General features: G+C 46.8%; 1 protein-coding gene across 1 annotated transcript; it reads left to right on the forward strand.

Annotated features, from left to right (window-relative positions):
* The first annotated feature begins 49100 nt into the window (after positions 1-49100).
* On the forward strand, positions 49101-237553 carry PLB1 (phospholipase B1). Its single transcript, XM_089658470.1, has 58 exons — positions 49101-49358; positions 51336-51507; positions 59884-59933; positions 72703-72763; positions 77487-77545; positions 82269-82306; positions 82460-82503; positions 85163-85217; positions 85308-85359; positions 85536-85613; positions 101623-101685; positions 103450-103532; positions 111139-111205; positions 116738-116821; positions 120304-120369; positions 121570-121653; positions 123327-123393; positions 123477-123535; positions 126958-127031; positions 129032-129075; positions 131249-131357; positions 134386-134446; positions 135915-135995; positions 138509-138574; positions 143532-143632; positions 147029-147110; positions 150059-150163; positions 155547-155642; positions 158176-158247; positions 163469-163534; positions 164102-164162; positions 165662-165720; positions 168120-168193; positions 169350-169393; positions 172924-173032; positions 177455-177506; positions 180122-180202; positions 184990-185052; positions 187289-187389; positions 189662-189743; positions 193968-194072; positions 198650-198745; positions 200735-200806; positions 203946-204020; positions 205015-205078; positions 206773-206831; positions 209093-209160; positions 212533-212576; positions 215353-215452; positions 217575-217626; positions 220809-220889; positions 223147-223212; positions 225174-225268; positions 227508-227589; positions 229700-229798; positions 231001-231096; positions 231633-231707; positions 234308-237553. The coding sequence occupies exons 1-58, from the start codon at positions 49101-49103 to the stop codon at positions 234530-234532; spliced, it is 4677 nt and encodes a 1558-aa protein (XP_089514596.1). The 3' UTR covers positions 234533-237553.
* The last annotated feature ends 50805 nt before the right edge of the window (positions 237554-288358 follow it).

The raw sequence follows: 288358 nt of genomic DNA on the forward strand, positions 1-288358 counted from the left end.
TCCTGGGGGATTTCCTCCCAGATCTGGACCAGGGCATCACTGAGCTCCTGGACAGTCTGAGGTGCAACCTGGCGGCGTCGGATGGACCGAAACATGACATCCCAGAGGGGTTCTATTGGATTTAGGTCAGGTGAGTGTGGGGGCCATTCAATGGGATCAATTCCTTCATCCTCCAGGAACTGCCTGCATACTCCCCCCACATGAGGCCGGGCATTGTCTGCACCAGGAGGAACCCAGGACCCACCGCACCAGGAGGAACCCTGGACCCACCACACCAGGAGGAACCCAGGACCCACTGCACCAGGAGGAACCCAGGACCCACTGCACCAGGAGGAACCCAGGACCCACCGCACCAGGATGAATCCACCGCACCAGGAGGAACCCAGGACCCACTGCACCAGGAGGAACCCAGGACCACTGCACCAGGAGGAACCCAGGACCCACCGCACCAGGAGGAACCCAGGACCCACCGCACCAGGAGGAACCCAGTACCCACTGCACCAGGAGGAACCCAGTACCCACCGCACCAGGAGGAACCCAGGACTCACTGCACCAGGAGAAACCCAGGACCCACTGCACCAGGAGAAACCCAGGACCCACTGCACCAGGAGGAACACAGGACCACTGCACCAGGAGGAACACAGGACCACTGCACCAGCGTAGGGTCTGACAATGGGTCCAAGGATTTCATCCCGATACCTTATGGCAGTCAGGGTGCCATTGTCTAGCCTGTAGAGGTCTGTGTGTCCCTCCATGGAGATGCCCCCCCAGACAATCACTGACCCACCACCAGAACAGTCATGCTGAGCCATGTTACAGGCAGCAGAACGTTCTCCACGGCTTCTCCAGACCCTTTCACGTCTGTCACATGTGCTCAGGGGGAACCTGCTCTCATCTGTGAAAAGCACAGGGTGCCAGTGGTGGACCTGCCAATTCTGGGGTTCAATGGCAAATGCCAATCCAGCTCTATGGTGCCGGGCAGTGAGCACAGGGCCCACTAGAGGACGTCGGGCCCTCAGGCCACCCTCATGAAGTCTGTTTCTGATTGTTTGGTCAGAGACATTCACACCAGTGGCCTGCTGGAGGTCATTTTGTAGGGCTCTGGCAGGGCTCATCCTGTTCCTCCTTCCACAAAGGAGCAGATACCGGTCCTGCTGATGGGTTAAGGACCTTCTACGGCCCTGTCCAGCCCTCCTAGAGGAACTTCCTGTCTCCTGGAATCTCCTCCATGTTCTTGTCTCCTGGAATCTCCTCCATGCTCTTGAGACTGTGCTGGGAGACACAGCAAAGCTTCTGGCAATGGCACGTATTGATGTGCCATCCTGGAGGGGTTGGACTGCCTGTGCCACCTCTGTAGGGTCCAGGTATGGCCTCATGGGACCAGTAGTGACACTGACCCGAGCCAAATGCAAAACGAGTGAAAAACAGTCAGAAAAGATGAGGGAAAAAAATGTTAGTGTCCTCCACCTGTAAAACCATTCCTGTTTTGGGGGTTGTCTCATTGTTGCCCATCTAGTGCTCCTGTTGTTCATTTCATGAACACCAAAGCAGCTGAAACTGATGAACAACCCCCTCTGTGACTTCCCTGACCAGATCCATATCCCAGGAGTGTCATTGACTCGATGCTAGACTCAGAGATTACAAAGTGTTTCACTGTGCCCCCCTGTACTGAGCCCTCCTGACTCCCCTTGTACTGTGCCCCCCTGACTCCCCCCCCCTACTGTGCCCTTCGGCCACCCCTGTACTGTGCCCCCCTGTACTGAGCCCTCCTGACTCCCCCTGTACTGTGCCCCCCTGACTCCCCCCCCTACTGTGCCCTCCTGCCACCCCTGTACTGTGCCCCCTGTACTGAGCCCTCCTGCCTCCCCCTGTACTGTGCCCTCCTGACTCCCCCTGTACTGTGCCCTCCTGCCTCCCCCTGTACTGTGCCCCCCTGACTCCCCCTGTACTGTGCCCTCCTGCCTCCCCCTGTACTGTGTCCTCCTGACTCCCCCCCCCCCTACTGTGCCCTTTGTGTTGATCAGTCTCTGATTTATGGCATAGTTGGTTAAAATCAATTTTATCGCAAGTACTAATAAATTTGTTTAATTCTATCAACTATTTATACTTTAATTCTTGGGAGTAGGTGTGTAAATTGGGGCGGGCTGGTAGGGGCCCCAGTGCATTACTTTGCCCAGGGGCCCATGATGCTATTAAGACGGCCCTGAGTGCAGGTCCTGATTCCACTCATATAAACCTGAACACAAAATCTGATATCATTCAACTAAAATCTGATTTTTTCCATTTTTTTTCTTGGTGACAGAATTTTGGAATACGTACGTGTGGAGCCAACAACGCCGTCCTGCGTGTCGCTGATGAAAGCGGCTGCACGCCAAACCAAGAGAGGGGCAATTACCCCAAACCACAGCGCATTCAGAGCAATAGGGGCTGTTCCGTGTGTGTACACTGCCCCCTGCTGTCCATTTTTGGAAATGACGTGGTTGTCGGCCAACCATTACTTTTATACTACAAGAAGCAAAAGATAAAAGAAAAAATATTTAATTTCAGTCATTTTCATCTTCTTGGTGCTTCTCCAAAGCAGCATCCAACCAACCAACCAACCAACCAACCAACCAACCAGTGTGCTTTCACTGCCCATTAATGCGTATCTTTACAACACAGGCCCTTTAACCACTTCCAGTCCGGACACTTCTCCCCCTTCCAGTCCGGACACTTTTCCCCCTTCCAGTCCGGACACTTTCCCCCCCTTCCAGTCCGGACACTTTCCCCCCCTTCCAGTCCGGACACTTTCCCCCCCCTTCCAGTCCGGACACTTTCCCCCCCCTTCCAGTCCGGACACTTTCCCCCCCCTTCCAGTCCGGACACTTTCCCCCCCCTTCCAGTCCGGACACTTTCCCCCCCCTTCCAGTCCGGACACTTTCCCCCCCTTCCAGTCCGGACACTTTCCCCCCCTTCCAGTCCGGACACTTTCCCCCCCTTCCAGTCCGGACACTTTCCCCCCTTCCAGTCCGGACACTTTCCCCCCCTTCCAGTCCGGACACTTTCCCCCCCTTCCAGTCCGGACACTTTCTCCCCCTTCCAGTCCGGACACTTTCCCCCCCTTCCAGTCCGGACACTTTCCCCCCCTTCCAGTCCGGACACTTTCTCCCCCTTCCTGTCCAGGCCAATTTTCAGCTTTCAGCGCGATCACACTTTGAATGACAATTGCGCGGTCATGCAACACTGTACCCATATGAATTTTTTAGCATTTTTTTTTAGCAAATTTATTCCGTTATATTTTTAGTAAAAAAAAAAAATAACCTAAATTAGTTTATAACCAAAAATTATAATTTTTAAACATTTTTTTTACATTTTTTATATTATTTTTTATTTACTATTTTTTTTTTTACATACTGTCACCCTATCAGTACAGGGTCACCATGGTGACACTGTACTACTTGTGGGGGGTGATGAAGATTTTTTTTTTTTTTACACTGGTTGCTTTTAAACCCATAAAGGATGTAAAAGCAATCATTTCTCCTTTTCTCTGGCCGCATTCTTGCAGCCATTGAGAACTACTGTGTGAGCAGTGATTGGTCACAGCTTGTCACATGGTACAAGGATGTTGTGCATGGCCCTGTACCATGTGATCTCTGTGATCATTCACAGATTTCACATGTAGTAAGCAATGATGTCAGAAGTGACACCTTGCTTACTACTCTGCATCAGTGTTCACATGATCGGGACCTCACACAGAGGTCACGTCCGACGATCGGTGTTCCACTGTGTCCGATGACACAGCAGGCACCGGATCGTGGTGCTGTGCACTCCCAGGGAGCGCGCACAAGCAGGGTGCGGAGAGGCCATTTATAAACAACGGCCGATGGGAGGTGGTTAATGCATGCTGGTGCATCATAAAACTGATGTTATATCTGACCTCCAGCCTTTCCTTCAGTCTTACATGGGTGTACCGGCTCCTCCCCTTCAGTCTTGCACAGGTGTACTGGCTCCTCCCCTTCAGTCTTGCACAGGTGTACTGGCTCCTCCCCTTCAGTCTTGCACAGGTGTACCGTCTCCTCCCCTTCAGTCTTGCACAGGTGTACTGGCTCCTCCCCTTCAGTCTTGCACAGGTGTACCTGCTCCTCCTCTCCAGTCTTGCACAGGGGTACTGGCTCCTCCCCTTAAGTTTTGCACAGGTGTATCGGCTCCTCCCCTTGAGTCTTGCACAGGTGTACCTGCTCCTCCCCTTCAGTTTTGCACAGGTGTATCGGCTCCTCCCCTTGAGTCTTGCACAGGTGTACCGGCTCCTCCCCTTCAGTCTTGCACGGGTGTACCGGCTCCTCCCCTTCAGTCTTGCACAGGTGTACCGGCTCCTCCCCTTCAGTCTTGCACGGGTGTACCGTCTCTTCCCCTTCAGTCTTGCACAGGTGTACCGGCTCCTCCCCTTCAGTCTTGCACGGGTGTACCGTCTCCTCCCCTTCAGTCTTGCACAGGTGTACTGGCTCCTCCCCTTCAGTCTTGCACAGGTGTACCCACTGTGAAGCATGGTGGTGGCTCACTGATGCGTTTGAACCGTGTGAGCTCTAAAGCTATGGGGAATCTTGTGAAAATTGATGGCAAGATGAATGCAGCGTGTTATCTGAAAAATACTGGCAGACAATTTGCATTCTTCTGGATGAAAGCTCCACATGGGACTATCATGGCCTTTCCAGCTCAACAATGACCTGAAGCACAAGACCAAGCTGACCCTCCAGTGGTTACAGCAGATAAAGGTGAAGGTTCTAAAGTGGCCATCACAGTCTCCTGACCTTCATATCATCGAGTCTCTCTGGGGAGATCTCCAACATGTCATTCATGCAAGACGACCAAAGACTTTGCCTGGCCTGGAGGCATTTTGCCAAGACGAATGGGCGGCTCTACCACCGGCAGGAATCCGGGGGCCTCACAGACAATTATTACAGAAGACGGCGCGCTGTCATTGATGCTAAAGGGGGCGCTACACAGGATTAGGAACTAAGGGGAGGCAGACTATTGAACAGGGGGGGCATTTCATTGGTTGACTTGTCGCCATGTTCTGTTTTATGATTGGTCCATTCTGGTATCACCTCCAGTTACAGAATATGAATCCCATAAGAAATACAAGGTGCACAGGTGTACCGGCCAAAAAAGTATGGGTTTTGTTGGCTCACTCGTGTTTCCTACAAATGGTCCATCCTGTATATTACCGATTCTCCAAGGGGGGGGGGGGGGCTGACCTTTGAGCATAACAGTATAATCAATAGAATAGGCCAATAGGGTAGTAGACATTGGTAGTCTCCATCATTGTAGGAGGAGCTATGAATATAAAACAGCTAATATATTTGTTTTAGGATCATGTTTGGTCATCCTGCTCCAGTATGGACTTGAATGATTTATATAATAAAGTGTGTCGGATCGAATCTAATTGTGGGATGCAGCTGAAGAAGTCAGGGGGTGTAATATCAGCACTGTGTGTGAGTCCCTGACAGGGTGTCACATATGTGTCATGACTCAGGAAACACTATTATGTATTAGGCTGTCATTAGATTAGCATGATTACGGAACCTGCGCCCCCTTATTATTATTATTATACAGTATTTATAAAGCGCCAATAGTTGGCTCAGTGCTGTACATTACAGAGGGGGACAGAACATGTGACAGAACAATACCAATACAATGTAAAACATGAGGGGATCGAGGGCCCTGCTCCTTGGAGCTTACAATCTAGGAGGGAGGGGATGGTGGCACAGGAGGAGATAGCTGTGGGGGATGGAGTGGTAGGAAGAGTGGAGGAGATCGGCAATTAGCAGGGGGTGGGGTAGGCTTCCCTGAAAAGATGGGTTTTCAGGGTGCGCCTAAAGGAGAGGAGAGTAGGTGATAATCTGATGGGTTGGGGCAGGGAGTTCCAGAGGATGGGTGACACCCTGGAGAAGTCCTGGAGGCGGGCATGGGAGGAGGAGACCAGGGAACTAGAGAGAAGAAAGTCTTGTGAGGAGCGGAGTGTGTGTGTTGGGCGGTACTTGGATATTAGGTCGGTGATGTAGTTCGGGGCAGTATGGTGGACAGCTTTGTACGTCAGTGTTAGGATTTTGAATTTGATCCGTTGCGCAATCGGAAGCCAGTGGAGGGATTGGCAGAGGGGGGTGGAGGACACTGAGTGGAGGCCAGTGGGGTGGCGGAAACTGAGTGGAGGCCAGTGGAGGGATTGGCAGAGGGGAGTGGAGGACACTGAGTGGAGGCCAGTGGAGGGATTGGCAGAGGGGGGTGGAGGACACTGAGTGGAGGCCAGTGGAGGGATTGGCAGAGAGGGGTGGAGGACACTGAGTGGAGGCCAGTGGAGGGATTGGCAGAGGGGGGTGGCGGACACTGAGTGGAGGCCAGTGGGGTGGCGGACACTGAGTGGAGGCCAGTGGAGGGATTGGCAGAGGGGGGTGGAGGACACTGAGTGGAGGCCAGTGGAGGGATTGGCAGAGGGGAGTGGAGGACACTGAGTGGAGGCCAGTGGAGGGATTGGCAGAGGGGGGTGGAGGACACTGAGTGGAGGCCAGTGGAGGGATTGGCAGAGGGGGGTGGCGGACACTGAGTGGAGGCCAGTGGAGGGATTGGCAGAGGGGGGTGGAGGACACTGAGTGGAGGCCAGTGGAGGGATTGGCAGAGAGGGGTGGAGGACACTGAGTGGAGGCCAGTGGAGGGATTGGCAGAGGGGGGTGGCGGACACTGAGTGGAGGCCAGTGGAGGGATTGGCAGAGGGGGGTGGAGGACACTGAGTGGAGGCCAGTGGAGGGATTGGCAGAGAGGGGTGGAGGACACTGAGTGGAGGCCAGTGGAGGGATTGGCAGAGGGGGGTGGAGGACACTGAGTGGAGGCCAGTGGAGGGATTGGCAGAGGGGGGTGGCGGAGCGGTTGGAAAGGTGGATGAGTCTGGCAGCCGTATTCAGGATGGACTGAAGCGGGGATAGCCAGTGGCGAGGCAGGCCAGTGAGGAGGGAGTTGCAGTAGTCGAGTCGTGATATGATGAGGGAGTGGATGAGCTGTTTAGTGGTTTCTGGGGTTAGGAACGTGCGGATTTTGGCGATGTTACGGAGGTGGAGTCTGCATGTTGCAGGGGTGGAGTCTGCATGAGTTTGTTAGCGATCAGGGGCGGACTGACAACTCATGGGGCCCCCGGGCAATAAGGGATCATGGGGCCCCTGTGTCCTTGCTCAAACTCAAAAAAGCCTATGAAAAAGGTACCAGGGGCATCTCATGGGGCCCCCTACTGACCCCGGGCCCTCGGGCAGTGCCCGAGTTTCCAAATGGTCAGTCCGCCCCTGTTAGTGATTGGACTTGGGGCTGAAAGGATAGGTTGGAGTCCAGAATGACACCAAGTACTCTGGCCTGCGGGGCGGGTTTGATGGTGGCGTTGTTGGATGTGATGGAGAAGTCAATGGGGGGGGGGTCCGGGCTGGGGGGGGAAGACGAGGAGCTCAGTTTTGGAGAGGTTTAGTTTAAGGAAGTGGAGTGACATCCAGTCTGATATGTCACTCAGTAGGTGTGTGATTCGGGCAGAGACCGAGGGGGTGAGGTGGGGGGTGGAGAGATAGATTTGTGTGTCGTCGGCATAGAGGTGGTAGTTGAAGCCGTGAGAGTGTATGAGTTGGCCAAGGGAGGAGGTATAGATGGAGAAGAGAAGGGGCCCGAGGACAGAGCCTTGAGGGACCCCAACAGAGAGGGGGAGTGAGGGGGAGGTGATAGCATTATAGGTAACGCTGAGCGTTGTGATAGGTAGGATGAGAGCCAGGAGAGAGCGGAATCTCTGAGGCCGAGGGAGTATAGCTTTTTGAGGAGGAGGGGGTGGTTGACTGTGTCGAAGGACACGGAGAGGTCGAGGAGTAGGAGCAGTGAATGGTGGCCATTAGCTTTGGTGGTCAGCAGGTCGTTGGAGAGTTTGAGTAAGGCAGTTTCGGTGGAGTGTAGGGGACGGAAGCCGGACTTATATCAGATGTCCCCTTTTACATTGGGTTCTCATCAGAGTTCACCCCAACAGAGTGCCCTTTTATATATGGTCAGTTATCCCCATCAGAGTGCCCCCTTATATCAATAGACCCCAATAGAGTGCCCCCTTACATCAATTGTCCCCAACAGAGTGCCCAATACATGTGATCAGTTATCTCCATCAGAGTGCCCCCTTATATCAGGTGTCCCCATCAGAGTTCCCTCTTACATCAATAGTCCCCAATAGAGTGCCCCCTTACATCAGGTGTCTCCATCAGAGTGCCCCCTTACATCAGGTGTCCCCATCAGAGTGCCTCCTTACATCAGGTGTCCCCATCAGAGTTGCCCCTTACATCAGGTGTCCCCATCAGAGTGCCCCATTACATCAGATGTCCCCATCAGAGTGCCCCCTTACATCAGGTATCCCCATCAGAGTGCCCCCTTACATCAGGTGTCCCTATCAGAGTGCTCCCTTACATCAGGTATCCCCATCAGAGTGCTCCCTTACATCAAGTGTCCCCATCAGAGTGCTTCCTTACATCAAGTGTCCCCATAAGAGTGCTTCCTTAAATCAAGTGTCCCCATGAGAGTGCTTCCTTACATCAGGTATCCCCATCAGAGTGCCCCCTAACATCAATTGTCCCCAACAGAGTGTCCTCTTATATCAGTGTCCCCATCAGAGTCCCATTTACATCAAGTGTCCCCATCAGAGTGCCCCCTTACATCAATAGTCCCCATCAGAGTGCCCCCTTACATCAAGTGTCCCCTTCAAAGTGCCCCCTTACATCAAGTGTCCCCATCAGGGTGGCAATTTACATAAAGTATCCCCATCAGAGTGCCCTCTTATATCAGTGTCCCCATCAGAGTCCCATTTACATCAATAGTCCCCATCAGAGTGCCCCCTTACATCAAGTGTCCCCATCAGGGTGGCACTTTACATAAAGTATCCACATCAGAGTGCCCCATTACATCAGTGTCCCCATAAGAGTGCCCCCTTACATCAGTGTCACCATCAGAGTGCCCCCTTACATCAGGTATCCCCATCAGAGTGCCCCCTTACATCAGGTATCCCCATCAGAGTGCCCCCTTACATCAGGTATCCCCATCAGAGTGCCCCCTTACATCAATAGTCTCCAACAGAGTGCTCCCTTACATATGATCAGTTATCTCCATCAGAGTGCTCCATGCAGACATGGTGTCCCAGGGGGAATCCAGGACCCCAATCCCATATCATTATCGGGTTTTCTGTTGGACAATAGTTGAATCGCACTTCCTGAATGCAGCCTGTAGATGGTGCTGTGTGCCTAGGAAGCTCTGGACGCAATGTGGAACGCGTTGGGGATGATTGGGGGATAATATTTAATTTCTTCATGTTGGCCACAAGATGGCGACTCTGCGACTGCGATTCTGCTCTGTAAATTCTGAATTCTCTCATTATTGATTTTTTTTTAACCGTTGATTATCGATTGTTTAACCCCGTAAATAAGCAGCGGGTTTGGCAATGTTTAAATTGCTTTACAGCAGCCCCATGTCCTGGAAAGAGCAATGATAGAAATGAGGGCAGAGGATCAGTCGGTGATAGAGCCACGTGATCAAATATATCAGAAAAGATTTGGCCGAAGTTGGAAGTCGAAGACCGACTACAATGAGATTGTATTTATTTTAATGATAGTTTCTGAAGGAGAACTTTTAAATCGGATACAAAGTAAAATCACAGCAGACACAGGTTGGATGACTCCATGGCATGCTGTGGTCTTATGTCGGAATCGGAGGGAAAGGTAAGTAATAGTCGTCTTCTTACTCCGGCCTCCCCTTCAGTCTTGCACAGGTGTACTGGCTCCTCCCCTTCAGTCTTGCACAGGTGTGCCGGCTCCTCCCCTTCAGTCTTGCACAGGTGTGCCGGCTCCTCCCCTTCAGTCTTGCACAGGTGTACCGGCTCCTCCCCTTCAGTCTTTCACAGGTGTACCGGCTCCTCCCCTTCAGTCTTGCACAGGTGTACCGGGTCCTCTCCATCAGTCTTGCACAGGTGTACTGGCTCCTCCCCTTCAGTCTTGCACAGGTGTACTGGCTCCTCCCCTTCAGTCTTGCACAAGTGTGCCGGCTCCTCCCCTTCAGTCTTGCACAGGTGTACCGGCTCCTCCCCTTCAGTCTTGCCCAGGTGTCCCGTCTCCTCCCCTTCAGTCTTTCACAGGTGTCCCGGCTCCTCCCCTTCAGTCTTGCACAGGTGTACCGGCTCCTCCCCTTCAGTCTTGCCCAGATGTCCCGTCTCCTCCCCTTCAGTCTTTCACAGGTGTCCCGGCTCCTCCCCTTCAGTCTTGCACAGGTGTAGCGGCTCCTCCCCTTCAGTCTTGCACAGGTGTAGCGGCTCCTCCCCTTCAGTCTTGCACAGGTGTAGCGGCTCCTCCCCTTCAGTCTTGCGCAGGTGTAGCGGCTCCTCCCCTTCAGTCTTGCACAGGTGTAGCGGCTCCTCTTCTGTACTGAAATTACCTCCTCTGATCTCACTGCACACTGGGAGCTTCTCACAATGTGCATTAGAAGCTGCAGAGATACTTTCACTGCCAGTGACCACCAAGTAGGGGTTAATGCACTCACTGACACCAATGTTGGGGATTATTATTACATTAATTGACACCATTGCTGGATGTTATTATTGCATTCACTGACACCAATGTTGGGGGTTATTATTGCATTCGCTGACACCAATGTTGAGGGTTATTATTGCATTCGCTGACACCAATGTTGGGGGTTATTATTGCATTCGCTGACACCAATGTTGAGGGTTATTATTGCATTCGCTGACACCAATGTTGGGGGTTATTATTGCATTCACTGACACCAATGTTGGGGGTTATTATTGCATTCGCTGACACCAATGTTGGGGGTTATTATTGCATTCGCTGACACCAATGTTGGGGGTTATTATTGCATTCACTGACACAAATGTTGGGGATTATTATTGTGTTCAGTGACACAAATACTGGAGGGTATTTCTGCATCCACTGACACCAATGTTGGGGATTATTTTTGTGTTCATTGACCCCAATGTTGGGGGTTATAATTGCACCTACTTACACCAATGCTGGGGGTTATGGTACTCTAACTTCCTCAGTGTGTTTTGTGATATGCTGAATCTCTCTATGATTTTCACGTTGACCCTCTCTGCTCTTTTGGAATAAGCTATGATATATGCTGCATTTACCAGGCAGCCTTGCCCATATGGAAGAAAAATATATTTGAAATGCTAAAATTTTGTCCATATTCAATATATTTCAATATATATATATATATATATATACTGCATGTTTATAAAAATATATATATATTTAAATATAGTCTTCAGATTTTTTTTAACATATAAAAAAGTCATTTTTACATATATTTTTACATATATTTGTAAATGCATTCCAAAAATGTAGATTTGTATTTTTAAAGACATACAGTATATTTGAAATGCATTTTTAAAAATATTTTTCATGTATTTTGTAATAAAAATGCCTTTCAACATGCTGTATACAGTCAGGTCCATAAATATTGGGACATGGACACAATTCCATTCTTCCCAGTAATAGGAGAAGTCCATTCTTCCCAATAATAGGAGAAGTCCATTCTTCCCAATAATAGGAGAAGTCCATTCTTCCCAGTAACAGTAGAAGTCCATTCTTCCCATTAACAATAGAAGTCCATTCTTCCCAATGTTAGTTGAGGTCCATTCTTTCCATTAATAATAGAAGTCCATTTTTCACATTAATAATAGAATTCCATATGTCCCATTAAATGTAGAAGTCCATTTGTCCTTTTAAGAGAAGTCCATTCTTCCCAGTAATAGTATAAGTAGATTCTTCCCATTAACTGTGGAAGTCCATTCGTCCCATTATTTGTAGAAATCCATTCTTCCCAATACTACAGTAGTCAAGGTCCATTCTCCCATTAATGGTAGAAGACCATTCTTCCCAGTAATATTAGAAGTCCATTCTTCTCAGTAACAGTAGAAGTCCATTCTTCCCATTAACAGTAGAAGTCCATTCTTCCCAGTAACAGTAGAAGTCCATTCTTCCCAGTAACAGTAGAAGTCCATTCTTCCCAGTAACAGTAGAAGTCCATTCTTCCCATTAACAGTAGAAGTCCATTCTTCCCAATAATCGTTGAAGTCCATTATTTCTTTTAATAGTAGAAGTCCATCCTTTCCAATAATAATAAAAGTCCATTGGTCCCATTAATGGCAGAAGTCCATTCTTCCCAATAATAGTAGAGGTCCATTCTCCTATTAATAGGGCCCAATCCCAGAACTCTCTCAGAACAATGTTCCCCAGTTACTTGGCCTCCTCCGTCGTATCTTATCTCTGACACAATTTTCCATATTGATAGTAAACCTTCTTTTGTGAGTCCTGAACTGAGGGAAGATGGGACTCGCGGTCTGTATTAAACATGGCAACGTCACCCGAATACATCGAGGTGTATTTCCGATGTGGCCGTAGTGCTTTATCTATCGCCTTCTCAAAAGTAGCCGGGGCAGAATGTAATCCAAACAGCATTCTTTTATATTGGAAGTGACCCTCTGGAGTGGAAGGTGGCTTTTTCTCTGGCTTCCTTAGTAATTCAAATGGAAGAAAAATATATTTGAAATGTATTTTAAAAATGTTCTTCCCAAATATATTGACATACATTTGTAATGCTACAATTTTGGCCGTATTCAATATATTTCAAAATATATTTCAATAAATAAATATATATATACAGTCAGGTCCATAAATATTGGGACATGGACACAATTCTAACATTTTTGGCTCTATACTCCACCACAATGGATTTGAAATGAAACGAACAAGATGTGCTTTAACTGCAGACTGTCAGCTTTAATTTGAGGGTATTTACATCCAAATCAGGTGAACGGTATAGGAATTACAACAGTTTGCATATGTGCCTCCCACTTGTTAAGGGACCAAAAGTAATGGGACAGAATAATAATCAGAAATCAAACTTTCACTTTTTAATACTTGGTTGCAACTCCTTTGCAGTCAATGACAGCCTGAAGTGTGGAACGCATAGACATCAGCAGACGCTGGGTGTCATCCCTGGTGATGCTCTGCCAGGCCTTTACTACAACTGTCTTCAGTTCCTGCTTGTTCTTGGGGCATTTTCCCTTCAGTTTTGTCTTCAGCAAGTGAAATGCTCAATCGGATTCAGGTCAGGTGATTGACTTGGCCATTGCAGAACATTCCACTTCTTTGGTTGCTTTTGCAGTCTGCTTTGGGTCATTGTCCATCTGCACTGTGAAGCGTCCAATGAGTTGTGAAGCATTTGGCTGAATATGAGCCGATAATATTCCCGAAACACTTCACAATTCATCCGGCTGCTTCTGTCAGCAGTCACATCATCAATAAATACAAGAGAAGCAGTTCCATTGGCAGCCATACATGCCCACGCCATGACACTACCACCACCATGCTTCACTGATGAGGTGGTATGCGACGGATCATGAGCAGTTCCTTCTCCATACTCTTCTCTTCCCATCACTCTGGTACAAGTTGATGTCGGTCTCATCTGTCCATAGGATGTTGTTCCAGAACTGTGAAGGCTTTTTTACATGTCGTTTGGCAAACTCTAATCTGGCCTTCCTGTGTTTGAGGCTCACCAATGGTTTCCATCTTGTGGTGAACCCTCTGTATTCACTCTGGTGAAGTCTTCTCTTGATTGGTGACTTTGACACACATACACCTACCTCCTGGAGAGTGTTCTTGATCTGGCCAACTGTTGTGAAGGGTGTTTTCTTCACCAGGGAAAGAATTCTTCGCTCATCCACCACAGTTGTTTTCCGTGGTCTTCCGGGTCTTTTGGTGTTGCTGAGCTCACCGGTGCGTTCCTTCTTTTTAAGAATGTTCCAAACAGTTGTTTTGGCCACGCCTAATGTTTTTGCTATCTCTCTGATGGGTTTGTTTTGTTTTTTCAGCCTAATGATGGCTTCACTGATAGTGACAGCACTTTGGATCTCATCTTGAGATTTGACAGCAACAGATTCCAAATGCATATAGCACACTTGAAATGAACTCTGGACCTTTTATCTGCTCATTGTAATTGGGATAATGAGGGAATAACACACACCTGGCCATGGAACAGCTGAGAAGCCAATTGTCCCATTACTTTTGGTTCCTTAACAAGTGGGAGGCACATATGCAAACTGTTGTAATTCCTACACCGTTCACCTGATTTGGATGTAAATACCCTCAAATTAAAGCTGACAGTCTGCAGTTAAAGCACATATTGTTAGTTTCATTTCAAATCCATTGTGGTGGAGTATAGAGCCAAAAATGTTAGAATTGTGTCCATGTCCCAATATTTATGGACCTGACTGTATATATATATTTATTTATTGAAATATATTTTGAAATATATTGAATACGGCCAAAATTGTAGCATTTCAAATGTATGTCAATATATTTGGGAAGAACATTTTTAAAATACATTTCAAATATATTTTTCTTCCATTTGAATTACTAAGGAAGCCAGAGAAAAAGCCACCTTCCACTCCAGAGGGTCACTTCCAATATAAAAGAATGCTGTTTGGATTACATTCTGCCCCGGCTACTTTTGAGAAGGCGATAGATAAAGCACTACGGCCACATCGGAAATACACCTCGATGTATTCGGGTGACGTTGCCATGTTTAATACAGACCGCGAGTCCCATCTTCCCTCAGTTCAGGACTCACAAAAGAAGGTTTACTATCAATATGGAAAATTGTGTCAGAGATAAGATACGACGGAGGAGGCCAAGTAACTGGGGAACATTGTTCTGAGAGAGTCCCGGGATTGGGCCCTATTAATAGGAGAATGGACCTCTACTATTATTGGGAAGAATGGACTTCTGCCATTAATGGGACCAATGGACTTTTATTATTATTGGAAAGGATGGACTTCTACTATTAAAAGAAATAATGGACTTCAACGATTATTGGGAAGAATAGTCTTCTATTAATGGGAAGAATGGACTTCTACTGTTACTGGGAAGAATGGACTTCTATTATTGGGACAAATGTACTTCTACATTTAATGGGACATAGGAACTTCTATTATTAATGGGAAGAATGGACTTCTACTATTAATGGGAAGAATGGACCTCAACTAATTCAGTATTGGGAAGCATGGATTTCTACAAATAATGGGACGAATGGACTTCCACAGTTAATGGGAAGAATCTACTTATACTATTACTGGGAAGAATGGACTATTGCTATTAATGGGAGGAATGGACTTCTACATTTAATGGGACATATGGAATTCTATTATTAATGGGAAGAATGGACTTCTACAATTAATGGAAAGAATGGACCTCAACTAACATTGGGAAGAATGGACTTCTACTGTTAATGCGAAGAATGGACTTCTCCTATTATTGGGAAGAATGGACTTCTACTGTTAATGGGAAGAATGGACTTCTACTGTTACTGGGAAGAATGGACTTCTCCTATTATTGGGAAGAATGGACTTCTCCTATTATTGGGAAGAATGGACTTCTACTGTTACTAAGAAGAATGGACTTCTCCTATTATTGGGAAGAATGGACTTCTCCTATTACTGGGAAGAATGGACTTCTCCTATTACTGGGAAGAATGGACTTCTCCTATTATTGGGAAGAATGGACTTCTCCTATTATTGGGAAGAATGGACTTCTACTGTTACTGGGAAGAATGGACTTCTCCTGTTATTAGGAAGAATGGACTTCTACTGTTACTGGGAAGAATGGACTTCTCCTATTATTGGGAAGAATGGACTTCTACTGTTACTGGGAAGAATGGACTTCTACTGTTACTGGGAGGAATGGACTTCTACTGTTACTGGGAAGAATGGACTTCTACTGTTACTGGGAAGAATGGACTTCTACTGTTACTGGGAAGAATGGACTTCTTCTGTTATTGGGAAGAATGGACTTCTCCTATTATTGGGAAGAATGGACTTCTACTGTTACTGGGAAAAATGGACTTCTCCTGTTATTGGGAAGAATTGACTTCTACTGTTACTGGGAAGAATGCACTTCTCCTATTACTGGGGAAAATGGACTTCTCCTATTATTGGGAAGAATGGACTTCTACTGTTACTGGGAAGAATGGACTTCTACTGTTACTGGGAAGAATGGACTTCTCCTGTTATTGGGAAGAATGGACTTCTACTGTTACTGGGAAGAATGGACTTCTCCTATTATTGGGAAGAATGGACTTCTCCTGTTACTGGGAAGAATGGACTTCTCCTATTACTGGGAAGAATGGACTTCTCCTATTATTGGGAAGAATGGACTTCTCCTATTATTGGGAAGAATGGACTTCTCCTGTTACTGGGAAGAATGGACTTCTACTGTTACTGGGAAGAATGGACTTCTCCTATTATTGGGAAGAATGGACTTCTCCTATTACTGGGAAGAATGGACTTCTCCTATTACTGGGAAGAATGGACTTCTCCTATTATTGGGAAGAATGGACTTCTACTGTTACTGGGAAGAATGGACTTCTCCTATTACTGGGAAAAATGGACTTCTCCTATTATTGGGAAGAATGGACTTCTCCTGTTACTGGGAAGAATGGACTTCTACTGTTACTGGGAAGAATGGACTTCTCCTATTACTGGGAAGAATGGACTTCTACTGTTATTGGGAAGAATGGACTTCTCCTATTATTGGGAAAAATGGACTTCTACTGTTTATGGGAAGAATGGACTTCTACTATTAATGGGAAGAATGGACTTCTCCTGTTACTGGGAAGAATGGACTTCTACTATTAATGGGAAGAATGGACTTCTACTGTTACTGGGAAGAATGGACTTCTCCTGTTATTAGGAAGAATGGACTTCTACTGGTACTGGGAAGAATGGACTTCTCCTATTATTGGGAAGAATGGACTTCTACTGTTACTGGGAAGAATGGACTTCTACTGTTACTGGGAGGAATGGACTTCTACTGTTACTGGGAAGAATGGACTTCTACTGTTACTGAGAAGAATGGACTTCTACTGTTACTGGGAAGAATGGACTTCTTCTGTTATTGGGAAGAATGGACTTCTCCTATTATTGGGAAGAATGGACTTCTCCTGTTATTGGGAAGAATTGACTTCTACTGTTACTGGGAAGAATGGACTTCTCCTATTATTGGGAAGAATGGACTTCTCCTGTTACTGGGAAGAATGGACTTCTCCTATTACTGGGAAGAATGGACTTCTACTATTAATGGGAAGAATGGACTTCTACTGTTACTGGGAAGAATGGACTTCTCCTATTACTGGGAAGAATGGACTTCTCCTATTACTGGGAAGAATGGACTTCTCCTATTATTGAGAAGAATGGACTTCTCCTGTTACTGGGAAGAATGGACTTCTCCTGTTACTGGGAAGAATGGACTTCTCCTATTATTGGGAAGAATGGACTTCTCCTATTATTGAGAAGAATGGACTTCTCCTGTTACTGGGAAGAATGGACTTCTCCTGTTACTGGGAAGAATGGACTTCTCCTGTTACTGGGAAGAATGGACTTCTCCTATTATTGGGAAGAAAGGACTTCTATCATTGGGAAGAATGGCCTTCTACTGTTACTGGGAAGAATAAACTTCTCCTGTTACTGGGAAGAATGGACTTCTATTGTTGTTGGAAAGAATGGACTTCTACTGTTTATGGGAAGAATGGACTTCTACTATTAATGGGAAGAATGGACTTCTACTGTTACTGGGAAGAATGGACTTCTACTATTAATGGGAAGAATGGACTTCTACTGTTACTGGGAAGAATGGACTTCTACTGTTACTGGGAAGAATGGACTTCTCCTATTATTGGGAAGAATGGACTTCTCCTGTTACTGGGAAGAATGGACTTCTACTATTAATGGGAAGAATGGACTTCTACTGTTACTGGGAAGAATGGACTTCTACTGTTACTGGGAAGAATGGACTTCTCCTATTATTGGGAAGAATGGACTTCTCCTATTACTGGGAAGAATGGACTTCTCCTGTTACTGGGAAGAATGGACTTCTACTGTTACTGGGAAGAATGGACTTCTCCTATTACTGGGAAGAATGGACTTCTCCTGTTACTGGGAAGAATGGACTTCTCCTGTTACTGGGAAGAATGGACTTCTCCTATTATTGGGAAGATCAGACTTCTACTGTTACTGGGAAGAATGGACTTCTCCTGTTACTGGGAAGAATGGACTTCTCCTGTTACTGGGAAGAATGGACTTCTCCTATTACTGGGTATAATTCTGCACAGAGTAGTATGACCTACATAGTAATATACGGCACACATTTATTCGGGGCGAGGTCTCTCATTATCTTGTTTACACCCTGGTGGGGGTTAATGTTTAAAGATGTTATCATTGGATTTATCCCGATATAAACCTCAATGTCTCTCCAACATCGATATCAGTGATTGGAAAGTGATAAGGCATTGATAAGGAGGTCATGTTACTGGATCATCTCTTGCAGCATCGCTCAGCAATATCTTTAACGTGAATCACAGGACGAGGAGTTAAAGTAAAACTCCGACTGAGTGGATCTCTCAGTAGCCTGAATCAATGGGCGGTAGATGGGGACCGTGGATGGCGCTGAACAAAGACGACTTCATCCTTATGGGGAAGAAAAGCAGCTTAAGCCATTTTTTTTGTGATTCTGATTATTTGTAAGGTGCTTTCATCCTCACTTGGTGCGTCAAAACAACTCATTGCCACTGTCAGTGCAGAATGTTCATCAGTTGTAATGCAGTAGAAGAGGAGGGAAGTGGGGGCACATGGCACGGCAGGTTGGTGTGGACCCCGTAAGTCCCCCACTAGTGATAGGAATGGGTTCCTTAGAGATGTGGAAGGGAGGAGTGCCACTTAATTGGTAGAATCTTGCTCTGTAGTCCCTCCAAGTGGGTTTGCCCCACCGAGGACAGCTAGAAAACGAATGAACATTAATATGCTAAATTGTGGGGCAAGAGGGTAATCTGCAAACTGTCAGAGTTCAGGCAGGTGGTGCACAGGCAGGGCGGATCAAGGTCTAAGCATGCAACAAATCGAGGAACAATGGCAGTCGGGGCAGAGGCTGAAGTTATCACTTAGCAAACGGGGTCCCCAGGACAAGTAATGAAGCCCGTAAGGACAAGCAAAAAAACAGTAAGTAGAATTGGTGCTCACAGCCCAGTACCTACATCTTCCGCACTGTCATTCTATTCAGGAGTAGGAATTGTACCATATCGTTGGTGTCATTGGGAGAAATATTTCCCCATCCTTTGTGTCAGTGGGAGCAATAGTGCCCCAATGTTGGTGTCAGTGGGAGCAATAGTGCCCCAATGTTGGTGTCAGTGGGAGCAATAGTGCCCCAATGTTGGTGTCAGTGGGAGGAATAGAGTCCCAATGTTGGTGTCAGTGAGAGGAATAGTGCCCCAATGTTGGTGTCAGTGAGAGGAATAGTGCCCCAATGTTGGTGTCAGTGGGAGGAATAGAGCCCCAATGTTGGTGTCAGTGGGAGCAATAGTGCCCCAATGTTGGTGTCAGTGGGAGGAATAGAGCCCCAATGTTGGTGTCAGTGGGAGGAATAGTGCCCCAATGTTGGTGTCAGTGGGAGGAATAGAGCCCCAATGTTGGTGTCAGTGGGAGCAATAGTGCCCCAATGTTGGTGTCAGTGGGAGCAATAGTGCCCCAATGTTGGTGTCAGTGGGAGGAATAGAGCCCCAATGTTGGTGTCAGTGGAGGAATAGAGCACCAATGTTGGTGTCAGTGGGAGGAATAGTGCCCCAATGTTGGTGTCAGTGGGAGGAATAGAGCCCCAATGTTGGTGTTAGTGGGAGGAATAGTGCCCCAATGTTGGTGTCAGTGGGAGGAATAGTGCCCCATCATTGGTGTCAGTGGGAGGAATAGTGCCCCATCATTGGTGTCAGTGGGAGGAATAGTGCCCCATCATTGGTGTCAGTGGGAGGAATAGTGCCCCATCATTGGTGTCAGTGGGAGGAATAGTGCCCCATCATTGGTGTCAGTGGGAGGAATAGAGCCCCAATGTTGGTGTCAGTGGGAGGAATAGTGCCCCATCATTGGTGTCAGTGGGAGGAATAGAGCCCCAATGTTGGTGTCAGTGGGAGGAATAGTGCCCCAATGTTGGTGTCAGTGGGAGGAATAGTGCCCCATCTTTGGTGTCAGTGCCCCAAGGCAAGACAAAAGCAAGTAAAGGGTCACATCTGGCCCCCAGACCGCAGTTTGGAGGCCACTGCAATATCAGAACTATCCCCATATTCTAAGGGGCCAACGGCTGGTTATGGGATGGCGGTGGGGTGAGCGATGGAAGCAGTCTTATCCTCATATGTAGTGTACCATGTTTCACGGTGGGGATGGTGTGTTCAGGGGGATGGGCAGTGTTAGTTTTCCTCCACACATAGCGTTTTACTTTTAGGCCGTACATTTCATCTTTGGTCTCCTCTGACCAGAGCCCCTTCTTCCACATGTTTGCTGTGTCCCCCACATGGCTTCTCACAAACTGCAAACAGGACTTCTTATGGCTTTCCTCCAACAATGGCTTCCTTCTTCCCACTCTTCCATAAAGGCCAGATTTGTGGAGTGATGACTAATAGTTGTCCTGAGGACAGATTCTCCCCCCTGAGCTGTGGATCTCTGCAGCTCCTCCAGAGTTCCCATGGGCCTCTTGGCTGCTTCTCTGATGAATGCTCTCCTTGCCCGGCCTGTCAGTTTAGGTGGACGGCCATGTCTTGGTAGGTTGGCAGTTGTGCTATACTCTTCCCATTTTCAGATGATGGATTGAACAGCGCTCCATGAGATGTTCAAAGTTTGGGATATTTTGTTGAAACCTATCCCTGCTTTACACTTTTCCACAACTTTATCCCTGACCTATCTGGAGTGTTCCTCGGCCTTCATGATGCTGTTTGTTCACTAATGTTCTCTAACAAACCTCTGAGGGCTTCACAGGACAGCTGGATTTATATTGAGATTAAATTGCACACAGGTAGACTCCATCTACTAATTAGGTAACTTCTGAAGGCAATTGGTTCCATTAGATTTTAGTTAGGGGTATCAGAGTAAAGGGGGCTGAATACAAATGCATGACACACTTTTCAGATATTTGTAAAAAAAAATTTTGAAAACCATTTCTCATTTTCCTTCCACGTCTCAATTATGTGCCACTTTGTGCTGGTCTGTCACATCCAATCCCAATAAAATGCATTTACGATTTTTGTTGTAACATGAAAAAATGTGGGAAATTTCACGAGTATGAATACTTTTTCAACGCACTGTATCTGTAATGTAATTTCATTTTTAAAAAAATGAAATGGTCCATATGGCTTCTCCATGTCCGGGCTAAACTGGTCTGAATCTGAAATGAAGCAAACAGTTTAATTTCTTCACAAATCAATCAAGAAGATACAATGGTGATGACATGGACACAGGTCACCTCCCACTGAGGTCAACTTATTTGTGCGCACCTGACCATCACACATATATGAGCTTGATGGACATTCCATTCCAAAACCATGACCAATAATATGCAGTTCTCCCCCTCTTCAGGACCATTAATATGGAGTTGCTCCCTTCCCCCATTGCCAATAATATGGAGTTGCCCCCCATGGCATTAATATTGGAGTTGCCCCCCTCCCCTTGGCCATGAATATGGATTTACGGCACCCCTTCCATGATCATTAAAGTAAAGTTATCTTCCATGACCATACAGTATATATGGAGTTGCCCCCCTCCCCCGGTTCCATTAGTATGGAGTTGCACCCCATGGTCATTTTTATGGAGATGCCCCCCTCCACTCACATGGCTATTAACTATTTGCGTACTCAAATAGGTGTCCTGGGCCTTGCTGCTGAGGGGCCACATATTTGTGTACTCAATGTAAACTAAAGGTGCCAATAGCGTGCACCTTGCGCGCTCCCGGGGCCTCACAGAAAGGTCCTGATCGCTAATTGCGGTCAGGAGCTTTCTGATCATGTGACTGCCGTGACAGCCAATCACGGCGGTCACATGACCCTAAACCCCGCCCTGCGGTCAATATGGAGTTGTCCCCCTTTGTGTCTATAACATCCTCCACACATCTGGAAATCTTTCCACTAGATTTTGGCGGGTGAATGTGAGATTTTTTGCCCATTTGTGAGGCCAGGTGCTGATGTCGGATGAGAAGATCTGGTTTTTCAATCCTCCTTCCAATTCACTCCAAAAGGGTGTGCAGTAGGATTGAGATGCAGGATGTTTGAGTTCCTGTCTTGTTCCATGTCTTTATTGGCTCCACTCTTCTAGGAAAGCTTACCACAAGATTTTGGATGGTGTCTGTGGGAATTAGTGCCCATTTGTGAGGTCAGGTACTGATGTTGGATGAGAAGACCTGGCTCACAATCAGCATTCCAATTAAGCCCAAAGGCATTCAGTAGGGTTAAGGGCAGGGCTCTGTGTAGGACACTCAAGTTCCTCCACACCAAACTGGTCAAACCATGTCTTTATGGAGCTGGCTTTGTGCACAGAGGACAGTCATGGGGGAAAAGGGTCTTCACCAAACTGTCACCACATGGTTGGAAGAGCACAATTGTCTACAATGTCTTTGTATGATGCAGTATTAACAGGACCCTTCAATGGAGACACCTGAACTCCATCATTTGGAGGACTGTCAACATCCTTTGGGCCACATAGTGTATCTCTCTGGACTGGGATGACCCTATTACCATTATTGAAAGAGTTCTTTATTCATGAACCTCCAATGACAGGACTGATGTTGGATGAGAAGACCTGGCTCGCCATTGGCGCTCCAACTGACCCCAAAGGTTTTCAGTAGGGTTGAGGTCAGGGCTCTGTACAGGACACTTGAGTTCCTCCACACCAAAATGGTCGCACCATGTCTCTAAGGAACTGGCTTTGCATACAGGGACACAGGGTCTTCTCCAAATTGTCACTACGAAGTTGGAAGAGCACAATTCTCTCCAATGTCTTTCTATGGTGTAGTATTACCAGTATCCTTTCACTGGAGGCACCTGAACTCCATCACTGAAGGAAGGTTCACATACCTTTGGCCATATAGCAGACATAGGTATTATGAGTTCAATTAGTTATTGTAATACAGATATAATAACCCTTTATTGTGTTTAGAGGTTTTGCAAACACAACAGCCTTGAGATCAGTCATTCTTATTGATAAGGAGAATTTCAGTTATATAATAACCGAATGTACAGATAAAAGTCACAGATTCCTCTTTTACGCTCCCAGTGATTTATGGCGAAGCAGCTGCATCTCGTTCATATGCTGATTCATGAGTCTCTCGATTGGGTGAAAGTTATATTTACAGGTACGGAAATGAGTATTTGAGCCACTGCTGATTTTGAATGTTTGCCCCTCACAAAGAAATGATCGGTCTAAAAATCGAATGTTCGGTGTATTGTAACACTGAGAGACAGAATACAACAACAAATTCAGCAGAAATGCATGTCTAACAAATGATGACGGATCTGCATGTTCATGAGGGAAAGAAGGATTTGATCCCCTATCATTCAGCAGGATTTCTGGCTCCCAGGTGTCTTTCATACAGGTAACAAGCTGAGATTAGAAGCAGTCTCTTAAAGGGAGTGCTGCTAATCTCATTTTGTTACCTGTATAAAAGACACCTGTCCACAGGAGCAATCAAACCATCAGATTCCAAACTCTCCACCATGGCAAAGACCAAAGAGCTGTCCAAGGATGTCAGGGACAAGATTGTAGACCTACACAAGGCTGGACTGGGCTACCAAACTATGGCCAAGCAGCTTGGTGAGAAGGTGACAACAGTTGGTGCAATCATTCACAAATGGAAGAAACACAAAACAAGTGTCAGTCTCCCTAGGTCTGGTGCACCGTGCAAGATCTCACCTCGTGGAGTGTCAATGATCATGAGAACAGTGAGGAATCATCCCAGAACTACACGTGAGGATCTTGTCAATGATCTCCAGGCAGCTGGGACCACAGTCACCAAGAAAACAATTGGTAACACACTACGCCGACAAGGACTGAAATCCTGCAGTGCCGCAAGGTCCCTCTGCTCAAGAAAGCACATGTCCAGGCCTGTCTGAAGTCTGCCACTGAACATCTGAATGATGCAGAGGAGGACTGGTGGAAGTGTTGTGGTCAGATGAGACCAAAATCCAGCTCTTTGGCATCAACTCAACTCGCCGTGTTTGGAGGAGGAGGAATGCTGCCTATGACACTAAGAACACCATCCCAACTGTGAAACATGGTGGTGGAAACATTCTGCTTTGGGGGGGGGTTTCTGCTAAGGGGACAGGACAACTGCACCGCATCAAAGGGACGATGGACGGGGCAATGTACCCTCAAATCTTGGGTGAGAATCTTCTTCCCTCAGCCAGGGCATTGAAAATGGGTGGTGGATGGGTGTTCCAGCATGACAATGACCCAAAACACACGGCCAAGGCAACAAAGGAGCGGCTCAAGAAGAAGCACATTAAGGTCCTGGAGTGGCCTAGCCAGTCTCCACACCTTCATCCGATGGAAAATCTGTGGAGGGAGCTGAAAGTTCGAGTTGCCAAACGTCAGCCACCAAACCTTAATGACTTGGAGAGGATCTGCCAAGAGGAGTGGGCCAAAATCCCTCCTGAGATGTGTGCGAACCTGGGGGCCAACTCCAGGAAACGTCTGACCTCTGTGATTGCCAACAAGGGATTTGCCACCAAGTACTAAGTCATGTTTTGTGAAGGGGATCCAATCCTTCTTTCCCTCATGAACATGCAGATCAGTCATCATTTGTTAGACGCATTTCTGCTGAATTTGTTGTTGTATTCTGTCTCTGGGTTACAATACCAAAGAATATAAAAGTGAGCGCATATACAGTATATGAGAAGCAAATATTCCAGGTAGCTCCTAGCACTATAGGGCATAGGCAACAATCCCAATAAACATTTTCAAAATATATAAAAGTGCAGCTCTGTGATATATATACAGTTGCAAGAAAAAGTATGTGAACCCCTTGGGATTACGTGGAGTTTTGCATGAATTGGGCATAAAATGTGCTCTGAACGTCATCTAAGTCACAACAATAGAAGAACACAGTCTGCTGAACATAATACTACACAAACATTAGATGTTGCCATGGTTTAATTGCACATAACATGTAAACATTCACAGTGCAGGGAGGAAAAAGTATGTGAACCTTTGGACTCAATAACTGGTTGACCCTCCTTTGGCAGCAATAACCTCAACCAAACGTTTCCTGTAGTTGCAGATCAGACCTGCACAACGATCTGGAGTCATTTTGGACCACTCCTCTTCACAAAACTGTTTCAGTGTAGCAATATTCTTGGGATGTCTGGTGTGAATCGCTCTGTTAAGATCATGCCACAGCATTTCAATCGGGTTGAGGTCAGGACTCTGACTGGGCCACTCCAGAAGGTGTATTCTGTGCTGTTGCAGCCATTGTTTTGTTGAATTACTTGTATGCTTTGGGTCATTGTCCTGTTGCATCACCCATCCTCTGCGGAGATCAGTTGGCGGACAGATGGTCGTACGTTTTCCTGCAAAATGTCTTCATAAACTCTGGAATTCATTTTCCCATCAATGACAACAATCCGTCCAGCCCTGAGGCAGCAAAGCAGCCCCAAACCATGATGCTCCCTCCGCCATGTTTTACAGTGGGGATGAGGTTTTGATGTTGGTGTGCTGTGCCTTTTTTTCTCCACACATAATGTTGTGTGTTCTTCCCAAACAACTCAATCTTGGTTTCATCTGTCCACAATATATTTTGCCAGTAGTGCTGTGGAACATCCAGGTGCTCTTTTGCAAACTTCAAACGTGCTGCAATATTCTTTTTGGACAGCAATGGCTTCCTCTGTGGTGTCCTCCCATGTACTCCATTCTTGTTTAATGTTTTCCTTATTGTAGATGTGTCAACAAAAATGTTAGCATGTGCCAGAGATTTCTGTAGGTCTTTAGCTGACACTCTGGGATTCTTCTTTACCTCATGCAGCATTCTGCGCTGTGCTCTTGCAGTCATTTTTACAGGACGACCACGCCTAGGGAGAGTAGCAACAGTGCTAAACTTTCTCCATTTGTAGACAGTCTGTCTTACCGTGGACACATGAACATCAAGGCTTTTGGAGATACTTTTGTAACCCTTTCCAGCTTCATGCAAGTCAACAATTCTTGATCGTAGGTCTTCTGAGAGCTCTTTTCTGCGAGGCATGGTTCACATCAGACAGTGCTTCTTGAAACCAGTAAACCCAAAACAGGTGTCAGCAACACATCCAATATCATCACACTGATTGGAGTCAAGGTTGGCTCACTCCTGGCTCCAATTAGCTCTGGGAGAAGTCATTAAGCTAGGGCCTCACATACTTTTTCCTCCCTGCACTGTGAATGTTTACATGTTATGTGCAGTTAAACCATGGCAACATCTAATGTTTGTGTAGTATTATGTTCAGCAGACTGTGTTCTTCTATTGTTGTGACTTAGATGACGTTCAGAGCACATTTTATGCCCAATTCATTCAAAACTCCACGTAATCCCAAGGGGTTCACATACTTTTTCTTGCAACTGTATATATGAATAAATAAAATATATTCAAATCATAAAGTAATTAGTGCACAATATATAAAGTGCAATATGAGCATTAAGTGAATAAATCAATAAATGTCCATAATAATCATTCCGATTTCAGTTATAAAGGTAAAAAGGATAATTCAGCAGAAGCAGTTCTTCAATTAAGACACAATGGGGTTTATTTACTAAAGCTGGAGAGTGCAAAATCAGACTCCCTTCTGCATAGAAACCAATCAGCTTCTAACCTCAGCTTGTTCAATGAAGCTTTGGCAATGAAACCTGGAAGCTGATTGGTTTCTATGCAGAAGGGAGTCTGATTTTGCACTCTCCAGCTTTAGTAAATAAACCCCAATATAGCCTTGTGACCAAAGTACAGTAGTGCATATATCTTTAACCACCCCCTGTTGTATATAAACGGCCGGACTGGAAGGGGGGTGAAAGTGTCCAGACTGGAAGGGGGTGAAAGTGTCCGGACTGGAAGGGGGGGGAGTGTCCGGACTGGAAGGGGGGGAAAGTGTCCGGACTGGAAGGGGGGTGAAAGTGTCCAGACTGGAAGGGGGTGAAAGTGTCCGGACTGGAAGGGGGGGAGTGTCCGGACTGGAAGGGGGGGAAAGTGTCCGGACTGGAAGGGGGGGTGAAAGTGTCCAGACTGGAAGGGGGTGAAAGTGTCCGGACTGGAAGGGGGGGAAGTGTCCGGACTGGAAGGGGGGGAAAGTGTCCGGACTGGAAGGGGGGGGGAGTGTCCGGACTGGAAGGGGGGGAAAGTGTCCGGACTGGAAGGGGGGTGAAAGTGTCCGGACTGGAAGGGGGGGAAAGTGTCCGGACTGGAAGGGGGGGAAAGTGTCCGGACTGGAAGGGGGGGGAGTGTCCGGACTGGAAGGGGGGGAAAGTGTCCGGACTGGAAGGGGGGTGAAAGTGTCCAGACTGGAAGGGGGTGAAAGTGTCCGGACTGGAAGGGGGGGAAAGTGTCCGGACTGGAAGGGGGGGAAAGTGTCCGGACTGGAAGGGGGGGGGAGTGTCCGGACTGGAAGGGGGGGAAAGTGTCCGGACTGGAAGGGGGGTGAAAGTGTCCAGACTGGAAGGGGGTGAAAGTGTCCGGACTGGAAGGGGGGGAAAGTGTCCGGACTGGAAGGGGGGGGAAAGTGTCCGGACTGGAAGGGGGGGGAAAGTGTCCGGACTGGAGGGGGGTGAAAGTGTCCGGACTGGAAGGGGAGGAAAGTGTCCGGACTGGAAGGGGTGAAAGTGTCCGGACTGGAAGGGGGTGAATGTGTCCGGACTGGAAGGGGAAGGAAAGTGTCCGGACTGGAAGGGGTGAAAGTGTCCGGACCGGAAGCGGGTGAAAGTGTCCGGACTGGAAGGGGAGGAAAATGTCCGGACTGGAAGGGAAGAAAGTGTCCGGACTGGAAGGGGGGGAAAGTGTCCGGACTGGAAGGGGGGGGAAAGTGTCCGGACTGGCAGGGTGTGAAAGTGTCCGGACTGGAAGGGGGGGAAAGTGTCCGGACTGGAAGGGGGGGAAGTGTCCGGACTGGAAGGGGGTGAAAGTGTCCGGACTGGAAGGGGGGGAAAGTCTCCGGACTGGAAGGGGGGTGAAAGTGTCCGGACTGAATGGGGGGTGAAAGTGTCCGGACTGGAAGGGGGTGAAAGTGTCCAGACTGGAAGGGGGTGAAAGTGTCCGGACTGGAAGGAGGGGAAAGTCTCCGGACTGGAAGGGGGGTGAAAGTGTCCGGACTGGAAGGGGGGTGAAAGTGTCCGGACTGGAAGAGGGTGAAAGTGTCCGGACTGGAAGGGGATGAAAGTGTCTGGACTAGAGGGGGGGGAAGTGTCCGGACTGGAAGGGGTGTGAAAGTGTCCGGACTGGAAGGGGGGTGAAAGTGTCCGGATTGGAAGGGGGGTGAAAGTGTCTGGACAAGAAGGGGGTGAAAGTGTCCGGACTGGAAGGGGGTGAAAGTGTTCGGACAGGAAGGGGGTGAAAGTGTCCGGACTGGAAGGGGGGGAAAGTGTCCGGACTGGAAGGGGGGGAAAGTGTCCGGACAGGAAGGGGGGGAAAGTGTCCGGACTGGAAGGGGGTGAAAGTGTCCAGACTGGAAGGGGGGGAAAGTGTCCGGACTGGAAGGGGGGGAAAGTGTCCGGACTGGAAGGGGGAGAAGTGTCCGGACTGGAAGGGGTGAAAGTGTCCGGACTGGAAGGGAGAGAAAGTGTCCGGACTGGAAGGGGGTGAAAGTGTTTGGACTGGAAGGGGGGGAAAGTGTCCGGACTGGAAGGGGGGGAAGTGTCCGGACTGGAAGGGAGAGAAAGTGTCCGGACTGGAAGGGGGTGAAAGTGTTTGGACTGGAAGGGGGGGAAAGTGTCCGGACTGGAAGGGGGGGGGGAGTGTCCGGACTGGAAGGGGGTGAAAGTGTCCGGACTGGAAGGGGGGGAAAGTGTCCGGACTTGAAATGGTTAAAGGTAATCCACCACTTCTGATGGGTGCGCACTCACCAGAACTCTGATGTATACAAGCATTGGTTACAACCTGTCACATCATTACTATAATTCTTATACCCGAGGATGTGTTATTACACGAAACGCGTTGGGTGGAGCCCTATTGCTGACGTCTAGCCGCCGCTGCAGAGGAGCAGCAGCCATCTTGGTACTCTATTTTATTGATTTTTGTTACTCCACGTGGATATTTTATGTTACTTGCTATCATTACTATAATAAAATACTGCACTGTAAGCACCTTTCTGGCTTCTGTGGCTAAGCTGATTCCTCCCCAGGACCACCAGGCACCCACCCTGACGGATGGATGGATGACCCTGTAGCTGCCAGCATACCGCTGCACCCCCAGATGTGCGATGTAGTATAATCCATGGGCATTATTATTTATGGTCTGGTGAGTGTACATCCGTCCCAAGGCTGGATTTCCTTTCACAACTTCTTGCACCATTGTTCTTCACGGAGAACTTCACGTACCAACCATAGGCACTGCCAGCCGATATCTTTGCACAAAAGACATTTTAATATTCACGAATACGTCTACAAACTCCTTTTATTGCTTTTTACATCATTTTGAGTTATTTATATTGATATTTCACTTTTTGCACTTTATTCACCTATACGCTCAATTCACATGCTTTTATGAAATTGTGACCTATCATGGCTACTACTGAGCAGACGTGCAATTCGTTTTGTTACAAATCGAAATTTGGACAAAATTTTTGTTATTTGGAGGTATCTGAATTTCTAAATGGCAATAGTGATGATTTTAAACAAATCCGAAATAACGAAACAAAATTTCGGCCAAAATAATTTTGAATTTTAAATGAATTAGAAACAAATTAAAAAATAAAATTAAATGCTGATTTTCTTCAAAGACTGTGTGTATTAGACTATAAATATCCTCCAACATTTGAATTTCAAAAAGAATAGAATAGAATAAAACAGAATAGAATAAAATAGAAAATAAAGGAAAAGAATAGAAAATAACAGAATAGAAACAAAAAGAATAGAATAGAAAAGAATAGAATAAAATAGAATAGAAAAAATAGAGTAAGAACAAAATAGAAAGAATATAACTGTCTTCCAAAATTTGAATTAAAAAATAGAATAGAATAGAATAAAAAATTAAAGGATAGAATAGAAAATAAAATAAAAGAATAGATGAGAAAAGAATAGAAAAGAAAATAAATAGAACAGAAAAAGAATATAGTCATCTTCCAAATTTTGAATAGAATTCAACCAGCTGTTCTTTACAATGATTTCAGATCAATTCAACATTTTCATTTCAATTACTTTGAATCCATTGGAAAAATTAGACTCCGGTCAAAAATGAATGATTGTGAAACAAAAAAAAAAACTAAACGAATTTAGTTACAAATGAAACTAAACAAAATTAGTAACTTAAGGAATCGATCTGAAACAAAACAATTGTGTCCGGACTGGAAGGGGGTGAAAGTTTTTTGTTCTGTACATGTCTACTACTTAGTGTATTTAGATTAATTTCATTGTTTTTTCTTGGATACATTGTAATAGATGGATTCTGATTTTTTTTTCACTTCAGCTGTATATTTTTTGCTATTAGCATGAGCCAACACCACCACAACATGTGGGTCAGATCGCCTGGGTCTCGACGGCATCTAGCACAGAGGCGGATCTCTAAACTTTATGTAACCACTTAGGTGTCCTATATGTTCTATGTAATATACTTTATATTGCCCAAAGTATTGTCCCCGCCCTCCCAATCATGTGATTCAGGTGCTCCAATCCCCTCCATATCATGTGATTCAGGTCTTCCAATCCCCTCCCAATCATGTGATTCAGGTGTTCCAATCCCCTCCAGATCATGTGATTCAGGTGTTCCAATCCCCTCCATATCATGTGATTCAGGTGTCCCAATCCCCTCCCAATCATGTGATTCAGGTGTTCCAATCCCCTCCATATCATGTGATTCAGGTGTTCCAATCCCCTCCATGGACACAGGTGTATACAATCAAGCCCCTAGGCATGCAGACTGCTTCTACAAACATTAGTGAAAGAATGGGTCGCTCTCAGGAGCTCAGTGACTCCAAGCGTGGTCCCGTGATAGGTGGTCACCTGGGCAATAAGTCCATCCGGGACATTTCCTGGCTACTAAATATTCCACGCTCAACTATTAGTGGGATTATAACAAAGTGGAAGCAACTGGGAACAACAGCAACTCAGCAGAAGCGTGATTGGTCCCTCCAGAGAACACATCTCCACTACTCTAGAGTCCAGTGGCGGCGTGCTTTACACCACGGCATCCGACGCTTCGCATTGCACTTGGTGATGGAAGGCTTGGATGCAGCTGCTCGGCCATGGAAACCCATTCCATGAAGCTCTCTACGCACTGTTGTTGGGCTCATCTGAAGGCCACACCAAGTTTGGAGATCTTAAGCTATTGACTCTGCAGACAGTTGGCGACTTCTGGTAGGCCACGTCACATGACAGGGCGGGGTCAGCACATGCTGAAGCGCACAGTGTGCAGAAGTCGCCGACTGTCTGCAGAGTCAATAGCTTAAGATCTCCAAACTTGGTGTGGCCTTCAGATGAGCCCAACAACAGTGTGTAGAGAGCTTCATGGAATGGGTTTCCATGGCCGAGCAGCTGCATCCAAACCTTACATCACCAAGTGCAATGCGAAGCGTCGGATGCCGTGGTGTAAAGCATGCCACCACTGGACTCTAGAGCAGTGGAGATGTGTTCTCTGGAGTGACCAATCACGCTTCTCTGTCTGGATATCCGATGGACATGTCTGGGTTTGGCGGTGGCCAGGAGAACGGTACTTGCCTGACTGCATTGTGCCAAGTGTAAAGTTTGGTGGAGGGGGGATTATGGTGTGGGGGTGTTTTTCAGGGGTTGGGCTTGGCCCCCTAGTTCCAGTGAAGAGAACTCTTAAGGTGACATTTTGGACAATTTCAAGTTCCCAACTTTGTGGGAAGAGTTTGGGGATGGCCCCTTCCTGTTCCAACATGACTGCCCACCAGTGCACAAAGCAAGGTCCATAAAGACATGGAGGAGCCAGTTTGGGGTGGAGGAACTTGACTGTCCTGCACAGAGTCCTGACCTCAACCCCATAGAACACCTTTGGGATGAATTAGAGCGGAGACTGCGAGCCAGGCCCCCTCCCCCGACATCAGTGCCTGACCTGACAAATGTGCTTCTGGAAGAATGGTCCAACCTTCCCATAGACACCCTCCTAAACCTTGTGGACGGCCTTCCCAGAAGAGTTGAAGCTGTTATAGCCGCAAAGGGCGGGGCCAACTCAATATTGAACCCTACGGGCTAAGACTTGGGGGCCATTAATGGTCATGTGCGTGGGAAGGGCGGGGCCAACCCAATATTGAACCCTACGGACTAAGACTGGGGGGCCATTAATGGTCATGTGCGTGGGAAGGGCGGTGCCAACTCAATATTGAACCTTACGGACTAAGACTTGGGGGCCATTAAAGGTCATATGCGTGGAGAGGCCGGCCCACCAATACTTGGGTAAGGGGGTCTCCAAACTATGGCCCTCCAGGTGTTGAGGAACTACAAGTCCCATGAGGCCTTGCAAGACTTTGACAGTCACAGGCAAGCCTCCAAGAGGCATGATGGGACTTGTAGTACGTCAACAGCTGGAGGGCCAACTCAATATTAAACCCTACGGACTAAGACTGGGAGGCCATTGCAGTTCACATGCGTGGAAAGGCCGGCGGCCCAATACTTGGGGCAATATATTGTATTTTTATATAAGAAAAGAAAATTTTCAACAAAAATTAATAAAAAAAGAAACAAAATAAACTCTCCTGGTCTTTACATTCTGGCGATGCAGCGATACCCCATATGTGTGCGTTATTTGTTGGTTTTTTTTATACTGTTTACATTCTTCTGTTCTAGTGAGGAGAATAAAGACACTATTTGTTAGCAAATGTACAGGGGTTGGACAAAATTATGGAAACACCAGGTAAAAGAAGGCAGTCATTGCCTAAGTTGGCAGTTGGAGCGCCTTTGGAATTCAAGACGACCCGAATTCTCCCGGGAATTGACAAATGGAAGTCTTGGATGGTGGATAATGGAATCCGATGGCACTCTTCATGCAAAAATCATCCTAGTTCTTGTTAGTAGGAGACAAGGAGCTGTCAGTGACAGATTCATATCAATGCTAATAATACAGCATGGTGTCGGTGTCACAGAAGGAGGCCCAACTTTGTGACGATGCGTGTATTCCTTCCTGATCCCCCGAGAGGCAATCGGATATTCCCTGGATCAATGTTCCCTATAAATGTTATATCCAGTTATATTCTGTGTATCCAAGAAAGGATCCAGGACTTTCCTACAGCAATCCACTGAGCTGGCCACACCCAACTCTTGAGGGAGTCTAACCCCACCCACATGGAAGAAAAATATATTTTAACAATATTCTTCCAAAATATATTGACATATATACAGTCAGGTCCATAAATATTGGGACATGGACACAATTCTAACATTTTTGGCTCTATACACCACCACAATGAATTTGAAATGAAACGAACAAGATGTGCTTTAACTGCAGACTGTCAGCTTTAATTTGAGGGTATTTACATCCAAATCAGGTGAACGGTGTAGGAATTACAACAGTTTGCATATGTGCCTCCCACTTGGTAAGGGACCAAAAGTAATGGGACAATTGGCTTCTCAGCTGTTCCATGGCCAGGTGTGTGTTATTCCCTCATTATCCCAATTACAATGAGCAGATAAAAGGTCCAGAGTTCATTTCAAGTGTGCTATTTGCATTTGGAATCTGTTGCTGTCAACTCTCAAGATGAGATCCAAAGAGCTGTCACTATCAGTGAAGCAAGCCATCATTAGGCTGAAAAAACAAAACAAACCCATCAGAGAGATAGCAAAAACATTATGCGTGGCCAAAACAACTGTTTGGAACATTCTTAAAAAGAAGGAACGCACCGATGAGCTCAGCAACATCAAAAGACCCGGAAGACCACGGAAAACAACTGTGGTGAATGACCGAAGAATTCTTTCCCTGGTAAAGAAAACACCCTTTACAACAGTTGGCCAGATCAAGAACACTCTCCAGGAGGTAGGTGTATGTGTGTCAAAGTCACCAATCAAGAGAAGACTTCACCAGAGTGAATACAGAGGGTTCACCACAAGATGTAAACCATTGGTGAGCCTCAAACACAGGAAGGCCAGATTAGAGTTTGCCAAACGACATGTAAAAAAGCCTTCACAGTTCTGGAACAACATCCTATGGACAGATGAGACCGACATCAACTTGTACCAGAGTGATGGGAAGAGAAGAGTATGGAGAAGGAACTGCTCATGGTCCTCAGCATACCACCTCATCAGTGATCATGGTGGTGGTAGTGTCATGGCATGGGCATGTATGGCTGCCAATGGAACTGCTTCTCTTGTATTTATTGATGATGTGACTGCTGACAGAAGCAGCCGGATGAATTCTGAAGTGTTTCGGGCAATATTATCGGCTCATATTCAGCCAAATGCTTCACAACTCATTGGACGCTTCACAGTGCAGATGGACAATGACCCAAAGCAGACTGCAAAAGCCACCAAAGAAGTGGAATGTTCTGCAATGGCCGAGTCCATCACCTGACCTGAATCCGATGGAGCATTTCACTTGCTGAAGACAAAACTGAAGGGAAAATGCCCCGAGAACAAGCAGGAACTGAAGACAGTTGCAGTAGAGGCCTGGCAGAGCATCACCAGGGATGACACCCAGCGTCTGGTGATGTCTATGCGTTCCACACTTCAGGCTGTAATTGACTGCAAAGGATTTGTAACCAAGTATTAAAAAGTGAAAGTTTGATTTATGATTATTATTCTGTCCCATTACTTTTGGTACCTTAACAAGTGGGAGGCACATATGCAAACTGTTGTAATTCCTACACCGTTCACCTGATTTGGATGTAAATACCCTCAAATTAAAGCAGACAATCTGCAGTTAAAGCACATCTTGTTTGTTTCATTTCAAATCCATTGTGGTGTATAGAGCCAAAAATGTTAGAATTGTGTCGATGTCCCAATATTTATGGACCTGACTGTATATAAATATACACTCATTTCTTTTTAGTTTATATTTCCTGCAGATTCTCCCATTATTGATTCAAAATTTGTTTGTTTTTCCAATTTTCAACATGCCCGATCACTCAAATTCAATGGTCCCATGAAAATCAGCCATTTCTGTGACCCACTAATGATGCGAAATTCGAATGTCAGGGATCCGGGTATGACCAGAGATGTGTGAACCGACACAGGGAAACGCAGACTTCAGGTATAGTATAAAACAATACAATTTATTAAAGGCTAAACAATACATAAACGCAGTGCAAACAAAACCAAACCTCCAACAGATAACAATATGTACAACACCAAACGTAGTCGGGCAGGCCGGGTCGGTAGCTAATGGGCAGACAAGGTACAAGGAGCAGGCAGGAGAGTGGTCAGGAGTAGCCGAGGTCGGTACAGGCAGAGTTCATGCGGAGTCAGGATCAAAGCCGAGAGTCAGGCAGGCAGGCAGGATACAGGATCAGGATCAGGATCCAGGGCACAAGGGAACAACACACCAAGGCACTGACTGCAGGCCTGGTCCTGCTTTAATACACCTCCTGCAATCAGCCTCAGGTGATGGCCTGATTGCAGGAGTGAGACACTGGCTGCTGAGAGCACCCGCTGGCCAACACTGGTACTGCAGCCCACAATGCAGGTAAGCCCCAGCACTACCAGAGATAAGACCATTCCTGGCATCGAACGAAAATTCTTAAAAAGATTTCCAAAAGAAAATTATTTTGTTATTCGGCTTTATGCAGGCCATACACGGGTCGATTTCCGAACAAATTTTCTTTAGAAAATCGGAAATTTCGTGCATTTTGTAATCCGATGGCGCCACCATTGACTTCGAAATTCAACCAACCAATCCTTCAATTTCTCCTCAAGTTGCTACAGAAAAGGATTTTCGTGGTCAAGAATTTTCTTTTTTTTCCAGGTCACAGCTTTATAATTCTCCCATCATTGACTCGAAATTTATTCGGTTTTCCAAAAATTTTCAACATGCACGATCGCTCTGATTCGATGGGGACATGAAAATCGGCCGTTTCTGTGACCCACTAATGATGCGAAAATTCTTAGAAAAGATTTAATGCAGCATGGTGTCGGTGCCACAGAAGGAGGCCCACCTTTGTGACGGTGCTTGTGCAATCGTTTTGCTGTAATGCAGTCAATGTATCGCTTTTATGACTCTGAAATGTTTACTTGTTTTATGACTTCATATTATATCGATAAATCTTCCCTCTCAAAGGTGGCCGATAAGGCAGGTTATAGTTCTGTGGGGTTTTTTTCTTTCTAGAAGATAAACAGAAGCTTCTCCCAGATTTTTTTAAAAACAAAAAACGAACTTTCTGTCTCTGAATACGTCCAACTACGCGAATATTTAACCCCCTGCCTACCGGACACTTCTACCCCCTTCTTCCCCCCGGGCACTTCTACCCCCTTCCTGCCTACCGGGCACTTCTACTCCCTTCCTGCCTACAGGACACTTCTACCCCCTTCCTGCCTACAGGGCACTTCTACCCCCTTCCTGCCTACCGGACACTTCTACCCCCTTCCTGCCTACCGGGCACTTCTACCCCCTTCCTCCCCCCGGGCACTTCTACCCCCTTCCTGCCCCCCGGGCACTTCTACTCCCTTCCTGCCTACAGGACACTTCTACCCCCTTCCTGCCTACAGGGCACTTTTACCCCCTTCCTGCCTACAGGGCACTTCTACCCTCTTCCTGCCTGCCGGGCACTTCTACCCCCTTCCTGCCTACCGGACACTTCTACCCCCTTCCTGCTCACCGGGCACTTCTACCCCCTTCCTGCCTACAGGACACTTCTACCCCCTTCCTGCCTACAGGACACTTCTACCCCCTTCCTGCCTACCGGGCACTTCTACCCCCTTCCTGCCTACAGGACACTTCTACCCCCTTCCTGCCTACCGGGCACTTCTACTCCCTCCCTGCCTACCGGGCACTTCTACTCCCTTCCTGCCTACAGGACACTTCTACCCCCTTCCTGCCTACAGGGCACTTCTACCCCTTCCTGCCTACCGGACACTTCTACCCCCTTCCTGCCTACCGGGCACTTCTACCCCCTTCCTCCCCCCGGGCACTTCTACCCCCTTCCTGCCCCCCGGGCACTTCTACTCCCTTCCTGCCTACAGGACACTTCTACCCCCTTCCTGCCTACAGGGCACTTTTACCCCTTCCTGCCTACAGGGCACTTCTACCCTCTTCCTGCCTGCCGGGCACTTCTACCCCCTTCCTGCCTACCGGACACTTCTACCCCCTTCCTGCTCACCGGGCACTTCTACCCCCTTCCTGCCTACAGGACACTTCTACCCCCTTCCTGCCTACAGGACACTTCTACCCCCTTCCTGCCTACCGGGCACTTCTACCCCCTTCCTGCCTACAGGACACTTCTACCCCTTCCTGCCTACCGGGCACTTCTACTCCCTCCCTGCCTACCGGGCACTTCTACCCCCTTCCTGCCCCCCGGGCACTTCTACCCCCTTCCTGCCCCCCGGACACTTCTACCACCTTCCTGCCTACAGGGCACTTTTACTCCCTTCCTGCCTACAGGACACTTCTACCCCCTTCCTGCCTACAGGGCACTTCTACCCCCTTCCTGCCCCCCGGGAACTTCTACCCCCTTTCTGCCTACCGGGCACCTCTACCCCCTTCCTGCCCCCCGGGCACTTCTACCCAATGATTGGGCACTATTCCTTCCACTGACACCAATGGTGGGGTGCTATTCCTCAAACTGACACCATCCCTCTATGACTCCAGTGTCCCCATCTTCTGATGGCTCCTTCCAGCAGGATAATGCTCCATGTCACAAAGCTCAAATCATCTCCAACTGGTTTCTTGACAATGAGGTCACTGGACTCCAATGGCCTCCACAGTCACCAGATCTCCATCCAATAGAGCACCTTTGGGATGTGGTGGAACGGGAGATTCCCATCATGGATGTGCAGCCGACAAATCTGCAGCAACTGCGTGATGCCATCATGTCAATATGGAGCAATATCTCTGAGGAACGTTTCCAGGACCTTGTGGAGTCTATGCCATGAAGAATGAAGGCCGTTCTGAAGGCAAAGGGGGTCCAACCCGGGACTAGCGAGGTGGGCCTCATAAAGTGGCCGGTGAGTGTAGTTAGCTCCTGATAATCTAGTTATCCTGGGATTAGATTGCTAGTTTTAGTTTAGGGCTCGATAACCGGCATAGACTAGTCCAGGTTTGGCTTCCAGTGGCCATGTTGGAATCATTGACTTTCTGGTCCGTTGAATGTCAGATTAGAGCAGGGGTGTCAAACTCCATTCCATTGCGGGTCCTATCAGCATTATGGTGGCCCTGTAAGACTAGATGTCCAGAGAACCCCCCCACATTAGACGTCATGGGCCCCCCACCAGGGCCAGGACAAGGGGTGGGCAGGAGAGACAGCTGCCCTGGTCACTGTGATATCAAGTGAAATGGGGGGGGGGCACCACAAGGAGATTGGGGGAGAAGTTTCTGTTGGGAGGGGAAATTTGGGGGGTGGGAGGGGGTAAGAATTGTTCTAGGAGGGGAAACCTGGAGAGTTGTGCTAGAAGTGGTGATTTGGGGGGATTTGCGTAAGGAGGGGGGATTTGTGGGGGGGGGTGTTGTGACAAAAGATGACATGGTGTAGGGGGAGTGGATTTGTGCTAGGAGCGGATTTTTTTTGGGGGGGGATTGTATTAGTAGGGATGATTGGGGGGGCATTTGTGCTAGGAGATTGGCGGGGAGGGGGAAGGGGAAGAATCTGCTAGGATGGGGGATTGAGAAGGGGATTTATGCTGGGTAAGGGGGGGGGGGATGGGGGGTGAGGATTTGTGCTTGGAGGGAAAATTTGAAGGCTAGAGGATTTGTGCTAAAAGGGGCAAATTTTTTTTTGGGAAGGAGGATTTATGCTGAGGGCATATGTGAAGAGAAAGGATTTGAGCTGGGGGGGGCAAATATTTGTGCTGGGAGGGGGGATATCAGCAGGGGGGCAGATTTGTACTAGTAGGAGGGGGAAATTATGCTTAGGGGGTAGCGTGCGTGGTTTTTTGGAAGGGAGGAAAGGGGATTTTTGCTATCACATAACTCTCAAACATCTTGGGGGGGCGTAATTTGGCTTGTTCACCCTGGGCTCTAGATGACCTTGTCCCAGCACTGCCCCCCCCCCCCCCCCCACCATCAGAAGTCAAGAAATCCCCACCCTTCCTTACATCACAGTGCACACCCCTCACCTTGGCCGAGAAGAAGCTGGGGGCGGAGCTGGGAAGGAGAAAATGCAGAGTCTGAAGGAGGACCAGAGGAGGGCTGGAGCCAGCTGCCAGAGTCCACTGTATGCTGAGACCAGGGAGGCGGAGATGAGGGGGTGCTGTGGCTGCATAGGCAGGATGAGCTCTGTCCTCCTCTCTGATGCTGACTGCAGAGATGGGGGGTGGTCAGAGACAAGACTCTCTGCGGCTGCACAGAGAAGCGCAGGATCTGGCGGAAGAGTTCTGTCCTCCTCTCTGCTACTGACTGCAGAGGCAAGGTGGGGGTGGAGATGAGGTGGGTGCCGCAGCTACAGGAGAGGTGTGAGGGCCATATGAAATGGCCTGGCAGGCCGGCTTTGGCCCATGGACCTTGTATTTGACACATGTGCTTTAGAAACTATTGAGGAGGAACTAAAGTGCAAATACAGATCCTGCAACATCATCAGGGGCCCCTGCACTTTGCTGCAACATTTATCTGGAGGTGTCTCTATCTTCGGGGTAACGTGCACAATTCTACCTGGACTCTTGTTGGGCCCTTTTGCTGATAATGCCTCTCTGTACATTGGATGTATGTACTGTTATTATATGTTCATGTTGTATGCTGGTTGTAGTAGTTCACTGGGAACCCGGAGCACAGGCGTAATGGGAACACAGAGCACAGCCAGCAATGGGAACACAGAGCACAGCCAGCAATGGGAACACAGAGCACAGGCAGAAATGGGAACCCGGTGAACAGGCAGCAGTGGGAACCCGGTGCAAAGCCAACCAGTGTGAACCCGGTGCACAGGCAGCAGTGGAACCCGGTGCACAGGCAGCGATGGGAACCCGGGGCACAGGAAGCTATGGGAACCTGGAGCACAGGCAGCGATGGGAACCCGGGGCACAGGAAGCGATGGGAACCCGGTGCACAGGCAGCAATGGGAACCTGGAGCACAGGCAGCAGATGGGAACCGGGGCACAGAAGCGATGGGAACCCGGTGCACAAGCCAGCAATGGGAACCCGGAGCAAAGCCAACAGTGTGAACCCGGAGAACAGCGCAGTGGGAACCGGAGCACAGGCAGCAGTGGGAACCCGGAGCACAGGCAGCAGTGGGAACCCGGAGCACAGGCAGCGATGGGAAGCCGGTGCACAGCGGTAATGGGAACCCCGGAGCACAGGGGGTAATGGGAACCCGGTGCACAGGCGGTAATGGGAACCCGGTGCACAGGCGGGTATAGGGAACCCGTGCACAGGCAAGCTCACAATTTCTGTTTTCTGAGGCACAATCAGAGAGACAGTCATACACTGTATACAGACAGACAGCACCTTCTGTACTGTGTGGTGTGAACATGAGAATGACGATCACATAAGCACAGTGAGATGCTTCCTGTTAGTTCTTACTTGTGTTTGGGGGACATTAAAAATGTGTGGCTGAGGCCCACTTTTACTGTCCTCCAACCACTCCCCAATATGGCAATAGTGGTGGGGTGTGTAAAATCCCCCCCCACTACCGTACTACAGTGCAGTGCCTTTGCAGCATAATGGGCAGTGGTTGAGGGACGGTATAAATGTGGCTCAGTTGAACATTTTTAATGTCCCTCAAACATAAGTGGGACATTAGCCTGTGCAGCCTTCAGATCGCTTCCATAACCCCCATGTGCCCTGCCATTCTTCCCAGCCTCTGCGCTCCCATCAGCGGGCCTGGGACCTGCATGGTGGGTGCCACTGGAAGAAGAGAAGGAGATCAACAAACACCTGTTCACTGATCTCCCCTTCCCGTCAATGACCCCGGAAGCAACAAGTAAAATGTCACTTCTGGGTCCTGGTGTCACTGTCCCCAGAGAGGATTGGATGATGTTAGGTGGAGACAAAGCCGTCTCCTGAAAATTTCAGCCAATCCGTGAAGAAGTGGTATCCAGCCAATGAGGTGCCGCACAATCCATGCTGCACACAACATCACTTCCTCCCGGTTCCCCAGTCAGTCTCCACATGGAGCTAACTTTGGCAAGGAGGTGAGAAAGCATCACGCTAAAAAGTTTTAGGTTTTTTTTGCGGTGGGGGGTGCAAGTAGTTGGTCATGCCTAGGGCGCAGTCTAGCACCGGCCCTGCATACGTTGTACACACATTGCAGACCATGTGGTTCCCCAAGAACATAGAGAACTATCAGGCTAGTAGGGAAGGGCAGGCTAGTACAGAATGGCAGGCTACTACGGAAGGGCAGGCTAGTACAGAAGGGCAGGCTACTACGGAAGGGCAGGCTAGTTGGGAAGGGCAGGTTAGTATGGAAGGGCAGGCTAGTTGGGATGGGCAGGCTAGTATGAAAAGGGCAGGCTAGTTGGGGAGGGCAGGCTAGTACAGAAGGGCAGGCTAGTTGGGATGGGCAGGCTAGTTGGGATGGGCAGGCTAGTTGGGGAGGGCAGGCTAATACAGAAGGGCAGGCTAGTTGGGATGGGTAGGCTAGTTGAGATGGGCAGGCTAGTATGAAAGGGCAGGCTAGTACAGAAGGGCAGGCTAGTACGGAAGGGCAGGCTAGTATGGAAGGGCAGGCTAGTTGGGATGGGCAGGCTAGTAGGGAAGGGCAGGCTAGTTGGGAAGGGGCAGGCTAGTAGAAGGGCAGGCTAGTAGGGAAGGGCAGGCTAGTTGGAAGGGCAGGCTAGTTGGGAAGGGCTGGCTAGTAGAGATGGGCAGGCTAGTTGGGATGGGCAGGCTAGTAGGGAAAGGCAGGGTAGTATGGAAGGGCAGGGTAGTATTAAAGGGCAGACTAGTATGGAAGGGCAGGCTAGTAGGGAAGAGCAGGCTAGTAGGGAGAGCAGACTAGTACGGAAGGGCAGGCTAGTAGGAAGGACAGGCTTGTAGGGAAGGACAGCTTGTAGGGAAGGACAGGCTTGTAGGGAAGGACAGGCTAGTTGGGATGGGAAGGCTAGTATGGAAGGGCAGGTTATTACAGAAGGGTAGGCTAGTAGGGAAGGGCAGGCTAGTAGGGAAGGGCAGGCTAGTTGGGATGGGAAGGCTAGTATGGATGGCAGGCTAGTAGGGAAGGGCAGGCTAGTAGGGAAGGGCAGGCTAGTTGGGAAGGGCAGGCTAGTTGGGAAGGGCAGGCTAGTAGAGATGGGCAGGCTAGTTGGGATGGGCAGGCTAGTAGGGAAAGGCAGGGTAGTATGGAAGGGCAGGGTAGTATTAAAGGGCAGACTAGTATGGAAGGGCAGACTAGTACGGAAGGGCAGGCTAGTAGGGAAGGACAGGCTAGTAGGGAAGGACAGGCTAGTTGGGATGGGGAAGGCTAGTATGGAAGGGCAGGTTATTACAGAAGGGCAGGCTAGTAGGGAAGGGCAGGCTATTACGGAAGGGCAGGCTAGTTGGGATGGGCAGGCTAGTATGGAAGGGCAGCCTAGTAGGGAAGGGCAGGCTAGTTGGGATGGGCAGGCTAATATGGAAGGGCAGGCTAGTAGGGAAGGGCAGGCTAGTATGAAAGGGCAGGCTAGTTGGGATGGGCAGGCTAGTTGGGATGGGCAGGCTAGTTGGGATGGGCAGACTAGTTGGGAAGGGCAGGCTAGTATGGAAAGGGCAGGCTAGTTGGGAAGGGCAGGCTAGTACCTGGAGCGCATATTAGGCCACCTCCAACCAATGGTACATCATTGACACCCAGAATTCCACTGGAATGTGTTTTAGCTATAGTCTTGCAGTCCCTGCCTGTATTTGCTTGCCCAGGGCAGGGACAGACTTACAAAAAAGGTCACCTAGAGCCTAGGGTGAGCATGCCAAATTGCGCCCCCCCCCCCCCCCCAGGATGTATGGGCATTATGTGTAAGCAATAATCCCCCCCCCTCCAAAAAAAATATCAAGCTCTAATCTGCATGCTTACCCCTTAAGCATACTGTAAATCCCCCCTCCCCCCAGTACAAATCTGCCCCCCTGTTGAATACCCCCCTCCCAGCATAAATCTTTGCCCCCAATCCCAGCAGACATAGCAGCATTGCCTGGGAGGGCAGCATGCCTCCTCCAGGCCGGACCAATCCTCTCCAGGAAAAGACCCAAAGCTCAGTGTGCTCACCGAATATATATACAGTCTCCCAGCATGCTGGGATAGGCCAGGGCTGTATCAATATTCATGATGCCATCTGCACAGCTCCACACCTACCATCCAGAAGCTTCTCAAGCTCTTGGATGCAGAGGGAGCTCTCAGGCTGGCAGAAGCTGAGCACACAGAGCAGACCTGACTAGCAGAATGCAGCTTCACTGGGTACAGTGAGCAAACTATGCTTTTACCTACCTGACTACAGTGTGACAACTAAATTTACCTATCAAAATACATACTAAATCTATCTAAACCTAACACCTATCTAGGAGGGTGCTAGAAATATAAAAAACAAATAGTGATGGCGGCTGGGAAAAGGTTCGTGTGGGACTGCCCAGACCATGGACTTGGAAGGAGGCTTTTTTCTTCAGCTGGTATGGACGCAGCTGTAGTTCCAAACCAGTGTAGAGGCACTGGGTGGGGTGATGGTGATGGTGGTGGTGGTGGTGATGGTGAGGTGGTGGTGATGGTGTTGATGATGGTGGTGGTGGTGATGGTGATGGTGTTGATGATGGTGGTGGTGATGGTGCTGGTGGTGATGGTGGTGGTGGTGGTGGTGATGGTGCTGGTGGTGATGGTGGTGGTGGTGGTGGTGATGGTGTTGATGATGGTGGTGGTGGTGATGGTGTTGATGATGGTGGTGATGGTGGTGGTGATGGTGTTGATGATGGTGGTGGTGGTGATGGTGGTGGTGATGGTGTTGATGATGGTGGTGGTGATGGTGATGGTGGTGATGGTGGTGGTGGTGATGGTGGTGGTGATGATGGTGAGGTTCTTTCACTCCAATGTAGCACTACCCTATTAGGAGTCACTGAAGTTTGGGTCCCCCTATAGTCCTGCACAGCCAGGCAACACGCATTTCCTTCACACAGACTTGCATCCAGGAGACAGTAGCCAGTCCTTGAGCTTGTTTTTTGGATTCTATGAAGGGATTTTAACTTGGATGGGGTAAGGGGTGTATGGGATGCCCAAGCATAATGGCAACAGAGGACAAACTCCTTAGCAACTATGTACAAGTCTTCACAGCAAAAATTCTTCTGCAGAGCTAGCCAGCATTTCCTGTTGTACCACCCCAGACCAGGGTCCTCTTAATAGCATAATGGACCCCTGGGCAAAGTAATGCACTGTGGCCCCTAGCAGCCCGCCCCAATTTATGCACCTACTCTCAAGAATTAAAGTATAAATAGTTGATAGAATTATAAATATATTTTTTAGTACTTTCAATAAGGGCACAATACAGGGGGAGTCAGGAGGGCACAATACAGGGGGGGTCAGGAGGGCACAATACAGGGGGGGAGTCAGGAGGGCACAGTACAGGGGGAGTCAGGAGGGTACAGTACAGGGGGAGTCAGGAGGGCACAGTACAGGGGGAGTCAGGAGGGCACAGTACAGGGGGGGTCAGGAGAGCACAGTACAGAGGGAGTCAGGAAGACAGAGTACAGGGGGAGTCAGGAGGGTACAGTACAGGGGGAGTCAGGAGGGCGCAGTACAGGGGGAGTCAGGAGGGCACAGTACAGGGGGAGTCAGGAGGGCGCAGTACAGGGGGAGTCAGGAGGGCGCAGTACAGGGGGAGTCAGGAGGGCGCAGTACAGGGGGAGTCAGGAGGGCACAGTACAGGGGGAGTCAGGAGGGCACAGTACAGGGGGAGGCAGGAGGACAGAGTACAGGGGGAGGCAGGAGGGCACAGTACAGGGAGAGGCAGGAGGGCACAGTACAGGGGCAGTCAGGAGGGCACAATCCTGGGATCAGGAGGGTACAGTACAGGTTCTGGGACCCTGCCCGGGCCATCCTGAGACAGCTGGTGGTCCTCACTCTGGGGGCCAGAAAAGTCCCAAGCTTTCCTCCTGCCAAGGTCCTCTGCTTGTAAGTGAGCCCCTGTCCATCTGGGCCCCCTCCCAGGATCCTGCTCTTCAGTCCCACTTCCTTCCCAATCATCCACCTGGACTTTCCTGCTGCTGAGCAGGCTCTGTCACTTTTAAGAGCTGTTCTGGCCCCATGCCAAGCCTCCTATTTGGGATTGGCCAGGATCCCTCAAAAGTGCAGATCAGCCACTTCCTCACCTCCACCCGCTGCTTCTAGATCTTTCTTCAAAGTTCCAGAGCAGGAAGGAGTCCCAGAGAGCTGGTCTTCAGAGCTTGTCAACTCTGACCTGAATTTGACCCTCTATTTCTCCCAGGCTGCTACTCAGCCTCTGACTAACAAATTAGAGCTCTAGCACCCCCTAGGAGGGTGGTACACCAGCGAAAAAAAAAAAAAACCTGGGAAGGCTGTTACTGGAGAAGGTGGTGTGGGTGTTGGCAAGTACTACTTTGAGTTTCAAGTCTTCAGTTTTGTGGCCATAGGCCCAGGGGCGGACTGACCATTTGGAAACTCGGGAACTGCCCAAGGGCCCGGGGTCAGTAGGGGGCCCCATGAGATGCCCCTGGTACCTTTTTCATAGGCTTTTTTGAGTTTGGGCAAGGATACAGGGGCCCCATGATCTCCTATTGCCCGGGGGCCCCATGAGTTGTCAGTCCACCCCTGCATTTGCCACAGGCATCAAAACGGCGGCCCTCCAGCTGTTTCCAAACTACAAGTCTCATGAGGCATTGCAAGATTGACAGCTACAAGCATGACTCCCAAAGACAGAGGCATGATGGGACTTGTAGTTTTGCAACAGCTGGAGGGCCGCCAGTTTGACACCCTGCTATAGGCCATAGGTTTATCTTCCCCCCTTGCATTCGGATTATCTTTCCTGAAGAAAGACACATAGGAAATGCCAAGGAGGACCAAGGGGGGTTGAAATAAGTCTCCCACCACACTGGGTGGCCTCACAAAATCCAGTTGGGTCCCCCTTCCCAACTCAGCCCAGCTGGAGAGCTGCCAGTTTGACACCCCTGCCATAGGCCATAGGCCATAGGTTTATCTTCCCCCCTTGTGTGAGATGGGGAAACAGCTCTCATTGTTTGAACACTGTTTGCGTGCAGTAAATTATTGTGTGGAGTAAATTAATGTTTTGACTGACATTCTGCGGTTTAGCCACAGGATGTCACTGTTTTTCTAACACAGACTCAGACTTCATAGATATTTGTATATTCATGAAGAGGTGGGGTTTTCACACACAGTTGGGGTTTTAGTGAATAGGAAGAGGAGACTGCAGCCATGTTTTGGACGATGCTGAATGCAGGGACCGTGTGACCTGAGAATCCGATGACATCCAGGTGTGAAAGCGTCCCTTTCTAACCAGAGATTGCTGCCAGGAAGGCTGATGAGAGCAGAGGAACTAAGCAACATTTTTTCTGTTCAGAGTCACCAGCGGATGCAAAGCAGACCCGGGTCGGTAAGATCGTGCATGTACCTAATTTCAGTGTTGGCGCCCAGAGACTAAATCCAGGCCGATAGTTAGTTAGTTAGGATCTCTGTGTCAGGCCGCAAGTGTTGTTACTGATTATTGGAAGGACGCCACCACTTAAAGTGACATTTCACATTGGAGAGCTGATAAAATCCTACAAACTCAAGCCAGACTGGCGTTTTGCTCAGAAGGAATACTCAGACATGTGCTACAGGACCAGTTATGGGAGGGGGAATACTGTAGATTTGTGTAAGATTGTAAGCTGTTGTGCTGCACCGCAGGCTAGCCCATACCGTACCCCCATACACTGATTCCTGCTCTGTAGGGTAATGCGAGGTACTTCTCAACTCTTGACCTGGCCAGTGGGTATTGGCAGGTACCGGTGGCCAAGAAGGACAAAGCGAAGACGGCCTTCATCCTACCTATGGGTCTCTACGAGTTCAACCGGCTGCCATTCGGCCTGTCCAATGCCCCGGGAACATTCCAGCGGTTGATGGAGCACTGTCTGGGAGATCTCAACTTCGAGTTGGTATTGATATACCTGGACGACGTAGTAGTGTTTGGGGTCTCTTTTGAGGATCACCTCCAGAAACTGCGACAGGTCTTAGGACAGCTGCGAGACCATGGGCTCAAAATCAAGCCCAAGAAGTGCCAACTGTTTCGACAGCAGATAGAGTATTTGGGACATTTGGTCACCCAGGAGGGGGTAAAGCCAACCCCTGACAAGGTGGAGGCCGTCCAGAAGTGGCCCCAGCCGAGTACACTACGAGAGTTGCGGGCGTTCATTGGACTGACCGGCTACTACAGGAGGTTTATACCCAGGTTTGCTCATTTGGTGGGCCCGTTAAACGAGTTATTAAGGGGCACTGCAGGGGGCCCAAAGAATCGTCCCATCGAGTAGGGACCCCGGCAACAAGGGGCCTTTGAAGCAGTGAAGGGGGCGCTGATCAGTGCCCCGATTTTGGCTTATGCGCAGTTCGTCACCCCATTCCTGTTGTACACTGACTGAAGTCTACATGGTCTGGGGGCTGTGTTATCCCAAGTCCAGGATGGATGTGAGAGAGTCATTGCCTATGGCAGCCAGGCTCTGAGGGATTCAGAGCGCAACCCTGACAACTACAGCTCCTTTAAATTGGAACTACTGGCACTGGTGTGGGCCATGACTGAAAGGTTTGCTGAGTACCTGACCGGTGCAGAGGTGACCGTGATGACGGACAACAACCCATTAACACATCTGGAAAATGCCAGACTCAGTGCACTTGAGCAGAGGTGGTTGGCTCGCCTTTCTAAGTACCAATACCGCATCAAGTTCAGGTCAGGTAGGGTGAACGGCAACGCCGACGCACTCTCCCGAGTCCCTGTAGGGTTGTCGGCTCAGAGTGCCGATGAGGAGCTAGAGGACACTGAAACTTTTGACCTTGGTCGATTACGCATGTTCCAGGACGTGGCACATTCAAGTGGGGTGGCGTCCGGGATGCCAATGGTGCTGGGAAAGACGTTGGCTGATTGGGAGAGGGCCCAGGATAGCTGCGGAAAGTGAAAGAATGGGTCCGGACCAAGATCTGGCCTCGGTCAGAAGAGCGGGCTCGTCTGACTCCCGGGGGCCAAAAGTTGTTGAGGCAATGGGATAAGCTAACTGTTACCCAGGGCCTCCTGTGTCAGACCATATACTTGCAGACAGAGTTGCTGTACCGGTGACAGATTGTCATCCCCATGTCATTGGGACCGGAGGCTGCCCGGGAAGCCCATGAGAGGGGTGCCCATTTTGGGAGCGATAAAACATTCAAGTGGCTCCAACGGCTCGTGTACTGTCCCGATTTGGCAGACATGGTGGCCGAGGCATGCCTTAAGTGTCGGCCCCGCGGTGCTGAGTAAGAGTACTGAACAGCGGGCTCCTGTCCAGGCCATCCGGACATCAGCACCCCTAGAGCTCCTTATGATCGATTATGTACAGATTGGGTACTCTACCTCGGGACACTCGTACCGTCTAGTCATGACAGATCATTTCACAAAGTATGCGGTGGCTGTACCCACCAGAGACCAGACGGCAGAGTCGGCCGCTGAAGCGGTCTGCAAACACTTTATACAGGTGTTCGGGTGCCCACAGAGAATACATTTGGACCAGAGGGCATGTTTTCAGGGTACTCTAATGAATGAGTTGTACCAACTGTATGGGATCGAACGTTCCCGCACCACCCTGTATCACCCCCAGGTAAACGGGGCGTGCGAGCCGTTCAACCGCAGCTTGCTCCAGATGCTGCGGACTCTGGAGGACCGCCAAAAAGCTCGGTGGCCCAAATACCTACCTGAAGTGATGTGGGCCTATAATAACAGGGTACACAGTACCACCAGATACTCCCCACATATGCTCATGTTTGGGAGAGCCGGACGGGAGATTGAAGATCTCCACATGCCCGATCCGATGGAGCTACCACCAAGAAATACTTCCGCATGGGAGCAAGAACACCGCCGCCGCCTGATAGCGATCCACGAGGTTGTGGGGGAGCGCCTTAAACAAGTGGTATACCCCAATCCAAGACCAGTGCAGAAGGAGGGGTATGCCCCGGGTGATCGAGTGATAGTCAAAGCCAAGCGGCCATCTGGAAAGTTGGACGGGCGGTGGGAGGCGGTCCAATACACGGTGAAGAGGAGGGTAGACCCTGCCACCCCGGTCTATGAGGTAGATCCAATAGGGACTGGGGGGCCCTCACGAAACTTGCAGCATAACATGTTGAGACGTTGCAATTTTGATGAACCAGTGTGCGTGGAGGGGATGGCTCCTCCTGCTCAGAGTATTGAGGAAATCCCCTTAGAGGAGGGGGAGGAATGGTGGGTTGTCCCTGCCCCGGTACCCACAGAGGCTCCAACCTTAGCAAGTTTGCCACCAAGGGAAAGTGTTGAGCGGTCCGCAGCTCCTCTCCTATTAAATGTGCCTGACGTCCCCAGTGCTTCTGAGCCTGTCACTCTACGAAGGTCAACAAGGCCCAATGCTGGTGTGCCCCCACAGCGTTATGCCCAGAATGAGTTTGTATGGGGAGGGTTGCCGAGGACGACAACCTCTAGTGGGGAGGCATGTGAGATGGGGAAACAGCTCTCATTGTTTGAACACTGTGTGCAGTAAATTATTGTGTGGAGTAAATTAATGTTTTGACTGACATTCTGCGGTTTAGCCACAAGATGTCACTGTTTTTCTAACACAGGCTCAGACTGCATAGATATTTGTATATTCATGAAGAGGTGGGGTTTTCACACACAGTTGGGGTTTTAGTGAACAGGAAGAGGAGACTGCAGCCATGTTTTGGACAATGATGAATGCAGGGGCCCTGTGAGCTGAGAATCCGATGACATCCAGGTGTGAAAACGTCCCTCACTAACCAGAGATTGCTGCCAGGAAGGCTGAAGAGAGCAGAGGAATTAAGCAACATTTGTTCTGTTCAGAGTCACCAGCGGATGAAAAGCAGACCCGGGTCGGTAAGATCGTGCACGCACCTCATTTCAGTGTTGGCGTCCAGAGACTGAATCCAGGCCGATAGTTAGTTAGGGTCTCTGTTTGTGTCGACCGCAAGTGTCGTTACTGATTATTGGAAGGACGCCACCACTTAAAGTGACATTTCACATTGGAGAGCTGATAAAATCCTACAAACTCAAGCCAGACTGGCGTTTTGCTCAGAAGGAATACTCAGGCACGTGCTACAGGACCAGTTATGGGGGGGGGAATACTATAGATTTGTGTAAGATTGTAAGCTGTTGTGCTGCACCGCAGGCTAGCCCATCCCGTACCCCCATACACTGAGTCCTGCTCTGTAGTGTAATAACAGGTAAGGTGTGGCAGCTTAGTTGTGCCCCCCAGTAGGTATATTACTTCACTTTCTACCTCCATCCATCAGGAGGCGCCGTGCTGTGCAGCACAAGGATCTCAGCCTCTGGGTGGGTGTATGAAAATTTATTGTATGTTTCCAGCATTTGTGGTTGGGTTTATTTGCCACATCTAAGTAAAATTCTGTTGTGGCAAAAGCTGGTGTTGGGGCTGCTTTCCTCGTTCGTGACTTCACTGTATCCTGGGGAGCCCCCCCCCCCGGTACACGGCTTACACTTGCATTCAGATTATCTTTTCTGAAGAAAGACACATAGGAAATGCCAAGGAGGACCAAGCGGGGTTGAAATAAGTCTCCCACCACACTGGGTAGCCTACAAAATCCAGTTGGTCCCCCTTCCCAACTCAGGAATATTTTTTTCTGAGGACACAAATGTCAGAGCATTTTAAAGGTAAAGTATCTTGAATTGTATTGTGAGGTTGGCTGGAAACCATTGGAAGGGTTCATACCATGGACGGTGTGTCTTTATATCAGTAGAAGAGTACAAATGCAACGCTGATGTAATTATTCCTGACGTTCGTTGTTGAATTACGTTGATTGCAAACCACATGGTTCCCCCAGAATGTAGAGAACTGGCCCCGTAGCGGATGGGGCCCCCTCGTTGCGCATCGTCCTAAGACACAGTGACAGTCCTCCCAGAGGGAGCCATCACGTCAGATAAGGTTTTACGAGGGTGACATTGAAATGTTTGCGCTCTCTATGAGGCTGATTGTACATCAAGCCCGGGATGGAGCTCTCAAAGGTGAAAATGATAACGCGCTTTATGGTTGCCGGGTTATCAGACACGAGCTGCGAATATAAAAGCCAAGCGGGGAGATACAACACTGCTTCTCCAGCAGAGCGATACACAGGGAATCCTTTCTGGACGAGCCTTCCAGGAGACACCAGCTATGGGGGGACACCATGGACAGACCCTCTGCCTGCTGACCCTGCTTCTCCTACATCTGGCCAACGGTAAGTGATAGACAAGTGAGCAGCAGGAACTTTTTCACGGATGACTTTAAGATTCCCAATCAGACCTTCCCACATGGAAGAAAAATATTCTTCCCAAATATGTTGACATATATTTGAATTGCTACATTTTGGCCATATTCAATATATTTATATATATATTTATATACACTGCATGTTGAAATGCATTTTTTTATATATTACAAAATATATGAAAAATATTTTAAAAAATATATATATTTTTAAATATATATTTTAAATGCACTCCTCCTGGATGTGGGTCCCCTTCTACTGCTGGTGGGAAGGGGGGTTCCTGTATTCCTGGATGGAGGTCCCCTTCTACTGGAGGTAGGAGGGGGGGGGTACCTGTTTTCCTGGATGGAGGTCCCCTTCTACTGGAGGTGGGAGGGGGGGTTCCTGTATTCCTGGATGGGGGTTCCCTTTTATTGGAGGTGGGGAGGTTCTGTTTTCCTGGATGGGGGTCCCCTCTATTCACCACCTGCACTCCTCCTGGATACAGGTCATCTGCTGTTGGAAGGGGGGAGATGGGTTCCTGTACTCCTGGATGGGGGTCCTATCGAATAACCCCTTGCATTCATCCTGGATGTGGGTCCCCTTCTACTGCTGGTGGGAGGGGGGGTTCCTGTATTCCTGGATGGGGGTCCCCTTCTACTGGAGGTGGGGAGGTTCTGTATTCCTGGATAGGGGTCCCCTCTAATCACTACCTGCACTCCTCCTGGATGGGGGTCATCTTCTATTGAAGGTGAGGTTCCTGTTTTCCTGGATATTGGTCCTGTTGGATATTCCCCTGTCTCCTCCTGGGTATGGGTCCCCTTTTACTGCAGGTGGGAGAGGGGGGGGGGGTACCTGTATTCCTGGATGCAGGTCCCTATCTACTGGAGGTGGGAAGGGAGGTTCCTTCCTGTATTCCCAGATGTGAGTCCCCTTCTACTGCTGGTTGGAGGGGGGTATCTGTATTCCTGGATGTGGGTCCCCTTCTAGTGGAGGTGGGAGGGGGTACTTGTATTCCCGAATGGAGGTCCCCTTCTACTGGAGGTGGGAGGGGGGGTGCCTGTATTCCTGGATGGGGGTTCCCTTTTATTGGAGGTGGGGAGGTCCTGTTTTCCTGGATGGGGGTCCCCTCTATTCAGCACCTGCACTCCTCCTGGATACGGGTCATCTGCTGTTGGAGGTGGTTAGATGGGTTCCTGTATTCCTGGATGGAGGTCCTATCGAATAACCCCCTGCATTCATCCTGGATGTGGGTCCCCTTCTACTGCAGGTGGGAGGGGGGGGGTACCTGTATTCCCAGATGGAGGTCCCCATCTACTGGAGGTGGGGAGGGAGGTTCCTGTATTCCCAGATGTGGGTCCCCTTCTACTGCTGGTGGGAGGGAGGTACCTGTATTTCTGGATGTGAGTCCCCTTCTACTGGAGGAAGGAGGGGGGGTTCCTGTATTCCTGGATGGGGGTTCCCTTTTATTGGAGGTGGGGAGGTTCTGCTTTCCTGGATGGGGGTCCCCTCTATTCACCACCTGCACTCCTCCTGGATACGGGTCATCTGCTGTTGGGGGTGGGGAGGGGGGTTCCTGTATTCCTGGATGGGGGTCCTATCGAATAACCCCCTGCATTCATCCTGGATGTGGGTCCCCTTCTACTGGAGGTGGGAGGTAGGGAGGTTCTTTATTCCTGGATAGGGGTCCCCTCTATTCACCACCTGCACTCCTCTTGGATGGGGATCATCATCTATTGGAGGTGGGGAGGGGGGTTCCTGTATTCCTGGATGGGGGTCACCTTCTATTGGATGTGGAGTTCCTGTATTCCTGAATGGGGGTTCTATTGGATATTCCCCTGCACTCCTCCTGGGTGCGGGTCCCCTTTTACTGCTGGTGGGAGGGGGGGGTAACTGGATTCCTGGATGTGGGTATCACTTCTTCTGCTGGTGGAAGGGGGGGTTCCTGTATTCCTGGATGGGGGTCCCCTTCTACTGGAGGTGGGGAGGTTCTGTATTCCTGGATGGGGGTCCCCTCTAATCACTACCTGCACTACTTCTGGATGGGGGTCCCCTTCTACTACTGGTGGGAGGGGGGGTACCTGGATGGAGGTCCCCTTCTCCTGGAGGGGGGGGGGTATCTGTATTCCTGGATGTGAGTCCCTTTCTACTGCAGGTGGGGGGGGGGGGGATCCTGTATTCCCGGATGGAGGTCCTCTTCTCCTGGAGGTGGGAGGGGGGATACCTGTATTCCTGGATGGAGGTCCCCTTCTCCTGGAGGTGGGAGGGGGGTTCCTGTATTCCCGGATGGAGGTCCCCTTCTTCTGGAGGTGGGAGGGGGATTCCTGTATTCCCGGATGGAGGTCCCCTTGTCCTGGAGGTGGGGGGGGTTCCTGTATTCCTGGATGGAGGTCCCCTTCTCCTGGAGGTGGGGGGGGGTCCTATATTCCTGGATGGAGGTCCCCTTCTCCTGGAGGTGGGAGGGGGAGTTCCTGTATTCCTGGATGGAGGTCCCCTTGTCCTGGAGGTGGGAGGGGGGGTTCCTGTATTCCTGGATGGAGGTCCCCTTCTCCTGGAGGTGGGAGGGGGGGTTCCTGTATTCCTGGATGGAGGTCCCCTTGTCCTGGAGGTGGGGTTCCTATATTCCCAGATGGGAATCTCCCTGTACACAGTTTGAGTCTTTGCTCTGGGCACCTGATGACCTTGTCCCACCTCTAGTTATGGGGATCACAAGGGGTGCCGAAGGTTTCCTCATCATCATGTGATCACCGCTGTGCAACCTCCTTCCTTTGTGTGTACATGGGGCTTCTGTGATGTCAGAAAGGGGGTGGAGTTGGGAACACACTGGCCGGCCCCTTCATGGTCATTCAGTAGGTAGGCTGAATCCACCAACACCCTAGTGATCTAAAATGTCCATGTTGGACGGGGTACTGAAACATCTTCTATATAAAACAACCGCCAATGTATGATTAGAAAGAGAACCTGTCACCAGTCACTTAGGCTGCCACTGCTGGCCTCCCCTTCAGAAAATGGGATTTGTTTGGCCATTAATCCCCCTCGGGTCCTAATACTTTGTGAGTCACTGCGGATCAATGCGACCTCCCTGGCTGCAGGCTATGAGCATTTATCAGAAGAGGGACAGCGATGGGGGTCATGAAATATGACACGTGACAGGTGCCCTTTAACTGCTCCGCAAGGCCCATACACTGAACCAGGCCTGAACCCGGGGCGGCTCTCGCGGAGTCTGCGCAAAATCCTGAAGTTATCTATTATTTCTGAAATGTATTCATTGTTTCATGCGAAGTTCCAGCACAGGGCCCTGAAGACACGGAGCGTGTATGTACTAACATGCCCCTTAGCGTGTACTCAGCGTGCTAACCCTTCATTAGCGATAAACATCACAGAATTTATCTGGGCGCGCGTTTTATGTGGCCACGGGGAGAGCGCTAACAGAGATCATTAATGTGACGTTTGCCGTAATTAACCTCAGCAACTCCTGACTGAAATCTAAAAATATCTCTGCCGGGGCCGAAAACATCAATCTCAGGCTGTTTGAGAAAAAAAAGGAGTTAAAATCCTAAAAAAAAAAATTATATATATATATATATTATTATTATTATACAGTATTTATATAGTGCCAAAGGGTTCGCTCAGCGCTGTACAGTAGCGAGGGGGACATTACAGGAGACAACAGTAACAATACAATACACGAGGGGTTCGAGGGCCCTGATCCTTGGAGCTTACAATCTAGGAATATATATATATTTATTTATATATATACATATATATATTTATTTAGCCACCTACCCTCCAGTGGATTCCCCCCCCCCCCCTTCCTGAGCCATTTTTTGTGTTACGGCGCTGCATTACTTTAACTGGCAATTGCGCGGTCATGCAACGCCGCACCCAAATGAAATATACGTCTTTTTTTCCCACAAATTGAGCTTTCTTTTGGTGGTATTTGTTCGCCTCTGCGGTTTTTATTTTTTGTGCCATAAGCAAAAAAAGACCGACAATTTTGAGAAAAAAAACAGTATTTTGCACTTTTCGCTATTAAAAAATAAAAAAAATGTAAAAAATCAAATTTAGTAATAAATTTAGGCCAAAATGTCTCCCGCTCCGTGTTTTTGCTACAAAAAAAATCCCGATACGTGTAAATTAATTGGTTTACGTGAAAGTTATAGCGTTTACAAATGGCGGGAAAGATACCGGGATTTTTTTTTTCTACTAGTAATGGCGGCAAATCCGCAACATTTAGCGGGACTGTGGCGGACATTCTGACACTGAGGGGGGAACTGACTTGGTGTCACTGACATCCCCCATGACACCAATACAGTGATCAGTGCTAGAAAAAAAGCACTGACACTACTGGACAGGAAGGGGTTAAAATGAGGGGCGATCAAAGGGTTAACTGTGTGCTGGGAGTGTTTTACTAGGGGGCGGGGTCTGTTACTAGGGGGGGGCGGGGTCTGTGTGCTTCACTGTAATCACACTGCTCTGGATGGCTGAGCTGTGCAGTGCATCGCAGCCGTAAACAAAACAGTCTTCATCCCCGTCGGAGATGATCGGTAATCACCGAGCGCCGATGAGTAATTACCAGCCGGGACCCGGTGATTGACATCCGCAGCCGCCAATGGCAGTGCGGCCCTACCCGGAAATGCAGAATGACGTATATACAGGATCGGACTGACAACTCATGGGGCCCCGGGGCAATAGGGGATCATGGGGCCCCTGTGTCCTTGCCCAAACTCCAAAAAGCCTATGAAAAAGGTACCAGGGGCATCTCATGGGGCCCCCTACTGACCCTGGGCCCTCGGGCAGTGCCCGAGTTTCCAAATGGTCAGTCCGCCCCTGCGTGTATATACACTATTCTGCGCACACATATGATCGATCGCTGGGTTTTGCAGGGATGAGAAACAAAGAGATCTCTTAGTAAAAGCCGCACACATCACACATTGTTAGGCACACAGTTAACCCTTTGATCGCCCCTAGAAGTTAACCCCTTCCTGCCCATATTAGCAATAATCACCGTATTAGTGTTAGATATGTGAGCTTCGTTTCATTCCAAATTGCATTTCGGACAAATTTTTCCATTATTCGGAGATTCAGATGTACCCGAACAACGAATTAAAAAAAAAATAACAAATTTAAATGAATCCAAAATAACTAAACTAAATTCAGCCGAAATTCGATTAAAAAACAAATTTTAAATAAAAAACAAAGGCGAAAAACAAAATCGAACAAACATTCGAAAACAAATTTAAAGCGGAGCTCCACCCAAAAGGGGAAGTTCCACTTTAAGGACTGGTACACCCCCCCCCCCCACTCCCCTTTATTTAAAAAAAACAAATTTCAAATTCAGTTGAAATCTTTTCGATTCCGAACGACTTTTAATAATTTTGTTGAATCAATTTCGAGTTCGGTTCAGTTTTGAATACGAATCACTTTTTCTAATTTGGTCAAAATATTTTTTTAATTCAATTCGAATACGAATGACCAAAACGAATCCTGAAAACGAATTGAACGAATTTGCCAAGTCCAACGTCACGAAATCTGTTAGATTTCAAAACAAAACTAAATGAAACAAAAAAATTTTTGGGTTTTGCACATTATTATTATTATACAGTATTTATAAAGCGCCAATAGTTGGCTCAGCGCTGTACATTACAGAGGGGGACAGAACATGTGACAGAACAATACCAATACAATGTGATACATGAGGGGATTGAGGGCCCTGATCCTTGGAGCTTACAATCTAGGAGGGGGGGGATGGTGGCACAGGAGGAGATAGCTGTGGGGGATGGGGTGGTAGGAAGAGTGGAGGAGGGCGGCATGTCTAATTAGTGTCGCTGGTGATATCAGTGGCAGTTAGTCAGTTCCCCTCCAGTCAGTTAGTGCCAGATTGCCCGCTGCACTATCACAGTCCCATTATAAGTCTCTGATCGCTGCCATTGCTAGTATTAAAAAAAAAAAATGTAAAAAAAAATTCCAGTATATATCCCATAGTCTGTGGGCGCTATAACTTTCAGGCAAGCCGATCAATATACATGTATTGGGATTTTTTTTTTTTAATCAAAGACATGTAGCAAACTTATACATTTTGGCCAAATTTCTGAAGAAATTAGATTTTTGTTAAAATTGATATTGGATATGTTTTATAGCAGAAAGTAAAAAATGTTTTTTTCTCAAAATTTTCGGGTTTTTGTGGTTTATATTGCAAAAAAAAAAAATAAAAGACAAATGCCACCAAAGAAAGCTCTATTTCTGTGAAAAAAATTCTATAAATTGAATTTGGGTACAGCGTTGCATGACTCTGCAATTACCAGTTAAAGTAGCGCAGTTGCTGATCGCCGCCATTGCTAGTATTAAAAAAAAAAATGTAAAAATAAATTCCAGTATATATCTCATAGTCTGTGGGCGATAAAACCTTCAGGCAAGCCGATCAATATACATGTATTGGGATTTTTTTTAAATCAAAGACATGTAGCTGAATACATTTTGGCCAAATTTCTGAAGAAATGTGATTTCTGGTAAAAAATTTAGATTGGATACATTTTATAGCAGAAAATAAAAAAAAATCTTTTTTCTCAAAATGTTTGAGGTTTTTTTTTATTTTTTTTGCAATATAAACCACAAAAACCCAAACATTTTGAGAAAAAGGATTTTTTTTTATTTTCTGCTATAAAACGTATCCAATATAAATTTTAACAGAAATCACATTTTTTTTTCAGAAATTTTTGCCAAAATGTATTCTGCTACATGTCTTTGGTTAAAAAAAAAATCCCAATACATGTACATTGATCGGCTTGCCTGAAAGTTAGAGCCTACAAACTATGAGATATATACTGGAATTTTTTTTTTTAATACTAGCAATGGCAGCGATCAGCAACTGCGCTACTTTAACCGGTAATTGTGCAGTCATGCAACGCTGTACCCAAATTCAATTTATAGAATTTTTATTCACACAAATAGAGCTTTCTTTTGGTGGCGTTTGAGGGTTTTTTTTATTTTTTTTGCAATATAAACCACAAAAACCCAAACATTTTGAGAAAAAGGATTTTTTTTTATTTTCTGCTATAAAACGTATCCAATATAAATTTTAACAGAAATCACATTTTTTTTTAGAAATTTTTGCCAAAATGTATTCTGCTACATGTCTTTGGTTAAAAAAAAAATCCCAATACATGTACATTGATCGGCTTGCCTGAAAGTTAGAGCCTACAAACTATGAGATATATACTGGAATTTTTTTTTTTAATACTAGCAATGGCAGCGATCAGCAACTGCGCTACTTTAACCGGTAATTGTGCAGTCATGCAACGCTGTACCCAAATTCAATTTATAGAATTTTTATTCACACAAATAGAGCTTTCTTTTGGTGGCGTTTGAGGTTTTTTTTTATTTTTTTTGCAATATAAACCACAAAAACCCAAACACCACCAAAAGAAAGCTCTATTTGTGTGAATAAAAATTCTATAAATTGAATTTGGGTACAGCGTTGCATGACTGCACAATTACCGGTTAAAGTAGCGCAGTTGCTGATCGCTGCCATTGCTAGTATTAAAAAAAAAAATTCCAGTATATATCTCATAGTTTGTAGGCTCTAACTTTCAGGCAAGCCGATCAATATACAGGTATTGGGATTTTTTTTTTAACCAAAGACATGTAGCAGAATACATTTTGGCAAAAATTTCTGAAAAAAATGTGATTTCTGTTAAAATTTATATTGGATACGTTTTATAGCAGAAAATAAAAAAAAATCCTTTTTCTCAAAATTTTCAGGTTTTTGCGGTTTATATTGCAAAAAACCCCAAATTAACCCAAATACCACCAAAATAAAGCTGTATTTGTGTGAAAACATTTCTATAAATTGAATTTGGGTACAGCGTTGCATGACTGCGCAGTTAAAGTAGCACAGTTGCTGATCGCCGCCATTGCTAGTATTAAAAAAAAAAAATTGTATTGGGATTTTTTTTAATCAAAGACACGTAGCAGAATACATTTTGGCCAAAATTTCTGAAGAAATTTGATTTTTGTAAAAATTTATATTGGATACGTTTTATAGCAGAAAGTAAAAAAAAAAATTTTCCCAAAATGTTCGGTCTTTTTTGGTTTATACTGCAAAATGTGTTTTCAAAAACCCCAAAATACCACCAAAAAAAAGCTCTATTCGTGTGAAAAAAAAATTCTATAAATTTATTTTGGGTACAGCGTTTCATGACTGCGCAATTACCAGTTAAAGTAGTGCAGTGCTGAAGAGCAAAAAATGTCCCGGTCATGAAGAGTGTAAAATCTTTCAGAACTGAAGCAGTTAAAGGGAAAGTTCATTTGGGCTGTAACGATGATCATGTATGCGCCGCTCATCTCCGTTTTTTCTTCTCGTTGTAGGGATCCCGGTTGGAACGGACAACAATGGAGAAGAGCTGAGCAGTGACCCGGTAATGATGAATATATATTATTGTAGATTCCTATATGGCAGATTCCCTCTTTATGTCTGTTATCTAACATGGGGGGGCGCTCTTTACATCTGGAGGAAAAGAAATGTCATCTCCAAACACGGAAAGGTTTCTTCACAGTAAGAGCTGTGAGAATGTGGAATAGACTCCCTCCAGAGTTGGTTGTGGCCAGCTCAGTGGATTGCTGTAGGAAAGTCCTGGATTCTTTCTTGGATACACAGAATAGAACTGGATATAACATTTATAGGGAACGTTGATCCCGGTAATATCCGATTGCCTCTCGGGGGATCAGGAAGGAATGTTTCCCCTGCAGGAGCAAATTGGTTCGTGCTTTGCTGGGTTTTTTTGCCTTCCTCTGGATCCACTGTGGGTGTAGGATTGTAACTTTTTTTTCTTTTTCTTTTTCTTTTTTTTTTTTAATGGTTAAAATGGATGGACTTTTGTCTTTTTTCAGCCAGACTAGCCACATGGAAGAAAAATATATTTAAAATATATTTTAAAAATATTCTTTCCAAATATATTGACATATATTTGAAATGATACCATTTTGGCTGTATTCAATATATTTCTACATATATATATATATATATATATATATGTATATATATATATATATATATACATATATATATATTAGATAGATATATAGATATATATTTTGTAATATATAAAGAATGCATTTCAACATACAGTATATATATATATATATATAATTGTATACAGTATATATATAATAATAAAATTATATATATATATATATATATATATATATATATACTACAGTATAGCTATATACAGTAATACCTCAGTTTAAGAACGCCTCGGTTAAAGTAATTTTCGGTTTACAAATATTGTATGAATTTTTTTTCGCAATACGAAGTGTATGTCAGTGCTGATTTTTAAATGCAATTGCTGGCTCTTTTTTTTTTTCTTCACTAAAGCTCACAGAATTAGCTATAACTTTCCCCAAAGTTAACGGAAATGTTGTTTCTTTTAAGAATCTAAAAAGAAACATTGTTTGCCCCCCCCCTTTCCTGACCTACCAGGCTGCATGCTCTGAAAAGGGTCTGGTAAGGATTTTGGGGAGGACCCCCACACCATTTTGTTTTAAATTTTGGCATGGGAGTTCCCCTCAAAATCCATACCAGACATGAAGGGCTTGGTATGGATGGGAAGGGGGATCCAACGCAGTTTTTTAAATTATTTTTTTAATTGCCGGCAATTCTTTTACATTCAGCTGTCAGTGGGGAACCCCGCTGACAGCTGAAATATTAACACATGTTTGTCACTACTAAAATGCTGCATGACTTGATAAAATAACTCCTGCAGTATTTATTAGTGTTTACTTTTTTCTGATCTCCGGAACAGATTAATTGGTTTTCAATGCATTCCTATGGGAAATGGCGTTTCTGTTTAAGAATTGTTTGCTATAAGAAAAGTCCTGCAGAACGAAATAAATTCTTAAACCGGGGTATTACTGTATATTATATATATGCTATAGTGTGTGTATATATATATATATATATATATATATATATATATATATATATATATACACACTACATATATATTTCTATAAAAGTGACTGTACTTCCTCTGACCTATTAGAAGTGACATTACAGCAGAGCCTGCACACCTCCTGAGCTTCCTCCAAGAAGTCCCAGGCTTGAGGTCTTCTGAAATAAATTGAAAAAAAAAATGACTTCCGCTGGGTATCCTGTGGGAGCCAATATTTCCTTAGCCCTTGGCGTGTCCTACAGTGCCTAATGGACCACCAATGATGGACAGCCTCTCTGATCAGTCAGGGGTGAGAAGAGCCAGGCCAAGCACAGACTTTGTAATGGAAGTCAGTATTTGCATGCTCTAGAGCAGCCTTTCTCAACCAGGGGTCCTCAAGAGTTGCTGGAGCAATTTCCACTTCTCAGAAAAGCTGCCACTGACACCAATTATCATTTTACATATCTCTAAGGGGTATATTTCCCACTGACCCCCAATGTAAGGGACATTCTTCCCACTGACCCCCAATGTAAGGGACATTCTTCCCACTGACCCCCAATGTAAGGGACATTCTTCCCACTGACCCCCCAATGTAAGGGACATTCTTCCCACTGACCCCCCAATGTAAGGGACATTCTTCCCACTGACCCCCCAATGTAAGGGACATTCTTCCCACTGACCCCCAATGTAAGGGACATTCTTCCCACTGATCACCAATGTAAGGGACATTCTTCCCACTGACCCCCCAATGTAAGGGACATTCTTCCCACTGACCCCCCAATGTAAGGGACATTCTTCCCACTGATCACCAATGTGAGGGACATTCTTCCCACTGATCACCAATGTAAGGGACATTCTTCCCACTGACCTCCAATGTAAGGGACATTCTTCCCACTGACCTCCAATGTAAGGGACATTCTTCCCACTGACCCCCAATGTAAGGGACATTCTTCCCACTGATCACCAATGTAAGGGACATTCTTCCCACTGACCCCCAATGTAAGGGACATTCTTCCTACTGACCCCCCAATGTAAGGGACATTCTTCCCACTGACCACCAATGTGAGGGACATTCTTCCCACTGATCACCAATGTGAGGGACATTCTTCCCACTGACCCCCAATGTAAGGGACATTCTTCCCACTGATCACCAATGTAAGGGACATTCTTCCCACTGACCCCCAATGTAAGGGACATTCTTCCTACTGACCCCCCAATGTAAGGGACATTCTTCCCACTGACCCCCAATGTAAGGGACATTCTTCCCACTGATCACCAATGTAAGGGACATTCTTCCCACTGACCCCCCAATGTAAGGGACATTCTTCACACTGACCCCCCATGTAAGGGACATTCTTCCCACTGATCACCAATGTAAGGGACATTCTTCCCACTGACCCCCAATGTAAGGGACATTCTTCCCACTGACCCCCAATGTAAGGGACATTCTTCCCACTGATCCCCAATGTAAGGGACATTCTTCCCACTGATCCCCAATGTAAGTGACATTCTTCCCACTGATCACCAATGTAAGGGACATTCTTCACACTGACCCCCCAATGTAAGGGGCATTCTTCCCACTGACCCCCAATGTAAGGGACATTCTTCCCACTGACCACCAATGTAAGTGACATTCTTCCCACTGACCCCCAATGTAAGGGACATTCTTCCCACTGACCCCCAATGTAAGGGACATTCTTCCCACTGACCCCCAATGTAAGGGACATTCTTCCCACTGACCACCAATGTAAGGGACATTCTTCCCACTGACCACCAATGTAAGGGACATTCTTCCCACTGACCACCAATGTAAGGGACATTCTTCCCACTGACCCCCAATGTAAGGGACATTCTTCCCACTGACCACCAATGTAAGGGACATTCTTCCCACTGATCACCAATGTAAGGGACATTCTTCCCACTGACCTCCAATGTAAGGGACATTCTTCCCACTGACCTCCAATGTAAGGGACATTCTTCCCACTGACCCCCAATGTAAGGGACATTCTTCCCACTGATCACCAATGTAAGGGACATTCTTCCCACTGACCCCCAATGTAAGGGACATTCTTCCTACTGACCCCCCAATGTAAGGGACATTCTTCCCACTGACCACCAATGTGAGGGACATTCTTCCCACTGATCACCAATGTGAGGGACATTCTTCCCACTGACCCCCAATGTAAGGGACATTCTTCCCACTGATCACCAATGTAAGGGACATTCTTCCCACTGACCCCCAATGTAAGGGACATTCTTCCTACTGACCCCCCAATGTAAGGGACATTCTTCCCACTGACCCCCAATGTAAGGGACATTCTTCCCACTGATCACCAATGTAAGGGACATTCTTCCCACTGACCCCCCAATGTAAGGGACATTCTTCACACTGACCCCCCATGTAAGGGACATTCTTCCCACTGATCACCAATGTAAGGGACATTCTTCCCACTGACCCCCAATGTAAGGGACATTCTTCCCACTGACCCCCAATGTAAGGGACATTCTTCCCACTGATCCCCAATGTAAGGGACATTCTTCCCACTGATCCCCAATGTAAGTGACATTCTTCCCACTGATCACCAATGTAAGGGACATTCTTCACACTGACCCCCCAATGTAAGGGGCATTCTTCCCACTGACCCCCAATGTAAGGGACATTCTTCCCACTGACCACCAATGTAAGTGACATTCTTCCCAATTTTTCTTTATTAAAAGTCTCGCAATCAATAAACATAAAATATTATACAGAATATAAAAAAATTATATATATTTACAGCAAAACGAAAATAAACATAGCAAAATCTGCTGTCAGACAAAAGCAAACGTCTCAGAAATGAACATGACATAATTGGGGAAATAAATCGTACTACCACTCACATCACTACACCAGACATCAAACCTGTGAGGTCAAGAAACCACCCCGCCCCCCTTATGCATGCAGCCCTTCTTCAAAAAAGATCTTAACAAAAACTACGGGAGTGAAAAGAACAGTATAAGGAAAGACCCCCTCACCCAGAGATGGACAGTTCACCAAAGGCAGGTCTGATATTCCTCCACGCCCTTATCCAGACCGCCCGAGGCTCTCTGACCCTCTCAAGACCCCGAATCTTCCCAACCTCACCCAGAATATCGTGCACCACCACCTCTACAGGGAGGACTTTCTTCCGGATGGTAATCTGACACCGTGCGTTCCATGTGAAGTAACGGACAACTATACTAACTAGAAAAAGTGTATCCAAATCAAAGTCCCAGTGAGCTGGGAATGCCCCGTACACCCACTCTGCATAACTCATGCGATAGAGAAAGGGGATGCCCAGAACCCTCCCCACCCTTTTATACACCTCTATGTTAAAGGGACACAGGAGCAGAAAGTGGTCCATAGACTCCAACTTACCAACACACTCTGCTCTAGGACAATCCCGATCATCCACAGGGCGGTGCTTCAGGTTCCCTCTCACATAGAGCCTTCCATGAAAAGCGAGCCAGGCTTGATCCCTAAACTTCAAAGGGATTCTCTCCAAGTTAATTAAACGCAATCCCTCCCTCATTACGGAGCCTGGGCAATCCTTTAAGGCCAGTGACACACTGAAAGCAGAAGCCAAAATCCTCTCCCCCAGAAGCTTCCTGGGAAGGGACCTGATATCCTCCACTGTCACCTGCCACTGCCGAAGTATTTTCAGACACGGGGCAACATAAGCCGGGAGCTTGCCATGTCGGACTCTCAGACTTTTCACTGGGCCGCCATCTTCCCAGCAATGCAGAAAAGGCCTAAACCAAGACTGAAAAATACCCACCCATCCCGGCGGGGTCTCTGCTAACATATTACCAAGATTGTACTTTAAAAATAGCAAAGAAAAGAAAACTATCGGGTTGACCATTCCTAGGCCACCCTCCCGCCTGGACAGGTAAGTTACATTGCGTTTGATCAGGTTCAGCCTATTTCCCCATAACAGTTGGAAAAAACAGCTGTAGACCCTTGCATAGAGAGATACTGGCAAGATACAGACGAAGCTGACATATAAAAAGATCGGGATCAGGTAAGTTTTGATCAAGTCAACCCTCTCTCTCAAGGAAAGCCTCCATCTCTTCCAGCTTGCTACTTTGGCATTGGCAACTACCAACCTGCTTTCCCAATTTCGATGACCATAGTCACCAGGACCAAATTTGATGCCCAAAATTTTAATTTCCTGCTGGGGCTCTGGGAAGGCATCCGGAAGTTCGAAGCTTTCACCCTCCTCACCCATCCAGAAAACTTCACTCTTTTCATGGTTGACTTTAGAGCCAGAAGCCTCCGTGTACTGCTCTATCACAGAGACCACCTCCTGCGCCTCCTCAGTCCCAGAGATAATAACAGACACATCATCAGCATAGGCAACGACCTTCAAAGGCGGCACACCAGCAATGCCCAGAGGCACCCCGCACAACGATGCGCCCTCTAGCCTTCTTACAAAGGGGTCGATTGCGAAAGCATATAGCAGGGGGCTCAAAGGACATCCCTGGCGCACACCAGAGCCGACCTCAAAAGGCTGCCCAACCCAACCATTAACAAGTGGGAAGCTCTCAGCCCCGTTATATAATGTCTTCAGCCAATCTATAAACCTCCCCTGCAGGCCGTATCTACCAAGCAGCAACCACAGATATTCATGATTCACTCGATCAAAAGCTTTTGCCTGATCCAATGCCAGCAAGTACTTTCTCCATCCAGCAGCCCTGCATCGTTCCAAAGCCTCCCGGATAGCCAAAACTGCTGAAAAGGTACTTCTACCTTGGACCGAACAGTGCTGATGGCTGGACAACAAATCGCCTGCTACTGACGACAAGCGCCAAAATAGAATCTTTGCCAAGATCTTTCTATCAACATTGAGAAGACTGATGGGGCGCCAGTTCTCAATCATTGAGGGGTCTTTACCTTTTGACAGAAGAATCACAGCGGATTGCCTCATGGAGGGAGGGAGCGAACCCTCTTCTAGACAGCTGTTAAAAACCTCTGCTAAAAAGGGAGCCAGAATGGACTTAAAACACTTGTAAAATTCAGCTGTCAATCCATCTGGCCCAGGCGATTTTTTGGTAGCCAGCTTGTCTATAGCCTGAACTACCTCATCCGCTGAAATTGGTTCTGTCAAATTCATCAAAAGCAATGCACCATTTCCCAATCCTGGAGTAGAATCCAGAAAGCTTTCCATCCTGTCCCGGCTAAGGTCCTTTCTTCCCAGGAGGTCTGCATAATACGACCCAAAGATCTCCAAGATCCCTGATCTGGACTTTATCAGGGAACCCGTACTGTCTTTCAGGCCAATGACCGTCTTAACTGCTATGCCTTGCTTACAGTTCTGGTAAGGATCAGGTGAGTGATATTTCCCATAATCCCTCTCCAAAACCAAGGAGGCATGCCGGTCGTATTGACACTTCCTAAGAAGAAGCTTCACTTCAGAGATCTCCCCCGGATCTCCTCCATACGAGACAAGACGATCAAGCTTCCTCCGCAAATGCTGGTAGGCAATATACATACCAAGCTGCTTCTTCTTACTTATGGCCTTGAAAAGTCCAATCGCCCTTTGTTTCACAAGCTCCCACCACTCTGACTTACTGCTGCAAAAGTCCAGAATAGAAACCTGTGCCTGAAAAAAATCCTCAAAGGATTGTCTTACCTCTACATCTTCCAGGAGAGCCGAATTCAGTTTCCAGACACCCCTTCCCCTGGGTGGAGTGTCCGAGGCATTCAGAGTCACAGACAGCATACAGTGATCAGAGAACTCCACGGCCTTCAACTCAGGAGCTGAGAAAGCAGAGTTCTCCTTTAAAAAAAACCTGTCTATCCTGCTCTGACTATTCCCTCTCTGAAATGTGAACCCCGTGCTGCCAGGGCAGTGCTTAATGTGCACATCTACCAGGCCTGCCTGTCTAACCAAATCTCTGAGAAAAACGCTATCATAACCCAGCCTGTCTATGGAGCCTCTCCTGTCTTCAGGCCTAATTATGGTGTTAAAGTCACCTCCAAAGACAACCTGCTGGGACGTAAAAAGGAAGGGCTTGATCTTTGTGAGGAGGCATTTCCTGCCCCATTTTGACTGCGGTCCATAGATATTGATCAGGCGCAGGTCCTGCCCCCTAACAGAGACGTCTAAGACCATGCATCTCCCCATTTCTACCTCAATTACCCGCCGGCACGTTACCATATCGGTTTTAAAAAGGACCGCAACTCCGCTGCAAGGTTCAGCCGCAAGAGACCAAAAGGAGGGACCACATCTCCACTCCCTTTTTGCTAGATAGACATCGGCCAATGTATTGAGCCAGGTCTCTTGCAAAAATAAAATCTCAGCATCAAACTCGCTGAGCAAAAATAAGGCCGTATCACGAGCTCTTGCAGATTTAATGCTGGCGACATTAATGGTCGCCACCTTTAACAGAGTGGGAACTGCCATCAGGATGATTGGGGTAGTCGTTTCTTAACCTCTGCCACACTCTCATCACCCGAAGCAGCTCTCTTCAGAGTACGTGACTCCCCCTCATCCATAGATGATAGAGAAATGGATATATCCGATACCATCTCATCACCTGACAAAACTGAAAAAGTATTGCCAAGAGGGACCCCTCCTGGATCTGATTCTGAGGAAGAGAGGACAGCTCTTCTCATCCTCCTCTTCTTCTTCTTCCTCTTCTCCTTCACCCTCTCCCACCCCTCATCAGCTGAATCCCCCCCAGCAGGAGGCGAGACATGGGACATGGATACCCCTCCCTGAGCCCCATCGGCTCCACCCCCATCCAGCACCCCCACAACCTCCTGACCACGTTTGCGCTGACGGGGGACAGGTACCGGAGGTGGAGTAGGCCGAGAGGGAAGATCAGCTAAACCAGCCCCCCCAGCAGCTTCCGCCAGTCTGGAGGATCTACGTACCATAGGAACAGGAGGGACAGACTCAGGGGTGACATTACTGGGGGAAACACAATCTGACACAACAGAGGGAACAGACACAGGAGGGGCAACTACAGTTTCCTCCCTAGCATCAGCTGCCTCATCCTCTTTATCCAGCCTCTGCAGCTCAGCCTCCAGTCCTGGCAGGTTGTGTAGTGCCTCTGGGCACAGACTGTATGGATGACCCAGCTGCTGGCACAAATTACACCGAATCTCGGTGCATTCTTTGGCCAAATGGCCAAACTCCTGGCACATTGAGCACTTCTTGATGGTGCAGGACGATGCAAAATGGCCTTTCTCTCCGCATTTGTTACAAACTTTAGGCTGACCTTGATAGAAAATGGTCAGCCTATCCCTCCCCAGAAAGGCTGAGCAGGGAAGATGCTGAACCACATTGCCCAGCACCCTCAATTGCACTGACACCGTCCAGGCCCCTGTCCATATCCTATGCTCATCCAGGACCTTCCGCAGTGGGGTGAGGACCTCACCATGTCGGCGTAGCCAAACTACCAAATCAGCCTCTGGTATGGATTCATTCCGGACCAGGATTGTCACCGATTTTATCAAAGGCTGTCTGGAAACCACCTTTGCCACCAAACCTTTCCACTGCTGAAGGCTCCTGCACCTCCAATATCTCTCCCAAAACAGGTCCAGGCCTTCAGGTTTTACAAATGACAAATCATATTCATAGCTGCCGACTGGGCAGATCAATGCAAACACATCACAGGCTTTAAACCCCATCTCTAGAATCAACTCCGCCACCCTCCCCCTTACTGGTGGGTTCCCTTCCCCCTCCCACTTCAACTGTACCACATTCCTTCTCCTGACCCCACCAACCATCCCACCACCAAACCTCCCCAAATTGTGACCATTAGTATTCCCAACACTACCCCCACCCCCCTTGGTGTGACTCCCCAAAACAGAGGCATAGCTCCCCCCAATCCTCCCAGCAGCAGAAACATTTGTGTGTCTGGGAGCATCTGGTGCAACTCTAGCAGATACCGATTGCACAGATCCGGGATTGGATGGTGTATCCTCTCTCTGCTCAGCAGGGGGAGAAATGTCATTTTTACCTCTGTCAGCAATGTTAACCCCTTCACCTCCACCCACCACCAACACATCCATTGCTTTAGCAGTCTCAACAGTCATAGACTTCACAGCAATGTCCGCACTCACTGCTGCAACCATAGAAGCTCCAGCAATCATCTCTTCCTCCAAGAAAGAAGACTCAGCCCAGGACTGGATTGGATTCTCAGACACAGCAACAAGTGAGACATCCATGTTTGCTGTTTGCTCTCCACATGGTGCAGTGTGCTGCTCCCCTCCCCCACCAGCATCAATCAGGTCTGGAGCACCTGGGAGCTCAGGTGAAACAGTCTCTCTGCAGGGGGCAGCCATCTTGCCTGTAGAGGGACTACTGGTCTCAGCAGGAACAGCAGCAGCAATTTCCATCCGTGGGGTGCTTGGTGCAGGTTCACCCACATTCCCCTGATGGTCTGGAGACCTCTCTGCCAGGGATTTTTCCTCCAGGTTGGCTGAGGATTCCTCCACAGCAGGTTGCTTGCAGAGCTCCTCATCCACAGTACTCACCGCAGCAGGTGGGGCAGACATGCTGGGAGCAGCCATCTTGGTATACTGGGATCTCTCCACCAGTCTTGGCTTTGCTGCTCTGTACCTCCTCTGTCCATCCTCAGGGACTTCTGCAGGGTCATCAGAGAAGGCAAACTTGTCTGCTCTCAGGGGTGACTCCATGTGTTGAATGAACCTCAAGGTTCCATATTCACCCTCAACCCCCTGGCTGGTTGCCACTGGTGATTCCACAGCCTGACATGGGGGGAGAGACGCTGATGTAGATGGAGCCGGGTCATCCATCACCTGGGGCTGCTGATCCACAGAGCTCACTGATGTCTGGCTGGCAAATCTCTTCTCATTATCAAACTTTTCTTTAAATGCTCCACTTCTGGCTTTCAACTTTTCTAATAATAAAGATTGTCTCTTTACTTTGTCCTCCATGTGCTGGAGCGCTGGCTTCATGCCCAATCTGTTCTTGCTCCAGGCCTGGCAGTATTTGGCTCTGAAGGTTTTGTGTTCAGATTTCAAAACATTAAGTTTCTCCTCAGCTCTTCCAATAGTCACCAATCTATCAGTAATCTTCTGCCTGAAGACATTGACATCCTCACCAGGGCTGGGACCCACAGTCAGGTCCTCCACCTCCTCCTCTTCACTAGGCCCGGTCTCATCAGGGGAATCCCTCCCAGGGCCTCCCCCTGGATCAGGCATGGTTCCTGGGCCAAGCTAGCAGGCAAGGCCCAGGCTTGAAAACGCTGGTTCTCAGGGAGAGCTCCTTCAGTGTGTCCTCCTCCTTCTCCCACTGACCACCAATGTAAGGAACATTCTTCCCACTGACCCCCAATGTAAGGGACATTCTTCCCACTGACCCCCAATGTAAGGGACATTCTTCCCACTGACCACCAATGTAAGGGACATTCTTCCCACTGACCACCAATGTAAGGGACATTCTTCCCACTGACCACCAATGTAAGGGACATTCTTCCCACTGACCCCCAATGTAAGGGACATTCTTCCCACTGACCACCAATGTAAGGGACATTCTTCCCACTGACCACCAATGTAAGGGACATTCTTCCCACTGACCCCCAATGTAAGGGACATTCTTCCCACTGACCCCCAATGTAAGGGACATTCTTCCCACTGACCCCCAATGTAAGGGACATTCTTCCCACTGACCCCCAATGTAAGGGACATTCTTCCCACTGACCTCCAATGTAAGGGACATTCTTCCCACTGACCCCCCAATGTAAGGGACATTCTTCCCACTGACCCCCCAATGTAAGGGACATTCTTCCCACTGACCCCCAATGTAAGGGACATTCTTCCCACTGATCACCAATGTAAGGGACATTCTTCCCACTGACCCCCAATGTAAGGGACATCCTTCCCACTGACCCCCAATGTAAGGGACATTCTTCCCACTGATCACCAATGTAAGGGACATTCTTCCCACTGACCCCCAATGTAAGGGACATTCTTCCCACTGATCCCCAATGTAAGGGACATTCTTCCCACTGATCACCAATGTAAGGGACATTCTTCACACTGACCACCAATGTAAGTGACATTCTTCCCACTGATCACCAATGTAAGGGACATTCTTCCCACTGACCCCCAATGTAAGGGACATTCTTCCCACTGACCCCCAATGTAAGGGACATTCTTCCCACTGACCCCCAATGTAAGGGACATTCTTCCCACTGACCCCCAATGTAAGGGACATTCTTCCCACTGACCTCCAATGTAAGGGACATTCTTCCCACTGACCCCCCAATGTAAGGGACATTCTTCCCACTGACCCCCAATGTAAGGGACATTCTTCCCACTGATCACCAATGTAAGGGACATTCTTCCCACTGACCCCCAATGTAAGGGACATTCTTCCCACTGACCCCCAATGTAAGGGACATCCTTCCCACTGACCCCCAATGTAAGGGACATTCTTCCCCCTGACCACCAATGTAAGGGACATTCTTCCCACTGACTCCCAATGTAAGGGACATTCTTCCCACTGACTCCCAATGTAAGGGACATTCTTCCCACTGACCCCCAATGTAAGGGACATTCTTCCCACTGACCCCCAATGTAAGGGACATTCTTCCCACTGACCTCCAATGTAAGGGACATTCTTCCCACTGACCCCCCAATGTAAGGGACATTCTTCCCACTGACCCCCAATGTAAGGGACATTCTTCCCACTGATCACCAATGTAAGGGACATTCTTCCCACTGACCCCCAATGTAAGGGACATTCTTCCCACTGACCCCCAATGTAAGGGACATCCTTCCCACTGACCCCCAATGTAAGGGACATTCTTCCCCCTGACCACCAATGTAAGGGACATTCTTCCCACTGACTCCCAATGTAAGGGACATTCTTCCCACTGACTCCCAATGTAAGGGACATTCTTCCCACTGACCCCCAATGTAAGGGACATTCTTCCCATTGACCCCCAATGTGAGGAACATTCGTTCCATTGACCACCACCCTAAAATACTTAGAGCTGTACATTGAGCAGAGGACCCCTAAGACCTGAAAGGTATGTTGAGGAGGTTGGGAAAGGCTCTTCTAGAAGATCTGATACAGATTCCTAAAATAATTTTCTGATGGCACTTTTATGATGGATCTATCGAGTACAGATACACTTTCAGTCAATGAAGGAGAATATCGATCGATTCAATGCGGAGCAGTAGATGAGTGTGGGGATGGTAACAAAGGTTCACGCGTTCCTTTGTCGTTTAATAAACTCTCGTTATCTTCCGCAGAGATATCTCTTCCCGTGTAATACTAATGCAAACATTCGATCTGGAGCGGAGCCAACGTCAGGTGAGTGACTGCTATCACCTCCACAACACTCCTTTCTCCTCCATTCACACACATTGTATCCAGACACAGAACTTTCTTCAAAGGATTCTTCTTTTTTTTTTCTTTTATGAAACTTTAATGTGTTTAATGTATGAGAGTCCCGAGGACTGAGAATCCCCGGCACCGCAGCACAGTGACCTGAACCTGAGGATGGAAATAGAAAAAGTCCAAAAACCTTTCTTTGTATGAATGCAAATATTGAGAGCCGAACAAATCCCGAAACCCGGAGAGGCAACTGCCAGCTTTTACTCAGAGAGGAGAAATATTTCTTCTTCAGCTCTACCAACGTCAGGGAAAGTCAGGACCCACCGAAACTAGATCAGAGGGGTGCACAGGGGAGGCTTCTGAAAGGAAGAACGGCCTTACTGGAAGAAGATCGGCTTCACTTCCAATCCCCAACATTTATCGGAAAGCAGAAATAGTCAGAGCTGCAGTATATACAACACCCCGCAACTGCACGGGGCAAATTATGGGGGGGGGGGGTAATTGAAGATAGACGTGACCAGTGCTCTTAGCCACTTCAACTCCGGACACTTCCCCCCCCCCCTTCCAGTCCGGACACTTCCCCCCCCCTTCCAGTCCGGACACTTCCCCCCCCTTCCAGTCCGGACACTTCCCCCCCCTTCCAGTCCGGACACTTTCCCCCCCTTCCAGTCCGGACACTTTCCCCCCCTTCCAGTCCGGACACTTTCCCCCCCTTCCAGTCCGGACACTTTCCCCCCCTTCCAGTCCGAAAAACTTTCCCCCCCCTTCCAGTCCAGACACTTTCACCCCCCTTCCAGTCTGGACACTTTCACCCCCTTCCAGTCCGGACACTTTCCCCCCCTTCCAATGACACCAATGATGGGGCACTATTCCTCCCACTGACAACAATGATGGGACACTATTCCCCCCACTGACACCAATGATGGGGCACTATTCCTCCCACTGACACCAATGATGGGGCACTATTCCTCCCACTGACACCAATGATGGGGTACTATTCCTCCCACTGACACCAATGATGGGGCACTATTCCCCCCACTGACACCAATGATGGGGCACTATTCCTCCCACTGACACCAATGATGGGGTACTATTCCTCCCACTGACACCAATGATGGGGCACTATTCCTCCCACTGACACCAATGATGGGGTACTATTCCTCCCACTGACTCCAATGATGGGGCACTAATTCCTCTCACTGACACCAATGATGGGGCACTATTCCTCCCACTGACTCCAATGATGGGGCACTAATTCCTCTCACTGACACCAATGATGGGACACTATTCCTCCCACTGACACCAATGATGGGGCACTATTCCTCCCACTGACACCAATGATGGGGCACTATTCCTCCCACTGACACCAATGATGGGGCACTAATTCCTCCCACTGACACCAATGATGGGGCACTAATTCCTCCCACTGACACCAATGATGAGGCACTATTCCTCCCACTGATACGAATGATGGGACACTATTCCTCCCACTGACACCAATGATGGGGCACTATTCCTCCCACTGATACCAATGATGGGGCACTATTCCTCCCATTGACACCAATGATGGGGCACTACTCCCCCCACTGACACCAATGATGGGGCACTATTCCTCCCACTGACACCAATGATGGGGAATTATTCCTCTCACTGACACCAATTATTGGGCACTATTCTTCCCACTGACACCCATGATGGGGCACTACTCCCCCCACTGACACCAATGATGGGGCACTATTCCTCCCACTGACACCAATGATGGGGAATTATTCCTCCCACTGACACCAATGATGGGGCACTATTCTTCCCACTGACACCAATGATGGGGCACTATTCCTCCCACTGATACCAATGATGGGGCACTATTCCTCCCACTGACACCAATGATGGGGCACTATTCCTCCCACTGATACCAATGATGGGGCACCATTCCTCCCACTGACACCAATGATGAGGCACTAATCCTCCCACTGACACCAATGATGGGGCACTATTCCTCCCACTGACACCAATGATGGGGCACTATTCCTCCCACTGACACCAATGATGGGGCACTATTCCACCCACTGACACCAATGATGGGACACTATTCCTCCCACTGACCCCAATGATGGAGCACTATTCCTCCCACTGACACCAATGATGAGGCACTATTCCTCCCACTGACACCAATGATGGAGCACTATTCCTCCCACTGACACCAATGATGGGGCACCATTCCTCCCACTGAAACCAATGATGAGGCACTATTCCTCCCACTGACACCAATGATGGGGCACTATTCCTCCCACTGACACCAATGATGCAGCACTATTCCTCCCACTGACACCAATGATGGGGCACTATTCCTCCCACTGACACCAGTGATGGGGCACTATTCCCCCCACTGACACCAATAATGGGGCACTATTCCTCCCACTGACACCAATGATGGGGCACCATTCCTCCCACTGACACCAATGATGAGGCACTATTCCTCCCACTGACACCAATGATGGAGCACTATTCCTCCCACTGACAAAAATGATGGAGCACTATTCCTCCCACGGATACCAATGATGAGGCACTATTCCTCCCACTGACACCAGTGATGGGGCACTATTCCCCCAACTGACACCAATGATGGGGCACTATTCCTCCCACTGACAACAATGATGGGGCACTATTCCTCCCCCTGACACCAATGATGGGGCACTATTCCTCCCACTGACACCAATGATGGGGCACTATTCCTCCCACTGACACCAATGATGGGGCACTATTCCTCCCACTGATACCAATGATGGGGCACTATTCCTCCCACTGACACCAATGATGGGAGCTATTACTCCCACTGACACCAATGATGGGGCACTATTCCTCCTACTGATACCAATGATGGAGCATTATTCCTCCCACTGACACCAATGATGGGGCACTATTCCTCCCACTGACACCAATGATGGGGCACTATTCCTCCCACTGACACCAATGATGGGGCACTATTCCTCCCACTGACACCAATGATGGGGCACTATTCTTCCCACTGACACCAATGATAGGGCACTATTCTTCCCACTGACACCAATGATGGGGCACTATTCCTCCCACTGACACCAATGATGGGGCACTATTCTTCCCACTGACACCAATGATGGGGCACTATTCCTCCCACTGACACCAATGATGGGGCACTATTCCTCCCACTGACACCAATGATGGGGCACTATTCCTCCCACTGACACCAATGATGGGGTACTATTCGTCCCACTGATACCAATGACGGGGCACTATTCCTCCCACTGACACCAATGATGGGAGCTATTACTCCCACTGACACCAATGATGGGGCACTATTCCTCCCACTGACACCAATGATGGGGCACTATTCCTCCCACTGACACCAATGATGGGGCACTATTCCTCCCACTGACACCAATGATGGGGCACTATTCCTCCCACTGATACCAATGATGGAGCATTATTCCTCCCACTGACACCAATGATGGGGCACTATTCCTCCCACTGACACCAATGATGGGGCACTATTCTTCCCACTGACACCAATGATGGGGCACTATTCCTCCCACTGACACCAATGATGGGGCACTATTCTTCCCACTGACACCAATGATGGGGCACTATTCTTCCCACTGACACCAATGATGGGGCACTATTCCTCCCACTGACACCAATGATGGGGTACTATTCGTCCCACTGATACCAATGACGGGGCACTATTCCTCCCACTGACACCAATGATGGGAGCTATTACTCCCACTGACACCAATGATGGGGCACTATTCCTCCCACTGACACCAATGATGGGGCACTATTCCTCCCACTGACACCAATGATAGGGGCACTATTCCTCCCACTGACACCAATGATGGGGCACTATTCTTCCCACTGACACCAATGATGGGGCACTATTCCTCCCACTGACACCAATGATGGGGCACTATTCTTCCCACTGACACCAATGATGGGGCACTATTCTTCCCACTGACACCAATGATGGGGCACTATTCCTCCCACTGATACCAATGATGGGGCACTATTCTTCCCACTGGCACCAATGATGGGGCACTATTCCTCCCACTGACACCAATGATGGGGCACTATTCCTCCCACTGACACCAATGATGGGACACTATTCCTCCCACTGACACCAATGATGGGGTACTATTCCTCCCACTGACACCAATGATGGGTCACTATTCCTCCCACTGATACCAATGACGGGGTACTATTCCTCCCACTGACACCAATGATGGGGTACTATTCCTCCCACTGACACCAATGATGGGGCACTATTCCTCCCACTGATACCAATGACGGGGTACTATTCCTCCCACTGACACCAATGATGGGACACTATTCCTCCCACTGACACCAATGATGGGGTACTATTCCTCCCACTGACACCAATGATGGGTCACTATTCCTCCCACTGATACCAATGACGGGGTACTATTCCTCCCACTGACACCAATGATGGGGTACTATTCCTCCCACTGACACCAATGATGGGGTACTATTCCTCCCACTGACACCAATGATGGGGTACTATTCCTCCCACTGATACCAATGATGGGCACTATTCCTCCCACTGACACCAATGATGGGGTACTATTCCTCCCACTGATACCACCTTTGGAGACCCCTGGCTTAGGATGTCACCTAATGCAATGATAACATGGATTTTGTTTTCTTCCAGTCCATTCTCTGAGTCCTTCGGATATTAAAGTCATCTCTTCCCTTCGAAGCTTAAAAATTGTAAGTATCCAGAGAGGCTTCCTAAGACAAGACGACTTATTTATTATTCCAAAGGTTCTAATTCTGTGGGTTGTCCTTGCTAAGAGGACCAACAAAGGGACACAAGACCAGAGGGAGATATTTTCCATAACTTCTACTGTATCAGAAATACTACTCACTGGTAAAACATGCTAAACTGGGGAACTCAGCACAGGGATGGTGGGAACCCCTCATAATGGGCACAGCGGGTGTACAGACCCAGGAACTCAGCACAGGGATGGTGGGAACCCCTCATAATGGGCACAGCGGGTGTACACACCCAGGAACTCAGCACAGGGATGGTGGGAACCCCTCATAATAGGCACAGCGGGTGTACAGACCCAGGAACTCAGCACAGGGATGGCGGGAACCCCTCACAATGGGCACAGCGGGTGTTCAGACCCAGGAACTCAGCACGTGGATGGCGGGAACCCCTCATATTGGGCACAGCGGGTGTACAGACCCGGGAACCCAGCACAGGGATGGCGAGAGCCCCTCATAATGGGCACAGCGGGTGTACAGACCCAGGAACTCAGCACAGGGATGGTGGGAGCCCCTCATAATGGGCACAGCGGGTGTACAGACCCGGGAACTCAGCACGTGGATGATGGGAACCCTCATAATGGACACAGCGGGTGTACAGACACTGGAACTCACCACAGGGATGGCAGGAACCCCTCATAATGGGCACAGCGGGTGTACAGACCCAGGAACTCAACATGGGGATGGTGGGAGCCCCTCATAATGGACAAACCAGGTGTACAGACCCGGGAACTCGGCACAGGGATGGTGGGAACCCCTCATAATGGATACAGCGGGTGTACAGACCGGGGAACCCAGCACAGGGATGGTGGGAGCCCCTCATAATGGGCACAGCGGGTGTACAGACCTGAGAACTCAGCACAGGGATGGTGGGAACCCCTCATAATGGGCACAGCGGGTGTACAGACCCGGGAACCCAGCACAGGGATTGTGGGAGCCCCTCATAATGGGCACAGCGGGTGTACAGACCTGAGAACTCAGCACTGGGATCTCAGTGCAAGGAGTCCCGGAGATATAAATGAACCTGTTGGCTCTTTGGCATCCACTGAAAGATCAGTCTAGAATGGAAGAATGCTTTAAAGGAAAGCTGGTGCCAGAAGAATCACCTCCTGCCTCCATGTTTGTTCCCCGTTCTTCTAGAGGGCCTGAGAGTCCTGAAGGATTAGAACACCTAACTAAGCGCACAAGGCCACCAGCATTCCAAAGCTTTACTGAGGAGGCATTATGTCAGAAGATCCATGTCCACATTTACTGACCTTGCAGTAGTCACCGGTAGTGATGACTATCTTTTCTTGAAAATGGGACCCTGCAAGGCCTTGAATCATTTGCATAGATCTTGTGACATAATTTCTTCACAATAAAATGGCGAGAAGAACATGTTGGAGTGCTGATGATGTTCTACAGATTCTCAACCATTACATCTATTGTGTAATTTCCAGCACCTCCCAACTATTTACAGGTTTAGTCTGAGAAGATGTCCTCAGGGGTGTCTGAGGAGATGTCCTCAGGGGTGTATGAGGAGATGTCCTCAGGGGTGTCTGAGGAGATGTTCTCAGGGGTGTCTAAGGAGTTGTCCTCAGGGGTGTCTGAGGAGATGTTCTCAGGGGTGTCTAAGGAGATGTCCTCAGGGGTGTATGAGGAGATGTCCTCAGGGGTGTCTGAGGAGATGTTCTCAGGGGTATCTGAGGAGATGTCCTCAGGGGTGTCTGAGGAGATGTCCTAAGGGGTGTCTGAGGAGATGTTCTCAGGGGTGTATGAGGAGATGTCCTCAGGGGTGTCTGAGGAGATGTTCTCAGGGGTGTCTGAGAAGATGTCCTCCGGGGTGTCTGAGAAGATGTTCTCAGGGGTGTCTGAGGAGATGTCCTCAAGGGTGTCTGAGGAAATGTCCTCAGGGGTGTCTGGAAGTGAGGAGGTGACCCCTGTACCCTTCATTTCTATCCTGATGTCACAGACAGGGCTGGCACAAGGGGTGGGCGGGAGGGACGTCTGCCCTGGCACAATGGTTTATTGTAGGGATGGGGGTGTCTTTCTTCTGTTACAAAGCTGACAGTAGTAGTGACCACAGCAGTGATTTTGACAAGTGACTGCTGAGTGTAGAATCACCCTAAGCTTCGCATCATGAACAAGGGGGGGAGGAGGCGCAGTTTGGTCATCTTTGCCCTAGGCACTGGAGGACCTTGTTCCAGCACTGATCACAGGGCTGTCACAGGGGTCATCTCTCACTGAAAGCAATAGAAGCATAATGAATGGTCAGCTAGCGGTTACTCCCAGTCAACTGGACTTGTTCCGTAATGCTGAAGATGTTGTGTAGCTTCTCCAAGTTACTAATTCTAATGAGTGTCAAGAAGATCCTCCAACATATACTGTATAGTATATCTACACAGATAGCACAGACACCGTCATCCAATTACCATGGAATGTGTGGGAGGAGGGAGGTGTGATGTGTGTGGAACCAGCTTGTACTAGTTACACAATCCTATCCTTGGTGTCAAGAAGTCTGCATAGGTGTTAATTATTCCACTCACTTGGCTGGAGGCGTTAATTATTGTCAAATCTTCAAGGCAATGATGTTGGAAGGGCATTCTATGTGGAGGACAGAGGATGTAGAAGGCCCCCACCCCTGTTCAGTGATGGTTGTTCCAGTTTGATGCAAATTATTACTTTCACATCTATTGTGAACCAGTTGTCCTCTTGGTCCAAAATGCGACCTCACTGTCCTCCAAAGGTGTGAGAAGGCTACTGAATCTTGTCCTTTAGAATTTGCCCTCCTATGTTGGGCCATTTGTTTGTTGAGAGTTTATTTCATCATCCCAGTTTACAGGTTTTTGCATTCTTCACTACAATGCAGGGCATAAAACTAGAACAGGGGGGCTCCACAACTTTCACACCTCCCATCCTGTTCTTGGACAATTAATATCTACACTTTCCATGATGACTGGATGAAGGTGTATGTGCTGTCTGTGTGGATATACATGTTGGGGTATCCTCAAGACACTTATTCCAACTGGAGAAGTGGCTTAGGAGAGATAAAAAATGTCTTCAACATTACAGTACAAGTCCAGTTGTATGTGACTAACTACTACTAGTTACTCAATCACTAGGATACATGAGGCCACTTACTACTAGATGTACCATGACTGTAATATAGGAGGCCACCTACTACAACATATACCATGACCAGGATACATAGAACCACCTACGACTAGATCTACCATGACTGGAATACATGAGACCCCTACTACTAGATCTACCTGACCAAGATACATGAGACCACTTACTACTAGTTCTACCAGAACCGGGATACATGGGACCACCTACTACTAGATCTACCATGACCGAGATACATGAGATCACCTACTACTAGATCTACCATGACTGGGATACATGAGACCACCTACTACTAGATCTACCATGACCAGGATACATGAGACCACCTACTACTAGTTTTACCACGACCTGGATATATGGGATCACCTACTACTAGATATACCATGACTGGGATACATGGGACAACCTACTACTAGATCTACCATGACCAGGATACATGAGACCACCTACTACTAGTTTTACCACGACCTGGATATATGGGATCACCTACTACTAGATATACCATGACTGGGATACATGGGACAACCTACTACTAAATCTACCATGACGGAGATACATGAGACTGCCTACTACTAGATCTACCAATGACGAGGATACACAAGATCAACTACTTCCAGCTCTACCATGACCTGGATACATGAGACAACCTACTACTAGATCTACCTGACCACGATACATGAGACCACCTACTACTAGCTCTACCATGACCTGGATACATGAGACAACCTACTACTAGATCTACCTGACCACGATACATGGGACCACCTACTACTAGATCTACCATGATGGGGATATATTAGAACACCTACTACTAGATCTACCATGACCAGAATACATGAGATCACTTACTATTAGATCTGCCTTGACCAGGATACATGAGACCACCTACTACTAGATTTACCATGACTGGGATACATGAGACCACCTACTACTAGATTTACCATGACCGGAATACATGAGACCACCAACTACTAGCTCTACCATGTCCGGGATACATGAAACCAGCTACTATTTGATGTATTATGACCAAGCTCAATGAGAACGTTCATTGACATAATAGAGAGTCTAGCCTTTCCTTACTCTATTCAAAGTTAAAATAGATCAGTCTGGAGTAAGGTGCATTCATTCCCAGTGAATTGGAAGGTTCCCCCCATCCCCCCCATCTTTTTCCTTTGAAGACAAAAGCGAACAATATGGCTCCCTCCGTTGAGTAGGATATCTTGAGTGGGACATCTTGATTGGGACATCTTGAGTGGGACATCTTGAGTGGGACATCTTGAGTGGGACATCTTGAGTGGGACATCTTGAGTGGGACAACTTGAGTGGGACATCTTGAGTGGGACATCTTGAGTAGGACATCTTGAGTGGGACATCTTGAGTAGGACATCTTGAGTGGGACATCTTGAGTAGGACATCTTGAGTGGGACAACTTGAGTAGGACAACTTGAGTAGGACATCTTGAGTGGGACATCTTGAGTGGGACATTTTGAGTAGGGCATCTTGAGTGGGACATATTGCTCTTGTATTAACAATCATGTATCCTTGTGTTTCCCAGAAGTCGGATGACAGTCCCAACAAGAGCGCCTTTGCAAGGTGAGCTGGGAATTCTTTATTTTGGGGCGGAGTCCTATGTAGCAGGAGATTGACATGTGACAATATCATGTGACTAGCATCAGATTTGGAATGATAGGAATGCAGCTGATTGAATTGGTTCCTTATTAGTTTTGTCTCTGTTATGATCACCAGGCTGGAAGAGACTCTCCTACGAGCCAGCCAGTTCACCGAGTCATGTAAGTAGAGTCTTCCTGTGTTACCCCATTGAATCTCATGCACAGGCTGGTAGAGGAACCCCCCCCCCCCAGCTACGTCAGACCTGTAACCTGTAAATATATATATTTATATTTATATATAAAAAATCTGAATAATACATTTTACATTTTTAAAGAATATATATTTAAAAATAGATTTTTTTAAAATATATTCTTCAGATTTATTTTAACCTATAAAAAAGTCATTATAACATATATTTTTTACATATATGTGTAAATGCGTTCCAAAAATGTAGATTTGTATTTTTAAAGACATGCAGTATATTTGAAATGTATTTTTAAAAATATTTTTCATACATTTTGTAATAAACACATTTCTACATGAATAGAAAAGAAAGGAATAGAATAGAAAAGAATACAATAGGAAAGAAACCTGTAAGTAAAAGTGGGTGTGAGAAGGAAATGGACATAGATAATGATAAATAAATATAAGAGGAATAAAAAGTTAGCTAAGTAGACCTGGACAGGCAGGCAGTGGAAGGAAGGGTGGCAGACAAGAAGTTGTAAAAGAGATTTATGTGATTGTACTGGCAGGGGCGGACTGAAAACTCATGGGGCCCCCCGGGCAATAGGGAATCATGGGGCCCCTGTTGTCCTTGCCCAAACTCAAAAAAGCCTATGAAAAAGGTACCAGGGGCATCTCATGGGGCCCCCTACTGATCCCGGGCCCTCGGGCAGTGCCCGAGTTTCCAAATGGGCAGTCAGCCCCTGTGTACTGGCGATTGTGAATTATATTGGGTTGTTATATTTTTGTACTGGAAAATTTAATAAAGAAAAAGAACAAAAAAGACTAAAATAGAATAGAAAATAAGGGAGTAGAATAGAGTAAAACAGAATAGAATAGTATAACATAGAATAGAACAGAAAAGAACAGAAAAGAAAGGAATAGAATAGAAAAGAATAGAAAATGAAATGATGGAATAGAATAGAGTAAAACACAACAGAATAGAAAATAAAATAATAAAATAGAATAGAAAATAAGGGAGTAAACTAGAATAGAGTAAAACAGCATAGAATAGAAAAGAATAGAACAAAATAGAATAGAAAAGAAAACAAAGGAATGGAATAGAAAAGAATAGAACAAAATAGAATAGAAAGGAATGGAATAGAAAAGAATAGAAAGGAATGGAATAGAAAGGAATACAATAGAAAATAAAATAATAGAACAGAATAGAAAAAACAACAGAACAGATTAGAAAGAATATAACCGTCTTTTCAAATAGAATAAATTCGAATTCAGATGCCGTTTCAATACTTTTTAATTCGGTCAAATCTGAATTCGAAAACGAATAAATGAAACAAAACTAAACAAATTTCGAAAACAAATTAAACTAATATAACAAAACTAAATTATTTAAATATCGAATTCAAACAAAACTAAACAAATGTTTTCACCTTGCATGCATCTAAGGCAAATCAAAGGTGCGTGGGGGGGGGGGGGTTATATACATTTCCAGCAGCCAGCATCAGATGGAGTGGAATTACTGGGATCTGCTGGCAGCTGGGAGACACCTAAAGGTGGCCACTGGAACTTCGTCCTTTAGCTCTGGGAACCGCAGTGCCACCAGCATGTCATCCACATCCTGACGCTTCACCTAGAAAACAGTCCATAAACCATGCTGACCTTAGTGAAGTATCCATCTGCTTCTTCCTTTTTATCGACTACAAAACGACTCGATGTATCAGTAAATACACCCATCCCCTTAATGCCGGCCATAGACGGGTCGAAAATCGGCCGATTTTTGCACCATTAGTGGGATAATTGGTCGGCCATTTTTCGGGGTTCTGTCACTTTTTTTTATCAGTAAAGCTGGAAAATTTGCGGCTGATTTTGACGATTGGACGATTTTCCCGACCGATCGTTTTACCGATAAAAAATCTGCGCATGAGCCGTGACCTGGAAGAAGAAGAAAAGAAGAAGAAGGAAAAGAAGAAAAAGAAGAAGAAGAAAAAGAAGAAAAGAAAAAGAAGAAAAAGTAGAAAAGAAAAGAAGAAGAAAAAAGAAGAAGAAGAAAAGAAAAAGAAGAAGACGAAAAAGAAGAAGAAAAAGAAGAGGAAAAAAGAAAAAGACGAAGAAGAAGAAGAAAAGAAGAAAAGAAAAAGAGGAAGAAGAAAAAGAAGAAGAAGAAGAAAAGAAGAAGAAGAAGAAGAAGAAGAAGAAAATAAGAAAAAAGAAGAAAAGAAAAAGAAGAGAAGAAGAAAAAGAAGAAAAGAAGAAAGGAAAAAGAAGACTTCCAGTCCACTATTATATTTTATAGGAAAAGTCTTTCGGTTGCAACAATGTATCCATTTGTATCCGAATAAAACCATCTGTATCTGAAATGGATACAAATGGATACAAATAGATACATTGTTGCAACCGCAAGACTTTTTCATGTAAAATATAATAGCGGAGCTCTCTGCAGGCACAGAAGTAAAAATGTCGGGCCGAAAATCGGATGATTTTTTTACCGTTGGTGGTAACGTTGGCCGATTGAACGACCGATTTTTTTTTTTTTTTTTTTTTTTTTTAAAACAGCCGATTTTTGACCCGTCTATGGCCTGCATGACAACATGTAAGCATTTAGTTAATGGCTTTACATTTAATGCAGAAAATGTTTTTCGTGTTCCTCTTTGGCAGACGTTGGACAAAAACTGTACTACTCGGTCTCCAACGTATCTCCGGTGCCCCAGAAGTGAGTATTCAGACAGGGAGCGTACATTTAGAACATTGCTCTGCCGTATCTTGTGAACCTTCTCAAATCTTCTCTGTATGTACATTGCAGTAGCCTGGTGGACGAGGCCAAGGACTTGGTGCAAACTCTCAAGCAAAATTTGGTAAGTTCGATGGACCGTACCATTTGTATCAGCTCATCTCACCGATTTACATTGAAAGAGTTCAGAATTGCTGCGTGTGTGACACTGTAGGCCTTAAAGTGGATGTGGACCCCGTCTACTGAAGAGGTCCATGGAGAAATACCATTGGTGCATATAACTGGGTCTCCTGTTTCTAGGTCGTGTCTTTTGCCGATGATTGGAAGATGGTCCTAATCTTTGTAACAGCGGAAGATCCTTGTAACTTCTGTGTCCAGGTAAGGATATAATGCGACTTTGATAAATGTAAGTAGGTGGACCGCAAGTGAGATGTAAGCCTGCAGTACTCTTCATGACCACCAGGAAGGAGCTAGCTCCGAACGACCACAAAGAACATGGCGGCTTGGTAAGCTGTTCGGTTCACGTGCGAATTGTAACGAACAACCCGTGTGCCATAATTTGGTGTCATTGGTATGTCTGTTTAGGGAAGTGGTGACTCGCGGTCTTCCTGTGCCCCTCATGACGTCATTTATGATAAAACGTACATAGGACGGGACCGAAGATCGTGACGTCACCACGCATGCGGGATTACAGGAATGAAGTTTTTTTGTTCTCCTAGCAGAATGTGAGGGTTTTTAACCATTTTGAATAAACTTTTTATACGGTTTCACTTTACGAGAGCTTTGTTGCTCTCTTTCTTTATATCCTTCTGAGCACTTACTGATTGTTTGGGAAGCTGCCTGAGGAGAGCTGAGGGTCCATCCATGAGATGCTCTGGAACATATCATCTTCATATAGAGCGTGTTTTGGCTTCTCTAAGGTTGAGAGTCACATGCACTGCGGGAAGTGCACATATGTGCCATGGTGGAAGGAGCACTTGGGTGTTTTACGTGTTTTTTGGAAAGGAGTGCACAGCAGTGGACATACGTTTGCATGGACTTTACGTTTACGTTGGACTTTCATTTATATCGATCGGTTCATTAGCACGGCATATGTTTTAGGCTCCATGCCCACGAGCAGCTCTTAAACTCGAGTTTAGAAACTTTTGGCATTTTTTTGCCAAAGCTCCAAAACTCAACTCCATAAAAGTCCATCTAGGCTTTTAGCAGAGTTTAGGAGCTGCCGGGTCTTGGTGAGGTTAAACCTCCCTCTCCTGAACGTGGAAGAATCATGTTCAGGATAGGAACGTTTGACCGCCGACCACGGGAAAATGCAAAACGCGGTACTGACTAAAATAGAATAGAAAATAAGGGAGTACAATCGAGTAAAACAGAATAGAATAGTATAACATAGAATAGAACAGAAAAGAATAGAAAAGAAAGGAATAGAAAAGAATAGAAAATGAAATGATGGAAAAGAATAGAGTAAAACAGAACAGGATAGAAAATAAAATAAAATAATAAAATAGAATAGAAAATAAGGGAGTAAACTAGAATAGAGTAAAACAGCATAGAATAGAAAAGAATAGAAAGGAATGGAATAGAAAAGAATAGAAAGGAATGGAATAGAAAAGAATAGAAAGGAATGGAATAGAAAAGAATACAATAGAAAATAAAATAATAGAACAGAATAGAAAAAACAACAGAACAGATTAGAAAGAATATAACCGTCTTTTCAAATAGAATAAATTCGAATTCAGATGCCGTTTCAATACTTTTCAATTCGGTCAAATATGAATTCGAAAACGAATAAATGAAACAAAACTAAATGAATTTCGAAAACAAATTAAACTAATATAACAAAACTAAATTATTTAAATATTGAATTTAAACGAAAGGAAACAAATGTTTTCACCTTGCATGCGTCTAAGGCAAATCAGAGGTGGGGGGGGGCGGGGGTTATATACATTTCCAGCAGCCAGCATCAGATGGAGTGGAATTACTGGGATCTGCTGGCAGCTGGGAGACACCTAAAGGTGGCCACTGGAACTTCGTCCTTTAACTCTGGGAACCACAGTGCCACCAGGAACGTTTGACCGCCGACCACGGGAAAATGCAAAACGCGGTACTACCACGATTTGCGTTTTCCCACGCCTGGCGGTGAGGGTAGGCTCGTGTACATGAGGCCTTAGAATGTTTACCACAAAGAACGAGGCTTACTGCAGGCAAAGACACTCAGTTCGTATTGTAGGAGAAGTACAGGGGGTTGGAAAAAAAGATGGAAACACCAGGTAAAAGAAAAACGTATTACCTAATATGGAGTTGGAGCGCCTTTGGCATCCAAGATGGCCGGAATTCTCCTGGGAATTGAGATGATTGTAGCCGTATTAGTGCATTTGTGACAGAAACAATTGAGTACTGTCTGTGATACTTTTTTTATTTGCACTAACATACAATTTTGAGGACAAGTTTTCGGGGAGTGTCCCCTTCTTCAGGGTCCAAGTAGTACTATTAGTCCCCAATCCTCACCAGGTCTTTCGGGTCTGGTATGGAATATAAGGGGAACCCCACGCCAAAATGTAACAAGGGAGACTCCAAATCCTGCCCTCCCCATGTGAATGGGTATGGGCAGGGGTGGACTGACAACTCATGGGGCCCCCGAGCAATAGGGGATCATGGGGCCCCTGTGTCATCTCCCACACCCAAAAAAGCCTATGAAAAAGACAATGAAAGGTACCAGGGGCATCTCATAGGGCCCCCTACTGACCCCAGGCCCTCGGGCAGTGCCCGAGTGCTCAAATGGTCAGTCCGCCCCTGGGTATGGGATACATAGTACTCATTCACCAAAAAGTGTCAAAAGAAAGTAAAAACATAATGACAGGTTTTGACAAATCCTTTGATAAAATACCAAAAAAAAAAGTAGATCCGACGTTAATCACGATGAACGCCGCCGTCGCCGTTAACCTGAAGGAAAAAAAAAATAGCTCCGCACCTGACAAAGGCTTCCGTCTGACAGCTCCTAAATAAGCTCAGAGGTGAAGCGACTCGGTGATGTGACTGGGTGACCCCGCTCCCTTCGTGACATTATCGACCGGGCATGCTGGGTTGATGACGTCACGATGGGGGCAAGGTCACCCAGTGACATCACCGGTTGGTTCCACCCCTTTGCTTATTTAGGAGCTGTCAGACCGCAGAGCTATCAGATGGCGGGAGCCTTTGTCGAGTGCGGAGATGTTTTTTTTTTTGTTGTTCGGGTCGAATCATCTTGATTAACATTGGAACTTCTTTTTTTTTATTATTTTTTTCATTAAAGGACTTGCCAAAACCTGTTGTGTTTTCTCTCTTTTGACACTTTTTTTTGTGAATGAGTAGGGGTGCTATGTACCCCATACTCATTCACATAAGGGAGATGCTGGGACCTGGGGGCTCCCTTGTTGTAAGTCACCCTGTACTGTGGTTGTGGGGGAGAGGCCCTTGTCCCCATCCACATGGGAATAATGTGCTTTGGAGGGCCTCCATGTTGGGGGCATGTGACCTAGTATCAGGGGCGGACTGACCATTTGGAAACTCGGGCACTGCCTGAGGGCCCGGGGTCAGTAGGGGGCCCTATGAGATGCCCCTGGTACCTTTTTCTTAGGCTTTTTTGAGTTTGGGCAAGTACACAGGGGCCCCATGATCCCCTATTGCCCGGGGCCCCGTGAGTTGTCACTCTGCCCCTGCCTAGTATGGTTTTGGAGGGGGGAGCGGCGCTCGCTCATCCCCCCTCTTTCCTGACCTACAGTGCTGCATGCTCAGATAAGGGTCTGGTATAGATTTTGGGAGGGACCCCACACTGTTTTTTTTTGCATGGGGTCCCCCTTAAATCCATACCAGACCCGAAAGGCCTTGTAAGGATTAGGGAGACCCCACACTATTGTTTTCCTAAATTTTTTAATTGCTAGCAATTTTTTTTATATACAGCTGTCAGTGGGGAACCCAGCTGACAGCTGATGACTTATTGGTTGTTAAGGATGTGGCGGCCACCAGCTCCTCAACAACCATTTTGTTTACTGGTTGTTTGGGACACTGGCGTCTGCCCGCTCCTTAACAACCATGTTGTTTACTGGTTGTTAAGGACATTGGCATCCAGCTGTCAGTGGGGAACCCCACTGACAGCTGATGACTGATTGGTTGTTAAGGATCTGGCGGTCGCCTGCTCCTTAACGACCATTTTGTTTACTGGTTGTTAGGGACACTGGCGTCTTCCCACTTTTTAACAACTATGTTGTTTACTGGTAGTTCGGGACACTGGCGTCCGCCCGCTACTTAATGGCCATGTTGTTTACTGGTTGTTAGGGACACTGGCATCTGCCCTCTCCTTAATGACGGTGTTTACTGGTTGTTAGGGACAATGACGTCTGCCTGCTCCTTAATGACCATGGTGTTTACTGGTTGTTAGAGACACTGGCATCTGCCCTCTCCTTAATGACCATGTTTACTGGTTGTTAGGGACAATGACATCCCTGCTCCTTAATGTCCATGTTGTTTACTGGTTGTTAGGGACACTGGCATCTGCCCTCTCCTTAATGACCATGTTGTTTACTGGTTGTTAGGGACAATGGCGTCTTCCCACTTTTTAACAACTATGTTGTTTACTGGTAGTTCGGGACACTGGCGTCTGCCCTTTCCTTAATGACCATGTTGTTTACTGGTTGTTAGGGAGGCTGGCATCTGCCCGCTCCTTTATGACCATGTTGTTTACTGGTTGTTAGGGACACTGGCGTCTGCCCGCTCCTTAATGACCATGTTGTTTACTGGTTGTTAGGGAGGCTGGCATCTGCCCGCTCCTTTATGACCATGTTGTTTACTGGTTGTTAGGGACACTGGCGTCTGCCCTCTCCTTAATGACCTTGTTGTTTACTGGTTGTTAGGGACACTGGCGTCTGCCCGCTACTTAATGGCCAGGTTATTTAATGGTTGTTAGGGACACTGGCGTCTGCCCTCTCCTTAATGACCATGTTGTTTACTGGTTGTTAGGGACACTGGTGTCTGCCTGCTCCTTAATGACCATGTTGTTTACTGGTTGTTAGGGACACTGGCGTCTGCCCGCTCCTTAATGGCCAGGTTATTTACTGGTTGTTAGGGACACTGGCATCTGCCCTCTCCTTAATGACCATGTTGTTTACTGGTTGTTAGGGACACTGGTGTCTGCCTGCTCTTTAATGACCATGTTGTTTACTGGTTGTTAGGGACACTGGTGTCTGTCCGCTCCTTAATGACTATGTTGTTTACTGGTTGTTAAGGATGCTGGCAGCCGCCTGCTACTTAACAACCAGCTAAAGTCACACAGAGCACAAATCGCAAAATGCATAAAAAATGCAAAAACGGGTGTCAAAAAAACTCACAATGCTCCCGGAAAATGCATCAACCACAATCTGCATAGATGTGAACTCAGCCTAAGTGGCCACTTATTTAGATGCACCGCTCTAGTCCTGGATACGTCTACTGCTTCCTTCAGTACAACCTGAAATCTTCATGTGGATTCAAAGATGGAACTTTCATTTGGCATTTTGATCCAAGCTGACTCAATAGCATCACAATGTTTCTGCATTCGGTCAACCACACATCCACTCTGCCCGTTCTACACCGTTACACGGGATCTGTGCTGTGCACATCAAAATCTGATCCTGTTGCAGCAGTCTAGGTAGCATCTCCCCAAGCTTCAGTGGTCCAGTTTTGGAGATGCCTGTTGCATCTGTTTCCTGTCCTTAGCTTACCTGGCATGGTCCTCCTTAGCCAGTGCTCTTCACGGTTGGGTGTCCAGTCATGTATTGCAGTTGTAGGAGTAGTCGCTGACTTTCTACCAACCTTCTCCTGTGACCTCTCTCATTAGGAAGTTGTTTTTCCCCATTCTTTGCAAATTCCCAGGAGATCAGCATTTGCATAGATGATTGCTCCATGCTCAAAGTGACTTCTATCAGACATCTTTCTCATTCTATTGTTTGGATGAGCTCTTACCAGAGAAACATTTCCGCCACCTTAAGCACAGCTCCAGGCTAAACATGGACCTCTTTATTGTAGTGGGCAGCTTTGGCTGCAATACTCACCTTCAATCCAGAGCTGCCCCCATAGTACCTCTTCTTCACCACAGGATGTCCTCAAGCTCCTCAAGAAGACTGAGGGCAAACTATGACTGCAGGGTGTTGTAACCCCACCCCCATGCGGCGCCTTAATGGATGCAGAGAGCAACCATGATGTCATTATGTCCACCTCGCTCTCTGCATCAACCAGGATCACCAACCACCGGGAGAGGACCAAAAAGGAAGAAGACCCAATGAGCCATATAACCAACCAGAAGACATCAGATAAAGGTAAGTAAAGAATCAAACCACAGTGTGTGGGGGGGGGGGGCTCTTGGGAAAGGGGAGCACTTGGACCTGGAGTTGGGCTTTCAGAAGTTTTATGTCCTTGTGTCCCGGGATTCAATAGGAAGATGTGTGTTTTGTAGGAAATAAATACATACCAGTTACCTTGAAGCGCGGTTCCATGCTAAAGCAAAACAGATGGCATGTTCACGTGATTTCCTTCCCTCCCGCCATTAACTTACATTGTGTCAATGAGCCAGAAAATTCGACCATCAGGTTAGAAACAAACTTTGTTACACATGTCAGTTACTACGTCACGCAGAATACTAGGCGACCATTTCTAGACTGGAACCAGGGTGGACGTATGGAAATCCTTCATTTACAGTACAGTGACCCATTCCAGAACTACAGACTAATATGTGGAGACATTGATACAGCTTGTGTCCACCTCCTCAAGGATCCAACCAAGAACTAAAGTATTTCTAAAGTGCCTCAGCAGTAAAAAAAAAAACATTACAGAGCACCTGTTGTCAGTAGAAGAAGAAATAGGGCCCCATCATTGGTGTCAGTGGGAGGAATAGTGCCCCATCATTGGTGTCAGTGGGAGGAATAGTGCCCTATCATTGGGGTCAGTGGTAGGAACAGTGGCCCATCATTGGTGTCAGTGGGAGGTATAGTGTAACATCATTGGTATCAGTTGGAGGAATAGTGCCCCATCATTGGTGTCAGTGGGAGGAATAGTGCCCCATCATTGGTGTCAGTGGGAGGAATAGTGCCCCATCATTGGTGTCAGTGGGAGGAATAGTGCCCCATCATTGGTATCAGTGGGAGGAATAGTGCCCCATCATTGGTGTCAGTGGGAGGAATAGTGCCCCATCATTGGTGTCAGTGGGAGGAATAGTGCCCCATCATTGGTGTCAGTGGGAGGAATAGTGCCCCATCATTGGTGTCAGTGGGAGGAATAGTGCCCCATCATTGGTGTCAGTGGGGGAATAGTGCCCCATCATTGGTGTCAGTGGGAGGAATAGTGCCCCACCATTGGTGTCAGTGGGAGGAATAGTGCCCCATCATTGGTGTCAGTGGGAGGAATAGTGCCCCATCATTGGTGTCAGTGGGAGAAATAGTGCCCCATCATTGGTGTCAGTGGGAGGAATAGTGCCCCATCATTGGTGTCAGTGGGAGGAATAGTGCCCCATCATTGGTGTCAGTGGGAGGAATAGTGCCCCATCATTGGTGTCAGTGGGAGGAATAGTGCCCCATCATTGGTGTCAGTGGGAGGAATAGTGCCCCATCATTGGTGTCAGTGGGAGGAATAGTGCCCCATCATTGGTGTCAGTATGAGGAAAAGTTCTCTACCATTGAGGTCCCTAAGCATGCAGACAGCTTCTACAAACATTGGTGAAAGAATGGGTCGCTCACAGGAGCTCAGTGACTCCAAGCGTGGTCCCGTGATAGGTGGTCACCTGTGCAATAAGTCCATCCGTGACGGTCTTCCCAGAAGAGTTGAAGCTGTTATAGCTGCAAAGGGCGGGGCCAACTCAATATTGAACCCTACGGACTAAGACTGGGGGGCCATTGAAGGTCATGTTCGTGGAAAGGCCGGCGGCCCAATACTTGGTGCAATATAGTATATATATACAGTCATGGCCGAAATTGTTGGCACCCTTGATATTTTTCCTGAAAATCAAGTATTTCACACAAAAAAGGTATTGCATTAACACATGTTTTGCTATACACATGTTTATTCCCTTTGTATGTATTGGAACAAATATAAAACAGAGGCAGAAAAGCAAATATGACATAATGTCACACAAAACCCCAAAAATGGGCTGGACAAAAGTATTGGCACCCTTAACTTAATATTTGGTTGCACACCCTTTGGAAAACATAACTGAAATCAGTCGCTTCCTATAACCATCAATAAGCTTCTGACACCTCTCACCCGGAATTTTGGACCACTCTTCCTTTGCAAACAGCTCCAGGTCTCTCTTATTGGAAGGACACCTTTTCCCAACAGCAATTTTAAGATCTCTCCACAGGTGTTCAATGGGATTTAGATCTGGGCTCATTGCTGGCCACTTCAGAACTCTCCAGCGCTTCTTTGCCATCCATTTCTGAGTGCTTTTTGACGTATGTTTGGGGTCATTGTCCTGCTGGAAGACCCAGGATCTTGGACGCAAACCCAGCTTTCTGACACTGGGCCCTACAGTGCGACCCAAAATCCTTTGGTAATCCTCAGATTTCATGATGCCTTGCACACAGTCAAGGCACCCAGTGCCAGAGGCAGCAAAACAACCCCAAAACATCATTGAACCTCCACCATATTTTACCGTAGGTACTGTGTTTTGTTCTTTGTAGGCCTCATTCCGTTTTCGGTAAACAGTAGAATGATGTGCTTTACCGAAAAGCTCTATCTTGGTCTCATCTGTCCACAAGACGTTTTCCCAGAAGGCTTTTGGCTTACTCAAGTACATTTTGGCAAACTGTAGTCTTGCTTTTTTATGTCTCTGTGTCAGCAGTGGGGTCCTCCTGGGTCTCCTGCCATAGCGTTTCATTTCATTTAAATGTCGACGGATAGTTCGCGCTGACACTGATGCTCCCTGAGCCTGCAGGACAGCTTGAATGTCTTTGGAACATGTTTGGGGCTGCTTATCCACCATCCGGACTATTCTGCGTTGCAATCTTTCATCAATTTTCCTCATCCGTCCACGACCAGGGAGATTAGCTACAGTGCCATGGGTTGCAAACTTCTTGATAATGTTGCGCACTGTGGACAAAGGCAAATCTAGTTCTCTGGAGATGGACTTGTAACCTTGAGATTGTTGATATTTTGCCACAATTTTGGTTCTCAGGTCCTCAGACAGTTCTCGTCTCCTCTTTCTGTTGTCCATGCTTAGTGTGGCACAGACAGACACACAATGCAAAGGTTAAGTGAACGTCTCTCCTTTTTATCTGCTTTCAGGTGTGATTTCTATATTGCCCACACCTGTTACTTGCCCCAGGTGAGTTTACAGGAGCATCACATGCTTGTAACATTCTTATTTATCCGCAGTTGTGAAAGGGTGCCAATACTTTTGTCCAGCCCATTTTTGGAGGTTTGTGTGACATTATGTCGAATTTGCTTTCTTTCCTCCCTTTTTTTGTTTTGTCCCAATACACACAAAGGGAATAAACATGTGTATAGCAAAACATGTGTTAATGCAATACGTTTCGTGAGAAATACATGATTTCCTGGAGAAATATCAAGGGTGCCAACAATTTCGGCCATGACTGTATAATGTTAAAAAATGCGGGTTCTAAGTAATTTTCTAGCAAAAAAAAAACTGATTATCAAATGTAAACAAAGTGCCAGAACAGGCCGAGTATTTGAGGTTCCATTCACACTTGTATAATTCCAGAGTAGCATGACTTTGGGGCACAACTTTGATGCAACTTTGGATGGCTGCAATTTGAAAGTGACTTGTTGTCCTTCTGCAAAGTCATTCTGACGCAACGTTTGAGGGTTTACATTGAAGTCTATGGCTTTCAAGTTGCATGAAAGTGGGACCAAAGTAGTGCAGGAACTACTCTGAAGTTGCTGAGACTGTAAGTTGCACAAATATGAATGGTTACCATTGGGACACATGGGGGTAAGACTTGTCGTGCGACTTGGACATCCAAAGATGCATGACAAGTCGCACAAGTAGGAATGGGGTCAGAAGCGTCCCTAGGGTTGGTGTCACCCGGTGCGGTAACATGTGGTGTCACCCCTCCAGAGAGGAAGGCGCGGTGCCGGTGTAGCGGTAAAATGAGTATCCCTTGAGGATATGTACCCCCTGAAGTTATGTATCCCCTGAAGTTATGTACCCCCTGAAGTTATGTATCCCCTGAAGTTATGTACCCCCTGAAGTTATGTACCCCCTGAAGATATGTATCCCTTGAAGATATGTATCCCTTGAAGATATGTATCCCCTGAAGTGACTGCACACGTGCCGGTTTCAGGCCGAAGAAGCCGTTCTCTGACTTTAGCACAGAGCCGGCGATCGGCTTCTTCGGCCTGAAACCGGCACATGCGCAGTCACTTCAGGGGGTACATATCTTCAGGGGGTACATATCTACAGGGGGTACATACCTTCAGGGGATACATACCTTCAGGGGATACATAACTTCAGGGGATACATAACTTCAGGGGATACATACTTTCAGGGGGTACATATCTTCAGGGGGTACATACCTTCAGGGGATACATACTTTCAGGGGATACATACCTTCAGGGGGTACATACCTTCAGGGGGTACATATCTTCAGGGGATACATATCTTCAGGGGATACATACTTTCAGGGGATACATACCTTCAGGGGGTACATACCTTCAGGGGGTACATATCTTCAGGGGATACATACTTTCAGGGGATACATATCTTCAGGGGGTACATATCTTTAGGGGATACATATCTTCAGGGGGGAAATATCTTCAGGGGGTACATATCTTCAGGGGATACATATCTTCAGGGGGTACATATCTTCAGGGGGTACATACTTTCAGGGGATACATACCTTCAGGGGATACATACTTTCAGGGGATACATACCTTCAGGGGGTACATATCTTCAGGGGGTACATATCTTCAGGGGGTACATATCTTCAGGGGGTACATATCTTGAGGGGATACTCATTTTACTGCTACACCGGGGTGGGGGCAGCTGTCACTGTGCCGGCTTCCTGCTCTTGCACCCCCTGTGATGGTTTCACCCGGTGCGGCCCGCACCCCCCTAGGGATGCCACTGAATGGGGTGCAAGTGGATCATTTGAATGTTACAAGAAGTACATTTCCACTTTAAGATTTTTTTATAAAAGCGCCGGCCGTTATATTTTATATGTTTTTATAATATTTGCCATTATAAAGAAATAAATGGAAAATGAAAATACTTTGATTTGGCGAGAGTGGTGGTTGGGTGATTCAGCGCCGGGAGTCCTGCCAGCAGATCGGGGTCTGTTCCAATGAAAGCGGTAATTGTCAGGAGATAACGGGCCGGAGACAGAGATCAGCAGATACCGATTGATCGATTGATATGTGGGCGTCCAGAGGACAGGCAGATACCATCGCGGTGCAATCCCCGTGCCTGGCGGCCATTATCTCGGCGGTGATAAAACGTGTGGAAATAACGAGAAGAGATGGAAAGATTTCCTGTGAAATATTGTCGCTTGTTTCCTGGAAAGTTACCTAATTCCTACACCAGTTATTGCTTCTACTATGGGTCAGACGTGGCGCTCAGCGTGTGGAAGTCCTGGAGAGTCCTCCTGCACACGGGACGTTTTTAGTCCTCCTGCACACGGGACGTTTTTAGTCCTCCTGCACACCGGACATTTTTAGTCCTCCTGCACACGGGACGTTTTTAGTCCTCCTGCACACGGGACGTTTTTAGTCCTCCTGCACACAGGACGTTTTTAGTCCTCCTGCACACGGGACGTTTTTAGTCCTCCTGCACACAGGACGTTTTTAGTCCTCCTGCTCACGGGACGTTTTTAGTCCTCCTGCTTACGGGACATTTTTAGTCCTCCTGCTTACGGGACATTTTTAGTCCTCCTGCACACGGGACGTTTTTAGTCCTCCTGCTTACGGGACTATTTTAATCCTCCTGCACACGGGACGTTTTTAGTCCTCCTGCTTACGGGACTATTTTAATCCTCCTTGCACACGGGACTTTTTTAGTCCTCCTGCACACAATACAGTTTTGGTCCTCCTGCTCACGGGACGTTTTAGTCCTCCTGCTCACTGGACGTTTTAGTCCTCCTGCACATGGGATGCTTTTAGTCCTCCTGCACACGGGACGTTTTTAGTCCTCCTGCTCACAATACTGTTTTTAGTCCTCCTGCTCACGGGGTGTTTTTAGTCCTCCAGCACCCGGGACGTTTGTACAGCGGCTGTTTTTGGCTTTTGACGTTTTTTTCTACAGCCAGTAAACTCCCCAGCATGTTATCCTCGGTGTCCATGCCAGGGCTGCTGTTAGAAACCACAGGGCCCCATACAGCCAACCTGACAGGGCCCCCACAACCATGGGGCCCCATACAGCCAACCTGACAGGGCCCCCACAACCATGGGGCCCCATATAGCCAACCTGACAACCCCCCCGCCCCTCTCCCATTCCCACAAAAAACACCGTTTATTATGCTTCAATTATGAATGAACACAGTGATTGATTGGTACCGATCACTCATTGTGTTCATTCAGGAAAGGAAGGGCTAGTAAATGTGACATATTTACCAGACCCTTCACCCACTCTCCATCCTGAAGGATCCTATTGTATGCAGCCAATGGGAATGAGGGGAGGGAAGAAGGAAACATTGCAGGGGTGGGGACAGTATGGGGAAATGTCTGGTGTACAGGGAGGGTGATGGGTGCACCAGGGTGGAGCAATTCCTGGAACCGGTCCCCTCTACGGTTCTCTCTCTGCAGCAGCTGAAAGCCGACTTCTTCTCCTCTCCCTTCCACTGGCTTTTAGCTGCTGCAGAGAGAGCCATACAGGGGACCGGTTCCAGGAATTGCCTCCCGCTGTGCTGATAACTCTCCCTGCCCACATCCGATTCACCCAGCTGCCTGGGCCCCTCTGCTGGCCTGGGCCCCATACAGGAGGATTGGTGGTACCCCCATATCCACGGCCTTGATCCATGCACACACAGACTGTAATCAGCATTTTTTGGCTGGAAAAAAACCCAGGACTTCTAGAGGGTTTCTAGAGGAAAAAAACGCAAACACGGAAAAACGTGAAAAAATGCGGCAAAACGCATTAGCGGTGGTGGTGTCATGGTGTGGTGGATCCATCCTGCCTTGTATCAACGGTTCAGGCTGGTGGTGGTGTCATGGTGTGGTGGATCCATCCTGCCTTGTATCAATGGTTCAGGCTGGTGGTGGTGTCATGGTGTGGTGGATCCATTCTGCCTTGTATCAGCAGTTTAGGTTGGTGGTGGTGGTGTCATGGATCCATCCTGCCTTGTATCAGCAGTTTAGGTTGGTGGTGGTGGTGTCATGGATCTATCCTGTCTTGTATCCATGGTTCAGGCTGGTGGTGGTGGTGTCATGGATCTATCCTGTCTTGTATCCATGGTTCAGGCTGGTGGTGGTGTCATGGTGTGGTGGATCCATCCTTCCTTGTATCAATGGTTCAGGCTGGTGGTGGGGGATGTCATGGTATGGTAGATCCATCCTGCTTGTATCAGCGGTTCAGGCTGGTGGTGGTGGTGTCATGGTGTGGTGGATCCATCCTGCCTTGTATCAATGGTTCAGGCTGGTGGTGGTGGTGTCATGGTGTGATGGATCCATCCTGCCTTGTATCAACGGTTCTGGCTGGTGGTGTCATGGTGTGGTGAATCCATCCTGCCTTGTATCAGCGGTTCAAGCTGCTGGTGGTGTCATGGTGGGGGGGATCCATCCTGCCTTGTATCAATGGTTCAGGCTGGTGGTGTCATGGTGTGGGGGATCCATCCTGCCTTGTATCAATGGTTCAGGCTGGTGGTGGTGGTGTCATGGTGTGGTGGATCCATCCTGCCTTGTATCAACGGTACATGCTGTTGATGTTCAATGGTTGCTAGGGACATGGCAGGTGGCAGCACCCGCTGGTTCCTTAGCAACCACTGACAGCGGGAAGCTCTCATATATAGTGATAGAACTACCGCTTTAATATACAGTGTTAGTCTCCCAACGCACAGCAGGGCAAAGTGCAAAAGGAAGCTGAAACAACCAATCAGAATCTCTCTTTCCCTACTCTGGCTTGAATAAAATAAAAATCAGGTTGGTCAGGGAGGCTCCTCGAGGTCTTTGAACTTCACACGCGGAATAGAATAGATGGAGAATTCATATTACGGGGAATTTCCCAGAAGTCGGTTGCAGCTCTAATCAATATTGGCACACAGTTAGGTTTTCCTGTTCAAGGTTTTATTACAAAAGCTCCTCTTGGCAATCGTCTCTGTAGATGATAATAATTTCATAGTCGTTGTGATTGTTGTTACGTAACATGATTTCAGTCTAACCCAAACCTGGACTGTTATCTTGTAAGGGACTAAAGCATTCAGGCCGGCTAAAATGGAATATATGTGTGGATTATTATTATTATTATATAATTTCCCTTGGGATTAATACAGTATTCTGAATCTGAATTGTTATTATTATTAATAAAAAATATTATTATTATTACTATTATTATTATTATTATTACTATTATTATTAATAATAAATCATTTCCCTTGGGATTAATACAGTATTCTGAATCTGAAGTGTTATTATTATTACTATTATTTACAAATGCATTCAGGCTGGCTAAAAAGTAATACGTGTAATGTGTTATTATTATTAGATTGTAAGCTCTCAGGATCAGGGCCCTCTGTTTCCTCTTGTACCAGAATGTATTGTAACTGTAATGTCTGCCTTCATTTTGTAAAGTGCCGTGCTAACTGCTGGCTCCATATAAATCCTGTATAATAATAATTATTATTATATCATTTCCAGTGGGATTAATTAAGTATTCTGAATCTTAATTGTTATTATTATTATTATTATTATTATTATTAATAATAATAATAATAATAATAATAATAATAATTTTATTATTATTAATAATTAATCATTTCCCTTGGGAATAATAATGTATTCTGAATCTGAAGTGTTATTATCATTACTATTATTTACAAATGCACTCAGGCTGGCTAAAAAGTAACATGTGTAGTGTATTATTATTATTAGATTGTAAGCTCCCAGGATCAGGGCCCTCTGTTTCCTCTTGTACCAGAATGTATTGTAACTGTAATGTCTGCCTTCATTTTAGCACTATATAAATCTTGTATAATAATAATTATTATTATAATATAATTTCCAGTGGGATTAATAAAGTAATCTGAATTGTTATTATTATTATTAATAAAATATTATTATTATTACTATTATTATTATTATTATTATTATTATGAATATATATTTTCCCTTGGGATTAATACAGTATTCTGAATCTGAATTGGTATTATTATTAATAAAATATTATTATTATTATTATTACTATTATTAATATTATTATTATTATGAATATATATTTTCCCTTGGGATTAATACAGTATTCTGAATCTGAATTGGTATTATTATTAATAAAATATTATTATTATTATTACTATTATTAATATTATTATTATTATTATAAATATATATTTTCCCTTGGGATTAATACAGTATTCTGAATCTGAATTGATATTATTATTACTATTATTTACTAATGCATTCAGGCTGGTTAAAAAGTAACATGTATAGTGTATTGTTATTATTGTTATCAATATTATTATTATTATAACAATTCAGAATTCTTTATTAATCCCACTGGAAATTATATAATAATAATAATAATAGTAATAATAATAATATTTTTTATTAATAATAATAACAATTCAGATTCAGAATACTGTATTAATCCCAAGGGAAATTATATATTCATAATAATAATAATAATAATAGTAATAATAATAATATTTTTTATTAATAATAATAACAATTCAGATTAAGAATACTTTATTAATCCCACTGGAAATTACATAATAATAATTATTATTATTATACAGGATTTATATAGCGCCAACAGTTTGCGCAGTGCTTTACAAAATGAAGGCAGACATGACAGTTACAATACATTCTGGTACAAGAGGAAACGGGGCCCTGATCCTGGGAGCTTACAATCTAATAATAATAACACACAACACATGTTACTTTTTAGCCAGTCTGAAGGCATTTGTAAATAATAGTAATAATAATAACACTTCAGATTCAGAATACTTTATTAATCCCAAGAGAAATTATATTATAATAATAACAGACCTGCAGATACTTTTGCTTTGCTGTTACTACCTCTTGTATATTTTCTGTACTATAGTCCATTGTTTATACCGCCTGTTACTTTGTGTGTCAGTCGGACCTCCAGCGTGCTGCCGGCACAGGACACCTCGACTATTAATATATAATAATAATGGCGGCACGTTGGGTTTGTTACTTTTAGCCAGCTGGGATGTAATTTGCAGTTTTCTATCATCTGGTGTATTATGTGTTTGTACAGGAGGACCACACAGAACACACCATGCGGGAACTCCGCCAGGTTCTGGACTACCTACAGCAGGAGGTAAGTCGGGGCCACACACGGCCCCCCGCTGTACATACGGGTACACCGATTATACTGAATACGTTTCCTCCAGTGATCACTCAATGAAAATAAAGAAATGCATTTTACATAGAGAGATCCTAAATACCGGAATCTGTCCAATGAGTCGCCTGTAATCCACTGCACTGCACCACTGGTAGAGGGAGGGGCAGCAATATCAACCAATAAGAACAGCACTGGTAGAGGGAGGGGCAGCGATTTCCACCAGTCAGAGCAGCACTGGTACAGGGAGGGGTAGGAATTTCAACCAATCAGAGCAGCACTGGTAGAGGGAGGGGCAGCAATTTCAACCAATCAGAGCAGCACTGGTACAGGGAGGGGTAGGAATTTCAACCAATCAGAGCAGCTCTGGTAGAGGGGGGGCAACAATTTCAACCAATCAGAGCAGCACTGGTAGAGGGAGGGGCAACAATTTTTACCAATCAGAGCAGCACTGGTAGAGGGAGGGGCAACAATTTCAACCAATCAGAACAGCAATTGTAGAGGGTGGGGTAGGAATTTCAACCAATCAGAGCAGCACTGGTAGAGGGAGGGGCAGCAATTTCAACCAATCAGAGCAGCACTGGTAGAGGGAGGGGCAGCAGTCTCAACCAATCAGAACAGCACTGGTAGAGGGAGGGGCAGTGATTTCATCCAATCGGAGCTTTATTGCTTTTCACAGCGCTGTCAGTCAAGTGCATGACTATAATTGAAGAAGGCCACCTCTACTGGCTGAAAGTTGCCTCAGGGTTGGCTGCGTCTTTTGGACCAAGTCAGCAGGGGTACGAGTTGTACGAGGGGTATGAGGGGTGGGATACGAGGGGTACAAGGTACGAGGGGTATGAGGGGTGGGATACGAGGGGTATGAGGGTACGAGGGTAATGAATTGTACGAGGGGTATGAGGGGTGGGATACGAGGGGTACGAAGGGATACGAGGAGTGGGATACGAGGGGTACGAGTGGTACGAGGGGTACAGGGGGTATGAGGGGTACGAGAGGTACGAGCGATACGAGTGGTACGAGGGGTACGAGAGGTACGAGGGGTATGAGGGATATGAGGGGTGCGAGAGGTGCGAGGGGTACGAGGGATATTAGGGGTGCTAAAGGTACGAGGGGTACGAATGGTACGAGGGATATGAGTGGTACAAGTGGTACGAGGGATATGAGGGGTGCGAGAGGTACGAGAGGTACAAGGGGTGCAAGAATATGAGGGATATGAGGGGTACGAGAGGTACGAGGGGTGCGAGGGGTATGAGGAATATGAGTGGTGCGAGGGGAACGAGGGGTGCGAGGGGTATGAGGGGTACGAGGGGTATGAGGGGTACAAGGGGTGCTAGGGGTATGAGGGGTACGAGGGGTACGAGAGGTATGAGGGGTACGAGGGGTGCGAGGGGTATGAGTGGTACGAGGGGTATGAGGGGTACGAGAGGTACGAGTGGTATGAGGGGTACGAGGGGTACGAGTGGTATGAGGGGTATGAGAGGTACGAGTGGTACGAGGGGTACGAGGGGTATGAGGGGTACGAGGGGTACGAGGTGTGAGAGGGGTATGAGGGGTACGAGGGGTACGAGGTGGGAGAGGGGTATGAGGGGTACGAGGTGTGCGAGGGGTATGAGGGGTATGAGGTTGAACTTGGAGGACATTTATTTTGTTTTTCCGCGTGTTTTTTAATTCTTACTATTCTTTCCAGAAATATAACATCCATTCATATAAAGCCATGGGGGGGGGGGATTTTTTTTTTTATAGATGCCAAAAACTTTGGTGAGTTTGGTGGACTTGACCTTGCTCAGCGGGCTCTACCTGTCCCACCCCAGTACCTCCGACATCAGGTGAGCGGGATTTCATCACTGAAGAATTTGTTGCGATATGTTATTCTTATGAAGAGTTACTAATCCAATATTAATGCACAATTCTATCAATTGGAGATTTCAGGCAACAAATACTGCGCCTCTGATAAAGGAATAGAATAGAATGGAATAGAGGAAAAAAAGAACAATAGAAAAAAAAAGAATACATTTTCAAATGTACCGTATGTCTTTAAAAATACATTTAACCTACATTTTTGGAATGCGTTTACAAATATATGTAGAAATAACTTTTTTATATGTTAAAAAAAAAATCTAAAGAATATATTTTAAAAATAGTTTTCATATTTTTTGTAATATATAAAAAACGCATTTCAACATGCAGCGTATATATATATATATTTATTTATTTATTGAAATATATTTAATACAGCCCAAATTGTAGCATTTCACACATATATATATATATATATATATATACAGTATATATATATATACAGTTGCAAGAAAAAGTATGTGAACCCCTTGGGATTACGTGGAGTTTTGCATGAATTGGGCATAAAATGTGCTCTGAACGTCATCTAAGTCACAACAATAGAAGAACACAGTCTGCTGAACATAATACTACACAAACATTAGATGTTGCCATGGTTTAATTGCACATAACATGTAAACATTCACAGTGCAGGGAGGAAAAAGTATGTGAGGCCCTAGCTTAATGACTTCTCCCAGAGCTAATTGGAGCCAGGAGTGAGCCAACCTTGACTCCAATCAGTGTGATGATATTGGATGTGTTGCTGACAGCTGTCCTGCCCTTAAAAAACACACACCTGTTTTGGGTTTACTGGTTTCAAGAAGCACTGTCTGATGTGAACCATGCCTCGCAGAAAAGAGCTATCAGAAGACCTACGATCAAGAATTGTTGACTTGCATGAAGCTGGAAAGGGTTACAAAAGTATCTCCTTGAGCCTTGATGTTGATGTGTCCACGGTAAGACAGACTGTCTACAAATGGAGAAAGTTTAGCACTGTTGCTACTCTCCCTAGGCGTGGTCGTCCTGTAAAAATGACTGCAAGAGCACAGCGCAGAATGCTGCATGAGGTAAAGAAGAATCCCAGAGTGTCAGCTAAAGACCTACAGAAATCTCTGGCACATGCTAACATTTTTGTTGACACATCTACAATATATATGGAAAACATGAAACAAGAATGGAGTACATGGGAGGACACCACGGAGGAAGCCATTGCTGTCCAAAAAGAATATTGCAGCACGTTTGAAGTTTGCAAAAGAGCACCTGGATGTTCCACAGAACTACTGGCAAAATATACTGTGGACAGATGAAACCAAGATTGAGTTGTTTGGGAAGAACACACAACACTATGTGTGGAGAAAAAAAGGCCCAGCACACCAACATCAAAACCTCATCCCCACTGTGAAACATGGCGGAGGGTGCATCATGGTTTGGGGCTGCTTTGCTGCCTCAGGGCTGGACGGATTGTTGTCATTGATGGAAAAATGAATTCCAGAGTTTATCAAGACATTTTGCAGGAAAACGTACGACCATCTGTCCGCCAACTGAAGCTCCGCAGAGGATGGGTGATGCAACAGGACAATGATGACCCAAAGCATACAAGTCATTCAACAAAACAATGGCTGCAACAGCACAGAATACGCCTTCTGGAGTGGCCCAGTCAGAGTCCTGACCTCAACCCGATTGAAATGCTGTGGCATGACCTTAAGAGAGCGATTCACACCAGACATCCCAAGAATATTGCTACACTGAAACAGTTTTGTGAAGAGGAGTGGTCCAAAATGACTCCAGATCGTTGTGCAGGTCTGATCTGCAACTACAGGAAACGTTTGGTTGAGGTTATTGCTGCCAAAGGAGGGTCAACCAGTTATTAAGTCCAAAGGTTCACATACTTTTTCCTCCCTGCACTGTGAATGTTTACATGTTATGTGCAATTAAACCATGGCAACATCTAATGTTTGTGTAGTATTATGTTCAGCAGACTGTGTTCTTCTATTGTTGTGACTTAGATGACGTTCAGAGCACATTTTATGCCCAATTCATGCAAAACTCCACCTAATCCCAAGGGGTTCACATACTTTTTCTTGCAACTGTATATATATAATATATTTGGGAAGAATATTTTTTAAATATATGTAAAATATATTTTTCTTCCATGTGGGTCTGTAGCCACGTCCTCAGTGCCCCGACGTCCCTTTTTCAGCTTTGGATCTGAACTGGGCGACTTTGAGGCCACAAGCACACCGCGTGGCGAGGAACGTTCGGCGCGTCGCATTGGTTGCTGTGCATTATGTAGGCTGATAAGGGAGACGCGGAGGTTGTGCGCTAATCACGTGCTTTATGGTCCTCTGTTACTATTGATTAAGCCGGCTGAAGATTATAGAACCTCTCCATATTTCTGGAAACCAATCGCCTGTTACGTAAAAATCAATGCGGGCAAAGTGTCCGGGGGGGAGGGGGGGTTCAGGCACTCCGTCATTTCATTGATTAATTGCGCAATCTGTGAAGAGACGCTATTAGGGGTTTGCAGGCGTCAGCAGATCGGCAGCGAAGGTGCGTGTGCGGGACGGGAAATATTCATTTTATATTGTTACTTTTTTAGAAATGATCGTCCTGATTATAATACAGGAATTATATTACGCCAAGAGTTTGTGCAGACGGTACAATTACAATACAAATCACTGCAGAGGGCCCGGCTCCACAGAGCTCACAATCTAAGAGGGGGGGGGATATACAGTGGATAGAAAAAGTCTTCACCCCCCCCCCCCAGGTAAAATTGTCAGGGTTCTGGGATGTCAAAAAATGAGACAAAGAGAAACCATTTCAGAACTTTTTCCACCATGCTGGGGGGGGGGGGGGTTACTGGCTACATAGTCACATAGTTACATAGTTCCATAGTCATATAGTTACATAGTTCCAACTAATGCTGGTTTTGTGGCTTTTTGCTGCGTTTTGCCGCGTTTTCAGTATTAGAGAGTTTTTACAGCTAAAAAACATTGATTCCAGTCTCTGTGTGTATGGACACCGAGGATAACATTCTGGGGGGGTTACTGGATGGAGAAAAAAAACGAGAAAAGCCAAAAGCAGCCGCTGTAAAAACGTCCCATGTGCAGGAGGACTAAAAACATCCCGTGTGCAGGAGGACTAAAAACATCCCGTGTGCTGGAGGACTAAAAACATCCCGTGTGCTGGAGGACTTAGTGTGCACGTCTTCTTATAACTGGGGATGTCACTGTGTTCAGAATGAAGCAATCACATTCCCAATCATGTTACATAGGAGTCAGTACACACCCGCCATCATTTAAATTGCCTCTGATGAACCCCAAAGTTCAGCTGTTCTAGTCGGTCTTTCCTGACATTTTCTTTGTCGCATCCTACAGCAAAAGCCATGGTCCTCAGAGAGTTTCCAAAGCATCATAGGGATCTCATTGTTACAAGGTATCAGTCAGGAGAAGAGGACAAAGGAATTTCCAAGGCATTAGATATCCCATGGAACACAGTGAAGATAGTCATCCCCTAGTGGAGGAAATATGGCGCATCAGTGACCTCGCCAACAGTGACAACACCAACAGTGACATCGCCAACAGTGACAACACCAACAGTGACATCACCAACAGTGACATCGTCAACAGTGACCTCACCAACAGTGACATTACCAACAGTGACATCGCCAACAGTGACAACACCAACAGTGACATCGCCAACAGTGACCTCGCCAACAGTGACAACACCAACAGTGACATCGCCAAGTGACCTCGCCAAGTGACCTCGCCAACAGTGACATCGCCAACAGTGACCTCGCCAACAGTGACATCGCCAACAGTGACATCGCCAACAGTGACAACACCTACAGTGACATCACCAACAGTGACATCGCCAACAGTGACCTCGCCAACAGTGACATCGCCAACAGTGACCTCACCAACAGTGACATCACCAACAGTGACATCGCCAACAGTGACAACACCTACAGTGACCTCGCCAACAGTGACCTCGCCAACAGTGACCTCGCCAACAGTGACCTCCCCAACAGTGACATCGCCAACAGTGACCTCACCAACAGTGACATCGCCAACAGTGACCTCGCCAACAGTGACCTCGCCAACAGTGACCTCCCCAACAGTGACCTCGCCAACAGTGACCTCGCCAACAGTGACCTCCCCAACAGTGACCTCGCCAACAGTGACAACACCAACAGTGATCTGAAGTCTCCCGGAAGCATGCGGGGAAATATGTTCTGGTCTGATGGAACCAAGGTGCAAGTTTGTGGCCATAATTCCAAAAGATATGCCCATCACCAAAAGAACTCCATACCCACTGTGAAGCATGTTGGTGGCAGCTTTGGGGCTGTCTTTCTTCAGCTGGAACTGGGGCCTTAGTCCTGGTAGAGGGAATGATGAACAGGTCCAAATACGGGTCAATATCGGCACAAAACCTTCAGGCTTCATGAAGAGGAACTTCATCTTCCAGCATGACAACCACCCAAAGCATCCATCCAAATCCACAGAGGAATGGCTTCACCAGAAGATGAGGAAAGTTCTGGAATGGCCCACCCGGAGCCCCGACCTGAACCCGATGGAAGATCTGTGGGGGGATCTGAAGAGGGCTGTGCGCAGGAGATGACACGCAATCTGACGGATTAGGAAGAGCGGGCAAATATTGCCAAGTCAGGATGTGCCGTGCTGATAGACTCCTCCCCAAAAAGACTGAGTGCCGGAACCACATCAAAAGGGGCTTCAACAAACCATCAGTGTAAGGGTGTGAACACTTACGCAACCTTATTTTAGTTTTTTATTTTTACTTTCCCCCCCCTAAAATATTTCAGTTTGATGTTCAGCTGAGTTGTACAGTTTATAGGTCACATTAAAGGTGGAAAAAGTCCTGAAATGATTTATCTTTGTCGTGTTTTTCGACATCACAGAAACCTGACATTTTCCCCGGGGGTGTGAAGACTTTTTATATCCGCTGTAGAACTAACAGAGGTCAGCCTTGTGTTGTCAATGTTGTTTTATAGACCTTGTCCTGTGTATATAGTTCATGATGATATACGCACACCTATGACATCATCGAGGTCCGCCCCCTGCGTTGGGGCGCGGCACAGTGGTTGTGCTTTACAGTGCGATCTAATGAGATGCCTTTATTAAAAAAAAAAAAATTGCAGAGTTTGTCCTGAAAATCAGTATCTGCATTCGTTCTGTTCAAAAGCCAGCAAAATGGAATGTTATTTGACTATTTTCTCCGCCGCTTGAACGTACTTTATTCAGAAGAATAGTGTGAATCAGGAAAATACCATATTACGGCCACTAGATGGAGCTGAGGATCGAAGAAAATAAATACTTGTTGACTATCCTTGTTATCTTCAGGGGTCTCCACACTGCAGCCCTTTGCCTGCCGTTTTTATAGCCCTGTTACATCCAATGACACCAACAATAGGGCGTTTTTCCTCCCACTGACACCAACAATGGGGCACAATTCTTTCCATTGACTACAACGCTGGGCCACTATTTCTCCCAATGACACCACAAATGGGGCACAAATCTGCCAAATGATGCCAACAATGGGACACTATTCCTCACACTGACACCAAGGACGGAGAATTATTCCTCCCACTGACACCAATGATGGAGCACTATTCCTCCCACTGACACCAATGATGGGACACTATTCCTCCCACTGACACCAATGATGGGGCACTATTCCTCCCACTGACACCAATGATGGGGCACTATTCCTCCCACTGACACCAATGATGGGGCACTATTCCTCCCACTGATACCAATGATGGGGCACTATTCCTCCCACTGACACCAATGATGGGGCACTATTCCTCCCACTGACACCAATGATGGGGCACTATTCCCCCCACTGATACCAATGATGGGTCACTATTCCTCCCACTGATACCAATGATGGGGCACTATTCCCCCCACTGACACCAATGATGGGGTACTATTCCTCCCACTGACACCATTGATGGAGCATTATTCCTCCCACTGACACCAATGATGGAGCACTATTACTCCCACTGACACCAATGATGGGGCACTATTCCTCCCACTGACACCAATGATGGAGCACTATTCCTCCCACTGACACCAATGATGGAGCATTATTCCTCCCACTGACACCAATGATGGAGCATTATTCCTCCCACTGACATGAATGATGGACATTCTTTCCACTGAAACCAACAAAGGGGCACTATTCCTCCCAGTGACTCAGATGATGGGGAACTATTCACCCGAATTACACCAGTGATGGAACACTATTACTCCCAATGACACCAACAATAGGGAACAATTCCTCCCAATGGCACCAAGGATGGGGCACTATTCCTCCCAAAGATGCTAATGACGGGGCACTGTTCCTCCCACTGACACCAATGATGGGGCACTATTCCTCACAATGACACCAACAATGAGGCACTATTCCTCCCACTGACACCAATGATGGGGCACTATTCCTCCCAATGACACCAATGATGGGGCACTATTCCTCCCAATGACACCAATGATAGGTCACTTGTCCTCCCAATGACACCAATGATGGGGCACTATTCCTCCCACTGACACCAATGATAGGGGCACTATTCCTCCCACTGACACCAATGATAGGGGCATTATTCCTCCCACCGACACCAAGGATGGGGCACTATTCCTCCCACTGACACCAATGATCGGGAACTATTCCTCCCACTGACACCAATGATGGGGCACTATTCCTCCCACTGACATCAATGATCGGGAACTATTCCTCCCACTGACACCAATGATGGGGCACTATTCCTCCCACTGACACCAATGATGGGGCACTATTCCTCCCACTGATACCAATGATGGGGCACTATTCCTCCCACTGATACCAATGATGGGACACTATTCCTCCCACTGACACCAATGATGGGACACTATTCCGTCCACCGACACCAAGGATGGGGCACTATTCCTCCCACTGACACCAATGATGGGACACTATTCCTCCCACTGACACCAATGATGGGACACTATTCCGTCCACCGACACCAAGGATGGGGCACTATTCCTCCCACTGACACCAATGATGGGACACTATTCCTCCCACTGACACCAATGATGGGACACTATTCCGTCCACCGACACCAAGGATGGGGCACTATTCCTCCCAATGACTGTAATGATGGTAAACAATTTCTCTCAATGACACCAACAATGGGGAATAATTCCTCCCAATGTCCTGGCCTCGCCCACCCACTGTTTGTCCCTGCTGCCTGCCCCCTTCCCGGGATTCCACGTCATCTATCCCAGGAGGCTGCTGGAGTTGGGAATAATGGCGGCTGGTGGGTGGGAGGAGCTGTGGTCGTCATCGGAGGTCAGCTGGCCGAACTTGGGGAGTACCAAGATGGCGGCTTGGGACTCGGGCTGCTGCGACTGATCAGCAGATTGCCTCAGGATCCATTGGGCAGGTGAGTATCTGGGTCCAGGACAACACTGCATGACAAGTAAGTGGAACTAAGGAAAAAAAATCGTATAAGCGACTTTTTTGGAGGATGAACGATCGTAATGTAGGCTCAGACCGCGTCCCAATGAGTGACACCAATCTTCTGTGTTTATTTCCTGGCAGGGAATCCTGTGCGTGTTTCAAGAAGCCATCTGACTACTACAAAGCCATGCTGCGCTTCTCCTTCCAGGTGAGCCGCTCACATGACCGCCACGGGTACCATACACAGGGGCGGGACTTACCGCTGCGATTTGCAAATCTAACAAATGTGAACTTCGATGTCTTAACCTGTGTGATTGGCTGCGGCGCAAAGTCTAAAGTCGTTCTTGGGGGACTTTTTACTGCAGTTTATTGAGATTTCACCTCCATAGAATAGAATGCAAATCGCAGGAAATAGTTGAAAATCTTCACAAGTCGCAATAAAGTCCTCTGAAATCACACGAAACTGCGCACAAATCGCATGATTTTAAATCACCGCGGTGTGACTGGTGACCAGGGGCAGTTTTTTGCTCACATTATTTCTTTGTCTTCTTTGTCCATTGTGTAGTAAGGGTGGCCATATATACAGTTGCAAGAAAAAGTATGTGAACCCCTTGGGATTACGTGGAATTTTGCATGAATTGGGCATAAAATGTGCTCTGAACGTCATCTAAGTCACAACAATAGAAGAACACAGTCTGCTGAACATAATACTACACAAACATTAGATGTTGCCATGGTTTAATTGCACATAACATGTAAACATTCACAGTGCAGGGAGGAAAAAGTATGTGAGGCCCTAGCTTAATGACTTCTCCCAGAGCTAATTGGAGCCAGGAGTGAGCCAACCTTGACTCCAATCAGTGTGATGATATTGGATGTGTTGCTGACACCTGTTTGGGGTTTACTGTTTTCAAGAAGCACTGTCTGATGTGAACCATGCCTCACAGAAAAGAGCTCTCAGAAGACCTACGATCAAGAATTGTTGACTTGCATGAAGCTGGAAAGGGTTACAAAAGTATCTCCTTGAGCCTTGATGTTCATGTGTCCACGGTAAGACAGACTGTCTACAAATGGAGAAAGTTTAGCACTGTTGCTACTCTCCCTAGGCGTGGTCGTCCTGTAAAAATGACTGCAAGAGCCCAGCGCAGAATGCTGCATGAGGTAAAGAAGAATCCCAGAGTGTCAGCTAAAGACCTACAGAAATCTCTGGCACATGCTAACATTTTTGTTGACACATCTACAATAAGGAAAACATGAAACAAAAATGGAGTACATGGGAGGACACCACGGAGGAAGCCATTGCTGTCCAAAAAGAAGATTGCAGCACATTTGAAGTTTGCAAAAGAGCACCTGGATGTTCCACAGCACTACTGGCAGAATATACTGTGGACAGATGAAACCAAGATTGAGTTGTTTGGGAAGAACACACAACACTATGTGTGGAGAAAAAAAGGCCCAGCACACCAACATCAAAACCTCATCCCCACTGTGAAACATGGCGGAGGGAGCATCATGGTTTGGGGCTGCTTTGCTGCCTCAGGGCCTGGACGGATTGTTGTCATTGATGGGAAAATGAATTCCAGAGTTTATCAAGACATTTTGCAGGAAAACGTACGACCATCTGTCCGCCAACTGAAGCTCCGCAGAGGATGGGTGATGCAACAGGACAATGACCCAAAGCATACAAGTAATTCAACAAAACAATGGCTGCAACAGCACAGAATACGCCTTCTGGAGTGGCCCAGTCAGAGTCCTGACCTCAACCCGATTGAAATGCTGTGGCATGACCTTAAGAGAGCGATTCACACCAGACATCCCAAGAATATTGCTACACTGAAACAGTTTTGTGAAGAGGAGTGGTCCAAAATGACTCCAGATCGTTGTGCAGGTCTGATCTGCAACTACAGGAAACGTTTGGTTGAGGTTATTGCTGCCAAAGGAGGGTCAACCAGTTATTAAGTCCAAAGGTTAACATACTTTTTCCTCCCTGCACTGTGAATGTTTACATGTTATGTGCAATTAAACCATGGCAACATCTAATGTTTGTGTAGTATTATGTTCAGCAGACTGTGTTCTTCTATTGATGTAACTTAGATGACGTTCAGAGCACATTTTATGCCCAATTCATGCAAAACTCCACGTAATTCCAAGGGGTTCACATACTTTTTCTTGCAACTGTATATATCTATACCATATACAGTACATATACACGGCTCCACCAATGAAAGGAAGACTCTGAAAACCCATCAGACCCCAATGGGGAGGAATCTCCTGCTGGATCTCTATACTGACATGGACGGGGGATGGGTGAGGAGCATAAGGACGCCCCATCGTTGGATGAAAATGATGGACCTACAGAGGACTGAATTCACAGACACCCCGAAAATCAAAGTGAAGAAATGATGCAGCAGGCGAGTCCATTGTGCTGAAATGTCATTGCAGCAACTCAGAATGGTCCTCAGTAGTCTGTGTGGCCCCCACGTGCTTGTATGCATGCCTGACAACGTCGGGGGAGGATTCTAATGAGACCACGGATGGTGTCCTGGGGGATTTCCTCCCAGATCTGGACCAGGGCATCACTGAGCTCCTGAACAGTCTGAGGTGCAACCTGGTGGCGTCGGATGGACCGCAACATGACATCCCAGAGGGGTTCTATTGGATTTAGGTCAGGTGAGCATGGGGGCCATTCAATGGTATCAATTCCTTCATCCTCCTGGAACTGCCTGAATACTCTCCCCACATGAGGCCGGGCATTGTCGTGCACCAGGAGGAACCCAGGACCCACTGCATCAGGAGGAACCCAGGACCCACTGCACCAGGAGGAGCCCAGGACCCACTGCACCAGGAGGAACCCAGGACCCACTGCACCAGGAGGAACCCAGGACCCACTGCACCAAAAGGAACCCAGGACCCACCGCACCAGGAGGAACCCAGGACCCACTGCACCAGGACAAATCCAGGACCCACTGCACCAGGACGAACCCAGGACCCACTGCACCAGGAGGAACCCAAGACCCACTGCACCAGTGTAGGGTCTGACAATGGGTCCAAGGATTTCATTCCGATACCTAATGGCAGTCAGGGTGCCATTGTCTAGCCTGTAGAGGTCTGTGTGTCCCTCCTTGGATATGCCCCCCCAGACCATCATTGACCCACCACCAAGGCGGTCATGCTGAACCATGTTACAGGCAGCAGAACGTTCTCCATGGCTTCTCCAGACCCTTTCATGTCTGTCACATGTGCTCAGGGGGAACCTGCTCTCATCTGTGAAAAGCACAGGGTGCCAGTGGTGGACCTGCCAATTCTGGGGTTCAATGGCCAATGCCAATCCAGCTCTATGGTGCCGGGCAGTGAGCACAGGGCCCACTAGAGGACGTCGGGCCCTCAGGCCACCCTCATGAAGTCTGTTTCTGATTGTTTGGTCAGAGACATTCACACCAGTGGCCTGCTGGAGGTCATTTTGTAGGGCTCTGGCAGGGCTCATCCTGTTCCTCCTCCACAAAGGAGCAGATACCGTTCCTGCTGATGGGTTAAAGACCTTCTATGGCCCTGTCCAGCTCTCCTCCATGCTCTTGTCTCCTGGAATCTCCTCCATGCTCTTGTCTCCTGGAATCTCCTCCGTGCTCTTGTCTCCTGGAATCTCCTCCATGCTCTTGTCTCCTGGAATCTCCTCCATGCTCTCATCTCCTGGAATCTCCTCCGTGCTCTCGTCTCCTGGAATCTCCTCCATGCTCTTGTCTCCTGGAATCTCCTCCATGCTCTCGTCTCCTGGAATCTCCTCCGTGCTCTCGTCTCCTGGAATCTCCTCCATGCTCTCGTCTCCTGGAATCTCCTCCATGCTCTTGTCTCCTGGAATCTCCTCCATGCTCTTGAGACTGCTGGGAGACACAGCAAACCTTCTGGCAATGGCAGGTATTGATGTGCCATCCTGGAGGAGTTGGACTGCCTGTGCAACCTCTGTAGGGTCCAGGTATGGCCTCATACTACCAGTAGTGACACTGACCCAAGCCAAATGCAGAACGAGAGAAAAACAGTCAGAAAAGATGAGGAGGGAAAAAAATGTCACCTGTAAAACCATTCCTGTTTTGGGGGTCGTCTCATTGTTGCCTATCTAGTGCACCTGTTGTTAATTTCATGAACACCAAAGCAGCTGAAAGTGAAGAACAACCCCCTCTGCGACTTACCTGACCAGATCCATATCCCAGGAGTGTCATTGACTTGATGCGACTCGAATTATAAAGTCTTCCTTTCATTTTTTTGAGCCGTGTACTTTGTGTGGAACATTGAAAATGGTGTCAGTCATGCTCCGCCAGTCTTTGTACGTCACCCTATGACCGATCCCAAGGTCTGACACTTCACATACTGACCAGAAATGATAATCAGCCAACATATTGTGTCTGACCTCCAACTCGGCAGATAACGCCATTATCAGGGGGATCGGGGAAAGGAGTCCAGGGAGCTCCGCAGATAATGATTTATGTTTTTTATCTGGAAATCTCAAATCAAAGTTCAGTGTCATCTTCTGATGGAGCCTAGTGTGGTCAGGTGTCACCTAGTAAATAGAAGATACAAAGTCATATTTTTATCTTCAATTCGTTACGTTGGGTTGAAGTTGGTTGTTTGTGACGGATGTTTCTATAAATTCGTCTAAACCTTCTCTGCTTTATGATATAATTTGGAGGTGTCGAGAATCCTATGGGGGACATGACATTCCCACAAGAGCCAGTTCCCCCGAATCGAGGAAAAGACCCCGCTGTAGACCACATGGTACTAGAGAGTCAGGTTCAGTGATTGGGGTTCCGGATGATCTGATGATGGCGCTGTCAGCTATGAGAAGAAGATTGTGTATTACCAGAACACCAAAATGTATCCAAACTAATGATTGTAAAGTGACCAATCAAAACAATGTTCATCCATTCAGGTCCACAGAGGGTCCAATGACACCCTGAATTTTGGGGAACCAGAACAATGACATCCTGGCACTTGGGAACCAGAACAATGACACCCTGACACTTGGGGAACCAGAACAATGACACCCTGACACTTGGGGAACCAGAACAATGACACCCTGACATTGGGGGTCCAGAACAATGACACCCTGACACTTGGAGGTCCAGAACAATGACACATTGACACCTGAGGTCCCAGAACAATGACACCCTGACACTTGGGGATCCCAGAATAATGACCCCCTGACACTTGGGGATCCCAGAACAACGACCCCCTGACACTTGGGGATCCCAGAACAATGATCCCCTGACACTTGGGGATCCCAGAACAATGACCCCCTGACACGTGAGGTCCCAGAACAATGACACCCTGATACTTGGGGGTCCAGAACAATGACACCCTGACACTTGGGGATCCAAGAACAGTGACACCCTGACACATGGGCTTCCAGAACAGTTGTAGAGGTAGTCTTCCTCTACTAGGGTCTGTAGGCGCACAACCTCTGGCTCCTCCGGCTACAATCTGCTCTGGTAATTGGCCCATTCACGTTCTTCTCTGGTCTAGGATATTGTGACTTTGGATGAAGACGCTTCTTTAGGATTTTTGTCTGACTTCCTCCAATGGGAACAATATTTGCACCCAACAACTCTACAGAGAGAAGCCGTGTTTTGTCCTGCAGGCTCGGGTTGGCTGTTCTAGATGGAGACCCCAATCCTACTTGGGATGAAGAACGCATGGACAATGCAGATCTGCTGACCTAAACTCATTTTTCTCTCTCTTTTCTTCCCAGTCTGCACTGGAGAGGATAATAATCTCTGGAAGGTACGACACTAGAGAAGACTTCACGGTGGTCCTGCATCCCGTCCTACGCATGGTAAGTATCACGCACATACAGACCTACCGCGGGAACCACCTACGCTATGGCTTCTTCTCCAACGGTGCAACTTGCACCCCCCCGTGTAATGATGTCATATACTGGCCTCCATTATAGACTCATGTGATATAGGTTATCGCTGCGTTTCCAGAGCATGAAGCAGGCGTGTTCAATGAAAGTCCTGAGCTGTTATTACAGAACACCTCAGACCCCCGGAGACTTCATCGCGCCCCCCCCCCCCAACCAGGCCATTCTATGGAGGACACAGAGGTTTCGGCTCTGCTTTCACACTGCTTTGTATGAAAAACACATCAACACACAGCATGTGCGTTTTTAATGCATTTTTGCTGCATTTTTCCTGCCTTGCGTTCAATTTAACGCGATGTGTGATGCGTTTTTGCCACGTTTGAGTGGCATTTTCCCCATATCCTTTCCCACTATTCTAATGCCATCTTCATGCGATTTGATGCGATTTTGATGATACTTCATGCGACTTTAGAAATCCTCAAGCCTGAGTTCACAGAATCGCATGACTAAGGAAATCGCATTATATTCCGACTTCAGTGCGATTTCAGCCCCATAGACTTCTATGTTATCTCACAGAAATCGCATCACCATAGATCAGATATATTCCTAGAGGGCTTTGATGGATCCATGATTTTATTGTTAACCCTCACCTCTCCTCCCTCATCCTTGCTGCCTGAAACCCAGGCGCACACTGTTTTGATCCTTCTTTCAATCAATCCTTCCTTTGATCGATCTATCCTTCCTTCAATCAATCAATCCTTCCATCAATCAATCAATTAATCCTTCCTTTCATTAATCTGTCCTTCTTTCGATCTATCAATCAAGCAATCCTTCCTTTGATCAATCAATCTTTCTTTCGATCAATGTATCCTTCCTTTGATCAATCAATCAATCCTTCCTTCAATCGATTTATCGTTCCTTCAATCGATCAATCCTACCTTCAATCGATTTATTCTTCCTTCGATCGTTTGATCAATCAATCCTTCCTTCATTTGATCAATCAATCCTTCCTTCCTTTGATTGATCAATCAATCCTTCCTTTGATCAATCTATCCTTCTTTCAATCGATCGATAATTCCTTCAATCAAACGAGAGGAGGGAGCACCAACAATGGCTGAGAATGGGAAGCCTATGGGTGACAACACCGCTCAAGGCATTACCAGCCATTGTTGAGCGCTGCCTCTTCTCCCCTGCAGTCTCCGCTGGCTGACACTAGGGATCATGCTACTGGACCGGAGATAAGAGGGAGCTCCTACAATGGCTGGGACATGGGAGTCTATGAGTGACATCACCACCCCAGGTATTACCAGCCATTGTTGAGTGCTGCCTCTTCTCCCCTGCAGTCACTGCTGGCTGACAGGGGGGAACAGGTGACCGGACCAGAGAGAAGAGGGAGCTCCTACAATGGCTGGGACATGGGAGTCTATGGGTGACACCACCGCTCAAGACATTTCTAGCCATTGTTGAGTGCTGCCTCCTCTCCCCTGCATTCACTGCTGGCTGACACAGGCTATCCTTAGATTGTACACTCCTTGAGGGTTAGGGACTGATGGGAATGTACAATATATATGTAAAGCGCTGCGTAAATATATATAAGTACCTGAAATAAATAAATGTGACTGGACCAGAGAGAAGAGGGAGCTCCTACAATGGCTGGGACATGGGAGCCTATGGGTAACGTCACCACTCCAGGCATCACCAGCCGTTGTGAAGCGCTCCCTCTTCTCCACTGCAGTTACCGCTGGCTGACACAGGGGAACAGGTGATTGGATCAGAGAGAAGAGGGAGCACCGACAATGGCTGGGACTTGGGAGCCTATGGGTGGCGTCATCACTCCAGGCATTACCAGCCGTTGTGAAGCGCTCCCTCTTCTCCACTGCAGTCCCCACTAGCTGACACTGGGGATCATGTGACTGGACCAGAGAGAAGAGGGAGCTCTGACAATGGCTGGGACATGGGAGCCTACAAGAGACATCACTGCTCCAGGCATTACCAGCCGTTGTGAAGCGCTCCCTCTTCTCCACTGCAGTTACCGCTGGCTGACACAGGGGAACAGGTGATTGGATCAGAGAGAAGAGGGAGCACCGACAATGGCTGGGACTTGGGAGCCTATGGGTGGCGTCACCACTCCAGGCATTACCAGCCGTTGTGAAGCGCTCCCTCTTCTCCACTGCAGTCCCCACTAGCTGACACTGGGGATCATGTGACTGGACCAGAGAGAAGAGGGAGCTCTGACAATGGCTGGGACATGGGAGCCTACAAGAGACATCACTGCTCCAGGCATTACCAGCCGTTGTGAAGCGCACCCTCTTCTCCCCTGTAGTCACCGCTGGTTGACACAGGGAACCAGGTGATCGGACCAGAGAGAAGAGAGAGTACAATGGCTGGGACATGGGAGCCTATAGGTGACCTCACTGCTCCAGGCATTACCAGCCATTGTTAAGAGTTCCCTCCTCTCCCCTGCAGTCACCACTGGCTGGCACAGGGGATCATGTGACCAGACCAGAGAGAAGAGGGAACGCCAACAATGACTGGGACATAGGAGCCTATGGGTGGCACCACCACTTCAGGCATTAGCAGCCATTGTTGAGCGCTCCCCTGTGTCAGTCAGTGGTGGCTGCAGGGGAGAGGAAGGAGTGACATCAATGCCTAGGACATGGGAGCCTATGGGTGACATCACTGCTCCAGGCATTTCTAGCCATTGTTGAGCGCTCCCTCTTCTCCCCTGCAGTCACCACTAGCTGATATAGGTGATGTGACTGGTCCAGAGAGAAGAGGGAGCTCCAACAATGGCCATGACATGGGAGCCCATGGGTGGCACCACCACTCCAGGCATTACCAGCCATTGTTGAGCTCTCGCCTGTGTCAGTCAATGGTGGCTGCAGGGGAGAGGAGGGAACTCCGACAATGGCTGGGACATAGGAGCCTATGAGTGATGTCACCACTCCAGGCATTACCAGCCATTGTTGAGCTCTCCCCTGTGTGAATCAATGGTGGCTGCAGGGGAGAGGAGGAAGCCCCAACAATGACTGGGACATGGGAGCCTATGGGTGACATCACCACTCCAGGTATTACCAGCCATTGTTGAGTGCTTCTTCTTCTCCCCGAAAGTGACCGCATCAGAGGATCAGTGGACAGGATCGGAAAGAAGAGGAAGCACCAACAATGGCTGGGACATGGGAGCCTATAGGTGGCCTGGTCTCACCACTCCAGGCATTACCAGCCATTGATCAGCACTCCCTCTTCTCCCCTGCAGCTGGTGGTGCCTGACACAAGGGATCATGTGACCTGAGCTGTCTGAAAATAGGCCCCTTTATTCAATGTTCTTTTACAGGTTAGTCAGCCTAGGTGTTAGGAGGGGGAGGGGCAGACTAGTTGGGTTGAGGCTGGAATTCCAAAATTCATAATTTATTTATTTATAATTTATCACAAATCACGTCTCTGTCATTTTCAAGGTGGATTCTGAGAAAAAAAACATTAACAACTATGGAGAGGTGTACGAAGTCCAGTGCTCCGAGCAGGTAGGTTCCTGGAAACTATCTCATTTAAAATGTCAATAACTTTGGGGTCGATTTATCAAAAGAAAAGAAAAAATCGCTGCGCACAGCTGTTAATATTAATCCCGGTATGGTGTCTAATCTGTGTATTTCCTATGCTCCAGTTTTTTTCCCCGATTCAAGTATTTCAGGAAAATACCACATCATGGTCACTAGATGGAGCTGACAATCATAGGAAATGCACAACTTGACACACTGCAGGAATTTTTTGCAATGACTGAATGCTGAGACATTCACACAGCAAATTCGTTAGAAACACACCCCTTATTTTCCAAATTCCTTTTAAAAATGGAACTTATATTGACTTTATGATCTTTTTTTTTTTTATTTTTACAAATGTTCTTTCATTTTGTATTATGTTCAGGGTTAACAACTACCTGCCAATTTTTTTCTTTTTACATATATATATATATATATATATATATGTACTGTATACTGTACTAAATAAAAACACACACATATATATATATATATATATATATAGATATGTAAAAAAAAAAATTGGCAGGTAGTTGTTATATACATATACATATACTGTAAAATATATTTTATATATAAAATAGACAATTCCTATATCGCATGGCTGACACCAATTATTTTATTTTTTTACTTTAATTAAAAAAAAAAAAATTAAAAATTAGCAGAAGCAGGTAAAGAACTGTGTGTATATATATATATATATAATAATTGTCTATTTTACATATAAAATATATTTTACAGTAGATAGATCGATAAATGGACAGACAGATAGATCTCAATATCTATATATTTAAAATATTATATATATATATATATATATATATTTTTATTTTTTTATTTTTTTATTTTTTTAAATAAATTTTATATATATATATTTGTCTATTTTACATAGAAAATATATTTTACAGTAGATAGATATAAATATCTATATATTTAAAATATTAGATATATATAATATTTTATATATATTTAAAATATTATATATATATATATTTAAAAATAAATACATTATATATATATATATATATATATATATATATATATATATATATATATATACTGTAAAATATATTGTATATATAAAATAGACAATTCCTATATTGCATGGCTGACACCATCTTTGTCAGTGTAGTATACCGTACTTCCGATAAAGTTTTTGATGAATACGGTTGGCTCCCCCTACAGGACACGTCATTCCTGAACACGCACAAGAACAGTCCCTACGCGTTCCTTAGGGACATGATGAGAGTGGAGGGGAGTGGACTGCAGGTAAGAATTAAAGAGACCCTGTCACCGGGCCATTCATTTCGGCAAAAATCTCAAAAGATAATAAAGTGCATTTAATGTGTTTTATTCGTGTGATTTCCCTGTGAAATCCTCCCTTGTACGGACATTCAAAAGCCTTGAGACTGCTGCTGGGTGCCGCCATCTTTGATGTGACGTCAGTGGACCCAACAGACTCTGAGCTGTCAATTAAGTGACCCTTTATATCAGGGTCTCCAAACTGTGGCCCAGGGGCCAGGCCACCCTTTCCTTGCCCTTATCCGGCACTATTCCTCCCACTGACACCAATGATGGGGCACTATTCCTCCCACTGACACCAATGATGGGACACTATTCCTCCCACTGACACCGATGATGGGGCACTATTCCTCCCACTGACACCAATGATGGGGCACTATTCCTCCCACTGACACCAATGATGGGGCACTATTCCTCCCACTGACACCAATGATGGGGCACTATTCCTCCCACTGACACCAATGATGGGGCACTATTCCTCCCACTGACACCAATGATGGGGCACTATTCCTCCCACTGATACCAATGATGGGGCACTATTCCTCCAACTGATACCAATGATGGGGTACTATTCCTCCCACTGATACCAATGATGGGGCACTATTCCTCCCACTGACACCAATGATGGGGCACTATTTCTCCAACTGACACCAATGATGGGGCACTATTCCTCCCACTGACACCAATGATGGGGCACTATTCCTCCCACTGACACCAATGATGGGGAACTATTCCCTCCACTGACACCAATAATGGGGGACTATTCCTCCCACTGACACCAATGACGGGGCACTATTCCTTCCACTGACACCAATGACGGGACAGTATTCCTCCCACTGACACCAATGATGGGACACTATTCCTCCCACTGACACCAATGATGGGGGACTATTCCTCCCACTGACACCAATGATGGGACACTATTCCTCCTACTGACATCAATGATGGGGCACAATTCCTCCCACTGACACCAATGGTGGGGCACTATTCCTTCCACTAACACCAATGATGAGGCACTATTCCTCCCACTGACACCAATGATGGGGCACTATTCCTCCCACTGACACCAATGATGAGGCACTATTCTTCCCACTGACACCAAGGGTGGAGCGCTATTCTTCCCAATGAGTATAGTGATGGGGCACTATTCCTCCCACTGACACCAGCGATAAGGCACTATTAGTCCCACAGAAAACAATGATGAGATATTTTCTACCTCATTGGTCACAGTCTTCCCCCTCCCCCCCCCCAGTCTAAAGGACATCAAACTGGCTCTTCGGTTAGAAAGTTTATAGTCTCTTGCGCTACAGTATTCCCCTGCACTTCTCCCCCGGCAGCTCCATTAAAGGTTATGTAGGGTGGTGAAAGGAGGGACAGTGGAGCTGGGCCAGCACAGGCAGTCCCAAAAGAGGAGAGAGCTATGACATGCAAGGAGGGAGGGGGAGGTGCTAAGGAATTGACTAGTAAAAAATGTGAGCTCAGATATTGCTGCCGCCTACAAAATGTTCTTGGGGTGACCGGTCCTCCTATGTTGGTCTCTGTTGGTCTCTCCAGGCAAGTTGTCTCTTGAAACTACTGCATCCTGGTCCTGATTCTGCATTTGGGGTGAATTAATCTAAAGTAACTTCTTCTGCTTTCAGGAGGGGAGAATTGGCGCCAACTTCACCTGCACTGACCTGAGCCCATCGGACACCGTCCCAACGTCTGGTATGTAGAGGCCGTCAGAGGACGACTTTGTTTTAAGTTCAGCCCATCAGGGAGACGATGAACAAACTTTTATTTCTATTTAGTTCACAATCTGAAGCCGGGCGACTTCAAGGTCATAGGAGCCCTGGGAGACTCGCTGACTGTAAGTACCGCCCACTGCGAAGAGTGCGAAGAGTGTCCTGCATGAACATTGTAGCAAGTTCAGAATTTATTTATCATTTCATTATTACAGGGAGGGTTAGTGTTGGGGTTACAGGGAGGGTTGGTGTTGGGGTTACAGGGAGGGTTAGTGTTGGGGTTACAGGGACGGTTAGTGTTGGGGTTACAGGGAGGGTCGGTGTTGGGGTTACAGGGAGGGTTGGTGTTGGGGTTACAGGGAGGGTTAGTGTTGGGGTTACAGGGAGGGTTGGTGTTGGGGTTACAGGGAGGGTTAGTGTTGGGGTTACAGGGACGGTTAGTGTTGGGGTTACAGGAAGGGTTAGTGTTGGGGTTACAGGGAGGGTTGGTGTTGGCGTTACAGGGATGGTTGGTGTTGGGGTTACAGGAAGGGTTGGTGTTGGGGTTACAGGGAGGGTTAGTGTTGGGGTTACAGGGATGGTTGGTGTTGGGGTTACAGGAAGGGTTAGTGTTGGGGTTATAGGGACGGTTAGTGTTGGGGTTACAGGGAGGGTTGGTGTTGGGGTTACAGGGAGGGTTAGTGTTGGGGTTACAGGGATGGTTGGTGTTGGGGTTACAGGAAGGGTTAGTGTTGGGGTTACAGGGAAAGTCAGTGTTGGGGTTACAGGGAAGGTTATTGTTGGGGTTACAGGGAGGGTTAGTGTTGGGGTTACAGGGAGTGTTAGTGTTGGGGTTACAGGGAGGGTCAGTGTTGGGGTTGCAGGAAGGGTTAGTGTTGGGGTTACAGGGAGGGTTAGTGTTGGGGTTACAGGGAGGGTTAGTGTTGGGGTTACAGGGAGTGTTAGTGTTGGGGTTACAGGGAAGGTTATTGTTGGGGTTACAGGGAGGGTTAGTGTTGGGGTTACAGGGAGTGTTAGTGTTGGGGTTACAGGGAGGGTTAGTGTTGGGGTTACAGGGAGGGTTGGTGTTGGGGTTACAGGGAGGGTTAGTGTTGGGGTTACAGGAAGGTTAGTGCTGGGGTTAAAGGGAGGGTTATTGTTGGGGTTACAGGGAGGGTTAGTGTTGGGGTTACAGGGAGGGTTAGTGTTGGGGTTACAGGGAGGGTTAGTGTTGGGGTTACAGGAAGGTTAGTGCTGGGGTTAAAGGGAGGGTTAGTGTTGGGGTTACAGGGAGGGTTAGTGTTGGGGTTACAGGGAGGGTTGGTGTTGGGGTTACAGGGAGGGTTAGTGTTGGGGTTACAGGGAGGGTTGGTGTTGGGGTTACAGGAAGGGTCGGTGTTGGGGTTACAGGGAGGGTCAGTGTTGGGGTTACAGGGAGGGTCAGTGTTGGGGTTACAGGGAGGGTCAGTGTTGGGGTTACAGGGAGGGTTTTAAATGTAATTTTTTTTTCTTCTCTATAGCTCAGAGAATCAGCTGTCACTTTCCCCCCCCAGCTAAAATAAACAATGTTTCCTTTTAGTTTCTCTCCCCAAGTTAAATAATGTTTCCTTTTAGTTTCTTTCTCCAATTTAAAAGTAACAAAGTTCCTTTTAGTTTCTTTTCCCGAATTAAAAGAAAGAATGTTTCCTTTTAGTTTATTTCCCCCAGCTAAAAGAAAGAATGTTTCCTTTTAGTTTCTTTCCCCGAGTTAAAAGAAACAATGTTTCCTTTTAGTTTCTTTCCCCAAGTTAAATAAATAATGTCTCCTTTTAGTTTCTTTCCCCGAGTTAAATAAATAATTTCTCCTTTTAGTTTCTTTCCCCGAGTTAAAAGAAACTATGTTTCCTTTTAGTTTCTTTCCCCGAGATAAAAGTAACAAAGTTTCTTTTTAGTTTCTTTCCCCAAGTTAAAGGAAACAATGTTTCCTTTTAGTTTCTTTCCTTCAAGTTACATAAATGATGTTTCCTTTTAGTTTCTTTCCCCGAGTTACATAAATAATGTTTCCTTTTAGTTTCTTTCCCCCAGCTAAAAGAGAGAAAATTTCCTTTTAGTTTCTTTCCTCGGGTTAAAAGTAACAAAATTTCCTTTTAGTTTCTTTCCTCGGGTTAAAAGTAACAAAGTTTCCTTTTAGTTTTTTTCCCCGCGTTAAAAGAAACAATGTTTCCTTTTAGTTTCTTTCCCTGAGTTAAATAAATAATATTTCCTTTTAGTTTTTTTCCCTGAGTTAAAGGAAACAATGTTTCCTTTTAGTTTCTTTCCCCGAGTTAAATAAACAATGTTTCCTTTTAGTTTCTTAAAAGAAACAAAGTTTCCCTTAGCTCGGGGGAAAGTGACAGCTAATTTTGGGAGAAAAAAGCTGGCAATTGCATTTAAAAATTGGCGCCGACTTACACTTCGTATTGTGAAAAAAATTGGTAAACCGAGGTGTTCTTTTCAATGGATTTTCATTCGTAATTACGTGAACCGAGGCGTTTGTACACCGAGGTCCGCCTGTACATCGATTGGTTTGCGTGAAAGCTTTAGCACCTACAAACCATGAGATATGTGTATATATATATACTGGATTTTCTATTTATTTTTGTACTACTAATTATGGCGATCAGCGACTTATAATGAGACTGTGAAAGTGCGGTGGGCAATCTGACACTAACTGACACGGTTCCTGTGTGAATCACATGGGATTCACCGCACAGATGTGAACACAGGCTAAAAGATCTCTTTGTTTTTCTTCCCTGTTTTGCAGGAATAAGAAGCAGAGAGATTGTTCCCTCTGTACAGAGCCCTGTGTTGAATGTCAGCACAGAGCTCTGGGCTGTGATTGGACACCGCCGATCAGCAGGTCCCAGCTGCAAATCATTGGTCGGGACTTGTTGACAGGCTCCTGCTGTGTACAATCACAGCGGGTGCCAGCCAGGGGTGGGGCATGCCAGGCAGCGACGCAAGGGTGCACAGCCAATCTGCAGTACATTGCAGGCAAGAGGTCCACAAGCTCCCAGCTCTCTCTTTTCTACCCAGTCTGGGTGGAGTTCAAGCCCCGCCCAAAAAGAGTCAAAATTACCAGGTTAAAAATAGCCCACTAAAAAATAAATAACAAAACCAGATTTGCTACAATATTCAAAAATTTGACCCTACCCCCAGTCCTTTTTTCTGCCGATAGATGTCCTCAGTCTGATGGCCAGCATCATTCAACTCACTGCCTCTGAGCCCAGGCCATCCCGGACCAGCCCCCAAGCCTGTGACTGGACAGTGAAAGGAGAAGCAGCGCAGTGATGAGCTCATCTCACATGCTTCTTGTCGGCACATCCGCTGGTGGCTCCTTGCGCTGCTTCTTCCTCTCGCACTCCAGCACTGCGGTACAGGGACTGCACACGTCTGACGTCGGGTCACCTTCAGGGACTTACACTGCTAATATTTAAAAAAAAAAAATGTAATTGTAAATGAATGAAGACAGAACTGCAACGAATTTTGTGTTTTATATCGACCTGGAGGTCAGCTGTCAGTCTAACCCAGATGGTCCTTGGTGTTACAGGCAGGAAATGGTGCCGGAGCTTTCGTCCTGGACGTCTTAGATGTGGTCACCGAATATCGGGGAATGTCCTGGAGGTCAGTGTGAAGATTGGGTCAGAGGCTGCAGGGTTGAACGCAGAGGAATGCAGTTGGCTGCATTTTGAAGGGGCTCGGCAAATGAACAGCATGAATATGGATGCAACCCTGGCCAATTGCAGCGGAAGGCAGTGCCATTGCATGCTGGGAGTGGTACCCACATGGAAGAAAAATATATTTGAAATGCAACAATTTTGCCATATTCAATATGTGTATATATATATATATATATATATATATATATATATATATATACTGCATATTGAAATGCTTTTTTATTACAAAATATATGAAAAATATTAAAAAAAATATTTTTCATATTTTTTTTTTTTTGTATATTTTAAAAATATTCTTTCCAAATATATTGCCATACAAAATATATAAATAAATATTTTTTAAAAAAAATACATTTCAAAAATACTTTATGTCTTTAAAATTAGAAATCTACATTTCTGGAACGGTTTTACAAATATATGTAAAAATGTATATGTTAAAAAAAAATCTGAAGAATATATTTAAAAAATATATATATTTTTTAAATATATTAAATTTTTATAACAGATAACAAAATAATTTTAACATATATTTTTACATATATTTGTAAATGCATTCCAAAAATGTAGATTTGTATTTTTAAAGACACACAGCATATTTGAAATGTATTTTTAAAAATATCTTTCATATATTTTGTAATAAAAATGCATTTCAGCATGAAGTGTGTGTGTATATATATACATATATATATTTAAATATATTTAATATGGCCAATATTGTAGCATTTCAAATATATGGCAATATAATTGGGAAGAATATTTTTAAAAATTATTTAAAAAAACATATATGAAAAATATTTATAAAAATATTTTTCATATATTATGTAATAAAAAATACATTTCAACATCCATTATATGTATGTATGTATATATATATATATATATATATATATATATATATATAAATTTTAAATATATTTAATATGCCCAAAATTGTAGCATTCCAAATATACAGCAATATATTTGGGAAGAATATTTTTAAAATATATGTAAAAAAGAATATATGAAAAATATTTTTCATATATTGTGTAATAAAAATGCATTCAATATGCAGTGTATATGTATATATATAGATTATTGCAGCATTTCAAATATATGGCAACTTATTTGGGAAGAATATTTTAAAAATATATTAAAAAAGAATATGAAAAATATTTTTAAAACTATTTTTCATATATTATGTGATAAAAACGCATTTTAACATGCATTATGTGTATATATATATATATATATATATATAAATATATTTTGAAATATATTTAATATGGCCAAAATTGTAGCATTCCAAATATACGGCAATATATTTGGGAAGAATATTTTAAAATATATTTAAAAAATATATATGAAAAATATTTTTCATATATTTTGTAATAAAAACCCATTTCAATATGCATTATGTGTATATATATATATATATATATATATTTATTATTGTAGCATTTCAAATATATGGCAATATATTTGGGAAGAATATTTTAAAGATTTATTTCAAATATATATTTCTTCCATGTGGGTATTTATAGTCTGTGAGCACATGGGTTCAGTGTCTTTTCTGGGAGTGGATTGCACCAGCCAGGCTGGAGGTAGGTTGCCTCTCCTGGCACTGGCTGCCATGCGGCCTCAGGAGGGTCGACCGGAGGGCCTGAAGTTAGAGAGAGTGACCCCGGGTTCTTCGGTAAGCTGACTAAGGGGAGTTGCCCCCAAAGCTCTCTCTGGTATCACTGGAGGGTTCCGTCTGGAAGATTGTAAGGAGGTAGCCATGCTGCCCTCGGGCCTTGTGAGTGCTGACATTGAGGAATCTGGGGACTCTGTGTGCTTTGTTACCACCCCCGGGGTTTGATAGTCAGTGTGGGTCTGGAGAAAGGGAACACTGCCTAGTGTTCTGAGACAGACAGAAGGATGGTAATGTATCTGTTTAATGAATATTTCTCGTCTTCTTCCTCGCAGTATCGGTGGAGATGAAGACCTCAGTAACATCACCACATTGGCAAGTATGTTCCATATCTTTGTGCCAAGTCAGTTGTAATGACAGGTCCACTTTAAAGCTGGAGTCCACCCAAAGTTGATATTTGGGTAGCAGTGGAATATGTTTTAAAGCCTAACTCCACGTTTCATGTCCCTGAAAACAGTCTGTGTGGGCCAAGTTGGCCAAAAAAATGTAAACATTTATTTAATTTTTTTAAGGGTTAGAGGGTTATTTATTTATTGTTACATATTATTAATTTATTGTATTTATTGATTATTTATGATTATTAATATTTATTTTATATTTATTTATTCATTAATTATTATTATTTAAAGGGACATGAAATGTGGAGTTGGGCTTTAGGCTGGATTCAGATTTGAGCGATTTGTAGCCTGAATCTCAAAAACACGAGAGGAGAAAAAAAATCAATTATTCTCAATGGAGAGGGTTCGCGTCTCCACTCCAAGTCAACTGCTGGAGCTTTATTTGTTGCTCAGTTCAAAAAGATTTTTAATTTCATATAAACTATTGGAAACGCATGATTTGTACATTTGTGCGAGCGTTTGTGCGTGAGTTTCTGATGAAATGAAAAAATGTTTAAAAAAACAATAGTAATAATATATGCATAAATAAATGTAAAATAAATTAAAATCATCATAAATAAATAATACATAAATAAAATAAATTCAAATTATGTAATAATAAATAAATAGTAATTAACCCCTAAACTTAATCCCCTAACCCTAAAAAAAAGGAATAAATTATTATTAACAATAAATATCATAATTTATTTATTATTATTATTTATTATTATTAATAATATATATTATTATTAACATTATTGTTGTTATGATTAATAAATAGTACATTATGATTAATAATACGTATTCATTATTATTAATAATAATAAATATATTATTTATCACATTATTATTAACATTATTAATAATAATAATATGATAAAACATCTTAACCCTTACACATAATAAATACATACATTCTTCTTCTTCTTATTATTATTATTATTAATAATAATAATAATAATAATAATAATGAGAAGAAGAATTTATGTATTTATTTTGTGTAAGGGTTAAGATGTTTTATCATTTTATTATTATCATTATTATTATCATCATAATTAATTAGAATAATAATTAGTTTATTTTTTTAAGGGTTAGGGGGTTATTTAATATTTCTTTATTATTACACATTATTAATTTATTGTATTTATTGATTATTTATGATTATTATTTATTTTACATTTATTTATTCATTTATTATTATTTATTAATATATTATTAAATAATAATAATGTTAATAATAATAATAAAAAATATATTATTATTAAAATTATTGTTAACATTATCATTATTGTTATTATATATATATATATATATATATATATATATATATATATATTTATTATTATAAATATATTATTGTTAAAATGATTATTAACATGATAATTATTATTATTATTATTATTATTAAATAATAATACATTATATAATAATAATAGTAAAAAATATATTATTTTTAACATTATTATTATTAATAATAATAATAATAATAATGATAATATGATAAAACATCTTAACCCTTACACAAAATAAATACATACATTCTTCTTCTTCTTCTTCTTCTTCATAATTAAAATTAATAATAATAAGAATTTATTTAATATTTATTTACTATTACATATTCATTTATTGTATTTATTGATTATTTATTTATGATTATTATTATTTAATTTACATTTTTTTATTCATTAATTATTATTATTAGTGTTATTATTAACACCCTAATCCTAACAAAAAAAATTAATAATAAGAAGACACTAAATAAAATATTAACCGCACTATGCCATACTCTAACCAAAAAAAAACAAAATAAAAATAAATGAATAATAAAAAATAAATAAAAGCTGATGGAAGAGCTAAAGAAGCTGAAAGACATAGCAACAAATGATGCAATAGATGATATTTTTCTCTATTGGCTAATGAAAAAAATGCCAAAGCTCAAAAACGCCTAAAAGACGCTGTGTAAAAAGACGCTCAAAAGTTGCACGCGAAACCGTGCGAAAAACGCTCCAGTGTGAATCCAGCCTGATATCCGCAGTACAAGCTCCGCCTTTGGACGCGTTTTCTGGTGTAATAATACTTCTGTGTCCACGTGACCGCGCTGCTTTCCATCTGCAGACATTTTCCGGATGTTCAATCCCGACATACAAGGCTTCTCCACGGGGAAAGGATTCCATGTCCTGAATCGATCGCAGCTGAACCGCGCCGTTCCGGGAGCCAAAGCAGAGTAAGACGATTCAAATGAGAAATGATCACATGCCCCGCCCCCTCCAATCACCGCCATTTTTGCTGGTACAGACAGGACCCATTTCAGAAACCGTGAGCCAAGGTGACAACCAGGGCTGCTGTTAGAAACCGCGTGGCTCCATACAACCCCCCCCCCCCCCAAAAAAAACACAGTTTACTATGCTTCAGTTACAGTATGAATGAACACAGTGAGTGATCGGTACTGATCACTCATTGTGTTCATTCAGGAAAGAAAGGGGCTGGTAAATGTGACATATTCAGCGGACCCCTCCCCCACTCTCCATCCTGAGGGATCTCATTGTGCTGGTGGGAAGGAGAGTAGGGGAGCCGGCAGCCCTGCGGGGGGGGGGGGGAGAGGGGGGGTCCCACATGGAAGAAAAATATATTTTAAATATATTTTTTAAAATATTCTTCCTGAATATAATCGACATATATCTGAAATGCTACAATTTTGGCCGTATTCAATATATTTCAATATATATAGTTTCTTTCTTTTGGTGGGATTTTATTTTTTGCGCTATAAACAAAAGAGCAAACAAATTTGAAAAAAAAAAACATTTTTCTTTGTTTCTATTATAAAATTTTGCAAACAGGTAATTTTCTCCTTCACTGAGGTGTGTTGATGAGGCAGCACTGATGGGCACTGATAGGCAGCACTGATGGGCACTGATAGGCAGCACTGATGGGCACTGATAGGCGGCACTGATGGGTACTGATAGGCGGCACTAATGGGCACTGATAGACGGCATTGATGGGCACTGATGGGCACTTATAGATGGCACTGATGGGCACTGATAGGCAGCACTGATGGGCACTGATAGGTGGCACTGGTGGGTACTGATAGGTGGCACTGATGGGCACTGATAGACGGCATTGATGGGCACTGATAGGTGGCACTGATGGGCACTGATAGACGGCACTGATGGGCACTGATAGACGGCATTGATGGGCACTGATAGGCGGCACTGATAGGCGGCACTGATGGGCACTGATAGACGGCACTGGGTACTGATAGGCGGCACTGATGGGTACTGATAGGTAGCACTGATGGGCACTGATAGACGGCACTGATGGGCACTGATAGACGGCACTGATGGGTACTAATAGACGGCACTGATGGGCACTGCTAGACGGCACTGATGGGCACTGATAGGCAGCACTGATAGGCGGCACTGATGGGTACTGATAGGCAGCACTGATGGGCACTGATAGGTGGCACTGATGGGTACTGATAGGCAACACTGATAGGCGGCACTGATGGGCACTGATAAACGGCACTGATGGGTACTGATAGGCAGCACTGATGGGCGCTGATAGGCAGCACTGATAGGCGGCACTGATGGGCACTGATAGGCGGCACTGATGGGTACTGATAGGCGGCACTGATGGGCACTGATAGGTTGAACTGATAGACAGCACTGATGGGCACTGATAGATGGCACTGATGGGCACTGATAGGCAGCACTGATGGGCAGCACTAATGGGCGCTGATGGGCACTGATGGGGGCACTGATGGGCACTGATAGGGGGCACTGATGGGTACTGATAGGCAGCACTGATGGGCACTGATAGGCAGCACTGATGGGTACTGATAAGGTGGCACAGATAAGCAGCACTGATGGGCATGGATAGGCGGCACTGATGGGCACTGATAGGCGGCACTGATGGGCATGGATAGGCAGCACTGATGGGCACTGATAGGCAGCACTGATGGGCATGGATAGGTGGCACAGATAGGCAGCACTGATGGGAATGGATAGACGGCATTGATGAGCTGGCACTGATGATGCTGCACTGATAGGCGGCACTGATGGGCATTGATAGGCAGTACTGATGGGTGGCACTGCTGGGTATAGGTGGGTGGCGCTGCTAGGGACAGGTGAGCGGCACTGATGGGCCCTGATGATCAGTGTTGATGTGTTCGCTGACAATTGCTGGTTATCGGCAGTACTTTCCTGACACTGTGACAGTGCGAGAAAAGTGCAGCCGATAACCTCCAACTGCATTTACCGGTGATCTGCTCTGTCATTGGACACGGTTGATCACGTGGTAAAAGGCCGCTATGATTGGCCTGTTACCACATCATGTGATCAGCTGTGTCCGTAGGAGATCGCCGGGTACGTGCTCCTGGAGGCACGTGGGAGGACGTCATGACGCCCTCCCAGGACTGGACATCCATGCTGTAGCCGTCATTCCTCTCTATGGCACGGATGGCAAGTGGTTAAGGGCCGGTTCACAGTATAGAAACGCAGTCCAGATGCATTTCAACATGCGTGTTTTTTGCATTTTTGGCGCGTTCTGGTTAATTTTTTATACATTTTTGATGCTTTCTGGTTCATTTTTCCCCTCTATTTTCCTTTAATTCAAATAGGGACATGTGCGTTCCGGTGCCTTTTTAATGCATCTTCCTGCGTTCCAGTGCAGTTCTGTGCAGCCTGTTCTGTTTTTTTTTTCTGCCTCCGGAACGCACCGGAACTACAATCGCTGATGTGAATGATGACACCGACAATCAGATCACCGACTTTCTGTGCGTTTTGGAGGCAGAAAAGAAGCAGCTGAAACGCATGGAGTGAACGCTGAAACACATGGAGTGTGAACTGGCCTGAAACGTTTGAGAAAAACCAAACCGTGAGAAATGATTTATGTAGACGAGTCGCATTAACTGGCAGTTGGGTGACATCCAGGGGCGGACTGACAACTCATGGGGCCCCCGGGCAATAGGGGATCATGGGGCCCCTGTGTCCTTGCCCAAACTCAAAAAAGCCTATGAAAAAGGTACCAGGGGCATCTCATGGGGGCCCCCACTGACCCCGGGCCCTTGGGCAGTGCCCGAGTTTCCAAATGGTCAGTCCGCCCCTGGTGACGTCAGGTCTGGGCAGCTTCTAATGCACTTCAATGTCCTCTGGTCACGACGGGGTTAATGAAAGCCAATGGAGCGTCTGTAGTTCAGCCTGGCCTGTGATTGGTGGGATCTGTCGATGGTTCTGACCCGGTTGTGTTCCTTGCAGTGATATGCTGGAGCAGTCCGAGTACTTGGTGACGGCCATGAAGAGGATGAATTCAACAGGGGTAAGAAAACATACATTTCCATCAACGAATATAAACAGAACGACTTCTCAGCTGTGATGTAGTACAGGTTATACTTTATCTTTCCTGGCTCCTCCCTCTCCCCCCTCCCCCCCCCTTTCATCAACATGATAATGACACCTTCCATTCCCCCTTTCATTATATACTTCATTTTATTCCCAGTGATGTCATCACTGGGCCTCTGTGCTTCTCTATGCAATGCAGGCAGATCATGGCTGATTATAGGGTGCTGTACATAGCCTTCCGCCTCGGTACTCTTCTCAAGGGCCCTCAGTCCTGATGCAAGCAGTGGGATGGCTCTGGAGGGGAGTTGTGTAAATATTAAAATGCCTCAATGGGCAGGTGTCAGTCTGGAGGAGTGGGCATTCCCGGAGAAAGGCTGTATTTGCATAGGTAACGCCCACATATGATGCTGAGCCTCCGGGATTGAATAAATAGTCAGTGAAGGAAAGGGGCGGGGCCAGGAATAGTCAGACTGGGGAGGAAATGGCTAGATGATGCTGGACGTCCTTCTAATGCACATTGTGAGAAGCTCCCAGTGTGCAGTGACATCAGAGGAAGCCAGGACAGGGGAGGAGCCGATACACCTGTGCGAGACTGGAGGGGAGGAGCCGATACACCTGTGCAAGACTGGAGGGGAGGAGCCGGTACACCTGTGCAAGACTGGAGGGGAGGAGCCGATACACCTGTGCAAGACTGGAGGGGAGGAGCCGGTACACCTGTGCAAGACTGGAGGGGAGGAGCCGGTACACCTGTGCAAGACTGGAGGGGAGGAGCCGGTACACCTGTGCAAGACTGGAAGGGAGGAGCCGGTACACCTGTGCAAGACTGGAGGGGAGGAGCCGGCACACCTGTGCAAGACTGGAGGGGAGGAGCCGGTACACCTGTGCAGGACTGGAGGGGAGGAGCCGCTACACCTGTGCAAGACTGGAGGGGAGGAGCCAGTACACCTGTGCAAGACTGGAGGGGAGGAGCCGGGACACTTGTGCAAGATTGAAGGGGAGGAGTCGGTACACCTGTGCAAGGCTGGAGGGGAGGAGCTGGTAGAGCTGTGCAAGACTGAAGGGGAGGAGCTGGTACACCTGTATAAGACTGGAGGGGAGGAGCCAGCACACCTGTGCGAGACTAAAGGGGAGGAGCCGGTACACCAGTATAGGACTGGAGGGGAGGCCGGAGGGAGTATCACAAATCCTTGTAGGTTCATATTTTTCTGTGTCAGGTCGGGGAGATTTTTCTTCATTTCCTGTCCTAGTGATGTTTTTATTGATCAGATATCATTCCACTGATTACTTCCTGTCATTATTGGGGTTGTTAGCAGGACGAACACCTGAGATAAAACATCCGAATTTTCAGGATTCCAGTTTAAATGCCTAAAGTGCTTCTATGTCATTTTCTGCATCATTTCTGCATTTTTATATATTTATTTATTTTTTCTGTTTGTTTTGATCAGAGAATTAATTACGCGGAAGACTGGAAACTGCTGACTATCTTCATTGGAGGAAACGATCTGTGTGGAATCTGCAAGAACCCAGTAAGTGATGGTGATACAAAAAATAATATATCTAAAGCCAGGGACACGGTGACCACATGGGCTTTCCTGCCAGGGACACGATGACCACATGGGCTTTCCTGCCAGGGACATGGTGACCACATGGGCTTTCCTGCCAGAGAGACGGTGACCACATAAGCTTTCCTGCCAGGGACATGGTGACCACATGGGCTTTCCTGCCAGGGACAGGGTGACCACATGGGCTTTCCTGCCAGGGACACGATGACCACATGGGCTTTCCTGCCAGGGACATGGTGACCACATGGGCTTTCCTGCCAGAGAGACGGTGACCACATAAGCTTTCCTGCCAGGGACATGGTGACCACATGGGCTTTCCTGCCAGGGACAGGGTGACCACATGGGCTTTCCGGCCAGGGACAGGGTGACCACATGGGCTTTCCGGCCAGGGACACGGTGACCACATGGGCTTTCCTGCCAGGGACAGGGTGACCACATGGGCTTTCCTGCCAGGGACACGATGACCACATGGGCTTTCCTGCCAGGGACATGGTGACCACATGGGCTTTCCTGCCAGAGAGACGGTGACCACATAAGCTTTCCTGCCAGGGACATGGTGACCACATGGGCTTTCCTGCCAGGGACAGGGTGACCACATGGGCTTTCCGGCCAGGGACACGGTGACCACATGGGCTTTCCTGCCAGGAACATGCTGACCACATGGGCTTTCCTGCTAGGAACATGGTGACCACATGGGCTTTCCTGCCAGTAACATGCTGACCACATGGGCTTTCCTGCCAGGAACATGGTGACCACATGGGCTTTCCTGCCAGGAACATGGTGACCACATGGGCCTTCCTGCTAGGAACATGGTGACCATATGGGCCTTCCTGCAAGGAACATGGTGACCACATGGGTTTTCCTGCCAGGAACATGGTGACCACATGGGCTTTCCTGCCAGGAACATGGTGACCACATGGGCCTTCCTGCCAGGAACATGGTGACCACATGGGCCTTCCTGCTAGGAACATGGTGACCACATGGGCCTTCCTGCTAGGAACATGGTGACCACATGGGCCTTCCTGCTAAACATAGTGACCACATGGGCCTTCCTGCTAAACATAGTGACCACATGGGCCTTCCTGCTAAACATGGTGACCACATGGGCCTTCCCGCCAGGAACAAGGTGACCACATGGGCCTTCCCGCCAGGAACAAGGTGACCATTTGGGCCTTCCTGCTAGGAACATGGTGACCACATGGGCCTTCCCGCCAGGAACAAGGTGACCATATGGGCCTTCCCGCCAGGAACAAGGTGACCATATGAGCCTTTCTTGCTAGGAATATGTTGACCACATGGGCTTTCCTGCCAGGGACATGGTGACCACATTGGCCTTCGCACCAAGAACAAGATGACCATGTGGGCCTTCCTGCTAGGAACATGGTGACCACATGGGCTTTCCTGCCAGGAGCATAGTGACCACATGGGCCTTCCTGCCAGGAGCATAGTGACCACATGGGCCTTCCTGCCAGGAACATTGTGACCACATGGGCCTTCCTGCCAGGGACGTTGTGACCACATGGGCCTTCCTGCCAGGAACAAGGTGACCATATGGGCCTTCCCGCCACATGCTGCTGAGTCCAGCCTATTTTGTGTCCCGTTTTGGGCCTGCCTGTAACCAGTCAAAAGTGATTTGGTCATACTTCTCTCTAATTTATTTTTAATCTTCATAGCAAACTCCCCCCTCCATCCATATCTCCATGCTGTATTGTGCTGAGAAATCACTTTGACCCCCCTATACTTTCTAGCCGCAACCATCTTGAGTAAGGGCAGATGAGTCATTTATTGCTTCAAAAAAGTCCTGGATTGTTTTTTGGATACACAGAATATAACATCTATAGGGAAAGTTAATCCAGGGAACAGGGGCGGGCTGACCATTTGGAAACTTGGGCACTGCCCGAGGGCCCAGGGTCAGTAGGGGGCCCCACGAGATGCCCCTGGTACCTTTTTCATAGGCTTTTTTGAGTTTGGGCAAGGACACAGGGGCCCCATGATCCCCTATTGCCCGGGGGCCCCATGAGTTGTCAGTCCGCCCCTGCCGGGGAATATCCGATTGCCTCTCGGGGGATCAGGAAGGAATGTTTCCCCTGTAGGAGCAAATTGGATTGTGCTTTGCTGGAGGTTTTTTTTGCCTTCCTCTGGATCAACTGTGGGAGTAGGATTATCACTTTTTTTTTTTTCTATGGTTGAACTGGATGGAATTTTGTCTTTTTTCAGACTAACTATGTAACTCCTGGGATGTATGACATCATTTTGGCCTAGGCCAGACACCAGGAAGCCACTGAAGAAATGTAAAAAAAAAAAAAAAAAGTTGAAACAATAATTGTTGACCGAGAGAGTTCAGTTTCACATTAATCTCAAGTGTTATCTGCAGATGAGCGCGATATATTCATCCTTCTCTTTGGGAAAAAAAAAATATTTCTGAAAAAAAAAATAGTTGATGCATTAAATTTGTTTCTTTTTTTGGTCTTCATCAGGTCTATCATTCTCCTGAACAATTTGTATACAGAATCAAACAGGCCCTGGACTACCTGCAGGCGGAGGTGAGGATCACCGATCTATAGATGACGTATTGTTCATATCGCGATGTCAGCGACGTTTCAGCGTCAGTTCCTTGCATGTCGCAGTATACGGCAACAATATCATTTTCAAGAAAGTTCCGCCTTTTTATCATCAACCCCTTGCCCTCCTTCCTTCCATTTTTTGCATTACAGCACTGTGTTACTTTAACTGACAATTGCGCGGTCATGCAACAGAGAAAGAGAGAGAATCATATGTATATATATATATATATATATATATACAGTATATATATACACACACAGACTCATTGAACTCTCTCACTTTCTCATTGGGGGGGCACCCAATTTTCGTGTTGCCTAGGGCAGCACAAAACCTAAATACACCACTGCCGGTAAGAATAATTGTTGCCTATACAGCCGTGGCCAAACGTTTTGAGAATGACACAAATATTCATTTTCACAAAGTCTGCTGCCTCAGTTTTATGATGGAAATTTGCATTTGCTCCAGAAAGTTATGAAGCATGATCAGATGAATTACAATTGATTGAAAATTCCCTCTTTGCCATGGAAAGAAACTTAATCTAAAAAAAAAACAAAAAAAAAACAAAACAAAAAAACATTTCCACTGCATTTCAGTCCTGCCACAAAATGACCAGCTGACGTCATGTCAGTGAGTCTCTCGTTAACACAGATGGCAGTGTTGACGAGGACTAGGCTGGAGATCACTTTGTCACGATGACTGAGTTAGAATAACAAACTGGATGCTTTAAAAGGAGGGCGGTGCTTGAAATCATTGTTCTTCCTCTGTTAACCATGGTTACCTGCAAGGAAACAAGTGTAGTCATCATCGCATTGCACAAAAAGGGATTCCCAGGCGAGGATATTGCTGCTACTAAGATTGCCCTTAAAGCAACCCTCAAGAACTTTAAGGAGAATGGTTCAATTGTGTTGAAGAAGGCTTCAGGGTGCCCAAGAAAGTCCAACAAGCGAAAGGACCATCAACTAAAGTTGATTCAGCTGCGGGATCGGGAAACCACCAGCGCAGGAATGGCAGCAGGCAGGTGTGAGAGCATCGGCACGTGCAGTGAGGCGAAGACTTTTGGAAGATGGCCTGGTGTCAAGAAGGGTAGCAAAGAAGCCACTTCTCTCCTTGAAAAACAGGGACAGACTGATATTGTAGAAAAGGTCCAGGGATTGGACTGCTGAGTTCTGGGGGAAAATCATTTTCTCTGATGAATCCCCTTTCCGATTGTTTGGGGCATCTGGAAGAAACCTTGTCTGGAGAAGGAAAGGTGAGCGCTACCATCAGTCCTGTGTCATGCAGTAAAGCATCCTGAGGCCATTCAGGTGTGGGGTCGCTTCTCAGCCAAGGGAGTGGAGCTCATTCATAATTCTGCCTATGAACACAGCCATGAATGAAGAATGGTCCAAAAACATCCTCCGAGAGTAACTTCTCCCAACCATCCAAGAACAGTTTGGTGAGGAACAATGTCTTCTCCAACATGATGGAGCACCTTGCCAAAAGGCAAAAGTCATAACTAATTTTGTTTGGAGAACAAAACGTTGAAATTTTAGGTCCACGGCCAGGAAACTCCCCATTGAGAACTTGTGGTGAATCCTCAAGAGGCAGGTAAACAGAAAAAACCCCACAAATTCTGACAAACTCCAAACATTAATTATGCAAGAATGGGCCGCCACCAGTCAGGAGGTGGTCCAGAAGTTGACTGACATGCTGTCGTCAGGGAGAAGTGCAAAGGTCTTGAAAAAGAAGGGCCACCACTGCCAATATTGACTCTTTGCATGAACTTCATATAAAAGCCTTTGACATTGATGAGATGCTTGTAATTCTACTTCCGTGTACCATGGTGACATCTGACAAAAAGATCTAAAAACACTGAAGCAGCAGACTTTGTGAAAATTCATATTTGTGTCATTCTCAAAACCTATGGCCAGGGCTGTACAAGAATGCGATCCAAAAATAATTTCCCCAAAAATCTTTTTTTAAACCTAAAATAAATGAAAATAAAACACGGTCCACATTACATAAAGTCCAAGTGAAGAAACTTGAAAGCAACCAATCCGCCATCAAATGTGATCCTTCTCCATAGAAAGAAATTCAGAGGTCCACCTGCACCTCCCTGTGAATTTGAACCTCGCGGAACTGATGGCTGCCATTGCAACGGCATAAATGTCATATCAAAAATCCAGCGTGTAGACGTCGTTGCCCAATAGCTGCATCCACAGGTACTGGACCTCTCGGTACAACTGGGCTGTGACAAAACAAGGCTCACCGGGAGCAGATAAACCTCCAATATTATTATTATTATTATACAGGATTTATATTATTATTATACAGGATTTATATTATTATACAGGATTTATGGCGCCAACAGTTTGCTCAGCGCTGTACAATATAAAGAGAGACAATACAGCAACAATACAGATCAATACAAGAGGGATAGGAGGACCTGATCCTGGGAGCTTACAATCTAAGAGGGAGGGCCTGATCCTGGGAGCTTACAATCTAAGAGGGAGGGCCCTGATCCTGGGAGCTTACAGTCTAGGAGATATTTTAGTATTTAACCACTTGCCGTCCAGCCGCTGTATATAAATGGCCGGACGGTGGCAGTCCAGGGGCGGGTTGCCATTCATAAACAGCGCCAGGGGCGGACTGACCACTCGAGAACTCGGGCACAGCCCGAGGGGCGGGGGTCAGTAGGGGGCCCCATGAAATGCCCCTGGTACCTTTTTCATAGGCTTTTTTGAGTTTGGGCGAGGACACAGGGGCCCCATGATCCCCTATTGCCCGGGGGCCCCATGAGTTGTCAGTCTGCCCCTGAACAGCGCCCACCATTTTGAACTGTGGGTGCTCTCTGGGAGCGTGCAGCACCATGATCCGATGCCCGCTGTGTCCTCCGGACACAGTGGAACATCGATGGTTGTATAGGACCTCTGTGTGAGGTCCCGATCATGTGATCACTGATTGGCCAATCAGTGATCACATGCACAGTAATAAGCAAGATGTCACTTCTGACATCATTGCTTACTACATGTGAAATCTGTGAATGATCACAGAGATCACATGGTACAGGGCCATTCACAACAGCCTTGTACCATGTGACAAGCTGTGACCAATCACAGCTCACACAGTATTTCTCAATGACTGCAAGAAAGCAGCCAGAGAGAAGGGGAAATGATTGCTTTTACAGCCTTTATGGGTGTAAAAGCAATCAGTGTAAAAAAAAAAAAAAAAAAAAATCTTCATCACCCCCCACAAGTAGTACAGTGTCACCATGGTGACACTACTGCTAGGGTGACAGTGTGTAAAAAAAAACAAAAAAAAAAACCCATAAATAATAATATACAAAATAAAATAAAATTTAGAAAAAAAAATTTAAAATGATAATTTTTGGTTATAAACTAATTTGGGTTATTTTTTTCCACTAAAAAGATAACTGCATACATTTTGGACGAGATTTATGATGAAATATTATTTATTTGCAAATTTTATAAGAAAAACACTTTTTTTTCAAAATGTTTGGACTTTTTCATTTATATAGCAATAAAAATCCCAGCGGTGAATAAATACCACCAAAATAAAGCTTTATCTGTCTAAAAAAAAATGCTAAAAAATTCATATGGGTACAGTGTTGCATGACCGCGCAATTGTCATTCCAAGTGTGATAGCGCTGAAAGCTGAAAATTGGCCTGGACAGGAAGGGGGAGAAAGTGTCCGGAATGGAAGGCGGGAAAGTGTCCGGACTGGAAGGGGGGGAAAGTGTCCGGACTGGAAGGGGGTGAAAGTGTCCGGACTGGAAGGGGGGGAAAGTGTCTGGACTGGAAGGGGGGGAAAGTGTCTGGACTGGAAGGGGGGGAAAGCGTCCGGACTGGAAGGAGGTGAAAGTGTCCGGACTGGAAGGGGGGGAAAGTGTCTGGACTGGAAGGGGGGGAAAGTGTCTGGACTGGAAGGGGGGGAAAGTGTCCGGACTGGAAGGGGGGGAAAGTGTCCGGACTGGAAGGGGGTGAAAGTGTCCGGACTGGAAGGGGGGGAAAGTGTCCGGACTGGAAGGGGGGGAAAGTGTCTGGACTGGAAGGGGGGGGAAAGTGTCCAGACTGGAAGGGGGGGAAAGTGTCCGGACTGGAAGGGGGGGAAAGTGTCCGGACTGGAAGGGAGTGAAAGTGTCTGGACTGGAAGGGGGGGGAAAGTGTCCAGACTGGAAGGGGGGGAAAGTGTCCGGACTGGAAGGGGGGGAAAGTGTCCTGACTGGAAGGGGGGGAAAGTGTCCTGACTGGAAGGGGGGGAAAGTGTCTGGACTGGAAGGGGGGGAAAGTGTCTGGACTGGAAGGGGGGGAAAGTGTCCGGACTGGAAGGGGGTGAAAGTGTCCGGACTGGAAGGGGGTGAAAGTGTCCGGACTGGAAGGGGGGGAAAGTGTCTGGACTGGAAGGGGGGGAAAGTGTCCGGACAGGAAGGGGGGGGAAGTGTCCGAACTGGAAGGGGGTGAAAGTGTCCGGACTGGAAGGGGGGGAAAGTGTCCTGACTGGAAGGGGGGGGAAGTGTCCGGACTGGAAGGGGGGGAAAGTGTCCGGACTGGAAGGGGGGGGGAGTGTCCGGACTGGAAGGGGGGGAAAGTGTCTGGACTGGAAGGGGTGAAAGTGTCCGGACTGGAAGAGTGAAAGTGTCCGGACCGGAAGGGGGGGAAAGTGTCTGGACCGGAAGGGGGTGAAAGTGTCCGGACCGGAAGGGGGTGAAAGTGTCCGGACTGGAAGGGGGTGAAAGTGTCCGGACTGGAAGGGGGGAAAGTGTCTGGACTGGAAGGGGTGAAAGTGTCCGGACTGGAAGGGGGGGAAAGTGTCCGGACTGGAAGGGGTTAATAAAACGCATGAATAAAAACACACCAAATACAGCAATACCGTCCTGGGATCGTGCAGCGGTGTGACGTCTTCAGTGCTGTCATTAATGTACTTTTCTCTTTTCAGGTTCCAAGAATGTTTGTGAATTTGGTGACTATTCTGGACATTGTACCATTGAAGGGTCTGTATGATGATGAGAAGACTAACTGTCCGCGGAGACTCATGAGGTCAGGATAATAAATAATCAGTATGGCTCCTCATATTCCGTATAGTCTGCGGTCCCACTACCTGGGTGGGACTTTCACAAGATGTATCATAGAGACACTTAACAATGGATGATCGACTCTAAAATCGCTGCTACAAAATGGCCCTAGTAGGGTTCCAACAATGACACACTGACACTTGGGGGTACAGAACAATGACACCTTGAAACTTTGGGGTCCCAGAACAATGACACACTGACACTTGGGGGTCCCAGAACAATGACATACTGACACTTGGGGGTCCAGAACAATGACACACTGACACTTGGGGGTCCAGAACAATGACACACTGACACTTAGGGGTCCAGAACAATGACACACTGACACTTGGGGTCCCAGAACAATGACACCCTGATACTTGGGGGTAATAGAACAATGACACCCTGGGTCCCAGAATAACGACACACTGACATTTTGGGGTCCCCAGAACAATTGCACACTGATACTTGGGGGTAACAGAATAATGACACCCTGATACTTGGGGGTCCCAGAATAATTACACACTGATTCTTGAGGGTCCAGAACAATGACACACTGACACTTGGTGGGGGTCCCAAAACAATGACACTCTGACATTTGCGGGGTCCCAGAAAATGACACACTGATACTTGGGGGTCCCAGAAAAATGACACCCTGACACTTGGGGGTCCAACAATGACACACTGACACTTGGGGGTACAGAACAATGACACCTTGAAACTTTGGGGTCCCAGAACAATGACACACTGACACTTGGGGGTCCCAGAACAATGACATACTGACACTTGGGGGTCCCAGAACAATGACACCCTGACACTTGGGGGTCCCAGAACAATGACATCTTGACACTTGGGGGTCACAGAATAATGACATACTGTCACTTGGGGGTCCCAGAACAATGACACCCTGACACTTTGGGGTCCCAGAACAATGACACCCTGTCACTTGGGGGTCACAGAACAATGACACCCTGACACTTGGGCGTCCCACTCCCACGTCCTGTCCCATTGGGTGATGAGCCCTTTCTCTCACCTATAGCACAGATGGGTGGCCCGCGCCCTTTCCTCTGTATTACATAACACTGTCCTGGTGCACATCAATCACTTCATCTGGGATCAAAGAGTAAGACTGAAATAGAAGGAGATAGGAGGAAGCGAGGAGATGACACAGACGTGATTTCTCTGACATCTCACAGTTTATGGTGTATTATCAATATGTGAGCAGATTGCTGGCCTTATCCTCCATTCGGTGTTATCTAGAGGCAGCCTTGACCTGATCCAGAGACCGGGAGGTCAGAGGGCATCTAGAGGCTCTTTCTGATCTGTCATTGTTATGTATACAATGATTGCAAACTCTCCGAACTACAATCCGCGGCCCAAGTCCAGCCCACTGCAGCTTCAGCTGGGACCAGAGGTTTCTCACACAGGTCTGCAGTCTGCGGTCTTTGTTCATCCCCAACATCCCCTGCCCCCCCCAGCCATCCCAGTATCCAGCGCTGTCATTGTACCATCTTTGGTTACTAGGACCACCAGTGTCCCAGAAACCCATCATTTAAATGCCCCTCAAATCAGGGTTAGCCCCCTTACTTGAGAGCAGGGGCGGACTGACCATTTGGAAACTCGGGCACTGCCCGAGGGCCCGGGGTCAGTAGGGGGCCCCATGAGATGCCCCTGGTACCTTCTTCATAGGCTTTTTTGAGTTTGGGCAAGGACACAGGGGCCCCATGCTCCCCTATTGCCCGGGGGCCCCATGAGTTGCCAGTCCGCCCCTGCTTGAGAGTCCCCAAAAGAGTCTCCCCCACATCAGGGTCCAGATCAGAGCCCCCCCCCCCCACCCCTTTACATCAGAGCACCTATCAAAGTCCCACCTTACATCAGGGTCCAGATCAGAGCCCCCCACCCCTTTACATCAGAGCACCTATCAAAGTCCCACCTTACATCAGGGTCCAGATCAGAGGCCCCCCCACCCCTTTACATCAGAGCACCTATCAAAGTCCCACCTTTCATCAGGGTCCAGATCAGAGGCTCCCCCTTTATATCAGAGCACCTATCGAGGTCCCACCTTAAATCAGGGTCCGGATCAGAGCCCCCCCCTTAGAGCTCCCATCAAAGTCCCACCCTACATCAGGGTCTGGATTAGAAGCCCCCCCTCTTCATATTCGAACACATATCAAAGTCCCACCTTACCTCATGGTCCAGATCAGAGTTCCCCCCTCCTTTACGTCAGAGCACCTATCAAAGACCTACCTTACATCAAGGTCCAGATCAAAGTCCCACCCGACATCAGGGTCCAGATCAGAGCCCCCTTACAAGAGTTTCCATCAAAGTCCCCCTATCATCATTAGGGCCCTGTCAGAGTCCCCCTTTATATAGTAGAGGAGTTCTCATCAGAATGCCTCCTTGCATCAGGGTCCAGATCAGAATCCCCTCCCACATGAGAGTCCCTTCAGAATCCCCTTTACATCAGGGTCCAAATGGGAGTCTCCACTTACAGGAGAGGTCCATCAGAGTCCCCCCTTAGATGAGAGTTCGCATCAGATTCCCTTCCTACATCAGGGTTCAGATCATAATCCCCCCTCCTCACATGAGAGTGCGTATGAGAATCTTCCATACACTGGGGTCCATATCAGAATCCCCCTTTACATCAGGGTACACATCAGAGCCTCCCCAAAATGAAAGTTCCTGTCAGAGTCACTCCTACATCAGGGTCCATATCAGAGGTCCCCCATACATTAGGGTCCAGATCGGAGACCCCCTTTTAAAACGAGAGTTCCCATCACAGTCACCCTTACATAAAGGTCCCCATCGGTGTCCCCATTTACATAAAAGTCCTCATCAGAATCCCAGCTTACATCAGGGTCCAAATCAGGATCCCAACCCACTTCCAGAGGACCCCTACCTTCCAACACACCACAGTGCACAGCAACCTACATTACAACAAATGTACCTGAACCCAAAATGTTCAAGCTTCAAGATGCATTGCAGCCAGGGGCGGACTGACCATCTGGAAACTCGGGCACTGCCTGAAGGCCTGGGGTCAGTAGGGGGCCCCATGAGATGCCCCTGGTACCTTTTTCATAGGCTTTTTTGAGTTTGGGCAAGGACACGGGCCCCATGATCCCCTATTGCCCGGGGACCCCATGAGTTGTCAGTCCGCCCCCTGATTGCAGCCCATTTATTTGGAAAAGGTTGCCTAATGCAAAGTTCCAGGTCTGGATTTTAAGGCCTTTTCGAAGGATATCAGCTGAGTCAGCGGTGGAAACATCGAATGTTCGATCAAATAACGAATGATTTTTCTATGATTGTTCAAAGCAAAATCTAATGGTGTGTGGCCATCTTTAGAGAAGTGTGGGTGCTGAAGTAAAATTGTGTCTCTCGGCAGTGCGCTGTGCGGATGTGTGGTAGACTACCCCGAGGGCTCAACAGAAATTGGAGTTCTTAAGACTTTCAATAAGCAGTACCAGGTAAGTGATATATCACAGTATTTGCCATACAAATGGAAACCCCGATGTCTTCTCACTGAGACTGAGATGGGATCTTCTTATTATACTTATTACTTACTGCTGGACCTTTCTGCTGCCTTTGACACAGTTGACCATCCAGTGCTCCTCAAAATATTCCACCCCTTTGATCTCTAAGACTCTGCTTCTTCTGGTTCTCCTCCTAACTACCTAAGCAATTCCCTCAGTGTCACCTACAACTCTATCTCCTTCTCTCCTCTTCCTCTTTCTGTAGAGGTCCCCAAAGCTCAGACCTTGGACCCCTTCTCTTCTCTATCTATTGCTCCTTCCCGGGCCACTTGATAACCCAGCATGGCTTCGAATACCACCTCTATGTTGACAACACCCAAACCTATCTCTGCTTCTCACCTCACACCTTCAGTCTTCTCGTGCATCACTAATTTATTACCTGATATCTCAGTATGGATGTCACACCACTTCCTCAACCTTAATTTTTAAAAATCGGAACTCCTGATAATTCCTACCCTTCCCGTGTCTCCTTCCCAGATTTCTCTATTGAGATCAATGGCACAACTATTAGTCCCTCCCCTCATACCAGGGTGCAAAGTGTAATCCTGGACTCTGACCTCTCTTTCAGCCCCTCATTTAATCACTGTCCACATCTTGGTGCCTTTACCTATATAACATTTTCAAATGATACCCCCTCTTAACCAATGACACCACCAAGCTACTAATCCACTTCACTTGTTATCTTTTGCTTCAACCTCTGCAACTCCCTCCTCAATGGTTGACCACTACACAGACTCTCCTCCTTTCAGTCCATCATGAATTCTGCTGCCAGACTCAATCTCCTTACCAACTACTCAGTGCCCACCACCCCCCTCTGCCAATCCCTCCACTGGCTTCCTTTCAGTGTCCTCCATCACATTTATAGGAATCCTTTCACTGGCTTCTGTTCAGTGTCCTCTCACTCTCTCTGCCAAACTCTCCACTGGCTTCCATTAAGTGCCCTCCATCCCTCTCCACCAATCCCTCCACTGGCTTCCATTCAATGTCCTGCCCCCTCCCCTCTCTTCCAATCTATCCACTGGCTTCCATTCAGTGTCCTCCATCCCTCTCCACCAATCCCTCTACTGGCTTCCATTCAGTGTCCTCCATCCCTCTCCACCAATCTCTCCACTGGCTTCCATTCAGTGTCCTCCACCCCTCCCCACCAATCTCTCCACTGGCTTCCATTCAGTGTCCTCCATCCCTCTCCACCAATATCTCCACTGACGTCCATTCAGTGTCCTCCATCCCTCCACACCAATCGCTCCACTGGCTTCCATTCAGTGTCTTCCATCCCTCGTCACCAATCCCTCCACTGGCTTCCATTCAGTGTCCTCCATCCCTCTTCACCAATATCTCCACTGGCTTCCATTCAGTGTCCTCCATCCCTCTTCACTAATCCCTCCACTGCCTTTCATTCAGTGTCCTCCACCCCTCTCCACCATTCTCTCCACTACCTTCCATTCAGTGTTCTCCACCCCTCTCCACCATTCTCTCCACCGGCTTCCATTCAGTGTCCTCCATCCCTCTCCACCAATCCCTCCACTGGCTTCTATTCAGTGCTCCCCCCCTACCAATCCATCCACTATCTTCCATTCAGTGTCCTCCACCCCTCTCTACCACCAATCCCTCCACTGGCTTTCATTCAGTGTTCTCCATCCATCTCCACCAATCTCTCCACCAGCTTCCATTCAGTGTCCTCCATCCTCTTCCACCAATCCATGCGCTGGCTTCCATTCAGTGTCCTCCTTCCTCTTCCACCAATCCATGCGCTGGCTTCCATTCAGTGTCCTCCATCCTCTTCCACCAATCCATGCGCTGGCTTCCATTCAGTGTCCTCCATCCTCTTCCACCAATCCATGTGCTGGCTTCCATTCAGTGTCCTCCACCCTCTTCCATCAATCCATGCGCTGGCTTCCATTCAGTGTCCTCCATCCTCTTCCACCAATCCATGCGCTGGCTTCCATTCAGTGTCCTCCATCCCTCTCCACCAATCGCTCCAATGGATTCCATTCAGTGTCATCCACCACTCTATAACAATCCCTCCACTGGTTTCCGCTCACCCAACAAATAAAGTTCAAAATACTAACAACAACCTACTAAGCCATCCTCAGCTTCCAAGCTTCATCACCAACCCCATCTCAAAATATCACCCAAACTGTTCCATTCTATCCTTGCAAGACCTCCTGCTCTCTAGCTCCTTTGTCACCTCTTTCTATGCTCGCCTTCAGGACTTCTCCATAGACTCTCTTATTACATGCAACTTTGTACTCTAATTTGTCCATTACCTCTCCCTTCCTCTGGAACTCCCTACCCCAGTCTGTCTAGAAACTCTCTCTCCCTCTAGAACTTCCCACCCCAATCTGTCTAGATTCTCTCTCAACCTCTGGAACACCCTACCCCAATCTGCCCAAAGCCTTTCCCATCCTCTGGAACTCCCTACCCCAATCTGTTTATAGACTCTTTCTTCCTCTAGAACTCTCTGCCCCAATGTGTCTAGATTCTCTCCAATCCTCTGGAATTCCTTACCCCAATCTGGCCAGAGCCTCTCCCATTCTCTGGAACTCCCTACTCTATCGCATCATACTGCTGAATGGCACATGGAGTAGGGGAAAAGCGAGCTCACTGCTCCCTTGTTATGGGGATACTGGCCTACACGCCAGACGTGCCAGACGCTGGTTTTTGTATTTGTAGCGATGTACACATTAATGTGTTTAATATATAAGGGTACAAATTGCTTGAAAGTTTGTAAAGTCAAACTCTTAGATATAATCTGTTGTCTGTCATTGGGGTGCCGGGCAGATTCCCCGCAGTGAGGACTTCTTCAGGTTTGGAGTGTCTCTATTTTCCACTTTTGCTCCAAATACTAAGGGAGAAGGTTGAATGGTACAATTTCCTTTCAGGAAAAAACTCGCCAGCTGGTGGAGACCGGATTGTACGACACCACAGATGATTTCACCGTCGTCATTCAGCCGTTTTTGGAACAACTGGAGATTCCTCTAACTCCGGTAATACCGACATGATGCACTAAGAGGTTTCATCTATCAGAGAGTTTGATGCGTTTCTTTGTTGTATCTGTTATTGAAGATCTTTCAGCATCTTGCCTCTATTTCTTCTGATGTCATAGTAGAACACTTTTTTTTTTAATATTTATACACTATATTGCCCCAAGTATTGGGCCGCCGGCCTTTCCACGCACATGAACTTTAATGGCCCCCCAGTCTTAGTCCGTAGGGTTCAATATTGAGTTGGCCCCACCCTTTCCACGCACATGAACTTTAATGGCCCCCCAGTCTTAGTCCGTAGGGTTCAATATTGAGTTGGCCCCGCCCTTTCCACACACATGACCTTTAATGGCCCCCCAGTCTTAGTCCGTAGGGTTCAATATTGAGTTGGCCCCGCCCTTTGCAGCTATAACAGCTTCAGCTCTTCTGGGAAGGCCCCCCACAAGGTTTAGGAGGGTGTCTATGGGAAGGTTGGACCATTCTTCCAGAAGCACATTTGTCAGGTCAGGCACTGATGTCGGGGGAGGAGGCCTGGCTCGCAGTCTCCGCTCTAATTCATCCCAAAGGTGTTCTATGGGGTTGAGGTCAGGACTCTGTGCAGGACAGTCAAGTTCCTCCACCCCAAACTGGCTCCTCCATGTCTTTATGGACCTTGCTTTGTGCACTGGTGGGCAGTCATGTTGGAACAGGAAGGGGCCATCCCCAAACTCTTCCAACAAAGTTGGGAGCATGAAATTGTCCAAAATGTCACCTTAAGAGTTCCCTTCACTGGAAGTGAGGGGGCCAAGCCCAACCCCTGAAAAATAACCCCCCACAATAATCCCCCCTCCACCAAACTTTACACTTGGCACAATGCAGTCAGGCAAGTACCATTCTCCTGGCAACCGCCAAACCCAGACACATCCATTGGATTGCCAGACAGAGAAGTGTGATTGGTCACTCCAGAGAACATGTTTCCACTGCTCTAGAGTCCAGTGGCAGCATGCTTTACACCGCGGCATCCGACGCTTTGCATTGCACTTGGTGATGGAAGGCTTGGATGCAGCTGCTCGGCCATGGAAACCCATTCCATGAAGCTCTCTACGCACTGTTGTTGGGCTCATCTGAAGGCCACACCAAGTTTGGAGGTCTTTAGCTATTGACTCTGCAGACAGTTGGCGACTTCTGCGCACTGTGCGCTTCAGCATGCGCTGACCCCGCCCTGTCATGTGACGTGGCCTACCACTTGGTGGCTGAGTGGCTGTTGTTCCCAGTGGCTTCCACTTTGTTATAATCCCACTAACAGTTGAGCGTGGAATATTTAGTAGCCAGGAAATGTCACGGATGGACTTATTGCCCAGGTGGCCACCTATCACGGGACCACGCTTGGAGTCACTGAGCTCCTGAGAGCGACCCATTCTTTCACCAATGTTTGTAGAAGCCGTCTGCATGCCTAGGGGATGGATTGTATACACCTGTGTCCATGGAGGGGATTGGAACACCTGAATCACATGATTGGGAGGGGATTGGAACACCTGAATCACATGATATGGAGGAGATTGGAACACCTGAATCACATGATATGGAGGGCGGGCCCAATACTTTTGGCAATATAGTGTATATATTTACATGTGTGTGTGTGTTAGTTGGAATGTGAGTGTGACAATGTAGCATATCAGTGAAACCACATTAAAATGACTCTCGGGTAAAATTGATAATAATAACATAAAATTACCAAAAATCCAGGGAAGAGCGATCGATGTCCTTCAGCCGGTCAGGGTGGGATGATATGGATGGAACACGAGATGGTTGTATATCTGCATAATGCAGCTTATTAGCCGTTTTATCTCGCGCTGTAAATGTAACTCTTATCTATGGTACATATTATTAGGGAAGGACAGAGATAAATCCGAGGATGATACAAAGTACACAAACGTAAGGATACAAGATCCTGAAGACATCTCTAGGCATGGGGGCGATCACTGCAGATCTGGGCAATTAAAATTGGAAGGAAATAATTGTATGCGGCTTGTTTATAACGACGGGTGAACTGATCTCTGGGGGCTGCAAGCCGGCTGGTGCACCTGAAGTCACTTTATAAATTTAGGTCTGCGAAAAGGAGCAAAGTTGTTCTTTTTTGTAAGAAATCATGTCGAAATCAGTAAAAGTTGCCGACCTTTTAAAATCATCGACCCTCCTAAAATCTCCTTTTATTAAGTCAAAGTAAAACAATTCCCGTACAATTCTTTGGGTGGTTCACAAACATCACATTTCTATAACAATCAGCCTAAAACCTTCGCCATCTGCTGGTTGTTTCTCGGCGGTGCAGATCAGGTTTTCTGGAGTGCACACCTGCCCTCATTAGTGGACTTTAAAGCGAGTCGAGGATTTGTCCTTTAGTACACGCAAAGCCGGATTCTGTCCCTTTTGTAACTGTAATGGAAGTTTCTGCTTCCCAAGTTCAGCTTTGAGTTTCAGGTATTTATTGCAGCATCGGCATCAAAACACTTGTCTCAGACGCCTGTGGTGATGCTGATTCAGCGAACTTTCTCGATAGGATGCAATCACTCCATCGTTCATTTCTGTTGGCTGACTGCTGGATCCTCAGGTGTAGTTGCAGTAATTTACCATTTTTATAGGCTCCTCCCTTCTAATCCAATGGTGTCACAAAATGCGCTGGCCTAAAGTTAAAGTGGAACTTCACTCCCTCCGTCAACATTGACTATTTTGAATCCTTATGCTCAGGGGCGGACTGACAACTCATGGGGCCCCTGGGCAATAGGGGATCATGGGGCCCCTGTGTCCTTGGCCAAATGCAAAAAAGCCTATGAAAAAGGTACCAGGAGCCTCTCATGGGGGGCCCCCTACTGACCCCGGGCCCTCGGGCAGTGCCCAAGTTTCCAAATGGTCAGTCCGCCCCTGCTGCTAGCCTTAGTAAATAGATAGGAAAGTATATCATATTTACTTGTTTTAACCCCTTCCCATCCGGCCCATGTACAGAAATGGCTGGACGGGATCAGTGCAGGGGCGAGTGGACGTTTATAAATGGCCTCCCCGCCCCCTGCTCTCCCTGGGAGCGCTCAGCACCGTGTTCCGGTGCCGTTGTGTCATCCAGACACAGTGGAACACCGATCGTCATACGGGACCTCTGTGCAAGGTCCCGATCATGTGATCACTGATTGGCCAATCAGTGATCACATGCAGAGTAGTAGGCAAGATGTCATTTCTGACATCATTGCTTACTATTAGTGAAATCTGTGAATGATCACAGACATCACATGGTACAGGGCCATTCACAACAGTACCATGTGACAAGCTGTGACCAATCACAGCTCACACAGTATTTCTCAATGGCTGCAAGAATGCAGACAGAAAGAAGGAGAAATGATTCCTCTCACAGCCTTTATGGGTGTAAAAGCAATCCATGTAAAAAACAAAAATCTTCGGCACCCCCCACAAGTAGTACAGTGTCACCATGGTGACACCACACTGCTAGGGTGACAGTATGTAAAAAGCAAAAAAAAAGACATAAATAATAATATAAAAATGTAAAAAACATAATTTTTGGTTATAACCTAATTTGGGTTATTTTTTTTTTTTACTAAAAAGATAACGGAATCAATTTTGGCCAAGATGTATGAAGAAAGATTTATTTACAACATTTTATAAGAAAAACACTTTTTTTCAAAATTTTTGGACTTTTTCATTTATAGCAAAAAAAATAAAAAATCCCAGCGGTGAATAAATACCGCCAAAATAAAGTTTTATCTGTCTCAAAAAAATGCTAATGAGCAGATATAATGAACGCGGGGTCCAGGGAGAGCGGATATGGTGAATGCGGGGTCCAGGGAGAGCGGATATAGTGAATGCGGGGTCCAGGGAGAGCGGATATAGTGAATGCGGGGTCCAGGGAGAGCGGATATAGTGAATGCGGGGTCCGGGGAGAGCGGATATAGTGAATGCGGGGTCCGGGGAGAGCGGATATAGTGAATGCGGGGTCCGGGGAGAGCGGATATAGTGAATGCGGGGTCCGGGGAGAGCGGATATAGTGAATGCGGGGTCCGGTGAGAGCGGATATAGTGAATGTGGGGTCCAGGGAGAGCGGATATAGTGAATGCGGGGTCCGGGGAGAGCGGATATAGTGAATGTGGGGTCTGGGGAGACCAGATATAGTGAATGCGGGGTCCGGTGAGAGCGGATATAGTGAATGCGGGGTCCGGGGAGAGCGGATATAGTGAATGTGGGGTCCGGGGAGAGCGGATATAGTGAATGTGGGGTCTAGGGAGACCAGATATAGTGAATGCAGGGTCCCGGGAGAGCGGATATAGTGAATGCGGGGTCCGGGGAGAGCGGATATAGTGAATGCGGGGTCCAGGGAGAGCGGATATAGTGAATGCGGGGTCCGGGGAGAGCGGATATAGTCAATGTGAGGTCCAAGGAGAGCAGATATAGTGAATGCGGGGTCCGGGGAGAGCGGATGCAGTGAATGCGGGGTCCGGGGAGAGGGGATATAGTGAATGCGGGGTCCGGGGAGAGCGGATATAGTGAATGCGGGGTCCGGGGAGAGAGGCTATAGTGAATGCGGGGTCCGGGGAGAGCGGATATAGTGAATGCGGGGTCCGGGGAGAGCGGATATAGTGAACGCGGGGACCGGGGAGAGCGGATATAGTGAATGCGGGGTCCGGGGAGAGCGGATATAGTGAATGCGGGGTCCGGGGAGAGCGGATATAGTGAATGCGGGGTCCGGGGAGAGCGGATATAGTGAATGCGGGGTCCGGGGAGAGCGGATATAGTGAATGCGGGGTCCGGGGAGAGCGGATATAGTGAATGCGGGGTCCGGGGAGAGTGGATATAGTGAATGCGGGGTCCGGGGAGAGCGGATATAGTGAATGCGGGGTCCGGGGAGAGCGGATATAGTGAATGCGGGGTCCGGGATTTTGTTCCACTTTAAGCAGCCCATAGATTATGTAATTTCCTTTCCTTCCACCACGGGGGGAAGGAAAGATAATCGCTGGATTCTCCAGTCAACAGTGTTGATGGGGGAATCCCTCCTGCAGCACTATTGTGTTCTGCCGATGGGACGAACACAATGATCACTGCTGGCAACTATAGCTGCCGGCAGTGATCACATGAATATAATACAACAGGTTGGTTATACTGAAGTTAATCGATGGGTCGAACTTCAGTACAACCAGCCTGCCCGTAGATGCATCGAATCTCAGACGGTCGCTGCTAAACTGGCCAAGGTTGGATCCATCTATGGATAGCTTAGACCTTTGATGATCGGTCTCTATTGAACGGAATATACAAGTTATTGATTAAGTAATTCATTTTGTATTTTTTGCTTTTAGAAATACTGTTTGGAGTATTTATTGACACTTCTTTCCTGTTGATATCTGATGTACAGGAAGGAGTTCCCGATCGATCATATATGTCACCAGACTGCTTCCATTTTGGCAAGAAGGCTCACGCTCAGGGCGCCCTCGGGTTATGGAAAAACATGGTTAGTTATCCAACATTCTGTCATGTTCCTCTGTTCTGTGTCCTTCTCTTCCTGGAAATAAATAGTCATTGTCTGTTCTATGTAGGCGGTACTTCAGTGTGTCATGGATATTAGGAGGTCCCCAAAATAAAATGCATGAGGTCCCCCTAAAAATCCATACCAGACCCTTCCACACCAGACCCTTTAGTACTAGACCCTTCCGTACCAGACCCTTCCATACTAGAACTTCCATACCAGACCCTTCCATACCAGACCCCTTAGTACCAGACCCTTCCGTACCAGACCCTTCCGTACCAGACCCTTCCATACCAGACCCTTCCGTACCAGACCCTACCGTACTAGACCTTCCATACCAGACCCTTCCATACTAGACCTTCCGTACCAGACCCTTCCATACCAGACCCTTCCGTACCAGACCCTTCCATACCAGACCCTTCCATACTAGACCCTTCCACACCAGACCCTTCCATACCAGACCCTTCCATACCAGACCCTTCCATACCAGACCCTTCCATACCAGACCTTTCCATACTAGACCTTCCGTACCAGACCCTTCCGTACCAGACCCTTCCGTACCAGACCCTTCCATACCAGACCCTTCCATACCAGACCCTTCCCTACTAGACCTTCCATACCAGACCCTTCCATACCAGACCCTTCCATACCAGACCTTTCCATACTAGACCTTCCATACCAGACCCTTCCGTACCAGACCCTTCCGTACCAGACCCTTCCATACCAGACCCTTCCGTACCAGACCCTTCCGTACCAGACCCTTCCGTACCAGACCCTTCCATACCAGACCCTTCCGTACCAGACCCTTCCGTACCAGACCCTTCCATACCAGACCCTTCCATACCAGACCCTTCCCTACTAGACCTTCCATACCAGACCCTTCCATACTAGACCTTCCATACCAGACCCTTCCGTACCAGACCCTTCCATACCAGACCCTTCCGTACCAGACCCTTCCGTACCAGACCCTTCCGTACCAGACCCTTCCGTACCAGACCCTTCCGTACCAGACCCTTCCGTACCAGACCCTTCCGTACCAGACCCTTCCATACTAGACCTTCCATACCAGACCCTTCCGTACCAGACCCTTCCATACTAGACCTTCCATACCAGACCCTTCCATACCAGACCCTTCCATACTAGACCCTTCCGTACCAGACCCTTCCGTACCAGACCCTTCCGTACCAGACCCTTCCGTACCAGACCCTTCCATTCCATCGTTTTTTTTCTAGTTTTGTTTAATTTTTTTGTCTCTTTTTATACCACAGTACAGTAGGAAAGACATCAGCTGAAGATTCTCCCATTAGTTTTGGGAGGAGATTTTTTGCAGTTAAAGCAGTAAAATGCTGGAATGTCTCTGTGTGGGATACTCGAGGTGAAAACAGTAAGAATAAACTAGATCAGGGGTCTCCAAACTGCAGTCCATGGAGCACTATTCCATTCATTGACATTAATAGTTGGGCATGTGTCCTCCCACTGACACCAATGATGGGGCACTATTCCTCCATCTGACACCAATGACGGGGCACTATTCCCCCACTGACACCAATGATGGGGCACTATTCCTCCCACTGACACCAATGATGGGGCACTATCTCGCCCACTGACACCAATGATGGGGCACTATTCCGCCCACTGACACCAATGATGGGGCACTATTCCTCCCACTGACACCAATGATGGGGCACTATTCCTCCCACTGACACCAATGATGGGGCACTATTCCTTCCACTGACACCAATGATGGGGCACTATTCCTCCTACTGACACCAATGATGGGGCACTATTCCTCCCACTGACACCAATGATGGGGCACTATTCCTCCCACTGACACCAATGATGGGGCACTATTCCTCCAACTGATACCAATGATGGGGGCACTATTCCTTCCACTGATACCAATGATGGGGCACTATTCCTCCCACTGACACCAATGATGGGGCACTATTCCTCCCACTGACACCAATGATGGGGCCCTACTCCTCCCACTGACACCAATGATGAGGCACTATTCCTCCCACTGACACCAATGATGGGGCACAATTCCTTCCGCTGATACCAATGACGGGGCACTATTCCTCCCACTGACACCAATGATGGGGCACAATTCCTCCCACTGACACCAATGATGGGGCACAATTCCTCCCACTGATACCAATGATGGGGCACTATTCCTCCCACTGACACCAATGATGGGGCACTATTCCTCCCACTGACACCAGCAATGAGGCATTGCTTACTCCCACTGACCTCAGTGCCCCTCCCCCCCCCCCGTCTGAAGGACAGCATACTGGCCCTTTGTTTATAAATCTTGAAGACCCCTGAACTAGATTATGGACAGGATTTTGGCTCCCGGAGCTGGAAGTGACTTGTGTGTCAAATCAGCAACAGGTGCCGCCCCCTTGTGTCTTCTATTTGCCCGTAGTCATGAGAAGTCGAACTAAACGAACGTCCATCTTCCCTGTTAGAGACGAACGTTGGGTGGTCTTCATGTACTAATATATCTCTTTTCTTCTAGTTGGAGCCAGTCGGCCAGAAGACCAATAAGCAGGAACTTGATGAAAACCTTGGTGTAATGTGCCCCCCACAGGTGGGAAACAGAATTGCAGGCGTTTGCAAAACAAATATATGTGTAATTATCATCAGACCCCGCCCCCGAGGAGCGCGCAATCTAAAGTCCCTAACTCACATCCATACATACACATACCAGGGCCAATCTAGACCGGAGACAACTCACCTCCCAGCGTGTCTCTGGAGTGTGGAATGCAACAAAATGAAATGAGCAACTTAACGAATCGATCCGAAACCAAACCGATTTTTGTGTTCTGCACGTCTGCTGAGAGCGGGTTCTGCACACGTCTGCTGAGAGCGGGTTCTGCACACGTCTGCTGAGAGCGGGTTCTGCACACGTCTGCTGAGAGCGGGTTCTGCACGTCTGCTGAGAGCGGGTTCTGCACACGTCTGCTGAGAGTGGGTTCTGCACATGTCTGCTGAGAGCGGGTTCTGCACATGTCTGCTGAGAGCGGGTTCTGCACGTCTGCTGAGAGCGGGTTCTGCACGTCTGCTGAGAGCGGGTTCTGCACATGTCTGCTGAGAGCGGGTTCTGCACACGTCTGCTGAGAGCGGGTTCTGCACATGTCTGCTGAGAGCGGGTTCTGCACATGTCTGCTGAGAGCGGGTTCTGCACACGTCTGCTGAGAGCGGGTTCTGCACACGTCTGCTGAGAGCCTGTTCTGCACACATCTGCTGAGAGCGTGTTCTGCACACGTCGGCTGAGAGCGGGTTCTGCACACGTCTGCTGAGAGCGGGTTCTGCTCATGTCTGCTGAGAGCGGGTTCTGCTCATGTCTGCTGAGAGCGGGTTCTGCACATGTCTGCTGAGAGCGTGTTCTGCACATGTCTGCTGAGAGCGTGTTCTGCACATGTCTGCTGAGAGCGTGTTCTGCACATGTCTGCTGAGAGCGTGTTCTGCACACGTCTGCACACGTCTGCTGAGAGCGGGTTCTGCGCGTCTGCTGAGAGCGTGTTCTGCACACGTCTGCACACGTCTGCTGAGAGCGGGTTCTGCTCATGTCTGCTGAGAGCGGGTTCTGCTCATGTCTGCTGAGAGCGGGTTCTGCTCATGTCTGCTGAGAGCGGGTTCTGCACATGTCTGCTGAGAGCGTGTTCTGCACATGTCTGCTGAGAGCGTGTTCTGCACATGTCTGCTGAGAGCGTGTTCTGCACATGTCTGCTGAGAGCGTGTTCTGCACACGTCTGCACACGTCTGCTGAGAGCGGGTTCTGCGCGTCTGCTGAGAGCGGGTTCCGCACACGTCTGCTGAGAGCGGGTTCTGCACGTCTGCTGAGAGCGTGTTCTGCACACGTCTGCTGAGAGCGTGTTCTGCACACGTCTGCTGAGAGCGTGTTCTGCACACGTCTGCTGAGAGCGGGTTCTGCACGTCTGCTGAGAGCGGGTTCTGCACATGTCTGCTGAGAGCGTGTTCTGCACGTCTGCTGAGAGCGGGTTCTGCACACGTCTGCTGAGAGCGGGTTCTGCACACGTCTGCTGAGAGCGGGTTCTGCACACGTCTGCTGAGTGCGGGTTCTGCGCGTCTGCTGAGAGCGGGTTCTGCACACGTCTGCTGAGAGCGGGTTCTGCACGTCTGCTGAGAGCGGGTTCTGCACATGTCTGCTGAGAGCGGGTTCTGCACACGTCTGCTGAGAGCGGGTTCTGCACACGTCTGCTGAGAGCGGGTTCTGCACACGTCTGCTGAGAGCGGGTTCTGCACACGTCTGCTGAGAGCGGGTTCTGCACGTCTGCTGAGAGCGGGTTCTGCACGTCTGCTGAGAGCGGGCGACTGCTTTCCTTTTCTCTTTTGTTTGTTTTACACAAATAGAAGTCCAATGGCTTCAACACTTCCAGGGAGACCGGCTTGGGAGCGGAACGCAGCGCGGGAGTCCTGATTCCAACCTTCTGTTCTGCAGAGTTTTAGGGCCGGTCAGGGGCAGACTGACCATTTGGAAACTCGGGCACTGCCCGAGGGCCCGGGGTCAGTAGGGGGCCCCATGAGATGCCCCTGGTACCTTTCATAGGCTTTTTTGAGTTTGGGCAAGAACACAGGGGCCCCATGATCCCCTATTGCCCGGGGGCCCCATTAATTGTCAGTCCGCCCCTGGGGCCGGTTCACACTACATGCGTTCAGTTGCTTTTTTTCTGCATCCGAAACGCACAGAAAGTCGGTGATAGGGTGGTCGGTGTCATCGTTCACATCAGCGCTTGCAGTTCCGGTGTGTTCTGGGTGCAGAAAAAAAAATAGAACCGGCTGCATTATTCCTGCACAGAACTGGACTGGAACGCGGTAAAACACATCGCAAACGCACCAAAATGCACCCAAAACACACATGTCCCTGTTTAAATTGAAGACAAAGAGGGGAAAAAATGAACTGTAATGCATAAAAAAACACACCGGAACACGTCAAAAACGCAACAAAAACGCACATGCGGAAAAACGCATCTGGACTGCGTTTGCATAGTGTGAACCAACCCTTAAGGCCAGCAGTGCAGCATGACAGCGCAACTCACATTTTAAGTAGGAGATCAGTGATGAGATTTTGGGTTTATAATTTATGGCGCCTTTCACACTTTTCATCAGTTCATTCACATTTTTTCCCCCCAAAAAACAGATCAGTTCACGTCAGTTATTCATCCGTTTACATCCGTTTTTCATCCGTTTTTGTCCGTTTACATAATTTTTGCTTCCGTGTTCTTCCGTTTTCACCTGTTTTTTGTCCATTTACATCTGTTTTCCTTCTTTTACATGTTTTCATCATTTTACATCCATTTTTGTCCGTTTTTCATCCATTTTCGTCCTTTTACATCCTTTTCATCCGTTTTTCGTCTGTTTACATCAGTTTTTCATCAGTTTTTTTGTCTGTTTACATTAGTTTTTCATCCATTTTTGGCTGTTTTCATCAGTTTTTATCCATTTTCGTCCTTTTACATCAGTTTTTCATCCGTTTTCATCTGTTTTTTTGTCCATTTACTTTAGTTTTTTTTCTGTTTACATCAGTTTTTGTCCATTTACATCCATTTTTCATCCGTTTTTGTCCGTTTACATCCATTTTTGTCCTTTTACATCATCTTTCATGTTTTTTGTCAGTTTACATGTTTTCATCCATTTTTGTCAGTTTACATCAGTTTTTCATCCTTTTTTTGTCCATTTACATTAGTTTTACATCCATTTTTCTCCGTTCTGGGGTTTTTAACGGAAGAAAGGTAGGGTTTTCTTCCGTTCAAAAAAAATGTATGTTAACGGATGCAGACATTAACGGATGTAAACAGATGATCGTCCGTTTACATCCGCTAGTCCATAGAAATACACGGGGGGGCTGTTTTTCCCCCATAAACGGACAGATGAGAACATACGTGTGAAAGGGGCCTATCTTTCAGCACAAAGCACTCTGCACGACATTTCGGGTGAATCCTGCCCTCTGGTTACCGTGCTCCATATTTCACACGTCATTTCCTTGTATGATGCAGTCAGTGTCATACATATCATTTCCTTGTATGATGCGGTCCATGTCATCCATAGTTCATACATGTCATTTCCTTGTATGATGCGGTCAGTGTCATACATATCATTTCCTTGTATGATGCGGTCCATGTCATCCATAGTTCATACATGTCATTTCCTTGTATGATGCGGTCAGTGTCATACATATAATTTCCTTGTATGATGCGATCCGTGTCATCCATATGTCATACATATCATTTCCTTGTATGATGCGGTCTGTGTCATCGATAGTTCATACATGTAATTTCCTTGTATGATGCGGTCCGTGTCATCCATAGTTCATACATGTCATTTCCTTGTATGATGCAGTCAGTGTCATCCATAGTTCATACATGTCATTTCCTTGTATGATGCGGTCCATGTCATCCATAGTTCATACATGTCATTTCCTTGTATGATGCGGTACATGTCATCCATATGTCATACATGTCATTTCCTTGTATGATGCGGTCCGTGTCATCCATATGTCATACATGTCATTTCCTTGTATGATGCGGTCCGTGTCATCCATAGTTCATACATGTCATTTCCTTGTATGATGCGGTCCGTGTCATCCATATGTCATACATGTCATTCCCTTGTATGATGCGGTCCATGTCATCCATATGTCACACATGTCATTTCCTTGTATGTTGCGGTCCATGTCATCCATAGTTCATACATGTCATTTCCTTGTATGATGTGGTCCGTGTCATCCATATGTCATACATGTCATTTCCTTGTATGATGCGGTCCGTGTCATCCATAGTTCATACATGTCATTTCCTTGTATGATGCAGTCCGTGTCATCCATAGGTCATACATGTCATTTCCTTGTATGATGCGGTCCGTGTCATCCATATGTCATACATGTCATTTCCTTGTATGATGCGGTCCGTGTCATCCATAGTTCATACATGTCATTTCCTTGTATGATGCGGTCTGTGTCATCCATAGTTCATACATGTAATTTCCTTGTATGATGCGGTCTGTGTCATCCATATGTCATACATGTCATTTCCTTGTATGATGCGATCTGTGTCATCCATATGTCATACATGTCATTTCCTTGTATGATTCGGTCCGTGTCATCCATATGTCATACATGTCATTTCCTTGTATGATGCGGTCCGTGTCATCCATATGTCATACATGTCATTTCCTTGTATGATGCGGTCCGTGTCATCCATATGTCATACATGTCATTTCCTTGTATGATGCGGCCTGTGTCATCCATAGTTCATACATGTCATTTCCTTGTATGATGCGGTCCGTGTCATACATATCATTTCCTTGTATGATGCAGTCTGTGTCATCCATAGTTCATACATGTAATTTCCTTGTATGATGCGGTCCGTGTCATCCATATGTCATACATGTCATTTCCTTGTATGATGCGATCCGTGTCATCCATATGTCATACATGTCATTTCCTTGTATGATGCGGTCCGTGTCATCCATAGTTCATACATGTAATTTCCTTGTATGATGCGGTCCGTGTCATCCATAGTTCATACATGTCATTTCCTTGTATGATGCGGTTCGTGTCATCCATAGTTCATACATGTCATTTCCTTGTATGATGCGGTCCGTGTCATCCATAGTTCATACATGTAATTTCCTTGTATGATGCGGTCCGTGTCATCCATAGTTCATACATGTCATTTCCTTGTATGATGCGGTTCGTGTCATCCATAGTTCATACATGTCATTTCCTTGTATGATGCGGTCCGTGTCACCACCATTCCTGGCTCATACCATTGTGTCTTGTCCTCCAGAACGACCCGTATGTGAAGACCGCAAAGAACAGCAACTACATGTACCCGACCATCACTCCAGATCCGGTGAGTACCCATGTGGTCAGCGGGAAGCCCTTCCACACCCTCTACTGGAGGAATATGGAATCACCTTTCGCCTGTTTTTCCTTGAAGCCCAATGAGCCGAGTGCTTTCCTGGAGCATCAAAACAAATCATTTAGTTTGCAGCCCCGACGTGCTCTGGAGAAAGGATCCAACAAACCAGAGATATATACAAGGCTATATACCAGTGTGCAGAGGGTCCTCAGAATTTCTAGGGAAAGGCCCCTCGCTCTATGGTGGAAGCAGCGGCTTCTCCGCAGAGGTCTGACCTGCCCTTTCTGAGTCAGAGCTCCCCAACCAGCAGGGGGCATGAGCTTTGCAGAGCTATGGGTCTGACTGAGTGGACCTCTGCAGAGAGACTGCTGCTTCCGCACAGAGGAGGAGGGTCCTTCTCCACAGCATGCTGGCAGGGGCAGGCTTTTCTTCTCAGGCTGTGGCTGCTTTCTATTCCAGATCACCTAGAAGACTTCTCACGCCTTCTGTGACGGACACGGAATGTGTTACGCGGATTGAAACTGAACTGTAAACTGAGAAATGGTTTCTTGTTTGTAGGTTTACGGGAGCAAACTGCAGTGTGAAGATCGATCGAAATCCCCAGCAGTCCCCACCTCCGGTAATACCTCATCGTCACAACTACTATAGAGACCTGACAATGATCTCCCAGCAGAGGATCAGTCAGGGGCGTATTTACTAAGCGTTTGCCTTGGCGGCATTTTTCTGGGGGGGGGGGTGGATGCCGACCCTCGGAGGAAGGGACACGGGGGATGGCAGCTGGCAGGAGAATGAGGATCGATCCGCTGCCACTGGGTGTGGATGAGGCTCTGCTGGTTCTGCACCACACAGGACTTGAATTGAGCAGAATTTGAATAGTAAATGATTTGTGCTACAAGGGGAGATTTTTTTTTTATGGTGGGGGTGCTAGTAGGGATGATTGGGGGTATATGTGCTAGGAGAAGAAATTTGGGGGGAGGATTTGTGCTAGGAAATGCTAGCAGAAGGAGGTGGAATTTGTGCTGGGGGGAAGACTTGTGCTGGGAGGGGGGGGATTTGGGTTGAGATGGGGGGATTTGTGCTGGGAGGGGGGATTTGGGTTGAGATGGGGGGATTTGTGCTGGGAGGGGGGGATTTGGGTTGAGATGGGGGGATTTGTGCTGGGAGGGGGGGATTTGGGTTGAGATGGGGGGATTTGTGCTGGGAGGGGGGGATTTGGGTTGAGATGGGGGGATTTGTGCTGGGAGGGGGGGGATTTGGGTTGAGATGGGGGGATTTGTGCTGGGAGGAGAGGATGTGTACTTGGAGGTAAAATTTGAGAAGTAATAGATTTGTGTCAGAAGGTGAGATTTAATTTTTTTTTTTGGGGGGGGGGGTTGTGCTGGGATGGGGGGATTTGGGGAGGGGGGAGAGGATGTGCACATTAGAGAGGAAATTTGAGCAGTAAATGATTTGTGCCAGAAGGAGAGATTATTTTTTTTGGGGGGGGGGTTATGCTAGTAGGGATGATTGGAAGGTATATGTGCTAGGTGGGGAAATTTGATGGGAGGATTTGTGCTAGGAGAGGGGATGGGGAGGAATTTGTACTGGGGGGTATTTGGAGTGTGTGTGTGGGGGGGGGAGAGGTGTACTTGGAGGGAAAATGTTAGCAGTAGAGGATTTGTGCTATAAGAGATTTTTTTTGGGGGGGGTGGATTTGTGCCAGGGGGATTTGGGGAAAGAGAGGATTAGAGGATTTGAGCTTGGAAGGGATGATAGGGGGGCAAAGATTTGGCTGGGAAGGGGGATTTCAGTGGGGGGGGCAGATGTGTCCTGGGAGGAGGGAGAATTTGTGCTTAGGGGGTAAGCGTGCAGATTAGTGACACATGAAGCTCATACATCTTGGGCGGGGGCACGTTCTTGTCCCGGCATGTTGCCTGGAGAGCTCAGTCTCTCCCCCCGCTGGACAGGTATGTATTCGGTGTCATGCACTTTAGGCGGAGATCACATGACCCAATGCCTAGGGTGGGGCGGGGCTGGGCGGGGCTTACTTGACAACAGGTCCTCTTTACTAACATAAACTGTCAAAGGAAATAAACGGATTCTGTATGAGAAATCATCTCCCCGAATATCTCGTTTCAGTCCATGAACTGCGGCCGGCAGACATCACCGTAGTTGCAGCACTCGGGGACTCACTGACGGTAAGATTGGACGGGGAGCTGGGCTGATTGGGATTGGCTGATTTCCCCTTTATACCTTTTTTGTTCCTGCCAGAAAGATCAGTGCTTAGAGGCGTAACAAGTATGCGCCAAAGAGCCTAGAAGCGCCATCTACATGCACATGCGCATAAACGCACCTAAACACGCGCGTATATTTTTTCCAAAGGGCAGAAAAAATTCAAGTGTTTGTAAACCCTTCTATGTACCCAGGAAAGTGACCGGCCTCAGGTGATGCAAAGAGATGAAACAAATCCTCCCACATGAGTTGTACCGGATTATCTGCAGTCTTCTCTTCTCTACATCTATTCAAAGTGGATCTGGCGGCTCTGAAAAGCAGGGGGCGGAGACCTGGGGTTACACTGAGGAGAGCTCTGAAAGCTGATTGGAGGGAAGGGACACACAGAGCCCAGGACAAGGTCATCCAGAGCCCAGGGCGAACATGCCAAACTGCCCCCCCCCCCAAGATTATGTGTCAGAAAAAATTCCCCCCCACCCCAAAAATAACTGAACACTTATATGCATGCTTAACTCCAAAGCAGAAACTATCCCTCCTCCAAGGACAAATCCACCCTCCTGCTGGAATCTACCCTCCCAGCGCAAATACCCCCCCATCCCCCTTCCCAGCATAAATCCTCTCGCTCCTCAAATCCAAACATGCCCATCACAAATGGCCCCCCAAACAGAAAAAAAAATTAGCCCCATCTAGCACAAATCCTCGGTCCCTCAAATTTCCCTTCCGAGTACACATCTTCTCCCCCAAACTCCAAATCCCCCCCTCCCAGCACAACTTTGCCCCACCCCCTCCTAACACAAATCCCCCCCCCCCCCCCCCCGAAAAAAGTTCCTCTCGAAGCCCAAATACTTTCCAATCATTCCTACCAGCACACATTTTCCCCCCCAATACAAATCCCCCCCCCCAAAAAAAAACATTCCTCTCCTAGCACAAATACATTCCACTCATTCCTACCAGCACAAATGTCCCTCCCTCTCTACAAAAAAAATTACCCCCCTAGCATAAATCCCCTCACCCAATCTACCATATCACCTCTTCTAGAACCCCCCCCCCCCAATCCCTTTTCCTAGCACAAATCCTCTTCTCCTCCCCCCCCCCACAAATTTCCCCTCCTAGAAAAATTCTTACCCCCTGCAACCCCCAAATTCCCTCTCCCAACACAAATCCCCCTGTGGTTCTTCCCCACCTCACATGATGGCGCAAGCAGACATTTGCCCCATCCTCCCTCCTAGCACAAATCCCCCCCCCCTAAAAAAATAATAATTTCCTTTCTCTGACAAATACCCTCAAGTCAGTCCTACTAGCACAAATTTCCCCTTCCCCCAAAAAAGAAATAATTGCTCTCCTAGCACAAATCCCCTCACCCCTCTACCATATTACCTCTTCTAGCACAACACCCCCCCCCAAATCCCTTTTCCTAGCACAAATCCTCTTCTCCCCTCCCAGCACAAATCACCACACCTAGTGCACACCCCCCCACAAATTTTCCCTCCTAGAAAAATTCTTACCCCCTGCCCCCCCAAATTCCCCCTCCCAACACAAATCCCCTCCCCTCAATCTCCTTGCGGTACTTCCCCACCACACACGATGGGGCAAGCATACATTTGCCCCATCCTCCCTCCTACCACACAAATCCTCCTCTCCCAAAAAAATGAATTTCCTCTCCTAGCACAAATACCCTCCAATCATTCCTACTAGCACAAATTTCCCCTTCCCCCAAAAAAGAAATAATTGCCCTCCTAGCACAAATCCCCTCACCCCTCTACCATATCACCTCTTTGAGCACAACTCCCCCCCCAATCCCTTTTCTTAGCACAAATCCTCTTCTCCCTCCCAGCACAAATCATCCCAAATCACCATACCTAGTGTATACACCCTCACAAATTTCCCTTCCTAGAAAAATTCATACCTACCCCCTGTCACCCTCATATTCCCCCTCCCAACACAAATCCCCTCTCCCTCAATCTCCTTGTGGTTCCTCCCCACCTCACATGATACCACAGTGCTCAGGGCAGCCGCCTCTTCTGCCCACCCCTTGTCCTGGCCCTGGGGACACACCTCCTTCACACAGCGCACAGGAACAGAGCTGAGGCTGTCAATCACAGGCTGTGAGGCAGCGGACAGAAATGACACTTAGTGCACTGGACTGAGACGAGTACACACTTCAGAGGGATGTGCTTTGTTCATATTTCATGTCTGAGGTTTACAAACACTTTAATATTCTGGCCAATAGAATGTGTTTATGTTTAATGCCATACGCCTGAAAAGTGCAAATATATGCATGTAAGTGCGCACCAAACCAAGCATTTATTATCCATGATTGTGTATTCCTCTACATTCCAATATTGTTCTCAATAACCCCTTCCAGGCTGGGAACGGCATTGGCTCCAACCCAGGAGACGTTCTTGATGTGCTCCAACAGTACCGCGGATTATCCTGGAGGTAAGCAGAACACAAAACAGAAGGATTCGCTGAACGTATGTGCGTCCTGTATGGGTGTAGGCAGGTGCAGTCTATTTTCTCCACTGTAGGTGGCGCTCGTCCAAAGCGGCAATACATCTGGAGGGGGAAGTCAGGGGAAATTGTGTTTCTCTATGATTCCCTCGGGTCCTGGAGCAGCAATCCGGTTGGCTACGCCGCATCCAGATGACTCTAATCCCAAGAGAAGGGGTCGGCATTCTGAATGGTATCCAACAATAGTTATCCTTTATTGGAAAAATATGTATAACTGCTGCAAAACATCCGACGCGTTTCGACTGCTAGGCCTTAGTCATGACCTTTTAGTAATAAATCATATTATCTGAAAAGTGTTGAATTGTTTCTAAAGCTCTTTAATGCAAATTAAGAATCCCTGTCTCTGAAGAGCGCTACTTTGTGTTTTAAAACCTTTGCATACATCTGCCTGCGGTGACAGTGTGTATACAGACGTTTATTCAAACATCATAGTGTTACTGCTAAGATTTTTGAGTTTCCTCCTCTGTAAAAGGAGGTGGTGGCAGTGTGAAGGGTTAATTGCGTAATTAACCTGACCCAGTAACAATCGCTCCCAAGCTGCAGGCACACAGATTGTGGTCCATTAGCTGGAAAATCTTTGTGCAGGGTGCAGCTGAGAGTGGCATTGTTACGCAAGTGACAACGTGGTTTTAGATTGGCTAGTCCTTCGGTCACAAGTTGGTGAGAAGGGCTGGGGGTCTGACGCCGCTATCGTCACACTTGGGATTTGTGCTACCTGAGAGCCTGTGAGTCTGAGAGCCTGGCAGAGCTTGGATGTGAGAAGGTGGAAGCGCTAAGACACCTGTATTCATCCGGGTCACACTGGTGGCCATCTTGGGTCATGCAAAGTCTTTTTAAGTCTCTTCCCCTGGGTTTTGGCATGCAGTTGCTAAGTAGCTAGCATAGGGAAAGCATACCCATCTGTCAGGGACAGCACTAGCGGCAGGGAGAGGTTCGGGAGAAGGAGGGAAAGCTTAGGGCCTGCAACATTAGAAAGCTCCCCATTGGGTGGGACTGGCCAGGCCCATTCCACCCCTTCTAGGCAGGTTGATTGGAGTTGGATTACCAGTACTAATAAACATATCCATGATTGTACATTTTTCAGCATTGGAGGAGATGAGACCCTGGATCATGTCACAACACTACCAAGTAAGTATTACCAAAAAGCACAGACAATTGTTCCAGTACTTACTGCAATTTTTCTGTCCTGGTATCTAGTGGTGGAAGCATACCTATGGATAGGCACCAGAAAAATAAAATGTTGTTGCCTAATATAAATATTGAACATCCCACCCAATACCATGGCCATTAATATGGAGTTGATCCTCCTTCATGGCCATTAATATGGCGTTCCTCTCCCCTATGGCCATTAATATGGAGTTGATCCTCCTTCATGGCCATTAATATGGAGTTGATCCTCCTTCATGGCCATTAATATGGCGTTCCTCTCCCCTATGGCCATTAATATGGAGTTGATCCTCCTTCATGGCCATTAATATGGCGTTGATCCTCCTTCATGGCCATTAATATGGCGTTCCTCTCACCTATGGCCATTAATATGGAGTTTCTCTTTAACATCCTCCACTGTTCTGGGAAGACTGTGGGAATTTGTGACAGTTTGTGAGGTCGGGTACTGATGTTGTATGAGAAGACCTCGCTCACCATCGGTGTTCCCAATCATCCCAAAGGTGTTCAGTAGGGTTGAGATCAGGGATCTGTGCAGGACACTTGAGTTCCTCCACACCAAACTGGTCACACCATGTTTTTATGGAGTTGGCCGTGTACCCAGTGGCACATTCATGCTGGAACAGAAAATAGTCTCCACCAAACTGGGCCCCCAGGCAAAAGGAGATCATGGGGCCTCCGGTGTCCATAGCCACACTTAAGCCACACAACACAAATATAATACATATTGCAGTGCCCACATTACATACTCAGCTGCACCTATCAGCAAACTTTGGAAGTAGAATGGGCCAGGGCTGTCTTAATGCATGGGTACCCCTGGGCACTACCCAAGGGCTCCAGGTGCATGGAGGCACCATGATAATTTTACATTAGATCATACTTGCCAATTGTCCTGGATTTGCCAGGACAGTCATGCTTTTTACTAAGCTGTCCCAGAATGGCCATGTCCTGGAACCTGCACTGTACCCTCCTGATCCCAGTATTGTGCCCTCCTGATCACCTGTACTGTGCCCCTTTGCCATAAGAGTAGGTGTATAAATTGGGGGTGGCTGGTAGGAGCCCCAGTGCATTACTTTGCCCAGGGGCCCATGATGGGCCAATTCCCAGTTCTTGTCTGCAGCTTAGGCTCAAGGAGATTCTCATTGGCATTGCTGGGAAGCCACCAAACACCTGACAGGTTCAAAGGTGGCGGGCATCTGAGAACTTGTCAGGTGATTGACAGCTTCCCAACCATGCCTCCGGGAACATCTGTGAGCCTTATCAATTGGTTATTGTAGCTCAGCTGCATAGAGGGGGTATTTAAATATCTACCGCGACATGGCCTGCATGGAGGTTTTGGGCTTCTTACCATATAAGGTGGGTACTTCCAGGTTTAAAGGTGGCCTCAACATGGCAGCCATCTTTATGACTCAACCAGGGGCATTTTATGAAAGCAGCGGGTCTGTGTGCAAGTTCATAATTTGGTTCCTAATGCTAGAGAAAGAAGTGCGATGCATGCTGCGCACCTCTGAGAAAATTGGGTGTTGTTTTCAGGGCTCTAGGTAGCTCCTGCTGGTCAAATAGTACAATACAAATGCCTGATGATTGAAGGGTAATTGCCTTGAACGGCCCTTTGGCCCCCAATCACCTCCTTCCTGACAGGGTTGGCAGCAACCTCCCACAACTTTTTTTTTTTTACATTGAGAAAACCTAAAAAATCTACTGACAGAGATTGTTTTTTACTGAGAACCTGAAATATGACAGAAACTCCTATTACAAACTAAGAGGGGAACAAGGGGTGGATGGATAGAGACAGAAAGGGGGAGGAGGGAGAGTGAGGAGGGGGAGGAGAGATAGGAATAGAAGAGAGAGAGATGGAGGGGGAAGGGGTGGGAGAGAAAGGGGTGAGAGAGAATGAGAGGAGGAGAGAGAATAAGGGGGGGTGAGAGAGAACGAGAGGGGGGGTGACTGAGGAGGGAAGAATGAGGGGGGGTGACAAAGGGGGGAGAGGGGAGTAGAAGAGAGGGGGTGGGGGTGACAGGGGAGGGAGAGAGAAGGGGAGAGAGAGAGGGGCTGAGACAGAGAGGGGGTGGGAGAGAGAGAGAGGAGGGGTGAAAGAGAAAGGTGGGTGAGAGAGAGAGGGGTTGGTGAGCGAAAGAGGGGGTGGTAGAGAGGGGGGTAAGAGGGAGTGAGGGAGAGCGAGAGGGGGGATGAGAGAGAGAGGGGGTGGTGAGGGAAAGAGGGGATGATAGAAAAGGGGGTAAGAGAGAGAGAGAGGGAGCGAGAGAGAGCAAGGGGGGGTGAGAGAGAGAAAGGGGGTGAGAGGGGGGGTGATGGGGAGTGAGAGAAAGAGCGGTGGTGAGAGAAAGAGGGGGTGAGAGGGTGAGGGGGTGAGAGAGAGAGAGGAGGGTGAGAGAGAGAGGAGGGTGAGAGAAAGAGGGGGTGAGAGGGTGAGGAGGTGAGAGAGGAGGGTGAGAGAAAGAGGGGGTGAGGGGGTGAGAGAGAGAGAGGAGGGTGAGACTCTCCCCTCACTCATCACCTTCCCCCTGGCTCCTTACCCCTCAGCTGCTTCCTGCAGATTCTGTCCGGGTACATTTGAGGTACTGGAAGGGGGGACATGACTGGGTTTCGGGAACTATTCCCAGCATGTACCATGTGTGTGCCTGGACTAAGCAGTGTGCAGTGCCAGGTATCGCAAGGATGGGGGATTCATTATTCACTCACATCACCGGCTCCTCCTCTCCGGCCTCTTCCCTTATCCCTTAGCCTCCTCCATAGTTTATTTTTGTCTGCCTACCTAGAATAACAAAGGGTGATTAGGGAGTGCCCAGGCACAAGAGGCACACCCCGTGCGCATTCCTATGCAAGAATTCTCTCATGCAACCCCCTACTGGCCCCAGCCCCGTGGGCCTGAGTGCCCAAACGGTCAGATTGCCCCTGCAGCAAACTGTTACCATAAGGTTGGAAGAACACAATTGCCTACAATGTCTTTGTATGTTCTATATTCAAAATATGGCAAATGTTTCTATTTGTTACATTCCCTTTCACATGGCACATTACAGAGTTTATTTTTGATCCTCCATTGAAGTGACCCCCCCCCTCCCCCATCCCCAACGACTGCTGTAATTTCCCTTAGATAGTGAAACTAAATGGATGGAGAAAAATACGTAAAAGGATTCTTACAAACTGAATTCTATTATTGCCTTACTAGACGTGCTGATTGGAAATATATTAAACGTATTTCCTCTCGGGGGGGTCAGGATGGAATTTTTTTTCCTAGCAGGAGCAAATTGGATCGTGCTTTGCTGGTGTTTTTTGCCTTCCTCTGTATCAACTGTAGGTGTAGGAGTATAACTTTTTTTCTATGGTTGAACAGGGTGAACTTTTGTCTTTTTTCAGCCAGACTGACTATGTAACTATGTATGTAGTGTGCTTGTATCAGAGCCTCGCTGATAATGGCACGGATGGTTCACTATTCCAGAAATCTCCATTACACAATGTTCTTATTTTTACAGACATTCTTCTTGAGTTCAATCCATTTGTCACTGGATACTCTACAGATTCCGGCAAGAACACTGACCACCTTTCCTTCCTCAATGAAGCTGTTCCTGGAGCCAAATCCTTGTAAGACTTGATTTTTAAAAGGAAAAGTTCATTCTACTCCATTTATGTACCTGTGAAAGGGATCAGTTTTATGTAAATTGTCCTAGAGCAGGGGCGGACTGACCATTTGGAAACTCGGACACTGCCCAAGGGCCTGGGGTCAGTAGGGGGCCCCATGAGATGCCCCTGGTACCTTTTTCATAGGCTTTTTTGAGTTTGGGCAAGGACACAGGGGCCCCATGATCCCCTATTGCCCGGGGGCCCCATGAGTTGTCAGTCCGCCCCTGTCCTAGAGGTTCAGGAAAGATTGCTTTGTCTGTTGAAGAAAGTTGGACTTTATTAGGGGCCTTTCTTGGGACCAGCTGAGGGTTGGGGGTTCTAAAAATGCACGATGGGGAATATCTAATAGTATTCAACTTGTTTTGTAATGTTGTCGATGTTTCGTAGCTTACCAAGGCATTTCTTCACTTCAACTGTGGCTCAGAAAGATACCCCATCATTTGTATTCACACCCCAAGACACCTTAATCCAATCACCATGGGATGTGATACCCCAGCATTTGTATTCACACCCCAAGACACCTTAATCCGGTCACCATGGGATGTGATACCCCAGCATTTGTATTCACACCCCAAGACACCTTAATCCAATCACCATGGGATGTGATACCCCAGCATTTGTGTTCACACCCCAAAACACCTTAATCCGGTCACCATGGGATGTGATACCCCAGCATTTGTGTTCACACCCCAAAACACCTTAATCCGGTCACCATGGGATGTGATACCCCAGCATTTGTATTCACACCCCAAGACACCTTAATCCAATCACCATGGGATGTGATACCCCAGCATTTGTATTCACACCCCAAGACACCTTAATCCGGTCACCATGGGATGTGATACCCCAGCATTTGTATTCAGACCCCAAGACACCTTAATCCGGTCACCATGGGATGTGATACCCCAGCATTTGTATTCAGACCCCAAGACACCTTAATCCAATCACCATGGGATGTGATACCCCAGCATTTGTATTCACACCCCAAGACACCTTAATCCGGTCACCATGGGATGTGATACCCCAGCATTTGTATTCACACCCCAAGACACCTTAATCCGGTCACCATGGGATGTGATACCCCAGCATTTGTATTCACACCCCAAGACACCTTAATCCGGTCACCATGGGATGTGATACCCCAGCATTTGTGTTCACACCCCAAAACACCTTAATCCGGTCACCATGGGATGTGATACCCCAGCATTTGTATTCACACCCCAAGACACCTTAATCCGGTCACCATGGGATGTGATACCCCAGCATTTGTGTTCACACCCCAAAACACCTTAATCCGGTCACCATGGGATGTGATACCCCAGCATTTGTATTCACACCCCAAGACACCTTAATCCAATCACCATGGGATGTGATACCCCAGCATTTGTATTCACACCCCAAGACACCTTAATCCGGTCACCATGGGATGTGATACCCCAGCATTTGTATTCACACCCCAAGACACCTTAATCCAATCACCATGGGATGTGATACCCCAGCATTTGTATTCACACCCCAAGACACCTTAATCCGGTCACCATGGGATGTGATACCCCAGCATTTGTATTCACACCCCAAGACACCTTAATCCGGTCACCATGGGATGTGATACCCCAGCATTTGTGTTCACACCCCAAAACACCTTAATCCGGTCACCATGGGATGTGATACCCCAGCATTTGTATTCACACCCCAAGACACCTTAACCACTTCCTGTCCGGACACTTTTACCCCCTTCCTGACCAGGGCAATTTTCAGCTTTCAGCGCTATCACACTTTGAATGACAATTGCGCGGTCATGCAACACTGTACCCATATGAATTTTTTACCATTTTTTTTAGATAGATAAAGCTTTATTTTGGTGGTATTTATTCACTGCTGGGATTTTTATTTTTTTTGCTATGTAAATGAAAATGTCCAAAAATTTTGAAAAAAAGTGTTTTTCTTATAAAAATTTGCAAATAAATAATCTTTCATCATAAATCTTGGCCAAAATGTATTCCGTTATATTTTTAGTAAAAAAGAAATAAGCCAAATTAGTTTATAACCAAAAATTATAATTTTTAAACTTTTTTTACATTTTTATTTTATTTTGTTATATTATTATTTATGGGTTTTTTTGTTTTTTTTTACATACTGTCACCCTAGCAGTACAGTGTCACCATGGTGACACTGTACTACTTGTGGGGGGTGATGAAGATTTAATTTTTTTTTTACAGTGATTGCTTTTACACCCATATAGGATGTAAAAGCAATAATTTCTCTTTCTCTCTGTCTGCATTCTTGCAGCCATTGAGAAATACTGAGTGAGCTGTGATTGGTCACAGCTTGTCACATGGTACAAGGCTGTTGTGAATAGCCCTGTACCATGTGATCTCTGTGATCATTCACAGATTTCACACGTAGTAAGCAATGATGTCACAAGTGACATCTTGCTTACTACTTTGCATGTGATCACTGATTGGCCAATCAGTGAGCACATGATCGTGACCTCGTACAGAGGTCCCATCCGACGATCGGTGTTTCACTGTGTCCGGAGGACATAGCGGGCACCGGATCGCGGTGCTGCGCGCTCCCAGGGAGCGAGCACAGCTAGAAATGGCGGGTGCCGTTTATGAACAGCAACCCGCCCCTGCAGTGCCACCGTCCGGCCGTTTATAAACAGCAGGCGGACGGCAAGTGGTTACTCCGATCACCATGAGATGTGATACCCCAGTATTTGTATTCACACCCCAAGACACCCTAATCCAATCACCATGGGATGTGTAGACATTGATTGTCCAAGAAAACAAGTACAACAGTCATTTCTACAGACCGGGACATGGTCATGTTATGGCATCAAATGTATCTCCCATTGCAGTTAATCTATACATGGAGATGGTAAAGGAGAGAGCCTTCAATTCTTTCAGGGGAATAACACCAAGTCATTATTTCTCATATGTGAATGATGTATGGGTCAAGATTAAAAGATCAGAGATGCAGTATTTTGCTGAACACACAAACTCAGTGGATAAGTACATCAAGTTTACCCAGGAAGAGCCACAGAATACCAAAATACCCTTTCTGGACTTTGTTACATATCAAGTTGTGGGTGACTTGAACACTGAGGTCAACGGGAAACCTACCCATTCAGACCAGTATCTGCTTTTTGAATCTCACCACCCACTGGAACACAAACTGGAGGTCGGTGGCATTCATCAGGTTGAAATGATACGACAAACACAAAGTCTAAAGACAAAGAACACAGACATCTCATGAGGGTTTTGAACGTTTGTGGTTACCCAGACAGGGCTTTTGATAAAACATTCACAAGGTCAAGCAAAACCTCTGGGCCATTGAACAGAGAGAAGAAGCAGAACACACTAAGTGATATAGTCATCCCATATGTAGCTGGAGTGGAAGAAGAACTCAGAAGGATCTGGAACAAACATTTGATTCCTGTGTCCTTCAAGCCCAGCATTACACTGGGAGAAAATCTTGGACATCCAAAAACCCAACATCCAAACATAAGAGAAGTGACCTGGTATATGCAGTAAAGTGTAATGAGGAATGCAAAGACCTATACATTGGGGAGATGAGGCAACCTCTCAACAAATAATGACCCAACATAGGAGGACAAACTCTACGGGTCAGGACTCAGCAGTGTACCTTCTCCTTGAAGTCTGGGCTAAACCTATCTAATCCTAAATCTGATCCCTCCCCCATTCTAACTCGGGACCCCAAGAAAAGGAGGATCTGGGCTGCTCTGTGCAACAAATATACAGAGCAGGTAAGCATGACATGTTTGTTTGTTTTTTTTAATGGCTTTCATATCACTTTAAGGAGAAGGGACATTCTTTGGAGGGCAGTGAGGTCACATTCTAGATGGAGAAGACAACTGGTTCACAAGAGGCTATCTATGTTCAACTGGAACAACCATCATTGAACAGGGGCGAGGGTCTTCAACACCATCTGTCTTGCACATATAATTCCATTTTAACCTCACTATCCTGGTTATGGCAGCAATTTACACCTTCAGCCATGGATATGGAAGAGCTAACACCTATGCAGACTTCCTTACACCAACAATGGGATTACCTGCCTGGGAAAGGATGGCATCACAACTTTCACACTTCCCATCCTGTTCTTGGACAATCAACATTTCCACATTCCATGGTGAAGACTTCAGGGAAAAGTTATGTATAGGGGTTTTATCAATACTAATAAGAATTCGGAATGCTTCTGATGGTGAGGGGCTACTGTGGGCTTTCATTTTAGATGGGTTCCACTTTCAGAATGGATCACGAAACTGTCATTTAGTTTACTGCAAAGATGAATTTAATGAAATGTGTAAGACACTCCTGACCTATCATCATTTCACGACCTTCTTATTGTCTTTTTCAGTGATATGCCCACACAAGCCAGAGCTCTGGTAGACCAGTTGAAAAGTGACAAGGTAACCTATTGACCCCTATAAGGACACATATTGTTTCTTGATCAATTAACCCCTTGGTGCCGGCGCCTCCCGGCACCTTTAAGGGTTTCAGAAGCCGGGAGGTGGGGTGGGGTTTTGGATCATGTGACCACCGTGACATGCCGTCATGGCGGTCACATGATTGGGAAAGGTCCCGATCGAAAGAGGAGATCGGGACCTTTCCGTGAGTACCGAACATGTGTTCCCATAAAAGGAGAGAATGAACATATTCCACTCAACGTTTCTTAGTAGGTATCATACTAGACAGCCAATATCTAGCTATTCGTTTTCTCGCCAAATACAAGAGATGAGTAACCATGATATAGATACCCGGGGAGTATAACTCCGGATCCAGCGCACCCAGTAGACACACTAGTGGATCCGATGGGATGGGAGTCTGGGCGAGGGAAGACGCAATACATAGAACTTCCTCCCGATATCTTCTTAGTTTCTGGCATCTCCAAATCATGTGGATAAAGTCTCCTCCATGTGCCATACACTTTGGGCATGATGGTGTCTCTCTCCTACCCCATTCAAACAATCTAACAGGCGTCCGGTACGCCCTGTGGAGGATAAATAACTGGAACGATTTTTACATGAAGAGTCGTATCAGATTCCATTATCCACCATCCAAGACTCCAAATTAGGCAACGATCTCGTTCTTATCCCTTTTGTTTCCATAATTTTGTCAAACCCCTAGCTATCACGTTGAAAAATTGTCCCCAATGGAAGATTTCCCCTCTATTCTTGCTCAGGTGAAAACTCATGTGGATAAAGTCTCTTCTATGTGCAGTATACTTTGTTTGAATGGGGTAGGAGGGAGACACCATTATGCCCAAAGTATACTGCACATAGAAGGACTTTATCCACATGAGTTTTCACCTGAGCAAGAATAGAGGGGAAATCTTCCATTGGGGACAATTTTTCAACGTGATAGCTAGGGGCTGGACAAAATTATGGAAACAAAAGGGATAAGAACGAGATCGTTGCCTAATTTGGAGTCTTGGATGGTGGATAATGGAATCTGATACGACTCTTCATGTAAAAATCGTTCCAGTTATTTATCCTCCACAGGACGTACCGGACGCCTGTTAGATTGTTTGAATGGGGTAGGAGGGAGACACCATTATGCCCAATCTAACAGGCGTCCGGTACACCCTGTGGAGGATAAATAACAGGAACGATTTTTACATGAAGAGTCGTATCCATTATCCACCATCCAAGACACCAACTCTATATTAGGCAACGATCTCGTTCTTTTCCCTTTTGTTTCCATAATTTTGTCCAACCCCTAGCTATCACGTTGAACAAGTGTCCCCAATGGAAGATTTCCCCTCTGTTCTTGCTCGGGTGACAACTCAAAGTTTCATATTTTTTCGTTACTCTTGGTCCCAGTGACAATAGGAAAAGGAAAACTCTCCTCAATAGAGGACTCAACACTCAAAAACCGGACAAGTGTTCTAATCCTTCCACATTCTATATGTTAAAAAAACTTTGGTGGGGGAGGGGTGGTTTTTGACTCTTCTCTCTCTTGAACGAATAAGATGCCTAAGGAACCCATAAGTAAACCATACTGAACATTATGCAGTTTTCTTTCCTTGAACCTCAGGTTGAAGGAAAAAAAAATAGCTCGATTCTCCCATCAACAGTCAGAATTGATGGGGAAATACCTCCCACAGCGCCATTGTGTTCTTTGTTCAGGGCGCACAGGGAGGCTTCCTCACCTGCAGAACACAATTATCACTGCTGGCAGCTATTGCCAACCCAACAGGCTGATTGTATTGATGTTGATCGATGGATGGACTTCAGTACACCCAACCTGCCCATAGATGGATTGAAATTCCACCAGCCAAATTTCAATCCATCCTTGGCCAGCTTTATATCGGACACTTCTGGGTGTATTGATGCCCCATCCCCCGCTGTGCCTGAGGTTCCATCTGTCGGCCCCTATGTCACCGCCATGAGCTGTAGCGATTCCCAGAGGGTGATATCACAGCAAACAGCCAGGGAAATGTGTGACCATTCTTCCACCAGGATGTCTCTTCGGGCATTGGGGAAGGTAAACATTATTCATTTTCTTCTGCAGGAAGGACTTAAATTAGAGTAGATCTGAAATCATAGATCATTAAATGTGTTCTTTATATGCAAGCAGTGTGACCTGGCATCAGCCTTTTACAGTACTCCATACAGCAGTGCTGAAGTGTAAGAGGAAGAAGCAGCACAAAGAACCAATCAATTCATGTGCTGACAGGAGGCATGCTGAGAGGAGGAGAGAACAGAGTGACCGGGTGATGAGTTCATCACCGTGGAGCTTCTCTTTTCACTGTCCAGTCACAGGCTGGGGGCTTGTCCGGGATGACTTGAGCTCAGAGGAAGTGGGTTGACTGAGGACATCTAGTGGCAGAAAAAAAAGACTGCGGGAAAATCTCAGGATTGAAGGGTAATGTTTTATAAAAAGATGTTTTTTCTATGTTAGATTTTATGGGCTCAGTATTTTATCTTGCGATTTTTTTTTTTTTTGACTGGAGTGCTTCTTTAAAGCTCCTTCTTGTTACTTTACCTCTGATTTCAGAAATATATGTTTTTTCTCTTTGTAGAGAATCCGTTATGATACAGACTGGAAGGTCATCACAGTGTTTATTGGCGCCAATGACCTCTGTGCAGCTTGTTCAGACAGTGTAAGTCGTGTGTTTATATATATTGCCGTGTAACCTTTTATTCCAGCTGCTTGTGACATCATTAGTTACATTTATATACAATGTATGAATATAGATACTATATACATTAGTATGAACTAGGATCTGCAAAGAAAAACGGATTATCCGGTGAACTTTCTTTTTAGAAGATACTGTAGGATCTATTTATAATGAGAATTTGTTGTGTAATTGGCACAGCCATCAAGAATGTTCCCCACAAGGTGTGATATGTTCATTTCCTATGAGCGCCAGCTCATCTAGCAGCCATAATGCTGCATTTTCCTGAAGTGTCTCAATCTGGAAAATACTGCATTATGATCACTAGATGGAGCCGATGAGCATAGGAAATAAACATGTTAGACACATTGGGGAATGTTTGCGATGGCTAATGCTGATGAGACCTTCACACAGCAATTTGATCCCTATGTATCACCTGCAATGAATGCTTCTTCTCGGCCTATCAGCAATGATTCCTCAGCTGCGTGCGCAGCAAAGAGTAGAGTCTTGACTTGCCTTGGGTGCTGGGATGAATGAACTGTTGCGTGCGTGGTCAGGAGCAGTGATGGGCTTTATGTTCGAGTCGAATGTAAGTTCCACTCGAACACTGGCCATTCATGTGTTCACTGAACAGACGAAGAGAAAGGGACGTTCGGCGGGCTATTCACCCACCACGCCCGACAGTGCATTGTGATTGGTCAAAGCAACGCACCTGACCACAGCGCATGATGGTGTCCCAAGGGGGCGGGAGTAACCCTGCCCCCTTGTGACATCATCACAGTATTTAAGAACTGTCATCCCTGTGCAGCTGTCAGACAGCGGGAGCCAGTGTATTTTTTCGGGTCGGCGGTGGCGGCGGGCATCGCGATTGATGATGAATCTGCTCCGGGGGACAATTTTTGAGTTTTGTTTTTATTAAAGGACTTGTCAAAGACTGTCTACTTACAGCACACTTTTTTTTGTGAATGGGTGCCTTAGGGTACCACCGCAGACTCATTCACATGGGGGGGGGGGATCTGGGATTCTAAAAAGCCCCCCACCTGCAGACTCCCACAAGCACCGCTCAGGGTTGTGGGGAAGAGACCCTTGTCCCCATCAACATGGGGATAAGGTGCTTTGGGGGGGGGGGGACCCTGCCCCAAAGCACCCCCCATGTTGATGACATGCGGCCAGGTATGGTTGGGGGGGGGTGCTCACTTGCCTCCCTCCTTTCCTGTCCTGCCTGGCTGCATGCTCGGATAAGGGTCTGGTATGGACTTTGGGGGGGACCCCATGCCATTCTTTAAAATATTTGAGCATGAGTGTTCCCCTCAAAATCCATACCAGACCCGAAGGGCTTGGTTTTGATGGGAGGGGGGGCCCCGTGCCGTTTTTTAAATTTAAATTGTCGGGCAATACTGACAATCCTTTTTCCGTTCAGCTGTCAGCGGGGAACCCCACTGACAGCGGAAACATAATTGAATATGTCACTACTAAAATACCGCGTGACTTCATCATAGAACTCGTGCCGGATTGTAGTCACTGAGCGGGATCTTATCACATAGTCAGATGCGGTAAGCAGTGGCGTTTGCCTAGGGCAGCAATTTTTAGGGGGGGGCGTCACCGCCCCCTGGAATAAGGGACCTGGTGAGCTGCGGCAAAATGAGTGGGGTGGTAGGGGAGGGCAGTTGCAGAACAATGCCCTGTGTATCTCTCCCTCCAACAGCTGAAAGCCGGTTTCTCCCCCTCTCCTTCCTTCTTTTTACTGTTGGAGGGAGAGACAGACCTGGCCGGATCGAGGGGGTGCCCTGGTGTTCCTGAGTGGCCGCTGAGCTCCTTCCCCCACCTGCACTGAGAGCTGGGACCAGGGGACAGCCTGGAGCAGGGAGAGGAGAAGAGGCGGAGAGGAAAGAGCCGGGAGGAGGTGAGCTGTGTTGTGTTCTCTGGGCTCACATGAGACACGATCATTGATAGATCATATGGGACTGCCTGTACCCAGTATGATTACCACCCCCTACCCACATTTCCTGCTGTCCGGAGAGCACCAGCCCTTGGAGGAGGTAGGGGGGTGGTAATCATACTGTGCGCAGGCAGTCCCATATGATCTATCAGTGATCATGTCTCATGTGCTGGATGGATGACAGGAGGGAGAGCCCAGAGAACACAACACAGCTCACCTCCTCCCGGCTCTTTCCTCTCCACTTTTCCTAGGAAGTGTAATGGGGATTTGAGGGGGGTGTTATTTGCTAAGAGGAATTGGGGGAATAGAGAGGGAGGGAGAGAGAGAGGGAGGGGGAGAGAGGGGGGAGAGAGAGGGAGAGAGAGAGAGAGGGGAGGGAGAGGCAGAAAGGGGGGGAGTGAGAGGGAGGGAAAGGGGGAGGGAGGGGGAGAGACAGAGAGGGAGGGAGAGGGGAGAGGGAGAAAGGGGGAGTGAGAAAGGGGGGGAGAGGGGTGAAGAGAGTGAGAGGGGTGAAGAGAGTGAGAGGGAGGGGGGAGAGAGAGAGGGGGAGGGAGGAGGGGGAGAGAGAGAAAAAAATATTTTATATACATACTCACACTTATTGAACTCTCTCATGGAGGGGGGGGCAATTTTTGTGTTGCCTAGGGCAGCACAGACCTAAACACACCACTGGGGTAAGATAACGGTCAGTTGTTCAGTTCGTGGTCGAAGTTCACAGTCGAACATTCTGTAGGTTGGGGTGTTTATCTGCGAACCAAACGGGGGTGTTCAGCCCATCACTACTCAGGAGTTATGTCATCGCTGGACAGCCGGTCAAGTTGGACGAAGATGCCAAACCTGGATGAAAACGTTTAAAAGATGTCAGCTGTAGAGACACTTTATGAGTGCAGCGAGCATAATTCTGCCTTAAAGAGACCCTGTCACCACCACAGATTTGTACAGCTGAGTATAGTGGGGAAAATATAAATAAAGTACTCACCATCCATGTTACTGGGGTGTGATGGTGTCTCTTCAATCATGAGCAGGAAAGACAGAAACATCTATAGTGGTTCTACAGCCTAACACCCAGCCTGACACCCAGCCTGACACCCAGCCTGACACCCAGCCTGACACCCAGCCTGACACCCAGCCTGACACCCAGCCTGACACCCAGCCTGACACCCAGTCTGACCATCGACCTGACACTCAGCCTGACCATCGACCTGACACTCAGCCTGACCATCGACCTGACACCCAGCCTGACCATCGACCTGACACCCAGCCTGACCATCGACCTGACACCCAGCCTGACCATCGACCTGACACCCAGCCTGACCATCGACCTGACACCCAGCCTGACCATCGACCTGACACCCAGCCTGACCATCGACCTGACACCCAGCCTGACCATCGACCTGACACCCAGCCTGACCATCGACCTGACACCCAGCCTGACCATCGACCTGACACCCAGCCTGACCATCGACCTGACACCCAGCCTGACCATCGACCTGACACCCAGCCTGACCATCGACCTGACACCCAGCCTGACCATCGACCTGACACCCAGCCTGACCATCGACCTGACACCCAGCCTGACCATCGACCTGACACCCAGCCTGACCATCGACCTGACACCCAGCCTGACCATCGACCTGACACCCAACCTGACACCCAGCCTGACACTAAACCTGACCATCGACCTGACACCCAGCCTGACCATCGACCTGACACCCAGCCTGACCATCGACCTGACCATCAACCTGACACCCAGCCTGACACCCAGCCTGACCATCAACCTGACACCCAGCCTGACACCCAGCCTGACCATCAACCTGACACCCAGCCTGACACCCAGCCTGACCATCAACCTGACCATCAACCTGACACCCAGCCTGACACCCAGCCTGACCATCAACCTGACACCCAGCCTGACACCCAGCCTGACCATCAACCTGACACCCAGCCTGACCATCGACCTGACACCCAGCCTGACCATCGACCTGACACCCAGCCTGACCATCGACCTGACACCCAGCCTGACCATCGACCTGACACCCAGCCTGACCATCGACCTGACACCCAGCCTGACCATCGACCTGACACCCAGCCTGACCATCGACCTGACACCCAGCCTGACCATCGACCTGACACCCAGCCTGACCATCGACCTGACACCCAGCCTGACCATCGACCTGACACCCAGCCTGACCATCGACCTGACACCCAACCTGACCATCGACCTGACACCCAACCTGACACCCAGCCTGACACTAAACCTGACCATCGACCTGACACCCAGCCTGACCATCGACCTGACACCCAGCCTGACCATCGACCTGACCATCAACCTGACACCCAGCCTGACACCCAGCCTGACCATCAACCTGACACCCAGCCTGACACCCAGCCTGACCATCAACCTGACACCCAGCCTGACACCCAGCCTGACCATCAACCTGACCATCAACCTGACACCCAGCCTGACACCCAGCCTGACCATCAACCTGACACCCAGCCTGACACCCAGCCTGACCATCAACCTGACACCCAGCCTGACACCCAGCCTGACACGGCTCTGACAATGAGATAATACAAAGGTAAATAATAAAAATAGGCAATCCCTGCATTACTATTAAGATTCAAGGGTGAAGATCCTGATGATTACATATTCCCATAGCTGATGTGCTGGTCCACTATAAGCACTCAGTTGTCCATATGACCCCCCCCCCCCCACTGATGTGCACCCCCCCCCCCCCCCCCCGCCCACACACACACAAAGCCTTTCCATTACATGTATTGAATGATGCTGTACATACAATCACACGTTTCCTTTTTTATTTTATTTTTTTAGAATTTCTTCTCAGCCGCGAATTACATCAGTCGCATCAGAGAGGCCTTGGACATTCTGCATGAGGTTGGTTCCACATTTCTGAAACTTTATTAATGGCGGGAGAGGACAAACGGCTCAAAAACACCCTACAGGGGTAAATCCAGCCGATCCTTGCACCCATCCATTCACCCATCCATTCACCCTATGGCTACATGCATCTGCAAATTCCCTCGAGTGTTCTCTACAATTGTTACATCATATCTCTCCATACAAAGATGTGTGTATTTCCTATGTTCCTCGGCTCCATTTAGGCTCCATGCACACTCCATACACACTCCATGCACACTCCATGCACAAACGCTGGATGAAAATCGTTGATAACAGCATTTTGATGCTGGCTTGTAGTAGCGTTTATGTAATAGACCAACACCAGAAACAGACAGATTCCAGTGATGTGTCCGCCTCCACCAAATGACAGAAATGCAGGCTGGAAAAAAAGCTGTTAGGAGCATTTTAGTAGCGTTTAGAAAAGTTTAGCTTTTTTTTTCTGCCAGGAAAACGCTCACAAAAACTACAAAAACATTTTTTTTTTGGCTCCTAAATTTTGAAGCTTGAAAAACACTTCTAGCACAAAATAGCGTGCCTGGACACAGAGGATGGCACTCTTAGCTTCTAGGAGCCGAACAAGAAAATGCCGACAACGGCTTCTAGGAGCTTAAAAAACCATTAAGGTGCATGGAGCCTGAATGGTGTATTTTACTACGGCCCAGAAGAGAACATTGTCTAATGTACGTGTGTTGTGCCCCTCTCCTCTCCCCTTTCATCCCTCTCTTCTCCACCCCTCCCATTTCATCCCTCTCTACGCCCCTCTCCTCTCATCCCTCTCCTCTCCCTCTCCCCTTTCATCCCTCTCTTCTCCACCCCTCCTCTTTCATCCCTCTCTCTCCCCCTCCCTCCCCCCCTCCCTCTCTCTATCTCCCCTCTTTCTCATTCTCTCTCCTTCTCCTCCTCTCTTCTCCTTTCATCCCTCTCCCATCTCCTCCCTCCCCTTTCCACTCCTCTTCTTCTTTCCTTTCTCTTCTCTCTCCCCCCCCCCTCTTCTCTCCTCTCTCTCTCCACTCCAATCCTTCGATCTCCTCTTCTTCCTCTCTTTCTTTTTCTCTCTTCTCTCCACTTCTTCCATCTCCTCTTCCTCCTCTCTCTCTCTTTCTCTCCTCTCGACTTCTTCCTCTCTCCTCTACTCACTATCCTCTCTCTTCTCTCTCTCCATATCTCCCTCCCTCCTTCCCTCTCTCTCTGCTCTCCTCTCCACTCCTTCCCTCTCTTCTTCTTCCTCTCTCTCCTCTCTCTCTCTTCTCTCCACTTCTTCCTTCTCCTATTCTTCCCCTCTCCCTCTCTCCCTCTCTCTCTCCTCTCTCACTCCTTTTCTTCCTCTCTCCTTTACTCTCTCCTCTCCACTCCCATCTCCTCCCTCCCCTTTCCACTCCTCTTCTTCTTTCCTTTCTCTTCTCTCTCCCCCCCCCTCTTCTCTCCTCTCTCTCTCCACTCCAATCCTTCGATCTCCTCTTCTTCCTCTCTTTCTTTTTCTCTCTTCTCTCCACTTCTTCCATCTCCTCTTCCTCCTCTCTCTCTCTTTCTCTCCTCTCGACTTCTTCCTCTCTCCTCTACTCACTATCCTCTCTCTTCTCTCTCTCCATATCTCCCTCCCTCCTTCCCTCTCTCTCTGCTCTCCTCTCCACTCCTTCCCTCTCTTCTTCTTCCTCTCTCTCCTCTCTCTCTCTTCTCTCCACTTCTTCCTTCTCCTATTCTTCCCCTCTCCCTCTCTCCCTCTCTCTCTCCTCTCTCACTCCTTTTCTTCCTCTCTCCTTTACTCTCTCCTCTCCACTCCTTCCCTCTCATCTTCTTCCTCTCTCCTCTCCACTCCTCTCCTCTCCTTCCCTCTCCTCTTCTTCCTCTCTCTCCTCTTCTTCCTCTCTCTCCTCTCTCTCTCTCTCTCTCTCTTCTCTCCACTTTTTCCTTCTCCTCTCTTCCCTCTCCCTCCCTCTCTCTCCTTCCCTCCCTCTCTCCCTCCCTCCCTACCTCTCTCCTCTCCTCTCTCTCTATCCTTTTCTTCCTCTCTCTCCTCTCTCTCCTCTCCACTTCTTCTTTCTCCTCTCTTCCCCCCTCCCCCCTCTCTCTCTCTCCCTCCCTCCTTCTCTCCCTCCCTCCCTCCTCTCTCCTCTCTATCCTTTTTCTTCCTCTCTCCTCTACTTTCTCTCCTCTCCACTCCTTCCCTCTCTCCTCTTCTTCCTCTCACTCTCCTCTCACTTCTCTCTTTCAGATCCCCCGGGCATTTGTCAACCTGGTGGACGTAATGGACATCTTCCCGCTCAGAGAGGGCGTGTTGCACAGTGATGTGAACTGTCCGGCTGTCCTTTCAATGTAAGTCAGATGATAGCGCGCTGCACTCCTTCGTCACACTGATTATAGTCAGCAATATATTATATATTGTCTCATGCAGGACAGAACAAGCTCTCCTTCATGCTGCCCCACCAGCTGCACATACTCATCTAGGTTTTGCTCTCATTCTGCTCCTTATGGACAGGAGAAAGGAAAGGAAGTTGGGAATGGGAACTTACAAAGAGCTGAGGAGCCCGTAGTGCAGCTTGCTAGCGCTATCAGTCGGAGACATCCCAGACGAGCCCCCAAATGTGGCACTACCCCCATGGGGGCCACTAGTGGATGCTTGTCCCCATTTGTTGCCTTGACCTTGCAAGCTTCTCAACCCCTCTGACACTTTAGGTTCAGACATTTTTATTGCAGGTACATCACTTTATTAATGAAACGAGAAGGGGGTTCAAGTTACCAAAGCGAATCACTGTATTCAATAGAGGATTGGATTGGTAAATGAACAGTTTTCCCAGATGAACCTCTGAAGCTGCTTCTTGTATGTCAGTGACAACCTTCGCATCAATCGCGATAACTGAACTTGAGCTCAAACTAATGGATGAACACTAAGAATGGGGTATGCCTAAATGTAGAATGAGTGCAATTCAAATATACCGGCCTAGTGTTGACCTTGGTGTAAGGGGGAGAGACTTGGGACCACTGGAACACTGAGGTACGTCCCCATGTTGTACCTGTACTCAGGTATCATCTTACCTAAGCCAATGTCTCAGATAATTGGTGAAGAAATACGAGCAGTTCAGATTTCAGATGTGAGGTGATGTCTTCTCCAGCACGTTGGGGCCTGTAATTGATGGTGACTAGTCACAGTATCCAGTAGGTAGACAGCTGAGATAGGTATAGTGAAGGCCCCTTTAAGGCAGCAAAGTTATGACGCCAATGTCTCTAGAAACTGGTGGCCCTCCAACTGTTTCCATACTACAAGTCCCATGAGGCATGACTGACAGTTACCAGCATGGCTCCCAAAGACAGAGGCATGATGGGACTTGTAGTTTTGCAACAGCTGGAGGGCCGCCAGTTTGACACCCCTGCTCTAGGGCCTATCATGTTTGGGGGTTTTAAGACATTTTCTAGCAAAAAATAAAAAAAACTGATTTTAACACGTAAACAAAATGTGCCGGAAATGGTTTGGGGCTGAAGTGGTTGAGTCCTGAGGGATATAGAAGGTCCGTTCACCTATCCCGGGACCTGTCCTAGTGCCAGAACCGCCCCTTATTACCCTCATTATTTTATTGTGTTATGTGATTTTTTATTGAGGATCTATAATCCAGGTTCCAGCTTGATAAAGTGGAACTAGTCTCACCTCCAATCTCTCGATGTGCTCTCCCAAAGCGTCCCGTGTGACCACTGATCTTCGGGCGGGCAGCTTCTGGGTCCTGAACATTGGCCGCTGTCGTTGGCCGGGCGGGGATGACAGTTTGGCACTACTTGCTGTAGATAGTGGAGTGACAGGATAGAAATGTGTGGCCACCAACCCCGGCCTGCAGGAAGCCTCCGCTGGAAGAGGACAGCCGTTCCAGGCCTTACGACCAAATCACAGAAGAGCACGCGGTTGGCTGGCCTTGTTGACAGATCAGCGTAGAACTCATGGAATGGTTCTCCGGCTGAGGAAAGACCTCATCTGAATCCTCCTTCTGAAGTTGGACTTGGCTAGGCCGCACTGGCGTGGTGCCCCTGAAGTGCCGAACAGCAGCTCTGAAGCTCCACGTGAAATCCCAGGGCCAGGAGAACGAGTCCGCCAATTTCAGTCATATAGTCTCTCCCATCAGCCCATGCTGCGATTTAGCCACTTGGGAGGTGTAGTTCAAGAAGTGGTGTGGTAACCTATTGTCCAAGGACACATGCCGTCTTTTTATTGGGTGCTTGATAGTTGTTTTTTTTTTTTTTTTTTTTTATTAAAGAGCTCTGCCAAACAACCCCCCCCCCCCCCCTTCCCGGGGGTCTTTGCTTTCCTCCATGTTGTCCAGGTAGATTTCAACCTCTGAAAGGTTTCCTAGCCCTGCCATAAATAGAGTTGCTGAAGTGGACTGAACTCAGTCCTGCACACTACCACTGAGCTAAGAAATCCCCCAAGGTCACTATATATATTATATATACTGTATACTGTGCATTCACAATGCATTATAATACTCTATATAACACACATTAATCCCATAGACTCCATAGATCATGATTGTTGGACCTATACGCATTTCATCTGTCTGAATGTATGGTATTGTGTCATTATTGTATCCTTTCTCCTGTACAGGATGCTGTGCCCGTGTGTGCTGAAGTACGCTGAGGATTCATATGAGACGCGGGTGGTGAAGGACGCCAACCTCGGCTATCAGGTGCAGGACTGCGTTCTATCTTTTATCCCCATATTACAGCAAAATGAACTGCAACTGGCTTAGATTGGACACTCCTTGAGGGTTAGGGACTGATGTGAATGTACAATATATATATATACAGGCCTACTTCGGTGTACGGACGCCTCGGTTAACTTAATTTTTGGTTTACGGATGAAAATCCATTGAAAATAACGCCTCGGTTTTCCAATTTTGTTTTCGCTATACGAACTGATTAATTGGTTCTCAATGCATTTACGATTTTTTTAAAGTCCTTTCCCTGTATAGTATTTATGCCTTTAAAGTGCACTTTATAAAGAGTTTTGAGCAGATATGACTTTTTTTTACTTTTTTCTGACTTCCGGAATGGATTAATTGGTTTTCAATGCATTTACGATTTTTTTTTAAATCATGTCCCTGTAATTGGTTCTCAATGCATTTTTGATTTTTTTTTAGTCACGTCCCTGTACAGTATTTATGCTTTTAAAGTGCACTTTATAAAGAGTTTTGAACAGATATGAATTTTTGTTGACTTTTTTCTGACCTCCGGAATGGATTAATTGGTTTTCAATGCATTTTCATATTTTTTTCTAATCATGTCCCTGTACAGTATTTATGCCTTCAAAGTGCACTTTATAAAGAGTTTTGAACAGATAAAACACTTTTTTTTTTTACTTTTTCTGAACTCCGGAACGGATTAATTGGTTTTCATTGCATTTACAAATTTTTTTTAATCATGTCCCTTTATGCTCTTCATAAAGAGTTTTGAACAGATAAGACTTTTTTTGACTTTTTTTCTGACTTCCGGAACGGATTAATTGGTTTTCAATGCATTTACGATTTTTTTTTTTAAATCATGTCCCTGTAATTGGTTCTCAATGCATTTTTGATTTTTTTTTTAATCACGTCCCTGTACAGTATTTATTCCTTTTAAAGTGCACTTTATAAAGAGTTTTGAGCAGATATGAATTTTGTTTACTTTTTTCTGACTTCCGGAATGGATTAATTGGTTCTCAATGCATTTCCATATTTTTTTCTAATCATGTCCCTGTACAGTATTTATGCCTTCAAAGTGCACTTTATAAAGAGTTTTGAACAGATAAAACACTTTTTTTTTTTACTTTTTCTGAACTCCGGAACGGATTAATTGGTTTTCATTGCATTTACAAATTTTTTTTAATCATGTCCCTTTATGCTCTTCATAAAGAGTTTTGAACAGATAAGACTTTTTTTGACTTTTTTTCTGACTTCCGGAACGGATTAATTGGTTTTCAATGCATTTACGATTTTTTTTTTTAAATCATGTCCCTGTAATTGGTTCTCAATGCATTTTTGATTTTTTTTTTAATCACGTCCCTGTACAGTATTTATTCCTTTTAAAGTGCACTTTATAAAGAGTTTTGAGCAGATATGAATTTTGTTTACTTTTTTCTGACTTCCGGAATGGATTAATTGGTTCTCAATGCATTTCCATATTTTTTTCTAATCATGTCCCTGTACAGTATTTATGCCTTCAAAGTGCACTTTATAAAGAGTTTTGAACAGATAAAACACTTTTTTTTTTTACTTTTTCTGAACTCCGGAACGGATTAATTGGTTTTCATTGCATTTACAAATTTTTTTTAATCATGTCCCTTTATGCACTTCATAAAGAGTTTTGAACAGATAAGACTTTTTTTAACTTTTTTTCTGATCTCCGGAACTGATTAATTGCTTTACAATGCATTCCTATGAGAAACCGCGTTTCGGTTCACAAATTTTTCGCAATATGAAAAGTCCCGCAGAATGAATTAAATTTGTAAACGGAGGTATGCCTGTATATATGTATATATGTGTGTGTGTGTGTGTGTGTATATATATATATATATATATATATATATATATGCTGTGTAAATTGGCAGTGCTATAGAAGTACCTGTAATGAATAATAAATACATTTCTCCTCATATTTATGTTTTCCCATATAACCCACATTGGAAGGAATCTATTTCTTATTTTCTGGATTATAAAAATAATTGTTATTTAAAGGAGAAATATCTTAGTTTTCTGTCTGTCGCAGTTACTCTGGGGATATCCTATGCACTTCTATTGGCTCACAAAGTCCCTCCTTCCCTCGTCTATCCTCTTCTGTCCAATCACTGGACCGGTCCCTCGTTCGTCCTTCAATAGTGTCCCTTTGTTTGCTTGTCCCATCGACTGATGGCTCAGGATACAACAGATTTCAAAGCAAACCCAAATTGTACTTTATATATGAAGCCTGACAAAAGCAATTACAAAGGAATATTTTTATTATATAAACCTTTCCAGCGTCCGTGAAATATTCCAAAAATACACAAAATCCCTAAAAACAAATTCTAAAGAATTTTTTTTCATCCAAAAAAAAAAGAAACAAATTCTTTAGACTTTGTTTTTAGGGATTTTGTGTATTTTTGGAATATTTCACGGACACTGGAAAGGTTTATATAAAAAATTTTGGACTTTCAAGGGTGAAAGTGGGACTTTTGAGTGTCATTACACAGGGAGTTTATTTATTTTATTGTATAGTGAATAATTTTTGGATACGGATTTAAAATTCAGAAATTACAAATAAGCAAACAGGTACTTGGGGACCTGATATCTCTGCAGATCCAGTATTGGGAACCTACATCTAGGGCAGGGTAAGCTGCACTATATGGCTAAATGTATGTGGACATCTGACCATCACATCCACTATATAACCAAAACGTGGACCCCCCCCCCCCTTCTTCCTCCAAATGATGGAGTTCAGGTTTCTCCAGTGAAGTGTACTGGTATTACTACATCATACAAAGACATAGTAGACAATTATGCCTTTCCAACCTTTTGGTAACATTTTGATGAAGAACCTTTCCTGTCCCGGCACGACTGTGCCCCTGTGTACAAAGCCAGCTCTATAAAGACATGGTTTGACCATTTTGATGTGGAGGAACTAGAATGTCCAGCACAGATTCTGGACCACAACCCTACTGAACACCTTTGGGATTAATTAGAATGTGGTCTTTTCATTCAGCATCTCCATAAAGTCATGGCTTGATGAGTTGGGTGTGGAGGAACTTGAGTGGCCTTCAGGGCCTATGACCTCAACACCTTCATGAGCTAGGTCTTCTCATGCAACGTCAGTACCCAACCTAAAAAATGCATAAACATTTCCCCAGACACTCTCCAAAATCTTGTGGAAAACCTTTCCAGAGGATTAGAGGAGTTCAAGATCCCTGAGCTCAGCCCTGCTGAACATCTTTGGGAAGAACATAATTCTCTGACCTCCCCAATGCTCTTTTGGCTGAATGGGCACAAATCCCAACAGACACATTCCAAAAGTTTTGGAAAGCCTTCCCAGAAGAGTGGACCCAGCTCCATAAAGACATAGTTTAACCAGTTTGGTGTAGAGGAACTCAAGTACTCCTGCAGAGAGCACCTCAACCCAACTAAGCACATTTGGGATGAATTGTAACGTCGTCTGCAAGCCTTCCCAGAAGAGTGGACCCAGCTCCATAAAGACATGGTTTGACCAGTTTGGTGTGGAGAAACTCAAGTGTCCTGCAGAGAGCACCTCAACCCAACTAAACACCTTTGGGATGAATTGTAACGTCCTCTGCAAGCCTTCCCAGAAGAGTGGACCCAGCTCCATAAAGACATGGTTTGACCAGTTTGGTGTGGAGGAACTCAAGTGTCCTGCAGAGAGCACCTCAACCCAACTAAACACCTTTGGGATGGATTGTAACATCCTCTGAAAGCCAGGTCTTTATTTTTTTGGCGCCCAACCTGCAGCACAACATGTGAGCCAGGTCTTCTCATTCAGCCTCAGCACCTGACCTCACAAATAGTAAACAATCCTCAACAAATAGGAAAATCCTCCCAGATAAGTGGAGGATGTTGTAGCCATGTCGGGGGTCCTATCCTATATAAATGACTATGGGAGGAAGGGGGACTCCAGATCAATGGAAATGAGGGAGGTCACAGCTCCACATTAATGGTAGTTGAGGATGGGGGGGGGGCAATTCCATCCTAATGTCCATGGTTTTGGAATGGAATGTCCAACAAGGTTCTATAGATGTGATAGTCAGGTGTCCACATGCCATATGGTGTAATTACAAGGTCTGGTAGACAAATATTGAATTCTGCCAATCCCCGCCCTTCCTATGACCAGAATTGGTGCGCCTGGACTAGAAATAATAACATGTTCCTATGATGTTTCTTCTCATACCACAGTCTAGTCTGCAGCAACTGATCAACTCTGGAAGATACGACACAAAAGATAGCTTCACGGTGGTTCTGCAGCCGTTTTTCCGTCACACCGAGATTCCATATCTGCCGGTAATTGCTCAACCTTTATCTTTTTTACCAAAAAAAAAAAAATGAATAAAAGCTGCATCCTCAGAACCCTAATGCAGGCCATAGACGGGTCAAAAAACCGGCCATTTAAAAAAAAAAAAATCGATCGTTCAATAGGCCGATGTTACCACCAACGGTAAAAAAAAATCGGCCGATTTTCATCCCGTCTACGGCCGGCATTTAATTACTTCTGTCCCTGCAGAGAGCTCCGCTATTATATTTGACATGAATAAGTCTTTCGGTTGCAACAATGTATCTATTTGTATCCATTTCAGATACAGATGTTTTTATTCGGATACAAATAGATACATTGTTGCAACCGAAAGACTTATTCATGTCAAATATAATAGCGGACTGGAATTCTTCTTTTTCTTCTTCTTCTTCTTTTTTCTTCTTCTTTTTCTTTTTCTTCTTCCTCTTTTTCTTTTACTTCTTCTTCTCTTTCTTCTTCTTTTTCGTCTTCTTGCAGGTCACGGCTCATGTGCAGATTTTTTATCGGTAAAACGATCAGCCAATTTTCCCATCATTGCCGGGAAAATCGGCAAAATCGGACGATTTTTTTTCCAATTTTACCGATGAAAAAAAATGTGCCAAAACCCCGAAAAACGGACGACCAATTAACCCACTAACACTGCAAAAATAGGCCGATTTTCGACCCGTCTATGGCCTGCATAGAGTGTGATTTGGTTTGCTTTAAGAAGGAAAAACATTACACAGGGTTCCCAGGTCAATGGGAATTTCCCTCTAGGCCGGAATCATTGCTATTTGGAATGGCACTCCAATGTACCAAGACTTAGTTCCCCCATTTGACCAAGGAGCACTTAATCTGCGCCTTCATGGCCCCTGACTACCTACCTACAGATGTTTATGATGTCCGCCCTGGTCGGTTCGCATTGCCGGGGGAAAGACGATGCTTTGCGGTGTTGCAAATTTACCTTGGAGTCTCTCGTTTGCCAGTTGGCGCTGATTGCCAACAACACGCTCGTTGAAGTCAGTGGAGCACCTGGCACGTGATTACAGCCCGATATTTCAATATGGGATGGACACAAAAAATACCAGGCATTTGGGAGAGGTGGTAGTAACGCCTCCGGAACACCTCAAAGTGCCGTTCAACTACCTCCTGATCTGTAATAAAGTCTGCCACCTAATGCAGGCCATAGACGGGTCAAAAATTGGCAGATTTTTCAGCCGAAAAAAAAATCGGCTGATTTTCACACTGTTAATGGGTTAATTGGTCGGCCGATTTTCGGGGTTTTGGCACATTTTTTTTTTATCGGTAAGGTTGGAAAAAAATCGTCCGATTTTTCCCGGCAATGATGGGCAAATCGGCCGATCGTTTTTACAGATAAAAAATCTGCGCATGAGCCCTGACCTGCAAGAAGAAGAAAACGAAGAAGAGGAAGAATTCCAGTCCTCTATTATATTTTATATGAAAAGTCTTGCGGTTGCAACAATGTATCTATTTGTATCTGAATAAAAACATCTGTATCCAAAATGGATACAAATAGATACATTGTTGCAACCGCAAGACTTTTTCATGTCAAATATAATAGTGGAGCTCTCTGCAGGGACAGAAGTAAAAGTGCCGGCCGTAGACGGGACGAAAATCGGCTGATTTGTTTTACCATTGGTGGTAACGTCGGCCTATTGAACAACCGATTTTTCTTTTTTTTTAAAACGGACGATTTTCGACCCATCTATGGCCTGCATAAGCCTAATGCCGGCCATACATGGTTTGAATTCTAAACGATTTTTCGTCCAAAAATCGAAACCGTCGTTCGCTCGGTAATCCGATGGTGCCATCAATGATTTTGAAAATCGGCCAACCGAGTCATAAAGTTCACCCCATATAACAGGCGAAAATTCTGTTCCTTCCAGGTCACGACTCATGCGCATATTCTTTTTGGAAAAACGATCGTACGATTTGACTATCATTGAGTCAAAAATCGGTCGTTCACAAATTTTCCAACATGCCCGATCGCCGAAAAGGGGAGGAACCATGAAAATTGGCCGGTGCCATTGACCCACTAACAGAGCGAAAATTGGCCGATTATTCTTAGGTCCGATTTTCGGAATAAAAATCGGTCGAATTTTGACCCACGTATGGCTGGCCTAAAGCCGGCTATACGCGGGTTTAATTCCGAAATAATTTTCTTTTGAAAATCTTTCTAAGTATTTTCGTTCGAATTTCGCAACATTAGTGGGTCACAGCAACGGTCGATTTTCAAGCGATCGTCGAATTTAAGTGATCGGGCATGAAATTTTTTGAAAAACAAACGAATCATTGACGGGAGTATCGTGCAAGAAATATAAAGCTGTGACCTGGAAAGAAAAGAAAATTCTTGGCCACGAAAATCCCTTTCTGTAGCAACACGAGGAGAAATTGAAGGCGCGGTTTGTTGAATTTCGAAATGAATGGTGGCGCCATCGGGTGACCAAAGGCACAAAATTTCCAATTTTCTAAATAAAATGAGTTCAGAATTTGACCCGTGTGTGGCCGGCATTAGGCATCCCATAGTTTGTAGTCACCATAATGTTTTCACAAAGCACTCAATATACGGTTAGTGCAGTGGTCGGCAAGCCGCGGCTCGCGAGCCACATGCGGCTCTTTACAAGCTTAAATGCGGCTCTTCTGTGTGCCGGGCGCCCGCTCCCCTCCCTCCTCTCCCTCCTCTCGGACGGGCGTGTGCAGGGCGGCCGCCCCCTCACCTCCCCTCCCCTCCCTCCTCTCGGACGGCCGCCCGCTCCCCTCCCTCCTCTCGGGCGGCCGCCCCAAAAGTCAGGACTCTGCAGCTGTCAGGATGTAGGCGGGGCAGCCAGGATGTAGGCGGGGCAGCGTGACGAACTCCTCTCCTCTCACAGTCCGCCCTGAAGACCAGAACGGCGCGGGAAGCACGGCGAGAGGAACGCGCGGAGCAAAGGTAAGTGAATTGACACAGGGGGGACTTACTATATGGGGGATGAATTACTATATGGGGGACTTACTATATGGGGGGACTTACTATATGGGGGGGGACTTACTATATGGGGGATGAATTACTATATGGGGGACTTACTATATGGGGGGGGACTTACTATATGGGGGGGGACTTACTATATGGGGGATGAATTACTATATGGGGGATGAATTACTATATGGGAGATGAATTACTATATGGGGGATGAATTACTATATGGGGGATGAATTACTATATGGGGGATGAATTACTATATGGGGGATGAATTACTATGGGGGATGAATTACTATGGGGGATGAATTAATATGGGGGATGAATTACTATATGGGGGATGAATTACTATATGGGGGATGAATTACTATGGGGGATGAATTAATATGGGGGATGAATTACTATATGGGGGATGAATTACTATATGGGGGATGAATTACTATGGGGGGATGAATTACTATGGGGGATGAATTACTATATGGGGGATGAATTACTATATGGGGGATGAATTACTATGGGGGATGAATTAATATGGGGGATGAATTACTATATGGGGGATGAATTACTATGGGGGATGAATTACTATGGGGGATGAATTACTATATGGGGGATGAATTACTATGGGGGATGAATTACTATGGGGGATGAATTACTATATGGGGGATGAATTACTATGGGGGATGAATTAATATGGGGGATGAATTACTATATGGGGGATGAATTACTATATGGGGGATGAATTACTATGGGGGGATGAATTACTATGGGGGATGAATTACTATATGGGGGATGAATTACTATATGGGGGATGAATTACTATGGGGGATGAATTAATATGGGGGATGAATTACTATATGGGGGATGAATTACTATATGGGGGATGAATTACTATATGGGGGATGAATTGCTATATGGGGGATGAATTGCTATATGGGGGATGAATTGCTATGGGGGATGAATTACTATATGGGGGATGAATTACTCTATGGGGGATGAATTACTATATGGGGGATGAATTACTCTATGGGGGATGAATTACTATGGGGGATGAATTACTATATGGGAGATGTATTTTCAGTTTTAAAAATGTGGCTCTCAAAATAAATTTAAATCGTGGTTTTGGCGAGATTTGGCTCAGTTGAAAAAAAAGGTTGCCCACCACTGGGTTAGTGGGATTTTTTTTTTTACCAAAAATATGCAGCAGAATCCATAATGTCCTTAATTTATAAAGCAATTTAATTTTTTCTTTTGGGTATGTTTTATAGCAGAAAGTAAAAAATTAAAAAAAAATGATTTTTTTTTTTAAATGTTGGGTTTGTTGTTTATATCACAAAAAATAAAAAAACGCAGAGGTGATCAACCACCACCAAAAGAAAGCTCTATTTGTGGGGGGGGGGGGGGAATGATGTAAATGTCATTTATGTACATTGTTGCATGACCGCGCGTTTGCAAAAAAAAATGGTGTGGTCAGCAAGTGGGGGGGCCTAAATCTCCTGAAGGTCAACAGACAAATATGAACCTCCCTTTAATTATTTAAAAAAATCAACCAAGAATCTGCTCCATGGCTCATTGTATGGCAGTGCAGTTGATGTGTTTTATTTCTCTATCCAGAATGGGGCACCAGACACCTCGTACCTCGCTCCAGACTGTTTCCACCTCAGTCAGAAGTCTCACTCCCAGCTGGCCAGGATGCTCTGGAACAACATGGTAATGTATGCGGTCTGGGGGGGGGGAGGGTATATGGGGGGTGGGGTATATGGGGGTATATGGGGGACGGTTTATGGGGGGGTATATTGGGGAGGGTATATTGGGGAGGGTATATGGGGGGGTATATGGGGGAGGGTATATGGGGGGGTATATGCACACAGGTCCAATGTTCTTTATCTCAGATTAAGCCAGTGGCTCGTGAGCCACATGCTGTCCTTCCATCCGGCTTTATATGCCTCTCACAAGTGACCACACAATGTAGCCGCAACTCTTATCTGCATCGGACAGAGCTTGACATGAGCCAAATAACGTGGTCACATGATCCCAATTGGCCAGACCGTCCCATTCACATATTCTGTATATACAAGCTGTGGGCTGGATGACTGAAAACAGGTGAGATGGTGCCGACTTCCACATACCACCTCACGTGGTCACCGTCAGCCCATCCAAACCTGTATATAAAGTACAGTATATGTCAAAGGGAGGACCTGGTCCCCTGGTGTCATGCGACCACATTATATGGTTCATGTGGTGTGGACTACCACATACCACCTCACCTGGTCACCATCAGCCAGTTCGAACCTTTATATAAAGCATATGTCAAAGGGAGGACCTGGTCACCTGATGTCATGTGACCACATTATATGGTTCATGTGGTGTGGACTACCACATACCACCTCACCTGGTCACGATCAGCCAGTTCGAACCTTTATATAAAGAAAATGGTTCATGTGGTGCACACTTCCACTAACCATCTCAACTGGTCACCATCAACCAATCCAAACCTGTATATAAAGCATATGTCAGAGGACCTGGTCACCTGATGTCATGTGACCACATTATATGGTTCATGTGGTGCAGACTTCCACTGACCATCTTACCTGGTCACCATCAGCCAATCCAAACCTGTATATAAGTAAAATGGTTCATGTGTTGTAGACTTCCACTAACCATCTCAACTGGTCACCATCAACCAGTCCAAACCTGTATATAAAGTACAGTATATGTCAAAGGGAGGACCTGGTCACCTGATGTCATGTGACCACATTATATGGTTCATGTGGTGTGGACTACCACATACCAACTCATCTGGTCACCATCAGCCAGTTCGAACCTTTATATAAAGCATATGTCAAAGGGATGACCTGGTCACCAGGTGTCATGTGACCACATTATATGCTTCATACAGGGCAGACTTCCACTAACCATCTCACCTGGCCAACATCAGCCAATCCAAAGCTGTATATAAAGAATATGTCAGAGGGAGGACCTGGTCACCTGATGTCATACAACCAAATTATATGTTTCATGTGGTGCAGACTTCCACTGACCATCTTACCTGGTCACCATCAGCCAATCCAAACCTGTATATAAGTAAAATGGTTCATGTGTTGTAGACTTCCACTAACCATCTCAACTGGTGACTATCAACCAGTCCAAACCTGTATATAAAGAACATGTCAATGGGAGGACCTGGTCACCTGGTGTCATGTGACCACATTATATGCTTCATAGAGGGCCAACTTCCACTAACCATCTCATCTGGTCACCATCAGCCCATCCAAACCTGTATATAAAGAATATGTCAAAGGGAGGACCTGGTCACTTGGAGTCATACGACCAAATTATATGGTTCATGTGGTGTGGACTCCCACATACCATCTCACCTGGTCACCATCAGCCCATCCAAACCTGTATATAAAGAATATGCCAAAGGAGTGACCTGGTCACCAGGTGTCTTGTGACCACATTATATGGTTCAAGTGGTGTAGACTTCCACATATCACCTCACAAGGTCACCACCAGCCAGCCCATGGAATGTGTCCCTTACCTTCATGGAGAGTTGTGTTCTGACCATTCCGCTGCAGTTCTAAGTCATTCCTTTTTGTGTAGCTTGCATGGTGGGATACTATTACGTTGACTTAGGAGCTGGAAGACAGTTGGATTTACTAAAGCCAAATACACTCTGCACTTTTTTTTATTATTCAGCTTGAACCCGTCGGACAGAAAACGGACACTCTGGACCTAGCGGCCAGTCTTCCACTGAAGTGCCCGACTCAGGTAAGAAAACAGAACTCTGGGCACAAAAACGTTTGTCCAAATATATTCCTCAAGAGCCACAAAGGATATCAGCGCACTTTGTGTGCAACAAATGCCTTTACATATTCAGATATTACCTTGTAAAAGGCAGCAGTGACATCATCCTAGTGCTGTGCATAGCCTGTGCAGTGAGCGGAGCTGTGGGAGGGGTCCAGCAGGCTCCACCCACTACAGAAAACTACAGGAGGGGGCAGAGACAAGACCTGTCACCCTACACAAGGAGAGAGACTAGAACTGTGGAAGGGGTCCAGCAGGCTCCACCCACTACAGAAAACTACCGGAGGGGGCGGAGACAAGACCAGTCACTCTACACAAGGAGAGAGAATAGAGCTATGGGAGGGGTCCAGCAGGCTCCACCCACTACAGAAAACTACAGGAGGGGGCGGAGACAAGACCAGTCACCCCGCACAAGGAGAGAGAGTAGAGCTGTGGGAGGGGCCAGGCAGGCTCCACCCACTACAGCAAGCACAGCTGTGGGAGGGATCCAGCAGGCTCCACCCACCAAGACCAGTCACCCTGCACAAGGAGAGAGAGTAGAGCTGTGGGAGGGGTCCAGCAGGCTCCACCCACTACAGATAAGTACAGGAGGGGGTGGGCACAAGACCAGTCACCCTATACAAGGAGAGAGAATAGAGCTGTGGGAAGGGCCCAGCAGGCTCCACCCACTACAGAAAACTGCACGGGAGGCAGAGACAAGACCAGTCACCCTGCACAAGGAGAGAGATTATAGCTGTGGGAGGGGCCAAGCAGGCTCCACCCACTACAGGAGGAGTGATCTTTCAGCAATGTAGAATTTAAATGTAAAACCCAACTCCGACCAATTTTTTTTTTTTTGGATAGAATGAGGAAGAACTAAATAATTGTTGGGTTTTCTGGTTTGTACCCTGGTCTGAGACCCCACTGAGGGGGGATTTTCCCTCACTTCCTGTTATTGTGACACCAGCGCAGGAAATAGGGGGAGCTGTTGTTGTCGGGACAGGAAGGCCAGAATTTCGACCCCTTCTCCACTTTACTATAAGGTGAGTTTTTTTTGTGGCCATTGGAAAGATTTCTCATCATTATGTGTCCTGACAGGAAGTGATGGGAAATCCCCCCAATTAATATCATACAGGGGCTCTAACCCCTCACCGCTCTATCTAGGAGTAACGTCTTGGCTGGAGTTGGGTCAGTACATCCAGTGCACTGCTCTCCAAAAATGGACCCTTTATGTCACAGCTGTCCAACACAAGGCGCACTGGCCGAATCTGGCCCTCCAGGCTATTTCATGTGGCCCTCCAGGCTATTTCATGGGGCCCTCACACCTCTCCTGCAGCTGTGGCTTCCCTTTCAGTTCTGTCCCCACCTTGTTTCAGTCAGCAGCAGAAATGAGGACAGAACTCCTCCGCCAGCTTCTCCATGTAGCCACGGAGAGCCTCAGCTCTGCATCCTCCCTCCCCCCCACCCCTATCTCAGCAGTTGGCAACAGAGAGGAGACAGAACTCCTCCTACAGAGCCTGCACCTCTCTGTGCAGCCACATCCCCCCCTCGTCTCTGCCCACCACCCCCAGTCTCAGCAGTTGGCAGCGGTGAGGAGGACAGAACTCCTCCTACAGATCCTGCACCTCTCTGTGCAGCCGCATCACCCCCTCGTCTCTGCCCACCACCCCCCAGTCAGCAACTGAGAGGAGAACAGAGCTCCCCCTACAGATCCCGCACCTCTCTGTGCAGCCACAGCAACCCCTCGTCTCTGCACACCACCCCCAGTCTCAGCAGTTTATCAGAAGTGAGGAGGACAGAACCCATCCTACAGATCCTGCGCCTCTCTGTGCAGCTTCATCACCCCCTCATCTCTGACAACCACCCCCAGTCTTAGCAGTTTGTCAGAAGTGAGGAGGACAGAACTCCTACAAATCCTGCACCTCTCTGTGCAGCCGTATCACCCCCTCGTCTCTGCACACCACCCCCCAGTCAGCAACTGAGAGGAGAACAGAGCTCCCCCTACAGATCCTGCACCTCTATGTGCAGCCGCAGCAGCCCCTCGTCTCTGCACACCACCCCCAGTCTCAGCAGTTTGTCAGAAGTGAGGAGGACAGAACCCATCCTACAGATCCTGCGCCTCTCTGTGCAGCTTCATCACCCCCTCATCTCTGACAACCACCCCCAGTCTTAGCAGTTTGTCAGAAGTGAGGAGGACAGAACTCCTACAAATCCTGCACCTCTCTGTGCAGCCGTATCACCCCCTCGTCTCTGCACACCACCCCCCAGTCAGCAACTGAGAGGAGAACAGAGCTCCCCCTACAGATCCTGCACCTCTCTGTGCAGCCGCAGCAGCCCCTCGTCTCTCACAACCACCCCCAGTCTCAGCAGTTTGTCAGAAGTGAGGAGGACAGAACTCCTCCTACAGTCCTGCACCTCTCTGTGCAGCCGTATCACCCCCTCGTCTCTGCACACCACCCCCAGTCTCAGCAGCTTGTCAGAAGTGAGGAGGACAGAACTCATCCTACAGATCCTGCCCCTCTCTGTGCAGCCACAGGCCCCCCTCGTCTCTGCCCATCACCTCCCAGTCTCAGCAGTTGGTAGCAGTGAGGAGGACAGAACTTCTACAGATCCTATACCTCTCTGAGCAGCCACAGCACCTCCTCATCTCTGCCTCCCCTGGCCCTCCTCTAGTCCTCCTCCAGACCCTGCACTTTCTGCTTCCCAGCTCTGCCCCCAGCTTCTTCCTGGCAGCAGCACAAGGTAAGGGAGGTGCACTGTGATGTAAGGGAGGGTGGGGAACATCTGACTTCTGATGGTGATGGGGGGACTATTGCCATCTTATGTAAGGGGGGTGGGGGGGCTCTTGACATCTTATGTAAGGGGGGTGGGGGTGCTCTGGACATCTTATGTAAGGGGGGTGGGGGGACTCTAGTCTTACAGAGACCAATAGCCCTTTGAGGGCAACCATGATGCTGATGCGACCCGCGATGAAATTGCGTTTGACGCCCCTGATTTATATCCTTTATATCCAGACTGTTGCAGCTGGAATGCGGCGGAGGGCGGGATACCGGCAATGAAGATGAAACAAAGTAACTATTTTTTAGTCTTCTGAATGAAAATGTATTTTTTTTTTCTATTGTAGGCCCAGCCGTTCCTGAGGACTTATAAGAACAGCAACTACAGCTATCCCGCTGTGACAACTCCACCACCAATCACAGTACGGATTATCATGTTCTGATTATAAGGGGGGGAGGGGCTGTGTTTTTGGGTTTTTGTGTTTTTGCATTATTGTTTTTTTGTAGGACGTCCCTTTATAAATAAAATAGGAAACTGACATCTAAAGGATTGTCCAAAGGCAGGGCCGGACTGACCATTTGGAAACTCGGGCACTGCCTGAGGGCCCGGGGTCAGTAGGGGACCCCATGAGATGCCCCTGGTACCTTTTTCATAGGCTTTTTTGAGTTTGGGCAAGGACACAGGGACCCCATGATCCCCTATTACCCATGAGTTGTCAGTCCGCCCCTGTCCAAAGGATAATTCTGAGACCCTGCCCATTGCCTCTAGTACATTGATTTTCATGCTGTGGTCCAAGGCCTTAGATTGTGCGCCCCTCGGGGACGGGGACTGATGTGAATGTACAATATATATGTAAAGCGCTGTGTTAATTGATGGCGCTATATAAGTACCTGAAATAAATAAATAAGATAGAGGTGAGGCCTCCATCAATCAAGATGTAATATCCCCATTGTGTTTAGCTGGATAGAGGGCATGGAAGAGGAGGGAGGGAGTGGACTGTGTATACGCCCACATGTGTGACTCTATAGTCACATGGGCTGCTCAGCCTTGATAAGGGGGGGAAAAGCTCAGCATAGAAACTCACTGAAAACTGAGCATGTGCAGAACTCAACACTACTCTGTATAATCCCCAACTGCAGTGGGGACATGGACAGAAGGGGGAGACAGAGAACAGCAGGATCAACCAGGTTTTTTTGCAAAACACAAAAAAATGAATTTCTTAGTGACTGAGCGAGTATGAACAGCGTGGAATACGCCATTTACTGATCGTTTTTATGATGTGGGTTTACTGACACTTTCAAGTTTAGATGAGAGTAGTGATTGGGTGTACATTCTGCGGTACTAAACGCAGACGATTGATGTACTGAAGTGAAATGTCGCCGATTATGTGATGGAATATTTCTCATGTGATACAGAACTGGGGCAGTGACATGGAATGCCGAAACTTCGTAGCCGTCTCTGACAGCGTGCCCACGTCAGGTGAGGAACCATGAAGAATGTTCTTCTTTCCACATTTGCACCTTAAAATGGAAACTTTTTTCTGCAGTTTTTGCGTTTTTTGCACGAGTTTAAAAAAAATCACTTTAGGCCTGAAGATGACATAAAACCCCCAAACATGAGATATTTTCTGAAAGCAGAGACCCTAGGCCAGGGGTGGGCAACTCTTCAGCTGTTGTGGAACTACATTTCCCATGAGGCATTGCAAAGACTGGAAGTTACAAGCATGTCTCTACAGGTCCCATGAGACATTGCAAAACTGACAGTTATAGGTATGACTTGCAGAGGCATGATGGAACTTGTAGTTCTGCAACAGCTGGAGAGCTGCAGGTTGCCCACCCCTGCCCTAGAGAATAAAATAGTGGTAGTTCCAATTTTTTATGTCGCATTAATTTATCGCAACATTTTTGTAAAAAATACAAGTAAGTTCATTTTAGGGCACAAAAAAGCAATAAATTAACCTTTTTTTGTAAAATATAAAAGACGAGGTTGCAGCGAGTAAATAGATACCCAACATGTCAAACCTTACATTTTTGCTCGCTCGTGAAATGGCGACGAACTTCAGTCCCCTATATTTTTCTGCAGGTCTTAGTGCTTGTGTGACTCTAAGGCCGCCTTTACACGTGCTTCAAAATGTGGCATTGGACGTGCTTTTTTAAAACTACTGAGTGGGGGATCAGCACAGCTGGGGGTTACTACTGAGCGGGGGATCAGCAGAGCTGGGGGTGCTATTAAGGGGGGATCAGTAGAGCTAGGGGTTACTACTGAGTAGGGGATCAACAGAGCTGGGGGTTACTACTGAGGGGGGATCAGCAGAGCTGGGGGTGCTACTAAAGGGGGATCAGTAGAGGTGGCAGTTACTACTGAGGGGGGATCAGCAGAGCTGGGGTTACTACTGAGGGGGGATCAGCAGAGCTGGGGTTACTACTGAGTAGGAGATCAGCAGAGCTGGGAGTTACTACTGAGGGGGGATCAGCAGAGCTGGCGGTGCTATTAAGGGGGGATCAGTAGAGCTAGAGGTTACTACTGAGGGGATCAGCAGAGCTGGGGTTACTACTGAGGGGCAGATATTTTTTTAACAAAATCATGCACCAAAAAATTGAGCGTCAACATACCTCCCCCACAAAGAACCATACCAACCGAACGAGAAAAAAACTATTCGAAAGGCTTTTTGCAAAAGTACAAAAGGAAATCGGCTAACAGTTTCTAAATTAACATAAACCTGCCAATAATTTACAACCTAAAACCTGCACATTTTCAGGCCTGTTGCTATCCCGTCCACATGGCCCTCCCACACGTTGGGTCATCACAGACCCCTTTGAGGGTCTAATATTAGACCCAGGGGTGGACTGACCATTTGGAAACTCGGGTACTGCCCGAGGGCCCAGGGTCAGTAGGGGGCTCCATGAGATGCCCCTGGTACCTTTTTCATAGGTTTTTTTGAGTTTGGGCAAGGACACAGGGGCCCCATGATCCCCTATTGAGGGCCCGGGGTCAGTAGGGGGCTCCATGATTCCCTATTGCCCGGGGGCCCCATGAGTTGTCAATCCGCCCCTGATTAGACCATTGTTTTCTATTACAGAGATATAGGATGGGATGCGGCCAACATTTGCACCAGTTTTGGAAGCAATTGAGTTTGCTTCTTACGTTTTCTAATGTTTCTATCTTTCTTTCAGTTCATAAGCTGCGTCCCGGCGACATTCGAGTGGTAGCAGCGCTGGGTGATTCACTGACGGTAGGTGTCCATAGATTCATTACAAATAATTATTACGGTGAAATGCCACCTTCCCACCCCAGGAAATGAAATAAATTCAGTGGTGAATGTATGTAACCACAATGACTGTCACCTTTAGTGACATTGTCCATCAAAGAATCCCCCTACCCCCCCAATATTACTTACCTTCCTCCCCAATCTGCCCTCCATCAACGACCCATCTGGCTCCTCTTTATACTGTTCATGGGCTCCATTCATTCCTCTTGGTAAGCCATATTTATGGTGACCTTTAGTGTCTCTTTGGAGTGTTGCTCACCCATATGAATGGATGGGACCATGGGGCAAATGCATAGTATGAAGTGGAGCCAGATTGGTTTTCGGTGAAAAGATTGTTGCATCTGGGAAGAAGGTACGTAGTTATTGTCCAAAGTGGGCGCCACTCAAGGGGTGAAGTATTTATTATAGTACAGCTTCACCAAAGGTGAATACATCCTTTAAAGTGTGCTGCATTAACTAATCTACCTACAGGTGGAGTCATGGCTCCAAGAAGTATGAGATGCCTTACCATCACATCCATAAATATAGCGAAATGATTGAGGTCAGGTGTCTCCAGTGAAGGGTATTGTAATACTCCATCATACAAAGACATTGCAGACAATTGTGGTCTTCCAACCTTGTGGTAACAGTTTGGTGAAGACCTGTTTCTGTTCCACCATGACTGTGCCCCTGTATACAAAGCCAGCTCCATAAAGACATGGTTTGACCAGTTTGGTGGAGGAACTCGAGTGTCCTGCACAGAGCCCTGCTCTTAACCCTAATGAATGCCTTTGGGATGAACTGAAACAACCACTGCAAGCCAGCTTTTTTTGCTTGGTGCCCAACGTGGGGCCTAACATGCAAGCCAGTTCTTCTCATCCAACATTGGTACCCAACTTCTCAAATGGGCACAAGGCCATTTCTCACAGACATCCCAGACATCCTCCAAAACCTTGTGGAAAGCCAGAACAGTGGAGGCTGTAATAGCCACAAAGGGGGCAACTCCATATTATTGACCATGGATGGAAACTCCATATTAATGGCCATGGGGGGGCAACTCCATAGTAATGGGTATGGAGGGGGGTGACAACTCCATATTGTTGACCATGGTTGGCAACTCCTTATTAATGGCTTTTGGGAGGAGGCAACTCCATATTATTGACCATGGATGAAAATTCCATATTAATGGCCATGGGGAGGCAACTCCATAGTAATGGCTATGGAGGGGGGAGGCAACTCCATATTATTGACCATGGGTAGCAACTCCATTTTAATGGCTTTTGGGGGGGAGGCAACTCCATATTATTGACCATGGATGGAAACTCCATATTAATGGCCATGGGGAGGCAACCCCATAGTAATGGCTATGGTTTTGGAATGGGGTGTCCAACAAGCTCCTATAGCTGTGATGTTCAGGTGTGCACAATGTTCCCATACCTCTTATACACTCATGTTGATGGTTAATATGGAGGGGGGTGGCAACTCCATATTATTGACCATGGGTGGCAACTCCACATTAATGGCTTTTGGGGGGAGGCAACTCCATATTATTGACCATGGATGAAAACCCCATATTAATGGCCATGGGGAGGCAACTCCATAGTAATGGCTATGGAGGGGGGTGGCAACTCCATATTATTGACCATGGGTAGCAACTCCATTTTAATGGCTTTTGGTGGGGAGGCAACTCCATATTATTGACCATGGATGGAAACTCCATATTAATGGCCATGGGGAGGCAACTCCATAGTAATGGCTATGGTTTTGGAATGGGGTGTCCAACAAGCTCCTATAGCTGTGATGTTCAGGTGTCCACAATGTTTCCATACCTCTTATACACTCATGTTGATGGTTAATACAGCATCCCACGGTCAACATATTTGGTCAGAAAGCCTGTGAACAGCTAAAGCATGACAGCAGAGGCCTATGTCAATCCCAGTAACCCTTAGTCTCAGAATGGAGCAAACTCAAGGTGGGATGTCGGGGACATTTATTGGTCCCAATATACTTTATATCAAAATTAATTAATGACATAAGTAATCTTGGTCAATCAAAGCAAGCAACCCAGCTAGAGTTAGCAAGTCAGTCCTGGTGGATGTGTTGTCAATACCCTTGTTGCCCCTTTTAATACATCCCAAGATGCTCCTGATGGACTTATATATATATTGTAAAGCGCTGAGCAAACTATTGGCGCTATATAAATCCTGTATAATAATAATAATGGACTAATTATAATTTGTTTGTAGGCTGGTTTTGGTGCCAGAGCAACTTCCATCTTGGATGTAGCCCAAGAGTGGAGGGGAGTCTCCTGGAGGTGAGAGCTGCTTTTTCTATGATGTCACAATTAATGGAAAACACTGTTGAAATTGTACCACTGTGGTCATTCTGCCTGCTCCTAGTGTAATATGTAAGCTCCTCTGGGGCGGGACTAACATGAAAATGAAAAGTTCAATGTGTCCTATAAATTATTTGCATTATATATACAGCCCTGGCCAAAGGTTTTGAGAATGACACAAATATGAATTTTCACAAAGTCTCTTTGTCAGATGTTACTCTGGTATACTGCAGTATAATGACAAGCATTTCATAAGTGTCAAAGGCTTTGATTGACATTTACATGAGGTTTTGCAGAGTCAGTGTTTGCAGTGTTGACCCTTCTTTTTCAAGACTTCTGATTCTCCTGGCATGCTGTCAATCAACTTCTGGGTCACACCCGGACTGATGGCAGACCATTCTTGCATAATCAATGCTTGGAGATTTGTTGTTTTTTTTTTTTTGTTTACCCGCCTCTTGAGGATTGACCACAAATTTTCAATGGGATAAAGGTCTGGGGAGTTTCCTGGCCATGGACCCAAAATGTTGATGTTTTGTTCCCCAAGCCACTTAGTTATCACTTTTTCCTTATGACAAGGTGCTCCATTATGCTGGAGAAGACATTGTTCTCACCAAACTGATCTTGGATGGTTGGGAGAAGTTGCTCTCGGAGGATGTTTTTGGATCATTCTTTATTCATGGGTGTGTTCTTAGGCAGAATTATGAGTGAGCTCCACTCCCTTGGCTGAGAAGCGACTCCACATATGAATGGTCTCAGGATGCTTTACTGTTGGCATGACACAGGACCTGTCGGGGATCGCCGCGGCGCTGGTCTCGGCGCAGGAGCAGTGCACCGCCCTGTGCAGGGACACGGGCACTAGGGCCAGGCTGACCGCGGCGATCGAGCTTGTGCATGAGCAGTAGAGGCCACGGGCGCGCGCCTGGCACCAATGACAGCGCAGGGCGGAATATTTAAATGGCCCTGAGCTGTCATTCAGTGCCTTCTGGTCTTATCCTGTATCCTGTATTGCGAACCTGTTTCTTGTAAGTTGCTGACCCGGATTGTGCTCTGACCTTGTTGTATTCTCCTGCCCAGACCCTTGCTTTGCCTGACCTCTCTCCTGGATGCTCCCTATTTGACCTGACCTGCTGTTGATGACCTGGCGTGTGACCCGACTATTCTCTGCCCGCTGCTTTGTACCGCACCGTCTCCATAGTTACCGACCCGGCCTGCCTGACTTTGCACTTGTTCAGCCATCCATCCATCCATCCCTCTCAACGGGGTCTCCAGACCTCCTCATATCAGGCTCTCTCCCGTGGGAGCCCCTGGCGAATACCCCTACCACTGACGGTATCCTCAGTAGTCACGACCTGGTCCCGGGGTACTCCAAGTCCATCCCCACCATCAGGGGCCCTGGTGAACAAGTACTCTGGGGCTTAGACTCCGTGCGCTGGGGACGCCTGATCAGTGGAGTGCTAGTGGTGTCGCTGGGCGGTCCCTTACAGGATCTTTTCTTCTCCAGACAAGGTTTTATCCAGATTCCCCAAACAATCAGAAAGGGGATTCATCAGAGAAAATTACTTTACTGCAGTCCTCAGCAGTCCTATCCCTGGATCTTTTGCAGATTATCAGTTTGTCCCTGATGGCTTTCCTGGAGAGAAGTGGCTTCTTTGCTGCCCTTCTTGACACCAGGCCATCCTCCAAAAGTCTTCTCCTCATTCTGCGTACCAATGCACTCACATCTACCTGCTGCCATTCCTGAGCAAGCTCTGCACTGGTGGTGGCCCGATCCCACAGCTGGATCACCTTTAGGAGATGGTCCTGGCGCTTGCTGGACTTTCTTGGGCGCCCTGATGCCTTCTTCACAACAATTGAACCGCTCTCCTTGAAGTTCTTTATGATCCGATAAATGGCTGATTTAGGTGCAATCTTAGTACCTGCAATATCCTCGCCTGGGAATCCCTTTTGTGTAAAGCAATGATGACGGCACGGGTTTCCTTACAGGTAAATTAACCACTTGCCTACCAGGCACTTCTACCCCCTTCCTTACCAGGCCAATTTTCAGCTTTCAGCGCTGCCGCATTTTGATTGACAATTGCGCGGTCATGCAACATTGTACCCATATGAAATTTTGATCATTTTTTTCTCACAAATAGAGCTTTCTTTTGGTGGTATTTAATCGCCGCTGGGCACTTTACTTTTTGCGCTATAAATAAAAAAAGTGCAAAAAATTTGAAAAAAAAAAAAACGTTTCTTTGTTTCTATTATAAAATTTTTCAAACAGGTATTTTTTCTCCTTCACTGATGTGCGTTGATGAGGCAGCACTGATGGGCACTGATAGGCGGCACTGATGGGCACTGATAGGCAGCACTAAAGGGCACTGATAGGCAGTACTAATGAGGTGTCACGGATAGGCAGCACTAATATGCAGCACTGATAGGCGGCACTGATAGGTGACACTGATGATGGGTACTGATAGACGGCACTGACTGGCATCACTGCTGGGCACTGACTGGCGGCACTGACTGGCACAACCCCTGGGCACTGACTGGTGGCACTGACTGGCAGCACTGCTGGGCTGCACTGGTGGGTGGCACTGGTGGGCAGCACTGGTGGGTGGGCACAGGTGGGTGGCACTGGTGGGCACAGGTGGGTGGGCACAGGTGGGTGGCACTGCTGGGCACAGGTAGGTGGCACTTCTGGGCACAGGTGTGTGACACTGCAGAGTGGCACAGGTGGGTGCACTGCTGGGCACAGGTGGGTGATCTGCTGGGCACAGGTGGGCGGAGCTAGTGGGCGCACTGCTGGGCACAGGTGGGCGGAACTTGCGGGTGGCACTGCTGGGCACCGATCATCAGGGCACTGATCATCAGTGCCATGATGATCGGTGCCGATCCCCGCTCTGACAACTGCCGGTTCTCGGCAGTACTTTCCTCACGATCTGACAGCGTGAGGAAAGTGCAGCCGAGAACCGGCACTTGCATTTCCCTGTGATCAGCGTGTCATTGGACACCGCTGATCACGTGGTAAAAGGCCGCTGTGATTGGCCTTTCACCACATCACGTGATCAGCTGTGTCCGTAGGACACAGTGATCACGGAGATCGTCGGGTGCAGGAGAGCGCGTTCTGGGAGGACGTCATATGACGTCCACCCAGAACTGGCCGGCCGCAGTGCAGCCGTCATTCGGCTATCTGCGGTCGGCAACTAGTTAATATTTGTGTCAGTCTCAAAACTTTTGGCCAAGTCTGTACTGAGGGTATTTGGAACAGCTGGAATCTGATTGGCTATTACAGGGACAGTCTTTTTTTTAACAGATTGTTTGGAAATAAATGTGAGCATTATTTAATTGCAATGTGTTCTTGTCTTTCAGTATTGGAGGAGATGAAACTTTGGACAAAGTCACAACAATTCCTAGTAAGTCTTCTAGCTTTCATGAAAGGACTGGCCCACACGTAAAAGTGATATTGCAGCTATAAGTGGAGTCTGGTCACCTGCTGACATCTTATATACAGGGGCGTATTTACCACAAAGCAAACAAGGCACTTGCCTAGGGCAGCATTTTTCAGGGGGGCAGCACCTCCCCCAGAAGAAGAGGTGAAAGAATGGACACGTGCACCATGGGAACCAGGTGGGGTCCAAGAGAGGCTGCGGGCGGCTTGATGGTGTATGTAGCGCCTCTGGGGATGTCTGGAGCTGTTGTCAAGTTCCTACCTTTTCCCAGAGGTTATGTTACTCCATGTGCTGGCATCCATCTTGGATTTCTGCTGAGCATGGTGGGAATCCTTTATGCCTTCAGGTCTCTGAGGTCCATCCCCCAGAGGGGTGTGGCTGATGACATATAAGCCTGTGGTCCGCACATGCTCTTTGCACTTGTGTCTTGTGTCTTTGTGTTGCTATTACTCTGTTCTGACTCTCGTAACTCTCCTGGAATCTGACTCGGCTTGTGACTCGACTATTCTTTGTGTTCTCCTTTGATCTGACCCTCTGTTGCTGAACCCGGCTCGTGACCTGTGATTCTCGCCTGCTGTCCTGTACCGTTTTGTCCCGTTGTTGTCGACCCGGCCTGCCTGACTACTCTATTGCCTTTTCCACCAGCTACACGCCATTGGCGGCGGCCATTACTGCAACTGAGGTGTCTCGGGGGCCGCGACCTGGTTCCTGGCTGCGTCAAGTCCATCCCCACCATCAGGGGCCCTGGTGAAGGGCAGCCTGGGACTTAGACTCCGCGCCCTGAGGGATTTTGATCTGTGGGTGGTGGTTGTCGTCAGCCAGTGCGTTACATTGTTATTAGGCCTGCCTGTCCGTTCCTCAGCTCCTGCCCTGACAGCTGTGGAGATGAGTGTCTCTCTATCACCAGGGGGTGGGGGGTAGTGGAACACTCTCCTAGGTGGGGGGCAGGAGTGTTGTTGGTCAATGTCAGGCTCTCTCCACAGGCAGGGGAAGGGGGGGTTGTGTTGGTCGGTGTCCGTGGGGGCAGACAATTTTTATGTTGCCTAGGGCAACACAAAACCTAAATACACCACTGGTCTTATATTTGTTTTGGACGGTGACCACTATGCTGTAGTTTCTAGTTCTGTTCCCCCTCACCTTGGCGTTTTGTGATCCCACCAACCCTTGGGTGCATCCACTCTTCTCTTTTGTGTTCCTTACAGTATGAGGAACACAAAAAATACAGGGACCGTCCAACAAGTGTCACAGCGGGTGTACAGATATCTCCAGCTCAGTCCCAGAGGTGTAAAATCAGTTTTTGGTTAAAGCCCAACTCCAGGCTCCACATTTTCCCTCCAGGCCACCACCTCCCTTCCTAAGCACTGGGTCACATATATGCGTTTTGCGTGGGCAGGAGAGCCCATTCATTTGAATGGACTCCCGTGCCCCGTGACATGCAGAGAAAAAGTCCCTTCACTTCTTCTGAAAACGCAGCCAGGACATGAACCTCGGTTCCTGGTATGGTTGCGCTTTCCAGTGCCGGTGGTGAACCATTAGAACTAATGGCACCCGCCCGGGGGTCCGCATTCCACTGTGTGGGTGGTGCGGCTGCACAGATTTTCGTGTGGATCCGCAGCGGCACTACCCGCATGTGAACCTAGCCTAAAGGCTCCCCAACATTTTTTTAAATGCTAACTGATGTGATGAATTCAGCACCACTCTTTACAATTGTACAGTGTGAAGGGTGCTATGGTGATGCCTCCTCAGGGGTGGGACCAAGACATTATCAGGGGCGGACTGACCATTTAGAAACTCGGGCACTGCCCGAGGGCCCGGGGTCAGTAGAGGCCCCATGAGATGCCCCTGGTACCTTTTTTATAGGCTTTTTTGAGTTTGGGCAAGGACACAGGGTCCCCATGATCCCCTATTGCCCGGGGGCCCCATGAGTTGTCAGTCCGCCCCTGGACATTATGCACTCACAGTACAGCCCTCAGTCTTCTGGTTTGACAGAGGATGTGTGCCTTTCAACATGGAAAGACTGAGGACATCTTGTGTTTGAAAAGAGGTACTGTGGGGGACAAATTTAGATCAAAGGTGTTTTAGCTTTTTTTGGCTTGGGGGGGGGGAGTACATTTTTACCCAAAAAATACCTCTAATTTGGGGTTTAAGGTGCTAAAAAAAAAAGACCATGTAAAAGAAAAGACATAATACTGCCACCCAGGAGCGGACTGACAACTCATGGGGCCCCTCGGCAATAGGGGATCATGGGGCCCCTGTGTCCTTGCCCAAACTCAAAAAAGCCTATGAAAAAGGTACCAGGGGCATCTCATGGGGCCCCCTTCTAACCCCGGGCCCTCGGGCAGTGCCCGAGTTCCCAAATGGTCAGTCCGCCCCTGCTGCCACCCCTGCCTCCAGTCTTCACTTGCAAAGCTACAAAGCCAATAGACTCTTTATATGCGACAGTTCAGGTGTATCAGATGGCTGCAACCCCCCCATGTGCGCCATGGTTCCATCCACAATGTTACAGATTTGCAGGATTCAATGGCGTAGTTCCTCATGGGTGGAGCCACATTGTACAGTCTGGGGGCGTAGGCATCCAACACTTTCCGGCCAGAGTAGCTCTGTAATAAGTGAAGACTGGGGGCTGAGGCTGGTAAGTATTATCTATCTTCTTTCATAGAGGGTTCTGATATTGAAATGAAACTTAATGTATCTTTTTTGAATTATTTGTGATTGTTTTTTTTCTCAATTTCATTTTAAGACATCTTGAAGAAGTTCAATCCAAACGTAAAGGGATTCTCCACCGGGATCGGCCGGGACACTGAAATGTTTAATGTTGCTGTTAGCGGAGCCAAGGCAGAGTAAGTGAAAGAATATACAAGATGTATATAATATGTATAGCGCCCCGTGCACCCAGGGGTAAGCACCCGGCCCGTGTGGGTGGGGCCTAACTCGGCATCTTCCCCTTCCCGGCGGTGACGTGTTCTCTCAACAGCGCATCTTCCCCCTATCCAGCAATAACTACAGCAGCATTTACTTCCCACATGGAAGAAAAATATATTTTAAATATATTTTTAAAATATTCTTCCCAAATATATTGACATATATTTGAAATACCACAACTTTGTCCATATTCAATATATTTAAAAAAAAAAAAAAATAATAATAATATATATATATATATATATATATATATATATATATATATATATATATATGCAGGGGCGGGCCCTGGCATACTGCCATTGTGGGGGGGCAAGACCCAGAGATGTGCTGGGGTTGGAGGTGAACATCAAGTGGGTACAGAGCAGAGATGTGTTAGGGGTGTGGGGGGTGCATAGATTACTTGCTGCTGTGTACAATGGTGTGCTGGGGAGACACAGAGGATGCTGGGAGGTGTGTGTGTGTGGGGGTACATTGGTGTGTTTGGGGGTACAGAGGTGTGAGGGGTGCAGAGATGTGTGTCAGAGTACATAGATGTGCTGGGGGGTGTGGAGATGTGCCGGGGAATACAGAGAATGCTGGGAGGTGCAGAGGTACGTGTCTGTGTGTGTGTGTGGGGGGGGGGGGGTAACAAAGGCTTTCTGGGGGTGTGGAGGCATACTGGTGGATAAAGATGATTCTAGGAGGTACAGAGGTGTGTGTTTGGTGAGGGGGGGAGGGAGGGGGTGTGGAGGTGTGCTGGGGGGTACAAAGGCTTGCTGGGGGTGTGGAGGCATACTGGTGGATAAAGATGATTCTAGGAGGTACAGAGGTGTATGTGGGGGGGGGAGGTGGGGGAGGTGTGCTGGGGGGTACAAAGCAGGGCCGGACTGACAACTCATGTGGCCCCCGGGCAATAGGGGATCATAGGACCCCTGTGTCCTCGCTCACACTCAAACCACACCCAAAAAGGCCTATGAAAGGTACTAGGGGTATCTACTGGGGCCCCCTACTTACCCCGGGCCCTCGGGCAGTGCCCGAATGGTCAGTCCGCCCCTGGTACAAAGGCTTGCTGGGGGTATGGAGGCATACTGGTGGATAAAGACGATTCTAGGAGGTACAGAGGTGAGGGGGGGTGGAGGTGTGCTGGGGGGTACAAAGGCTTGCTGGGGGTATGGAGGCATACTGGGTGATAAAGAGGAATCTAGGTGTTTCAGAGGTGTGCTGGGGGGGTACGGAGGATACTGGGAGGTACAGCAATGTGCAAAGAGGTACAGAAGTGTGCTGGGGGTACAGGGGTAATTTGGGAGGTACAGAGATGTTCAGGGGGTATAGAGGCGTGCTGAGAGGTTCGGATGCATTCCAAGGGGTGTAGAGATGTGCAAAGGGGTATAGCATTAGAACCACACCTATTTAAATGCCCCACCCCTAATTAAGATTCGTTCTTCGTCTACAATGGCTGCCTGAACACATAGAAAAAAAAGGTGTCCCTGAACATTTCTTGGAAATGTTGGCAACTATGTAGGAAGGGGTCCCGCTGCAGAACATGTGAAAGGGTCCTGCTGTGGGTCCGTAATAAAGAGCCCAGCAACAGGAGTAAAGGGCCTTGGATCAGTCCCCAGAACCAGTGGCAAGGGCCCTTGGATTTGGTCAGGGGGGCCCTTTATGGCTTCTTGCACCGGGGCCCTGGAGGTTCTAGTTATGCCTCTGGTTGACAGCATTTGTTTGGTGTCAGCCCTGCCCATTGTCTTTTGCAAAATTTTCCAACCACTTTAACTGTCTTGTTATCCGCGGCATAGTAACTAATTGATTTGTAGTTCAAGATGAGAACTGGTGGGGGGTGGTCAATATTCTCTATGGGATAACACAGAACACATGAGTGCTCTGGATTTCTGGCAGGATCAACGGGTAAATGTTATCAAACTGATATAACAAAAAGCTTTAATTGGAGTATTTAATAGACCAAAAGGGAAGAAATAAGAGACATTTATTGTTAAGGATAACAGACACTTTGACCAAATACCAGGTTCTCTTTATTGATAAGATGTTGTCCTTTCTCAGGAACACTCCAAACCAGGCCAGGGCACTGGTGAATAAGATGAAGGAGAGTAATGTGAGTATAACCAATGTGTCCACACAAAGTACAATTGTTACTCAATTTGATTGTCAGTCATTTCCTAGTTTTAGACAGAGTGGGGAAAGATGAGAACCTCTGCCAGGTTTTATGAGAAACTCTCCTGGGTCTTACAAGAACCTCTGCTTGGTTTGATGAGGACCTCTCTTAGGTTTGATGAGGACTTCTCCTGGGTTTTATAAGAACCTCTCCTGAGTTTGATGGGACCCTCTGCTGGGTTTGATGGGAACCTCTCCTGGGTTTGACGATGACCTCTCCTGGGTTTTATAAGAACCTCTACTGGGTTTGATGGGAATCACTGCTGAGTTTGATGAGGACCTCTCTTAGGTTTGATGAGGACATCTCCTAGGTTTACGAGAACCTCTCCTGGGTTTAATGTGGACCTCTGCTGGGTTTGATGGGAACCTCTTCTGGGTTTTGATAGGAATATCTCCTGGGTTTAAAATGAACCTCGGCTGGGTTTGATGGGAACCTTCTGGGTTTGATGAGGACCTCTCTTAGGTTTGCTGAGGACATCTCCTGGGTTTTATGAGAACCTCTCTTGGGTTTAATGTGGACCTTCGATGGGTTTGATGGGAACTTCTGCTGGGTTTGATGGGAACCTCTCCTGGATTTTGATGATGACTTCTCTTGGGTTTTATAAGAACCTCTGCTGTGTTTGATGGGAACCTCTGCTGGGTTTGATGAGAACCTCTCTTGGGTTTGATGAGGACTTCTTTTGGGTTTGATGAGGACTTCTCCTGGGTTTTATGTGGACCTCTCCTGGGTTTGATGAGCACCTCTGCTGGGTTTGATGGGAACCTCTCCTGGGTTTGATAACGACCTCTCCTGGGTTTGATGATGACGTCTCCTGGGTTTTATGGAAACCTCTGCAGGGTTTGATGAGGAGTTCTCCTGGGTTTTACGAGAACCACTACTGGGTTTTATAAGAACCTCTCCTGGGTTTGATGAGAGACTATCCTGGGTTTTACATAGACCTCTGCTGGGTTTGATATGGACCTCTCCTAGGTTTGATGAGGACTTCTGAGTTTTATGAGAACCTCTCCTGGGTTTGATGAGGACCTCTCTTGGGTTTTTTACAAGAACATTTTCTGGATTTGATGAGGACCTCTGCCAGGTTTGAGGAGAACCTCTGTTAGATTTTTATTCCCCTCTCACTTTCTGTGTTGGTACCTAAAGAAGAAGTGAGCAAAATCTGCAAAATGGAAGCACAGACAGTGGTAGAAGGTTGAGAACCTCTTTCCGGCTGTTACTGCTGTCTGTGTACTTGTTGGTGTAATTTCGTATGATTGATGTCATTGTTATTTTCTGCCCTCTTGTCAAAACTCTTAATGAACACACAGAGTCTGAGACATGGATATAAATGGCCACAACAGCCCTTTAACTATAAAAATGAATGGTTACAATTAATAACCAAATAAAACACAAACACCATATAGACTTTTTTTTATGAAAAGAGTTCTTTGGTGTCTCCTTGCCAGAAAGTCTTACTAAAATCCACCCTCGTCCCCAACCACAGCCCACCAGCTCGAGGACTGCTCCAGAATTGACTATTTCCACCTTTCCCATGACAACGATCTGGCACCAGTGGAGAGCACTACACCACCAGAGGAACTCCAAACTTGGTAGCCCTCCTATTTTTTCAAAGACCCCCTAAACCCACCAAGCCACCATGACAATCACATAAAAATCCATATCTGTTGTCGACAGTAAACAAGGCAGGGCGGGTGAGACAACTTTCTTCCTTCATGGACATTCTGAAATGATCTCCCAGCGGCTCCTACAGGTTCTTCCCCTGCAGGTCCTCCCTACCACATGACCCTCAATCTCCAATCAAGGTCTACTGCTTCTACACAAATATTTAACTCATTCTTGGGGACCAAGTCATGTAGCCCCTCTGCTGATATATGTCCTCAGGGTCTGTCCTCACTTGCTGCATGGTCACCATGATGGGAAGTGTGCTGAATTCTCCCCAACAATGACAGAGATAAAAGAAATAAATCTGACAGAAGGTTTCCCCTTTCCCCACATTAACCAGCTGTCTACTGGGACAATTTTGTAATTTTTTTGCACACATGATAAAATCTGCATTTTTTCCTTGATGGCCTTAAGCCACAGGTGTGAAACACAAGGCCCGTGGACCAAATCTGGCCCTCCAGGCCATTTCATGTGGCCCTTGCACCTCTTGTGCAGGTACCCCCTTGTCTCCGTCCCCAGCTTGTTTCAGCAGTTGGCAGCAGAGAGGAGAATAGAACTCCGCTTCCAAATCCTGCACCTCTCAGTGCAGCTGTAGCACCCCCTCATCTCTGCCTCCCCTGGTCTCTGCATTCAGCAGACTCTGATAACTGACTCCACTCCTCCTCTGGTCCTCCTCCAGACTCTGCACTTTCTGCTTTCCAGCTCTGCCCCCAAAGGGGGTGCACAGTGATGTTAGGGGGAGGGTGTGGGATTCTTGACATCTGATGTACTGGAGGGTGGGGTGCTCTGGACATCTAGTCTTACAGATATAACCGGCTCTTTGAGGGCAACCATAATGCTGACACGGCCCGCCATGAAATGGAGTCTGACACCCCTGCCTTAAGCCCTCAGAAAACATTTATATTTTCTGAAAGTAGAGACCCTGGAGAATAAAATGGTGCTAGTTACAACTTTTTTATGTTTGCACGATATTTGCCTAACTATTTAATAAACACATATTTTCAGGAAAAAAAACACTAAAATTAATTTTAGTGTAAACAAGCACAATATAACACCTCATTTTGGGTAAAAAAATTAAAAAAAAGGTCTTGTGCCCAGTAAATAGATACCAGACATGTCAAGCCTTAAAAAAATCACATGTGCTTGGGAATTTACAAATAATCTACGGTACCCCTAATTCTCCTTAAGCGATACTTTAAAAGCCTTTTTGATGGGGTGCACTGAAGAAAAAAATTGCATGTCTTTTTTGTGCATTGTGTTGCCCGGGCAGCCCATTCGGAACGAGAGGCCTGCCTTAACGCAACTTTTTAAAGTGTGAGCTGTGTGTGTGGGAACAGAGAGGTGTGTAGGGGGCTTCCGAAAATGCACAAGCAACCTTCAGCCATTGAGGACCTACAAGTCTGATAATGACCCCTCCAACTCCTGGAACCCCTCACCCTCTCATATATTTTTCTGCCTTACAGGTTATTAATTTCGATAATGACTGGAAGTTAATCACCATTTTTATTGGTGGCAATGACCTCTGCCAGTACTGCCATAACAGGGTGAGTAGACCAGTACCAAGTGAAGTTCAGGTAGTCATCAGAATAGCAAATGGTTTATTATTTTAGATACATCGGCCTAAATTATTAGATACATTGTTTTCTATATACATTTGTGATCAGAAATTTGCCTCCCCTGGCAGAAATGGTGACATTTTGGCACTGATGATGAAAATCTGACTGATCCTGCCAAAAATCTGTCTTTTATTGAAGGATAGTGATGATAGGACGCCATTTATGATCACATCGTTGTTTGGCTCCTATTTAAATCCTAATGAGAACAGAAATACCCCAAATGGCCCGGATCAGAAGTCTCCGCCCCTGGATCAGAAGTCTCCGCCCCTGGATCAGAAGTCTCCGCCCCCGGATCAGAAGTCTCCTCCCCCGGATCAGAAGTCTCCTCCCCCGGATCAGAAGTCTCCTCCCCCAGATCAGAAGTCTCCTCCCCCAGATCAGAAGTCCCCACCCCCGGATCAGAAGTCTTCTCCCCCAGATCAGAAGTTTCCTCCCCAGATCAGAAGTCTCCTCCCCCAGATCAGAAGTCTCCCCCCCTGGAATGTTCGTCCTTGGTACAGACACATAAATGGTCCAGATCAGAAGTCTCCACCCCCGGATTAGAAGTCTCCACCCCCGGATTAGAAGTCTCCACCCCCGGATTAGACGTCTCCACCCCCGGATTAGAAGTCTCCACCCCCGGATTAGAAGTCTCCTCCCCCGGATCAGAAGTCTCCTCCCCCGGATCAGAAGTCTCCTCCCCCAGTTCAGAAGTCTCCTCCCCCAGATCAGAAGTTTCCCTCCCCCAGATCAGAAGTTTCCCTCCCCCAGATCAGAAGTTTCCCTCCCCCAGATCAGAAGTTTCCCTCCCCCAGATCAGAAGTTTCCTCCCCAGATCAGAAGTTTCCTCCCCAGATCAGAAGTTTCCTCCCCAGATCAGAAGTTTCCTCCCCAGATCAGAAGTTTCCTCCCCAGATCATAAGTTTCTTCCCCAGATCAGAAATCTCCTCCCCCAGATCAGAAGTCCCCACCCCAGGATCAGAAGTCTCCTTCCCCAGATCAGAAGTCTTCTCCCCCAGATCAGAAGTTTCCTCCCCAGATCAGAAGTCTCCTCCCCCAGATCAGAAGTCTCCCCCCCTGGAATGTTCGTCCTTGGTACAGACACATAAATGGTCCAGATCAGAAGTCTCCACCCCCGGATCATAAGTCTCCACCCCCGGATCATAAGTCTCCTCCCCCGGATCATAAGTCTCCTCCCCCGGATCAGAAGTCTCCACCCCCGGATCAGAAGTCCCCTCCCCCAGATCAAAAGTTTCCTCCCTCAGATCAGAAGTCTCCTCCCCTGGAATGTTAGTCCTTGTTACAGACACACAAATGGTCCAGATCAGAAGTCTCCACCCCCGGATCAGAAGTCTCCACCCCTGCATCAGAAGTCTTCACCCCCGGATCAGAAGTCTCCCTTCCCAGAAATGTTCGGCCTTGGCACAGACACACGAGGGGACACACGCAGGTTACCCACAGGGGGTGGAGACTTCTGATCCGGGGGTGGAGACTTCTGATCCGGGGGTGGAGACTTCTGATCCGGGGGTGGAGAGTTCTGATCCGGAGGTGAAGACTTCTGATCCAGGGGGGCGGAGACTTCTGATCCGGGGGTGGAGACTTCTGATCCAGGGGGCGGAGACTTCTGATCCGGGGGATTTCTGTTATCATTAGGATTTAAAAAGGAGCAACTCTGTGATCATAAATGGCGTCCTATCATCACTATCCTTCAATAAAAGACAGGATCCATCAGGATGTCACCATTTCTGCCAGGGGAGGGAGACTCCTGAGCACAACTGTATTGTTATTCATTCTGTTCAGGAACAAAAATGATACATTTAATTGTTTCACATTTCTTTTTAGTGAGGTAAACATCCCATATGACTGTATCAAGTATATTACTTTCAGGCACCTGTGCCATTACCCGGCATTTTACTACTGTGCTGTGAATAGGCTGGAATTTGTTATTCAGATCATGCACCTAGCTGAGTGAGTCAGACAAGGGACACAGCCCCTCCATCTACAGCTTATGGAGTTTCAGCTACAGACAGTCAGAAAGTGTCGGGGGGGGGGTCATTTGTGGAGGGAGCACCTCCACAACCACACCTCCCGATATACACAAAACCGAAAGGGGGGGCTTTATTAATATTTCATTTTCTTAATAATGAATTTTTAGTAATATTGATGAAGTTGAGTAAAATTGATATTTCCTTTTGTTTTCTCTCAGACGCGATATTCTGTGGAGAATCACATGAAACATATTCAGACGGTTCTGGACATCTTCTATAAGGAGGTACAGTCACCAGATGTGTTTCCTTTCCAATCGAAATTCAGACAAAACGTTTATTCCAAGATTCGAATGTATCTGAATTTCCGATTTACAATAGTAAAGAATTTCACTGGCCTCTGAGCAAGAGGATGACGTGTCCGCTCCGCCTATGCAGAGCGGACACGGCCGGCTGTCCTTTATGGGCTGTCGGATGGAAAAGAATTGAATGCCGGTGGGAGGGGCTGCTGATTGGACCCTGCCCCATACTATCCCCATCATTACATAGGACCCCCCTCCCTCATACTATTCCCATCATTACACAGGACCCCTCCCCCATTATTACACAAGACCCCCCTCCTCCATACTACCCCCATCATTACACAGGACCCCTCCCACATACTATCCCCATCATTACATAGGACCCCCCTCCTTCATACTATTCCCATCATTACACAGGACCCCTCCTCCATTATTACACAAGACCCCCCTCCTCCATACTACCCCCATCATTACACAGGACCCCCTCCCCCATACTATCCCTATCATTACACAGGACCCTTCCCCCATCCTTACACAGAACCCTTCCCCCACTATCCCCATCATTACAAAGAACCTCCATTATTACACAGGACCCCTCCCCCATACTATCCCCATCATTACTCAGGACCCCTCCCCCATCATTACCCAGGACCCCCCTCCTCCATACTACAACCATCATCACACAGGACCCCTCCCCCATACTATCCCCATCATTACATAGGACCCCCCTCCTTCATACTATTCCCATCATTACACAGGACCCCTCCTCCATTATTACACAAGACCCCCCTCCTCCATACTACCCCCATCATTACACAGGACCCCTCCCCCATACTATCCCTATCATTACACAGGACCCTTCCCCCATCCTTACACAGAACCCTTCCCCCACTATCCCCATCATTACAGAGAACCTCCATTATTACACAGGACCCCTCCCCCATATTATATTCATCATTACAAAGAACCTCCATTATTACACAGGACCCCTCCCCCACACTATCCCCATCATTACTCAGGACCCCTCCCCCATCATTACCCAGGACCCCCCTCCTCCATACTACAACCATCATCACACAGGACCCCTCCCCCATCAGTACACAGGACCCCCCTTCTCCATATTACCCCATCATTACACAGGACCTCCATCATTACACAAGAACCCCTCCCCCATACTATCCCCATCATTACACAGGACCCCCTCCCCCATACTACCCCCATCATTACACAGGACCCCTCCCTCATACTACCCCCATCATTACACAGGACCCCTCCCTCATACTACCCCCATCATTACATAGGACCCTCTAAGAAGTTCTTCGATGGCCTGCGGTCTGTCGGTGAAGGAGAGGGATCGGTGTGACTGTGCCCTGAACTGACAGGTTCTCACCCTGGACAGGTTTACCTTGCCAAGCTGGCCAATCACCACACAGACTGGAGACAAAACACCCAACCAATCACCAGCACCCCCAACATCCAATTCTGCCCTCATCTCCTGAGCGATAACCAAATCCACTTACCATCTATTTGGGAGCAGCGAGGGCTCGAGGTGCAGCTCAGCTGCTTTGGGCACCACCACAATGACTGGGCCCGGGGTAGCTGCCCCTTTTGCCCGCATTAAAGAAGGCCATGGTTGTGAGCAGGGGCGGACTGACAACTCATGGGGCCCCCGGGCAATAGGGGATCATGGGGCCCCTGTGTCCTTCCCCAAACTCAAAAAAGCCTATGAAAAAGGTACCAGGGGCATCTCATGGGGCCTCCTACTGACCCCGGGCCCTCAGGCAGTGCCCGAGTTTCCAAATGGTCAGTCCGCCCCTGGTTGTGAGTTAGCAAATGTTGTAAGACAATGGGAACAAGTAGGAAAAAAGTTTGTTAAAAAAATATCTCCCATGGTGCTCAGTTAGGCTTCGTAGCCAATTATGAGCTTCCAATTGGTTTCTCCTTAGGTGCCTCGAGCTTTCGTCAACTTGGTGGAGATCATGGAGGTAGAGGGGCTACGCTCGGTGACCGCTGACACCATTGGCTGCACCCTCTTCAAACCGTAAGTGTGGACTTGCTTCTACTGTACAGACTTCCAGACTGACTGGCAAGCGTGTGATGTCTCCAACAACATGGCTTCCATTGGCCACACAAACCGCCTGTGAGGACACAAATGTGGGAGATGTCGCTGCCGACTTGTTTGATAGACACATCCTCCAGAGCTGTCATTCTCATCCTGGCTTCACTGCCTTGTCATTCACTGACTTGGAACGAGCCCAGGAAGTATGTGTCTGTAAATGGAAGCTGGAGCTATTGAGCTGTGTAAACCTTTGGTAGGGATAATAAAGTGTAAGATCCTCGGGGGCGGGTCTAATGAGACTGGCTCAGTATTCTGTGCTCTGAGGAATGAATATCAATCTCCACGTTTAGTGACAGTAGACACACCCATTAGTTCACATCTGTAATTACTTAAAATGCATACATTTTTTTGTTTCAGTTCTGCTAGCGTCATCACTAAAATCAACTGAAAGTTAAAAGCAGTCTTGCAGAGGAAGCAGATATGGGCTGAAGGGAAAAGAAGAGACAGAGCTCATAGATTGTCTCTAGCGTGGTGATATTCACTCGCAGGCAGTAGGCAGGGCAGCGTAGAACAGCAGCGGAGCCATACTTTACCCACTTCAGGTCCCTTCATGACCAGGCCGTTTTTTTTTGCTATTCAGCACTGTGCTACTTTAACTGCCAATTGCAGGGTCATGCAACGCTGTACCCAAATGAAATTTATATCATTCTGTTCAGCTTTCTTTTGGTGCTATTTGATCACCGCTGGAGTTTTTTATTTTTGTGTGATAAAAAAAAAATTAAAAAAAAATATTTTCTACTTTCTGCTATAAAACATATCCAATAAAAAATTTTAAATCAAATTTCTTCATAAATTTTGGCCAAAATGTATTCTGCTCCATGTCTTTGATAATACAAAAATTCCAGTAAGTGTGCATTGATTGGTTTGTGTGAAATTTATCGCACCTACAAACTATGGGAGATACGTCACGGAACGGACCCCAGACTGCACTTGGGTACTTCCATTAGACTCCCGCTTCCCCATCCGAACACCGACCACCGACACCACCGCTGACCATACAAGACTAGACGACACCAGTCTTGAAGTAAACCAGGAGGTAGACTACTTTATTTTAACACAGATAAAATATATATACATTCAAGGGAACAATCCCCCCCTCCCTGCATAATGACACAGGGCAGGGCAATCCCCCCTCCCTGCATAACGACACAGGGCAGGGCAATCCCCCCTCCCTGCATTATGACACAGGGCGGGGCAATCTACCTTTAGTAACAAGAGACACACCAACAGACAGTCCCATCAGGAGGGAGGGCTGCTGGAGACACCCCCTCCACCAAGCCAATACCCATAAACACATACATCCCACAATAGTTTGCTCCCAAGCAAGACACACAATAGAACAATGGGATGCAACCACATGACATTAACCAATCAACAACCCCCCACCCCAATACTAGGACAGATCACCCTGTACCCCTAACAGGCACAGGGTGACTTATACATAATAGGGATATGGGGAGCTGAGACAGGGGTCTCCCCACCTCTCCAACGTGAGCTGTGTTCCATGGGGCCCCCCACCCAAAGTGACTCCTGTCACAAGATACACTGGGATTTTAATGTTTTTATTTTTTTTTTGTACTAGTAATGGTGGTGACCAGCAACTTATAATACTTAATATGGAAAGGTTTCTTCACAGTAAGAGCTGTGAGAATGTGGAATAGACTCCCTCCAGAGTTGGTTGTGGCCAGCTCAGTGGGTTGCTGTAGGAAAGTCCTGGATTCTTTCTTGGATACACAGAATATAACTGGATATAACATTTATAGGGAACGTTCATCCAGGGAATATCCAATTGCCTCTCGGGGGATCAGGAAGGAATTTTTTTTCCCAGCAGGAGCAAATTGGATCGTGTTTTGCTGGGCTTTTTTGCCTTCCTCTGGATCAACTGTGGGAGGATTATAACTTTTTTCTTTTTTAATGTGTGAACTGGATGGACTTTTGCCTTTTTTCGGCCAGACTAACTATGTAACTATATACGGGTACGTTGCTTTATCTACAGCGGCCGCCCAATCGCAGTACATTGAGGGCGGGCGGGAGGGCAGGCGAGCACTAAGTGGTTGCGCACTGTTGGGAAGGCAAAGCGGTCCTTTGTACATCTTGTGCTTCTCATGTATTTCACTGACGCTCCCTTGTAATAAATATAAATCCACCTGTCCCATTGCAGGATGGCTTGCCCGTGCTTTATTAATCCGCGAGATGGATCTCCGGAGCTGAACGAGATCACGAAATTCAACAGAGATCTGCAGGTGAGGATGTGACTGGGTGGGGGCGCTCTTCTCTCAGCAGTGACCCGTGAACGCAGACCGAGATCACCACTCAAGGCTTCCAATATATGACTCCGCTTTGGGAGAACCCGAAGAAACCATTCGAATTTCACAAACATTTATGGCCACTTTGTATATATTTTATTGTGTTTGTTATGTTTAGGATTAAAAATGAATCTTGTTTTGTTTGTTAGGCGAGGTCATGTGAAATGTTGCCTAGAAATAGGTTATTTTTTTCATTTAATTTAGCTCTTGATCCCTTTTCACACTTTTCTGGGTATTGTTCGATGAGCTGAAATTTACATGCAAAAGTCAATGGAGGGGGGAGGGGGATTAACAAAGAGCGGTGCAAGCATAATGCCTGCTTCAATCTTCTAAGCTTTGTTCATTGGGACTTTCTCCGGGTTCTGTGCTGTGTCTGAGACAGACACAGCATAGAGCGGCATGCAGGGCCAGGACTAGAGGTGGGCAAAAGCGGCGGTTGCCCTGGGCACAGTAGTATTATGTTGGGGGGGGGTGAGATTTTGGCTTTCAAAGGCAATTTATGCTCAGGGGGTAAAAATACAGATTAGTGCTCACATCTTTTTTTTGGGAGCTAACACACAATGCTCATACATGTTGGGGGGAGGGGGGGGCCAGGTGCAGACTGACCATTTGAGCACTCGGGCATTGCCCGAGGGCCCAGGGTCACTAGGGGGCCCCACGAGATGCCCTTGGTACCTTTCATTGGCTTTTTCATAGGCTTTTTTGGGTGTGGGCGAGGACACAGGGGCCCCATGATCCCCTTTTGCCTGGGGGCCCCATGAGTTGTCAGTCCACCCCTGGGGGGGGGGGGGCATTTGGCATCTTTGCCCTGGGTGCTAGATGGCCTTGTCCCAGCACTGGCTACTCCGATCGCGCTGCTCGTCTTTGCATCTACTCAGCTGAGATCAGGAGGGTTGTACCATCTCTGCTCGTGTAGTGTAGTGTTATCACTGCACAAGCAGAGAGGGGGATATGAGTTGTCTGCAGGCGGCTGACAATGCGTACACCGGGTCCAACCTGGCAAGGATCTGCGACAGTTTTTCATACTGAAAACTGTTATGATCTCTTTGTTAATTAGGACCATCTGCTCCCTGTTCTATGCTGTGTCTGGGACAGACACAGCATAGAACATTAGAGCTGCATGCTCCAATCCCTCTGCCTGTCTCTGCACCTACTCAGCTGGGATGTGGTGGGTGGAAAGTTGTGCAAGCTCTACTCGTGTAGTGTAATCACTGCACAAGCAGAGAAAGAGATGTGAGCTGCCTACAGACAGCTCCCCTTCCATACACCAGGTCCAACCTGGTGGGTTCGGCGGCAGTTTTCTATACTAAAAACTGCTGTGATCTCTTTGTTTATTAGTCGCGGAACCTACGCCGGTTTCTATTTCACTCACCTAAAACTGGTCTATCTGCTCAGTTAATATGGCACACACCCCTCCGGACAGTTCCCTGCACCAGGAAGAGGGCGCTTAGTCAATTCCCCGGAATGAGTCTGACCTGGGACCAGGGATGGACTAACAACTCTTGGGGCCCCCGGGCAATAGGGGATCATGGGGCCCCTATGTCCTTGCATAAACTCAAAAAAGCCTATGAAAAAGGTACCAGGGGCATCTCATGGGGCCCCCTACTGACCCCGGGCCCTCGGGCAGTGCCCGAGTTTCCAAATGGTCAGTCCCTGCCTTGGACTCTTCCCCCACCCAATGACTCCATTCAACATTTCAATTAAAGACAGAAAGCCTGATAGGGGAATAAATGCGCTGTGTTTCTCTCTAGATAACCCATAGTGCTCTGGGGATCCTCTGTCATGTATTAAAGAGTATCTAAACCTAGAAACAAAAATGTAATATGTTGCAGAATACCGGTCCTTAGATACAATGTTTGCATTTTATAAAAACATACATTTAATGGAGTATCAGTGATTACAGAGCTGCAATATTTGGAGTCTTTTATATCTGCCCGGGGTTCAGTTTTTATTTGTTTTGTAGGCATACAGAGGTCATTCCGGGTGTTTTGTAGTAATTTATAGTTCTGTATAATTTGAATTTGATTTTTACATTCATTCTCTTCAGGTTCACCTGACCAAATTGCCAGAAAAATATGCTGACCGGGAGGACTTTGCTGCAGTGGCTCAGCCCTTCTTCAGGAACACAATTGTACCAGTTGACAACGTAAGTCTCACATTTGTCATTAATAATTACCGCCCCTTTACCAATCAAATCCTCCCTCCAGCCTTCCCTTCAGTCTTGCACAGGTGTATCGGCTTCTCCCCTTCAGTCTTGCACAGGTGTATCGGCTCCTCCCCTTCAGTCTTGCACAGGTGTATCGGCTCCTCCCCTTCAGTCTTGCACAGGTGTACAGGCTCCTCCCCTTAAGTCTTGCACAGGTGTACCTGCTCCTCCCCTTCAGTCTTGCAGAGGTATACTGGCTCCTCCCCTTCAGTCTTGCACAGGTGTACCGGCTCCTCCCCTTCAGTCTTGCACAGGTGTACCAGCTCCTCCCCTTCAGTCTTGCACAGGTGTACCAGCTCCTCCCCTTCAGTCTTGCACAGGTGTACCGGCTCCTCCCCTTCAGTCTTGCACAGGTGTACCAGCTCCTCCCCTTCAGTCTTGCACAGGTGTACCGGCTCCTCCCCTTCAGTCTTGCACAGGTGTACCAGCTCCTCCCCTTCAGTCTTGCACAGGTGTACCAGCTCCTCCCCTTCAGTCTTGCACAGGTGTACCGTCTCCTCCCCTTCAGTCTTGCACAGGTGTACCGGCTCCTCCCCTTCAGTCTTGCACAGGTGTACCGGCTCCTCCCCTTCAGTCTTGCACAGGTGTACCAGCTCCTCCCCTTCAGTCTTGCACAGGTGTACAGGCTCCTTCCCTGGATTGATATGGCTTCCTCTGATATCACCGCACACTGTCAGTTTCTCCCCATGTGCATTAAAAGCTGCAGCCAGTCAGACAGAGCTCCACCTCCTAATCTAGAGCTCCGCCTCATTTCCTGGCTGGAGGACATCCAGCATTAGCCTGACTGTCCCTTGCCCCACACCTTTCATTCATTGGATTTCAGTTCCTTCAATCATGGAGGCTCAGGATCACATGTGGGCGTTACTTGTGCAAATACAGCCCACTTAGGGACTCCCTCTGATATTCCCTTCCCTAATATTTGCATAACTCCTCCCACTGCTTGCGTCAGAACTGAGGGCACAGTGCTGAAGGCTGGTGCTGTGATGTTTATAAGAAGCTATGTACAGCCCCCTGCTGGCCCTTCCCACCAGCCATGATCTGCCTGATTTGCATAAAGAAGCACAGAGACCCAGTATAAAATAATGTACAATGAGATGAATACATTTTATGTTTGAATTCAATGAGTTGTAATCTTTCCTCAGCTCGGCGAGCCGGACATGACCTACTTCTCCAAGGACTGCTTCCACTTTGCTGAACGTGGACATGCAGAAATGGCAAAGGCATTGTGGAAAAACATGGTACGTTGGGTCACCCTTCGGCCAGCAGTGGGCGCTGCGCTGTCCTGTGTGCAGGAAATGCAGAACAGAAGTACAAAAATGAGCTGTTTGCAGATGAATGAGGGTGGTGCAGATGAATGAGCGTGGTGCATGGCTCCCCCCGGTGCCTTGGCTAAAGTACAATCCTGTGAGCATTCCTGGCATACAGAGATGTGAATTTCGGTCTCTTGCACCCTCTTTGCAGCCACTTCACGTCTACATCCACTGCAGGGATGGCTACATGGCATTCCTCCGGACAGGTTTTCCTGATGGTGACAACAGTGGACCATAACATGTAATGAAGTGGCCATTTGTAGTCTCTGTTGGAAGCCTTTGTGACAATCCTTGCAATGTATGATGGGAACATAGGAGACATGAGAAGAGGGGACAACTAAAACCCTACGGGAAGACATTGGGAGGTTGAGGTGCATGGCGGGACTGGTGGGGACATGAGGGGACTGGATGCTGCTCCAAGATGGCGGCCCGGACTCAACTTTTTTATTTTCTGTGTCTTTCAGCTGGAGCCAGTTGGACAGAAAACCGACTACAACAACTACACCTACGACCGGAGCAATGTGAAATGTCCAACCAATGTAAGTGACCCAGACTCCGAGCTCCAACTATTCATATCCAGTAAAATCACCGAGTGGGATCAGAGCACACATCACATCCCCACAAACAACCCCCCCATCCCAAGATCACATCCCCACAAACAACTCCCCCCCCATCTCAAGATCACATCCCCACTGACAACTCCCCCCCCATCCCAAGATCTCATCCCCACAAACAACTCCCCCCCCATCTCAAGATCACATCCCCACTGACAACTCCCCCCCATCCCAAAATCTCATCCCCACAAACAACTCCCCCCCCCCATCCCAAGATCACATCACCACTGACAACTCCCCCCCCATCCCAAGATCACATCACCACTGACAACTCCCCCCCATCCCAAGATCTCATCCCCACAAACAACTCCCCCCCCCCCCATCCCAAGATCACATCCCCACTGACAACTCCCCCCCATCCCAAAATCTCATCCCCACAAACAACTCCCCCCCCCCATCCCAAGATCACATCACCACTGACAACTCCCCCCCCATCCCAAGATCTCATCCCCACAAACAACTCCCCCCCCCCCATCCTAAGATCACATCCCCACAAACAACTACCCCATCTTCAGATCACATCCCCACAAACAACTCCCCCATCCTCAGATCACATCCCCACAAACATCTCCCCCATCCCAAGATCACATCCCCACAAACAACTCCCCCCCATCCCAAGATCACATCCCCACAAACAACTCCCCCTATCCCAAGATCACATCCCCACAAACAACTCCCCCCCCCATCCCAAGATCACATCCCCACAAACAACTCCCAATCTTCAGATCACATCCCCACAAACAACTCCCCCATCCTCAGATCACATCCCCACAAACATCTCCCCCATCCCAAGATCACATCCCCACAAACAACTCCCCCCCCATCCCAAGATCACATCCCCACAATGTTCTCCCCATCCTCAGAACACATCGCCTCAAACAACTCCCCCATCCTCAGAACACATCCCCACAAACATCTCCCCCATCCCAAGATCACATCCCCACAAACAACTCCCCCCCATCCCAAGATCACATCCCCACAATGTTCTCCCCATCCTCAGAACACATCGCCTCAAACAACTCCCCCATCCTCAGAACACGTCTCCTCAAACAATTCCCCCATCCCAAGATCACATCCCCACAAACAACTCCCCCCCCCATCCTCAGATCACATCCCCACAAACAACTCCCCCATCCTCAGAACACGTCTCCTCAAACAACTCCCCCCATCCCAAGATCACATCTTCCCAAAGCAACACCCCCCCCCCCCCCCATCCCCAGTTCACTTCCCCAAAAACAACTCCTTTCTATCCCCAGATCACGTCCCCACAAACAACCCCCCCCCCCATCTCCAGAACACATTCTCACAAACAGCTCCCCACTAACAACAGATCATATCCCCGCAAAGGAGTTGTTTGTGGAGACGTGATCTGGGGATGGGGGATGTTGTTTGCGGGGATGAGATCTGGGGATGGGGGAATTGTTTGCGGGGACCTCATCTGGGGATGGGGGGAATTGATTGCGGGGACCTCATCTGGGGATGGGGGAATTGTTTGCGGGGACCTCATCTGGGGATGGGGGGAATTGTTTGCGGGGACCTCATCTGGGGATGGGGGGAATTGATTGCGGGGACCTCATCTGGGGATGGGGGGAATTGTTTGCGGGGACCTCATCTGGGGATGGGGGGAATTGTTTGCGGGGATGAGATCTGGGGATGGGGGATGTTGTTTGCAGGGTCATCATCTGGGGATGGGGGGAATTGTTTGCGGGGATGAGATCTGAGGATGGGGGAATTGTTTGCGGGGACCTCATCTGGGGATGGGGGGAATTGTTTGCGGGGATGAGATCTGGGGATGGGGGATGTTGTTTGCAGGGTCATCATCTGGGGATGGGGGAATTGTTTGCGGGGATGAGATCTGAGGATGGGGGAATTGTTTGCAGGGACCTCATCTGGGGATGGGGGGAATTGTTTGCGGGGATGAGATCTGAGGATGGGGGAATTGTTTGCGGGGACCTCATCTGGGGATGGGGGGAATTGTTTGCGGGGATGAGATCTGGGGATGGGGGAATTGTTTGCGGGGACCTCATCTGGGGATGGGGGGAATTGTTTGCGGGGATGAGATCTGGGGATGGGGGAATTGTTTGCGGGGACCTCATCTGGGGATGGGGGGAATTGTTTGCGGGGACCTCATCTGGGGATGGGGAGAATTGTTTGCGGGGACCTCATCTGGGGATGAGTGGAGTTGTTTGCAGAAATGTGCCCTAGAGATGGGTAGGAGGAGTTGTTTGAGGGAACGTGTACTGGGGATGGGGGAGTTGTTAGAATGTGATGTGGGGATGGAGGGGAATTGTTTGCAGGGATGTGATTTGGGGGTGGGGGGGATTTTTTGGGGAAAGGCGACCTTGGCATGGGGGGAATGGGTAGAGATGGGTAAGAGGCGTTGTTTGAGGGAACGTGTACTGAGGATGGGCGGGTTGGAGTTGTCAGACCTGGACTTAACCTTTAGGTGGTTGGAGAGGGTTGGATGAAGCTGCAGGTATAGTAGAGACCCCCTTTGTCACCTGTCCTATGTTGTGTTGTCCTAGGACCACCCTTACCTCTTCACTCTGAAGAACAGTGGTCTTCCCCAGGACTTCATCGAACCTGAGAAAGAAGATGGTGAAAGCCAGGTGCCGTACTGGGCCGTGATCGTGGCCTCCATCGGCGGCGTGGCTCTGGGATGTATGGTTGTGGGTATTGCCATGAATGTGTCCTATAAGAAGAAACTCCGCAAACAGAAGAAGCCAGACAAAAATGGCACCATCTTTTGAGGGGCCCGGCACATGCCATGTCCTTCAGAGGCCATAGTGCCGGTTTTGTAGACTGTGGCCTTTATTTTAAAAGGGAAAGGGCTGACGTGCAAACCCACAGCTGCCAATCAGAAGCCATCTTATATTGTGACTACTCCTAACGAATCAATCTGATTGGTTGCTGAGGCTTTAAGCACATCATGACCCTTTGCATTGCTCCCTTAGGTAAGCCCTCATGTCTCCGGTATATTCAGGTTGTTGTCCTGAAGACGTCTCAGAATCTCCTGCTGTTGGATCCATCATAACCTCTGGAGAAGATCTTTGGCCGCCATGTTTCCAATACTAAATTGTTAAAGCCCAACTCCAGCTAAAACCGTTTCCTTTATAGTCTTGGACAGAAAGCGGAAGGTTTGGGACCTCTGTCATCGTTTTTATTGCTCTCTGTTTCCCCAAAATCTGTCAAGACAGAAAACCTCTACACCTCCTGTCTAGTTGACTAGCATCAAACAGAACCGGAAAAGAAGGGAAATCTTCCCACTTCCTGTCTAGTTGACTAGCATCAAACAGAACCGGAAAAGAAGGGAAATCTTCCCACTTCCTGTCTAGTTGACAAGCGTCAAACTGAACCGGAAAAGAAGGGAAATTTCCTCACTTCCTGTCTATTTGACAGACTTCAGACAGAACAGGAATAGAGGACAAATCTAACTTCCTGTCTAGTTGCAGTATCTAACAGAACAGGAAGAGAAGGGAAATTTCCTCACTTCCTGTCTAGTTGACAAACATCAGAAAAAACAGGATCAGAAGGGAAATCTCACTTCCAATCTAGTTGACAGTATCTTACAGGACGAGAAGGGAAATCTCCCCACTTCCGGTGTACTGACAAGCAGACAGAAGAGGAAGAGAAGGGAAATTTCCTCACTTCCTGTCTCGTTGACAAACAACAGAAAGAACAGGATCAGAGGGGAAGTCTCACTTGCTGTCTAGTTGACAGTATCTAACAGAACAGGAAGAGAAGAGAAATTTCCCCACTTCCTGTCTAGTTGACAAACATTACAAAGAACAGGATCAGAGGGGAAATCTCACTTCCTGTCTAATTGACAGTATCTAACAGAACATGACAAAAATGGAAATCTCCCCACTTCCTGTCTACTGACAAGAAGTCAGAAGAGGAAGAAGAGAGAAATTTTCTCACTTCCTGTTTAATTGACAAGCATCAAATAGTATCAGAAAAGATTGGAAATTTCCTCACTTTCTGTCTCGTTGACAAACATCAGAAAGAACAGGATCAGAGGGGAAATCTCACTTCCTGTCTAGTTGACAGTATCTAACAGAACAGGAAGAGAAGAGAAATTTCCCCACTTCCTGTCTAGTTGACAAACATTACAAAGAACAGGATCAGAGGGGAAATCTCACTTCCTGTCTAGTTGACAGTATCTAACAAAACAGGAAGAGAAGAAAAATCTCCCCACTTCCTTTCTAGCTGACAGAACAGAACTGGAAAAAGGGAAACCTTCCCACTTCATGTCTAGTTGACAACCATCAAACAGAACGGGAAGAGAAGAGAAATTTCCCCACTTCCTGTCTAGGTGACAAGTGTCTTACAGAACGGAAAGAGAAGAGAAATTTCCCCACTTCCTGTCTAGGTGACAAGTGTCTTACAGAACGGAAAGAGAAGAGAAATTTCCCCACTTCCTGTCTAGGTGACAAGTGTCTTACAGAACGGGAAGCGAAGAGAAATTTCCCCACTTCCTGTCTAGGTGACAAGTGTCTTACAGAACGGAAAGAGAAGAGAAATTTCCCCACTTCCTGTCTAGGTGACAAGTGTCTTACAGAACGGAAAGAGAAGAGAAATTGCCCCACTTCCTGTCTAGGTGGCAATTGTCTAACAGAACGGAAAGAGAAGAGAAATTTCCCCACTTCCTGTCTAGGTGACAAGTGCCTTACAGAACGGGAAGAGAAGGGAAATTTCTTCACTTCCTGTCTAGGTGACAAGTGTCTTACAGAACGGGAAGTGTTGGGGAACCTTTTAATGGGGACACAGGCAGCAAAAAAACTATTTCCTCGTAGAGTTGAGGTGAAGATTGGAACCCATGTCAGGATTTTATTGCTGTGTCCCCATAAGGGAGATTTGCCCTCGCTTCTTGTCCCAAAGACAGTAGAAAAAAATATTTTTTAAAACCATCTCATAGATACAGACAGAAGTTAGGACTCGATAGAAGGTCCGATCCTTCTGCACAAAATCCAAAACTAAAGACGTACTTTTGTCCGGAGTTGGGCTTTATGTTGCGCTGTAGCCGCCGCCTTTCTAGGTGAGATTCACTTTCCAGGGTGAGTTCAGCCAACACTGGGACACCTGTCTGCTGGAGTACCTGAGTATCGGTTCTGGCTGGAACAGTCCCACAATGTCCGTATTTTATTTTGCTGCTACAAAGTCATGGTGATTGGAAGTAATTGCACCACCCTGAATTCTCTCCTTTCAATCTAAATTGTCAAGAAATTTGCATAGCTGTTCCTCCATCTAAACTGCATTTTAATTCGTTCTGTGCGAACGGGGCAAAACCTGATGTTCCCGGGCTTTTCAAATGTGCGAATTGAGAAAATACCACATTATGGCCACTAGATGGCCCTGATTGTCATAGAAACTAAGTGTGCTCCTCAGTGCCACCTAGTGACCATAATGCGGTATTTTCTGCATTTACACATTCGAAGTTCAGGAAATTTAGCCTGGGAACATTCGATTTTGATCCATTTGCACAGAACAAATTTACATGCAGTTTCCATGTGTGCCTTGTTTTCTTTTTCTTTTTTAAATACACCCCCAAGTGTGAAGGGAAGGGGTAATTTTCTTCTCTGTGTCCTGTAAATAAATAATGTACTTCCTGATCCTGCACTGATGGGGAGAATATTTAATACCAGCTAATATATCTGAAATACTTCTATAGAGAAAAAACAGATGAATAATGTATTGTAAAGCGAACGCCTGTACACATAATCACTGGAAAAATAAAGAAGAGCAATAAACAGACTTTTTTTTATTATTGAGTTCGGTTTTAAGACTTTCTTTTTGGACAAAAAACAGGTCAGTACCTGGACTGACAGAAAGAGGGGAGGGGTGCCTGGGGAGGGGGGGGGCACGTGAACCCCTATTGAAGATACAGACTGCCTGGCTGCCTCTGACTTTAATTCCTAAAAGCTGTGCAACTAGTTGAGAACTTTTTGCCTGCAAATTTGTTCCGGGTTGGATTCTCACAAAGCGTTAAAGAATAAGGATCAGCATGACAACAAGGCAACCAGCATGTTCCCAAGGAAAGGCGGTCCACTCAGGGATTGCAGCTACTGTAAAGCAAACCAAATTGAATGACATTGGTCTGCTAAAGTGCATTTTTTTACTTTTAAACTACAGCTTTCATTCATTTTTTTATTCCTTCGTTAACAGAGTGACAACGACAAAGCAGAATTAGTAGAAAGGGACAGAGTGTTGTCACCCTTTTAGAGCAAGTGGCTGAATAAGGACCTTAATGGTAGAATTATTTATTTATTACAGGTAGTTATATAGCGCCATCAATTTACACAGCACTCACAAGGATTAATAAATGATAGTTTCTGCTTTATACATTTTTTTCAATGTCAGAACACGTTACAATATATGAGATTTTAGTGACTGGTTGTACACTATATTGTCCAAAGTATTGTCCCCGCCCTGCAAATCATGTGATCCAGGTGTTCCAATCCCCTCCCAATCATGTGATTCAGGTGTTCCAATCCCCTCCATATCATGTGATTCAGGTGTTCCAATCCCCTCCATATCATGTGATTCAGGTGTTCCAATCCCCTCCATATCATGTGATTCAGGTGTTCCAATCCCCTCCATGGACACAGGTGTATACAATCAAGCCCCTAGGCATGCAGACGGCTTCTACAAACATTGGTGAAAGAATGGGTCGCTCTCAGGAGCTCAGTGACTCCAAGCGTGGTCCTGTGATAGGTGGCCACCTGGGCAATAAGTCCATCCGTGACATTTCCCGGCTACTAAATATTCCACGCTCAACTGTTAGTGGGATTATAACAAAGTGGAAGCAACTGGGAACAACAGCCACTCAGCCACCAAGTGGTAGGCCACGTCACATGACAGGGCGGGGGTCAGCGCATGCTGAAGCGCACAGTGCGCAGAAGTCACCAACTGTCTGCAGAGTCAATAGCTAAAGACCTCCAAACTTGGTGTGGCCTTCAGATGAGCCCAACAACAGTGCGTAGAGAGCTTCATGGAATGGGTTTCCATGGCCGAGCAGCTGCATCCAAGCCTTCCATCACCAAGTGCAATGCAAAGCGTTGGATGCCGTGGTGTAAAGCATGCTGCCACTGGACTCTAGAGCAGTGGGGGCGTGTTCTCTGGAGTGACCAATCACGCTTCTCTGTCTGGCAATCCGATGAACGTGTCTAGGTTTGGCGGTTGCCAGGGGAACGGTACTTGCCTGACTGCATTGTGCCAAGTGTAAAGTTTGGTGGAGGGGGGATTATGGTGTGGGGTTGTATTTCAGGGGTTGGGCTTGGCCCCCTAGTTCCAGTGAAAGGAACACTTAAAGCGTCATCATACCAAAACATTTTGGACAATTTTGTGGGAAGAGTTTGGGGATGGCCCCAAACTGAGAGCCAGGCCTCCTCCCCTGACATCAGTGCCTGACCTGACAAATGTGCTTCTGGAAGAATGGTCCAACCTTCCCATAGACACCCTCCTAAACCTTGTGGACGGCCTTCCCAGAAGAGTTGGAGCTGTTATAGCTGCAAAGGGCGGGGCCAACTCAATATTGAACCCTACGGACTAAGACTGGGGGGCCATTAAAGTCCATGTGTGTGGAAATGCCGGCATCCCAATACTTTTAGCACTATGTTTGGGTCACAGTCATTCGCAGTTGCAGATATAAATGTTGGCAGTAGAGGGCGCTCTCTGTATAGGACATGCATACAGAGGACATCTAAAGTTCAGCATCTTATCAGTGACTGCAATCAATGTGAGGAAATATGAGGCCGTAGGGGATTCCAGCCTACAGGTCTACAGAGAGAAAACAAAATTACTTCCACATGGGAGGAGAAATTCACTGATCAAAAATAATCTTTGTTTTACACATAAACATTTACAATGTATGCAAAAGTAACTTTTTCTTTGTAGTTTTAGAGTGTAGGAAGGTTAGAGCTTCTGTCAGGTTTTTATTGCTGGGGAGATTCACTCCCTGTATTTGTCCTGTGACCATTATCACTGAGACAAAAATTGAGAGCTAAATCCTTAAAAGTCCATTGGCACCAGATGCGGTGGGACAGCACAGAGCGATTATTCCAGCGCAGACCAACCGCATGGAAAGGTAAAAATTCCTTGTCCCCTGTGTGCCTGATTCCCCTGACTGCGTTGCGGTGGTGTGCGGGCACGGGGTGATGAAAACCAGCAGTGCACAAGGCTACTTTTTTTTTCAGCTCACCATAGCACAACACGAGGCATTGCCTGGCAGCCAATTAAACTTTATGAAATGTCTGTGAGACTTTTCTATAAAGTTTGTTCTAAAAAACAAACGAAAAAAAAAGGAATGGTGCAGTACAGAGAAGTGAATGCAGCTGTAGCACAGCACACACCAGCTGGCAGCTGGTGTGGATGGACCCTAATGCAGGCCATAGATGGGGAGAAAAACGGCCGATTTTTCGTCCGAAAATAAAACCGGCCGATTATCTTATCATTAGTGGACGATTTTGTCGGCCGTTTTTCGTGTATTTTGGACTTTCAGATTATCGGTGATGTTGGAAAATTTTCGAAAAAACGCCTGACTTTATCCTCATTGATGGTCAAAAAACGAACGATCGTTTTCCGAAAAAGGATCACAAAGGCCACAAAATGACATCATTTCCGTTATAGGTTACTCATTAATCGGCCGATTTTCATAATAATTGGTGGTCAGGTAAGTTTTTTAGACCGACCGATAGTTCGTTAATCGGCCGAAAATCTGCCGTTTTTCTCCCCATCTATGGCCTGCATTAATCCTTCCTCTGGCCTTCCCTTCAGTCTTGCACAGGTGTATCGGCTCCTCTCCTGGACTGAAATGGCTTATCCTGTTTCACTGCACACTGTAAGCTTCTCACAATGTGCACTAGAAAACACAGTGGAGAAGATTCCTAGTATTCCTCAAAGGCACACTGGGGAATACTAGGAATCCTCTCCACTGGGAAACACTGGGGGACACTAGGAATCTTCTCGACTTAGAAACACGGGGAAACACTAGGAATCTTCTCCGCTAAAAACCACTTGGGAGCACTAGGAACCTTCTCAACTGGGAAACTCTTGGAAACACAAGGAATCTTCTACACAGCAAAAACTAGGGGACACTAGGAATCTTCTCCACTGGGAAACACTTGGGAACATGAGGAATCTTCTCCACTAGGAAACATGGGAGACACTAGGAATCTTCTCCACTAGGAAACGGGGGATACTAGGAACCTCCTCAACTGGGAAACTCTTGAAAACACAAGGAATCTTCTCCACAAGAAAAACTAGGGGACACTAGGAATCTTCTCCACTGGGAAACACTTTGGAACATGAGAAATCATCTCCACTAAGAGAAACTAGGGCTAGGGGACACTAGGAATCTTCTCCAAGGAAACACTTTGGAACACAAGGAATCTTCTTCACAAGAAAAACTAGGGGACACTAGGAATCTTCTCCACAGAAATACTTGAGAACATGAGGAATCTTCTCCACTAAGAAAAACTAGGGGATACTAGGAATCTTTTCCATGGAAACACTTGGGAACACTAGGAATCTTCTCCACAGAAACACTAATAAACACGAGGAATCTTCTTCACTAGAAAAACTAGGGAACATTAGGAACCTACGGGACACTAGGAATCTTCTCCACTAAGAAAAACTAGGGAACATTTGGAACCTACGGGACACTAGGAATCTTCTCCACTAAGAAAAACTGGGGGACACTAGGATTCTTCTCCAATAAGAAAAACTGGGGGACACTAGGAATCTTCTTCACTGGGAAACACTTTGGAACATGAGAAATCATCTCCACTAAGAGAAACTAGGGCTAGGGGACACTAGGAATCTTCTCCAAGGAAACACTTTGGAACACAAGGAATCTTCTTCACAAGAAAAACTAGGGGACACTAGGAATCTTCTCCACAGAAATACTTGAGAACATGAGGAATCTTCTCCACTAAGAAAAACTAGGGGATACTAGGAATCTTTTCCATGGAAACACTTGGGAACACTAGGAATCTTCTCCACAGAAACACTAATAAACACGAGGAATCTTCTTCACTAGAAAAAACTAGGGAACATTAGGAACCTACGGGACACTAGGAATCTTCTCCACTAAGAAAAACTAGGGAACATTAGGAACCTACGGGACACTAGGAATCTTCTCCACTAAGAAAAACTAGGGAACATTAGGAACCTACGGGACACTAGGAATCTTCTCCACTAAGAAAAACTAGGGAACATTAGGAACCTACGGGACACTAGGAATCTTCTCCACTAAGAAAAACTAGGGAACATTAGGAACCTACGGGACACTAGGAATCTTCTCCACTAAGAAAAACTGGGGACACTAGGATTCTTCTCCACTAAGAAAACTGGGGGACACTAGGAATTTTCTACAATAGGAAACATTTTAACCTTCTCCACTAGGAGGACACTGGGAATCTTGTCCACTAGGTAGCACTGGGGAACACTAGGAACCCTTTGTATTATGAAACACTTGGGATTCTAGGGATCTTCTCAACCAGGAAACACTGGAGGACGCTAGAGATTTCTGCTTGGAAACACTAACGCCTGATTCACACCTATGCGTGTTGCAATCTGCTACTAGAGAAAAAAGTCCCTGACCCTATCCAAAAACACAACGGCTGAAAAGGCATCGATGTGAACATGTCCTATAGGAAACCATGTTAAATGGACTGTAGTGAGTTTCTGCAGAAATCACTGAAAAACGCATAGGTGTGAATCAGGCCTTAGGGCTGAATTACTCAAACTAGAGAGTGCAAAATCTGGCATAGCTGTGCATGGGAGCCAATCAGCTTCTAACTTCAGCTTGTTCAATCATACTTTGACAAAGAAAATGGATTCTGATTGGTTTCCATGCAGAGCTGCACCAGATTTTGTACTCTTCAGTTTTAGTAAATCAACCCATAAGAGCCTTCTTGACTAAGATACACTGGGAAGCACTGGGAATCTTCACTGTCATTCAAAGTAATTTGGAAATCTTGGGGGACCTGGCGCTAGATGCTTGAGGGAATGGGCCCAGCTCAGGGGCGGACTGACCATTTGGCACTGACCAAGGGCCCGGGGTCAGTAGGGGGCCCCATGAGATGTTCCTGGTACCTTTCATAGGCTTTTTTGACTGTGATTTTAGTGTGGGCGAGGACACAGGGGCCCTATTGCCCGGGGGCCCCATGAGTTGTCAGTCCGCCTCTGGCCTAGCTTGAAAAGAAAGGGAGTTGGCCTGGATGGGCCGGGCATGTACAGTGGGGCAAAAAAGTATTTAGTCGCCACCAATTGTACAAGTTCTCCCACTTACAAAGATGAGAGAGGCCTGTAATTGGCATCATAGGGAGACCTCAACTATGAGAGACAAAATGAGAAAACAAATCCAGACAATCTCATTGGCTGATCTGGAAAGAATTTATTTGCAAATTATGGTGGAAAATAAGTATTTGGTGAATATGAAAAGTTCATGTCAATACTTTGTTATATATCCTTTGTTGGCAATGACAGAGGTCAGATGTTTCCTGGAAGTCCTCACAAGGTTGGCACACACTGTTGCTGGTATGTTGGCCCATCCTCCATGCAGATCTCCTCCTCCATGCAGATCTCCTCTAGAGCAGTGATGTTTTCGGGCTGTCGCTGGGCAACACGGACTTTCAACTCCCTCCAAAGGTTTTCTATGGGGTTGAGATCTGGAGACTGGCTAGGCCACTCCAGGACCTTGAAATGCTTCTTACGAAGCCACTCCTTCGTTGCCCGGGCGGTATGTTTGGGATCATTGTCGTGTTGGAAGACCCAGCCACGTTTCATCTTCAATGCCCTTGCTGATGGAAGGAGGTTTGCACTCAAAATCTCACGATACATGGCCCCATTCATTCTGTCCTGTACATGGATCAGTCGTCTTGGTCCCTTTGCGGAGAAACAGCCCCAAAGCATGATGTTGCCACCCCCATGCTTCACAGTAGGTATGGTGTTCTTTGGATGAAACTCAGCATTCTCTCTCCTCCAATCACGACGAGTTGTGTTTCTACCAAACAGTTCTATTTTGGTTTCATCTGACCATATGACATTCTCCCAATCCTCTTCTGGATCATCCAAATGCTCTCTAGCAAACTTCAGACGGGCCCCGGACATGTACTGGCTTAAGCAGGGGGACACGTCTGGCACTGCAGGATCTGAGTCCCTGGCGGCGTAGTGTGTTACTGATGGTAGCCTTTGTTACGTTGGTCCCAGCTCTCTGCAGGTCATTCACTAGGTCCCCCCGTGTGGTCCTGGGATTTTTGCTCACCGTTCTTGTGATCATTTTGACCCCACGGGGTGAGATCTTGCGTGGAGCCCCAGATGGAGGGAGATTATCAGTGGTCTTGTATGTCTTCCATTTTCTAATTATTGCTCCCACAGTTGATTTGTTCACACCAAGCTGCTTGCCTATTGCAGATTCAGTCTTCCCAGCCTGGTGCAGGTCTACAATTTTGTTTCTGGTGTCCTTCGACAGCTCTTTGGTCTTCACCATAGTGGAGTTTGGAGTGTGACTGTTTGAGGTTGTGGACAGGTGTCTTTTATACTGATAACAAGTTCAAACAGGTGCCATTGATACAGGTAATGAGTGCAGGACAGAGGAGCCTCTTAAAGAAGAAGGTCCAGGTCTGTGAGAGCCGGAAATCTTGCTTGTTTGTAGGGGACCAAATACTTATTTTCCACCATAATTTGCAAATAAATTCTTTCCAGATCAGCCAATGAGATTGTCTGGATTTGTTTTCTCATTTTGTCTCTCATAGTTGAGGTCTCCCTATGATGCCAATTACAGGCCTCTCTCATCTTTGTAAGTGGGAGAACTTGTACAATTGGTGGGGACTAAATACTTTTTTGCCCCACTATAAGTGGTTAACCAGTCCTTGGAGATAACAGGTACCAGCAGAACCTTGCAGGTTAGAACCGTGGAACTGCATGTACCAGAACGCATGCTGGTCTTTGGAGAAAAAAAGTGGTGGCAGATCAGCAGCAAAGCTACAGATCTTCAGAAGTGGCCGTGATATGACAACATGTCAAGCAAGTAAACTTACAAAAATCACATCAAATACATTGCTGTAACCTTTACAAAAAAAAAGAATTCAGTAATCACTCCAAGGAAACGGTTTACAGATTCTCAGTAGTAAGAGCCATGTTTGTATCCATTGCGGAGATGGCCTTGCTAGTGAAGATCGGGAGGATTCATTACAAATTCCATCAAGCCCCCTAATTACAAGGCGCTGGCCGTTTGGTCTCAGGGATTTACCGCCTCCGACCTCTCTCGGGGTGAGAATTACATCGGCTTTAATTAATGACTTGGCTCGGTGTGACATATTGATTTGTTTTGCCTCTGGCCTTTACAATAACCTGAGCTGACTGTGGATAAAATTGCCTCACAAAATGACTGGAGATATTTCAGAAGTGTCCAGAGGCTGGTGACACCGAATTGGCCGACCCTGAGCAAACGTTTCCTCGAATTCCTTTAACCCAGACTCCAGTCAAAATTGGAAATTAAATTTTGTGATGCATCCTGGAAGAACAGACAATGTGCTAAGATCTTCAGATTTTCTCCAGACAAAAGACAAGGGGACCCTCTTTGCATGGAGGAAAAGAGGTTTAACGTCACATTTGGAGAGGGTTCCTAGTTACATAGTTAGTTTGGTAAAAGGAAAGCACGATCCAATTTGCTCCAGCAGGGGAAAACAGTTCCTTCCTGTTCGGATATTCCCTGGATCAACTTTACCTATAAATGTTAGTACCCAGTTATATTGTGTACATTTAGGAAAGAATCCAGGACTTTCCTACAGCAATCCACTGAGCTGGCCACAACCAACTCTGGAGGGAGTCTATTCCACATTTTCACAGCTCTTACTGTGAAGAAACCTTTCTGTGTTTGGAGATTTAATCTCTTTTCCTCCATATGTAAAGAGCGTCCCCTTGTCCTCTGTGATGACCTTAAAGTGAATAACTCTACACCAGGGGCAGATTGACAACTCATGGGGCCCCCGGGCAATAGGGGATCATGGGGCCCCTGTGTCCTTGCCCAAACTCAAAAAAGCCTATGAAAAAGGTACCAGGGGCATCTCATGGGGCCCCCTACTGACCCCGGGCCCTCGGGCAGTGCCCGAGTTTCCAAATGGTCAGTCCGCCCCTGCTCTACACCGAGTTCACTATATGGACCACCTAAGTGCACTGTATTGCCAAAAGTATTGGGCCGCTGGCCTTTCCACACACATGACCGTTAATGGCCCCCCAGTCTTAGTCCGTAGGGTTCAATATTGAGTTGGCCCCGCCCTTTCCACACACATGACCTTTAATGGCCTCCCAGTCTTAGTCCGTAGGGTTCAATATTGAGTTGGCCCCGCCCTTTGCAGCTATAACAGCTTCAACTCTTCTGGGAAGGCCGTCCACAAGGTTTAGGAGGGTGTCTATGGGAAGGTTGGACCATTCTTCCAGAAGCACATTTGTCAGGTCAGGCACTGATGTCGGGGGAGGAGGCCTGGCTCGCAGTCTCCGCTCTAATTCATCCCAAAGGTGTTCTATGGGGTTGAGGTCAGGACTCTGTGCAGGACAGTCAAGTTCCTCCACCCCAAACTGGCTCCTCCATGTCTTTATGGACCTTGCTTTGTGCACTGGTGGGCAGTCATGTTGGAACAGGAAGGAGACATCCCCAAACTCTTCCCACAAAGTTGGGAGCATGAAATTGTCCAAAATGTCTTGGTATGCTGATGCCTTAAGAGTTCCCTTAACTGGAACTAGGGGGCCAAGCCCAACCCCTGAAAAACAACCCCCCACCATAATCCCCCCTCCACCAAACTTTACACTTGGCACAATGCAGTCAGACAAGTACCGTTCTCCTGGCACCTGCCAAACCCAGACATGTCCATCGGATTGCCAGACAGAGAAGCGTGATTGGTCACTCCAGAGAACACGCCTCCACTGCTCTAGAATCCAGTGGCGGCGTGCTTTACACCATTGCATCCAACACTTTTCATTGCGTTTGATGATGTAAGGCTTGGATGCAGCTGCTCGGCCATGGAAACCCATTCCATGAAGCTCTCTACACACTGTTGTTGGGCTCATCTGAAGGCCACACCAAGTTTGGAGGTCTTTAGCTATTGACTCTGCAGACAGTTGGTGACTTCTGCGCACTGTGCGCTTCAGCATGCGCTGACCCCGCCCTGTCATGTGACGTGGCCTACCACTTGGTGGCTGAGTGGCTGTTGTTCCCAGTGGTTTCCACTTTGTTATAATCCCACTAACAGTTGAGCGTGGAATATTTAGTAGCCAGGAAATGTCACGGATGGACTTATTGCCCAGGTGGCCACCTATCACGGGACCACGCTTGAATACTTTTGGCAATATAGTGTATAAGGACCTGTCTGCAGGTTCGAAGGATTAGGGGCTCCAGGCCCCAGGCTTGTGACTGAACTGGGCCTCTGGCTTAGGTCTGGTTTTGGATTTTGAAATCTGGGAGAAGAGGAAGGAACTGTTCTTAGCTTCAGAGGTGGGAGGAGTCTTTCCAGTTTTTTAATCCCCATGAACACTAGGAGAAGTGGGAAGGTGCATTCCGCATGCATATTTTTCTGCATTTCTGTGCATTGCACATACCGTAGGTTATAACAATCAATGTGCTGCCCTACGTACGACAAACTCACCGAAGAAGCTCCGACACCTTTTCCGGAGTTGAACTTCACAAGGTTTTTACAGCACATTTGTCATACAACAAAACTCGTGACTGCTAGCCGCTTGGCGTGTCATTAACAATTAATGGCAGCACAAGTACAATGCATTTGTAGCATGTTTTTCACGTGTTTCCAGAACTCCTTTTTGGCTTCAGAGGTGGGAGGCATCTTTCCAGCTTTTTTAGGCTTTTTCTGCTGGAGAAATGAGAACTCTTCCCACCCGTGAGGTCCTTTATGGAGATGCCTAAGGGTTGGGTTGAGTGATCAACATGTAGCCTTCCAGCTGTTGAGGAACTAAAAGTCCCACGATGCTTTGCAAGCCACTGACAGTTACAAGCATGACTCCCAAAGGCTGAGGCATGATGGGACTTGTAGCTCCGCGACATCTGGAGGACTACAGGTTGAGCACCCATGGGAGGTGCCAAAGAGACCTTCACAATTAGAAGACATAAGCAGCAAGTGGATTTTACAACACCGCTCCACAGACCAACATCTCAGACAAAGAGTTCTCCTCATGTTCACAGACAGGACACTCAGCGAGAAAGAAGATGGACGACAACCAACCCACCCACCTCATAATGTAGAGCTGAAGGTATCATCTCTGAGCTCTTTCGGAAATGATTGATTTACACTGCTCAACGGGAGCGGGCCTTACAGAATAGAGGCCCCATATGGGCAGCACAGGGGCTTAGTGGTTAGGCTTGCAGCACTGAGGTCCTTGGTTGCAATCTTGACCAGGACACTATTTGCATGGAGTCTGCATGTTCACCATGCGCCTGCGTGGGTTTCCTCAGAGTACTCCATTTTTTTCCTCCCACACTCTAAGGACATGTTCCTTAGCATCGGTGGTGCGGTGGTGACCATAGCTGCTTTCCAAGCAGATGACGTGGGTCCAATGCAATTGCCAAGATGGCTGCTTTACCTTCAGCACTTGTAAGTGCTTTGTGTCCCCAGGGACTCAAATTAAATACTGAGCAAATATATATATACTATATATATATATAGAGAGAGAGAGAGAGACGTATGGAGATGAAATAAAATTTAAACCAAACTATTGAAGTGAAAGTGTATGTTTGTAAAAATTGTAAAAAAAAACAAACTTATGAATAGCAGATTCCTTGCAGGTGGATCTGATTGTTTTGTGTTCTCATTTTCAGCCAGCAGGTGGAGCACTTGGCTCCTTTTCCAGTATTTTCTAGGCTCTCCTTCACAGCTTGGCAGAAAAAAGGCCTGCTGCTTTCTATATAGATCAATAGAAGGTAGAAATTTAGATTTGAAGGCGTAAGACCCATGACCCCGCCCCCACCCTGCCTGTTCAGTTCAGGCAGTTCCATACGGAGTGTCAATCAGACGTTTTCCAGCAGTATGTCTGCAGTCTCCGACCATCTTCTGTAGTGTGTCTGCAGTCTCTGACCATCTCCTGTACTATATCTGCAGTCTCTGGTCATCTCCTGTACTATGTCCGCAGTCTCTGACCATCTCCTGTAGTATGTCTGCAGTCTCTGACCATCTCCTGTATCCTGTCAGCAGTCTCTGACCATCTCCTGTATTATGTCTGCAGTCTCTCGCCATCTCCTGTATCATGTCTACAGTCTCTGACCGTTCCCTGTATTAGTCTGCAGTCTCTGACCATCTCCTGTACTATGTCTGCAGTCTCTGACCATCTCCTGTACTATGTCCGCAGTCTCTGACCATCTCCTGTACTATGTCCGCAGTCTCTGACCATTCCCTGCATTAGTCTGCAGTCTCTGACCATCTCCTGTAGTTTGTCTGCAGTCTTTGACCATCTCCTCTATTATGTCTGCAGTCTCTGACCATCTCCTGTAGCATGTCTGCAGTCTCTGACTATCTCCTATAGTATGTTTGCAGTCTCTGGCATCTCGTGTACTGCGTCTGCAGTCTCTGAACTTCTCCTGTACCATGTCTGCAGTCTCTGACCATCTCCTGTATTAATCTGCAGTCTCTGACCATCTCCTGTATTAATCTGCAGTCTCTGACCATCTCCTGTATCATATCTGCAGTCTCTGACCTTCTCCTGTATTAATCTGCAGTCTCTGACCATCTCCTGAGATGGAGCTCTAATAGGAAGAGGTGGAGCCTAAAGAGGAAGGGGTGGGGTTTACAGAAAAAAGGGAGAATCTTACACAAGAGGTAGGACACATTTAGATGGGGGGGGGAACCCAATTTTAGTCTTGCCTAGGGCAGCACAAAACCAAAATACACCACTGCTCGGCGTACCATCATCTTTTTATTATTTAAAAAAAATTGGGTTATATGTTGTGTTTTTTTGCGATAAAGTTCAAAAAAGTTTATTTTTTCCTGAAAGTTGCATTTGGAAAACCGCTGGGCAAATACTGTGTGAGAAAAAAATTGCAAAAAACGCCAATTTACTCTCCAGGCCACAGGTGCTGAAAATTGGCCTGGACTGGAAGGGGGTGAAAGTGTCCAGACTGGAAGGGGGTGAAAGTGTCCGGACTGGAAGGGGGGGAAAAGTGTCCGGACTGGAAGGGGGTGAAAGTGTCCGGACTGGAAGGGGGTGAAAGTGTCCGGACTGGAAGGGGGGGAAAAGTGTCCAGACTGGAAGGGGGTAAAAGTGTCCGGACTGGAAGGGGGTGGAAAGTGTCTGGACTGGAAGGGGGGGAAAGTGTCCGGACTGGAAGGGGGTAAAAGTGTCCGGACTAGAAGGGGGAAAAGTGTCCGGACTGGAAGGGGGGGAAAGTGTCCGGACTGGAAGGGGGGCAAAGTGTCCGGACTGGAAGGGGGTGAAAGTGTCCGGACTGGAAGGGGGTGAAAGTGTCCAGACTGGAAGGGGGTAAAAGTGTCCGGACTGGAAGGGGGTAAAAGTGTCCGGACTGGAAGGGGGGAAAGTGTCCGGACTGGAAGGGGGGGAAAGTGTCCGGACTGGAAGGGGGTGAAAGTGTCCGGACTGGAAGGGGGGGGGCAAGTGTCCGGAATGGAAGGGGGGGGGAAAGTGTCCGGACTGGAAGGGGGGGAAAGTGTCCGGACTGGAAGGGGGTGAAATTGTCCGGACTGGAAGGGGGGGGGAAGTGTCCGGACTGGAAGGGGGTGAAAGTGTCCGGAGTGGAAGGGGGTAAAAGTGTCCAGACTGGAAGGGGGTAAAGTGTCCGGACTGGAAGGGGGGGGAAGTGTCCGGACTGGAAGGGGGGGAAAGTGTCCGGACTGGAAGGGGGGGAAAGTGTCCGGACTGGAAGGGGGGGGGAGTGTCCAGACTGGAAGGAGGTGAAAGTGTCCGGACTGGAAGGGGGTGAAAGTGTCCGGACTGGAAGGGGGTGAAAGTGTCCGGACTGGAAGGGGGGGAAAGTGTCCGGACTGGAAGGGGGTGAAAGTGTCCGGACTGGAAGGGGGGGAAAGTGTCCGGACTGGAAGGGGGGGAAAGTGTCTGGACTGGAAGGGGGTGAAAGTGTCCGGACTGGAAGGAGGTGAAAGTGTCCGGACTGGAAGGGGGTGAAAGTGTCCGGACTGGAAGGGGGGGAAAGTGTCCGGACTGGAAAGGGGGAAAGTGTCCGGACTGGAAGGGGGGTGAAAGTGTCCGGACTGGAAGGGGGGGAAAGTGTCCAGACTGAAAGTGGGAGAAAGGGTCCGGACTGGAAGGGGGGGGAAAGTGTCCGGACTGGAAGTTGTTAAACAATGATAGTGTTTCTTCATTTTTTGTAATTTTTTTAAAAGCTTTTTTTTTAATATTTATAGCTTTTTTTTGTAACTGAGGACATGAGCCATGGGAATATATTTTGCAGCGTGCTCACATACAGTTTTTTTTGAAGAATTCCCATTTCTGTTCTGTGTTTTTCGATGCCAATATTCCCTCCCAGTCTAAGTCTTGGAGAGCAGCTCTCAGCCTTGGAAACTTAGCTCTTTTAAAGTTGAGTGTTTTTATCTGTCCCGCATGTGCTTGTTGCTTACAGCTAACATTAAATGAAATCATGTTATGGTCACTAATGCCCAGATGTTCTTTTATATGAACATTAATAATAGGCATCTGCATGGTTTACAGAGATTACAAGGTCCAGCAGAGCATCATTCCTAGTTGGGGCTTCTATGAGCTGTAACATAAAATAGGTTTATACATTTGTGCCCTTTAACTGTTCCAACAGTGCCAATACTCCAATTAATATCAGGGTAGTTACCCACATGGAAGAAAAATATATTTGAAATATATTTTTAAAAATACATTCTTCTTAGTTACATAGTTACTCTGGCTGAAAAAAAAAAAGTCCATCCAGTTCAACCACAGAAAAAAAAAGTTATAATCCTACACCCACAGTTGATCCAGAGGAAGGCAAAAAAAAACAGCAAAGCACGATCCAATTTTCTCCTGCTGGGAAAAAAATTCCTTCCTGATCCCCCGAGAGGCAATCGGATATTCCCTGGATCAACTTTACCTATAAATGTTATATCCAGTTATATTCTGTGTATCTAAGAAACAATCCAGGACTTTTTTTTAGTTTTTAATATATTCTTCCCAAATATATTGACATATATTTCAAATACTCCAATTTTGGCCACATTTTATTCAAAAATATATTTAAATATATTAGTGAATATATTATTAAAAATATATTCAGAACACATGCTGAATATATATTTCAAAGTGTGATTTGGAATGCATTTACAAGTATATTTAAAAATATATGTTTAAATGCATTTTTTTAGATGTTCAAAAATATATTTTAATTTTTATTTATTTCAGGTACTTATATAGCGCTGACAATTTTTACACAGCGCTGTACATATATATTGTACATTCATATCAGACCCTAACCCTCAAGGGGAGTACAATCTAAGGTCCCTAACCCTCAAGGGGTCCTTATCCCCTTTCCACCCTCCATTATTGTCTGACCCCTAACTGACCTGTCTGTCTCCATTGAATTTTAGTTCACCCTCCCCCCTTAATCCTTAGAAAGAAGGAACACAAGTGCTGGAAGATGTAGTTTGCAGAACTTTGAACTGGAGATGCCAACCAGGAAGATCCAGTGAACCGTGCAAGCAGGAGTATCAGGCAAGGAGTCAGCAGAAGTTAAAGTAGAACTCAGGCTTGTCCAAAAGTTCAGAACGGAAGAGCTCAGGGGATGATCTTAGCAGGCATGTATCAGAAATATGCACAGAAGCAGGCAGCTGCACCAAGTTGGGCAAGTAGGCACTCAACAATGGTGTGAAGCATGGATATCCAACTTTAGACACCTGGTCTTGGTGAGGGTCTACATCCACTGCTCCTCCACAGAGTCCACCACATCTTGTGACAAAATTCTATGGGTAGTAAATGTACTTTGAACAAGGAGCTCCTGTCAAAATGTATTGCCTACCTAGCAAAATATCTTTTTACTTTGAATGGTGAAGGTAGGCCAAGACCGGGAGAGAGGACACACAGGAAAGGAGAAGGATGCATTGAAAAGGCGCAATATGAGTAAGCCATCAGGTGTTGAAGCAAACATTGCTGAAGGAAAAAAAGATTAAAATGGGATGGGATGGCCAACAGGTGGGATTGTGAGAAGGAAAAGGATTAGGATGGTGCATTAGACAGAGGAAGCAAAAGTCAGGGTGGTCTCCTCAAAGGATGAGTAGATGGAGATCAAAGGAGAACTTCTCATACACACATGCTGAGTTTAGGCAACCCGTGTATCTTAACACCAAGGTTTAGGACAGCCATATTGTTTGTGGTTGGCCAAAAGGTGGGATAGTAAGAAATGAAGGTGGATAACATGGTGCATTGGACAGAAGAACCAATAATTACAGGGGTTCACCTCAAAGGATGAGTAGATGGAGATCAAAGGAGAACTTCTCATACACACGTGCTGAGTTTAGGTCTCTTGTAAAGTGGCACCCCATGTGTCTTAACACCAAGGTTTAGGACAGCCATATTGTCCGTGGTTGGCCAAAAGGTGGGATAGTAAGATGTGAAGGTGGATAATATGGTGCATTGGACAAAATAACCAATAATAACAGGGGTTCACCTCAAAGGATGAGTAGTTGCTGAAGCTATGGAGACCAAAGGAGAACTTCTTATCAGTGCATACCAAGTTTTAGGCTCCATGCATACAAGCTTAGTAAAGCCTAGCAGCAGTATTTGGGCATTTTCTTTTCTGCCTCTAGAAGAAAGTAATGTTCTCCTATGTGTCCATGCACACAATTGTAGTCTAGAAGCGTTTTTGAAGCTTCTGTGTATAGGAGTAGATTTTTTTTTTTTTTTTTAAATTTTCAGGAGCTATCTGCTGGCAGAAAAAAAACAAAACACTGAAAGCTCCTAAACTCTGGTATATACAGCTAATAGCCAGTTTCCAGCATCTTTTTTTCCTCAGCAGGTGGCCGCCGGCGTCCTTGAGAACCATTAAGCAGCCACGTCCTAACAACGGATGACTCATCAGCTGCCAGCACCCCTGCTGACAGCCAAGCGAAAGCAAAAGAATTGCCAGAAATTCCTTGAGAAAAAAAACAGCATGGGCGCCCCCCCCCCCCCCCCCACATTCCATATCAGGCCTTCAAGTCTGTATGGATTTTAAGGGGAACCCCATAAAAAAGTTTTTTAAAAAACGGCGTGGGGTCCATACTAGATGCTTTTCTGAGTGTGCGGCCTGGCAGGTCAGGAAAGGGGGGGAACAAGCAAGTGCCCACCCCTCATTAACCACATCAGGCCACATGCCTTCAACATGGCTGCTGCCCCCCCCCCCCAAAGTACCTTGTCCCCATGTTGATGGGGACAAGTGCCACTTCCCCATGTTGATGGGGACAAGTGCCACTTCCCCATGTTGATGGGGACAAGTGCCACTTCCTCACAACCCTGGGTGGTGGTTGGTAAGGTTTTCTGGTGGGGGGCTTATCAGTATCTGGGACCCCCAGATCCCAGCTACCCCCCCCCCATGTGAATGAGTATGGGGTACATTGTAGAAAACAAAAATAAAAACAATGATCTCCAGCGTCCATCACGATGAACGCCGCCAACCTGGAAAAAAAAAAAGCTCTGCACCCGACACTGGCTTTCACCGTATGACAGCTCCACGAAGAAATAATAAGGGCCTGGTATGGATTGAGGGAAGACCCCCCACGCTGTGTTTTTTTCTCTCTCAAGTTTTAATTTTTTTTGTTTCATGTGGCAAGCTATGTGTCTTAACCAGGGGTGTATTTAGGTTTTGTGCTGCTCTAGGCAACACAAAAATCATCTACCCCCATGGACACCGACCAACACAACCCCCCCCTCCCCCTCCCACGGAGAGAGACATGACATTGACCAACAACACCCCTGCACCCCACCTGGGAGAGCCTTCCACTTCCACTTCCGCCCCCCTGGCGATAGAGAGACACTCATCTTCACAGCTCTGGACATCCCCGGGAGCGAGAACCAGGCTCTACATACACCATCAAACAGCCCACAGCCTCTCTCAGATCCTACCTGGTTCCCATTGTGCACGTGTCCCTTCTTTCCTCCCTTCTTGTAGGGGGAGGTGCTGCCCCCCTGAAAAATTCCACCCTAGGCAAGTGCCTTGTCTGCCTTGTGGTAAATACACCCCTGGTCTTAACGCCAACATTTGGGAACTCCATATTGTTCATCTTGGGCCAGAAGGTAGAATCGTAAAGAGTTATGGGGATCAGGATGGTGCTTTGGACAGAAGAAGCAAACATCAGGGTGTTCTCCGAGACCAAAAAACTTCCATATGCACATGTCAAGTGTAAGTCTCTTGTAATGTGGCACCCCATGTGTGTTACCGCCAACGCTTGGGCTGGCCATGTTGTTTGAGGTTGATCAGTCGAACTGTGCGGGATCATCCAAAGGGGGGGCTGGGCTGAATGAGTCTTTGCTGATGAGCCCAATTTTAACACATATCATTGTGATCAATAACTGGAGACCTGCGGAGATCAATATACTTCTCTACAGAGGACTCCCTTCATTTCTCCTTCTTCTTTTTTTTCTCCTTCTTCCAGTTTCTGTAGACGAGCACCATGGTGCCCAAAACAATCCAACATTGACGGAACGGAGATTTATCTTCCACGCCGGAGCGCGGTGCGATGAATTGGTAATAGAGATGGGTGAGCCTGTCATTCCGCTGAATGCAATTAGACGGCACAGAATGGTTTATTGAGTTGGCTCTGCGCTAACACTGACCTGACAGTAATTGGGAGAGTCGGGAGGTGAGAGGCCGAGCCACCATACATGTGTAGTCATTACAATTCATTGCAGATGCCATACACTGCGGGGTGCAAGGAGATGACGTGTGACTGTATGACACACGGCAGAATACCGGCATGAATCGCCTTTTATCAGGACAGCGAGGACACCCCATCCACAGTAGAGTACACTATATTGCCCCAGGTATTGGGTCACCGGCCTTTCCACGCACATGACCTTTAATGGCCCCCCAGTCTTGGTCCATAGGGTTCAATATTGAGTTGGCCCCGCCCTTTCCACACACATGACCTTTAATGGCCCCCCAGTCTTAGTCTGTAGGGTTCAATATTGAGTTGACCCCGCCCTTTCCACGCACATGACCTTTAATGGCCCCCCAGTCTCAGTCCGTAGGGTTCAATATTGAGTTGGCCCCGCCCTTTGCAGCTATAACAGCTTCTGGGAAGGCCGTCCACAAGGTTTAGGAGGGTGTCTATGGGAAGGTTGGACCATTCTTCCAGAAGCACATTTGTCAGGTCAGGCACTGATGTCGGGGGAGGAGGCCTGGCTCGCAGTCTCCGCTCTAATTCATCTCAAAGGTGTTCTATGGGGTTGAGGTCAGGACTCTGTGCAGGACAGTCAAGTTCCTCCACCCCAAACTGGCTCCTCCATGTCTTTATGGACCTTGCTTTGTGCACTGGTGCGCAGTCATGTTGGAACAGGAAGGGGCCATCCCCAAACTCCTCCCACAAAGTTGGGAGCATGAAATTGTCCAAAATGTCGCCTTAAGAGTTCCCTTTACTGGAACTAGGGGGCCAAGCCCAACCCCTGAAAAACAACCCCACACCATAATCTCCCCTCCACCAAACTTTACACTTGGCACAATGCAATCAGGCAACTACCGCTCTCCTTGCCACCGCCAAACCCAGACACGCCCATCGGATTGCCAGACAGAGAAGAGTGATTGGTCCCTCCAGAGAACACGTCTCCTCTGCTCTAGAGTCCAGTGGCGGCGTGCTTTACACCACGGCATCCGCCGCTTTGCATTGCACTTGGTGATGGAAGGCTTGGATGCAGCTGCTCGGCCATGGAAAACCATTCCATGAAGCTCTCTACGCACTGTTGTTGGGCTCATCTGAAGGCCACACCAAGTTTGGAGGTCTTTAGCTATTGACTCTGCAGACAGTTGGCGACTTCTGCGCACTGTGCGCTTCAGCATGCGCTGACCCCGCTCTGTCATGTGACGTGGCCTACCACTTGGTGGCTGAGTGGCTGTTGTTCCCAGTGGCTTCCACTTTGTTATAATCCCACTAACAGTTGAGCGTGGAATATTTAGTAGCCAGGAAATGTCACGGATGGACTTATTGCACAGGTGGCCACCTATCACGGGACCACGCTTGGAGTCACTGAGCTCCTGAGAGCGACCCATTCTTTCACCAATGTTTGTAGAAGCCGTCTGCATGCCTAGGGGCTTGATTGTATACACCTGTGTCCATGGAGGGGATTGGAGCACCTGAATCACATGATTGGGAGGGGATTGGAGCACTTGAATCACATGATATGGAGGGGATTGGAACACCTGAATCACATGATTGGGAGGCGATTGGAACACCTGAATCACATGATTGGGAGGGGATTGGAACACCTGAATCACGTGAGATGGAGGGGATTGGAACACTTGAATCACATGATTGGGAGGAGATTGGAACACCTGAATCACATGATTGGGAGGGGATTGGAACACCTGAATCACATGATTGGGAGGGGATGGGGACCCCTGAATCACATGATTGGGAGGGGATGGGGACCCCTGAATCACATGATTGGGAGTGGATTGGAACACCTGAATCACATGATTGGGAGTGGATTGGAACACCTGAATCACATGATTGGGAGGGGATGGGGACCCCTGAATCACATGATTGGGAGTGGATTGGAACACCTGAATCACATGATTGGCAGTGGATTGGAACACCTGAATCACATGATTGGGAGGGGATTGGAACACCTGAATCACATGATTGGGAGAGTGGGGACAATACTTTTGGCAATATAGTATATATGGGGTTCTGTGATTGCCGGCAACCTAATGTGATGTTTTCTGAAAAAAATTAGAAGGATTCCAGGTAAAAAAATTTCTTCCAAGTTACATAGTCAGGTTGAATGAAACACACAATGGCCACGGATTTTGACCAAAAGAAAAAAATATATATATATACATTATGTTATAAATTTGCATCCTCAGAACCCCAAACCTGCAGGTGATACAGAGAATGGCAAAAAAAAAAGCCTCATAAAGCATTCTTCCCCACTCTTATGTAAGTTTGTAATTTTTCTGTTGCATTTAACTGCATCTGGTTATTATTGTTCAGTAGTATGCTGACCTCTAGTGGAGGTTTTGGGCCACTGAAACTTGTTTACTATGTGATTTTGTTTTTTCCCTCTGTCTTTTGTTTTTAAATATATTGAATGCGACCAAAATTGTAGTATTTACAATATATTTTGTAATATATAAAAAAACCCATTTCAGCATACAGTATATATATATATATATATATATATATATATAGATATATATATATATATATCATTTTTTTATTTTTTTTAAATATACGGCCAAAATTGTAGTATTTAAAATATATGTCAATATATTTGGGAAGAATATTTTTGAAAAATATATTTAAAATATATATTTCTTCCATGTGGGTGTGACCCACTAATGGGGTCTAAAAGATTTCCGAAAGATAATTCTTTCAGAATTGTACCATTAAAAATCTATTACGCGACTTTAAAAATCACTCAAATTCGATGATCACACGAAAATCGGCCGTTTCCGTGACCCACTAATGGTGCGAAATTCGAACGAAAATTATTAGAAAAGATTTTTGAAAGAAAATTCTTTCGGAATTGGACCCGTGTGTGTGGCCGGCTTTACATGGCCAACGAACAAACAAAGGAGAAAGGGGATACCATAACCACCGCAATTATCTGAAGTTCCACGTCCGTGTCTTTTTTTGAAGGGTTAAGCTGTCTGTCTGAGGGCCCTTCATCACCATAGGACACAAATAAAATTGAATGAATGTCATTGCTGTCAGAGACTGCAGACGTGCCTCAGAATACGGTCATAAACTACAAGGGAAGGTCAGAGAGTGCAGACGCACCGCAGGAACCGTGACACTTCCAGAGACATAGACTGGAGACTCATTACCCGAGACTGCTAGGGATCCGTGCTATCACAGGGCGAGAGGAAAATACACATTACTGTCTGCAAGGGTCCCAAGAGCCACACAAAAATGTCCAAAGGACCCCATGTATCCCCCCCCCCCCCCCCCGGGGGCCACAGGGTGGACACCAGGGATCTATGGCGTTATTACTCATGAAATCAATAGCTGGTTCTATTTTGTACATTCAGCAACACACCCAACACACCGAGGCCGTTAGGTAATCTACTGAGTTGGCTACACCCATCGGCACCCACATGGAAGAAAAATATATTGGAAATATATTTTAAAAACATTCTTCCCAAATATATTGCCATATATTTGAAATACTACAATTTTGGCCGGATTCAATATATTTCAAAATATATTTCAATACATAAATACATATCTATCTATATCTATATACATATATTACAACTGCGTTTTTATTACAAAATATATGAAAAATATTTTTTAAATTATATATTTTAAAAATATATTTTTTAAATATATTTTTCAGATTTTTTTTAACATATAAAATGAAAAATGAAATGTATTTTAAACACATGCAGTATATATATATATATATATATATATATATATACTTTTTTGTAATATATATATATATATATATATATATATATATACACTGCATGCTGAAATGTGTTCTTATTACAAAATATATGAAAAATATTTTTAAAAATACATTTCAAATATACTGTATGCCTTTAAAAATACAAATCTACATTTTTGGAACGCATTTACAAATATATGTTAAAATACTTTTTAATATGTTAAAAAAAAAATCTGAAGAATATATTTTAACCCCTCCCCCTCCTGAGGATTTACCCCCCTTAATGACCACGCCTCTGTTTGCTACTCGGCGCTGCACTAATTCAACTGATGCAATGCTGCACCCAAACTGAATTTACGTCCTTTTTTTCACACAAATAGAGCTTTCTTTCGGTGGTATTTGATCACCTGTGCGCTTTTTATTTTTCACGCTATAAACAAAAAAAGACCAAAAATTTTGAAGAAAAACTATATTTTTTTAATTTCAGCTATAAAAAATATATAGTAAACTCCAAGTTAGTTATAAATTTAGGCCAAAATGTCTCTTGCTCCATGTTTTTGGTAAAAAAAATCCCAAAAAGTGTATATTGATTGCTTTGTGTGGAAGTTATAGCGTCTACAAACTATGGTATAAATACTGCAATTTACGCCATTTTTTTGCTATACAGCGCTGCGCTAGTTTAACGGACAATTGTGCGGTCATGCAATACGGTACATAAATGAAATTTATGTCCTTTTTTTCCCACAAATTGAGCTTTCTTTCGGTGGTATTTGATTGCCTGTGCGTTTTTTATTTTTTGCGCTATAAAAAAAAAGGCTGACAATTTTGAGAAAAAAAAACAATATTTTGGACTTTTTGCTATAAATCATGTCCAGTAAAAAAAAATTAAAAATTAAAATTTCGTCATAAAGTTTGGCCAAAATGCATTCTGCTCCATGTCTTTGCAAAAAAAAAAACCCAATACGTGTAAATTAATTGGTTTACGTGAAAGTTATAGCGTTTACAAATGGCGGAAAAGATACTGGGATTTTTAGTTTTTTTTTTATACTAATAATGGCGGCAATCAGCGACTTATGGCGGGATTGCGGCGGACATTCTGACACTGGGGGGGAACTGACTTGGGGTCACTGATATCCCCAGTGACACCAATACAGTGATCAGTGCAAAAAAAACCCACTGACGCTGTACTAATGGCACTGGGGAGGAAGGGGTTAACTTTTTTATTTACTGAAAGGGTTAACTGTGTGAGGGGAGTGTTTTACTAGGGGGCGGGGGTGTGTACTGCACGGGACACGCTGATCGGGAGAGATAAACTCTTCTCTCCGGATCAGCATGTCAGGAGCTGACAGGGAACTGGCAGAAAGCACAGCTACTGCAGCTGTGCTCTCTGTCAGTGATTGCCGCTAATCGGCGGGACACAGCCGGTAATGACTGGCTGTGACCCGGCGACTGAGATCTGCAGCCGTGATCGGCGGGACAGGTAGGGTGGTGGCGTGCCTCGTGTGCGCCCCCTACCTGTTTTGCAAACACACATTTTAAACGTGGTTTTGCCCAGCTGTGCCGCCCTGCCAATGTATTTCTACAGTGGCTGGGCGACATGTGGTTAAAAAAAATATATTTTTACAAATACTTTTCATATATTTTGTAATAAAAATGCATTTCAACCTGTAGTGTGTGTATATATATATATATAAAATATATTTTGAAATGTATTGAATATGGCCAAAATTGTAGTATTTCAAATATATTTTCTTCCATATGGGCGTAGCTCCTGGGGTGGCGCTTATAGGAAGTGGTACCTATATATTAAAGCGGCCGACACTCTGAACTGATACCTTTAACAGTGATAAACTAAACTAATAAATTAGTGCAGAGCTAAAAATAATTCAATCAATATTATAATCCAAAAACATGCAGTAAAAACATACCACAAATGAGTGAAAAAATCAAACATCTATATACTGTGCATAATGTGCTCAAAACAGTGTTTGCTGAGGTCATACGCACGGTATATGAACGGTGTACGCTGAGGTCATACGCACGGTATATGAACGGTGTACGCTGAGTTCATACGCACGGTATATGAACGGTGTACGCTGAGTTCATACGCACGGTATATGAACGGTGTACGCTGAGGTCATACGCACGGTATATGAACGGTGTACGCTGAGGTCATACGCACGGTATATGAACGGTGTACGCTGAGGTCATACGCACGGTATATGAACGGTGTACGCTGAGGTCATACGCACGGTATATGAACGGTGTACGCTGAGGTCATACGCACGGTATATGAACGGTGTACGCTGAGGTCATACGCACGGTATATGAACGGTGTACGGTGAGGTCATACGCACGGTATATGAACGGTGTACGCTGAGGTCATACGCACGGTATATGAACGGTGTACGGTGAGGTCATACGCACGGTATATGAACGGTGTACGCTGAGGTCATACGCACAGTATATGAACGGTGTACGCTGAAGTCATACGCACGGTATATGAACGGTGTACGCTGAGGTCATACGCACGGTATATGAACGGTGTACGCTGAGGTCATACGCACGGTATATGAACGGTGTACGGTGAGGTCATACGCACGGTATATGAACGGTGTACGCTGAGGTCATACGCACGGTATATGAACGGTGTACGCTGAGGTCATACGCACGGTATATGAACGGTGTACGCTGAGGTCATACGCACGGTATATGAACGGTGTACGCTGAGGTCATACGCACGGTATATGAACGGTGTACGCTGAGGTCATACGCACGGTATATGAACGGTGTACGCTGAGGTCATACGCACGGTATATGAACGGTGTACGCTGAGGTCATACGCACGGTATATGAACGGTGTACGCTGAGGTCATACGCACGGTATATGAACAGTGTATGGTGAGGTCATACGCACGGTATATGAACGGTGTACGCTGAGGTCATACGCACGGTATATGAACGGTGTACGCTGAGGTCATACGCACGGTATATGAACGGTGTACGCTGAGGTCATACGCACGGTATATGAACGGTGTACGCTGAGGTCATACGCACGGTATATGAACGGTGTACGCTGAGGTCATACGCACGGTATATGAACGGTGTACGCTGAGTTCATACGCACGGTATATGAACGGTGTACGCTGAGGTCATACGCACGGTATATGAACGGTGTACGGTGAGGTCATACGCACGGTATATGAACGGTGTACGCTGAGGTCATACGCACGGTATATGAACGGTGTACGCTGAGGTCATACGCACGGTATATGAACGGTGTACGCTGAGGTCATACGCACGGTATATGAACGGTGTACGCTGAGGTCATACGCACGGTATATGAACGGTGTACGCTGAGGTCATACGCACGGTATATGAACGGTGTACGGTGAGGTCATACGCACGGTATATGAACGGTGTACGCTGAGGTCATACGCACGGTATATGAACGGTGTACGCTGAGGTCATACGCACGCCTCTGATAGGTGCAATCACATTAATAAGAAACATATAAAGTGGTAACCCTCTCAGAATTATATAATATCTCCAACTCACATAAAATTCAAAACCTAAGTCCCCTGTGCTCGGGGAAATCACACACCACAGTAAGTGATCAGTGCTCAGGTGACCAAACAAGATGCAAACAATTGATTGTAAATCATAAAGTCTCTGATAGTCTGTAAGTTTTCAAATCAATAATGCTTCAAAAAACTATTTTTCATGCAAAGTGTAAATCTTGGTGATAACTGCGATAGTGTCGGCACACTTATCCTCAGTGGCTAAATTGCCCCCCCACCTCCTTTCAGCGACCCGATGGGCCGCTTCGCTTTCAGGATCACTCCTGGATCCTTCTCAGGCAGTGGCTGGTATCAGTAGTACTCCACCTGTGGTCCTCCTCTCAGGTTGGAAATATGATACTCCAGACCTCTCACAATAGGTGCATCTGCTAAATAATATACTCCTCACCACAGGCCACGGTGAGAGAAAAAAAGATCCTCCATAGTGTAGTATTTAACCCCTTGCCTACAGGGCACTTCTACCCCCTTCCTGCCTACCGGGCACTTCTACCCCCTTCCTGCCTACAGGGCACTTCTACCTCCTTCCTGCCTACAGGACACTTCTACCCCCTTCCTGCCTACAGGACACTTCTACCCCCTTCCTGCCTACCGGGCACTTCTACCCCCTTCCTGCCTACCGGGCACTTCTACCCCCTTCCTGCCTACAGGACACTTCCACCCCCTTCCTGCCTACAGGGCACTTCTACCCCCTTCCTGCCTACAGGACACTTCCACCCCCTTCCTGCCTACAGGACACTTCTACCCCCTTCCTGCCTACAGGACACTTCTACCCCCTTCCTGCCTACCGGGCACTTCTATCCCTTCCTGCCTACAGGACACTTCTACCCCCTTCCTGCCTACCGGGCACTTCTACCCCCTTCCTGCCTACAGGACACTTCTACCCCCTTCCTGCCTACAGGGCACTTCTACCTCCTTCCTGCCTACAGGACACTTCTACCCCCTTCCTGCCTACCGGGCACTTCTACCCCCTTCCTGCCTACCGGGCACTTCTACCCCCTTCCTGCCTACAGGACACTTCCACCCCCTTCCTGCCTACAGGGCACTTCTACCCCCTTCCTGCCTACAGGACACTTCCACCCCCTTCCTGCCTACAGGACACTTCTACCCCCTTCCTGCCTACAGGACACTTCTACCCCCTTCCTGCCTACCGGGCACTTCTATCCCTTCCTGCCTACAGGACACTTCTACCCCCTTCCTGCCTACCGGGCACTTCTACCCCCTTCCTGCCTACAGGACACTTATACCCCCTTCCTGCCTACAGGGCACTTCTACCTCCTTCCTGCCTACAGGACACTTCTACCCCCTTCCTGCCTACCGGGCACTTCTACCCCCTTCCTGCCTACCGGGCACTTCTACCCCCTTCCTGCCTACAGGACACTTCCACCCCCTTCCTGCCTACAGGGCACTTCTACCCCCTTCCTGCCTACAGGACACTTCCACCCCCTTCCTGCCTACAGGACACTTCTACCCCCTTCCTGCCTACAGGACACTTCTACCCCCTTCCTGCCTACCGGGCACTTCTACCCCCTTCCTGCCTACAGGACACTTCTACCCCCTTCCTGCCTACCGGGCACTTCTACCCCCTTCCTGCCTACCGGACACTTCTACTCCCTTCCTGCCTACCGGACACTTCTACCCCCTTCCTGCCTACCGGGCACTTCTACCCCCTTCCTGCCCACCGGGCACTTCGACCCCCTTCCTGCCTACCGGGCACTGTCACCCCCTTCCTGCCTACCGGACACTTCTACCCCCTCCCTGCCTACAGGGCACTTCTACACCCTTCCTGCCTACCGGACACTTCTACCCCCTTCCTGCCTACCGGACACTTCTACCCCCTTCCTGCCTACCGGCACTTCTACCCCCTTCCTGCCTACCGGACACTTCTACCCCCTTCCTGCCTACCGGGCACTTCAACCCCCTTCCTGCCTACCGGGCACTTCTACCCCCTTCCTGCCTACAGGACACTTCTACCCCCTTGCTGCCTACCGGACACTTCTACCCCCTTCCTGCCTACAGGGCACTTCTACCCCTTCCTGCCTACAGGGCACTTCTACCCCCTTCCTGCCTACCGGCACTTCTACCCCCTTCTTGCCTATAGGGCACTTCCCCCCCCTTCCTGCCTACCAGACACTTCTACCCCTTTCCTGACTACCAGGCACTTCTACCCCCCTTCCTGCCTACCGGGCACTTCTACCCCCCTTCCTGCCTACCGGGCACTTCTACCCCCCTACCTGCCTACAGGACACTTCTACCCCCTTCCTGCCTACAGGGCACTTCTACCCCCTTCCTGCCTACCGGACACTTCTACCCCCTTCCTGCCTACAGGACACTTCTACCCCCTTCCTGTCCAGGCCAATGTTCAGCTTTCAGCGCTGTCGCACTTTGATTGATAATTGCGCGGTCATGCAAGATTGTACCCATATGAAATTTTTATCATTTTTTTCTCACAAATAGAGCTTTCTTTTGGTGGTATTTAATTGCCGCTGGGCACTTTACTTTTTTGCGCTATAAACAAAAAATTTGAAAAAAAAAAGTTTCTTTGTTTCTATTATAAAATTTTGCAAACAGGTAATTTTTCTCCTTCACTGGTGTGCACTGATAGACAGCACTGAAGGGCATTGATAGGCAGCACTGAAGGGCACTGATAGGCAGCACTGATGGGCACTGATAGGCAGCACTGAAGGGCACTGATAGGCAGCACTGATGGGCACTGATAGGCAGCACTGAAGGGCACTGATAGGCAGCACTGATGGGCACTGATAGGCACTGATAGGCAGCACTGATGGGCACTGATAGGCGGCACTGAAGGGCACTGATAGGCAGCACTGATGGGCACTGATAGGCAGCACTGATGGGCACTGATAGGCAGCACTGAAGGGCACTGATAGGCAGCACTGATGGGCACTGATAGGCACTGATAGGCAGCACTGATGGGCACTGATAGGCGGCACTGAAGGGCACTGATAGGCAGCACTGAAGGGCACTGATAGGCAGTACTGATGGGCACTGATAGGCAGCTCTGATAGGCAGCTCTAACAACTGCCGGTTCTCTGCAGTACTTTCCTCACGATCTGACAACATGAGGAAAGTGCAGCCAAGAACCGGCAATTGCATTTCCCGGTGATCAGCGTGTCATTGGACACAGCTGATCATGTGGTAAAAGGCCGCTGTGATTGGCCTTTTACCAGATCACGTGATCAGCTGTGTCCTTAGGACACAGCGATCACGGAGATCGCCGGGTGCGCGCCCCTGGGGGTGCACAGGAGAGCGCGTTCTGGGAGGACATCATATGACGCCCACCCAGAACTGGCCGGCCGCAGTGTAGCCATCATTCGGCTATCTGCGGTCGGCAAGTAGTTATGACAACTCCTTTATTTAATAAAATGCCCGCTCACTTTTAAAAGCTGATACAATCGCATTCCAAACTCATGCCTGTGTGTACTGCATGGGTTAGGGATAATTGGGTGTCCTAAGATGGCGTCCACGCTGGATGTGCGTCACCGCGTACCGGAAGCTGCGTCACCGCATACCTACGCGTTGCGCCACTATATATATATATATTTTTTAAATATAGTTTGAAATGCTACAATTTTGGCCATATTCAAAATATATCAAAATATCTTTCAATAAATAAATATATATATACTGCATGTTGAAATGCGTTTTTATTACAAAATATATGAAAAATATTTTTAAAAATACATTTCAAATATACTGTATGTCTTTAAAAATACAAATCTACATATTTGGAATGCATTTACAAATATATTTAAAAATAAATGATAAAATGACTTTTTTATATGTTAAAAAAAAAAAATCCGAAGAATATATTTAACCACTTCCAGTCCGGACACTTTTACCCCCTTCCTGTCCAGGGCAATTTTTAGCTTTCAGCGCTATCACACTTTGAATGACAATTGCGCGGTCATGCAATACTGTACCCATATGAATTTTTTACCATTTTTTTGAGACAGATAAAGCTTTATTTTGGTGGTATTTATTCACCGCTGGGATTTTTATTTTTTTTACTATGAAAATGAAAAAATCCAAAAATTTTGAAAAAAAGTGTTTTTTTAAATAAAATTTTGCAAATAAATAATATTTCATCATAAATCTTGGCCAAAATTTATTCTGTTATTTTTTTAGTAAAAAAAAAAAATCCAAATTAGTTCATAACCAAAAATTATAATTTTTAAACATTTTTTTTTACATTTTTATTTTAATTTTTTTATATTATTATTTTTTATTTTTTTATTTTTTTTTTACATACTGTCACCCTAGCAGTAGTGTCACCATGGTGACACTATACTACTTGTGGGGGGTGATGAAGATTTTTTTTTTTTTTTTTTTACACTGATTGCTTTTACACCCATATAGGATGTACAGTTGCAAGAAAAAGTATGTGAACCCCTTGGGATTACGTGGAGTTTTGCATGAATTGGGCATAAAATGTGCTCTGAACGTCATCTAAGTCACAACAATAGAAGAACACAGTCTGCTGAACATAATACTACACAAACATTAGATGTTGCCATGGTTTAATTGCACATAACATGTAAACATTCACAGTGCAGGGAGGAAAAAGTATGTGAGGCCCTAGCTTAATGACTTCTCCCAGAGCTAATTGGAGCCAGGAGTGAGCCAACCTTGACTCCAATCAGTGTGATGATATTGGATGTGTTGCTGACAGCTGTCCTGCCCTTAAAAAACACACACCTGTTTTGGGTTTACTGGTTTCAAGAAGCACTGTCTGATGTGAACCATGCCTCACAGAAAATAGCTCTCAGAAGACCTACGATCAAGAATTGTTGACTTGCATGAAGCTGGAAAGGGTTACAAAAGTATCTCCTTGAGCCTTGATGTTCATGTGTCCACGGTAAGACAGACTGTCTACAAATGGAGAAAGTTTAGCACTGTTGCTACTCTCCCTAGGCGTGGTCGTCCTGTAAAAATGACTGCAAGAGCACAGCGCAGAATGCTGCATGAGGTAAAGAAGAATCCCAGAGTGTCAGCTAAAGACCTACAGAAATCTCTGGCACATGCTAACATTTTTGTTGACACATCTACAATAAGGAAAACATTAAACAAGAATGGAGTACATGGGAGGACACCACGGAGGAAGCCATTGCTGTCCAAAAAGAAGATTGCAGCACGTTTGACGTTTGCAAAAGAGCACCTGGATGTTCCACAGCACTACTGGCAGAATATACTGTGGACAGATGAAACCAAGATGGAGTTGTTTGGGAAGAACACACAACACTAAGTGTGGAGAAAAAAAGGCCCAGCACACCAACATCAAAACCTCATCCCCACTGTGAAACATGGCGGAGGGAGCATCATGGTTTGGGGCTGCTTTGCTGCCTCAGGGCCTGGACGGATTGTTGTCATTGGTGGGAAAATGAATTCCAGAGTTTATCAAGACATTTTGCAGGAAAACGTACGACCATCTGTCCGCCAACTGAAGCTCCGCAGAGGATGGGTGATGCAACAGGACAATGACCCAAAGCATACAAGTCATTCAACAAAACAATGGCTGCAACAGCACAGAATACACCTTCTGGAGTGGCCCAGTCAGAGTCCTGACCTCAACCCCATTGAAATGCTGTGGCATGACCTTAAGAGAGCGATTCACACCAGACATCCCAAGAATATTGCTACACTGAAACAGTTTTGTGAAGAGGAGTGGTCCAAAATGACTCCAGATCGTTGTGCAGGTCTGATCTGCAACTACAGGAAACGTTTGGTTGAGGTTATTGCTGCCAAAGGAGGGTCAACCAGTTATTAAGTCCAAAGGTTCACATACTTTTTCCTCCCTACACTGTGAATGTTTACATGTTATGTGCAATTAAACCATGGCAACATCTAATGTTTGTGTAGTATTATGTTCAGCAGACTGTGTTCTTCTATTGTTGTGACTTAGATGACGTTCAGAGCACATTTTATGCCCAATTCATGCAAAACTCCACGTAATCCCAAGGGGTTCACATACTTTTTCTTGCAACTGTAAAAGCAATCATTTCTCTTTCTCTCTGTCTGCATTCTTTCAGTCATTGAGAATTACTGAGTGAGCTGTGATTGGTCACAGCTTGTCACATGGTACAAGGCTGTTGTGAATGGCCCTGTACCATGTGACCTCTGTGATCATTCACAGATTTCACACGTAGTAAGCAATGATGTCACAAGTGACATCTTGCTTACTACTTTGCATGTGATCACTGATTGGCCAATCAGTGATCACATGATCGGGACCTCGTACAGAGGTCCCGTCCGACGATCGGTGTTTCACTGTGTCCGGAGGACACAGCGGGCACCGGATCGTGGTGGTGCACGCTCCCAGGGAGCACGCACAGCTAGAAAAGGCGGGTGCCGTTTATGAACAGCAGGCGGACGGCAAGAGGTTAAAAAATATATATTTTTAAAAATATTTTTCAGATATTTTGTAATATATAAAAAACGCATTTCAACATACAGTGTATATATATATATATATATATATGTATATATATATATATATATACTGTATGTTGAAATGTGTTTTTTATATATATATATATATATATGTATGTAAATATATTTTTAAATATATTGACTACAACCAAAATTGTAGTATTTCAAATATATTTTTCTCCCACGTGGGCCAGGCACGTAAGTGAGTCCTGTGTATTCTTCTTCTTGAATCTCGGTGAGATTTGTGTATCTCTTCCAGATCTGTGCCGTCATCCAATGTGAGGCTTCCTGTCATAAAGACCGCTCACCGCTGCTCTCTCTCCTTGTGCAGGGGGCCTGGTCTTGTCTCCGCCCCCTCCTGTAGTTTTCTGCCCAGCCGTCACTACTCTTACAAGGTAATATCTGGATTTGCAAAGGCCTTTAGTGCCCATACAGCCGATTTATGTTCTTTGTGGATATAATTAGATCAGCGCCACTCTTCCCCCCCCCCCCCCTTTTTTTTTTCTTTTTTTATCATCAAACGTTTTGCAGTTTTATAAAGCAGATTTGACCGTCAAATAGGAAGAAAGCTGGGAAATTAAAATCATTCCTTCTGCTGTCATTCTAAATAGGTTTGTTGGTCTGGGGAGGATTTTCCAGAGTAAATTGCATAGAAAATAATTCTGCCGGTGACGGGGTGAGTCGGGGTCGGTGGGAGCGGGGAATGGCCTTCTGAGGGGGCCGAGAAATCGCACAGATTTGATGCGCCTCCAGGGCCGGCCGCAGAGTGATGTGCCGTGAAATCCAATATTCTCCTCTGTCGTGCTGCATCACCGAGGCTTCGGGAACCCAATGATTGGCGGAGGCTGGAGCTGGTCCTGCTTCCATCGGAGCTTGTGACCTATCACAGGACAGGCTGCGCTTAACCCCTTGTCTGCCGAGGCGTGTTCATCAGTGGCCTGGAATACCAGGGGTTAAAATCAACGCTCGGGGTTGATTTTTTTTCAAGCCAATGATTGTAGAAAGTGAATGGAAAATACCATAAACTGCGCTCTCAGCCCTCAAATACACAAATTAAATTTTTACAAAATTAATAAATGTGTATATATATAAATAAACATATGAAAAAAAAGGAAAAGAAAAACTGCCACCAAATAAAGTGCTAACATTGTGCCAAAAGAAAAAAATACTTTTTTTCGGAGTGCCAATATTGTGCCAAAAGAAAAAAAAAGAAAAAAATACTTTTTTCTGAGTGCCAATATTGTGCCAAAAGAAAAAAAAAGAAAAAAATACTTTTTTCTGAGTGCCAATATTGTGCCAAAAGAAAAAAAAAACTCAGAAAAAAGTATTTTTTTCTTTTTTTTTCTTTTGGCACAATATTGGCACTCAGAAAAAAGTATTTTTTTCTTTTTTTTTCTTTTGGCACAATATTGGCACTCGGGAAAAAAGTATTTTTTTCTTTTTTTTTCTTTTGGCACAATATTGGCACTCAGAAAAAAGTATTTTTTTCTTTTTTTTTCTTTTGGCACAATATTGGCACTCAGAAAAAAGTATTTTTTTCTTTTTTTTTCTTTTGGCACAATATTGGCACTCAGAAAAAAGTATTTTTTTTCTTTTTTTTTCTTTTGGCACAATATTGGCACTCAGAAAAAAGTATTTTTTTCTTTTTTTTTCTTTTGGCACAATATTGGCACTCAGAAAAAGTATTTTTTTCTTTTTTCTTCTTTTGGCACAATATTGGCACTCAGAAAAAAGTATTTTTTTCTTTTTTTTTCTTTTGGCACAATATTGGCACTCAGAAAAAAGTATTTTTTTTCTTTTTTTTTCTTTTGGCACAATATTGGCACTCAGAAAAAAGTATTTTTTTCTTTTTTTTTCTTTTGGCACAATATTGGCACTCAGAAAAAAGTATTTTTTTCTTTTTTTTTCTTTTGGCACAATATTGGCACTCAGAAAAAGTATTTTTTTCTTTTTTCTTCTTTTGGCACAATATTGGCACTCAGAAAAAAGTATTTTTTTTCTTTTTTTTTCTTTTGGCACAATATTGGCACTCAGAAAAAAGTATTTTTTTCTTTTTTTTTCTTTTGGCACAATATTGGCACTCAGAAAAAAGTATTTTTTTCGTTTTTTTTCTTTTGGCACAATATTGGCACTCAGAAAAAGGTATTTTTTTCTTCTTTTTTCTTTTGGCACAATATTGGCACTCAGAAAAAAGTATTTTTTTCTTTTTTCTTCTTTTGGCACAATATTGGCACTTTATTTGGTGGCAGTTTTTCTTTTTCTTTTTTCATATGTTTATTTATATATATAATTTGTTAATTTCTTTTAAATTAATATACACTGTTGGAATGTGTTTTTATTACAAAATATATGAAAAATATAAAAATACATTTCAAATATACTGTATGTCTTCAAATATACAAATCTACATTTTTGGAATGCATTGACAAATATATGTAAAAATATATGTTAAAATAACTTTTTTATATGTTAAAAAAAAAATCTGAAGAATATATTTAAAAAATATATAGTTTAAAAATATATTTTTTAAAATATATTTCACATTTTGAAAGCAATAAAGCTAAATGAAAATTAAAAAGGGTAAAAAAAAAAATTAATTTGTAAAATAAATAATAAAAATAGTAAAAAAAATAAAATTAAAAGGCGAGGTGAGGACACCGCGGGACAGGTAAGTGCCCTACTATTTAATGTCACCAACCACAGTAATTGTAGCTTCTGACTTTTAATTTTTTTTTTGGGGGGGGGGCGATGGTGGCAGAGGGCCGAAACTCGACTTTAAGGGCCAAGCCTTTTCTTATACTTTTTTTTTTTTTTTTTTACATGTAATAATCAGGTTTTCTTTTTTTTTGCTAGAAAATTAATTAGAAACCCCCAAACATTATATATATATTATTTTATTTATTTATGTATTTTTTTAAAGCAGAGGCCCTAGAGAATAAATTGGGGGGGGTCACAATTTTTTATGACACATGGTATTTGCACAGCGGTTTTTCAAAAGCAATTTTTTTGAAAAAAAAAACACTTTTTTGGATTTTGATGCAGAAAAATACAATACATGACCCACTTTTTTTTGTAAAATATATTTAAAAAATTATGTTGCACCGAGTAAATGGATACCAAGCATTATTATTATTATACAGGATTTATATTATTATTATTATACAGGATTTATATTATTATTATTATTATACAAGATTTATATATTATTATTATTATACAGGATTTATATATTATTATTATACAGGATTTATATTATTATTATTATTATACAAGATTTATATATTATTATTATTATACAGGATTTATATTATTATTATTATACAGGATTTATATTATTATTATTATTATACAGGATTTATATTATTATTATTATACAGGATTTATATTATTATTATTATTATACAAGATTTATATATTATTATTATTATTATACAGGATTTATATTATTATTATTATTATACAGGATTTATATTATTATTATTATACAGGATTTATATTATTATTATTATTACACAGGATTTATATATTATTATTATTATACAGGATTTATATATTATTATTATACAGGATTTATATTATTATTATTATTATTATACAGGATTTATATATTATTATTATTATACAGGATTTATATTATTATTATTATTATACAGGATTTATATATTATTATTATACAGGATTTATATTATTATTATTATTATTATTATACAGGATTTATATTATTATTATTATACAGGATTTATATTATTAATATTATTATACAAGATTTATATATTATATTATTATTATTATACAGGATTTATATATTATTATTATACAGGATTTATATTATTATTATTATTATACAGGATTTATATTATTATTATTATACAGGATTTATATTATTATTATTATTATTATTATTATACAGGATTTATATTATTATTATTATTATACAGGATTTATATTATTATTATTATACAGGATTTATATTATTATTATTATTATTATTATACAGGATTTATATTATTATTATTATACAGGATTTATATTATTATTATTATTATTACACGGGATTTATATATTATTATTATTATACAGGATTTATGGCGCCAACAGTGTGCTCAGCGCTTTACAATATAATGGGAGACAATACAGCAACAATACTGTTCAATACAAGAGGGTTAGGAGGGCCCTGATCCTGGGAGCTTACAATCTATTAGACATGTCACACTTCACAATTGGGCACGCCTGTGCAAAACCGACAAAAACGTGTACTTTACTATCCATAGGCAATGCTTTAAGGCTCCATTCACATTTGAGCATTTTTGTGCATTTTTTCGTGCGTTTTGTCGCACTTTTTTTTTTATGCGCATTTGTTCGTGCGTCATTTATTCAGGCGTTTTCAGGCTTTTTGAGCGCTTGCGTTTTTGCATTAGCCAATAAAGAAAAATTTAATCTGCGACATCAATTGTTGCCATGTTTTCCATGCCAGAAAAAAAAACGCTCTTGGTCGCGCAAAAGTGCATTAAAAATGAACGCTTTGCTCTTTTCAATGTATTTCTACAAGCGTTCTTCTCCAGGTGACTTGGTGAACCATCTCCATAGAGCAATATTGATATTTTTTTCTCCTTGAGCGTTTTGGAGCTTTGCGGTGTGAATGGGGACTTAGCGCCTTTACTGGCGACCGCCTTAGATTTACAGAGGAAGTCTGGTGCTAGAGTGACTGGTCTGACGTTCGCGGCAATACCTCACATGTGCGGGACGATCGTTTTTTGCGTGCGCTCTGACGTTTTCCTCTGTGCGCAAGTTTGGGGGGAGGGGGGATTGTGGCACTTTTTTTTACACTGTCGCTTACAAAAAAAAAAGCTCACCTTTGTGAATGTAAACATCCCCTGTGACAGCAATAGGAAGTGACAGGTCCTCTTTATGGAAAGATTTGGGGGGCCAGTGAGACCCCCAAATCCCTCCTCTTCCCTTTAGGCTAGGTTCACACCTATGCAGGTTGCGTTTGAAATGTTTCTGCATTGCGTTTTCGGACCTGCATTTTGACGCATTTTTGATGCGTTTTGCGGGGGGGGGGGTCATTTTTTTAAAAATTTTTTGTTGCTAGGCAGATTTAACCCCTTTCCGCCAGCGCCTCCCAGCCCTTTAAGAGGTTTCAGAAGCTGGGAGGCGGAGCTGGGTTTTAAGGTCATGTGACCGCTGTGATTCCCCGTCACGGCGGTCACATGATCAGAAAAGGTCCCGATCGCAAGGGGAGATCGGGACTTTTCCGTGAGCTCGCTCTCAGCACATATGTATTTTCAAATGGTACGCAAATATGCGGCTGCTCGGCGTCAAGGCCCAGACGCTGATAGGCCTCCTATTTGTGTGCGCTCGGCGTCTAGGGGTTAAAATGCAAAAACCAGCAAAAACGCAGCAAAAACGCACGACACGCTTTTCTGCAGCATTTCCATTGAAGTCTATAGAACCAAAAAATCTACTTTTTTTGTTCAAAAAGTCCCCGACCCTTTCCAAAAACCGCAGCGGGGTGCAAACGCCGAGATGTGAACGTGTCCCATAGGAGATCATGGTAAATGGACTGCTGTGCGATTCTGAAAAACGCAAAATGCTGCAGAAAACGCACGGATGTGAACCGAGTGTCAATCAAGATCGGTGTGAATAAATGCTTTTGTGTTTTAAAAAATGCGTTTGATAAACAGTTGCCAGAAAGATCGTGCAATGTAACAAAGATTGCAACTACCGCCATTTTATTCTCCGGGGCTTTCAAAAAACGTATGTTTGGGAGTTCTAAGTCATTTTCTAGAGAAAAAAAAAATGTGTGCAAAAAAGAACTGCAGTGAAAGCGGGAAGGTCAGGTTTTTATTTCTGTCCATCACTCCGTCGGTTCAAACTCTCCCCATTTCCTGCATGATCCTTGCACGTGATGACGTCGGAGAGACCGCACCTGCATGGTGAAGGGGATCGGTGTCATGGGACTGGTCATATGGTGGGAGGAAGACTGAAGGAGTTATGCAGGCCATAGATGGGTCGAAATTTGGACGTTTAAAAAAAAAATTAAAAAAAAACGAAAAATCGGTTGTTCGATTGGCTGACGTTACCACCAATGGTAAAAAATATCGGCCGATTTTCGTCCCGTCTACGGCCGGCATCTTTACTTCTGTCCCTGCAGAGATCTCCGCTATTATATTTTACATGAAAAAGTCTTGCGGTTGCAACAATGTATCTATTTGTATCCATTTCGGATGCAGATGGTTTTATTCTGATACAAATAGATACATTGTTGCAACCGCAAGACTTTCATGTAAAATATAATAGCGGACTGGAATTCTTCTTCCTCCAGGTCACGGCTCATGCGCAGATTTTTTATCGTAAAGCAATCGGCCGATTTCCCCATCATTGCCGGGAAAATCGACCGATCGGCAAAATCGGCCAATTTTTTTTCAACTTCACCGACAAAAAAAAATGTGACAAAATCCCGAAAAACGGGCGACCAATTAACCCACTAACGGTGCGAAAATCGACTGATTTTCGACCCCCCTACGGCCGGCATAAGAAGAAGGGTTGGCATTCCTCAGCTTTAAACCTCCTCTATACAAACAAGCATCTAACCCTTGCAGCATTGTGGGGGGGGGGGGGGGCGGCGTCTCTTTTCTGCCCCAAGATGTCCTCAATCTTAAAGCTGCCATACAAAAAAAAAGTGAGAAAATTAACCGATTCCCCATCCATGCAATGAGCGTGGGTGGGGGAATCCCCATTACCGGCTGTTGTACCCAGGCAGCCATGACACCTGCGACTGCCTGAGGACCCGCACAGGATGTAATAGGATGCAGTCGCTGTTCAGTCGATGAGATTCCACTGAGCTCATCCAATTCTATAATCAACTTTTGTTGAGGCGGATGGTGGGGTGTCTGTACTGGGGGGGGGGGTCTGTTTTGAAGGGGTGTACTCGGGGGTCTGTACTGGTGTGCTGTGTGTTTGTGTGGGGGGGGGTGTCTGTACTGAGGGGCTGTACTAAAGAGGGGGGTGTCTGTACTGCGGAGAGAGGGGCTGTACTGGTGTGCTGTGTGTTTATGTGTTGGAGGTCTCTGTACTGGGGGGGGGGCTTTACTGAGGAGGGGGGTATCTGTACTGGGGAGAGGGGGGTCTGTACTGGTGTGCTGCATGTTTATGTGTGTGTGTGTGGGGGGGGTCTCTGTACTGGGAGGGGCTGTACTGAGGAGGGGGGTGTCTGTGCTGGTGAGAGGGGGGGTCTGTACTGGGGGGGGGGGAAGCATACTCAAGGATCTGTATTGAGGGTGTCTGTACTGGGGAGAACAGGGGTCTATACTGGTTGGGGGGGAATTTACTGTGGTGGGGGTGCCTGTACTGGGGATTGGGGTCTGCACTGAGGAGTCTGTACTGGGGAGAACAGGGGTCTATACTGGTTGGGGGAGGAATTTACTGCGGTGGGGGTGCCTGTACTGGGGATAGGGGGTCCGTGTTGGGGATGGGGATGCTGTACTGGGGCTTGTAATTTTTGGTTAACTTCTATTCTATTTTTTTCTATTCTATTCTTTAATAATTCTTTCTATTCTATTCTATTCTTTTCTGTTCTGTCTTACTCTGCTTTTTTTCTATTCTGTTATTTTTTTCATTCTATTCTATTTTATATTATTCTTTTTTTTCTATTCTACTCTATACAAATGTATTTTTTTTTCTATTTTATTCCTTTCTATTCCTTTATTTTCTATTCTATTCTTTCATCTTTTAGTCTTTAATATTCTATTTTATTACTTTATTTTCTATTCTTTTCTATTTTACTCTGTTTTTTGCTATTCTGTTATTTTTATTTATTCTATTCTCTTCTGTTATGTTCTGTCCTACTCTATTCTTTTCTATGCTGTTATTATTTTTATTCTATTCTTTTCTTTTTGCTATTCTGTTATTTTGTAATTCTATTTTGATTTATTCTATTCTTTTATTTTCTATTCTACTATAGTCAAATGTGCTTGTTTTCTATTTTATTCTTTTCGAAATCAGCTATATTCTAACACTTACGTCCCCGGTCACACCAATCCGACTTTGAAATCGTGAGACTTCCAGCAAAGTCACACGATTTCAAAGATGTCATGCCAACTTGCAAGACATTTATTTATTTCAGATACTTATATAGCGCCGTCAATTTACGCCGCGCTTTACATATATATTGTACATTCCCATCAGTCTCCGCCCCCGAGGAGCGCACAATCTAAGGCCCCTAACTCACATTCATACATACACATACTAGGGCCAATTTAGACAGGAGCCAATTCACCTTCCAGCATGTCTTTGGAGTGTGGGAGGAAACCGGAGTACCCAGAGGAAACCCACACAGGCACAGAGAGAACATGCAAACTCCAGGCAGATGGTGCCGTGGTTGGGATTCGAACTAATGACCCGAGTACTGCCAGGTGGGAGTGCTAACCACTGAGCCACTGTGCTGCCCATCTGAAATAGATGTCTATGCAAGTCACACCTGAAGTCGTGCATGAACTACTATAGAAAGACCAAGTCGGAATCGCACCGATGTGACGGCTTTAACTGCGGACAATAGGTTGCAACTTGCTGTGCGATTTGAAACTCGCATGGCAAGTCGCACCCGGCACTAACACACCGTCCTTGCAGGAAATCCGCAATACTCAGCAATATATTTCTATTTCAAATTTGATGTCGGATTCGATTTCGCTTTCAAATTCCGATTGAATTTGATTCGAATTTCGGACAAAATTTAATTTCATTGTTTTGGATTCATTTAAACTTCTTACTGTTGTCATTTGGATTCATCCGAATCTCCGAATAACGAAAATGTGGTTCAGAATTTCAAATCGGAACGAAATGAACCGCATGTGTCTAGTGAGAGTATGGACATCTTCCGGCAGAGAAGAGGTACTCCTCCACCCCTCCACCCCTCCACCCCTCCACCCTTCCACCCCTCCACCCCTACACCCCTACACCCATACACCTCCACCCCTCCACCCCTCCACCCTTCCACCCCTACACCCCTATGTAACAAACTAGCTCATCAGAGCTGGAAGCGGAGTTCTTCTTTTTCTTGTTCTTTTCTGTTATTTGAGGTATTCCTCGATCATTCCTCACATCCCCCCTTTCCAGTCCTGAGAGGCAAACGTTATCTCCTGACAGATGGTGTAGGTCAACCGGGGTAAGACATCCCTGGTGGTGCCAGTGGTCTGTCACCTTTCTCACCTACGTCTGATAAGGCAGCATTTCTCAGAGGGCTGGGAAGCATTGACCCAAAACGGCGTAAGCCCACACATTATCAAACTGACCAGAGTAATTGCACATTCCTCAGGTCAACCGTATGTTTCATGTCATGTATTATGAAGCTGTAGTTAATTCAGAGTTTCCCACTGACCACTCCCAAAACGTGTAGTCAGAGCCCCCCCCTTTGAGAGGGACTTTTAAGAAGAGACAAGTGAGTTAGAGCTACACACACAGAGATCTCCCAGCAACATCGTAACAAAAGGAGATCAAGAAATCACCCTGCTCTACAACTTGGATCTGCAAACCCAGGCGTATGGGCAAGTAACTTAACCCTGTAATCTTCTTCCTAATTATCTCTTTGCTGTGTCTTTATATACATATATATATATTTTTGTGATATCTCTTTGTAAATATTTTATTGCACCTGTTTTGACTCTTTTAGTAATAAATCTTTCTTTCTGAAAGTGTTAAACTGTTTCTAAGCGCTTACTTGCAATTCACGAATCCCTGCCTTTGAAGAGACGCTACTGTTTGTTATATCTCTGTATAACAGGTCTGCAGGCCGTGCTATATAGATCAATATTTCAATCATTATAATGTATACTTGATAACGGGAGTTTCCCAGTCTCCGACAAAAGTGGTGGTGGCAGTAGAGGGTTAGTTGTGTAATTAACCCGACCCAGTAACAAGCGCATTCAGGCTGCAGGCACCGATTGTAGTCCATTAGCTGGGCAATCGCTGTGCTGGGTACAGCTGAGTGCGGCCTTGTTACGCGCGTCACACCGCGGTTTTAGATCGGCCGGTCCTTCAGTCACGAGTTTGGTGAGAAGGTCTGGGGTCTGACGCCGTGGGCGTGACGTATTACTGTTAGTCGCGGTCATGCGATTGTCGCATGTTGGTGGCGGCGATCGTGGATCCGTGACACCATACACCCCTACAAACTTCCACCCCTACAAACTTCCACCCCTACACCCCTCCACCCCTACACACCTCCACCCCTACAAACTTCCACCCCTCCAGTCCTACACACCTCCACCCCTACACCCTTCCACCCCTACACCCTTGCACCCCTACACCCCTCCACACCTCCACCCCTACACCCCTACACCCTTCCACCCGTCCACCCCTACACCCCTCCAACCCTACACCCCTACAGACCTCCACCCCTACACCCCTACACACCTCCACCCCTACACCCCTACAAACTTCCACCCCTACACACTTCCACCCCTACACTCCTACACACCTCCACCCCTACACCCCTACAAACTTCCACCCCTCCACACCTCCACCCCTACACACCTCCACCCCTACACCCTTCCACCCCTACACCCCTCCACCCCTACACACCTCCACCCCTACACCTGTCCACCCGTCCACCCCTCCAACCCTCCACCCCTTACCCCTACACCCCTACACCCTTCCACCCCGCCACCCCTACACCCTTCCACCCCTCCAACTTCCTACACCACTACACCCCTACACCCTTCCACCCCTACACCCCTCCACTCCTACACCCTTCCACCCCTCCACCCTACACCCCTCCACCCCTCCACTCCTCCACCCCTACACCCCTCCACCCCTCCACCCCTACACCCTTACACCCCTACACCCTTCCACCCCTACACCCCTCCACCCTTACACCCCTCCTCCCCTCCACCCCTACACCCTTACACCCCTACACCCTTCCACCCCTACACCCATCCACCCCTCCACCCCTACACTCCTACACCCCTCCACCCTTCCACCCCTACACCCTTCCACCCCTCCACCCTTACACTCCTTCACCCCTCCACCCTTACACTCCTCCACCCCTCCATCCCTACACCCCTCCACCCCTCCACCATTCCACCCCTACACCATTCCACCCCTACACCCCTCCACCCTTCCACCCCTACACCATTCCACCCCTACACCCCTCCACCCCTCCACCATTCCACCCCTACACCATTCCACCCCTACACCCCTCCACCCTTCCACCCCTACACCCTTCCACCCCTCCACCCCTCCCACCCTACACCCCTACACCCTTCCACCCCTCCAACCCTACACCCCTACACACCTCCACCCCTCCACCCCTACACCCCATATTTAATAATCAAGCTGTGAATAGGTGGCTTAACCTGCCAGTCATCATGTCAGTACCAGAGGACTCCCCCAGGGCCAGAGGAGATCAGAAGAAGATAAAATTCAGCTAAGGGGACCTCCAGGGTGGCGGCTAAGGGGGGGGCTGAGCCTGGACTTGGGCTTTAACGTGATCTGAACGTCACCCAGTTGCCCGATGTAGAGGGGTGCAGCAGAATCCAGAAGGGCCTAGGGCAGGGGTGTCAAACTGGTGGCCCTCCAGCTGCTGCGAAACTACAAGTCCCCTCATGCCTCTGCCTTTGGGAGTCATGCTTGTAACTGTCAATCTTGAAAAGCCTCATGGGACTGGACAGTTGGAGGGCCGTCAGTTTGACACCCGTGGCCTAGGGGTTCCAGAGATGTAAACCCAACCCTGGTCACCGGTTCTCTGATGAATTTCCCTCATTTGTTGCATTTGCTGTTTGAGAAGATAAAGAACGCTCTTGCCCGGAGGAGGGACCCTCTGTAGGACGCGGAATCTATTAATTCCATAGGAGAGCACGATGACAGAGGACTCTCCAACCCGTCTTGTCAGACACGAAGAAAAGACGTCAAATGCGGCCTCTTCATACCGAGAGATAGCGACGCGTCCTTGTAATAAATGTTTACCACGCTGCAATGGCAGACAATGGCCGTGTGTGGGAGACGATCAATCAGACAGAAGCCATTTTGTCCGCCATGGAGGAGGAGGAGGAGGAGGAGGAGGAGGAGGAGGGGGAGAGGAGAGCCGCTGATCCCACAGGCCTGACAGAGAGGATGAAATAGATAAAACAATGACATGGACACTTCAAAGAGCAAGGAGGACGTAGCCCAGAACCACCAGGCCTCAGCATGTTGATGGGCTTCTGTTTGCTTCATTCCCATACAAGTCCAAAGGAATGCAAATCTGCTGGAAGCAGGTCAGCAGGAGGTCAACTGCAAGTCAAGGACCCCGTCAATGATTGATCCCGGAGACCTCATGCTATCGACAGAAATCCAACGTCCATCTGAAAGCCCTCAACCAAGATACGTCTATAGGCGGCATGGTAGACAAGGGCTTAAATCAAGCCCATGGTTGCTGCTGCAGCGTGAGCTTGGCACTGGCTTTAGGAGCTGGCAAAGGGTTTTCCAACAAAAGTGATCCGGGCGGCTTTAGAGCCTTAACTTTTATGGAGCTCCTAAAAGTGCTCCACCCCCCTTCCCACCAATCGTAATCCAGTAAACAGTCCAAGGTCAGGGCAGGTAGCAGGAAAACGTACTCCAGTAAACAGTCCAAGGTCAGGGCAGGTAGCAGGCAAATGTAATGCAGTGAACAGTCCAAGGTCAGGGAAGGCAGTTTGCACATAAGCCAGTAAATAGTCCAAGGTCATGGCAGGTATCAGGTAAACGTAGTCAAGTAAACAGTCTAAGGTCAGGCCAGGTAGCAGGTTAACATAATCAAGTAAACAGTCCAAGGTCAGGGCAGCCAGTTGGCAGATAAGCCAATAAACGGTCCAAGGTCAAGGCAGGTAGCAGATAAACACAAGCCAGTAAACAGTCCAAGGTCAGGACAGGTATCAGGAAAACATAATCCAGTAAACAGTCCAAGGTCAGGGCAGGCAGTAGGCACATAAGCCAGTAAACAGTCAAAGGTCAAGGCAGGTAGCAGGTAAACGTAATCCAGTGAACAGTCCAAGGTCAGGGTAGGTAGCAGGAAAACGTAAACATGGGGAAGTGCTGATAATTGTGCTAACAATGTCAATGGAAACATTTGTGGAGGGGCCCTGGAGGGAAAGTTTTAGGAAGAAGTGGTGTGACATACATATTGATCTATCAAATATATGTGTCTGCCCCCCCCATCATTAGGTGATGAAGAATTGGATTTATATCCTTTTTGGCTATTGAGGAATGTATTTCAATGAATGTTTTTGTGCCCAGAGTTCAGCTTTATGACAAGAAAAGCCAAGCGTCATTCCTGACATGACCTCTATGGCCAAAGTCACCTAACCTGCCCCAGGCTACATGGCAGCCCTGCATGGCTACCCAACCCTCTGCAGGAGTGTCCATCAACCTTATCACAATGGAGAAGGTGAGTCTCGGCGTGTCAACAAGCCGCATAAATAAATCAGCTTACACCTGAGATTAGGATGAGAGTCCGAGGAAAGTGAGCTCTGCATGTGACTCATCTCTATGGGGAGATACACGCCAGACTTCAATGTGGAACCATGCAATGCCATGCTGCAACCCATGGAGGCCGAGAAGTCATACTGCCAGACCCAAAGTCAGATGGTCGCAGCTAACAGGCCACCAACATGAAGACCTCCATGCTTGGATGCCTTCCATTATCAAGAAAACTCTAAAAATGGCGCACCACTATTAAAGTAGACCTAAAACCCAACCAGTGTTACCAAGTGAATTGTCAGATTTAAATATTTCCTGGTGATCCAGGGAGTCCAGGGGCCCACAAGGTAACTTTCATTGCCCTGACCACCAATGCAGGGGGGAAGTGGGGTCAACTCTATCATTGCATTCACTAACACCAATGTTGGGGGTTATTACTGTGTCTACTGACACCAATTGTGGGGGTTAATATTGCATCCAATGACACCAATGCTGCAATGACATTTCAGCACAATGGACTCGCCTGCTGCATCATTTCTTCACTTTGATTTTTGGGGTGTCTGTGAATTCAGTCCTCTGTAGGTCGATCATTTTCATTTCTATCAAATGATGGGGCGTCCTTACATTCCTCACTCATCCCCCATCCATGTCAGTATCGAGATCCAGCAGGAGATTCCTCCCCATTGGGGTCTGATGGGTTTTCAAAGTGTTCCTTTCATTATTTTTGAGCCATGTAGTTCAGGTACAGAGACTGCTTCCAGCTCATTAGCCCTCATCAGTGCAGCACAATGAAATCATGCCTTGTATGCAGTTGGACCGGTACAGGTCCTGTTATTCTATCTTTCTATCCCATACCATATAAAAGGAGACTGTCCAGGGGCATAAATCAGCAGAATTTTGCCCAGGCACAATTGGAGATCTATGTATCCACTCCAGGTTACTTTTGTCCTCCCTTGAATCCCCAGCCTCCAGAAACACCTCATCCTCCTGCCATCATCCCCCATCCCCAGCCTCATCCTGCTCCCATCATTCCCCATACCCAGCCTTGTACTCCTGCCATCATTCCCCATACCCAGCCTCATCCTGCTCCCATCATTCCCCATACCCAGCCTCGTCCTCCTGCCATCATTCCCCATACCCAGCCTCGTCCTCCTGCCATCATCCCCCATCCCCAGCCTCATCCTGCTCCCATCATTCCCCATACCCAGCCTCGTCCTCCTGCCATCATCCCCCATTCCCAGCCTCGCCCTCCTGCCATCATCTTATCCTCAGCCTTGTCCTCCTGCCATCATCCCTCATCCCCAGCCTCATCCTCCTGCCGTCATGCTATCCCCAGCCTCGTTCTCCTTTAATCATCCCACATCCCCAGCCTCGTCCTCCTACAGTCATCTCTCATCCCCACACTTGTTTTCCTGCCATCATCCCCCATCCCCATCTCTATCCTTCTGCCATCATCCCCCATTTAGTCTCATCTTCCTGCAGTCATCCCCCATTTCTAGCTCTGTTCTCCTGCCATCATCCCCCATCCCCAGCCTCATCTTCCCGCCATCATCCCCCATCCCCAGCCTCATCCTCTCGCCATCATTCCCCATACCAAGCATCGTCCTCCATCAATCATCCCACATCCCCAGTCTCGTCCTCCTGCCATCATTCTTCAGCATCAGCCTCATCCTCATGCAGTCATCTTCCATTCACAGCCTCGTCCTCCTTCCATCATACCCTTTTCCTAGCCATGTCCTTCTGCCATCATCCCCCATCCTCAGCTTCATACTCTTGCCATCATTCCCCATCCCCAGCCTTGTCCTCTGCCACCATCCTCCATCCCCAGCCTTGTCCTCTGCCACCATCCTCCATCCCCAGCCTTGTTTTCCAGCCATCATCCCCCATCTCCAGCCTTTTCCTCCTGCCGTCATCCCCCATCCCCAGCCTTGTCCTCCTGCCATCATCTCCCATCCCCAACCTCGTCCGTTTGCCATCATTTCCAATCCCCAGCTCCATCCTCCTGCCATCATCTCTCATCCCCAGCCTCGTCCTCCTGCCATCATCCCCCATCCCCAGCCTCATCCTCTGCCATCACCCCCCATCCCCAGCCTTGTTTTCCCTCCATCATCCCTTATCTCCTGCCATCATCCCCCATCCCCAGCCTCATCCTCTTGCCTTCATCCCCCATCCCCAGTCTCGTCCTCTTGCCATCGTCCCCCATCCCCAGCCTCGTCCTCCTGCCATCGTCCCCCATCCCCAGCCTAGTCCTCTTGCCATAATCTCCCATCCCCAGCCTTGTCCTACTACCATCATCTCCCATCCCCAGCCTCGTCCTCCTGCAATCATCCCCCATCCCCGGTCTCATCCTCTTGCCATCATCCACCATCCCTAGCCTCGTCCTCCTGCCATCGTCCCCCATCCCCAGCCTCGTCCTATTGCCATCATCCCCCATCCCCAGCCACATCCTCTTGCCATCATCCCCCATCCCCAGCCTTGTCCTACTACCATCATCTCCCATCCCCAGCCTCGTCCGTCTGCCATCATTTCCAATCCCCAGCTCCATCCTTCTGCCATCATCTCTCATCCCCAGCCTCGTCCTCCTGCCATCATCCCCCATCCCCAGCCTCGTTCTCTGCTATCATCACCCAATCCCCAGCCTTGTTTTCCCTCCATCATCCCTTATCTCCTGTCATCATCCCCCATCCCCAGGTTCTTCTTCCTGCCATCATCGCCCATCCCCAGCTCCATCCTCCTGCTATTATCCTCCATCCCGTCTCATCCTCCTGCCATCATCCCCCATCCCCAACCTCATCATCCTTCAATCATCCAACATCCCCAGCCTTGTCCTCCTGTCATCGTTATTCATCACCAGCCTCATCCTCATGCAGTCATCCCCCATTCCCAGCCTTGTCCTCCTGCCATCATCCCCCATCCATAGCTTCATCCTCTTGCCATCATTCCCCATCCCCAGCCTCATCCTCCACCATCATACCCCATCCCCAGCCTTGTCCTCCTGCCATCATTCCCCATCCCCAGCCTTGTCCTCCTGCCATCATCTCCCATCCCCAGCCTTGTCTTCCTGCCATCATCCCCCACCCCTGGCCTTGTCCTACTACCATCATCCCCAGCATCATCCTCCTTCCATCATCCCGCATCCCTAGCCTTGTCATCTTGTCCTCCTGCCATCATCCCCCTTCCCCGGCCTCGACCTCTTGCCATCATCCCCCATTCCCGGCCTCGTTCCTCCTGCCATCATCCCCCATCCCCGGCCTCGTTCCTCCTGCCATCATCCCACATCCCCAGCCTCGTTCCTCCTGCCATCATCCCCCATCCCCGGCCTCGTTCCTCCTGCCATCATCCCCCATCCCCGGCCTCGTTCCTCCTGCCATCATCCCACATCCCCGGCCTCGTTCCTCCTGCAATCATCCCCCATCCCCGGCCTCGTTCCTCCTGCAATAATCCCCCATCCCTGGCATCGTTCCTCTTGCAATCATCCCCCATCCCCGGCCTCGTCCTCCTGCCATCATCCCCCATCCTCGTCCTCGTCCTCCTGCCATCATCCCCCATCCCCGGCCTCGTTCCTCCTGCAATCATCCCTCATCCCCGGCCTCGTTCCTCTTGCAATCATCCCCCATCCTTGTCCTCCTGCAATCATCCCCCATCCCCGGCCTCGTTCCTCCTGCAATAATCCCCCATCCCCGGCATCGTTCCTCCTGCAATCATCCCCCATCCCCGGCCTCGTCCTCCTGCCATCATCCCCCATCCTTGTCCTCGTCCTCCTGCCATCATCCCCCATCCCCGGCCTCGTTCCTCTTGCAATCATCCCTCATCCCCGGCCTCGTTCCTCTTGCAATCATCCCCCATCCCCGGCCTCGTTCCTCCTGCCATCATCCCCCATCCCCGGCCTCGTTCCTCCTGCAATCATCCCCCATCCCCGGCCTCGTCCTCCTGCCATCATCCCCCATCCCCGGCCTCGTCCTCCTGCCATCATCCCCCATCCTTGTCCTCCTGCAATCATCCCCCATCCCCGGCCTCGTTCCTCCTGCCATCATCCCCCATCCCCGGCCTCGTTCCTCCTGCCATCATCCCCCATCCCCGGCCTCATTCCTCCTGCCATCATCCCCGGCCTCGTTCCTCCTGCAATCATCCCCCATTCCCGGCCTCGTTCCTCCTGCAATCATCCCCCATTCCCGGCCTCGTTCCTCCTGCAATCATCCCCCATCCCCGGCCTCGTTCCTCCTGCAATCATCCCCCATCCCCGGCCTCGTTCCTCCTGCCATCATCCCCCATCCCCGGCCTCGTTCCTCCTGCAATCATCCCCCATCCCCAGGCCTCGTTCCTCCTGCCATCATCCCCCATCCCCGGCCTCGTTCCTCCTGCAATCATCCCCCATCCCCGGCCTCGTTCCTCCTGCAATCATCCCCCATTCCTTGCTGGAAACCTGTCTGTATTCCCAGTTCTGCCTTTAATTGCCTGGCTCATTATCAATGAAAACACAGCCGTCCGGATTGCTGCCGATTCAGCACAAAGAAAATCAACTTTAATTAAAGTGGGGAGAGCAGGAGGACCGGCTCCCCGCCGGAGATCTGAGATGGGAGTCACGTCTGTCCTGGAAATCATCTCCTGCAGCTTACAATGCTCAAGCTGTGGATCGCTGCGGACTGAACAATGGAAAACTGTCGGATCGGATCGTATCCATGTCAGGGAATGGGGGGGCCAGGATGTTCCCCCAAAGGAGCCCAACGTCCCCCCCCCCCCCCCGTGTGTCATACACATCACTGTGTAGCTGCACGTGGTCAGAGCCAAGCAACGCTGGAGAGTACTTAGAGGGGATATACAGTCCAATCATCGGCAAAGAAAGGTCAATTAGACCCTCTATGGCCATCAGGGACTTCTGAGCCCGACAGACCTGGATGTACTTTCTGGGCCACTGACCTGCAAACAAGCAAGCAGCAAGTGAAAGTGGATTCACCTGACACCATCAGAGCCATTTTGAGCAACTGAACTATTGCGTTTGCTTCTTTTTGGATCAAAGATGGACATTTTTGCCAAGTTCTTCTGGTTCAGTTTGGAGCAATGTAAGCAGATGTGTGCCATCCCTGGAAGATCCTCGTGGGAGCCGGTACCACGGTACAGTGATTGCCACGGTCTTCCAGGTCCGGTGCCTGTAGCCTGCCGCCCTGCTGCTAACTGAACACTAGTGATTGGCCGGACACCCCCCCCGTTTGGTTCGCAGTCGAGCTTTCAAACCAAACGCTGTATATAAACGACCGGATGTGGCAGTCCAGGGGAAGGTTGCAGTTCATAAACGGCGTCCGCCATTTCAGATTGTGCGAGCTCCCACCTATCGCTGTACGGCACCTCTGTGCGAGGTCCCGATCATGTGATCACTGATTGGCCAATCCGTGATCACATGAATAGTAGTAAGCAAGATGTCACTTCTGACTTCATTGCTTACTAAGTGTGAAATCTGTGAATGATCACAGAGATCACATGGTACAGGGCTATTCACAACAGCCATGTACCATGTGACAAGCTGTGACCAATCACAGCTCACACAGTATTTCTCAGTGGCTG

Source organism: Staurois parvus, unplaced genomic scaffold, assembly GCF_062004578.1.
Source record: "Staurois parvus isolate SC_StPar_1 unplaced genomic scaffold, SC_StPar_1.0 ptg001073l, whole genome shotgun sequence".
NCBI classification, from domain to species: domain Eukaryota; kingdom Metazoa; phylum Chordata; class Amphibia; order Anura; family Ranidae; genus Staurois; species Staurois parvus.

Excerpts from the sequence above, each read along its gene's own strand:
- PLB1 (XM_089658470.1), top strand. The coding sequence starts at position 49,101 with ATGGAGCTACCACCAAGAAATACTTCCGCATGGGAGCAAGAACACCGC. Across the intron at positions 72,764-77,486 it reads TGGAGCGGAGCCAACGTCAG|TCCATTCTCTGAGTCCTTCG; the intron begins GTGAGTGACTGC and ends GTTTTCTTCCAG. Across the intron at positions 215,453-217,574 it reads GTTAGCGGAGCCAAGGCAGA|GAACACTCCAAACCAGGCCA; the intron begins GTAAGTGAAAGA and ends GTCCTTTCTCAG.